Below are 288,358 nucleotides of genomic sequence, written 5' to 3'. Positions count from 1 at the left end.
GAAGATATTAGTGATAAGCGACATCCATTTTTCCTGTTGCACCAATGCTTTTTTTTTTTCTTTCTTTCTTTTCTTTTAAAGGCACAAATTTAAAGGATTATCAGGTAAAAGTAGATATATCTACAAACAGTAATCCCTTTACTTAAGTCAGTTTTTAAAGCAAATCCTGCACATCTTCCAATACAATGGTTTTGCAGTGGATTTTGTAGTTGTAATGGTTTTTCTGTTACTGGCTTTCAGAACAGAAAGAAACGTATCATTGTGTAAAGTAATAGGATTTAATTAATAGTAAATCCAACCCTGGAACACCATCGCTAAAAAGAAGAAAATGATTAATTATACTTTCAATTTGGAACCTTGATTAATTCTTCTTTTAATAACTACAACCAAAAAGTACCCTATCAATATTTAGAGAGGACTGAAGATTTTGGAGATTAAACAGACCTGCAAAATATTCAATACTGAAACGCATTTATTAAACAAATACCAATAAATAAATACATTAATATAAATGACAACACACAATATCTAAGCAGATCTAGGAATACTATATATATATACTATACTATATGACTGACTCAAAATCGCTGTTTTGTCTTAAACAAAGATGGTGGAATCAAAAGATGCAAAGATGACCACATGGCATGTGGCTCCCCCACAACAAGAAGTGGTTCTTGCTTAAGGCTAAGTCAGAAGATGCCAGATTAAGGGAGATGTTAGCAGGTTGCATCCAAGACAGTCAGATGTCCCCTCAGTATTATATGTGTTAACATTCTAACATTAACAGACATAACAACAAAGCTCAGGGACATTAAATCAAAACAATATAATACACAGATAAAGTATGCTTAGCCATGTTATGCTGTGCTATTCAAGGTAAGTGTAGCAAACATGCATGAATACGATGAGAATCAAATGCCAAACTGTTGCTGGGGGCACCACTGTCCTTCTGGACAGAAATACTTCCATGTCAAATATATTATCATATCGATTTAATATTAATATAAATATGAATTCAATCAGTCTAATATCTGAAGCAGTAACTTCTGATTTAAGGGATCTACTTCTCAACTACAAAGAAACACACACAAAGTCTAAGTCTAAATACATATATATTGTTTATTAACTAGGGTCACTTACATACATAATATGCATATACATTATACAATACATTATTGATAAAATAAAGATAATAAAAATGTAAAGATTATTGAACTATTATGATTAACTAACAGGAGGTAAAATGAGTGAAATGATATGATGGACTCAAATAGGTGTAGGGCTATAACTACATGATCATATTATTACAAAATCTTAAAATGTCTAAGAGTGATATTTGCAGATTAAGCTGACTTACAGTTTTTTTTATCATCAAACTTGTCATGAGCAGATAAAGTGATGCTTTGCGACTTTGCAGCTGGAACCCAGAACCGTCATCTGCTTCAGTGGTGGTTGGACCGGCTGCTTTCCATACGGCAGACTTTGGGTGGACTGTCCCAGAGCCCTCTTGCAGTTGCTTGGTGACAGTTCTGCTGGTGCGTCTTGCTGCCCAGTCTCAAAGAATTTCATATATATATATATATATATATATATATATATATAATATCATAATCTTTAACAAAATACTGGTGATTAATTGATCATAGAATAGATAGATAAAAGAATAAACAGTTTCTATCATTAAAGGAGGAGCAATACGGAATGAATTGAAAAAACTGAATGCTTTAGGATAGGTATAGACCCATAACATTATACACCTATGGTATAAGGAGGAATGACGAATACCTCTGCCTTTAGACTCAGGTATTCATCATTTAATAAGCTGCTCTTTGCCTAATGTGTTAAGAGACCACAAAAAAGAGAAAAGAGACAGTTTGTACAATTGGACAATTTGTTTGTAGATGCTCAGCAAGTCCTCCCTGTTCACTCCTCAATGTACAGTGTTTTGATATGTATTCATGTCCTGTATGTGAAAAGATTCTCTGGATTACTAAGAATTGTTGACTGCATACATTTTATAGTAGATCAGTCACCACCATCTTTCATGTTCCAGCGCTATATGTTGACTGGTTATTGTGAAAGCATCCGATTGCCTTGTTATGTGCGTAATTACCTAACAGAGATACACTTGTAGTTTTGCTGTTTTGTTAATGGGCTTCTGTGCTGTATAATTGTGACACTAATGACAAGTGAATGGCCAAAAACATTTTCTCTTGCTTGTTCTCTGTAAATAAAATGGCTTCTCATCATTGGGTGTTATACAGAAGAACCTTAGTGTTGGCTCAAAACACAGGAGCACAGGCCTCACATCATAATATGATGTAGTTCTGCTTGACTGGGTCCATCAGTGCTAATGAAGGAGCACCTTGAGATCTGAAACAGGTTTAATCCATGTTTCAGTTCTGTTTCAGATGTGCCCTGCATGTGGGTTTGCTGTGTAAATCCAGTTGTTCTGTCACCTCTCCAGCTGACTCACCGCTGTCTTCCTCATCAAATCCCATAAACAAGGGAAGCCAGGGATTAGTCCCAGCTAAATACACTAAGCTCATTTGATAATCACAGTTTCTCCCCAATCTCTGCTAATTAACAATGGATGTGACAAAATTAATCTACATGAATGGCTGCGAGTATCCATCAGTGTTATCAGCATAACACGAATGGATTTTGTTCCCGAATTTCATGGCCTTTGTGGCATGAAAGTGTGCTAATCTAACCCCAGCACCCCGGCATGCAGGTGGCTAAATCTCACCACAGGGAGCCTTTGAAACCATTTGAGGATTTTACTGTAGATTTTTCAAAATTATCATTATGTCCATTCCACAAATTAGCTGACTGTTGTCTTCCTCTTTACAATGACAGTTCAGTCAAGTCAAACACTCACATTACAGACAGCTGACAAAAACATCAAAACTACTTGATAATGACTGACATGTCAGAAGTATGGTAGGACAAATACACCATGATGTGCCACAATCTAACACTTCTTAGATACTTTACTCAAGCCATTATCCCCAAAAGCCCTGATGACTTGGACATATGCAAATTAGAGGGTACTAATGTGAATCTAATGTGAATTTGGACATAACACCATTTCTAAATTTGTAAGGACCAAAAATATTTTTGTCTTCATCTTTCTCTGTTCTCTGGAGGAGAAAATAGATTGAAATAGAAATAAAGTGAAGCAAAACATATTACTCAGGTTGACAGTAACTATTCTTGTTACCATACATGTAATAAAACCATCACAAATAATTTATCAAAACACCCATTCAACAAGCATAAACTTGCAGTAGAGCAATATTTTCACCTTTCCCACAGTCCACTGCTAGAATGTGTTACCCCTAGTGACATGGTTATGCATATTTCTATGAACAAACACAAATGAAAGCTCACTGTATGTAACAAATTAGTCCTAATTTGCTGCATATCTTAAAACAGAGCAATGTTAATACAGAACAGTGAGGCAGAATGATGACACATAAATGAGGCTGAAGAACAGGGACAGGGGTCAGTGTATGAATGGGAAGAGGTGTAACAGAGGGACTGAACATGTGCAGTGACAGGATGAATAAGTGGAGGAGACAACCCCCTCACCCAGATTTAATATTTATATACAGCTAAACTGCAACCAGCATTTTAGTTGTATTTACATATTTGGCAAGTCACAAATATGTTGATAATGAACATATCAGTAAAATGAGCACAATATCCACTTGTCATGACTACAGCCTTATTGAGTGGGTCATTCCACATCATAAAGTTGTTATAGCACCACCTCAAATTGTTTGCAAACCTTGTCTATATCATGAATGGGTCCCAAAACCAAGACCTAAGATATATTTCTCTTCAAATCCTGTTTTTTATTTGTTATTTTTTTATTTTTTTCAGATATCATTTAATTTTCATAGCCTCAACAATACTTTATATGGGAAGCCTCATTTGGCATAAATATCTTGTGTTGTTCCTAATCTCACCACACTTTGTGGGATGGAAGTCAAACATGTTTTTAGTATGACCATTAAAGTTTGCACTGCATGCTCACTGACTTCCTATAAGGCCCTAGATTTGGGGGGGCCTTATAGGAAGTCAGCAAGAGTGATACTGAATGTATTATAAACCAATTATTTGCACCCATATGATATCAGTCTTTATCTTGTCTTCATATACAATCTTGAGGTCTCTACCACTAATGGACATGAAGATATCAAGAATAAAACCAGGCATGGTCGCATTTTCATTCACTTCAGTCATTGTAGAACCAAAATGATATGTGGGTTAGTTGTAGTAACATGAATATGTAACAGCTCAATGTATGGTCATTTAGCAAACAAAGTAGCAAAGTCCTTCCATGTTTCCTTTAATATATAATGAGAAACCATCTCAATGTTCTGACTTAGTATCTCAAAATAACCAGTATCACAAAATAATGAGAAACCTCAAAATTATGGCATAAGAATAGTCAGGCACTAAGTCATTAGCCAATAAATCAGTGTTTTGAGAAAAGACAATTCATTTCATGGTTCTTATAGTAATATTTTAAGCTGCAAAAAGGCTTCACACCATGTGACACCAGTTATTGCTTTATAAATAAATGTTAAATGTATTATTTTATATAATATTTTCAACATTTTGAAATTGTATTGGGCAGAAAAAACACTATAAATTATCAATGACTGAGTCTTAAATACACACAAATAAATCTGGAAGAAACAGGAGTTAATAATTCTGAGGTAAGAGGAGAGGCAGAGAAAAAGTGTGATCCAGATTTCTGCAGAAGCCCTCAGTGTAACAGAATCCACTTAATTTCAATTGGAGCTGAGAATGATAAACAATCTGAATAATGTTCCTGAAGTGGTCTAATCTCTTTAGGACAGAGAGAGCTGGAGGATGGAGGGCAAGACGGGTGAAGAGGATTGTTAATTTCATCAAAATGGTGACTCAAGGAGTGGAGGAGTCTGGAGATTCAGCCCACAGGGAAAAAAACTCTCCCCCTTTCCTTTATCCTGTTACATATTACACTGTCTCCCACTGCTCAGCCTAATGCTTAAACTCAATTATTCCTCCCACAGTTAAACAAACAGCCACATTAGCTGGGGAGAGTGTTCACACTGTCCCTGGGTGTACGTGTACCAGCAGTGCTTGCTACTTGGGAACAAAATTAGCCTTTTATTAAATCTGGTCCAGTCAGCTTCATCTACCTCAAATATAATGGATATAGGGATCATTAAAATGCCTTCAAAAGTAATAAATTTGAATTTTGAAAACTGCGGTCATAAAATGTCTTAAAAAGTCTTATTTTCACTTGTGAGAAGTCTTTGGGATAATGCCTAGACTAACTTAGACATGTTTATCAAATCTATCGATATTACTGTATCTAATTAGCAGTATAAGATTTCTTATCTTTTTTTTTTTTTTTGGTCCATTTGTCTGTTTTGTCTTACAGTCGTGTATCTTATTATGCTCAATGTCTCGACATTCACAAACAGGAGACAGAAGAAGCAGCAAGCCAGATGGAGAAATACAAGTTTAAGGAAATTTAGCTCCAAGATGAAAAGGACCACAAATGCTTAGCTGTTGCAAGTAATGATTTTGAGACAACCTGCAAGATGAGCCAAAAACTTAAACAGAGGACAGTGGGAGTTACAGCAGAGTCCAATTTGAAATCAGAAGCACTGATGCTACGCTAGTATTTAAAAAAAAAAAAAAAAAAAAAAACAGGGCACCAATGAAGTCTTATGTGTCTGCTGTCACTACATCACACAGACTGGTAATTTGGGCCATAAAGAATTGAGAAAATGGGAAAATTCTGAGTAGCAAGACATGTAATAATTGCTTCTTCTCAAAACAAAGGATGGAATCAGCCAGGGGTAAAGAATGTCATCAATAGTGTTGAAAGAGGCAGTAGAATGACAAAGAATGGTTTAATAAAATAATCAAGACAAAACAGTAGACATGCAGTTTCTCCAGAATGCAGATCTGATGTTTTTTTCTGTTGGATACATTTTCATGTTCATTTAATTCTTTGGGGTTTTGGACTGCTGGTCAAAGTAGTTTGAAGACATATCTTTGGGTTCCAGAAACCTTTTGGGAACTATTCTTATTGTTTGACATCTGACATATCTGATCTTCTGGACTGAGGTGTCTTGTACACTGGTGGAAAAAAGTTTTCGGACACCCTTAAAATTTTACATGAAATATTTGGGGGAAAACCTTTTTTGTGTTTCAAAAGGTGTGGCTGCATTAGACAGACACAAACAAATACAATTTTTTTGTTTATTGTTTACAAGAAAAACTAACAAAACTAAATTCTTGATTCAATATGTCAGTTCTCAGATGGTAATGCAGTATTTCACAAATGTATGGGGTGTCTGAAAACTTTTTTCCACCACTGTTTGTTTGATTTTTGATCACTTGAGTAAAAAATGGTTACACATGCTATACCTGTGCATTTGTTTTGCTGAGAAAATGTTACTGTTTTTCTTTCTTTGGGTCTTTCAAAAGTCTGAAGTTAGATTTTAAGGAGTATGTAGCAACCTGGTGATGGGGTTTGTTTGGTTGTGTGTGTTACATATGACAACAAGGATCAAGTGATCCATCCTATACTGGATTGGTGCAGTGCTGACAAGAATGCAGGCTTTGTACAAACTGTCTTGGTGACAAAGGAGCTGAGTCTAAAGGCAAAGTTCTTGTTTTACTATTCAGCCTATGTTCCAACCCCGTCCCATGGTCATGAGCTTTGAGTAGTGAATGACAGTCCTTTCCAGGTCAGCCAAGACTCATCCCAAGGCCTCCTGGACACCTGTCCTCTGGAGGTTTCCAGTGCCTCAGGATCCATCAATAAGACCTAAATGACGTAGCTGTGGAAAAGGATGTATTAGATCAACTGGATTTTGTGGCACACTATTTATGTCAAATAGCAACATTCAAAGCAGGGAATATTGTGTCCCTCATGTAGTGTAACCAGTCATTAACCTCTGTGACTATGTTGACACTTCCTGCAGCTGCTGCTCAATAAAAGCTGTTCTAAGCTTCGCTGTTTTTCATAAAGCAGCTGCAAGATGTGTTCAGGTTGCATTAGCAGTACATATGTTAACACTGTGACAGACTTAATTATAGCTCTGAGTCACAGTTTCTCGAAAAACTGGACATGGCAGGTTCTGGCATGTTTGTCAGCATGACCACACATGGCCAAGGGCAGGGACACTACAAACTCGCCCTGTTTGGCAGCAGGACCACAGAACTCCAGGGTCAGAGCTGTTATGAAACACCACCAAAAAAACAAGAGTAGTTCTAAAAACTATTACCTGTATTAATGGATACAGGATGCATGACTATGGTTTGACAATGTAGCATGATAAAGCACTAACAGTGTCCTCATTAGTAACTACCATTTGTTGTATTTAAGTTTTATTCAATGATGTTCTAAAGACAACATGATATTTGGGAGCATATACGCTCCCATGGGTGAAGGTGAGTTTTAAGAGGAAGTCTGCCTCTTGAGATCTCCTGGTAGGGAATCCCACAGCTGAAGGGCCTGGACAGCAAGGGCTCCACCTTTTTTCACAAGCTGGTAATTAGGAACTAGAGCTGAACGATATATTGTTACCACATCCTTATCTAGATATAAACATGTGCAACACAGAACGCAACAATATGGACAATATCAAATTTCTCACAGTCATCCCACCCTATCACGGCTGCCCTGCATGTACAGGTAAAGCCAGTCCCATGAGTGAGGAGAAGACCACCGGAGTGGAGCAGCAGAAAGGATGTGAGCAGAAAAAGACAAGGTTGGTGATTTGGTGGAGAAAAAGAAATCATCCTCCATTATTTACATGATCAACATGTTCCATCGCCTAAAGCAAAACAACTGCATGAAGAGTTCTCGTGATGAAGTCAAACTCGAGTACATCTCAATCGTCCTGTGTCCATCCCAAGAAAGGTTTGATTGCCAATGTATTTAGTAACATAACACCATACAAGCTGACTTTGAGCAGGCACAAAGACATTGTGATCTATGATTTTTAAATGTTCCTAATTCATTTTAATCAGGCAATGATTGGTCTGTGCTGAACAATAAAATATTTCAAAGTAACTGCATTTTCTACATCCATTTGGTATTAGTATTCTATTTTATTTTTTTTTGAGGAATGAATTTTCACAGTTGGGAACCATGTGTAGGGTCCTCAAGTTCATATTGGATATTTACTCACATTTTAACTTTTGTCCATTTGGTGCTAATGCAGAAAGTTCTCTTCTGTTTATGTGTAGAGGTAAAAGGTGATGGTGTGGCAGTCAGGGTGGTGGATGGCACAGGTGGGAGGCAGATCATGGTGGTGGGAGGGTCCATCATTTTGACCCATAGAAATCCTACCCAAACCCAACATGCATAAGGTATAAGTCACACAAATAGACTGTCCCAAATAGACCTGAGGATTATTATTAAATGTGGTCAAAGACCTGAGCCCAGTTTCTCTCTTCCACTAGCTAACCTTGGGTTTGTTTCCAAACTAGTTTTCGTAGCAGTAATTTGTAATAGTATTGGGAGACAAATGCTTTCCTGTTGATAGGCCATCAGATCAGAAAACTCTAATATGGGTTGTTTATTTTTTGCTTTTGTTGTTTTCTTAATGTTTTTTTTTTGTTTTGTTTTTTTTTTTTTTGTTTAGTTTGGAGGACATGGTGAAATAAGGGACAAGCCTGTGAAACACCAGACGTACAGTTCATCTAGACGTGAAAATACTGCTCGTTCGTAATGTTTCTTGTGTGGTGTTCTTCCTTTTCAGTCTAGAATCTTCCATTTTCCCCAGAGATGTGGAGTACAGACCTTTTGTGGCCAGAGGATGCAGTCACTGTATTTTAACCAGTGTTTTAGTAAGAAAGCCAATTACCAAGCCGTCCTCTGACACCAGGCCCACAGAGCAAATTATGATAATTCTGACATTTTCATATTCCTTTGTCCCCCACCAATAATCCACTTATCTTCCTCTTCTAACAGATTATAGTTTTCAGGATGTTGCTGTTTTTTGTCATCTAACAGTGGCATGAATAATTTAGCAGTCATGAAATTTTTAGCCTCCTCCACCTCCGTGGTAACAAGAAAAGCCACTCTGTGCACAGGATGCAAAGTCACAATTTATTCATGAGGAGATGCCACACAGCCAAGGAACACAGAGAGACTGGAACTGGACAGAAGAACACAGCCCTGACATCTCCCATTCATCAATACTGAGCAGTGTGTACAGTATGTTATTATTAGCAAGGTTAAAGCTGTGCAGCATGCTGACTCTCAGTAGCAGGTCGCTGAGTGACTGGCAGTCCAACAGGGATTATTAAGGTTCCCCACAGGAATACAAGCAGCTGTTTCAAGTGAATGGAAAACTGAAGACTGAAATCAGCTTACTCTTTCTAGCAATGTAACCTTCCATCATGCTTGTTGTGAAGGATAGTTGTATTCTCTGGGGTGAGGGAAGTAGAAAGTAGCCTAGCATGATTCTTCTATTTCTGTCAACTGTGAAGCCTCAGATAACAAAGTTGTTGATACAGTATCACCTCAGTTTTGATTATTCTCATCACCCCTGCCTCAGAGCACAAAATGGCTGCATTTCATGTAGCAGGGTTGATACAGAGATAATCAATACCAATGACTCAATTACTTAGCCATCTGCTGAGATTTCTAGCTGCTCAAAATTCACCTTTCAGTCCATAATCTGTTTTGGAACAAAAACCTAACAACCACTGTAGACATTACCACTAATGCCCGCAAGCATACACACATTTTTAAACTCCCCAGCAAAGATGATGATCCTATCAGTGTGTAACTAAAGGTAGTTTTATTATTAGGCAGAGCTACAGTAAAAACTTTTTCACCTACAATGAGAATTAGGTCGAGATATTCTGTGGAGTTGCCCTTTCACACATGCAGCACACAGCTGGAGATTGTCCAACTGTGTGATTTCAGTTCCTAAGTTCTCCCTTACTGGAAATGTTCCATTTGGTTTAGACGAGGGGTGACACCTGGATAGAGCATGTAGGAAACAAGTGCCATTCAACAGTGCTGTGGGAGAGAAACACAATCACCACGCCATCATCCTCTGGAAAATGACCTACTCTATTCACATATTGGCTCATTCAGACAATACACAGACTTTATACTAGGGAGCTGGCAGGATAAAGTCTGCTCACTGTCTGGGCAAACTGATTCAGACATTTGTGGTCACGCACACAGTTCCACTGGGTCTAGAAAGGTTGAGGTTTGCAGTGCATGTATGAAAGCAGCCTAAAATATGTGTTTCAGCACTGGATGACATAAAAGAACACACTGGCAGAGAAGAAGAATCTGATAATCAAGAAGGATCATTTATTTACAATGAAAACATAACGGACAGAAAACATGTCAGATGCAGTCTGATAGTCACACCAGCTGACTTATCCATCTTACACCCACTTCCAGAAGACACTAAAGTGCCATCTGACCTATGTCAAAATAACTTTTTGAATCCTTTTTGAAAGTCTGTATGTCCAGGACATGGTGCATTCCCACACTATTGTACAAATATAAAGTTTAGATTTAAATCTGTTGAGAACAGCCTAATTGATGCATTTTTCAATCCTGCCAAAGGCTTCGGTAAATGTGGTACAGTTTGAGAGTGGGTGAGTGTATTTTTTATGGATTTGTGTGTGCATGTGTGTGTGTGTGTGTGTGTGTTACATTCTGTGTAATATTAATGATGATAGGTGATGGTGATGTTTGAAATTTGATCTTTTTACCTATGGCTTTGTGGTGTGAAATTAAGTAGATTGATTGAACTCTTGTCATGCATCATTTATAAAGATAATTAATGGGAGTGCATCTTCACTCAGTTGACCTTGTCTGGAAATACATGTTCCGAATAAAATGCTGGAAATTGTTGTACCACTCAAGGTGAATGAATGACAGTCATAAAAACAAGATGACTTGGATCAGTCAACATGCCTGTATTTCTTGCATGTTTGAACTGCTTGTGGTGGGGCAAACATGTCAGTCCATCTGTGTGTTGGTATCTCAGCAACTATTCACTGTTATTTCCATTTTGTTATAGTTTAACAGATTTTTTAAAATAATTTTACTGTGTTTAAGGTTTGCCCCAGTGCACTTATTCACCTTATCCTAAGCACTTTGAACTATCTCTATATTTGAAAGGTGCTATACAAATAAACTTCCCTTGCATTTCTGTAAAGATTTTGTATGAATATTCGTGATACCCTGAAGATGAATCCCAATATTTTCAGTAACATTTCTCATCAGAGAAACAACCACATTAATTCTTTATTCAAATTCACAAGCACTGCCACTAAGTGGCCAAACAAATGAATTACTGTAGCTCATTTACATGGCCTTTGTTAATGTTGACTGGAGACACAGGAAAATCCAGCTTGTATGTGGCCAGCATCATGGACTGAAGGCTGATGACAACTGGCTGACTGTCGAAGGAGCAGGCAGCAGAGGACACACTCAGGTCAGCTGTGGCAGCAAAAAGCCTTTAGCATGATTGTGTACATCAGTGTCAGGTTATAATGTGGCCCTGTAAGTCCCTTTGGAACCTCAGTGATTTTTTACCACAATACTGTCCACAGCTGGTGTTAGCATGCCAGTAATTTAATGTATTTTTTATGGTTATTGTTAAAAGAAAATGGGTATAAATATTTGGTGGAAACACAAATACATTTTGCTAAGAGTCAGAGCAGCAACAGTCTAATGTTACCCTCTGCTCATTTTAACCTTTATTGATCAGAACTGTTACATTGTTGCACACTTAGGACCTGCAACATTGATCACTTACAGTCTCCAACAGCAACCCAACCTCCTGCCCACTTCACTGCCAACATCTCATCCTGGCATAGACTCACTAGCTCCCCCTTGTGCCCAGATGCCAATACCCATTATTCCAATTATTACTCAGAGACCACAGTACAGGATCACTTAGACAAAATAGTCTCAGAAATTTGAATAAAAACATTTCTGTACCTTGCCAACCACAGTCCATAACTAGAAATCAGACTCCTACATTTAACCTCTCTGTTAACTTTTCTCTGTTTAATATAAGGTCCCACTCCAACAAATCTTTTATTTGCCAGGATTCTAACAAATTTGACTTATTGTTGGTGACTTGGCCCCCCTGACAGAATCCTCAAACTCCAACTCCTGTTTAAACTGCCCCAGGACACCTGGTAGACAAGGAGGACTTGCAGTTGTGTATAACAACTTTATTTGCTTACTCATTTCCTTGGATGACTTTACATCTTTTGAGTCACTGTGTGTCACTATTAGAGGGAACCTTAAAACTCTCCATCGTCATGGCAAATTACAACCAGGTAATCTTTTAGCCATAGAGCCGTATTTTATATAACCATATTTTAAATAATTTTGAGTCTTTTGACTTAACAGAGCCCACTAACAATAAGGGCCACACACTTGATCTTGTCTCATCACACTGTATTTTAATAGTAGATAATCCACTATGCAAGGATTTCAGTGTCTCCAATGACAAAAGCAAAATGTTCACCTCTGTGGTCCAAAGTAAGCTTTTTAATAACACCATTTAAGCAGAAAAAAACCCTCCAAAGTGACCCCAAAAATTCTAGAGCACAATATTTTATCTGACCTTATAGAAAAGAACAGACACAACTCCAGCACTTTGTTTAATGTTATCAACTGTGACACCAAATGTTAATATGTCTCCTCCCCTGAGAAATCAGTCTCCAGTATCAGAGTGAACATCCCTCCACTTGTACAGGACTCAATCATTTCTTTTAATTTCACTGTGGTGATTAATGAAATGAAGCCCTCATCCTGACTGTGAGATTCCTGAAAGGATATGGATCTGTTAGCCCATATATTCTCCTCATAATTAACATCTCCCTATTGACTGGTTCAGTCCCTCAATTGTTCAGTTCCCTCAGAAACAAAACAAAAAACTTGTTTTGACTTAACTCCCTGGATAACTTCAAACCAATTTCCAAATTGCCAGATTTCTCTCCAAGGTTCTTGAAAAAAAATGTTGTTGAACAATTGACTGCGGAATGGACTTTTTGAGACATTTAAGCCAGGATTAGGGGAAACCACAGTACATAGACTGCCCTCTTTAAAATGATAAATGATCTGTTGGTTGCCACAGATGCTGGAAAATCCTGTTTTAGTCCTTTTAGATCTAATTTATTGGAATGTCTGCAATACTGGGTTGGCATCATTGGATCAGTTTTAAAGTGCTTTTATTCTTATTTACAAGATAGATTTCTTAGTGTAGCCATTGGTAAGTCATGATCCTCATCTGTGAAGATGACCTGTGGGGTACCTGAGGGTCCTGTTCTTAGACCTCTCTTATTCCCTTTCTTTTCCCCCAAAAAATAAGAGCCTCTCTGGGAGTCATAACATTTCCCAAATCTCAATCAAGTAGATTTAATAGCATAAACATATCAAAAAATAAATCATAGTGCTGGCAGATCAGAAAATGCTCACATTAAACACTTTTACTATTTTGTGTTTTAGGCTGGAGAATTGGTTGAAATTTTTTACAGGACCACACTCAGCTCATCATTTCCACTTAACACAAGAATCTAAATGTAGTTGGTTGATTGCTTTGAAATCTGCGGAGAGCTTTTATGCTCCCCAGAGGATGAACATTTCAACTGTGGATATCCTTTGACCTTTAGACCGTACTCAAGTACACACGGTATATATCTATTTCAAGAATTTGAATAATATGAGATGGACTGCTGCATATATTTAAAATGTTCAACTTGGTCTTTCAGCCACCATCCATATTTCCAGCCCCATCAACCATTTTAGACAACTAGGACATAGGTGAAGATTCCTGACTCAGTCTTTGTAGAACATCCTGTAGTGTTCACTCTCATATTAATCTTGTCTTTTATGTATTTTTCTGTGATAAGACTTGAAAGCCTCAGAGGCGCACAGCATCAGGGAAGATCCAGAGATAGAGACGAGCCAGTGGCGATCCAACAACCGGCCCTGATAAAGCCACAGGAGATCCACCCAGTTTCCTGTGAGACCAGCTCTCACTGTGAAACTCCCAGAGGACAGCAGCAGAGCATCATTAAATCCTGCCCATTTCTGATAGCAAAATCAATCCCACAGCAGCTACAGTCTCTACATGTGTGGCATGTCAGACAACCTTGCAATTTACCTTTTAGTCTCAAAAAGGAAGCATTTTCTTGATTTATATGAGTGTAGCCTGAGGTAGTCACACACATTTCCTGTGCATGTGCCTGAATACACACTGTGGGACTATTGTAACTGTTTAACAGCACACTGTGCAAGATCCCTCATACAGTACTTCAGTGAAGGCTGAATGTCTTTTCTGCGCAATAGGGGACATAAAAGCCTTGAAACTGAAATGAGGCAGTAACAAATTTTAAAAATGAATGCCTTGATTTGGATCCACTTTGGATGTGACTAGCAACTTTGAGAAAAATATTAAAGGGAACTCAACTCATTTTATAAATCAAAGTGTGTGCACAGGTATTGGGGGTACTGCTGCAGATGTGAAAAACAGTTGTATAGAATGTTCTGTGTCTCCAGGGGTAAGCTGTGCTAAGTCTGTTAAATGTTCTTAAGTGATGTCACCTGAGTCAGCATTGGTTGAGTCTGAAGACTACAGGCTCCAGGCTTCATTAGCCATCACTAGTATAAGACATCCAAATGTGCAGCTGAACTGTTAGCAGCATCAGGTTTTCACAAAGAGGAAGAAATTTTGGAATAAAAAAGATGGTATCTCCGGTCCTGCTGTTTGGATTTTGTTACTTTATAAATGCCCCTTGTTAGTCAGACAGGAGTTAGATTTTCTTTCAGATTTAATACAAATTTCAACCAAAAACATCAGAGTGACAGTCAAACTTGAAATGATTAAAAACAAGGTAGAAGACATGATGGAAATATGATGTTTCTGTTTTAACTATCTGATGTTTCCACTCTGTGTTATTATGCCTTTATTGAAGACTGACAAAAAACGTGACGTCATAAATAATAATAAATCACTGAAGTACTCTTAATAAGTGTGCCTCACATCTGAGATAGTTTGTTTAGAGAACAGAACTCAAACAATTTGGTTTATTTCTGCATATACTTACCTATAGAATCTCTATACAGTCGAGGCAGATGGCCGCCCACCCTGAGTCTGGTTCTGCTCAAGGTTTCTGCCTCTTAAAAGGAAGTTTTTCCTCTCCACTGTCGCCTAGTGCTGCTCATGGTGGGATTTGTTGGGTCTCTCTCTGTAAACACCATATTTTAAAGAGTATGATCTAGACCTGCTCTATATGAAAAGTGCCTTGAGATGACTGTTGTTGTGATTTGGCGCTATAGAAATAAAACTGAATTGAAGTGAATTATCCAGGGACCAGACTGCATATCAGCCTGATAATGGTCTGACCAAACAAAATTAAGCATCTGGATTCTTTTACACTGTATAGTGTATCATAGTAGAAGATGCTGCCTCTGGAATGTCTTATGACTTCTCAACAAAAAGACTAGCATGTCAGAGGTTTTTTTTGCCCTTTCCAGTGTGACAACTTCTACAATATGCTCAGTGAAACTGACCACCAAGTTGTTCAAAATTAGCTATGAATTGCTGGTAGGTTGTAATGTCTCACAAAGTCACAGCAAGAATGTATGACTTCATGATCGTCTAATCTGACCCAGTTGTATTTTTCTTGAGCAATGTCCAAGCCTCCTTTGTTATAAGTGTGAGGGTTATGACTTCTATATTTTTTTCTATTTACCATCTTTTTTTAGTAAAGTGAAGAGAAAAACATATCTGATGAAAAATCACTATGAACCAGTGGGCTCTGGAGGGCAATGTCAACAAATCAATTACTTGACCCAGACAAGTCGAACAATTAAACTACTCTAATGGTAGTTAGTTAAGTCTCTACATCTGAAAAGAAGTTCACATTATCAAACATTTAGCAGCAATTGTTTGTGTTTCTCAAAAAATAAATTCACACACCCACATTAGTAAAAAAAAGCGTGCAACACCATAAAGTGTCATATGGTATAAAAAGTAACATAGATGTATGTTGACCCAGACTGAATTCATCTTTTTTAGAGTGCAGTGGCTGTTGCATAAGCAGAGGATTTCCAACAGTATGACTCTCCCACAGGGACATGTGACACATACATGTAGACTTACTCATATGAAAACACACACCCTTCAGTGGTCATCCCTCCTGGTTGGGAGGGACAGACCACTGGCGCCCTCCGGTGGCAGGAAGGAGAGACAGAGCAGCCAGGAGGCAGGAGGCACATTTGGTTTTGTCCAGAGGACGACTGCAACCTCTAACAGTGATAAAGACCAGCCTGTTGAATATGTTAATGGGATGTCAGGCTCAGACTGATATTAACCACAAGGCTGTGTGGCATTTTCAGAGAAGGAAAATTCTGAATGCAACATACTTGTATGTGCAGTATGTCATCATCCCATCATCCCTCTCTTTTAGTTGTGATGACACAAAACAAACAAACAAAACATGTATTTGAGACTGATCAGAATCTACAATGTGTGTTGGCTGTGTGGCAATGATGGATGTGGAAAGCTCTCTGAGAGGAGGGAGGGAAGATGAAGCATATGTCGAGAAGGAAGACAATCTAACATCAAAATATACACAATGCCTAATTAAATTCCACAGAATGTGAGATGAATTCAGCTAAAACGCATCTCGCACATTAACTCTCAAGACCTCTCACCAGTGACCCCACACAGATGCACCTCAAGCTGATGTAGTTATATTGATTGCTTGTTTTTTTTCTTTTAGAACAAATGTAAAATATGTTTAGAGATACTTTACAGAGTGAGGATTGGTTTATTTAGTAATTTTAAAGCAAAATACCTGCTCCTTGTGCAACATGAATTTTTTCATAATTGTCTTAAATGAATCATTTGATCTTTATATTATATTTCTGTCTAGAGATGTAGTGACTAGTCAAGCTTGTATGTCCTTACAGAGTTACTGAGTTTATTACTGAACTGAGTGTTTGTAAAACACAAAATCACATTTGTATTAATACCACTGACATCTGCATCCTGGAGACTACAGCCCAGTTACTCTGTCTTGCACAGTCACAATGGAGGAGTAAAACTAGAGGGATAAAACAAGACACAGAGGCCACTTGAAAGAAGAAAACAATCCTGAGGATTAAAATAAATCACCATCAGTGTTTACAAAAGTGTGGACATTTTGTTAAAGCTTTTATTAGGTAATAACAAAAACAAAAGCTGAAAAGCTTCTTCTTCTGTAGCTTAGTTTACTTTATTTTTTTAAATATACAGTTCAAAATTAAATGTCACTTTTTTTAAAAAGGACATTTCACTGATTTTACGCATCAAGCTCAGTTCATTCATTCGTGATTAGTACTATTCAGCCCATAAAAACAGTTGTGTAAATGTTGTCTGAGGTTCTAGAGGAGCTGTCCCCACCCCCCAAAAAAGTATGTATATATACTATATCTGTAATTATCACTGATGACCAAAAATGGTAATCAAAAATTTATAATAAATCTACAACACAAAATCCACTAGTCCACAGTTTGTTCTTTTTGGGATGAGGCAAGAGAGCAGCAGCTGAATAATAAGAAATCCTGCTATGTTCAGGTTAACTTAAAGGTATACTATGCAGTAGACTATAGAGAAATAATCTCTCATCATGTATGGCACACCTGTGGGCATGTGAGAATGTATGTATCTGCAGGGACCATGCCCTCTGTGTTCAGCTGTGTTTCAGACATTTCTGGACTGCAACCTTTGGGCAGTGAGTGTGTACCCCCCCAGCCAATAACATTGCACAGTTTGTGAAGGTGAAGGAAAAGTAATGACCAGGTTAAATTGCTGTCCCCATCTCTCTCCTCACTCTCTGTCTGTGTCATGTCATTTGTCTGGGCGGGGCAGAGCAACACACACAAATGCAGAGGAAAGAGGCCACAGCAGACAGAAAGAATTATGTGCTGACCTCTCTCTCTCTCTCTCTCTCTCTCTCTCTCAGTTTATACAAGCAACAAATAAATGCAACTGATCATAGAGCACATTTGTTTTATAATGAATGTTAATAATTCTCGTTGCAAATTCAATTACACAACTAAGCACAAATATAGATACAGAATCACCACAAAAGGACACAAAACAACCAGAAACAGACACAAAAAAACACATATCAAACAACTGCAAACACAAAACGACTACAGAGATACAACAACAACAACCACAAAGAGTCATGTTGTCATGTTGAGACATGGCACAGGCACTCACCAAAGTGCTTTACATTATGATGCAAATCACAAATGAAAACCAGACAAAACTAAATTGGAAAACATGAATGCTGAGGAGTAAAGAGTTCTACAGTCCAAAAGTGGCAATGGAAAAGGCTCTGTCACCTTTACGTTTGGACCACAAGCATGTAACAGAGAGGAGTAGCTGATCAAGGAGGAGGAGAAGGATCTGGATGTAGAACATGGGATGAGGAATTGTAAGCTGGAGTCAAACCATGCAGTGACTTAAAAAGATATAACAGACTCTATATTTAACTGATAACCAGTGAAGAGAAGTCAGTACAAGAGAAATGCGGCCTCTCCTCCTGGTACTGATCAGGAGTCTCACTGCTGTGTTTTGATCTAACTGCAGGCAAACTAGGAATGACTGACTGTCTCCTACATAAAGAGCGTAGTCAAGACATGAAGTAATGAAAATGTGCAGATGTGTAGAAATCTCCAAAAGAGAGAAATGGTTTAATCTGTACTATTAACCTATGAGAGAGAAACTCCTGCTGACAATGGAACATTAAAAAAAGGTCAGAAATGTCTGCAGACATGAAGACAGTGATGGAACCATGATGGAACCTCTCAAGACCAATAATAAAGACTTCTGTCTTGCTGTAACTAGCTGAAGAAAACTTCTGGTTGTCTGGCATTTTATATTTTCTAGACAAATTAAAAGAGACTGTGTGGTAAGGAATATTGTGTTTTCTAAAATCAAGCTCTAGTGGGATTATATATGAGAATAAAATAGGACCTTAATGAAGCTTTGTGGTACAGACAGTAGCAGTAGGAGGATGAGACTTTTTAAATATATTCTTACTTTTGGTGCAAGTTCAAATTATACCAGTCAAGAGTCTTGCCCTGAATAGGAGAGTATGGTATGGTCAACTGTATCAAAAGTAGCAGAAAAGTCCAACAAAATTAAAATGACATGGCATGGCAAAATCTAGTGGCAGTGGTGTGGAATGTCCTGAAACCTGAATGGTGTCAGTTCAAAGTGTTGTGTTTTTACTAAAGGTTGTGACAGGACAACTTCTTCCAGGACCTTGAACAGGAATTTTGAGATAGGCTGGAAGTTGTTGAGTACAGTTGGATTGAAGAGGCTCAAACAGCCACAGAGAAATGCAAAACAACCACCAAGAAAAAGGACTGCAAACAGAAAACAAACTCTAGAGACCCAAAGAAACATCATAAAGACACATTACACAACTACAAGTGACGTGGTGATGATCAGTTCCTCATGTACCATCCACATGGTAACCCCACAGTATGATTCCCCTTTGGGTGCTCTGGAGGTTGGGCAATCTGCACCTATGGTGGTCAAGACTGTTGTTTCCCCATGCCTTTTGGTCACATCCCCCCTGCTTTGTTTCAGACTAGAGCAATTTTTTTTTATTCCTGTGTGAGAGCTGAACACTCACTTTAATGTGTACAAAGATGAAGGGTATGGCAAATTAGAGAATGCATCTGCCCAGCGTCTGAATAACAAATAACACCATTAGTGAGACAGGGGTGTTTTCTGCCAGGTCCTGCAAGATGAATGGCTGTGTCACAACTTCACGCACGTACACGTACACACACACACACACACACACACACTCACACACACATTGTCATAGGAAATTAAGGTTCTGGTGTAGTGCTGTCATACCTTTGGATGATAGAAGTGTAAAAGGTACCAATCACATCCTCAAACTGATCTGTTTTCCTATCCCCCTGTTTTGTCTGTCTGTCAGTCTGTCAGCATGTCTGTCTTTGTATTTGTCATTCTGTCTCTCTCTGTACCTTTGTCACGTCGTTATTCAGATTTCTGTGGTACTGTATAAGCCCTTATGTCTTACCAGCTTGATGGTGATGAATATGACCTTTAGAGATTGGTGGTAGGCTGGTGGAGAGAGTTTCATGTGTGACATATCAGTGTCCACTTTGCTATTAGTGTTTGATGGGTCATTTAAAGCTGCACGCTTTACAGAATAGTGTTATCTCTGCTCCCCATTCTGGCCCAGATGTGATTCCTTCCTAGAGCTGCCCCTCCGTAAAAGACGGGGGATTAAATCCTCTGCTCTCTGTCTGTGCAAAAATGTGAATCATTTTGTCATCATCCATCCACTGTCAGTCAGCATAGCATCCCATCAGCCTCAGCTGCACTTTGTGTTTGGTGCAAATCAGCAAGCTAACAGATTAACACAGTAAACATTTTACCTGCTAAACACTGTGTGTTAGTGCACAGCTTTAAATACTCCCTATTTTTCTGGGTCCTCCCAACCCAAGGGGAGGAAGAGGTGCAGTAAATTGTGTGATGATGTAAATCCAATGGTACACTGCAATTTGGTGCCAAGAATGAGTAGGTCAAGCACAGTTCACTGCCCATCTGTCAGAGCAGTTTAGCAGCTGAGTGCACTTGTGTTTGATCATTTTTGGTCACTTTCCCAGATTGACAGTTATTATTATTGTAGAACAGACAAATTTGACTGAATTAAACCTAATAAATACAATATTTACACACACATTAATAAATGCATTTTACATGTTGTATGTTTCTAAAGAGGATGACAGTAGTGAATGTGATTGGCCATGATTGTCACAGCCTCAAACACAATTAGCTGTCATGCATGAGAATGCATTCTGATCCCAGCCCATATCAAGGTGCATAATGGGTGCACCAAACACTGCTGGCCCCTAATTTACCAAGAGTGCACTTGACTCACCCCCACCCCCACTCTACTTGACCGAGACTAAAAGGTACAGTGCATCAGTGCATATTGCAAAGTTTTAGGGCAATAGAAAAATAGGTTGAAAGAGTTTGCTGCTGGTTGGTCCACAAGGCCAGTATATTCTTCTTCTAATGTCAAGAGAACATTTAATAATGCAAAGAAGGGTATATTCTGCTGTTTTAATAACAGAGCCAGTGTGGTTTATTAAATATTGGCAAATATTATATGTGAATGTTTAATGCTGCAGGGAGACAGGCAGAATGTTATGAACATCCAACAAAGCAGAGTGTAACTTCTTTGACTTATTAGACTTTTTTTTTCTTCCCTACTTTGTGACTTAACACATTTGTAAATTATTGTTTTTTTCCCCTAAAGCAAGATCTTACAGGACGGAGGCAGCATGTGTTTTGGCCCTGTGAATCGTCTGGATTTCCATCTCATTTGAGATTAGCTGAGAAGAGCTGTTTTGGATTAGCTGAGCTTCTCTCTCTCCCTCTGACAGTCTCAGATAAGAGAGCCCGCAGTCGCTGAAACACACTAGTCGAGGAAAATGCCCTTTTCTACATGGTTAAGACTGCTCTGCTTCTCTCTTGTTGCCCAATGCTAACGCTTTGTGAAAAGGATTATTGTGACAGACTGTGAAGAGCTGTTATCATGCTGTCAAGTGAATGGTGACTTTTTTTGAGTATCACACAAGGGTTAGGCCAATATACAAGGCCAGTATTGGTCTGGTATTAATAATTTGACATTATCCACTTATAACTGTCCACCTCAGTCATGATGGATGGTACAGCTACAGCTAATCAATGTGCTTTAATCATGAGTATTTTTTTCATCATGTTTCTTAACTGACAGTTCCATTCCAGCATGGTGTCTGAACAAATTTGCTCAGCAGATGATTTCATCTCTGTGCATCCACTACAGATATATTGTAGTTCCAGGTTGTGTTTAGCCTAGCTTAGCACAAGGATGCAGAAAAAAAGTGCTACTGTGTCAAAAATGATCAATGTCCAACAACTGCTAAAAAGTTTTATTTACACGTCATGAAGATATAAAACGCTAGCTGTGGTTTTACAGGTCTGAGCTATCAGGGTACCAGGGCTGTAGTGGAAGTGGGTGGGGGGGGGGGGGGGGGTTATGCAATATAATGCAAGTGGTTTTAATGTTTTGCCTGATAGGTGTAAAATAACAAAAGTTATGTGGCTAATAATAAGTGAACCTTAAAGTCACTTTTACACTAGAGATGTTTTAATCATTTGAACTTTATCTCGTTTGATACCAGAAAGTTGACTAACTCCACAGGTGTACTCAGAACAGAGTAAGAAAATCTGTATATGTTTTGAAGGAAAAAATATTTACGACCAGAAGACATGTTGCTAATTTATATATTTGGCAAATCACAAATATACTGATACAAAACATATAATGGAAATGTTCCACACAGCTCATTTGTTTTCCACCACAATATCTGATTTTGCAGCATAATATCTACTAATGACAACAGCATTGTTACAACTTTTCTATGGTAATGTTCACACTCACAGCACTGGGTTATGGTGAGGGAAACACAGCGTTCTTCTTTACATTTAAACAAAACCGCCATCTTTCCCTAACCTTAACCAAAGTGTTTTCATTGCCTAAACCTGACTCTGGATGCTAACTGTGAACTCTGAGTTAGACAGATTTGGTTTGCCACATGTTGTTGCTGATAATCAGTGAAAAACAATAGCAACCTAGCAATTCACTCTAAAGCATATTCCTTGCAACAGACATCAGATACAGTAAACTGTCATGGATCACATCTATGACCTTTGAAATTACATACAGTGATCTGCTGCTGTTCAAGCTGGTTTGCTAATGTCAATTGGAAACCTTAGTGGAGCATCTTGCAAATGGCATTTTTCTCTAATTCTGCATTTATATTATCTTTATTGTCTTTGTTTGTTCACACAGCAAAGCTGCTTTTTCTTGTTTGTTCTTCAAAGTCTGTGAAGAAGGGAAGGTAATGCCATGGTTTTTTCTTCTACTTGTCATGTCCAAGAAATTATGTTAACTCACTGTCGTGTTGTCCTGTCTTCATGTTGTTTTGTGTCTTCCTGTTTTATTTTGAAATCTTACTCTCCTCTCATTTCAGGTGACTTGCCTCTTCCCCTCATGTGTTTCCCGCCTGTCTGATTGCTTGCCCCGCCCTGATTGTCTCCACCTGTTCCCCCTTACCTTGTGTCTATTTAGAGTCTGTGTCTCCCTTTGTCCTGTGCTAGTTCGTCTTGTTTGTTCAGAGAGCCAAGTCACGCCAGGTTTTTGATCCCTTGTGTTTGCTTTGTCTTGCCTTGTTTGTTTAGCGGTTTTGCCTCCTTGCAAGTGATTTTTTTTGTTCATAATTTACCTGGTGGTTTTGCCTCCTTGTCAGTGATTTTTTTGTTGTTGTTGTTGTTGTTGTTACTTTGCCAAATAACGATTGTTTATTTTTGTACTTTGAGTCTGAGTCGTGCGTTTGGGTTCCCGTCCTAGTTCAGTCCTGACACTACTAATATTGTCTACACTATGGTGAGCTGAGTTGACTGAGCTGCAGACATGGATTCACTATGGACTACTTGTAAAACACTGGAGACATGTTACTGACACACCTGCATACAGTGACAACCCTGTCTCCTAAAAATTACATTCCCTTAATTTGCATTCTCAGTTATGTCTGACAAGGAACGTGTTTTCTCCCTTGCGTTTTTTGTGATATATCATGTATTATACTTGAAATCTTTGCTGTTTGTTTACTTGCTTTCCTACAATGCACTGGACAGTTTGTGGTGGGACTTGGCAGCATCGGATGCCCCAATACATGATGTCCCATTGGAGCTCAAATGGATTTAGGTCACAGGAATGTGAGGGCTCAGTAGCATCAGTGCCTTCATCATCCAGGAGGTAAAGTAAGGTAATTATAGGGGTCATGGCTAAATAATAAAAACTATAATTCTAACTGTTTTTAAGAGGACACAAACTCAAGGTGACAGTGTTAAAGGCTAACATTAATCCACCTTATTTTGTCAGTGAACATCAGATTGCTCTCTACATCGGCACTGAGCGTGCCACTGAATGTAAATCACGACTGCTGAATCACTAAAACATACTTCTTAGAAGACTGGCCTTAAAGTATGCCTCTCCTGCCAGATTCCCAATTTCTCTCTTAAATCAAACAGCCAGATGATCAGCGCTCAGTGACAGGACGACTTCCTCAACAGCTTGTAAATGTCAGGAGCAAAGCAGCTGTCAATCACCTCTACTGACACTAAACAGCAATCAACTTTTGCCAGAGGCAATTATTAATGCATGAGGACAAAAAGTGCCACCTGAGAGGACTGCAAAGAAGCAAGAAAACTGTGTGTGTGTGTGTGTGTGTGTGTAAATAAGGAAATACTGTATAGAATGTGTATACCCACTGAATATGTTGGCTGTTGCACGTTCTTCCTGTTTTCTCAGTGGGTGTTTAGGTCACCTCCAAAACTTCAAAAACCGTATGCACACGTGAACAGAAACACCATATTGCCTGTAGGAGTACAGTGCATGCTGGGATAGCTCCAACCTCAACAACAAAGAAAAAGAGGAATGGCTAAGAAAATGGTGGATTCAATTCATTTATTAGTAAAACTATGCAAGTTGATGTTAGTATTCAGCTCAAAGTAACACGGAACGGGCTTATTTAGCCATACTGTCTGACACTGAAGTTACACTCACACTACCTCCCTTTTACATTAAAGTGACAGAAAGAAAATGGCTCCAGCAACTGCAACACTACGACTATACAGAGGGTGTAACATGCTGTTGTAGTACTGATCTGTCTGTCTGTCAGTTCAAAGTTGGGTCAAAGAGCTGTGTATTTGATTTCCTACAAATCTGTAACAACCATGTTCTTAATTATAGTTCTTCAGTCAAAGTGGTTGGTTTTTTGTTTGTTTGTTTTTTGTAAAGTTGTTAGTTTGCTGGTAGGGCCCCATTTAATTTTCCCAGTATATGCTTCTTCTGGGGTCAATTTTTAGAAAATATAATATCTCCTACCAGCAGGTGATTTGCTATTTTTTAACACGGGGGGATGCACCCGCTGGTTTGGGGAGCAGAAAATAGGAAAACATTAGGTTTAAAACCACATCAGTAGGCAGTAGAATAAATTATCTGTGAAGCTGTCTCTCTGTGTCTATTCCCTTTGTGTCTCTTGTGCTTTCACTCTTTACTTTCCATAAACTGCTCCCTCTCTCTTCTCTGTCTTTAACATTGAATTCTTTATATTAAATTCTTTCCATCCTCTACTCTTTCTTCTCTCTCTCCCTCTGTATTCACTGCATGTCCCTTTCTCTGTGACTCCTCACTTGTCTCTCCTGCCAAAGTGTATTAAAATAAGTTGGTGAAATGATTGCACCCTCTTTATTTCATCTTAATGTTTGAGTTTGCATCAGTTTGGATTTGAATTATAGAAATGTGATTTAAATAGTACAAAAACATATGTGCAAAATGTGCTTGCCTTTGCCACCCCTCCAATGGCAACAATACTCTACAATGTCAGGGGGATTGGGATCTGGGGAGTCTGGAGGCCAGGTCAGGCAGTCCACTAGTATCATTCTCCAGTTACTTATAATGTGCCTCAGCAGACTCAGCTTCCTGTCCAGCTTGTTGATCTAATCAAAGAACCACCATGTTTCTGCAAAGATTTTACAGGAACAACAACCTGATCTTGGCATCATACAATATCTTTGCAGCGCCAAAATTGAAGGGGAATTCAATACAAGGGGAATCCCCCCTCCCACCCCCCCGATCTGCTTTAATCGGGGGGGTGGTCTGCTTTGTTCAAAACACAAGACATTGTGTATCATTTCTTTAAGATGTAAATATAAATTATAAATATAAATTGTTACATTTATTACAGTTGCACTGTGTTTTCTCACCTACATTGTAATAACAACAACAGCAACAGCAATAATAATAATAATAATAATAATAATAGTTAGCATAGTTCATAGAATTATCTACCATATTCTTGCCTTACTTTACTGGACCAAATATAATACTTACATTTTAAATGCTTAGTTGCAGCACTTAATGGAATGAGAAAAAGATGATTTCTCCACCAATAAATCTTAACATGACTCCCTTTTGAACGCAGCTTTCTGTTAAAACCAGAGTAAGTTGATTCTGGTTTAAACTTTGATATTCAGTCAACTCTCTTGTCAGCACTAGCTTCTTCCAACGTAGATCACTCATTCTTGTCCGTTTAAGATTTTGGAGACCATAGTTCCTTTATTTCTATCTACTGGGATTCTTTGCATGTAAGTATCAGTCAGACAGCCTTATCTCACCTGCAGCTGGTTCAAAATGCAGCAGAAAGACTCCTCACTGGTACCAAGAAAAGAAACCTGTAACTGGCGTCTATTCACCAGTGAAGTACAGAATTGATTTTAATTCTTTGATTCTTGTTGTTATCTCGGAACTCATCCCCCGTTCTGAGCTAGGTCTCGCTTTAGGGCAAGAACATGAGAACAGTTTTGCATGTCATTTCACACCATATCATTTCTGTACCTATTAACCCCTAACCTCAACTCTAACTAAAACAGCATTAAATAACAAGTGAAAATCTTACAATGTGTGGACATGACATCTAAAATGTCCCAGAGAGTTTGTTGTACATATGCTAGACCCACGTATGTAGCCACAAACAGTGAACTAATAAATAAGCTCCTCCTACCACATCCTCAGGAACTGAGTTCTGAGCAACTGACATTGTGTCCATGTTTTTATCTTGTTAACATCATCAGTTAAATCGTTTTATTATGTTATCTAATACACTTTGGTCAACATTTGTTGGTTTTAAATATTCTTTTTAAATGTATGTACACTATGTACAGTATACAACAGTAGTATATGCATTTCAGTTAGTGTTTGTGTCTCTGCACTGAACTCTTGTACTTGTACCTTAATACAAATGAAATACTCTGGAAAACTATATATCCTAGAAATTGTATTAAGTTGTGAAATGGGCAACAAAGTGTTATTGAATAACTGACCTTTGGGGACACAGCAGCAAAGCAGTTGTTGTGGAATAAAAGCTATTTTTATACATACAGTTGAGAGAAAAGGCACTGAAAGCACCGTGAGAGAAGAAAGGCAGAACAAATTAAACCATATAATGGAGGTCAGAGATAATTAAGAGTCTGTGAAATAAAGGTTGCATGTGTTGAGTGAAGGTTTAGCAGCCAGAGAAAAGTTGAAACATTCATAAGCAGCATTCAGCAGAAGTTTATTGTGTCCCTCTTTTTTTGTGTGTATCAAAATTTGCCTAAAACAGTGTGAGCATAGAGCAGACATTTGGCACAGTTTATGGCATGTACATCAGTTCTGTCCGATGGCAACATGCTCTGATTAAAGATGCAGATAGGTCATCTGTATTGGTCAACACTGTCACACTCTTCCTGCCTGCTCTTTTTTAGAAACATTTTTCTTTGAATTTATCATTCTTGCCCTCGTCATGCTAAATTGCAAACACGGCCTTACAATTGGTACATAATTGCATCCCTGCTCCGCCACTTTTCACCCTCAGCTCCACTTGATCCTTTACCTGTGTCATTAGATGTGGAGCGCTCAGAACACAATGGCCTGGCTTTGGAAAAGCATGGAGGAGTGTGTAATTACACTCGGCTTTGATTACCTCTTGTTTGAAGCAGCCTGTTCAATAGCCATTACATGGAGACACTCCTCTGGTTGCTGTTTAATGGCCCAGTGGCCCAGTTTTCATTTGCACCCCAACCTGCTGCTGCTGTTAAGCTCACAAAAGACTGAGCTTCAGCACGCCGCTGCTCAGGGCCTTTCTCTGACCGGTGTGGATCGATCGACAGGGTAGTACATACGTTCATTCAACGTAGAGCTTTTTTTTGAAAAAGAACAACAGCAGGCTGCAGAGCTGTAATTGAGCAGCTTATAGGGCAATGTTTATCCAGCTAGCATGAGAGAAAAACAGAGACAAACAAGTTTTATTTACCTGTAGTTTTATAGAGTTCAACCACTATGGGTTGAATAAGACCAGTAGAAGCACTGAGATTTTTGTGTCAGATGTCAATAGCATAGGATAGCATGTCAAACTTTAGGCCTAATATCTCATCATTTAGGATCACTTATAACTGTCATTTGTGACTAACATCTTATTATGTTGAATATTAGAACAGTATTATGACAATAATTAGCAACCTTTCCTGAAACTTTACTATCATAGCTGAAATACAGTCAAATTACATCACACTGTCTGTTTTCCTTGGATGTTAAAAAAAAACTGAACACCAGTCAGTCATAACATTGCACAGAACTGGCTTTAAGGTTGTGGCTGATTACTGTATACTGCAGCTTTATTGGACTAACATCACATACACTAAAGACACTAATGTGAACAACAAGAGACAGTTGACTGGAAATTACTTGAAATGCAGGTCAGTGTCTATGTACACCTATTCGTGTTTTCATAAATGTTCTGATTTCTTTTGGTTGTTATTTGTTGTGGTTGAACAACAATGAATTGCAGTTTTGATCATTTGTGCTCATTTTACTACATTTCAGTCTTCAGACCTTCATCAGGTAAAAATCATGAATTAACTGTTAGCATAGCAAGTCCCAGCTGGCATAACAAGAACCCTTGCCTTTGTTTGACTGGTAGAGATATGCCACATATCGAGCTCTGTGCTGTGTTTATGGTGCCCTATGCAACAGGACATTTTAAAGTTCATGGCCTAAGGATGGATGGAGATAAGTTAAACAGCTCTTGTTAATGCATGTGCAGTTCAACTCTTTGAATGACCATGCAGAAAGTTTGAAATTCATAACTTTTGCTGTATTTCTGTTTTAGGTATTTGAGAATGGCAACATTGATAATCAATGACAAAAACAGAAATTGTTACTGGTATCGTTACCATCAGAATGTTTTGCCCCAGTGTACTATAAAACCAGTATACACATCTCTCTTTACTGTTATTCTGACTTTCTTTTGTCTAGTTGTGGATCTTTCATTGAGCTTACATTCATAAACATTTCATTGTTGCTTTGACAGTTAAGCCTGTTCTGTATTGAAATATACAGTATACTGTTCCTAACCTGATGTGACAAGTTCAGGCCTGAAGACAACACTATGTCAATGTAATCACTACTACTTAAATATGAATTCATTTACTTTCATTTTAATGCATATGAATACATTTTATTCATAACACTGAGACATGATACAGGAATTCTGCTTTGCATTTATTATATATATACAATAGTGCATAATTTAGTGCTTTTGCAATCACATTTTTAATTTACACATCTTACATTCAAGCTTTTCTGTTTTCCATTTCAGGATTGTAAACTTCACTCATCATTTTCAAATTTCCATTTGACAGTATCAACTTGTAATTCTAAAATCCAATTAATTTTTTTCTCTTCCTCTATCCTTCTTTTTTACATTTAATTATTGTCCACTTATCCTGGGTACTAAAATATGAAAGAAATTCCCTTTTAATTTTATTTCAGAATAAACCTCCTCCATAGTTAGAATCATTTTCAGAATTAACATACCAATTTCACCCTCTCAAGTCCAACTAAACCACTACCAGAATTATAGTTATGATTGTTCTTATTATTAATAACATCACCTTCAAAGTCTCAGAGCTCAGATCATATGGTTTTAAAATGCCTTCTGCAGTATCTGTAATCTCTATGTGTAGCAGTTGTTTTGCTCTGCAGTGTGTGTGCAGCCTCACTGGGAGAAGACAGAGTTTACATTGTTGAGCTGTGTGTCTGCAGTGACACCAGAGCAAAGTCTACAGCTCCGCTGCACCACCTCTGAGCTGACAGCTGTAGACTCAGGTCTCCTGGAGGCTTTTACTGATGTCAGCCGCTTATACACAATCATACTGCACACATACTGAATACCAGTCAGACAGAATTCACAGTTTAGAAATAGTGACTGTCTATGCCTTGACTACAGAAGATTGTGCTGCATAGACTGTGATGCAATGTACAGTGTCAAGGAAGCATTTTAGAAATAAAACAAAAGGTTTGCAGCAATCCCAGTCTTTTCAGGTCTAATTGAAGTTTAAATGACAGATTCATATTTGGGTGCATAAACACTGACTAAACAAGATATGACAATCTAAAAATGTTTTGCATTAAAAGACAATTCCAGTTTATCACAACTTGAGCCTTGTGGTTCTGCAAATTCTTCAGTTGATTACCATCAAAATTACACACACTTTTGTGGGTCTTGAATGATGAATCCTGATGACTCAGGATCCCCTGAGTTTCACATCTTGTAACATCAAGAAATTCACATTTGTGACCATTTACTATTCAGTGGACTGCTGTGAAATTTGGTGTAGACATTCTTACAAAAAACATAATCCTCATAATCAGTCTTGTATCAAAACAGTTTCACATATATTTTCTATATTCATTGTTTTCTCTCTTCTTCTCTCTGTCTCACTCATAAAAACTAAAGCCACCACTGTCAGACATCAGCTTTGCTTTGACCTCACTCACTGGGTTGGCTTTGATAAAAACCTGTCACCACAGCAACACACACAGCTAATTTACTTGAGGAGAAATGTTTACCAGTGACCCCAGTTCAGGGTGTGTTTAAGTGTGTGCATTAGTGCGTGTATGCATAAATGCCTTTTCTTTTCTGGGGTGGGGGGTGGCGGGCTGAGAGAGTTGAGAGAGACAGTTAATTACAGAATGCAAATTATGTTGTCAGAACAGCCATTCAAAAAGTGTCTTCTGCCTTCCTGCTTGCCTGTTCAGGCGGATTTTATAAGCATCCCTCTCAAACACTCCTGCAGGAAACTCATCTGCATGAGACGCAAAGTAATCTCTCAGCGATGAGTCCCACTGTTCCAGCCATGACAACATAATTCATGTTAAGTAGAGTCATAGAAGATAAGAGATGGAGAAGCATGTTCAAAGCCTGTGTTGAAGAGCACACTGGCCCCTGTTGCTTTAGAGTGGAAGTGAGTGGAGGAAAGAGTTACAGCAATGGGCTCTGTGCCTCTCCACCTCTTAAAACATGAGTTGTTTGTTGTGCAAAGTCATGTGATGGTAGGCATTTTAGTAAAGCTGTCAATGCTGCACTGGCTGTCAAGCTATACTGTTTATACACAGAGCATATACACTGTGTACACAGGTACAGCTGCAGCTGGCCCATGATTTCCAATCCAAATATATAGTTTGATAGATAGATTATAGATCTAAAGGTTCTGCTGCTCAAATTATTGGAAGGGTGCTGGTTTTGGAAGTCAGCAATCTAGAGGATGTTTGATTTCTCAGTATAGTTATCTCAACATCTGGTATGCACTGCAAATCCAAATCTAAATTTGAACTGTAATCAATTTTTAGCCTTTTTTAAAATTATCTGTAATATGATCTTTCCCTCAACCTACCATTACAATGGGCAGATATTGATTGAGAAATAAATTAAAATATTATATTTTCTAATAAACTGAAGCTGTTTATAATGCTGAAAGGACTGGGTGTTGACGTGTTGATATTCATCCTTACAAGCAGCAAACTGATGAAAATGAGCAATCAGCTGGCACAGCTAGTACTTGAAAGTTTGAATGACGTTTGTAGCTTAAAATGCAGTATGTAGCCAGAAAAAGCAGGTGAATATTAAAAATCACAACAATCAGACTGTGAAGGTTGCAAACTGGCAGATTATTTAATTCATTTTAATTTTATTTTCACATCACACCTGGGCAGCACAGTGGTGCAGTGGTTAGCACTGTTGCCTCACAGCAAGAAGGTTCCAGGTTCTTTTCTGTGTGGAGTCTGCATGTTCTCCCTGAGCCTGTGTGGGTTCTCTCTGGGTACTCCAGCTTCCTCCCACAGTCCAAACACATGCAGGTTAATTGGTGACTCTAAATTGCCTGTAGATGTGAATGGTGATTGGTTGTTTATCTGTATGTGTTGGCCCTGTGATGGACTGGCGATCCATACAGGGTGTACCCCACCTCTCACCCAGTGACAGCTGGGATAGGCTCCAGCCCCCCAGCGACCCTTAACAGATAAGTGATATAGATAATGGACGGATGGATGGACATTCACAGAACATTCATAGAAACTGCCCAGTACAACGACAGTCTGGTTTGCTGGCCAACCTCAACTGCTCCACTGAGCAGCTCCACTCCAGCAATTGGAGTTGAGGGCCTTCCTCAAAGGCACCACAGTGGTAGTAATGACCAGTCCAGGGACAGAACCAGCAAGCTCAGCCATCAGTCACAACCTCTCTGCTCTAACCTTTAGGCCGATACTGCACCCCAGTTCACATTAGAATTAAGAGCCAGAGAGAAACAGTGAAGGTTTGTAAATTTTCACAAAACCAGCATTGGTTGAACTGTGTTTGAGACAACACACTTTAAAGCTGCTATAATCAACATTTACCAGTTAGCCATAACTTAAATGACTACATGTAATTAGGGGTCACTCTTCATGATGAACCTACAGAGAATTAAACCAGCAGTTCCCCTCCTGTCTATGAAGATTTTAACATCTTTTCACTCATTATTTTAATTTTATGACCCAAACCTTTGCAGCTTGAATTCACTCTCATGCTCTGATAGCTCTACTGAACACAATGGAACACTAAAGAACCAGGAGTTGGTGGAGACCAAAGCAGAGCAGACAACCCTGTCTCTTAAAAATGACGTTCCACTAGGTGGAAAGGCCACTAGGCCTGTCACCAGCTGCTCTAAATCCCCTCTCATCTCAGAAAAAAACATATGTAATAAAGTATAGACTACAGCAAGATTGTTGGAATTAATAGCCTCTCTATAACTGTCCTGAGACGTGATATGTAATATGTTACAAACAAATGTAACTGGGGAGAAAATATGTTCCTCCACCAATGTAATTGAGAATGCAAATTAGTTGTAGGGGAATGTCATTTTTAGGAGATAGGGTTGGAGCAGAGAGGCTGGTGAACTTTTTTATGTAAACTTCCTCTCAATGTTAGCCTTGCCTACTGTTTTTGCACAGCTAATACACAATAACAAATGCATTCCTTCTTCTCATTGGGGCACTTTAAGATCAAAATGGCAGCTTTGTCTTTTCTGAGAGAACATGTAAACTCACTCCCCAGGGTGAACCAGGGTTTGAGCCTGGAAAGACCATGCCATACTTCCCAAAATGTCAAACTATTACTTTGACTAGTGAAGTGTCACTGATGTACAAGATTCACCTACATTAAATAGCCTGACCCTTATTTTGAATTAGCATGTCACTTTATTTCATGATGCATGAATTCTTTAATCACACTGAAATGAGGGGAAAGTGGGCGCACTCTAATTACAGACTTAACAGGACTGAATCCTGTCAGCTACAATAGAACTCTGACTACAAAAGGATGATAATGTTATTGGACTGCGACAACTCAATTTCTAGTTTTACACAATGAGCTGATGTCTGCACATCTGCTTTAATTCAAAAGGCACATCATTTTTCAGATTAAGTCAGCACCAATTTTTTCTTAAACTTGTAAATTTGGTCTTCATCTTGCAGTGCTGCAGCTGGCCCTCAAGCTTCAGCATGCATAAGCTCCACTTCTCACCTCTTAAATCTCAACAGAGCTCTGGAGAGTTTACAACAAAACAGATAACACTTTAAGAGCGAGGTTGCAGGCTTCCAACCCCCCACCATCAACCAGCCTCCCTGCATGTTATCTTAATTGTACAAGACAGGCAGCCTCAAACTACAGAAGAATCAAAAGAGATCAACACGTTCAATTTAAACTGCGAGACCATGCAGGCAAATAGGAATCTCTAATTACTTATGCTAATACAGTGATGACAGAGAGGCAGAGAAGCAGAGGAGGAAAGAAGCAAGGAGGATGGAGGGAAGGCTACATTTGGTGTATCACTCAGGGTGTGCTCTAATTAAAAACAGAATTAATCTTTTGGACGTACAGGCTGGAGAAGAGGCAGACCTCTCTCTCACAGTGTGTCCCCAATGAGGAGCAGAAGCCACTGAGAGGTAATTACTGTTATCTGCTGGCTGTTTTATTAATATGTGTCCTCAAAGAATGAAGGAGTTTAACTTAGCCCCTGCTCTGACTGATGCCACACTCGATAGACCAGTACAGAAAATGATTACAAAGTGGAGAAAGGGCCCCATTCCTTTTTGTTTCATCCTGACAAGAAAATAGAGCATGGCTCTTTTGTTTATTTTGTTTTTTGCACTATACTCCCACTCTTTAAGCTCCCTCTGGGGAGTGATATTTGCTCAGATACATGGATAGAGTGAGAGGGGAAAAAAAAGAGACGGTTGGGGCACAAGGAATGGGGATGTGATAGGAGGGAGAAGATAGGGAAGAGAAACTGATGGGAGGAGGGAAAGAGGGGCAGAGCAGGGAGGAGAGATAGATCAACAAAAAGATTTTGCTGCCTTAGCAGTGAGCAGAATGAGAGGAGGAGCCCAGAGAAAGCACACATGCCAACAGCTGGTAATTACACGCCAATCATCTGCCCATAGGCCAGTGCAGGGATTAACTAAGCGGAGAAATTGTGGGAGAAATTCAATTAAAAAACGAATTAATAAGTAGGCAGTTTTTCCTCCGGCCACAGGGACTAGCCGAGAGGTGGGATCAGGCCTGTGTGTGCTGGTCACTCATTGGAAGGGAGAAGGTGGTGGGGACATGATTGGTGGCGTTAAAACTGAGGAAGTGTAAGGGAATGCGATGATAGGATATTATGATAGCATAATGAATGCATGTTTTTAATCTATAATCACACTCCGGTAGAAAATTTTCTTTTCACCTTCTGTTTGGAGTGCAGAGCAGCACAAAGGAAGCAGACAGGGTTTAAAGGAACAGAAAATGTGATGGGTAACTCTATAGTTACATGTGTGCCTCCAGTAGACTCTGTTATGGATGACTCGCTCGCTTTCCAACAGACCCCAAAACAGATTACATGACACAATATAGAGTGCTGTGCAACTCTTTAAGACACTTTAGATGTTTGGATTCTTATCCATCATGCAGACAGGACATGACAACCAGCCCAAACACACAACCACAGTCATAAAGAACCATCTTCAGAGACAAGAGAAACAAGGAGTCTGAATTCACAGAACAACTAAGGCAACTTCTCCCAGACATTCATGACATTATATAAGCATTCTCATTTGACTTTTAGTGCCTGAATCATTTGTATAGTATTATATGTCAAAAGATTCCTTTCTTTTATGGCTTTATGCTCACCTTTATCGTTGATGACAGATTTGATCCTCCTGGGCATGGGTGATGCCAGTCTTACAGAAATCTGTGGAGGGATGTTCTGCCATTCCTCACATATGATTCTCAGCTGCTCTTTGCTGGAGGGTTTTGCTGCTTCACCTTCCACTTTAAAATACTCCAAAGGTGTTAGATTCAAGTCAGGCCAGGTCATAGTTTTCACCTTTTTTTTCTATTCTGATTTTTGCATTGAGTTAGGAATCATTGTCATGTTGCATAGTTCCTCTCCTGTCAAGTCTCTTGAGACTCAAGTCATATTTGTAGTGCTGGCCAGGTCCACACCACATTAGGGCTGTTGTACACTGTATGCCTTATGTGCACTGTATACATATGTGCCTATTTCAAAATAAATTATCAACGCTCCAAGAACCAAATGTTGATACCACTATAAGCAATAATAAACAGTTAAGTTTTAGCATTAGGCTTATCATCACTGAATTTAATGGATACCTTTGCTTCATTGTAACACATTGTCTTAAAGGGCTTTTACATCCTGCAGGTAAATGGCATCACATAGAATTGTCCTGTGATTAAAAGCAACACAATGATTTCAGACAAATTGGTCATATTATGTAAGACAGTGTGAGCCAGTGCATTCTGGCAATCCTCCATGCTGACACGCTGGTTAACAGATCCATTATGGTGAGTGTCATCTCAGTGACAGGTCAACAGTCTGGCCCTGGAAAAGCATTATTAACCAGGTAATTGGCCGCTAATTAGACTATTGTTTGTTGGCACTTCACTAGTATGCATTATTGTCTACCCACTAACATGATTTATGAGACCATAATTCATATTCTACCATTGCAATTACATCCTTTCAGCCCCATCACTGTTGTTCTGTTAATAGTGATACAGCAGTGATGCTTAGGGGGAAAATTCTCACCAAGCAAAATTTTGAAAATACAGGCAAAATATGTAAAAGCATGACTTAGGACTTGGTCTTTGTATTTTCATAAAATGCATGGATAGTGATATAATGTCTCAATACAGGCAGAATGAAATTAAAGTTCAACTCCCAAGAACACAGATAAGATATATGTAAAAGATCATTACATGACCTATCAAATAGTATCACATATTAAATAGTGCTAATGGGTTTTCATTAGTCTTTATTGGTTGTTCTGCAAAGTATTAGTATAAATTTCAACATGAAGCCAAAGGCTTCAGGTTAGAGACCTGCTGTTAATATCCTGTACAACTACAGATGTATGCACTCAGGGTTACACTTCAGAGTATATGACTATGGTCTATTTTTACATAACAAAACACAAAACGAGTTAGTTTTTAGTTAGTTATGATCAGGACCTCACTTTAGAGCAGGGAACATATTCTGAGTTACAGAGACTTAATTTATACTAGTCAATGGTGAATATGTGTACCCTAATATAAAGTGTTTTTATAAGCAGCTCACAGTTTATCTTGGAGGAAACTGTAACAAGCTCAGCTTTTCCATTTGTAAAGAGTGGAAAATTACAGCTTTTTAAGTTTAGAGGCTCAATTAGAGTTAGATTTGTGTTTTGTCCTCTCTCTTTGCTGTGAATACAACAGATTGGTGCATTTCCCACAGCTATTCTTCTGCTAATAATGGAATATTGTAGTGACTATGTCTTTTTGTAGGACCACTTGGAAGCTTCTCTCTCCTTGATTTACCGCTGTATGTTTCTGGGTTTTTTTAACTGTGCTCTCCATCAACAAAGAAAATTAGCTTAGTGAGTCAGCAGCAAAGAAAGATTAATAATATTACGCATTTTAATCAAGATACACTAGACAGGTCGGCTGACAAGCTGTTGTGGATGAAAATCCCTAAGCAGTTAGCCATAATTGCAAAGGGCACATTTGAAAATAGCTATAATGATCCTTTATAATGTGGAATATGCAGTGAAGCCTTTGTATCAAGTCATTGTGATTTATTGCATGATTTTCATAGAAGTGACATAATTACCAAATGGAAGGATAATAAAAGGTCTTCTCCGGAGAGGAGGCAGCATTAGCAGAGCGGCTGAAAAGTACTATTTGACATTAACCACATAGGTTTAATATAATTCACTGTGGGTGTATGATTGCACTGATATGCACCATATTCCTCTTCCCAAACTTAGAGGAGACGGGTCACAGTATGACACTCCTGTAGTAAGTACATCGAGGCTTCTTAATATAACCCAAGATTGGATAGCTATTTCTGCTCCAGCCCTAAGCGAGAGAAGTTTATGTTTGTCAGGAAAATGTCAGACGCTCTGCGAAACCCAGTGTCCACCCACCAGCAACGACTCTACCTGCTTCTACTAGAGAAAGCAGCTCCAGTTTGAAGCTCTCACTTGAGTCCCACTTATGTTGCACACAAATTGGCTTCAGACTTGATGTCTGCTTTAGGAAATAGGGTTTTCCAAGTCTAGCCACTGTGTCATCACCTAAGCACAGGGTTCAGACTCTGGGCGGGGCAGTATTATCTGGAAGCGTTAACCTGTAGGGGGCTGTGCTGGAACTGGCTTTTACATTTCATGGGTTAAATTTAAGTTTTCTTTAACTATAATTTTCTTTTCTACTTCTTTTATATTGATGACCACCTCAGTGTATGCCTCCCTTATGGCTTTTTAATTCCCCTGTTAAAAAGAGGAAGGAAAGCAGTTTCATATATGGTCCGGTCCTCCTAGTATACTAGCTAGGACTGACTAGCTTTTGCTGTCTCTTGGTAACCAATAAGTCAATATTAGCATGAGAAAAGTGCATTTTTAAAAATAAAAAGTATATCCCATCATTCATTTTACACTTTGCAAGTTACATTATTTTTGTTGCAAATGCAGCTTACATTAAATCATCAGCATAAACAGGATTAAACTCTAATTGATCCCCCACATTTTCTGTGTGGACATTTTTTGATGCCGTCTGGACTCACTTTTGCTGTATGCTATGTTAATTTGTGGTAATTAAATTGAGCACAACTTTATTCAGACATATGTGACTTAAGGCAAAACCTCGCATCAACTGAAATATTAAAGTTCTTGAAATAAGATTTTGACCCAGGGAGAGGTCGGAAATTATTCACTCAAGAGAAGAGAAAAAGAACTTTTGGTTGAACTGATCACAAACAGACATAACTGCAGACAAGGAATTGCAAGAAGATGTAGTTTTGTTTTAAGGGGTCACAAGCCCCAAAATTAGGTAAAACTGCAGGAGCCACCTTGCTGCCCTTATTGTTTTGTAATTAATCAAATGACCACAAACTACTTACCACACAGATTCTTCAGAACTGGGGAAGCTGCATGCTTTGTCCTAATTGTTAATCCAGCCTTGAATACAAGATTGCACTTATTTTCATATTCTACTGTCAAGTTTGTTCATCTTAAAATTAATAAATAGATAATAGTGTTAATTAGCTAATGGTGTTTTAAAAGTTAACTACAAGTTCATTTTAAAGTTCAATCAAGAAAAGATGCAAAACATACTGTGTTGTATGAGACATATGTTTGACCCACACAGGTTGAAAATAAATGAAGCTACCAGACGTTAGCACATGAAACAGGCATTTACGCCTCTGCCAGCTTTGACAGCGAGGGTCGATGCAGCACAATACATGCGAGCCAAGAATGAGACAGGTAACTGTAACGCAGGCCAAGAAGACCACTCAAATCTGTCGGAGAGCTCCTCGCCGGTGACGCCTCCTCTTTGGTCCCCGGGGACTCAGCTGTCTCTGCAAATGAACAGTGTTGTGAGCTCCTGTCCTTTCGCTAAACTACTCTGATGGAAGCTTGAGTAGCACAGAAAAAGGGGCTCCTGTGAGAATGGAGCAAACTCTTCATCAGCTCGTATTTGCATGGATAACTCTCTTCATGTGTCTTCGTGTCTTTGGGTGTCCTCTCACTGTTCCTGATGAGACTGGTTAACTGTGAGGTAAGTCATTTTTCTCTATTACTCTGAATCACACAGTAACTAATGGAACAGATAAATGCAAGGGAGGAAAACATTGTTTATGGGCTTAGTGGAAACAAATTATTGTTGCTTAGTCCCTAAATTAATGTGGATTGTCTACAAAGTGAAGGTCTTTACTGAAAAGGCACTGTGACTCATCTGCAAACAGCTTAGATGGAACTTTCCATTGAGGAAAACACTAAGTCATGATATAGACCCAACAGCAACAGGACCAGAGCCTAGACCGACCTTAAAAAGTAAAAAGCAAATAAAGAGACACCTGCTCTGAAACTTTGTTATGGTTCGGCACACTGTGTATTCGAGTCAATCTTCCTCTAAAAAACAACTCCACGGGTTGTTTGTACAAGCAGTTTATTGCAACCCATAGTTATGTTTCACTGTTACACTACCTCCAGTAGCTGTAGTGATCATGATGAAAGCAAAGGAGAAAGTCAGATGATGCAGCACAGAGAGCGACAGAGTTATTAAGAGGAGGTTGGGGTTAACTGCTTGTGACACTGAATGTTGGTTCTTTTATCCATCACCGTTCCACAACCTTAACTGCACGCTTACTATTGTAAGCATGATGATGAAGGTCCTCTAACCTCTCTGTCATGATGCCCAGAGAATGAATCCTTATCTTATGTTGTGATTCTTTGACTTGTCATCTTGTATCAGCACCAGGTCAAAGTTTTCCCTTATACTGTGAAATATCTCAAAATACATTTGACATGATGGAAAAAATATTACATTTGGTAAGGACATTCATGGGAATCCTGTTGACTTCTATTGACTTCCTCTAATGCCATCATAAAGTTAACTTTTGTGGTTTTGAATGAAATGCCTTGACAGTTGTTGAATGGATTGCAATGAAATTTCTATACACATTCATGTTCTCCTAAAGGTGAATTGTAATCACTTTGATGATCCCCTGGCTGTTTGGCCTGAAGACTTGTTGTATACTGCAATGTATTTTTCTCAAAACAACATATTTGATAAGCTATGTTTGTATATTTCAGAAGAACAAATGGTGGTGATGGTGGCTACGACATGACGAGAATTACTAAAGTGATGTGAGAGAGAGTTTAACATTGATATTAATGTTGCTTTCACCCTCTGTCAGACAGCTCTGGAGGATAGGTGAATCAACACCTCAAAAAGCTGAAGTAAAGAAGCAGCAAGTGGAGAAAACTTGGAGTCAGAGTCTGTACTTGCTCTCTTTTTCTCTAACCTTCAACGTATACATAAGCGTGCAAACTCATACGCACACCCACACACACATACAGATACAAACACAGGTATATACACACACACCATGAACACACACACAGCCTTACCCAACTCCACTCTGCTCATGTGTGAAATGAGCAAGGGTCTTATCTCTTGGAAACACACCACTGAGCCAGAGGAGAAGGCGAGAGAGGGAGACACACAACGGGAGAGCAGGGAGGAGAAAAAGAAGGAGGAGGAGGGGGAGGAAGATTGAGAGAGAGGGAGGTGTCACGTGGTGTGCATGCTGATGACTGTGGACTGTGGAATCTGCTGCAGACTCTGGAGGTCTGAAGCTGAACCATGATCAACCTCTCTCTCTCACACACACACCACACACACACACACCACAATCGTGTCCTAATTATCATATTTTATATGATATGTGTTATGTTTTGATCAAGTAAGGCGCTAACAGATAGTAAAATAGAGAAAACTATGACCAGGGTTTAAGGAGGTTTAAAAGCTTTGTGTCTTTCATATAAATATCTAGTTGATTTATGATCAAAGACAAACCTAGAGGAGCCTGTGCTAAAGCATTGTTGTTGCGTTATTACTGTAAATCTGCAAAAACAAACTTTTGAATGGAAAATTGTTTAAAAAGTTTCTCATAAACTTTAAAGCAGCTATGATTGATAATCAAATGACAATGTGGAAAAACTCTGACAATATGAAAGGGTGACTGAAAGAGAATAACCCCTGTCCTTGAGGAAGTACTAATTTTTAACCCAAACTATGCTCACTGGTATGCTCTTTTTTGGTCTTTTTGTTCTTAGAAATAACCTACCCTTAGGGCCATTTAAGAGGGCACTTGTTTCTTAGAGAAAGACAAATCACTGGCTTAACTGCCAGGAATTTTACCTTAATGATGAAATCCTCTGAGTAAGGTCACCAGTTTTAAACAGACTTCCAGTAATAGTAGACATTCTGTGATTTAAGTGTTCATATATTTGGTATCTCAGTGCTGCTTAAGGCTTCAGTATATTTAAAACAAAATGCTTGTGCTGTATGCCCAACAGCATCTAAAACCCAATTTACAATTTCATCTAACAATTTTTGTAATTTTCCAAAGCAGACCACCACAGCAGTTATGCCCACCTTACACAGTGAGTGGCCCAGTGTGTGGAGGTGTGAGAGGGAGGGTTTGAACTTCTCTCTCAAGCTTTTTTTTTTTTTTTAATTCTTCACGCAAACTATGTCCAGTCCTTTTTGCTATCACAACGAATGCCTCTGAGGAGAGACTGGCCAAAAGTGTATGCTGTCTCCATTTGTTCAATTCATTGCATCTAGACTACAGAGACTTGGTGAGAGATCTAAGCGAGGCAGTGTTTTGTAGCCAGAAGGAGGCTTTGACAACATGCATTTTGTACCACATTAAAGTTTGCTCTTTCATAACTCTGCATTTGTAACTGGACAGATACATGTGGCAATTAGACATTAGATGTGGTTGGATAGCTTGTTGATTTCTGATGATTGAAGATGGCTGCATAGTTTGTAAAACTCTCCTGATCAGCCCAGTTTATAATTCCACCAAAACCTGATACTGTTGCTCCTTCAAGAAACTAAAATGAATTAAATGATTTAGAAGTGGTTTAAGGCAAGAAAGTTTTCAGAGACTAAAAATTACTCCCAATATGGAGAGGATGGAGCAGGGAGGGGACTTGAACACAGCTTAAGTTGTCCAAAACTCCATCAACTTCATCTACTCATCAGGGACATACAACACTACACCACAAAAAGTAGTATTAAGTTGGTAGTGGTGTTTTCTCACAAAATACAGTATTGTTCCTGGCTTGACCAAAACTTCACAAGTGAAAATGTCCTCTGAAATCATGGTAAAGAAACCACAGTTTTTCTGCTATATTTAAAAGAACCTTTAAAATAGAACAACGTTATCCCCAGAGCCCTAGATCAGTTGGACAGCCTAATCAGGGTTGGTGTAGGATGGCTGATCATTTCCTGTCTTGGTAAAAAGGATCTCTACAACCCACAGTTTCCATGTTATGGTGTATATGGCTTTGTATTCTGTGATGGATTGTGGACTGGATCATTATGTTGTCCCTGACAGACAGACTAGTTGTTAACAACACAATGGATCTCATAGACACACATACCCAGAGAAGTTTGTCATGCACCTGAAATGATGTCTGTGTGTATTTCCCCTGCTGTGCTGAAAGCCTGCTGTTCCTCACTGCTACCTATTTTAACCACATGCCTAACTTTCTGTTTACTTTAAAAAAATCACAATTGAAATTGGTTAAACAGACTTTTAAAAGACAGTAGACACCCTACTGGGGAAAGTAATAAGGAGAATTAATTAAACCAAGACAGGGGAGAGAGGGAACAAGATGTAGCACTAATGAATCCAGATGGGAACTGGTATGAAAGTGAGCACAAGTTTGAACAGATGCAAAATAACAGCTTTATCACAAAGTAGCTTTGTATAATACTTTGGCTCTATATTGTTAGTTTGAAAGTTAAGATTCTACAAAGGACTTTGTGAGTCCTTTACAGTCCTTTACAAATTTATCATTCAACGATAATTTATAGCTAAACTCCTCAATTCAACACGATTAGAAATATTATAATAGTGTTCCCATCACTAAGATATATTTCCTCAATATTGAATGCTGGCTTTGTTGCATATGCTGTATTTAACAAATGAAGCCTGCAAATGCACTGCACAGGTGAATTAGCAGGGTTTCTATACATTTTCAACAATAATTTTGATCTGTAAAGTGTTTCTAGTTAATGTAGTAGTCTAAGTCAGGAGCATGTTTGAGGAGAATGCTCTCACGTTTGAACATGATAAATGCTTCAATTAATCCTTACTCTTTCCCTTTTTTCCAACTAAATCACTCTGTCCCCATGAGATCATTGCTGAAGACTGGCTGCCTTCCACAGACCTCTACCACCGCCTTGTGCTTAATGGGAGGTACTGCCATGGGTTTAAATAGGAGCATGTATACAGCTTGAGCAGTGCAACAGTGTCATGCGGGCATCAACGTTAAAGTTAAAGAAGAAACCTGAGTAAGAGTTCAGGAGGTCTTGTGGAATCACTGAATGGTCTGATCAGCAAGAAACAGATTGTGAGTTCATCCTTCCATAGAGTTCCACACATATGGAGAATTTATGGCAAGAAGCACTGAAGCTGTTAAGGATCAGTTTTTCTGATGAATAAATGGTAACCTTTGTGTGACGGCCTCTCTGCCTGGTTCACTTTTGCTGCTCTTTCTCTCTCCAGGGCCGCAGACCAAGGTAGGAGACTAATCAGTGGCATGGGAAACACCTGGGCCCAGTGTTCCTCATGCATATAAGCCAGTACAGCAGTCAGTCCCTGGGTAGATCTCCTCACATCATGTAACCCTGCCTTTATGATTTTTGTTTCCTTTTCTTTGTTTTTACACCACAACACCCACACAGCACATTTTCACTCAGACACTCCCTACACTACTGACTTTATAGATATCTCCCATGTACTCTCCCATGTAACGTTTCTTTGATAATTTTGTCATAAATAAATTACCTACACAGTATACCTGTGTGTCTCCCCTTTTGTTGCAGTCTAAGCAGGCTTCAGCATTTGAAACCCAGAGTGTGGTTTAACACTTTCAGCTGCTTTGAAGGTTTTCCAGAACCTTAAAAAAAAAAACATGTCCAGGATGTACCCTGCATCTTGCCCAATGACAGCTGGAATTGGCTCCAGCCCCCACAACCCTTAAAGATAATGGATGAATAGGAAAAAAAAAGCTCTTTCCCAAGCTGCAACTATTATTATTATTTATAATATTTATTATTTTAGAACAGCTGATATCTGGCATCTTTTTAGTACACATAGTCTCCACCTGAATAGAGCTGGTACAAGAGTGCTTTCTGCCAACATGGCATTCAGTTTTTACCATCCCCATGTCCCCATGTCCATCTGCCCATCAAATTGCCACAACATGCCCATCCACCACTCCAAGCATTGACCACTCTGACAGTGATTGATGCTCCTATTCCTTTATACTGGTTCCACAATACACATTGGCATAAGAAACACTGGACTCAGACAATACGTTTTTAACATTCTTATCAGGATTACCAACAGGCATCTGTAGAAAAATACTAGGACTAGAATGATCCTACAACTACACATAGCAATACTAATAATTTAACATCCATACTAAAACTCTAGCCCCTAACCCAGCACGGCCTGGCCAAACTGGCTCTCTTTAACATGAGGTCCAAGCTTGCTTAGTTATGTCCCTCAGACTATGACTGTTTCAGCTGACCATAGGGCCATGGCTACGCTGGTGGCCTTGTCACTGTTTCTAAGAAGCATTTTAAATATAACACTTTAGATTATAGTGAGTTTTCTTGATTGTAAAGTACCCCTGTCTAAACTTGGTAGTCTTTACCTAGTCAAACTTACTATAATTTATTGTCCCCCTAAAACAACTGTATATTTTGACGGAGAACCCTGATTTTGATAGTAGATAGTTTTGATAGTATTATTCTCTGTGGTGACTAATATTCATGTAGATAAGCCATCCAATGTCCTTGCTACTGAATCTTTTATCAGCATGTGCCTGGCCAAACTCATAACCATGGTCACACACTAGACCTAGTCTTTAGCTGCTGGAGAGCAGTGCGAGAGATACTAACCCACCTTCTAAACCTTTGAATAATAATAATAATAATAATAATAATAATATGAAATGAAATATTTTCAGTTAATTCTTTAATATTGATTTCCTTAAAAGAATATAGTGTATTCAGCTGAGGACAAGCTAAAGACAGAAGTGGGGAGGTTGAATTTTCAATCGAATGTCCTCAGTCTTATCTATGAAAAAGATTAAAGAGGTAAGATTTTATTGTCTGCACTTGAGTAAATAAGGACACCAGAAGAACCAGGGTTAAGTAATTGGTCACTGGTATTAAATAAAATTCTAAGATTGTGCTGATTGGAGGTGGTAAGCTCTCAAAAATGTTTTGCTCTTGCATCCTTAACTTTGCTGTTACAAGATTTCATGTGTCCATATTGCACTGAAATCTTTGTTTTTTTCACTGTCTCTCAGTCTACAATCCCTTTTCATGCCTCACATTCTTTCAGTAATCCAAAGTGATACATTTAGTTAATTTTAATTTGAATAAGCATTTTGCAGGATGGACATAATGAAGCAGTTTGAGAGCAGAGCTAATGATTAACCAGACACCATAAATAATGAGGCAACTCTAAACTTCCCATGAAGCACTTAAACTAGCTAACTAACTTAGATGAAATAAAAAGAAATATTGAAAGAAATAAAAACAGCCCTTAGATTTCAATATGATAAACCCAGACACACAGTAAAAAGTCTAATGTATAGCCACATTTCTGAGCAGGGCACACATTGAAATTGAAATTAAAAGACTCCAAGGACAACGATATTTGCAGCCAACCTGTCATCTATTTCAATCCAGCCTTCGAGAGCAAAGAGGATTTGGTCTTCCCTATACCAGTGATTTAGGTCAGTACAGTATTAGTGAGAGGATGGAGAGCCTATGGCAGTTTATTGTAATATCTAGAAGTGTTACAGGTACTGTAGGAAGAGTTAGGTAAAACTGTGATGCCATGAGCACTATACACCATTCACTATACACTCTGGCCTCCTTTATCTAGTGGCCTTTGTCTGTTTTTTCTTTCTGTTGCTGCATAATAAGAGTCCATAATCATGCTAGCAGCTCGGTGAAGGTGTCCCAAGACACAGTGAGAAAGTGTTGTGAGATAAATGCTAACGTGACAGTGTTAACAAGTAAATATGTTTACCTTATTCAAAATTTTTGTTATGCATGTTAGCATGCTTAGTATGAAACACAAAGTACAACTGAGGCTGATGGGAATGTCATTTGTTGAGCAGGTATTTCGACATAGATGAGAAGTCATGGAAAAACCAAACATATAAGGATAAATCATCTGTAAACCATGTAGACCCATGTGCAAAGTTGGGTACCAATCCATCCAAGAGACGTGGAGATATTTCACTGGATCAGTGAAGACTTTGACCTGCTGGTTCTGCTACAGGTCAGAGGGAATCATTTCTACCAGTTTTACCACATATAATGTCAGTCCATCCCACAGTTGTTGGTACATTTCACACATACACACACACACACACAGAGAAAGAGAGAGAGAGAGAGAAAGAAAGAAAAGAGAAAGGAATGAAACATAGCAACCTCCTGATGACGGTCTGTACAAGCTTTTAAGGTAAGTTATACCATCCGATAGTTTATGTGATATTTCTTTTTGGACCAAAGTGGTCTGATTGAGTTTTAGGATGTGTGATGTGTTGGGGAGTCAAACTGAAAGTGAGCCAATTACAATTGAGTCCAAATCACTGGACAACGTTAGTGCATTTAATTTCTTTTAAGTACACCCATTTAATCACTATAGCCTCAGATTTATAAAGAAACTCTTTTACTCTATATAATTCAGATTTCCCCTATTTTTAAAGACAGAAAAGACAGTGAAACACTTACAGGTGTACTGCATTATACCTGGTGTGATTGATAATTGAACCGATAATCATTATAGGACCATTTTATTTGTAGTGGATGCATACTTTTGTAACACTATAAGAAAGCAACTCTCCTACAACACTTTCATAGTCGATGCACCTTCTCTCATGTCCATGTTTCTTTCTGGAGATAAGTGATGGTGAGGGTGAAAAGCAAAGACAAACAGAGCATGTCCTATGTTTGATATCATCCTCTGTTACCTCATATAGCTCAGGTGGAACAACTTCAGCTTCCCAATGCAACCAAGCCCATGCTAACAGTTGGCTTTAATTAGGTCTATATTGCACCTCCACCTATGCATGAAATGTATGACTGAACAAATTGCGGAGATACAAACTCTGTGGTAGATAAAACAAACTTGTACATGTAGCTGCGTTTAAACTGCGCGGGCGGTCATTCATAATTTCCGTTAAAAGTATAACTCCTCCCACCCGGGGTGTCAGGCCTTGATAAAACGCGCTAACCCTATACACCCCGGAAGTGACAGCAATAGATCGAGGCAAAACAGAAATAACACTGGTTATCGACAGTCGCTGGGTGCAAGGAAGGCAGACGTATTCTCTCGACGAGCACAATTTTTATGTTTTTAGAAGCAGTTAAGCTACCCAGCGGTTGTTCCATGATTTTAAGAATGCCCTGTTTTTCAGCCGAGAGGCGAACACGAACCACTTCGGTGTTTTTTGCTGCCGTTGTGCTGTGCATTAGCTTTGTTAGCCTGGCAGAATGCCAAACAACTCCACCACCAGCAATTCGTAAGTTGAATATAAGTTTGAAAAATATTGTCATTTTTACAGTTTGTGTTTAGGTAATGTTTCGCCTGGCATTAAGCTATAGTGCCAGTAGGTTAGGTTAAGTAGTTTCATCAGTGAAATCGTATAAATTTAAAAATACGTCACAGTTGAATGTGACAACAGCCACAGCCTCCTGCTGACCTACTAGCACTGCTATCATGGCTTTTCGTTGCTTTGGAGTAGTTACGTTTCTGTTTATCTTTCTTTTCAGCCTGTTCTGCCTACAAGAATTGTGACACTTGTGTTCCACATGCAAAGGTAAGTTTGCCAACAGGACGTTTTGGTGCAGAACTGTAATGGTATGATCAGACCTTTGCCCTATAATGTCGTAAATGGTCATTTATGGTCCCTTGTTTGTCTCCACATTAACCTCCCACAACACGACTGAAAACATAATCTGCTCTAGTCTGCAGGGCTTGTTAAATTCAGTAAAGCGGTGACACGAGGAGCAATTACTTAAACAAAATGTCAGTTTTTATTACTGGTTTGTCTTCTACCATCCAGTCCTCCATTCAAATGCACTGAGACGGGCCTACGACACCTGTGCAACTTTTTGAATTTAGTTCTATTTAACTCACGTATTGCTTGTTTGACTTGATAGACATCTAGTTTATTAGAGAGCTCCAGCGATCAGATATTTTTTAAAGTGTGCATTCTCAGATAAGTAAAAAAAAACATAAAATCCCTATATCCTGTATGATCTTTGTTGTGATATTATTTTGTGCTATTGTGAATGACATATCTTGAGGACACGATCTTGATGACAAAGTCTGTTCATCATGCATGAGAGCCAGAGAACTAGGCATTATTTTGTTTATAAATGAGTGGAATAATCAGCCAATTATCAAACTAGATTAATCATTAGTCATTAAAGAAGATTAATTTACTGTTGATTACTCAACTAATTATTGCAGCTTTGAATTTGTATATACACAGGACCATGACATTCAGAGGGTTGATCTTTGTGTTTTTTCTCTGCACAGTGTCTGTGGTGCTTCACCACCAACAACTGCACAGATTACCCAGTGAGCTGGTTGCTGCCTCCAGCGTCAGTGTGCTATTTGTCCCAGGCCCGTTGGGGAGTGTGTTGGCGTGAGTTGATCAGTCTGATTGTGATGTGAAAGATAGTGATTAAGTCTGCTTTTCTCTTTGATTTGACACTTCACAAGACTGCAGCCAGTCATCCCACAGCTGTTGTAAAGAGGTGTTTCTTGCAGGAAAAGTAAACGGATTATTGGATTTCATTGCAGAAGGAAACTACAAAAATATCTTTTCAGTAGTTATGGTACAGTAGTTGTGAGTTTCAGGGTTGTCGGGTATGAGGAAGTTCAAGATCATGACCTTCAATATGCAAAACAAAGTATTGCAACTATGAAATCAACTAAAAGAAAAGTAACTTTGTTGTCACATGCCAATGTACTGTACAAGAGGAAGCCCTAAAATGATCAGCCTCCACAGAATACAGGTTTGTTTGAATTTAGGAGGCGAAGAGCTGCAGGATATGTGCAGTGGCAGGAGGTTTACCCAGATAAACACTGGAATGTCTTACCTGGGGGAAGTAATTTGAAAAGATACCTGCTAGTGTGAAAGAGGTCAGCTAAAACTTCCTATTCTTCTCACTTCATACCAAGTCAGTATCACAGAGGGGAGGCGTCACTCCTGTAGCACTTTGCCGGCTTCCTCTCTTCTGTGGTTGAGTAGCTGTACCAAACCATGATCTACAACTACTTTATAGAAGTGAACCATTGATTTTCTGAGTAGCCAGTCAAATGGAGAAAGTAGCCAGCTAAAGGATTTTGTAGTGGTAAATTCTTCAGGTGTGATTATTTTCAACCAAATTAATACACAGAGCTCGAACATGTGTTACACATTTTATCAAAGCTTCAAAGCTCAGTTATTTCACATGAATAAATACAGAAAAGTTGCCCCTCTCAAACAATTAAAACATGACCCAGATGTGTAGGAGAGATAATTGTATATGTGAGTAAATGAAACACAGTTCCTCATTCATTGCCTGCATGTTAAAATAGTTCAGCAGTCCTGATGTTATCTTCCTTCTCTTGTTAGATAATGTTAGACTTGGTTAAGCATTTGGTTCACCAGAGACAAGAGAGTAAAAATTCTAAGTCTAAATACTCTTCTATCTATGTGAAGTTAATAACTTACCTGGCATGTCCACAGTAAAGCTCACAGAATACACTGGGCACAGAAAATAGTTACATGACAGAAGGAATGGAAAGAAAGCTGAACCCGGGCTTGAACATCAGTCTTTTCACCAGTGTCAAATTTACAACCTGATACACAGCTATAAGCTGGGAAAGAACCCACAGTCCTCCAGTGTTGAGAAGCATAAAACTAAATAACCTGTAACCTCTCTTAAGCACCTGATTCCTGTCAGACAGAAAATATAAAATAAAAGGAATAACATCTCAAACTGTGAAGACAATAGACCCATTGTGTTGTTAAAAAGATATGATATAAGCAACAAGATAATCTTTTATTAATTCCACAGTGGGGAAATTTGCAGTGTTACAGCAGCAAAAGGGATAGTGCAAGAGCATCATTAAAATAAGAAATAAGCAAACAGAATTATATAATTAACATATATATATATATATATATATATGTATATATAAAATTAACAAAATAAATAAAATGAATGTAAAGAGCAACATAAATACATCATAAGTAAAATAATTGACTAAATGGGCTCAACAGTTGAATTTACATGATTGCACATAGAAAATATTGATATTGCACATAGTATACACTGTTATTTCCTGAGTGGATATGTCAGTCTCAATCCAAATTCAGCAGCAGCAAGATGAAGAGGTGTAAACACCTACAGGTGTAGACATACAAAAAGAACTAAAACAGCTCAGATTAATAACTTCGTAATTGTGCTCTGTGGTAGAGGGCATTATTTTTATTTTTATTTTAAGTACCTTTAGATATGTCTAGGTAGAACACTACACGGAAGGAACATAAATGTCCTTGTAAGAATGGTCCGAGATACTAACCTTTCTTTTTAAAAATGCTCAAAATGTTCAGCTTCCTGTGAAATATCAATAAAATAACCACAGGTTATTTCAGGTCATGATATGGCTATAATGAAGATCCACGGTGCCTCAGAGAATCAGGGAACTGATTTACGTAACCTGATCACTGCTGCTAGATCAAGTGTTATATCACTGACTTGACAAAGTCAGTGATATAACACTAGTCTACCAGTCAGAACTGATCATTAAGCAGTACGTATACTGTTACTGCAGTGGTTTCTGGCTTCAACACAAAGTTTCCATCTGGTTAAGTCTTGTTTGATGCCTCAGTTATGTTTTGACTGGAACTGAAAGTGTAGTGTGTAGTTTCATCATTTCAGTGTGATGACTTGTAGTGATGCAGAGACGTCAGCAGGTGGCACCATTGTCAAACAAGTTCAATGTACAATGTTGTTGAAGTGAAAGAGGGACCCAAAGTTTTAGGTTTCAGTTAATGTATTACTGCAGAATAAATACAGTTACTGTAAAGAATATGGATATAAAATTTCTGCCCTCTTGTGTGATTCAGTGAACTTTGAAGCTCTGATCATTGCCTTGGGTGTGCTGGGTGGAACCATCCTCATCAGTATTGCTGTATGCTGCTGCTGCTGCTGCTGCAAGAAGCGTCAATCAGGGTAAGGTTAAATGACAAGCTGTGTTTCAATGCAAGTGTTACTTTAAGCTGTGTTCTGTTGAGTCAAAATACAGCGTGTAGTTAAAAAATGTAATGTCCATTTAAAGTGAATTTAGCATAAAATCTCTAGCACTATTGTTGCAGACCTCTGACCTTGTGTAAAATTAACATGAACCTTAAATGAATTTGTTCATCCATTCATTCATATCCAGTTCAATTTATGTTTAATGGTTAACTCCTATTATTTTTACATACTGGTGGAGGGCACTGAGAAAAATCAAATATGTCAATAAAGTCATGCTCTTGGTATTTAATTGGACTCATCATCCCCGTTAGTTTTCATTAATATCTAACTTTTAAAAAACAAAAATGACAGGGTCAAAAAACTGCCATAAAAATATTATATATTAATACAATTTTCCACTTTAACTGAGTTAATTTTCAGCACCAACAATGGTGATATTTTCGTTGTGAAAGGCCTCTGTGTGACTATTTTATTTTTACAGTATATTAAAGACATAGGAGCTGAGGTTGAAATCCTAAAATCCCAAACTAAAAATACCCAAACACAGCCAAAGTTATTGAAAAATCAATTGTTGAAACAAACAAAAATATCACTTAAGATGCACAGGGGTTCAGTTGCATCTGTGTGGTATTAAAAATACTTGAATTTAACTTTGGTGAACCCTGCAGAGGCACTTGGAGAGCATATACCTGTAGATGAATATAGAGTTGAATCAACAGTTCTTTAACACACTGTGAAGAAAACTGAACATTATAAATATCTAGAAGATTTATTAGAGTGCTACTGTGATTTTTCAGTACCTGATAAATTGGTAAACTTCATCAGATTTGAATTTTAATAAAGCCAAATATCTCTGGCCTGGCACTTGGGGTTATAAATTGACCAGTTCTGAATTGGAAACAATACCAATAGCAATACTGTGTGAGCCTGTTGTAACCTAATCAATCAAAGTAACTCCCTGCTTGTAAAGCTTAAAAACCAAAAAGAAAAATCACAATTGAATCTAGGCTACATTCAGTCCACTGTTCTTGTAGCTTCATCATTTGAGCTTCCTTTATAAGAATACTGTGTGTGTGGTGCTCAGTTTCAACATGCTGGAATGAATTGAAAATGTCATGTTAGTCAGTCAGCAGCAGGTTGGCCTGTCACACGCCGACAGTCCTTTGGGTATAGGAGTGTTATTCATGTGTGATTACAAAAAAATAGGGTGAAGAGGATGTGTAAAACCCTACACACATACACTTATTCACACACTAAACATTCACTTAAATTTACTTTATTGTTACATTTCCTTGTTTTTTGTTTTTTTATTTACTTATTTCATTTTCCTGATTGCTCAGTGTTTATTAAATTAAGTCGTTCCATTACCAATAGTGATGCACCTTGTTTCTGTTGCATAGCTCACTTAACTTTTGAACATCAATATCCTCATGTTTCTCAAGCTGCATAGAGAATTCCTGGATTAAATATAAATCATGGGCTGCAGAATGCACTGTTTGAATTACTGTAACTTCTAAATTCTGCTTTTGAAAAGAAAACCCTTCAGTCAAATGTGGCAGTTCGTAGATGCATGTTATTTGTCACATCCAGATGAGTATGATTGTTTTCAGATTCTGTGAAAGTATTGACTCAAATAACTCTTTGCCTCCTTATATCTTAAAGGCCTGATAGAGATGAGGAGAGATTTGCCAGAAGGAGAGAGGAGATCAAACAGCGTGCTGAAGAACGGTAAGAACTTTGCTCCAGGCATTAGTGAAAACAGGCTAAAGCTGTTGGTAACAAACTCTTTAAAAAACAGCTTCACGTGGCAGTATGTTTCTCTGCAGTTAATAATTTTGAGTGAAACCCGAACCCATCATCCATCCTTGGCTGCTTTTAGATGTATGTTTTTGGTCATTACGCTGATGGAGGAGCCATGACCTGCAACTGAGACAGCACTCTCTGACACTGGGCAGTAGGCATGAGACGATATGAAAATTTCAGGTCATGATTACCCTGGCCAAAATGATTGTGATTAATGATATTACAAATCAATGCAATGGTTAACATTAAAGGAAAAACTGTAGTAAATTGCAGTCAATTTGCTGGAGACCACAGCTCCGCTCTGGTGTGAGACACCAGAGCTATTTGCTGTTTTGCTGCATAGTTAATAGTGGCTTAATTCACTGGTGATCAAAACAGCATCATAATGTAACAAACACTCAGATAAACATTCAGCATTAGTATAACTAAAGCAACACTTGCCATATTGAGTAACTGACAGTAAGGTTAGTTTATTTTACCTGGAGTTTTGCGAATAGAGCTGTATGGTTGTCATGGAGATGGGAGTTCAAATTGGAGGTGTTGGACCAAATTTAACTTTCTTTTGCAGGGGATACAATGGGCAGGCCGACCCTTCAGCCATGTTGACAGGCTTTGCATTTTTGAATGACTGGAAAGATGCAGGTTCCCCCTTGTGGTAATTCAAAATAAATAAATACAGGGCTATAAATTGTCTATAAGCTAAGTCACTCATTAGGACATAATTATCCCCATTCATGATTATCCTGATGATGGAAATTCACTATAAAGTTTTTGTAAGAGTTTTTTATCACAATGGGCGATAAAATTGCATATTGTCCCATTCCTACTGGGCAGTATGTTTTACTTCAGGATATCTTAATAGTATTCTGATTTCATTGTGCCCTGCCCCACTAATCGGAAGGTCAGCGGTTCGATCCCCGGCTCCTCCAGTCCGTGCCGAAGTATCCTTGGGCAAGATACTGAACCCCACGTTACGGTGTGTGAATGTGTTGGAGCAAGCGCTGTGTGGATGTGTGTGTGAATGGGTGAATGTGATGGGTAGTGTAAAGTGCTTTGAGTGGTCGATACGAATAGAAAAGCGTTATATAAGTACCAGTCCATTTACCATTTACCACAGATTCAAGGCAGTAAAGCAACCACATGACATAACTGTGCCTTGTCCACATTTCACAGTGGGGATGGTTTTCCTTTTTTTGTGTGGCCAGGTCCAGAGGGGTTGGTTACAGCCCAGTGGACCTTAAATATTCTTATAATATCACTGTCATGGGAACATGGGGCCAGTTGGAGATGGTCCTGTAGCCTTTATCTTGACCATGCGTGGTCTCCTTTTCTGCTCAAACTATTCTCTTGTCCATGTTCAGTGTGATGCAAGGTTGAAGACACCTGGCAACAGTCTGTTTGAAATATCACTACAGCCCACTTATTCATTTGGATGTTACTTGACATCTACCACCAACCTAACCATTGTTGCAGACTAAGCAACAATATTTTCTCAGACTAATTATTTCTTCATCTTCTTCAGGAGCTTTGTATTAAAGTGCAAGTTGTTTTATAAGTGGTGGTTCTGCCACTACCAAAACACAATAAGCTAATGGGCTCACCCACCATAAGCTACAACGTCCTTGGTTCAACTTGGGTGTTCTTGTCTCTCAAGATATCCCAGCACAACTTAGAAGAGATTTCCTACAACAGAATAGTTTGCAGTCCCCAACAAAAGGGCCCATTGTATATTTGAGATTCAAGCAACTGGTGTATGTGTGTGCGCAGCCCCGACAAGTCCATGTCCCAAAGGAGGAGCTCAGTGTTCCCCTACTCGCATCTCAAAACACCAATTGGATTGTCAAGGCTGAGCAGCTGCTCTTTGGTAATGTGGTCATAAATAGAGTGGGCTACATCCTGTGGAGTATCATCAGTTGTCAAAGAAACAGTGTGATAGCCACTGAATCATACAGCAGTGTGTGTTTTAGTACTCATTAGATCTGGAAATCTCCTCTTCCTGCTCTCCATAAATGTTTCAGCCTCATCTTTCAACTTGTGTCTGTGCTCCCAGTGCATTCATCCTCCAAGGATGGCCTGGTGATATGTTGGTAAGCCGAGCAGTCATGCAGAAAGATAGTCAGTAACTGGTTTATCGTCATCACTTGCAGTGCTGGGAACATCGGAGCCCCAGTTCTCTGTGCGTGTGTGTTTGAGAGAGAGACTGCAAGTTGAATTATCCAGCCTCTATGAGCTTTTCTCTCACGTGCCACAGAGTCTAGTCAGGGTTTCCTGCGGTGAGCATGATCAAATCTCGGAAGTCAGAGTTAGTGCAGTGACCTACATAGATGAGGTTCGTGTGGTGAAGAGGACGTTCAGAATAGATTGGACCCATCATGGGAGAGACCAGTGCATCTAGACACTGCAGCATGGCCTCCACAGAGCCAGCTCACAACACTGTGCCTGGGTCGAAGAACAGTCTGGGGGAATCATCACCAACTTTAATGAAGGATTGAACCATTCATCTTTCTGAATGCTAATTGATATTGATGCTTTTTAAGCTCCCATTAATATAAAAAGAATCACACATTTTGTGTTTGTTGTCATTAGTTTGCTTTTGGCAATATAGGAAAACTGTTTGAAACTGTATAACAATTAGCAAAATACAGCTTTCATAAGCCCCTTTTATATACCTTGTTCAAGGCAGGAATACTGTTTTGACATTCCACCGTGTTATTCTATATACAAGGTATGAAGGAGGAATGGCCCAGGAATTGTCCCACCTTTAAGCCAGCAGTGGAGGCAGTCACAGAGCTGAATCGATGTCTGTGCAGAAGAGAGAGCTGGCTCAGCGGAACAGACACTGACCAACACCAACCCTGCTGTGTTACACATTGCACCTTTGATTCCACAATGCTGGAATGCCATCTAAAATCACACACTGGGGTGGCATTATGCTGACTTAGTGTGGTTCTAGTACTGACCAGATGAATGGGACTGATAAACTCAGAAACTCTATCCCAGCTGACAGTTCAAAAAGTTATATTCCAGAACAGAACTATATATAGAGGCACATTCATGGGTCATACAAGGGCAGAATGTTCTCACAGTGAAGAATCCCACACTCACTGATTTTGGGTAGCTCCTTCGCAGCAAGTTTTTGCTTTATTTTTAATTAATTACTCACTGTTAACTTGCCAGGCTCCTGCCACCACTACAGTATCTGCCTCTTGCTATTTTTGTGTGTCCTCACAGTGCCTGAAAGAAATAAAGAAGGAAACAGCTGTGTCTGACTATATTGATTAAACCCTGAAGTCAAAGAGCAGAACCTTAAATGGCTTCTGGAAGTGAGGATGTGTGCTGCCTTCAGATCTGCCTCAGCATTTCTGCAAATGAGTGTTGGAAAAGATTCCTTCCTCTCCTTGCTTTGTCCTGCCTCCCTTTTTTCTCTTTCCTCACTTTACACTTGTTGAATGCAGCCATATTTATGTGGAGGGAGTTTGAACATGTCAGTCAATTTGTTGCATACAAGCTGGCAGCAGGGCGGAGGGACAGATGGCAGGCAGAGCTCAGCCACCCTGATTGCTCACAGATCACTACCTGGCAATAAAACACTGACTGATTTACACCAACTCTTTTGTGATGAGATGAAGTGAAGTGACGCCCATGGAGATCCAGAACATAAAACCTCCTCCCAAGTTTTTATTACTTCTCAAAAAGGCTGAATGTGGAGGGGCAGGTCTGAGAGTATGTCAGAGCACTAAAATAACCAGATAAGAGCTCAGACGGTGAAGGATCCAGAGATGGACGTAACTCTTAAAAGTCAATTCAAAGACTTTGTGCTTTGCTACCAGGTGCATCAAAGTCTGCAAGGAGTGAAAATATGAATTAACACTCCACAAAAGCCAGAGTTTAAATGCCATTATCCAGAAGGAATGCATCTTTATTATCATACATAGTTTGCTGTTATGGACAAATTGTGCAGGATATTTTCTCATGTCGTTATTTTTTTGGATTCTTAGTCCATATTGTATATTGTTGTGTTTCAATGATGTTTTGTACAATTGACACAGTAAATAAATGGACTGCGTAGAGCTGGGTAATATAGTATATCAATACAGTATCGATAGTGTGATATGAGGCTATAAATATGTTTACATTGGCCTAGGACTATGAGCATGGCCATAAAAACACAACACAATTCAGTGTGGTGGTTGTAGATTCTGAGCAGATAAATAGTCTGAAAGCCCAGACGCTGCTAAATGCTGTTTTGTGATGCGTTAACACGTTAACACTGCATGTTTAACTCACCTGTTCATTTGTGGTTTTAGTGAAAAAATTCAAAAGCTAAGTTACTGTTACATCCATCCTTTGACCATCAACTGTCAAAGAGGTGATGTTATAAGCAACCCTATCATTTTCTGTATAAATGGAGCTAAAGTTTTATGCACTTGTGAGAAAAATAATGCTGTGTAAGGATGCTTTCAAAAATAATGTCATGTAGTTCTTATTTATTAGTTATTTCATAAAAACTGCAGTAAACACACACAAAAAAGCTAAACCAAACTAAAATCAGTCTTTGCAGCGATCACCCTCAGCTTTTAAAGCAGCATCAGTTCTCATAGGCAGTCTTTTGACTCTTCATGTAAACCCAGACTCACCCCCTGATGTTAGGTACATGTAGTGCTAATGAAACAGGATGACATCACTAAAACTCTGCAATGAATGTGTTACCTCTGAGTTATTCATAACTCAATGGTAACTCTTAATGGACCAGAACTCAAAGGCAACAAATGCTTCTTTTTCTTCACTGGTCCAAATGAACCAAGCTGCAGATGTAAACACTAAAGACTTTTCAGACTTGTGGAATAATGTAACTTGTGTCCTCTTTTCTGTTTGTTTGTTTTACAGGAAGGTGGAGAGAAAGGCGCGGCACGACGAGATCCGCAAGAAGTATGGTATGTATGAACCTTTGTCTACACTGTATTACTGTAGGTACTCCATTCAGCCTCTTAAATGGCATCTCTCCCTGTGATGTGTGAACCTGTTGTACTGGGGTTGATCGATAAGTCCAACACGGTGCTGGATGTAAACTGCTGCCTCCTCTCTCTTCTGTTCATGTCAGCTTTGTCTCAGGTGCATGTTGAATTGGTTTCAGATTTTCCAGGACATTGTCATTGACTTTCATTTCCATACCCTGTGCCAGCAATGCATTATTCAACAGTAAATGCCTGGTCCCCAAGCAAGGCAATTCAGGTCACGTATAGGTTACACTAACTCCTGTCTGTTTAAATCAATGTAAGCATAATTTATCATACACTGATGTCAAATGTAAGTCCCCTTCTGACTGTGAGCAGGATTTTACAGGTCACTGAAACTGCAGACAAAGGTTTGCCTTTGAACAAAGAACACTCCTGGTATCACAGTGTGTGCCGTACACTGTATGAGTCCGTATAGAGCACTGGTGACATGCTCTATACCTTGTGTTATGGTCAAAACAGAGTAAAAAGTGTAGAAGCAACAGTCACCTAATGGTCCAGGCTAGACATGACAGATGAGATGCACAGGGTTTCCCTCCAGGCATTTTTAATCCCATCATAGTGTCTTTAGTATCTCCAGAGGGGGCTGTATGAAATCTGATAATTGCTTTTAAGTGATGTCACTTGAGGTAGAGTTGAGTTTTTAGTTTCAGTCACAGAGTGAAGTAGGTACGAATGTCAGATAGTTAGTTACAGAAGAGGCCGGACAAAGCTCCTCCTTATTTGACATTGGTGTCAACAAGTACTTCTGATGGAGTATGCAGGCCCTTAACACACAGGGCTCTATTTTAACAGTCTGAAGAACATGGAGCATTTAGAGCCTGTCCAAATCCACTTTCGCAAGTTCAGTAGCAGAAAGACAGTTTTAGCGCCACGCACATGGTTCAAAAGTAGTTAGTCTCCCCCAGCTGATCTCCTCACCTAGCTGATCTCTCCTCCCCCAGCTGATCTCCTCACCTAGCTGATCTCTCCTCCCCCAGCAGTTCTCCTAACTTTTGTGCTACTGCTCCTAAAATTTTGAGTAAGAAGCAGCAGTGCTACTAGTGGAAAACGTTAGTTTGGAGCACTGGGAACTATGTTTTGCTGTTTCCCTTCTGAAGGGCCTATGCTTTTGCTGCTTTCACTCTTTATATTGAGTTAGACAGCAGCCGTCATCGACATCTGCAATAAGCCTAATCCTCAACTTCCCTCAGCTGCCTTTGTTAGTCCTTCAGCCCAGCTGTTGTTTTGTCAGCAGTTTTTCTGCTTTGCTGGATTCCAGTTAACTCTTGAATCATCATACACCCCTGTAAATACACAAATAATATAAAGCCACAAGTATAGACATGTGTATTGACATATTAAACAATTTGTTGTTTATGTACCTCAAAGAAAAAGACATTTTTCACCTCTCAGTGAAGCAAATAAAGGAGTGCACGTTCATGTTTGAATATTAGAATAACATTAATAATGATTGTATCATCAATTTCAGCAGCTTGTTTTCCACATTAGGATGATAGGAAAAATAATCAGTTTTACACCTTTTTTTTAATGTGAGTTCTACTCATCCTGTGAAAACACTGCAGGTCTTGACAAAATGCCCTTAATGATGTCATGGTTATCTCTGCGTGGGCTTGAGAATTCAGATTTTTAACAAAGCGTGCATTAAAGCTGAGGTGTAGCATATGAAAGATATGGGTGCAGTGAAAGATGTAATTGAGCTGTATTATGGGACTGGTCACTAGTCACTGCCTCAGAGATCCATGGGAAATGTAGGAAATCAAAACAGCACATCATGTACACTGACCCATCATGAGAACTGTGTTTTTTTATTTGTCTCCACTTTCTCTGCCGTCCTGTTTCCTCTGCAGGTCTGATCGGTGACTCGGACCACCCATACAGCAAGTTTGAGAACGAGTAAAACAGCTGTACTGGAGGAGCTCCAGAGACAGCATCTTGAGCTTCTTTTTTAGCTTGGAGTGATGCCCTTTCCCCACATAAACCACAGACAAGACAAATACCGCAGAGTGCCGTCCACAATGATTAAATTCAGACAAAAATCACCATTACACACTTTTCAAATAACAAACCTGATTGAAAAAAAAAAGTTGAATTTATTTCGCCGTGTGACTCGTGATGAGGATACAGTGATTTGTGTTGGGTGGATGCTGAAGCTTGTTTTTAAACTTTCTGCAAATTTCTTTTGTGTTCTGAAATGTCATTACATGAGTTAACTCTTAAATTTTGTAGTTTCAGATCAGTCTTTGCACTTTGTACATACAGTATTGATTTATGAAGATACACAATAATGATTGTACGCAGATGTATGCTGACACATGAATAAAAATCTGCTCTTTTAACATTGAGGTTTTGTTCATTTATAGATAAACCTGCTGTGTTTTCTGCAGGCAGGGCACTTGAGGAGCCTTGAAATGTTTCAGAACTTTGGAAGAGAAAAAACACAGAATGCTGCGGTGTCCTCCAGCAGTGGCAGTGTGCAGGGTCATGGACTAATAATGACAGCAGCACCCAGAGGGCACACAGTGTGAGACAAATAGCACAGTTCATCAGCCTTTCCCCTTAGTCCCATGGACCTACTGACCACCTCACCTGTCTTTGTGATGATTCAACACGTCTGATATACTGCTATTATGGAACTTTAGAAGTGTAGGTAGCAAAGGGGAGATTGTCTGTGGCCTGAGGTAGAAGGAGATGAGTCAAGTGCCCGTGCAGTGCAGAAGAGGTATTGGTCTGAGGGGCCAAATCAGGTGAACAGGTCGGGTGTTCGACAAGGACAATGGATTGATGGATATTGGAGTAGTCAGCAATTGCTATTGTTATATATAGGGTGGAGTGTTACTATGTGTATACACTTGTGTGTTGTACTACTGCAATATGATCTTGCTACTTCTACAATATTTGCCTCTGAAATATAGAGGTGTAGAAGTATAAAGCAGTGTAAAATCCCTCAAAATGATACTTAAGTAATTTCCTTGAGTGTACTGCTGTATGTGTAAAAAAAATAATAAATAATAATAATGTTTGTTTGTTTTGCTCAGATCCATTAGTGAAGTGGTAACTCTTCCCTGTAACACAAACTGGGCTCACACATTTGATGAAGGAGACAGTATTTCCTTTCATGTTTATATTTATCCCTTTAGTTTACCAAATCATCATTCACAGACTATTATTGATCTTACTGAAATGATCTTACTAGTAATTGCTGAGATGAACAGTCTATACATAAATCTGTCTGGTCAAACAGTGCATTCATTCATACATGATGTCTTCCTCCTTTGTGTCTAACCAGTGAACATGCTCTTCTCATTGATTCCTCTTATGTCTACAATCAGCCTCTTGGGGGTAGTTATTGTACCAGAGGAGCGTTCTCCACTCACATTGCCTGACAGGACTCCTGGGTCGAGAAATCTTACCTCACTGCCATCTGGTGCCACCACTGTGCACATTTACTTCAACTTGCATAGCGACTTGTTCATCTCATTTTTAAAATTCTCTCTGACATAAGTCTGGATTTGATTGGCTTTTTAATACAAGATTAGATAATACTATGTTCCACAACATACACATACTCTTTCTTGTACTGTAGAGTATGCTGTTCAATTAGTGTAAAATGTGTGCATGCATCATTAACAAATGCACTATAATGAAGGACCAATTCAAACTAATGAAGTTGTACATTTGTCTTAATTATCCCCAGGGTTCAGTCAAAGTCATTAGGAGGCCGTATGAAAACATTTCAGCCCTCTGCATTCCAGTGCTGTTTTCAGACTCTGCTGGTCTTTAACAGTTTAACTGAGGACCAGATATGTTGTGGTAGAGTATACACACTGCTACACCACTGCTCTTTGGATGCTTCTGAATTTCTCGTGGCTGCTGTGGTAACTGCAGTACAGACATGATCAAACTGGGGATGCCAGCGAGCACATGAAGACACATGGCAGAAGCAGAATAGGGCTCACGAGCTCACTGCTGCAGGATTTAGATTATTGATGCAGGGTTGGGATGGTTCTGATAGCTCTGACCACACTGCTATATTTAATCCCCACTATATAGTATTGGAAATTAATTTATTATTATTTTTTATTATTATTATTAATTATTAAAACTGTCAGCACAGAGTTTTTTCAACAAGTGGGCAGAGGATAAGAGCTGGTTTCAACAGAGTTAAATTCTGTGCATAGTTAAGATAACATCAAAAATGATGCTGAGGTGTCATAAGGATGATTTCATATGAAAAGTTATTTGCATCAGTATAAAACCTAAATATTTTCACTTAATGCCCAAGAAGGACATAGAGCAGGGCAGCTCCATCTGTTAGCGGATATCATTCAATTTGTTTTTCTCAATAATTCATCTGTGATAAACAGCTGTCTACTTAATCATTAGACTTATTTCAGTAGAAAGATCAGCTACGATATTCAAAACTGAAGGAATAACAGCAGTGAAGCTGATATTTGGGGACACAGTGACCGGGTCTTGCCGGGGGCAGTAGTTTCATGAAGGAGCACTAACAACACACTGGCTCCCATGAAAATATTCCTCCTCCTGCAACACATTACAGGGTGGTGCTGGCTCTTTGACGGCCAGCCGCCGGAACAAATAGAAACGCGGCTCTCCCGAGGAGTCCTCCAATCCCCGCATCCAGGGCGGGGTCTGGGGGCCGAAACCAGAGAGAGAATCCCAAAAATGACATCTCGATTGCGGTGGAGCAGGGAGCGACTGGGACTCTGAGGAAAGAAAGAAAGAAAGGAAGGAAGAAAGAAGTCGGAGCTAGGTCTCATTTTTAGGATCTGAACCAAAAACAGACGCAGCAGAAAGGCGCAGCACATTACGCACGGTCTCCAATTTGGATGCTTCTGCTTCAGCGTGGACTTTTATTGCCTCTTTGGAAATGTAGTTGTATTCTTGAGAAAATCTCAAGAAGGCATTTGTTCTAAGTAGTTGATGAGAGAAGTGAGAGCCGTTGAGGCTCCGTTTCCTGTGTCTGCCAGCGCGCTGCAGCTGGGCTGAAGAAGCCCCGCTGTGCTGACTGAACACCGGTCCTCCTTCCCCGCTTCAAACCACATCCAGTCCGCAGCCAGTCCGCTCTGAAAGTCGGTGGAAAAAAATGTGCGACCTGATGCCAGCCTCCCAGCCCGCGGAGAAAATCGGCAAAATGAAAAAGTTGAGGAGAACTTTGTCCGAGAGTTTCAGGAGTATTGGTGAGTAACGGGACGTCTTTTCCATTTTCTAAGCCATTTTCCAGCCCCTTTGTGCAAAATGTGAGTTGAGAGATGTCTCCAGCAGCAGCAGCAGAACAGACCGCTGCTTCTTACTGAGATGATGTCTGGACACAGTTTGAGGTTAACAGCCATGGAAAACCCACATCAACTTGGCCTGTCCATATTTCCGTTTGCAGAATGCAGTTAACTCTTTTCTGGGGCTGGCGGATTGTTTAAGAGACAGATTCATGAAGTAGAAAGTGAGTTTATCAACAGTTATGAGGACAGAGAGAAACACTGATGGAATATGTTCCTGCAAATATTATCAAACTTGAATTTGTGGCTCACATCTGATCCCCAGGTCACACAGTTTGCCCTACATATCATAATTATAGGTCTGTACTATAATCATCATCTATTATCTGTTCAGGCCCAATCACATATAGGATGTGCTTGACCTCAGCAAAAAATCCAAATAATCAGTGGGAAAATTCAATTCAATTTTTGGTTATAATATGTACGAAATTCGATTAGTTGATTCGATTAATCGACTAATCAATCTACTATCACACAACAAACAAACAGTAAAAATGACGGCTGTCGGTTAATTTGCCGTAGATCACCTGTAAATCATAATCACAAAATGTGTTGCCTGATAAAACGTTTCAGCTGGGATTTCTTTTTAACCATATGTGCTGTATAGCATTAACACATAAGAATTTGGACATAGAAATGTACTTTAGGCTCACAGTGTACAAATCCTTATCTGTGCTCTCTGGTGGACAAACTCTGTAACAGTGACACAGTAAATGTTTTGTAGTTGTCAGCCAACATATCACATATTATAATAATCATTTTTGTTATTACTTGGGAAATTATTTGCCCATGAATATCAGGAAATAGTAAAACGTCCAAGTTGACTTATTCAGAGTGTTTGGTTTGTCTGATCATTAAGCAGCATTAAAACTGGACTGTGCTGATAAACTGTCCAACTTCTGATTCATAGTAATCTAATGAAGAATATGGGCTATGGTTTGTTGCAGTAAGATCCCTGCATCACTGTCATCATCATCTTCATCACACTCACCCTTTAAATATACAGCAATGATTATCCAGTAATGGATGCTGTGCTGCTAAAGGAACCTCCTGTGTGGCTCTGTGAACAACAGTCATCACACACACACAATCACATCACTGGTTGTCAAGGTGCACCCATCATATCTCATTTCATCTATCTCACCCTCTCCTCCCTTTTTTTTCTCTTCCATGCTCATGCACTCACATCCTGCTGCAGACAGACAGACAGACAGACACACACACACACACACACACACACACTTAGTGCCATGGCAGACATCCTCACAGGGTTCAGGGTTGAAGCAGCTTGTGTAGAGAATGAATAGCTGGATGCAGCATATAAGAAAAGATGAGAGATGAACAGAAGTGAGCTTGGGTCGATGTTGTGGGAGAAGAAAGATTGGCATTGACTTTTCTGCCGTGCTGATGCTCATCTCCTATTGGCCATCTTTCCTCCCATCTAAATCAACACATCTGAGAATCGATCGGCTCTCGCACTGCTCTACGGATGCTTTAACAAAGCACATTCAAGAAGCAGCTTTATTGTTTATGTCCTTGTGACAGTGTTGATCCAACTGTTCCCAGTGGGCAGGTCTGTGCCACATGTCAAATTACGGCACTGTGCAACATAATGAGTGGTGGATATTTTCATTTTGATAGATTCTAACCTGTTTAATGGACTGATGGACAGGGTTTCTCAGCCTATTCTGGACTGTGAACTCAGGTTTGGTCCTCATGAGCTGAGTGTTTTTAAGACGCTGGATAGACTGATGATGGAACATCTCAAACCCCTTTAATACATCTTCATTTAAAGTGTATTAAATATCAAATAAATCTCCTGGGGCCCCAGTGAAGGACATGTGGGCCCTCAACCCAGAGATGAAATAACTGTGGACTGAAGGGTAGTTTTCACTAATAGTGTGGCTTAACACAGCCATTAAATCACTCTACTTCCACCTTTATCCCATGTATAAAATTTGATGAAAAGTCAGTGGAAGTAGAAAGCCTGTCTTTTTCCCCTCCCTCTTTTGTATGTTGGCCACTATGGACAAAGCATATTCAAGAGTGAAAGCACAAACTTTAAGGGAAGCACCAAACACCAAAACAGGTACACATAGTGATAACACCCACAACGAGAATTTGTACACCCGATGTGTTTTGCTATGATATGTTTGGAAATGGGAGGACCCGCCTGCCGGATGAGGGTGAGACGGGTATCTCACAGTCCCATGTCTAATTGGACAGTTGAACAACAGCACTGCCTCTGTGGACTTTGGACTTCTTATATGTACAGATACAGTTTATCACCATATTTCTATAAAAATAAACTTTTGAAATGAACAGAGGAAGTGTGTATATCTGTATAAAGTTCAACTTGGGGCAGCTGTGGCTCAGGAGGTAGAGTGGGTTGCCCACTGAGCAGAGGGTCAGCGGTTCGCTCCCTGGCTTCTCCAGTCTAGCGCTAACCACGGATGTGCATGGAAAAATACACATCACCTTAAAACACCACACTTTGGAATCCGTTTTTTAAATGAGTTTCTGTTATTTGCTTTTGGGCAAATGGAACAATACAGGTTTAAACTGAAAACCACTTTATTCCACCAGAGTAATATAAAAATGCACCTCAAATGAATGAGACAGATGTTTGACTCTTTTCAGTGCATTTAAGGCTCTGCAGACTACACCTGCACATGTCATGCTAACACTTATGTGTTTATGTACCTATGCTGATAACTTAATACTTGAGTTGTCATTATGCCACAGTTATTATGTTTGGTTGATTTTGTCAGACCCAGTGATCAGCATGTGGTTACAGTGATGCAGGAGTAACAGCTAATGTGGTGAACAGGTAGAAATCACGAGCCACAATCAAATGACTACTTTATTCTCATTCAGTTGTCTGATAGCAGAAATATTAAAAAAATAAAACATTTAAGTTTTTTTAGAACTAGAGTGGGTTCAGTCTACCCACTGAAGCAATGTGTTCCTGGATAAATAAAGGTTAAATACATCTAATATCATGGCAGCTATAAATACACCTCATTTATGTTCTTCTCTACTCTGCAGATGACACGTTGGATAACATTTTATTGGGTGGATTTATTCCTCAGCACATTGATGTTAAATTAGCAATGAAAACACCTTCTCTGTATAAGACAAGGCTTTGGCTTCTTAATGTTTTTCTCACAACCTTCATCAAACGTGAGGGATGCGGTATGAGAGGCTGTAGAGGCAGTAATGAGGTGTCATGGCTTTCGAGGCAGAAGTGTGTTTTTTGTTTCATTTTGTTTATCTGCTGTGAATTTGGACAAAACAGTCTTCTTTACCCCCCCTGCGTCTTACTTTGTCTCCCTCTCATCATCTCCCTCAGAAAGTGATTCTGTTCTTTTCTGTATGCTCCCTGGAAATAAATATAGTATAATGTTTATTTCAAGTTTATTTGCAGTGACAGCATCTCACCAGCATCACAATCTGAATGTTTTGATCAATACGTATTCTTCACTGAATCCTCCAAAGACTGTTCTGGAGCTTTATCTGATGTGTTTTTTTTTCCTAAAAGTTTTCAAAGCATCTCTGAATTTGTATCACATGCAAAAAGTCATATGTATTTACTATACTGTAGTCAAGCTCATGTTGCAGTACATCACATACATAATAATCACAAGGCATGCACCAAATCTGTTTGGATATGAATATGTGCAGTAAGTCTCCCTGTGATGTTACAGTGCCCTGCTAAGAAATAGTTCCAGCAGAAACCTGTGTTTGTCTACAGGTTAAACAAATGGGATATAATGTTTAACTAGTGAGAGGATGAAAAAGTTTGAATTAGTAAGTAAGTGGAATATTGATGTTTGAAAGAGACACAGTAGATGTGTCCTCATGTATAAAAACATCAGTCTTGCTGTGGATAAATGATGTAGGGAGGTTTGCAGTTTTTGAGAGTAAAGAAAGTCCAGCTGGTGGACAGAGTTGTCAAAATCTGTTCTAGTCTGATCTGATCTCGCTTTATTTGAAAATATATGTGCGCAACAATTATAGGCCTGGAGTTTATATTTTAAAAAGCCATTTACAATACAAACATCATATTGAATACAAACAAATTTCCTAGAAATGTATGTTCCCCACTGTAACATTTTTTTTGTTAATATTCAAATTTAATGTAAAATACTTGACTAGCAATATGTGTTTCCTGACGTATACACTACATCTTCACTGTCAGCCAGAGCAGAGGCTTTATGGTCTACCTGCTGTCTAATCTGTTGTATTGAGTGTGGATTGGTGGCTGTGATAATGCTGTCTGGAGTGTCTGGCTAGTCTTTGGGGAATGTGTGTGTACTGACCGTCTGAGGACAAGGAAGCAGCGGTTTAACGGCTCAGTGACTGGGCTGACAATGCTTCCGAACACTCGCTCTGACATAAATAAGTCATTTTGCTGGGATGCAGCCCCCAGAGCACTCTGTCTTTTAGCCATCTGTAGTGCCTTTCTCATTAGACAGTGTAATCATCATGAGGAGTTAATGGCTGAAAAATCATTGTTTAGCTATTAATGATACTTTCCATAAGCTTCCAGGACTGTGAGAATGATTTAGAAATCAAAGCTGTAGATACAAACAAACTGTCAAACAGGACGCAGTGTTGTCTCCTCCTCCTCCTTCTCAATGTGAAGAATATTGATGTCCAATGCAATATTGCCATCCCTTACAATTAATATGAAGAATGCAATGGACTGTCAGTGTAGATTTTGAAGTAAGAAATAATTAAATTCTATTATGTGTGTGTGTGTATGTATATATATATACATATATATATATATATATATATATATACATATACACACACACACACATACAAGGGCCATTTAATGGACAGGGGTAGATGTGATAACACTAGTGGTAGCAAGCTTCTCCACTGGCTTTAATAACCAGTAGAAGTAACATCAGGCTAGTTAGTAAGACTACCCAAAGTAGCCCATGGGTGCCATTGGTTGTCTCTGTGTGTCACCTCACCCTCACCTTTCACGCAGCTCATTTTGAGTATCATTCATTACTTCTCTTGGCCTGTCCTGGTCAGGTCTGCCCGATCCACATACCCAATTTGCATTTTGAGATCTGATCAGAGTGAGGATAGAATCAAGGTAAAGACAACACTCATTAATACCAAGTGTGAGTGCAGAAGCCTGGGATCAGATGTTATTATTCAGATACTGATCACATGTTGTGAAAATGGGACCACTATATCACATCTTTAAATACTCCAGAATCAGTGTTTTCATCTGTCACATTTCTGCATCATATACCCACCAAAGCACACTGCTTCCTTATTGCAAGGTACTAAAATACTGATATACATCAGGGCTGCAACTAATGATTATTGTCATAGTTGATTAATGGACACATTCATGTGAAAGACTTTTCACAACCACTGTGTTCAGGCTGTGATATCATGATGTTGAAAAGGCCTCTGTTGTATACTGTATGTAGTCAGTGTTTCAGGCAGACCTAATGCAAAGGTATGATGTCATATTGTAAATACCACCTGAATGAATGTATCCTCGTTAGAATTAACTAATCAACATTACAGTAAAGCATGACTTATATCAGTGGGGGCAGTCAGTCTTGGTCTGACTTAACGAGAGATGGTGATGTTTCTGTTTTTTCTATTTTAATCATAGCTTCAGCAGTGGAGAATGTTGCTGACATAAGATGTAATAAGATGAATTCTCTCTCTCTCTCTCTCTCTGTCTCTCTCTCTCTCTCTCTCTCTTTTTTTTTTTTTTTCACAAAGATTTTAAAAATCCCAGCTTTTACTGCAAATTTTTACCCCTACCTCTTAAAGTACAACATTTCTTCTTGGGTAGAATATATTAGTGTATGTTAGAATCTTTCCATCCCTGCCGGTCCAGTTCTCTGCTCTAATGAGAACAGTGACTTGTGACCAGGACTAGTGAACTCCTCTTAAGCTCAAACCAAACCAGCACTCACATGGCTTTAATGAGCACACATACAGAATGAATTCCTGACAAATTCTGGCACAGAGACAAGGTTGTGTGCCGTGCTGCATCTCCACTATTAGACTTTTTATTTTGTTCATTCTTCAAAGGATGTCAGTACAGTCAGTGTCTGAATATCTCTTCCTTTCTTCTTTTTGCAGCTTTCAAGAAAGAGGACAGCGGCTTTGATGAGGTAGGTCGAAAACAAGTGAATTTTTTTTGGGAGCTTGTGACATCACTGGCCCAATTTCAGGGTTCCACCACCACAGTGTTGTGGCTGTATTTTTCACTGAAATTATTTATCAAGGTCTTGTTGGCCAGATGTTGTCAGAAGACTCTGCATTGCAGTTCATTTTTTTTGGGATGTGGATTCTGCTGTAACTCAGTGCATATGGTGTGTAATATATTCATGTGTGGAGCATGGTGGTTTTGCCTCTCATCTCAGTGATGTCCCTCAGGGTCAGTCACCATCACGGGGCTCCTCTGGCCTGCCAAATGAGACATCAGCAAATGCACCAGCCACATTCTTTCTGTATGAGTATACCCATGACTCTGTTCTTGTGTCACATTGTACCCACTGCCCTAATGTGAAAATTGACTGAATCTCCTTTTTTACATTTCTAGTAATTTTTTGTTAAAAAGGCTTCCTCGTGTTCTCTTTGGGTCTTTGAGCAGCCACAGTGTAGTGGTGAATTGAGTCCCCATGTCTCTGCTGCTCTGCACAGCGCTGCATGATAGAGGCACATTCTCCAAATCACCTCCACTCCCCTGCCACATTCTGACTGTATCATTCAAATTAAGTGGATGGTGTGCTGTGTAAAGGTGCCAGGTGGACATTAAGAACAGTTTAGCAGGGGGGCATGCTGGTAGCTCATCATTTATTAAAGCTGGGTCCTTACTTCAGTGGGCTGGGTTCAAATCCAGCCTGGACCCTGTGCTGCATGCCATTCTCTCTCTCTCTCTCTCTCTCTCTCTCTCTCTCTCTCTCTCTCTCTCTCTACCTCCTGCCTTTCTTGCCTCTCTCTACAGTCACTACCATAGTATAAGTAGGGAAAATAGAACAGTTTAGCATTTAAATAACACTGCATTTATGTGTTTCTAGTAGGAAACCATTTTACTCATGACAGTGCATCCACATCATAGCAATGATTTGCTATGGATATTGCAGCTGCTGTGTTTTGGTTGCATATGAATATGGTTGCATTTGTGTTCAGTTGCTATAGGGTTTCACCAGTGATTTGAATTTGAAATCAGGCAGTATGCACGTGATATGTATTTTACATTTGAGTCCTGTTTGAGTCCACCAACTCCTGAGAAAAATATTTAACCCTTTAGCTGCTAGATGTTTCACGATGTTCACCAGCTAGGTGCTAACTGTGTCTGTCTTTTAAGTCATGGAGTTTTAATCTTCGTAAAATTTTTCAAAAGCTCAGTAAAGTCATGTTTGTCTGAGTGACGTCCCGGCTGTGTGTGGGCACTCGACGCATGGTCATGTTGTGTCTCCGGAATGAGGATTCCTGCTAGCTCACAGCGGACGCTGTGTGATGTGTAAAATTAAAGGTAAAACTTAATAAATGACTCAAAGCCGAGCCTTCAGTTTCACACAGTATGATATTTAGATTTTGTGGTTTAGCGTTGCATTTATCAGTCACTTGTGTGCCTTTGTTCTGTTTTTTTTTTTTTTTTTTTTTTTTTTTTTTTTAACCAGTATAGCAGCCTCCTAAAAACTCTGTGATACACTGTGGGTGATTTTTCCTAACTCCCACTCTAACAGTTTTCTTCAGGGTATTTTAAATTAGTTCACTTACATGTGATAGTTCATGTGATCTGTGCAGTGTCTTATCTTTTTATATAGTCTATGGTGACTTAAGTTCATTCTGTCATCTGTTACAACAACAACCACATCTATTTCTTTATTCAAGGCTTAAACTGTCTCAGTGTAGTAAATCCTCATATCATCCTCCTGCCATATGAATATGCCTGTCAATATTAAAAGTTTAGAAATCATTTGTGAAGTCTTAGTAATAACTTAATCTGCCAAGTCGTGGTTAAATGTCAGAGACAGTATCACTTTCTCGTTTTTCTCATTACATGCAGTCATATGTGCCATTGTTAATATAAAGATATGGATTAATGGAGCTTTGAGGTCTGAGAAACACCAGGTTAAATCTGTAATAAACCCAAGATTATAATTTACCAAGACACCAGTATCCTGTATATTGTAGCTTTAGCTGGTGAGACTCCATGTGGAATCAACAAATTATTGATGATGCTTGTAGGTGTGGGCAGTAAAATCTGAGAAAATCAATCAGTTGTTCATGATCAGACATAGTTGTCAGTTCTTAACTAATGTAGCAAATCTGACAATTCAAGTTGTCACACTGATGCATAAACCATATTGAAATCCATAAAACAGTCTTGCTCACTGATTTGCAACATTTTCTACAATGATATAAAACAACCAGAAACATTAAAGTGATACAACTCAATATAAATCAATGCTTGCCAAATTTATATTGCATCACAGTACAGTGTATGTTGTTACATTGTACAAACCAAGACGCTTCTGTTTTTGTTGCGAGCACAATTCCCAAAACAGTTGTCAGTTCATCCTGTAGATTATTTGTGTTGTCCCAGGAACACTGGATAACATACTGATTTCTCTCACATGCTCTCTCAGTTTACTGTTGTCTGTAGCTCGTTGATGGGCCAGTCATTAGGTTTGAGGAAACTGAAATGTTCCATGTTTATTGACAGGGAAATCTTGCTTGGTAACTCTTCTGAGTTAAAGTAACACTGAGTGTATTGTCTGCAAGAAGCAGTGGTATCCCTTGAATAAATGAATAAATGATAAGGCACCAGCATACTTTGTGTTGATGTTGCAGACATGCTGCTCCTGTGGTTGTTTGGTAGATTTTTTAAATTATTCTATACAATAGATCTGCTGAAATCCAGTGCTGTTCTCCAGGAGAACTCTGAGTGAAACTGCTGCAGTAGAGTCTGCAGGAGCATGAACTTACTATTTTTCAAATAAATTAAAGCAATAAGCTCAGAGAGGTTGTTGTTGACAGTGATTGTAGTTAGTGCCTAAGTATGAAAGGATTTCATAAACTAAACAAACAGAAAAAAAATACATTATTTATTGATAAGAAATAATCATTCTTCTGTCAAACATAGTAGTTTCTTCAGCGACATTTAGCGGAATGGTTGCCAAGCAACACACAGATGCAGCAACACACAAACATAGTGGAAAGCATACTTTAGGACAACTGTTGAGGTAGTTTCAGTTGTGTCAGCTCTCCTCTTTGCTGGTTCCGGGGTGTTTTACTCTGGCCGGGTGCGTTTTAATTGTGCGATGCCAGAAGGATGTTGCTCCAACTCTCATTGCAGGGAGCTAGTAAGATTGCCGGGACGATCCACATGTATGGCCCTTCACAGCAGCAATAAGAGGTACAGTATTTTTTCCAGTGAAGCAACCCTGGGATCCCTGACTGCTCAAACAGAAATCGTTGCAGGCTCTCTTTGTTTCTTTGGCCAGCATCTTTCTGGTTTTTGTGTATTCATGATCAAATGAATAGTGTAGTAATAGTGAGTATGTTACAGTGTGGGTCGACCAATCATAATCAAGGAGCAGAACTATCGGTTCTATAAATGCTGATTTAAGAGTTGTTATTTCTGTAAATCAACTTACAGTCAGTATTGGGTAACTTTAGTGTATGACTGTGCAAATGTGTTTTTATATTGGCAGCAGGTAAGGGCTGTGAAACCAGGATTTCTCAGAATGCATCGGAAAACAGAGCAGCAACAAAAAGGCAGAAGGTATTTGATTTTGAAATAGTTTAGATGGAAAAGAAATACTGTTGTTAATGGCGTGTTCTCTGTTCTATTTTTGGACTGCAACTAACAATTACTTTCACTATTGATTCATTTGCTGCTTTCCTGTACTGACATTCATGGTTTGGGCTGGAAAATGGTGGAAGATTATGAAAAATTCCTGTCATAATGAAATGTCATCAGATTGCTTAAGAAAACATCAGTCTGAGATATTCAGATTGCTGTCTCACAGGAGAAAGAAAGCAGCAAATGCTCGCACTGGAAAAGCTGGAACTGGAGAATGTTTGGGATCTTTTCTGGAAAAAGACTCAAACAACAATAGATTGTATCAATCAGCTCATTTATTCCTTGATCAGATATTTACTGATTTAATTCAAGAAACCTTTCTAACTACTACTACAGTTTATTTTATTTCTGCTCTTTATTAAACAACTAAGTACTGACATTTTGAGGCTGATACCAATACACTGATATCAATATTTGAGAGTTAAATGATATCATATTTTTGCTGTTATTTATTTATAAGGTTTATGATAAATATCTCTCAAATGTGGTTATTAATGAATTATGAGAGATTGGGAATATATGAAAACAAACATTTCTAGATTTTAAATGACCTTGAACATGTCTGCAGCAGTGCTGCATTGTGATAATCTAATATTGGCAGATATGTTGCTTCAGGCAGTTTATTGGTTGGGCAGCAGTTCTGTACTATATTGGCAATGATAGTAAAAAACATACAAACCTATACCCAGAACAAATGAAGCGAATGTCAGGAAAACAAGGCAGCAGATGTGAATGGACCCTCTGAAAAAGTTGGAGTTCTGTTTGGACAGTGGGTTGTTGGAAACCACTTTCTAACCTCCCTGGTTTTTAGGATTCTAGATGTTCTTATTAGATGAAGAAACAATGTTAATGACATCTGTGAAATACAAGAAGGCCTTTCAGCATTATGTGCTTAAACCTCTACAAGCCTGACATACGCAGCACTTTTCTTGTGATTCCTTGTGTCCCATATTCACCATGATGAAGAGAAACTGTTTGCTCTTCTACTGCAGCCTCAGCCGTAGTGTGGAGGTGTGTAAAGGGGGCAATGAGGAATGCTGCATTGTGAGATTTTCCCACTGAGAGGACCTTTTATTTTTGTTGGCAAAGGGACATGAGAGCTCAGATATCAGACGTCACATATATTTGGAAACATGGCTGTTTGTCAAGTTTCCTGTACTTATTTAGATAAGAAGATATAGCCAGTGTTCTTGTTCAGGACGGGACTTTTGTGGTGAAACAACGTGAAGCAGACCATTTGTAGAAGTCAGTGCCATGGGAATTAGCTTGGACCATTTGCTATAAATGGGCCTCTCTGCTAAGAAAGAATGTAAAGAATCTGAGAGGGAAAAAGACTCCTTCCTGTCCTGTAACATGATGTTTGTAAGAAACTGAATGATGATGTACAGCCACAGTATGTGAACATACAGGAGTTTATTTTGAAACAGCAGAGCGTGATGGTGTATATGGAGGCATTCATACCCTCTCTGTGTCTGACAGAAGCAGACAGAGACACAGAGCCTGTTTGCCACTGGTGCCTGTTGAACTGCTTATCATCTATCATAGTGAATAGGAAACTATGTGTCTGTTTAAACCATAAAGATGGCTGATCAAACTAAGAAGGAGAAGCAAAGTTTCTCTCTGCTTTTCTCTCCCAGGTTCAATATTATGACAGAAAAATATGCAGCTGGCGAATTACATCACAATAGGTCAATAGATCCTCCAGTCTAAACAACAAAAGAAGTCACTGGTCTTTGGGGAGGAAAACCTCTTGTCTCTTGATTTTCAATTTTTTTCTTTTTCCATCAATCATTAAAAAATGACAGTGCTTATAATAATCTAAAGAGTACGGTCTAGTCCTGCTCCTGCCTTGAGATGTCTTCTGTTGTGATTTGGCGCTATATAGATAAAATTTAATTAAATTTAATTTAATTAATACAGTGTAATGTAATGTTACATTAAAAAAAAACGAAATACAAATACGCCTCGCCCTGGGGGGTGAGGGTTGAGCTTGGTTTATACTTCTGCGTAGGAACAATGTAGAGCCTATGTCGTGGCCTACTTAAGTGGCCTATGCCTTTGTGTGCATTTATACTTGTGGTGTGTACTTGGTGCGTCTGTGTTGCAGTTATACTGCCACAACACTAACGGGTGGTGGGGTTTTAATGGCACTATGTTGAGTTGGAGCTAATAAATGGTGAATAACAGGTTACTAAAATTACTGTGATGCAGAGAGGAGAGAAAACGTTGCAGGAGACGGTGTGTACGACCACTGAGCTGAGTGAGGCAGAAGAAGGATGAGTTTTCTGTGTCCGGCCACTGAGAAACATGTATGAGCCGACCAAGTGGACCAGTCACCGCTGTTTGGCTCTGTGTCACTGTGACATGTAGTTTCATTTCTACGGAGATGCACATCTGGCATCTACTGCGTTGATTCAACACAGGAGTATAACTTGGACTTTACCTGCAGCACTTCTTACGTGAATGGCTCATCAATCAGCAGCGGTCAGTGAAAGTCTCCACACTCACAGGGACTTTTCTAGGGCTGCCCCCTAAAAGTTGACAGTTTGGTGCATTGGGAAAGACCCTGATTCAACTCACAAAATATCAGTTGATGGCGCATTACAACAGAGGAGCAGGAGCAACAGTGTGTCAGGCTGTAAACATTACAACTGTGTCTTGTCTTAATATGACCAAACCACAAAACTAACTGTGATGGAAACAGGGCAGAGCGACACTGGAAAGTGTGTCTGGTGTCCGGTAAATTCTGTGCTGAGCGCTGCACGATCATCGCAGGAATACACACAGCTGGTGAAAACCACTGGTGTTATGGTGAGTTAAAATCGGCTGACGGTGTCAGCAGCCCGGCAGGAGAGACACTGCGGTAGGATTTCATAACTGGCCTATGATTGAGTCGCCAACTATATCTGCAGTGTTTCCACTGTAAACATTTTGCGGTGGCGGGCTGCCACGAGAAAATAATTGCCGCCACTGGGGCTTTTAATGTGAAACAATGGTTGCAGGAAGTGGAGACAGTGGTGGCACAGTGTTGAGGCAAGAGGCAGAGACAGAAAGAAAAGAGGAAGAAAGAGGAGAGAGGAAAAGGTAACATCACAAGCTCTTGTCCCTCTCTGTCCCTCTGTCTGCCTTTGTCCCTAATTGAAAAAGATACTGTAACCTGACTGACTTGATGTAAATCTGTGGTAAAAGTGCTGCTCTCAACAGAAAGATTGATTGATTATTTCGGGTGGTCTCTCTGCTTATCTGCTTTGTGTGTGTTGTGTGATTGTCTTGAACCAATTTGCTGTCACAGTATTGTCTATAACATTCAACTTCCCCAAACTGTCAGGGTTTGTTGTTTAGTTGACAGATGTCATGATTGTTACTTAATGATTTTTCCTTTAGCCATCTTTGAATCTTTGTTCTCTTTCTCTTGTACTGTTCGACTCCTTGTCACTCATTTTTTCTTTGTCACACATGATATTCATTATCTATTCTCAGTCCAATTTGAGCTGAATAATTCCACGTGTTTGTTGTCAGAATCAGAATTAATGCAACGAATGTGTTCCTTAATAACTGGAAGCCCTTGGAGAATCCATTAAAAGCAAAATGCTATCATTAGTTCCAGGGAGCATGAATCATTGTGAATTCTGTTGTTTTTTTTATTTGTTTGTTTGTATTTTAATCTGTGTTTCCATGTCACGGTTTGTGCTGCTCTCATCTGTTTTTGTCATAATATGAGACTGGAATTATAATGCTCTGTTGGCATTCAGAGCAGGATTAAAGTCAACCTAAAAAAATGTAACCATGTTCATTTTGCCTGCTTTACCAGCTTGAAATTGAAAACTTGAACTTGCATTTGAAAACTGAATATCATTTAACAGCCCATTTGTTAAACTATGATTTGTCCATTTTACACAGAGACATCAGATGAAACCTGCAATCACAAAGTCCAGAAACTCCCACTTTCTTGGCAAATTGCTTCTTCAGCTGGGCACTATTTGTATTCAACTTGTTGGCATTAAACCACAAAATGTCTTAATGAATATGTTGCTATATTGTCATTAGCATAGGTTCAGTTTGTTGCTGTATTACTATCAAATAAAGACAGAAGCCAAAATATGTGGCTGTGGCCACTATCACTAACACTAAATATTTCTCGCCTTTGCATCCATTTGGGAGGTAGCAGCAGTTAATGGTTTCTGCAGGATTAGGTCATTGCAGATATTGTTTTGTTCTGATCTGGAAATTGAAGCCGAGGAAAAATCACAGTGGACAAAATGGCTGACATGATTTTTGATGCGTTCTCCCTGGAGTGACTGCCTCTCAGTTTGAATGACAGTTTTGATCACATTTAGCAAACATCTCTCTTAGGCCATTAAGCCCTGATGGATTTAGAAATGCTACCAGCATCTGCTCTGACAGTTTTCACAAGCTATTCTGTCTATTTACAGTGAGGGGAACGTGTATGTGGATTTCCCTTTTTGTCTTTTCTCTTTGGTTTACAACATCACTCTTCCTCTAAGAGCAAGGTCAGAAACATGCCTGGCTATTGGCTGAAACATTTCCAGTCTGTCCACAATATCAGACCCTCAGCTCACGTCTTTTAACTGCATAGTACTACTTAGTACTACTAAGCATTAAGTTGTTTGAGAGTACTACTGCAAATGACCAGGAATGTCATTAATTTTGTAGGTATTTGTTCATAAACCAAAGTATTGGACATGTTGAAATTTATACCAAATTTGAGACATTTTACAGTGAACCAAAAATGTTAACCTCTTTGTCAGTGCATCACTAAAGTCATTAGGGTTCGTCCTCTGGGCACCATGAATGTCTTTAGCAGATTTTATAGTCATCCACACAGTTTTTCAGTCTGGGCGGACAGATGGTGGACTGATGACAATGCAATCCCTAAAGTTAAAGCTCTGCCTGTATGGTGACTTGCCTAAAGATACAGTTAAAGCAATGATAGTTGTTGGTAAAAGCCAATCAAAAGTGAGGGGTGGCTTGGTAAATTGAATGCTTTGGCTATCTGGACTACTGCAGGGCAAAACAAGTGATCTGAAGATATCGACTTAAGTTCTAGGAACTTGTATTGTCATGAAAATTTCTGTGGCCTAAAAATTGTTCAGGGCCACAAAAGATTGAAAAAAATATTTCCTTTCCTTTGGAATCAGATGTGGAATCAGATGTAAATTAGTTGGTCAGGGTCAGCCACTGGGTGTCAAGTGTTTCACAACTATATCGTTTTACATATTGCCTGCATTCAGTTTCAATTTTCTGATTCATGTAACATATTTTATTACCTCTGTCAAGGAGGTTTTGCAATCAGTCCACTTTCTGTGTCATAAAAAATGAATAGGTGCTAGTTGAACTCTACGGAGACCCCGTTTTGAAATCCGTGCCCATGGATTTGCAATCAAAGCTGCTGCCATTGATGCAAATCTGTTGGTTTTGTGGTTAAGATTAGTAAAAGACTGTGCTTTTTGTTAGATTTAATCAACATGTTGTGTTAAAAGTGTGTGTGTATAAAGTGTTATATTACTGTAGTCACTACAAGTTGATATTTTGCTGTTACAAAGAATAAAAAAAGGCTGAATGAATCAATATCTTAAATATCATGGCTATTTGATGAACTGCAGTCCTGCTGGCTGTCACAGAAAAGGGAAATTTGTGTCCAAGTACACAGAATCAGTACATTACATTTCATGACTTTTTCCTGAACTGTTTGTCATGAAAAAATGTATATTTGTGTCCATGTACACAAAGTCAACAGATTACATTACATTTCATGTACATGAACACAAACTGCCATGAGACTGGGCTGGTGGACACTGACTGCAAATCTGTGTGCATGGATTGCTAATCCGTGGGTATGGATTTGCACATGGCTCTTTTTTTTTTCTCTGCTAACCCCAGGGGGGCTCTGTAGAAGCCCTAATGTCTACCAATGAAGGAAGATAAGTGTTGCTGAACCAAAAGTCCTTTAATGTGATTGCATTGTGGAGGACTTCACATGACTGTAGTGTTCATCCTCAGTCACCACCAGCACCAGTTCAATATCACTCTTTGTATCTTTTGAAGGACAGGCAGCCTGTGCACAGGCTGTAATTGCGGACACAATACATATTTGATAGCTATTGTCAGACACTCATTGTCTTTGTCATATCTCAGACACAACATTTCCAGCCGGTGGCACATCAGCCTGCTAACTAGTGGTGCATTACCACAAGCTGCAGCCTATACCTTACAATAAGAGAGATCAGCTTCTACAGCAGAAAACACTTGATGTCTTATTCATTTCTCTCTTTTTTTTCCCCCCACCCGCTCCTTTTATACTCCTGGGGTGTGTGATTGTGTGAGGTCACAGTCTGACTAGCATACTGAGTATTGCTCTCAGAGTTAACTGGCAGTAATCACAGCCAGGAATTCACACATTTCCTCATGTTGTGTTCTGATATAAGCCTCTTTACACACTATCAGTCACTACCATTTAAAAAATGTCAGCTGTACTAAAAATAAATGCCTTGAGTCAGAATGGGATTAGTCTTGACTTGGTCAGAGAAAGTGTCAAGAGAATGAAATATTTGCCTTGTGTCTGATTATATGTTTATTACTTTAAAAAAAAGTAAGGATTTGTATTTATTTATTTTTTTTACACATAAACCACACTCCAACTTTGTTGTCAGTGTATTACTGCCTAAACTGCATGCTCGATCCTGTGCCAGTCTCTATAGCATTTAGCTGATACCTGGCTCTCTTCTATCAGGGCTATGGGGAGACAATCAGTGTCTCATTGATTGTAGCAGCATTACTGTGCAGGAGAATTTATCATGCAGCAGGCCTGAGGGAGCCCTGTGCTGTCAGCAGCAGCCTCCTGTGCTTGCTTAGAGGTAGTGATCACCTGAATATAGCAGCGTTGAATGCCTAATGGAGTTCAGACAGTGTGTAGGATATGTGACTCATCTCATTTACACCTTTGAAATGTATTCCAAGAGCTGCAGTGCATGTCTGTTGGGAATCAGCGGTGAATGTGCATATACAATAAAGTACGTTGCTGTGTTCCTATTATAAGATACATTAATGTTGTTGCAGTAAGCTGTGTAGCAGCTGAAGCAGCCAAACAGGCAGCATCACTGTGTGGGCTGTATGTTTCTTTCTGCATGTGTGTATGTTAAGTGTAAGCAGCAGGGTTCAACTAACCTGTGATTTTGAGGCCTCCGTACTCTGCCAGTAATCTGTATTAGAGACAATATTTGCCATTTTTAATGTGGCCATTTTTGTTTTGGCTCTTCTTGCAGTTTGACAAATCACTTCACAACTTTCTCAGCCCTGTAGTAATTTAATATGGAGCATATGAACATGGGAGTTTTTATGCTTTTTCACAAACAAGCCTTCATCAGAGCACCATGATGAGTGTGTCACCAGCTGCAATACTGTAACAAACTGACAATGGTATCAAATGAGCACATGCCATCAATAAAAATCAAGAATAGAAATTAAACAGGTTTGAAATATACTGAGATGAAACTGTTTGTTCTATATCTGATCAACCATTTTTTGCTGTATTGATTTTACAGACTGTTTTGATATTATTTTGATTTCCTGCTTCAGTAATTTTTCAAGTAAAAGTGGTCAGGCAAAACTAGCAATTTGTAGGTGTCACCTGAGGTTTTAAGAAATTGGGATGGGTATTTTTCACTGATCTCTGATGTCTGATAAAACACAAGACTAATTGATGAACTGAGAAAATAACAGATTTTCATTCATTCATCATTATTCCCTTTGGATCTGCTTCTGTGCTCTGGAAAATAGAGTGCAATCCTAAAGCATTCTTATATTCCTCAAACAGTATAGTTCACATCATCCCAACCCTGATCCAGTATTGCATGCTATCATGATTTGATATTTCTGCCACTCAGCAACTCTTAATGTTGTGATATAACCCAGTCTCGTGGCAGTTCATGAAATAGTTTGTAATGTATTGATACTGTGTCCTCGGACACAAATTTCTCCTTTTTTTGTGACAGCCAGCAGGACTTGCAGTTAATCAAATTGATTCATTCAGCCTATATGGACAGGAATTGTCCACTTTCGCTGAATTTTTTAGTTTGCGACAGTAAGATATTTTGACTTGTAGTGACTACAGCAATGTTACACTTATTTATGGTTATTTTTAGGCACACATGGCATGAAACTGGCCAGAGTAGACCTACTCAGGTCTGTGATGAACACTTTCAACAAGGTTAATAAACTTGGATTTTTACCGTTAAGGGGCAGCAATTCTTGGCTGACATAAAATTCTTTTAGCGATAGCAGCTCTCTAAATCAGGGTTCAGCCTCCCAACAAGCTCACCTTGTATGTAATCAGTAAATAAATTGGCAAATCAAATGTTTTTACATTGGCCCTCAGGCAGGAACCTCTGTCATGTCAGAGACTGACTATACTGGAGATCATAGTTTTAGTTATACACCAAAATGACATTGGTGTTTATCAGTTTAATGGTAGTCACCAGATTCCACTGCAGGGCCAGTTCAGTATTTTAGGTCTGTGTTTGAAAATCAAGATGCTCTGTGCTCCTTCTTGTTCGACCTCTGAGCTCTTCTTTTCTCTTTTTCTCACCTTTTTCCTGAGGTGCAGAAGACATTGATAGATACCCTTGAATGCTCCTCACTGCTGGTTGTCTGCGTCAATGTGGGTGTGGTGTGTGAGTGTGTAGGGGTGCACCACATCATGCTGCTACCAAAGGAACAGAACTGCACACTACCCTCTGTGGCTGAGCACACCAGGGTGGAGAGGAACATACAGCCAAGATTACTCATTTATTTTTGTATGACTTTGTGTTTGTGTGTGTGTGTGTGTGTGTGCATGCTTGTACTCTACTTGAGGATGTGTTTCCAGCCTATATAGCATTAGGGCATGTTCTAAGATTAAAACTAGAATTAGGTTTAGTTTTGAATAAAGATAAGACCACAGAAGCTAACTGACTCAATGAAAAGCGAGTTTGCATGTTCTCCCTGTGCCTGCGTGGTTCTCTCTGGATACTCTGGCTTCCTCCCACAGTCCCAAGACATGCAGGTTAGATTAACTGGTGATTCTAAATTGCCTGTAAGTGTGAATGTGAGTGTTTGTCTGTATGTGTTGGCCCTGTGATGGACTGGTTATCTGTACAGGGTGTACCCCGCCTCTCACCCAATGTCAGCTGGGATAGGCTCCAGGTCCAAGGCTCCAAGGTGTAGCCATCATGCACAGGTGAAGTAGGCAGTGTGGCACAGGTGTAGTAACGACCAATGTTGGGTCAAGCCTCTAGCCTCAATCTGAAATGAGGAGCAGGCTACAGAGGTCTGGCAAGCTCAATACTTTCTAACTCCATACCACCTGATTTTTTTTTTTTTTCATTTTCAAACTCGTACCCTTCAGACCCAGCTGACATTGACTCATGTGACATCACTTGAGGTCATTTATCAGACTTCACACAGCTCCCTCTGGAGGCACAAAAGGCTTTATACAACTTTATACAACCTTTGTTTTACAGTTCTCCCTAACACTTGGAAACACACTTGTTAAATTGCTGCACGCACCCTCTAAGTACCGTAACAAGTTCTAGAGCAGTCGTCAAAATAACTAAAGGAAAGATGGCACGAAGTGAAAAGAATACTTCAGTAGTGAGTAACTTCTCAAGAAACTCCTAACTCTTAAATAAGACAGTTATTTCTGGCTAACTGATAGTAGTATTACCTTCAAGAAACTGATTAGTAACTAACCTCTTTGTCTACTGCAGCACTAGTGTGTATACCTAGTTTAATGCTTAATACCACCACACACTTAAATGTTGGCATTATAAAATAAAGCATGTGATTGATGTAAGAGGCTGAAAGTGTTCAGTCTGAGTTTCCCACTGTAGGCCAGCCACTCAGCTGCTGTGAGGAGATATGAGGGGATGTGGCTCTTTCATAACAGACAGCCAAAGCAGATCTGGCATCAGCAGACCATCAGCCTCTTTATTTTTTAGAACAAAATGAACATGGATATCAAAATAATAAAAGTGACAAAATGATGTAATTGCATAAAAGTATGTTTTTATTCTATTTGGTAGCCACTATTTGTACATCTTAAAAATTCTGACTTTGATGCTTCTCAGTGAGAGCACCAAAAAAGACACTGTGGCCATTTGCCATTAGTATTTATTACGTGGAAATTTCTGACTTAAATTGACAGGGACTGCTTGGATGCACCACTGAGGCTTAAAGAGGAGTTGGTTTTGGTACATGCCGATGGGATTGACATGTCTCCTATTACAGTAAGTCATAGTGGTTGCTGCTTGCTTGTCCAGCAGTGCTTTCTTCCCTGTGACCTAATTTGAATTTTCTGTCTCTAATAAGTGACAAAATCTAAATCTAAACTCCAACTCATACATCACTGACCATACATCCATTCCATCTACAGCCTTCAGCTGAGGTCAGGAACAGAGTGGTGAGGGTTAAGTTAAGATTAGGGACTTAGAAATGAATAAATGACTATACTAAACGGAGGTTAAAAATATGCGATATCCTGCTGTCCCATTCCATGAGCCCAATTTTAGCGTGTAGCCTTTTAGCTTCAGTGAACTCATTAACTTTGAGTGCTGCGCATGTGTTTGCCTCCATATGACTCTCACTGTAGCAGCTAATCCTGACTGACTGACTGTCACAGTTTAAGTTGTCGCTACTAGCCATGTTTATTTGCCTCTGTCAGTCTGATTTGTGACAGCTGCTGGCTAATCTGCGTGTGTTAGCCTGCGAGGGCACGGGTGAGAAATTCCTCCAATCTGAGGAAGATGGCTGAGGTGAAAGTGAACTGAAAGAGAAAACCGTCCATGTACTCACTCACTCAGCTCTCACCTCTCTCTGGAGGAGTCCATATTGAGGAGCAATTTAATTTTACTCAGTATAACTTTCTTTTCCCCTGAATCTGAGGATTAGCACTATCTGTGTAAATTAGTAAGGTTTCTTCTGCCATCACTCACACCAGCCTCAGGATCCTGAAGAGGTAAGCCTGAGAGGTGTTGTATTTACTGTATTTATAGATGAGTCCTCTCCGGTCGTCAGTCCTCATCGTGGTCAGCATGAGGCCCTGAGTATTAGCACAGGAGCAGGTATAGCATCTCATCGCATCATTTTGAGTGGTCTAATCGTATCTTTAATTAACCCTCCACTAATTGGCCTGGGAGTAAACCTAATGGATTGAATATTGCTGAGATATTAAAATGCAAATGAGGATGAGAAGCTGGCCTGGTGGCCTCTGTCATGAAGCATGCGGCGATGATGGTGTCGCATGTGATGTCACATCCATCATGTTGAAGGCTGTGGAGCTTCCCCATATGCTCCATAGTTCTCCCTGACTGTTCACCAGTAGAGGTGATAGAGTAAGGTGATTCTAGGAAATGAGATGTAAGAAGGGTAATGGAATAGGATATAACTGTGAGCCAGCCTGCTGGTTATGTTGTGAGTTTAGTGGGTTAGGCCGGCAGTCATGCAGATTGCTCATTACCCTTCCACATTTTTTGGACTTAATGTCCAAACTCCTGCTGGCCTATAATGTTCATTACACTTAACCAAAAGAAGGAGCCACAATTCTCTGATTGTATAGTCCAGCTATAGTGCTAGAGAAGAGTAAGGGCATCCGAAAAACAGGAGCAGTGATGTCTCTTAGGAGGAAAGACATCAGGAGCAGGAGACTGATAAGACATCGTAAAACCTCTTCAGGATTAGGTTGATAGCTTGTGGGTTTGACATAGAAGCCTTCTCTTTGCATCTAGTTTCCTACCAAGAGTCATGAATGTCACTTATCCATGACTACAATCCTGTCTAATCTTAACAAAGTAGTTTTTTTTGTATCTGGGACTATAAACCATCCCTAACATTAAATCTGCATTTTCTGGCCACTTTGGGGCAGTGCAAGAGGCTATAAACAAATGACTGACATATAGACACTTCATTTAGTTGATATTGTAAACAGGTTAGCACACTTGCTTATGTACACATTCAGCAGATACAGAGCAACATTAATATTCCTTTGGAGTCATGTTTCTGGTCACCTGATGAATGTAACTCCAGTGTTCACTCTCTTTTACCTGTTTTTGGTCTCTGCTAACTCCTGAAAAATAATGATTAAAAAAATATCTGGCTGTCTATCTAAATGCGCCACTATATTCACTAGCTATTCACTAACCGGTTGTTGATGAGCAGGTAGTGTGTAATGGGCTTTTGGACCTTTTCACTAAAAACAGCTGCCTGCTATTTTAAATGAGGTGGATGAGCACAGTGAGACTAACCTAAAACAATGAGCTGAATGCTAACACACTAACACACTCAGTAAAGCTGAGGGGGACTGCAGAGTTTGGTGGTTATTCTTTGTTGGCTTGTCACTACAAGAAACTCCATCTGTATTACACATAATCAACATGGAAATGAGAGCTGACAGGAAATGAGGGTGGGATGGTGATTGACAGGCAACAAATCCCTGGTGGGATACAAAGTGGAGTCGTTGTGATTAGGTGGTCAGCTTCTTTAACCCAAAGGTCACCATATTTTCTTTTTAAGGCAGTGACAAAGGATCTCTGTCGTTCAATTGGTTGGGATGATTTTTTAAAAGGTCGGGTTGGTCACCCAAATCATCAGGATTCATTCTCTCCATCCACAATAAAGTTGTGGGAAATCCAGTTGTTCCTTTTTAAGGTACCTTACCATGGATCGTTTGAATGCTCATTGTCTGACCTAATAACTAGGAATACTACACCTGACCATGAAACATCTCTCCATTATCCCTGGTGGTCCAAAGTAGAATAAATGGAAGGTCCAACAGGCCAAACGGTACATTTATTCATCAATAAAACATGACATTCAGGTCTTGCAACATTTATATGTAATATATACACATCTCCAGCACTCACACAGGTGCACAAGCATAGTTGAACAGGCATTGTCAAAGGTGTTGGCAGCTTATACCCTTTTATTATAAGGCAGAGATCAGTCTGTCTATCTATCTATTGCTGCTTGTCTTGCACTAGGCCAAAAGAATTGATGTCAGTCTGAAATGTCAAGGTAAATATTGCCTTTAATGAATGGCCTGTGTGTGGGAGGAGAAAGGAGAAATAAAATCATGCTTTCTGACCTTTGGAGTAAAATAAATACCAGTTCTTCTCTTTGACAGTAAATTGTTTTTTCCTTGTCTAAATCTTGATGCCCTGTTTCACCACAGCCATCAGAAAAAGAGGTCATGGTTTGATCACAGTGTGTACCTGCACATGTTTGTGAGAGCTGGACTATGTGTGAATGTGTTTATGCTCCACTAGCTCACCCCAATCCATAGACTAAGGAGGTCCCTAGAGGGAGCATGGCATTTTGGGCCAGAAACTGAGGATAGACATGGGAACATTGTATTTTTGGGTACAGGTGGGTCGGGGTTAAGGTTAGACACTTTGCTGATGAACAGGGCTGGTACTGGCCTTTTGGTATGAACTGGGTACTGTTCACTTGAGGATATGAAATGATATAATACAGTTTATATTGTTATTATAGAAATGACCATCCCTCATGATACAGATTGGCTATAGCAAGCCCTTAATCTGATCTGAGTATAATGAGACATCATATGGTACCAAGTATGATGCCATACTTTTATATTAATGTCTTATTTTGTAAATAGGACTTCCACACTCTGCCAGGACCACCAATCAGGTCAAAACATTTCAATATTTTTGAAAATGTCTGATATTAAAATGTAATGTGCCAAGTATTTAATGAGTTCAACTCAAAAATATTTTTGAGTTTCCAAGTGCATCTCACATCAGAATTTACTCAGGTCATCAGTTTAAACATATATATACAAAAAGAGAAGCCAACAACCTCCCAGCCTCACCTCCCCAAGCGCAGTCATCAATAGCTTGACTTGAAAATAGCCATATTTAAAGATACTGAATACTTTCATTGGTAAGTTGTTTCTTCATTCATATGATGAAATCAAATGAAGTTGTCTGGTATAAAAAGTAATACAATGTAAAGACTATGCTGGCTGTTTGAATGAAAACTTTCAAGTAATTAATAATTGAAACCTGGTCAACACAGACTGCGATGTCGCCAAAGAAGTGAAACCATGATGAGTGTTGAATGTGTGAGTAGGTGGCGGGTAGCTGTACAGTGCTGGGGGCACTCAGCTCTCATGTTGATACTGATGATTAAATGGTGTGCAGCAGCTGGTGCCTATATTAAAGCATCTAATCACCCCTGAATGATGGTGGCGGCACACTCTGTCTCCTCATTCAAACCTCATTTAAATCAAAGCAACAAGCATAAACATGGATGATACAGTATGCATTGATGGCCCCGGACCACTGCACTCCAGAAATGTGCCAGACACACAACAGAAACAAGTCAGAGTCTGAATATTTAATCAGCACTGCAACACATGCTGACATGACTGCAGAGTGCTGAATAAATGGACTGCTAATTAAACAGCTCGTTAAATCAAACATATAAACATGATATATGTGTATGAGCTTGCATAATGCATAGGCATACCACTGTGGATTATAAAGGTGCAGTCAGTACCATTTTGAGTTAAATAAATCATTGCTACATTCATTTGAAACACAACTGTAATAAAAGAAAATAAGAACATGAGAAAATGCTCTACCCGGTGTCACGTAGCCAGACTCAAAATCTGGTCTAAAATGGTCTTCTGCCAAAGACTGTGCCCTTTAATAGGCCTTTTGATTGTCTTTCAAAACAGCCACGTTCTGACCGTTAGTTTGTTAATTCTGAAAGTTTTATATGAACTACTTTGATCAAAAAGACCCAGGAACTAAGAAACCTTTGAAACTCAACTCGAAACAAATTCATCTGGAATGAGAATCAGAGTCCCTTTATCTCGCCAAGCATGTCACACATGAGTAATCTGTCTTGGTGTGTACACACCTGCACAACATGTTATACTAAATAGACAGACAAGTACACAGACTATTAAAACATTAAATTAGGGAAAGGATAAAATTAAGAGTACAATACGTAAAGATTTACAGTATGTCACAGATTTAAATGCATATTGTACAGTTGTGCAAAGATGCATTTATACATGAAAGTTGAGCCACAGCGAGAGAACTCAACAATGTAAAGAGTATCTGCTGCTATTAGCGAGTAGATTACAACTCTGCAGCTCAGTGTCTTTCAGCACAACATTCTTGGTCTTACGACCTACAGTGTTACAGTTTCTGTTCATTGTCACTGCTCTCATCAACCTCAACAGCATTTGCCATTTTACGTTGGATTACAAGTCAGTTTGTTTCTTAGCATGAAGCAGTTGCCAGGCAACCAGTGGACACTCCAGGAAGTTCCTGCTCCCAGCCAAGAAATAGCCCAGCACATAACCCCGTAAAACACTTTTGTTTTACTATTGATAAAAAGGAGATAATTGAAGTGTGCCAGGCTAGCAGTTTCCTGTTTTCAGTCTTTGTGCTAAGCTAAGCTAACTGGCTGCTGGCTGTAGCATCATATTTAATGGCCCACACTGAACTCTCTGCTATTATAAGTGTATTTCCCAAAATACTGATCTACTCCTTTCAAGGAGATGTACAGAATTAGAGTTTGGACAATGTATTGAAATGTGATATATCAATACAAAAATATCATGCAAGTAGCACTTGGTCTCGCGGTATGTATTGTATGTTTTTTTTTTGCCATTATAATGACAGAATAGAAGTCAATAGCCATCTATTGTCAATGGTATATTTTTTATGTTATTATGTTTTTATTGTTTTACAAAACTGAGATAGATTTCTAGTGTATTCGTACCAAATCCCTAAAGAGAACTGACGCAAGATGTTATGAAAAGCTTGAAAGTTGCTGACTGCATTTTGCTAACAACAGACAGATGGATGGTTGTTTTTGTTTTTTCAGATTATCTGTAACAATAGTAAATCATAACAAATAATAAATTATGAAAGACTTGTCAAAAAGTTTTAACATCAGCACCATTAAAGAATTTGACATCTCCTGTTCTAACAAACAGTGCTGTTTAGTGCAGATGTTTTGAGGAAGTGTCACAACCTCTTGTTTAGTTCCAACACAGCAGAGAGATGCTGTTAGTCAAGCACAAATAAAGCTACAACCAAAAATGTGTTGAGGTAATGTGTGTGTTTGATGAGATAGCACGTTTAAATATACCAGCTAAGACATGTTATAATAAATAACCACCACTGATTTTAGGCCAATAAATATGTTCACTTTGGTCTCACGTTTTAATAATAATTACATTAAAGAACCTGTATTAACCAATGTAATACTTTCTAACTGACACATACTGTGTTGTCAGAGAAACTGCTGCATGGCTCCACTTAACTCATATGCCCAATGTAATCAACTTCTGCATATCATACAACAGCACAATAGGCCCACAGAAGAGTGAGGCGGCCATATGACAATCACTTTTTTTCTTCTGCTGGAGAAAGCTAGCAAAAGCTGCTTTGTTGACAGACTCCCTTGCTGAATCTGGGTTGGCAACAAAGGATGTCTTTCATCCTCAGTGGCTGCGTTGCTATCTGCAGGAGGCTGCAACCTTCCCTTATCAAGCTCCAGATGAAGCACTTTGTCATTCAACAGTTTACCACTACCAAAGCCTGAGGATTCAAGGCTTCTTCCCAAATAGAGAGTTATTTGAGATGCAGCACATCACATTTATAGCAACACAATCCCAGTCAAACTGAACTGTTTTTAGATTCTCCCCCTGTCACTGAAATGAGGAAAAAGGGTGGTGTATTTCTTTAATTATTTAGCTCAAGTGCTAAATTTAGACATTTAACATTTCTTAGCGTGTGCAGTTTTTCAGTTTCTTGACCTTTTTGAGCCAAGAAACTTCTGAACCTTTGCTTGGTTGTGGATTTGAAAGTTAGATTCCCAACAAAATTATAATATTATATGTATATATATTATTCAAAATACAGCTGCCATTTCTTACAGGACTAAGCCCCCCCCCAAAAAAAACACATTTTTTCAGTCATCAGTACAGAGTTTGCCTAAAGAATAGTATAGTGTATAGCAGTGGCAGGCCAAGCATCTCACACCCTAGGCCTTCAATGGTTCTCCCTGAATTAACCCTCCTCTTTATACCGTCATTATGATGTCACAGCATAGAAACCATCAACAATATACAGAAACACAGTATAACAGAACTCTGCATCACAGACAGGCATGTAGCCAGAATAAATGTCATCACTAAAGCAATGCTATAAAAACCCAATTACCACAATTCAATAGGTCTCCAAACACTGCAGCCACAGCTGAGCCGCACACATCATCTCCAGCAGAAGACGTAAACAATAACATATAGATGAAATGCATTTTACTCATTGAAACTGCTGATTATTTGTAGATAAATCAAACTGCTTCTGTCGAGTGGACACTCTCAGCTCTAAAGTGAATTAAAACTACGACTGGGCAGACTCGACTTTCAGCGTTAGCCTCCATGGTGATAGGAAAGGACTTATAGTGGGAAGTGAGACACACAGATAACCTCTACAACAGAGTTACTGAACTCTTCCTCCTCCTTCAGCCATCGTGGGTTAAAAAAACAGCTATTAAATCTATACTAACATGTTTTAGCTTGTGCTAGTAGCTACAGATGCAGGTTGCTAGCTCTGACTATACAGTCAATTGACATGGAAATACTTACATCATGGTAGGCCTGCTAGATGGCCCCTGGTCTCGCCAACTTGAAATCTGATTGTTTAAAGGATTCAGGAGGCAACAGTTTCATCACCATTTATTTTAAATGACAGGGACCTGCACTGTTAATTCTGAAGCCTCAAGGCAGATTTCTTTTAACTTGGCAACACGGTGCTGAAATCTGATTGGATAAAAGCTCTGACATAAACAGACTGTACAGCAACCAAGAGGAAAGCTGTGAAGCTATAAAGAGAATAGACTATTCGGAACAATTTAATACATATAGTATTAATGGAAAAAAATGATACATAAAGGTAACTTAGTGACTGTGACAGTGTTTAGGCCAGCAGAGAAGGCCTTGCTGGCCCTGACAGCCCACCACTGGTGTATAGTATAGCGTAGTGTGTGTATATATAGTCATAATGAGTTTGAATTATGCTATGTTATATACTCATTTATTAAGTCTTCTATTCACTCACTGTCTCCCTATGAGTCCACTTGTAGACCACTGCTTGGTTTGTGTGGTAAGATCCACCAAATGTTGATGAGGGTCACTGACAGTTTGTCTTGGGGAAGAATACATGTAAACAAACTTTACAGTATTGATGCATCAGTGTGTCCAAGGTCTTTGAAGGCTCATTGTACCATCCTTTTGGAGACTCATAGCCATCTGCTGGCCAAGCTAAGCCCTAATCCTGTCTGTCAGTGTGTCATCATTTACAGCAGTGACAACCAGCCAGAAAACACACAGCAGCTCTTTACATTCGTCTCATCCAGAGCAGCTCTTGCCATTTTATTGGCATCAGTGCCTCCAGAGCCAAGTATTCTCCTTTGCTTAACTATTTAAAGCTGCAAGACTATGTGAAGTTAAGAATCAAGCCAAGGTCAATCCAGCTTTAGAAGTCACGCTTCTACAGCACCACGCGCTTTGAGACTTTGGCACTTTGTGCAGGTTCTCTACACTAAAATGTAAGAGCTAATCTGAGGGCCTGGAGCAGTGTGCTTAGTGATGAATAGGGATTATAGTGCTTCTTTAAATTCTGCAGCAGCCCTGTCTGTTTCATGTGCGTGTGTTGTATCATCCTGCTGATTTGCATTCTGATGCTCGTCAGCAGCACAAAGCTGCAGTTTATCCCTTACGGCAAGCAAACAGCAGACTGATGAGCTGTTTGACCACCGCTATGAAGAACTAATTGTCTGAAGGCTCATCCCCTTCTGCTGAACAGTTCTATAAGTTAGTCCTAAATTAATTGCAACGCTGAGCTAGTGAGACCAAATGTTTTCCAATAAGAGGTTTTATTTCAGATTCACTGTGTGTGTGTGATTTTATTCTCCTCATCTATTGATCCGGAGGAACAGTAGGGTCTCTCTTTCTTCTGGAGAGAGGCCATAGGCATCAGGTTCCTACATCCTAATACAGACAGTGGGTGGGAAGCATAGTGCACAGATGTGCTGTTTGAGTTCAAGGGGAATTTAGGCCAGGCACGGGTGTGAATATCACTGAACATTTGTCCACATACACATGTGCACATAAACACACACACACAGGCACAGAAACCCATATAAACAGCTGGAGCACTAAGAACAGCAGCTGTGCGCTTCATCCTCTCTAGGTCATTCAGTTCTCTGTCATGGCCAGCGTTAAGTGGATATGGTGCTTCTGCGGCATTATTCGCTTCTGTCCTTGTCAATCGATTGGCGCTTTTCTTCGAGAGGTAGGTGTCAGTTTGTTGTCTCTGGGCTTTCAAACGAACAAGGAGGAGTCAAGGTCATCAACAGGCCGAAACACACTCCTGTGTGTTCTCTGTAGCTTCTGTTAAACACTACAAAGAATCTGGCAAAATGGGTGGTCAGTGGCCATGCAGGGTGTACAGCCAATTATACCATGCAGGCAGCGTGAGGTATGATTCAGCTCTGAGTGTGAAAACATTGGGCTCATTTTAATAGCCACCTGAGGCAGATCCTGCCTCTCTGCTCTCACTATGGACTTTTCCAGTTCACATTTAACTCCTGCAATGATATCCAACTTCTCTGGGAGTTTCGGCCTCTGACCTTGTTGTCTAAACACAAATTAATAATTAACATTATTTTTATCATTGATATCTAGTATTGAGTTGGTTCTGAATTCACAGTAAGAGGAGTGGTATCTGTGAGGTGATAGTGCTGAATACATGGAGTCCTCTACACATACAAATACTGTGCAGTGCCACTCTAGCTAAGACAAGATGTTTTGCTCTTGTATTTATTTGGTCTCTGTTTACATCTCGCTTCCCAGATACGGCTGCATTTTGATATCAGGTTATGTAAAAACATTTGTGCTTGTTCCACAATCTCACCAAATTGCCAGAGCTAAACCGGAAGTCACATGAATGTTACCAAACTCCATGTAAGCTTACTCCAGTGAATAAGCCTAATATTATTTATTATTACTATTTTCTCAAGTTTAATAAACTTAGTTTTATATTTTCAGAACATATGAAGTGATTTTGAATTTGTGATACAACCCAGGTTAACTCCCTTTTTTTTTTTTGCAGTGAAGTTATAGTCACTATAAGAACATGGCACTTCATTTTGAATATTATTTTTAAAAAGATGGTTGAAACAACTTCACTCTTAAGTGTAGTCAATTTAAAATCTTGAGTTTATGCTGCCAATTATTATGTATATGTTAATCAATAATAAGAAATAATATAGAGGAAAAAACAATTCGCCTTTCTTAATGTCCTTACTTGGTTCAACATAATTTCATCTGAAGTTAGAACCTAATGCAAACGGGTGCAATAGTTTTCTTTGTTGAGCCAAAACATTTGTTTTCAGAGTGTATGTGGATAACTGAGTTCTACAGATTAGAATGTTGACAGTTTAACTCAGGTCTGGATTTTTTTGCTCTGTGAAGCTGTTTTAAAATTCATGAGGAACTGTTGTCAGAGCAACAAGACCTTAAGCCCATACCTGCAAAAATTAGCTACATCATGGCCAAGACATTTTCAGGTGAACCACCACACATGGACGAATCTTCAGATACAAATGTCACACTTGTTTATTATAAAATAATGTGGATATAATCAGGATTTTAGATGAGAAAATGCAGGTTATTGAGAAATAATTACAGTGTAAATCAAGCGGTCTGAAAATGAGAAATGAAATTACCTGATATAAAGAAAACGTATATATTTAAGTGAAAAGATTAGTTGATTCCACTAAATGAATAATGTTTTATGCTGTATGATCTGCTGGTGTAATTATCACAACAGAGTTACCTAAACTTAAAAATGATTCATTATTCAGCAGAAAGACAAACTCAGCTATAACTGACTGTTAAAATATCAACTATAATGTGATCTTAAGCTTGTATCAGTAAAATAAAATCACAAACTGGAGTACAGAGTGCCCCATATTATTTGTCTACATGACTTCATTAAATGGAACAAATGATCCAGATTGTCCTGTAATTCAGTCTGACATGTTTGGTGTTTTAAGAATGTTTCAAATCTCCACTTGTAAAAACAAAGAATGGTTGTGGTTGGACCTCTGGCTGTGTAGCATGTGTTCAGACCCACAGGTGGATTTGACAGACTACAGTAATAATAATGGTATATCCAGGTCAGCAGAATTCATCAGTTATTTGAGGTCATGGATGTGGATCAGGAGTTAGCTTCCGTGATCATGTGACTTAGCTGAATGAATCCTATGATCAGGCTGGTGTAGGTCTGATTGCAGCTGAAAGAAAGAAGCCACTGGCCACCACACAGGCCCTGTGATTCCATAGAAACCATGGTTTCCTTCCTTCAGGCTAAAATCTCAAGTGGAACAAGAAAATTGTGATGAAGTCCGGATGTTAAAAAATTCTTTAATCCATACACAGTGTAAAGATGATAATTCACCATTTACAGTACAGGTGCTGTGTGCTTGGCCATTTCTTGCCTGGCCCAGCATTAGTGAAGTCCAACACTGATGTTGGGTGATAAGACCTGGATCACAGTCAGAGTTCCAGTTCATCCCAAAGCTGTTGGATGTGATCATGGCTCTGTTGTGTCACGCTGAAACAGGAGAGGGTCAAACCCAAAGTGTTGCATAAACATATTGTATATATGCTACAGCATCTTCTTTAATTCTAGGGGACCAATATATGAGATTTTGGACAAATGCATTCTTGACAGGCACACATTTTTAGTTCAGTTTTATTCTGCAGATGAGCTAAAAGGTGTATTGCAGACCCTGGTCTGCCTCTGTATGTACCATAACCTCTCTGTCTAGTTTGTTGTTATTCTCTGCTCATCACACATCCAGGCATGGTGAGTATTGTCTCTCAGCCCTGTCTCACCTCTTATCCCCCGATGGATCCTCCAGTCAGCCCAGTGGCCTGTATACAGTATGTGTGTGTGGTTGCATTTTATCTGCTTCTAGACCAGAGTTGGCAGAGCGTTATGTGTGTAACACTGAATAATGAATGACCTACAGCCCCCCCCACTACTACTACTACATGGTACACTACTCTGTACCATGCATACACACATCTAAACTGTGTGTGTGTGTGTGTGTGTGTGTGTGTGTGTGTGTGTGTGCTGTTGACAGGGTTAAATCCTGTTAAAATGCAAATAATCTTCTCTGCAGTTTTTATGGTTTTAACTGATTGCTGTCTGCTGTGGCTTGGAAATCAGCTCTGGTTTAGATCCAATCAGAGCCATTTTATTGTGGATTTCACACCTTCCTGCCTCAACAGAACACAATAGGCATAGTGCGGTTCCTGTAGCAACAAGCCCGTCAGTCAAGGTCATCCGTGGCAGAAAGAAAGAGGGAGCAAGGAGAAACAGGGGTGAGAGTGAATCTGAGTGAGAATGTGAACAAAGGAAAAGTCTCCTCTATCTGATGATTTGTATTTTGTAGTGTGACAGAGCGTGACATCATTTTGGAGGCAGCTTTCTCTCCTGTGAAACACTGACAATGTTGATGAATAAAGGGAACGTGTAGTGGAGGTTGTACTTAAATTACATTCATACATGCATACGGTTGTGATAAACTACTCCTGCAGTCTTATAACCAGTTATATCTGAAATGCTTATCACTGACTTCCCCCTTTTTCTGTCCTCATCACCGGTGTTAAGCTCTCTGTGCTGTGGTCCTTTTGAAATATTTATTCATACATTCATCTGTCTTCACCTAGTGGTTGATAGCAGATATGACAGTGTCAGAAAAAGCTCAAGCAAGATAATCTTCTTGTCTTCTCTTAAAGACTCCAAAGTTAAACATACATGTTCTCCTCTCCTCTTTTGTCCTACATTCCTCTCTTCTTCCTCACTTTCTGCAAATTTCAGGAGAGATGTGGTAGTGAGGCAGGAGAGGCAATGAGCTGGCAATAAGTGGAATCACTGTTGTGGTATAGCAAGAGATATATATACATATATTTTAGATTAAAAAGTCAGTGAGTACAACTTTTACCTAGACAAGCCTGATAAATCAATCAAATCATGGCAGGGTCATGTCATGCTCATCACTACATTATTCTGTTTGTTTTGTTTTTTTTTCAACAGAAATACTGTTTTCATTCAGTAATCTTTTTTTCTCAACAGTAAATGGAAAACAGTAGAAATGACTGGAAACCACAGGCTACAGATTGGTCTGAACAAATGCTGTTGTTGGCAAGTTGGAATTAGTGCTGCGGGGGTGTAGAGCAGTGTGCTGAATTTATCAAGACAACAGGTAATCATTGAGTTTGCATTAACAGCAAAGGACATCAACAGTGCATCAAATTAAGGAAATAGCTAATCATAAGTAAGGTCTGCCTACAAGCTAGTTTTAAATAAAAGTTTCTCTCTGCAGCTGAGGTCACTGAAAACTAATGGTAACATTAGCAAGAGTGAATTTGTAAATGTTGTGCAGCATATTAAACACACAAAACTGTAAACCCACTGTTTATCTCTTTAAAGGCATTAGGAAATTTCAGTTTATAACACAAGACACAACAACATGCATACAAAAACAACGACTGGATGATAATTAATAATCAATATTCTAAACAGATTATGTATGACTGGATAAATTGAATTTCAGCAGCCTGATTGAATTATATAGTCATTATTTATGCACTTGTGCCATATGTCAGTAACTGAATACATCTTTTTTAAATAGAGAACACGCCCTTTTGTTATTTAGACTTTTATTTAAACTTTTATCCATACAATAGGTTGTTGATATGGCAGAGAATTAGAGCAGAAAACCCCATATTCAAAACAGAGGCAGATTATAAAAGCAATCACACTGAGTATATAGAAGAGATTTTCTGTTTATAAGTATATGTACATGTTTCACAGCAGCATGAATGAAATAAGCAGCACTGTCAGAAATGCTGTGAAATTTATTCAGTGCATTTAATGTGAATGTGAGGTGAATTGACTGTAAGCAGCATAAATTTCATAAGTAGATTATGATCAGTGACTTCTATTTTCTATTATCTGTGTTTTAAAGACAGAGGGGAAAACCCAGGGAGCTGTTCATTATGTGAATTATTATTGAATTATGAATTGGAATGATTCCTACAAAAACAAATTCTACCAGCCTTTTAACTCATTCATTTTCATGAATGCACTGCTTTTTTTCTGGTTAGGCATCTGCTGTCCTCTAAACAGAGCAGGTTAGCCATGAAGCATAGGTTACCATGGTGACAGCTCATGGGTGTTATGGGGCAGGTCCCAGGTCAGAAGTTCAGTGCTTCCACTGTCACTACTTACAGTACATACAATAGTTGGCCCAAAAAGCTTGGATATTGCATCCCTCTAATATGTGATGTTACATGTTATGATGTTATAAAGGCTACTAACAAAAACTGATCGTGTCACACACTGTATATGGACAGTTCTCTCTATATATATACATTAAGATACATATACATAGATATATATAAATCTGGAGTTAGACACCCTATTCTGGTTTGGAAATGTAACTTCTACAGAAAAAGGTACCAAATTCTACTATGGTTGATTTTCAAAATGTCTGTGGAGAGAGTGGCTGACTGAAAGTGCTCAGTACTTCTTCAGAAGTGAAACCACTATAATATTTAATGACATTTAAACAAGTTTAAACAAAACAACAACAAAATGTATTAGATATAAGATGACAGAGAAAAAATATGTCTCTGGACGTGCACATCACTAGAACCAATGGAGGGGTTTGTTAGTTATTGATTTTTAGGGGTGTTGAAATTGATCGTTTCTAAGATGCATCGCGATGCGGACGTGGACGATTCTGCATCGATGCACTGACAGAGCATAATCGATTATAGCATCCTCGCATTGCCCTTGATTTTCGGTCGCGATCGGACAATAAAGTTGTCAAGTTCAAAATAGCGTTCTAGTTGCAACGTTGCATTGAACTGTGGGAGAACAGTGCTAGCGCATTATGGCGGGTGCCGGTGAAACTCACGGAGAGCCAGTAATAAAAAAATGCACCAAGTATTCTAAAAGCGGACATCTGGGCGCATTTCGGATTTTACGAAATTACCGGGAAGCACGAACTGGACAAGACGCACGCTGTGTGTAAAATCTGTCACACAAAAATCAAGTACTTTGGAAATACGACTAACTTGAGGAATCACGTTAGCCGTTTTCACTCCGAGAAGCTAACGCCTACCACCGCAAAGGAAACACTGGATCCAGCTCAGCCAAGAATAGATGAAAAACTGTCAATTTTGCCGCCGAACGCTGAGAAAGCTAAAAGAATAACCCAGTCTGTGGCGGCTTTCATTGCTGCGGATCTTCGGCCTTATTCGATCGTGGAAAACCCCGGGTTTCGCCACCTGTTGAAGACGCTGGAGCCGCGGTATAAGCTTCCATCACGTAGCCACTTTACAGAGAAGGTCATACCTGCATTCTACAATCAAACTAAAGTCCAGGTAATGGCGTCAATTAGCCAAGATAATCGAGTAGCTTTAACATGTGATTCCTGGACTTCTGTTGCGACTCAGTCCTATTTAACAGTAACGGTGCATTACATTAACGAAGACTGGCAGATTTTGTCGCATGTGCTGCAAACGAGAGCGGTGTATGAGTCTCACACAGGTGCAGATTTATGTGTGGTTTAGTGATGATGACCATTTTCACACAAATAATATAGGTAACCAGGCTAGGCCATGGCTATTTATTTTGGTTTACAACTTAATTTGATGTTTGTACATTAACATTTAAAGTAGAGGACAGTTACTAGAAGCTGCAGCTAGACTGCAGAAGTACTTTTATTTAGGTTTACATTTTATTTAGACATTGCTGTTATTGAAGCACTTTCTAATTAATAAAGAAGAGAGTTCATATTTATCTGACTGCGTGTATTAATTGATTAAAGAATTTAAGCATCAGCATCGTGATGCATTGTGATGCATTGTGATGCATCGTCGAATCGAATCGAATCGTTAACATGATAATCGTAATGGAATCGAATCGTGAGACCAGTAAAGATGCACAGCCCTATTGATTTGCCTTGTAAAGTACTTATTATTGTTATTGTAAAGTTTAGGTGCATACTATAGTTTCTGGAATATTGTGCAGTGACCTTCCATTTTGGCAATGATCCTAAGTTATCTCGGAACATTTATGATTCTATTTTTCTCTATTATAAGCTATAGTATATTTGCTGTAAATCAAGGTGTGCAGTTATATTGAATTTCTCTTGCAAGTCATGACCAAACTGCTAAAGAGGTAGTGCAAGGTAGTTATTGTTCTCTATTTGGAAAAACACATTTTGCTGATGGAGAACATGGCATTATTCCAAAGCGAGGTTTTGGATGATGATGAGGGTTTATGAAGATATCTGGCTGGGAATAGGAATAGTGAATTCTACCTAGGAACCCAGGTTTTCACATTATCCATTGCAGCTTATCTTCACTTAGCTTAGCACAGCTCATATTCACATACATTCATGCCATGGTTGCATCACTGTAGCCTCAGCTGCTAGCCACTGCTGCTGCTGCAGACACTGTTTGCTTCCTTAAACTCCTCTGGGCTGTACCATTTTAGCTGAGCAGGGGTCCTCTAGGGTTTCAAGATGTCCTAGCAGGCAGACGTTTTCTCTCCCATCTGCTGCATCGCACCCATTCCTAACCCCCCCTTACCCCCCCTTTGTCCCTCATGAGCCACAAGCTCACAGTCTCTCAGGGCTGTTGGCCAGAAACAACACTGCCTCCTAATACCCTCCGCTGCCTCAGATTTCACTCCCCCTTCTGCTTATAGTACAATCTCATCATTTCCAGCTTGCAAAGGGAGCGGAAGAGAGGGAAGAGAGAGAGTGAGAGAGAGAGACAGAGAGAGAGAGAGGGAGGGAGATGTTTTGAGCGGGGTTGCAGGAAGAGAGGTTGGCCTGAATGCGTTCTGTCTGCTCTTCAGAGACATCCAGGTGAGCTGTTTCCTCCTGGAAGGTAAGATGAAGACTGAGATTGGTGCTTATTTTGTCCTGCATCCCTTGTCATTACCCCCCCCACACACACACACACATACACACTCACACACCCTGTCTTCTCTTGCTTCGGATGCATTGCTTCTGTTAGCGTGAGTGTGTGTGTTGTTGAGCATGAATAGTATTCCCCAGACATACCACACACACGCAATACTGTAGGAGACGATGTGCAGATGTACAGACATGTCGGCATATGTGCATTTATAGGGCAGATATGGATTGTAGTTATGTGTGTGCATTGTGTGTGTGTACAAGTGTGTGTGTTGTGGCTTTTGTTTTGGAGGGGTTGGGGTGTGATGATGAGTTCTCATGCTAGCATGACAGCTTGAAAGTGGATGGCCCACCTGAGTCTCAGTGCATCTCAATGGGGAGGATGTGACGAGGGACTCTGGGGATAGGAAGGAAGTAGCGGGAAAAGGGTGAAGGCTGTGTGTGTGTGTGTGTGTGTGTGTGTGTGTGTGTGTGTGTTTAGTCCTATCTGCTGTTTTTGCAACAAAGTCTTAATGTTGCCTCCTGCCTGAAACAACGTCAGCAGTGTCAGCCCCCCTCCACCACCACCACTACCACCATCTCCTCTGTGCTATTAGGTAGCATTTCCGTTGTGGTGGTGAAATGGGTGCTGATGTTTACTGGTCTAATGGATGGGATGCCCTGCTGCAGCATTTTTCTGCTCACTCTACAATATGTCGTTCTACTTCAGGCAATTTTGCAACACGCTTGCCTTTTCTGTCCCAGAGGGATGGAATGTGGGCACTGTAGGGAGGACGAGGGAGAGAGACAGGGACAGGCCATTTACCATCTGTGGCAGCATTCCGTGGACGCATAGCTAGGCTTTCTGCAGGGGCATATGCAGCTCCTTGGGAAGACAGCAGGCCAGGCTGTTTTGGAAAAAGAGAGAAAAAGAATAAGGAAGAAGGGCTGAAACAGGAGGAGTGGAGTATCAGGGTGTCCTGTGTTTGAGAGCGGATAAGTGCTGTCAGGATACAGAGCCAAGTCTAGAGTAGTGTCCTCTTAGTGGGGGGAGCCACAAAGACTGTTTTTGCCGGAGCTTCGAATCCAAACATTGCTTCAAAAAAATGCAAGAAACGGAAGTGGACAGAAATGGAAGCAACATTATCATCCTCTGTGTTTAGACTGCTTATTTTACTTTTATTTGGCCCCACAGGCATATTATCATGTTTTGAGGTGGCAACTATTGTGGCTCAGTAAGCATTTGATTGGGACAGATGTCATTTCAAGTTGGCTGAACAGTGGATGAGTTACAGTTCTTAGCATCAAGGGCTCAGTATGCTTCAAAGGAACAAGCTTGTGCAAAGTGTCGTTTGACCATGTCTAAAGGCAACCATGTTTATACCTGTTGGTTACTTTATGCCATTGAAGAGGGGCTTTCAAGTGCTGTTTTACATATATAGTTCATGCAGGTCAGGAGGTGTTTTGAAGGTAAACAGTTCACATTGATTAACAACCTTTTTGACTTGTGGCACTTAAAAATGACATTTAATGCATTCTTACTCTAAAAACCTTTCCTGGAGCCCAGAAACCATTTCAGGAACTGTATACCCTTACCTGCATTTGGACCAAAGGAACAAGGGACTGAAGGGGGTGGTACTTTCTGATGATGCAAGAAGTACTGGGCAGACTTTACAGTAGTGAATTCTGCTGACCGGTTAAGCCCAAACCTTGTGGCTGCTGCAACATGTGTACAGCCTAATTCACAGAGTAAGCAGCACTGGGTTCCCATAGTGTCAGTATTATGACTGGGGCAAAACATTTCTTGCACTGTTTATTGATGTTTAAAACAAAGTAAAAACATGGCTTCTTGTTTGAATAGAGCTCGTTGTAGGTTACTAAGAGCTGTGAGTAGTTCATCCAAGGAGGTTGAGAGCGACTCACCTATACATTACGCATAGTTGACTTTCAAGTTACCAAGTTCAGTCAATTCCAGACTATTACCACATTGTTAAAGCAGTGCTCTTGGATGTAGACTGGCTGTGCAAGGCTGTACACAAACAGGAAATAGTTAAAAGCAAAGGTTATCTTGCTCTGTTTTTGGATCACAACTTTGTTGTATGTGGTGCACACTTAAAGACATGTTTTGTTTATTTTTTGTTGAGGTTACTATCAGTGCCCGTGCATCAAATAGCTCCAGAGCTACTGTGCTGTCTGTGCTGGCTCCTGGTGGGAGAGGTCAGGACAAACAGCATCACTCCAGTGCAAGACCAGCATACAGACCTTAAACAGTAGACACAATGCTTTCATTCAGATGCTATTCCCCAGAGAGAGTGAGTGGCACGTGGTGTGATTTATATCAAGTGGCTACAGAATGAAGGTGTTTGCTTAAGTGGCACTCATGTTAATGAGTCAGCGGTGAATGCCCAATTAGACATGAAAATCACATCTAGTTTAATGCCATATTGTTATGCAGATTTCATATGAACTTGGTGCACTTGTTGTTATGCAAAATCTCAGCATGAGACAAGAGAACAATATTTAAATGTCTGTTTTACAGTGATCACTATACAACACTACATAGTAATGGTTGTCAAAATATAGTTTAATTACAAATGCTCGTGGCTTTGCTGTATGGATGGTCAGTTGGTCTACCACTTCCAGTGAAGACATTCATGCTCCCCACAAGTTGAACTGTAACCACTTTCCACTGCCATCATCAGGTCTAAATTTCAGTTTATCCAATACTTTGGTTTATGACCAAATACCTACAAAGCAGATGACATTACCATTAGTTGAAGCTGTACATTTTGTTAAGTGCTATTGCTAACATGTTAACACACTAAACTAAGATGGTGAACATGGTAAAATTATACCTGCTTAAAACCACCATCTTAGCATGTTGAAGTTAGCATTCAGTTCATTTGTAAGATTGCTGTAGACTGTTTTAATCTGACTGTAAAGGAATCAAAAGGTATGTATATATATATATTTTTGATTAATGTGCATAATGTAGGGGAACTTCCATTTTACACATTTAGACCTGTTTATCAGTCATGTTGAGTATTGTTCAGGCTTTGAAAACAGTTTTTTTTAGTCAAGTCAATTTTATTTATACAGTTCCAATTCACAACAGAAGTTATCCTGAGGCACTGTACATATAGAGCAGGTTTAGACCATACTCTTTATCTTATAAAATTTACAGAGAGAGACCCAACAGATCCACCATGAGCAGCACTAGGCGACAGTGGCAAGGAAAAACTTCCTTTTAAGAGGCAGAAACCTTGAGCAGAACCGGACTCAGGGTCAACCTCAACCGGTTGGGTTTAGACAGAGAGAGGGGTGTGGGGGGATGGGGTAAGAGAAAGCCAACATTCCAAATACACAGACTAAGTCAAAATATAAATAGTAATAATAGGTATATTATGTAATAGAAAAGGTTAAAACACCCTCATCAGGGGCAAAAAGGGAGGGTCAGAAAAATTCTATCACATTGTACTGTCCATTGACAATGTAGGGCCCAGTGTGTTTGACGTTTAACCCATGTTCAGGACTAAAAATCAGGATCTCAGCCTCTGGTTTAGCTTTTTAACATTCTTTTTGTAATCCAGCTCCTGTGAGACCCCAAACCTTATGAAGTTAAAATACTGAATTACTGGACTGCATCTTATACCTGGATCATATATAAATGTGTGTGCATATGAAATACATAGTACAGTTGCATGTGTTGCTAAAAATCTGTTAATTAGCTAGCATTGTTTATAATTGTTGACAATTAACAAAGGAAAGTAAAATAAAATCCAGTTTAACTTGATGTTTCTGTGATGGTCCTGCTGGACCACCAGAGAAATAAATGGACAGCACGGTAAAAGACAAGCAGCAATGCTAAAACTGTGTGAAGTTAAAGTTAAGTTAAATTCTAACTTTGAAAGAAATACATCAAATTACACTTAAGTAATGAGAGCTCATTTTGATGCTTTTCCAGCTTAATGGTGTATCGAGAAGCTGTAATGAAGCCTCAGAGTAGGACTTGTCTTATGGGAGACAGCATGAGAAAATTGCCACCAGCACTTTTGCATTATAACAAAGTGAAAATTATTTTCACTTTATTGCTGAGCTCCAGGCTCCGGTTTCACAGCCTTACATGACAGCAGTGTTGAAGATGAGCGTGGGGAGAGGGTAGGCTGCCAGGGGTGGTAAGGAGAGAAGTTGGTGGGGTGGAGTCTGGTCATGTCACAGCCATTCTCCTGAGTGACTGTGTGCTCTCCTGAAGCCGGAACTGCTGGGAAGCCAGCCAGTTTAGTCATTTATATCCCTGCATTTTCTATTCTCTAACATCTTAATCAAAGGCAATGGCTGGCTATACTAATCAGGAGGTAGAAGGTCTTACAGAGTAAATAATTGGCCAGAACATTTCCTCCCCCTAAGAAGTCTGCTGGACTTCAGAAACCTCCTTCATGAGGTTCTTCTGAACAAAGAGGCTGTTTGGCACTGCTCATAAGTCTATTTGGAACTAGAGGCACAGATAGGCATAGGAACAATTTGGTAGGCATTACAAAATACATAAAATGGTGGATGAAACCTGCTGAGTCATGGTCCGGTTTGTTATCACACAAAAAACAACATCAAACAAAACAACGGCCCATAGTTTCACGCAGTATATTTCAATTTAACAAAACAGAACACAATTTGTAATCTGTAAAATTTGATTTCACCACTGAGGTTCATCAGCCAATCAACAAGCAAAGCATTCTTTTCCTCCAGCTTCTGGACAGAAATATGAGGTGAAACACTTGCTCCATCAGCTAATAAGGGAATGTCCCATATGTCATTACAAAACAACACCTAGCCTAATTGGGGAAATTGTTTGTGGTTATTATGCCCATTGAATTTTTTCTGTCAAAAACCCATTAGGAATGGCTCAGTGCTGAAGCTAGTAGTGTCTAAGTGCCTTCAGCTGCAGTTCCTCTAATGGCCACTGGATGCTGGCTCTAGTAAAACTTTGATTGGATTGAATCAATCCATAATTTCTGCATTTTGCCTTGTTGTACTGACTCAGTACCATTTGTGTGTGTCTTTGGTCATTTTGGAAATTATTATTCTTACAAGAGGCTTAAAATGGACTGTATTTTGGTGTTGAGGAGTCTTTGCTTGATTGATAGGCTTTTCAGCCCATCACAGACGAGATGATGCTCCCTGCTGACCTCACCTTGTCCTTATCCAGGTTCCAGTGATTTAATGTTTTCTTAATGTCAAGTGTGCCAGACTCACTTATCAATGATGCAACATGCTTCAGAAATAGAGATTAATAATATGCTGTCTCCATTTCAAGGATTCACAAGTACACACTTGGGAATGCAGTTCACTTAGAGTTGCTGTCCTGCCACTGGGATTTCTGGAGACTGTCCCTAAACTGGTCAACATATATAACATATATATATACATTTATAACTTTATTTAACATTATTTTAATGCAGTTGAGTTGAAAATATTACAAAGACTTATCATTTGTTTTCTTGGGGATTTGTGCTGTTTTCTGCAGCATTGATAGATACACACTGCTGTAGCAAAGAGCCTCTATCTGGGGCATCATTTGGCTGTTGGGATATTTTATTCCACCACATATGATAATTAAGACTCTCATCCACAATATCTTAAGGCAGGTGTTCAAAATGAGAGCCACAGCAGCAAAATGGCTGAATGCAGTTGCATATTTTATTTTGCTGGTACACTTAAGTGGAGTGACTTGCAGAGAGAAGTCACATTGGCTTTGACAGGAGGCCAACAGAACTCAGGGATATTGGAAAGCAGGTAGGTGTGCCAAAAAGGAAATTACAGTATTTCATCACAGAATAACTCCTAAAATATATGAAAACTCACAAATTAGTAAATCATATTAATTACAGTCAGTCATGGTTAGTGGCTTCCCAAACCCTAAAGGCCAAAGTTTGTTAACTTGTACATGTCCGACCAGGTCCCAAAACAAGCTCATAGCTGTTCTGTATAGTCGTGCTCATTCAAATTAACACAAGAGTGCACATGTATGGACGGTCTTTCCTACTGGGCGGGCCCCCCAAGTGGAGCCTGTGTATTTACCATTATGATGAACCATAATATAGAAATGAAAATCACCTGATCAAGTGTGACTTTCATTCTTTGTGATCAAAAAGATGACTATCCATCAATGGTTGTCTTGTTTGCGAGTCCAGTCCAGTCTCTGTTTAGTTTTGTGATCATTGTCTTTTAAATTGAAAAGAATTGCATTTGATTCACAGAAACCGAGCGTTGTGGCACTTTCAGGTGCTCTGTAGATTCACTAATCAATATCTTTATATTAGATAACTGATCAAAAGGCAGCATGTAAAAAGGAAGGTGTCACACGAGGCGACAAACCTATTAACTGGCAGTTCCATTTAACTCTATGGAGCATCTTAGCAACTTTGAACAAATTGTTTTGTTTTCACAGGCTGCAACTTTATTGTTTTGGCTCAGTCTCACAGCTCTCATCATCATTTTCCAGCAGCAGCAGGCAGCTACTTTTAGTTACAAAAAAAAGCTCTGATAAACCCACTGAACACTGCATGCCCAGAACCAACAAAGTTAGCAACTAGCTGGTGATATAGTGGAGTAGTTAGCAGTTTCAGAGCCACATATTTCCCTCAGGAGTTGGTGGAGAGTATGGAGTATGAAAACTGAACTTGGATATTTGTCTAGGAGTCATTCGAAACATGACTCCAAATGAATGGTAATGTTGCCCTGCACCACGTCAAATTCAGTTAGTACTGAAGAAGCCTTACCCGTGTTTTCAACTTCCTGTGGAATGTAATCAGCGCCTGGTCAGAGATGGACCAGATGTGACTCCTACTGAAATGTCACTATTCTGACATGTTAGCTCAACCCTCAATGAAATCCTCCTCTGTTAATCAGTCCATCATTCCTTTATGCTCACCCATCTGTGGTTCAGATCTCTGTCAAAAGGCCCTGACCAAGGCATCGCACAAAAAGCTGCTGTGTTTGAGGAGGCACCAGCTATTTTTAGTGCAGACACACACACATCTTTATCTTGCCATTGAAGAACACTGAAACAAAGGCTTGTGCTCTCCAGACAGTGTGGTTGGATGGAGAGGAGGATGAGGTGTTTTTTCCAGTCTCTTCTCTGGTATATCGTCTCACTATCATCTTGAGCCCAGAATGATGAGCCCAGGCAAGCTGATAGCCCTGCTTTGTCTCTGTGAAATGGAAATGCATTCGCACAGTGGGTAAGCCCTGAATGTGGCCAAGTTAACATGGCTGAAAGCCTTGAGTTAGCAGAGCACATAAGTAGGCTTTATGGCTGATTGGTCTTTTATGGCCTCTGTGGTTCTTGTCATCGTTCAAGCTAATGTCATCAGTAACTACTTCTCTGGAGATAGTTGCATTAGCCTGGGCCTGCCCACTGTGTTACTGCCTACCTTTTCCATTACTGTATGACAACTATAAGACAAGATTTATTTTAAATGATCCCTGTGGGGCAATGGGGTCACTGCAGCAGCACAGAATAAATTATAGATAGGAAAACAATGTAGTTTATCACAGTTTGTTTATATGTGTGCATGTGTGTGTTGGTAGGTGCTGGTGGGGGAGGTAGTGATTAAAGAGGCTGTCTTTCAACCATAATCGATATGGTGTAATTGCATCCGTGCTGAGGTTTTCCTGTCTTAGTGGGGCGTTCCCATCCTGGCAACAGGGGAAAGCCGATGTAAGCAGATGTAGCAGGGAATCCACATTCTGCCATAAACCAAGGAGCAAAGTTGGCCTTCCCATCATCCACACACAGGATTGCTCTTTACTTTGAGAGGGCGTTTGTATTGAAATTTTATTATATTTAGTAGACCATGTTCACTAAAAGCTCCATACAACAAACTAAAAATCATGGCCCCTGAAAGTGTTGCGGCAAATATGTTAGCAAACTATTGCCTATTTACGTATTCATTATGTTTCTGGAAACCAGAAACGAAAAAGTCCAATATTCATTCTCACTAAAGCTTTTTTTTTTTTGGTCTCAACCAACTTCTGAGAAAAATCTTTACTATTTGTTTACAGATCTGTCACAGTTTAGAGGTCTAGTCTTAAGTTCCCTAAAGAGAAAAGTCTTTTACAGATTTGTGCATTCAGTTTTCAAAACCGTGTACAGATTTATACCTGGCTTTTTTTCTTTTCTCAGCTGAAAACCAAAACAATGGGCTGAGAGATGCTAAAGAGGAGGATTTGTCATGACGGGTCCCTTCACATGTGGTCATTTAGAAGCTATGCTAATATCATTTTGTGTATTGTGACTTTGTGTGGCCCATACCAAACCAGCCAGTGTGGAACTGAAGTGGCTACAGTTGATAAATCACTCTCCACTACCTCTAAATAAAAGCATAGGTTTTGAATAATGGAGGACGTATTATTTTTGTCATGCTGCTTTGTGAACAGTATACTGGTCATGCACATAAACACAGAGCTGCACCTATACCACACTTCACTACATCATGGGTTCAAAAGTTGCAGAGTGTATATCTAGCTAATCTCATTTTAGTTGCCTAAGTTACCCATATATGCATAGACTACCATCTGTTTCATAGCACATGCTAATTGTTTTGAGTATTACACTTATTTAATATGCAGTACATAATACAAAGTAACTCAGCTACTGAACAAGCAAGGTGTCTGTAAGTATCATATATACAGATGTTTCTTGCTCACAGTGGAGAGTTGCGATTGAATCCTACAGTTCATTATTGATTTTAGACTCATCCTGTTAATACAGAGCAGCCTCCATAGCTGTGTAAGTTTATATGGAATGACAGGTGAGGGAAGGGCTTCTTAGTAGGTGTTATTTCGAGAAAGGACCTTCACACTGGGTGTATGTATACAGTGTGTATGTATACACGCACAATGCGTAAGGTTTGCCACCTCCAGGCTACACTCTTTATTTCTATGTTGTTTTGTGTGTGTGCGTGTGTGCGTGCGTGTGTGTGTGTTAGTATATCCATAGATTAATTGGATTAACTGGATTGTGTGTAGATAATCTGCACTCTGACTATGGATGTAATATAGTAACTGCAGGCGGTGGTGGCCTGGCAGAAAAGATTAAATGGTATTTTATTATGTGTTAATGTGAGTGAGTATGATGGGACAGTTATGTAGTGGGCTACTGGGGTTCTGTAAGTCTGTTATTTTCATCATGGAACCTCTGTTAAAAGTCCTTGTTACTGAAATGTGCTGACTGGCTGGGTCCTCTCCTGCATCCTATAGAGATGTGTTGATGTGTGACCTTGACATTGTCTACTATCAGCCGTGCCATATTGAAGTATAAATGGAAAAAACAGTCACAATAGTGTACTTCCACCTTTGTGTAAACGCTGTGCACAAAGACAGCTCCATCAAGACATTGTTTTCGCACCCCCACCCAGCACCTTTGGGATTAAGTTCAGTTCTGAGTCAGGTCTTATCATCCAACATCAGAGCTGGACTTTGCTCTTGTGGCTGAAGCTAAGTCCTGCAGCCAGGATCAGTAACACTGAAACCAGAGGCTTGGAGGCTGTCAGAGCAGCACAGTGACACCTGTGGTCTTAGAAGGAGATGTTCAATGATTGCCTTAGGATTAGGGATGAGCATAATTAATCGATGACCAATTATGGGTCGCTTAGAATTTTGTTGATCGATTTGTTTGTGTCAATGAGGTTGCGTAGTGTGTCTTGAAGCAATATGATGATTTTAGTACGTGGCAGTGACCAGCAGGTGTGCAATTAAAATTTAACTGAGCTGACTTTGAGCTGTCACAGAAATTAAAGGTAAACATGAAGAGAGTGAGGCAAAGTTTTTTTGTATTGTGTTTTATAGACTCTCGGTTGTTTTTCTGACGAGCGCCGTAGCTTTGGTTTGGTAATTTATTCAGTTTGAGTCGCCGCAGATCTTTCTGGTTTTGTTTTAGATTGTTGTTGAACTATAATTTCTTTTTAAAATAAAGATTTTGATGATGAAGAACAAACTGTCTTTAGTAGCCTATTTTGTGCCATAGGCGTTTTCAGTATAAAAAATAATGTTTAATCGATAATTGACTGTTAATTTCCCCAATGATTAATCGAGAAACTTCACATGTCCACTCCTACTTTCGGTGTATCGTTTGGGTATCTCCATATACCAATCAGCCACTACACTGAGACCAGTTCATCCAGTACTTTAGTAAATCATTGGTTGTAGTGAATAGTGGTTTGTTCTGGTGAATACTAAAAAAGCCTGATACTAAATAGCATGTAGCATAAAATAAGTTGTATTTTATTGCATATCTGAATTGCTCAATATTTGACATTGATGCCTAATATCTTCAGCCGGATGTTCTGAGTGCTGGCTTGTGTCTGCAGAGAGCATCAGTGTGTAACGTCTCCATGAGTTTTGGATTCACACTTCTCATTTTCGTCTCAGTTGTTTTGGAGGTGACATGTCCCCGTCCTGCTCCTGTAACTCTAATGCAACAGCTGACAGCCAGCAGATGTTTTAGGCATCTAATTTAAATCAAACTGGTTCTACTTTTACTTGCATGTTATAAAGTTTGGTGTGAGTTCAGTATTGGACACACAGATGCTGCTGCAGATGATGCATCCATCCGTTCATCCATGTGTCAGTCTGTTCATTTGTTGCTTGTCCTGGTCAGGGTCAGTGCAACTGAGCAACCAATCAGGGATGGAATTCCTTAACATTTTATCAAACCTGACTTCAGCTCTGAATCTGCTCACTGAATCCAAATCCTCCTTTATTGAATCTTTTTAGATAGCTTGTTTAGAGGGAAATGAAAACATCCTTCTTAAATAACTCTATAGTGCTTTTGCCACAGGAATTTTGCTGTGCTGAAAGGGTGTAGAGAGTTCACTAAATATCTTGTCACTGCTCTTTGTCAATCATTAACACTGTCCTAAAAACCATTTCCTGAAAAAAGCTCCTTGCTGGGGGGCTGTGCTGCAGCTGCAGAAGCAATAGATGCTAAAATAAAAACAACACAGTAGAAATTATATTACTTCTACTTTATCATGCATTGAATATAAACTAAGAAATCAGGTCACAGCATCTGATCAGTCATAGAATATGGTGTAACACAGTTGGTAGTCTGACAGACTTATCCTTGTGCCCTGCTACAAATATTGGTTGTTAAGGGGGTCTGCAATGGGCATTCAGTCAGTCCTTTTAGCTGTGTCACTGCATTAGCACAACATTTTTTTTTCTTTGTAGTGTCAGAAAGAGGCAAAAGAGACTGAGAGGCTGTGAATGTAAGATTTGATAAGTAATTTGCTGGCTGCAGAGAACGAATCCAGGTATTCTACCAACTTGGAACTGGATCCAAAATGGAACTGGCTACTAGAGAATGTCCAGCTGCTCCCTGACCAACTATTATAGGACTCACACAACGTTAAGGATTGATGCTCCTAGTTACAGTAGGATTATTATGTAATTTTTTCGGTATGATGCCAACGAAGCATTTGAGATATTTCACCGAAACCACAAAAGTCAACCTCAAGGTGGCGTTAGCGGGGAAATCAGTACAGAAGTAAAGTACACACTCCTTAGGATTCACACTCTAGGAACGTAGGAGTAAAGATTAAGCCTGATTTACATACAGTCAAATGGTTTCTCAATGCAGTGAATATGTCGAGTATGTTATGGAGCTGTCCTCTGTGTGTGTGCAACTGTAGCAAAGCACAGGTTTTCTTTATAACACTGATGAAGATCAACAATGTAGCTTACAGATGGTATCAAATTCCAAAATACAGCACGGAGCCTGTTGATGAAAAAGGAACACAGAACACCAAGATCAAAACAAGCTTAATATATAATCACTTTCCACTTCATAAAACTATTACATTCATTCACAAAAAAGAAAAAAAAAAACACAGCAAGAAGAATCTTTAATCATGCCACAAACAGTGCTGCACTTTCTAGGAACCTAACACACAGGATTTCCATGCACGCCAGGTTAAGTTAGATCATTTACAGCTGACACGTGACTATCATGTGCTGTCTAGTGACAGGAGAGGTACAATATTCATGATCCTCACTTATTTAAGAGTAGCAATAACATAGTATATAAATGTTGTTTGTTGTTTGTACAAGTTCTTCATGTTAAAATCTTACTTCAGTAAAATTACAGATATTATCAATAAACTGTACGTTATCAAAAGTGTACAGACAAACTCCTGTCAGTGTTATGTTAGTAGAATGAATCCTTATCACTGATGCAGTAACATATGAGCAGCATTTTAATGTTGTAGTTGGTTGAGGTAGAGCTAATTCTAACTATTTACACTGTTTAGCTGTTTAATTTTTAACAGTGTGTCATATTGTTAAAGCTGATAATAACTGTTAAGAAAATCATCAGCAAACTACCTAGTAGATGTCAGTTAAATGTTGTGGAGTAAAAAGAAAAATATTTCCCTCTGAAATAATCTAAAACATTAGAAGAATAAAGTAAAATAAAAATGAAAACACACAAGTAATAACTGCACTTAATTACAGTACATGAATAGATGTACTTACCTTCCTCCCCGGCTGCTGACTACGTATAACATCAACTAATGACTGAAAGTGTTTGAAGCTGTTATGTGGTTGTTTGAAACAAAATATACTGGTTAATTTTTTAAAGTGTGGTAAAACAGTCAGTACCATCTTGCAGGATTTTAGACATTTGTCACTCTTCATACAAGAACTAAAGACTGTTATTCCCGGTATATCAGGCCTTGTGTTACTTTGCTGACCTTTTTATCATTCTTTGCCTCTCGTGATTCGCTGATGTGAAGTGCTTGGAACATAAGCCTTGTAGAACACATCCTTCCAGACACTCTCATCAAGTATTGATGCCTTGTAGTGTGATAGGTCCTAAATGACAGTATTTGTTTTTGTTAGTTTATGTTGCTATTCTAGATTACAGCTGCTGTCACTGAGTACACACTGGGTATGCATGGGACTGGTGTTTATGACAGCTTGGTAACCTCATTACCATGTATGCTTTCAACAACATTCATTTCTTTTTATTTCTCCTGTATCTCTCTCTGGTGTATTTCCTGGCCCGTTCTGCATGCTCACTTGCCTAAACGTGTTCTTATGTTACTTCTTCTCTTGGTGGAGGTCTTGGAACTCTCTTGCTGTGTTAACTCTGTGCTAACCACTGCACTGACATGTCGCCCTGTTCTGATGTTCAGATGAATAAAAATGAACATTGCTTAATTTCGAGGTCTAGCCAACTTTATGTCAAAAAAACCAAGATGGAATATTCACTTTATTTTTCTTACAGTGGAATTCCTCAGAGCATTGTAGGTTAATCAGTAAGTCTGATTAAGTAAACCGACTGTGTATTACAAAGTTTAAGATGGTCTCTTTGGGCAACATTCACAGCACTGTGCAAAAGTTTTAGGCACCTTAGATGTTTTTACTCACATCGTTCATCAGTAGCATCAGGGAGGTGTCTGATCAATCTGCTGCAGGAGACACAGTCAGCATCATAAAGAACTGTCCTCAAGAAGTAGATGGTCTGACCCCACAGAGCCCTGATCTCAACATCATAGAGTCAGTCTGAGATTACATGAAGAGACAGAGACACTGAGACAACATCTCCAAGATGCTGGAACAAACTACCTAAGTTCAGGTGTGCTGAGGAGAACTGGAGCTGTGTGGGGTCATAGGAAATACTGATCTGATTTAGGTTTTTTTTCCTGTTTGCTGCACTTCAAGTGAAGTTGATGCTAAAAAATTAATCCTGGGATTATTTTTTACAGCATCCTCACTTTACCTTTGGTGCCTAAAATGTTTGCACAGTACTGTACATTTACTCAACTCTGTTAACTAATGTTCATTTTGTGTTTCAGTCAAACAATAAACGAGAAACTCTGGATGTTTTCCGGAAAATATTCTCATTTTATGTTGTTGTATCTGTATCATTTATACTTGCCAATGACAAATCTAGATCTCCATAAATAATAAATGTGATTTCTTCATCTCAGTTTTATACCAGAGTCGTAGTAGTAACAACTGAATACATACCACTAATGTAATATTTAGAAAAATGTGAGCTATGTTTGCCCCTAGAAAACTAGCCAGGCTTTCTTGTTGAAACAGACTGCTTGTTTAATTAATAGAAAATAATCATCATTTAAGATAATGTCCAGAAAGGCTGCAATTAAGTATTGTCTCAAACTGTAAAGTCCGATGTTGGAATCTGGATCTGACTTGCAGTAATGTGTGGTGTCTTACATACCCATGCTAAATGGACATATTTGTATGCATGACACACACACACACACACAAAAAAACGTCATCATCATCTCAACAGTTATAATCGACGCACTGTCGGTAACTGTTGTGTCACGTTGCTTTCTATAAGAAGGCAACATATTAGTGTCACAGAGAAGGGAGTCTTTGTTGTGGGAAATGAAACCTGGCCCAAGTTAAAGAACAAGCCAGTGAGCTGCAAGATGACTCCTCCTTATGTATTAGAGTAATTAGAAGTTCTTCCTGCAGGGGAGCCCAGGCCTAAATATTTAATCTGAAGGGAGCCGTGGCAAAACATGTCATGCCGCCTGCGTCTTTTGTGTTCAGTACACACAGTCCATGGTGGAGGAGCAGCTGGTAAGGTGCTTTGTATTGGAAAATAGATGAGAAGTGTGGAGGGCTGTGTCTGTGCCCAATGGGCTTGTAGAAGACAATCTGCAGCATGTCTGCACAATTGTATGGATGTGTAGATGTGTGTCAGAGATAAGGCGGAATTGTGTGAATGTACAGTACGGAAAGAGCAGCAGCGGCAGCCGGCAGCCGGCAGTGTGTGTAGAGTAGAGCCGACTGAGGCTGGAGCTGTTTTGATCAGAGAAAAGAGAGATGGAGATAAAAAGACTCTTATCTTCGTAGAGAGGTAACAGCAAGACTCTGCAGGGAGGGAAGAGACCCAGGCTGACAGAGAGATGAAAAACAGGCAGGATCTAGAAGACGGGGGCACAGTCAGTTTTTGGCTGAACACTGGTAATCGCAGATGGATTTTTTTTTCATTTTATCTTCCCTCTCCTTTCTTCTCTTCTTTTCCTCTTCCTTTTTGACAGATATGTGTCACAAAGATGTCCACACGCAGCTGCCAGGGAACAGACTCGGTCATCAAGCCCCTGGACACCATCCCTGAGGACAAGAAGGTGAGAGTTCAGCGCACGCAGAGTGGCTTCGACCCATTTGAGAAGCCTGCCAGTCAGGTGAAGAGGGTCCACTCTGAGAACAATGCCTGCATCAACGCCAAGAGTTCATCTGCTGGCAAGGAGTCGCCCAAACTGCGCCGGCACTCCAGCCCTAGCTCTGTAAGTACACCTTTATACAACCATAATCACACACTATAGTGTTCTAGATGTGTGTGTGTGTGTGTGTGTGTGTGTGTGGAATGTATCACTGATCCAGTTGGCCTCTCAGTTCAGTTGAAATCTCAATTATCCTTATCAATATGTTTGTAAAAACATTACACATCAGTTACCATCCAAAACCTTGTTTTATCCACCTGGACCTGATGATGAAGTCATGTCAGTTAGTAGCATGATTAGATGTCTTGATTCTGATTGGCCTGTGCTTGCTGCCAGTGGTAGGCTGCAAACTTTGACTGGGGCTTAAATACCATATTCCACATAGACCTCTAGGTTCATCAGTCAGACCAAGCTGTGTGATCCCTAACTATTTTATGTTGACTTAAATCATCTGGGTAGATTTAAAGTAGGCCAGTCTAACTTTTGACAAATTCTTGATCTTAGAAATGAAAAGTTGACTTCTTAAGCAGAAAATCACACCCTTGCTCAATTCAATACATGTATGGGTTTTGTTGCTACAGCCTTACGTGATGTGGGATGATCAGTAACTTGGGGTTGCTAATGTTAGCTAATGTTAGGAACTAAAGATGTTGTAACAAGAAGTAAATACACAGATCAGCCACAACATTCAAACCACTGACAAGTGAAGTGAATAACGCTGATCATTTCGTCACAATACAATGTTCTGCTGGGAACTCCTTGTTGTGTTCCTCTAGACATTTCTGAGCAGTTTTTGTCATGTGGTGGGAGCATTGTCCTGCTGGGGGAAGCCCCTGCCATTGGGGAGTGTTGTTGCCATGGGGGGCATGTGCTTGGTCTACAGCAATGTTTAGGTTGGTGGTACATGTCAATGTAACATCCATCCTGATCAGTGTACAGTGTACTCACCAGAGGCATGATTTTTGTCTCCTACCTTGTTGCATTCCACTCACTTTCAGTCAGATTGTCTAATGATGATAACTCTGTGTCTAATTGAGATAATTAAAGGAATGGTTCAGTATTTTGGGGATTACACTTCTTATACTTCTTTCCATGAAAGGTTGATATTGAAGTCACGTCTTATGCACAGAGCTTGAGCTGGGAGCTGATGAACCTAGCTTAGTATATAGACTGGACACAAGTGGAAATGGCTAGCCTGACTCTTGTCTAAGTCAGTGACAATAAAAGCAACATTTGGTGGTTTTAGAGTGAATCATGTGCTGGAATGCTTTCCTGACAAGTAATGAACTGTAGTTATGGTGAGCACAGGTTATGGTGTTAGTCTCTAACTAATCAACTAGTCAACTAACCTTATTGTGACAACAAAACTTTAGATGCAGCACATAGTCACAGTGCCAGACTGTTTTTTTTAGTTCCAGCATGCAGAAAATAAAAAAAGTCATAAAGAAGGAGGAAGACCACAGGAAAAACACCATCAGCAGCACCACTGCTCATGGTGTGATCCAGCAGCTGATACAGTAGCACCACCTCTGTTTGGGTTGATAAACAGTAGGTGAGAAATCAGTCCACAGTTGTGCCAGTGTTGCCATGGAAACACAGCGTGTAGTTCTAAGATAAGGTGGGTGGGTGGGGTATTTTTTTTTTCTTCTTTTGGCTGTAATTAGGCAGTCTTTGTTTTAAGCTTGACTCACAGTAGACTGGTCTAATATCAAAGGACTGGCCTAACTCAACAAAGCATTCAATGATGGGTGTAGGTTTGGTGTCAAAAGGTGGGGGACACACAATGAAGTTTGTAATCCTTCAACCTCTACAAGAATTGTGTTGCATAATAAAGCAACGAGCACAAAGTGAAGTATCAAATCTTCTTTATGAATGAATTCATTACACAATGAATGAATGAATAAATGGCGCAGCAATACTGATGTAATGCCGTCACAGGTGTGTGTTTATAGAGTATTTTAGGATGGGTTTGAATGCAGCTTAGCCAATCACAATCAAGGACCATAACAGTAATATGTGTTGTATTTGCAAAAACTCTGTGTCTAATTGAGATAATCTTGTATTTAGATTTAAAATCTAGTCTGACTTGTTTTGAGAATAGATTGAATAATCTAGTGCTGACTATACAAAGCTGTTTTAATTAAAGTCAATGTAACTTCCCTTGTATTCACGAGTAGTTTAACTGGATACGTGGGACATATCTGTTACAGGCTGTCCACTATGTTCTGACACTGATTTTAAGATCTGAAGTTTCAAGATAAAAACAACTCATTTCAAGTTTTAGTCTTTTGGCTAAGTTTATTTTTTATCAACCTGTCATATTCCAGTGATAACAATAGTGCTTCAGATGGTTTATGTTCCATTCAGCAGAATACAAACCTATAGTGTCAGAATAATCTTTAGACATAACACCTTTCTCTGATGAGACCAGAATAGCATAATGAACATCTACATTATAGATGACAAAATGATGAAGACAGTTCATGAAAAAGAAAAAAAATAAAGTAAGTCATGTTGGTGTAATCAAACATTTTCATGGCCTTTGTTCGTAAACAGGACTAAGAGTCTAGAGCCATGCTAGTGGACCTATGGGACAATGACAGGGTCAAAAATACAATTTAGAAAAATGAGGGGGAAATGTCCAATGACCTTGGTAGAAATTATCCATGTGTAGATTTTCATGACATTTTTAATCAATAAAAAACAAGGGAAATACCAAATACTTATACATGTATGTAAATTTCATGTACTTCAAATTATCAGTAAATCATACATTAATTCAAAAAACATATTTCAGCCTGTGGATTTTCAAATTCTGTCAAAGCGACAATCACTCTCTGTATTTCTCAGGTGTTTTGTTTTGGCAGCCAAACTCTTTTCCTTTTCTCCATCTGAAACAAATTTACCAGCCTGTATTCCTTCACATGCTTAATTGAGGCCTGTTTACAAACAACATGATTTTCTTAATCATGCAAATGAGATTTTCAGGTTTTTATACATTTGTGGTTCCTTTTTAATTTAGCTCCAAATGTGAAACGCCTAATGAATGTGCACACAAATAAGATTTAATAAGTGTGATATGAGGCTTGACTGATTGCCTGCCAGCATCACTGCGAGACACTAATGAATTGTTTCAGCCATGATTATGAAAATGTGTAAATTGTCTCTTTCATGGTCTTTTTGTTTAGGGACTGTAACCAGCCCAACTCTCTCAGAAACATTTCACAGACAAACTCTTAGATTGAAAAGAGGGACAGTGGACTCCTCAGCAGACATTAGCTTTAGGTTGTGATCAGCAAAGGCACTTTTAAATGCATGTTCTCCCTGACTGTGTGGGTTCTCTCTGGATACTCTAGCTTCCTCCCACAGTCCAAAGACATGCAGGTTAACTGGCCTGTAGGTGTGAATGTGAGTGTGAATGGTGAATAGTTGTTTGTCTGTATATGTTGGCCCTGTGATGGACTGGTGATCCATACAGGGTGTACCCCGCCTCTCACCCAGTGACAGCTGGGATAGACTCTAGCCCCCCGCGACCCTTAATGGATAAGCGGTATAGATGATGGATGGATGGATTTTTGATCCAGTTCTCAGGTGGTAAAATGCTTGGATTGACTAAGCTATGATGCTAACAAATCTCTTATCACAGCTTTTATTTCTCCCCACTCTTTCTTAATAAAAAAAAACAATGTAGAAGACATTCAGGCCATGGGATTCTTATGTTTTTAGTCAGAGCTGAACTTTTGCTGGTTAAGATGACAAATATCATCAGCAGGAGATTAGATCAGCTGCAACCAATTAACAAAAATTCCGTACTGGCAAAAATTACAATTTTGGCTTATTTTCAGGCTGTAGCTACAGGTTATGATCATTCGTTTGTCTGCCACTCAAAACAGTTTTCGCTGTCTTAATCAATCATATGATCACTGATTTTTGGAGACTGCCCTGTAAAACCAAACCACATTCTTTCCTACAACTAGCCAAGTAATTTTTGTGCCCTACCCAAAACCATGACTGTTCCGTAACCACACTTATTATTGTAACCATGACACTGAAAGTCCATCACACTCCTGTGGGTCGTATCAGAGGGTAGAGTCAAACAATTTATACTGTCATTCAGATTGAAGGACTATTTATAACTTCAGTCACTTGCAAGTTAAACCTAATTGGATTCAATTTTAATTTTAAAATATTCAGATTTGAGAAGCAGATTTGACACTAGATTAATATACAATGCCATCAAACACCAACTCTGTATGGGACAAAACAAAAAGAGTCCTTGTACAGAGTCTCCATCTACTGAATCAGACCTGGTGTTTCTTTCCTACATATAAAAAATAATATAAACATTATTTTTGGAAATATGATCACTCAAAAATCAAGTGTACTGTGTATAACTGATGTTGATTTTGACCTGAAGGTACCTTTCCGCAGACAGACTGAGTGCCGCGTATTGTTCTTGTCTTATGCTAGATCATTCTGCATTTTTTTCATAGTTTTGTTTGCAGTTTTAATTAAAAGTTGGATCGATTAAAATTGATTAAAATCTACTCATACGCTTTTATCCTATTGCAATTTTATACAATGGGCCTTTTTTGATAATGAATTGGGACTAATTAATGGTTGGCAATCATGGCTTACTTTCCCATCCTAACTGACAGTGTGTGGGATCCTTCCATTGATCATAGTGTTAGTTCATCATCAGTAGTTAATTCCCCAAATAACTGGCTACCAGCTGACTAGTAACACCCAATCATATTCATACAGGTGTACAGAGCATCCTTTATAGCCTTTCAGAAAAACATGTCAGGCACCAGCTTTTTCTTTTGTGTGAGCTGTTCTTATTCTTATGTGAACTTTTGCTTGTTGGATCTATACTGCTGATGCTTGGTGACAAGTGTGAGTTACATATTAGTAGTATGCAGTGATCATTTATTTTCTTTTTTTAATGTGAAACAGAATACTGTTGAGTCTGCTTTAGGTTTACTTTTATTATATCATGTAATTTCATGTTGGTTGACCAATTATGTTGGTGCCAGATAAAAATAAAGAATTATTTTTTTGTTTGTTTGTTTTTTATTTCAAGGATCCATTTGTGTAAAGAGGGGCAGATGGGAAATGGTTGATGCAGACAGAAAAATGAAATGCATGAGAAGGGAATTTCTTTGTAGTCAACCTCAGCATGACTGTGATGGAGGCAACATGAGTCTCTCTGAGAGGTTCCTCAGGCCACCAGGAGAAGAATATCTCACTGTCCAACTGAGTTGTTTCACAGATAGAGTTTCACTTCCTGTTTGATCCCAGGAGGAAGTCTAATTTGTTTAGAGAAGCCCTTAGAAATGCTGAGCTTATTAGTGCTGCAGAGGACTGTGAGATAAGAGGAGAGGGAAAATATACCAGGGAGAACAGTGCAGATGTAGCAGATTTCATCATGCTTTAGATATTGTGTCACGTATGTGTGTGTTGTGATGTTAGCAGTTCTGTAAACATACTGTATGTCAGTATGTGGGATTTGCTTCCAGATAAATCAACAATGCTAGGTGGTAGCTTGGTGAATTCAGTCATTACTATGTCAGCAAATGAACACAGGAGCTGTGTGTCACTGCCTTGCCACATACTGATACTGATTGATAATAATAATCATCAGTATTCACACTAGATGTCAAGATAACATTGTTTCCTTGTCCAAAAGGCTAACATCATCTGCCCTTTTATTTATGGTATCAATTTTGCAAAGTTACGCAAATATTCCATCTTTGTTCATCATCACAGAGCAGGAATGGACATTATTTGTTTATTATTCTCTGATCATACCTTCTAATTTAAATCCAAATTTTGCTAATTATTATTTACACCAAACTCCTGTACAGCAGCTTAATTTAAAACCAAAATTTCACATTTTACATCTTTTATTTGTTGCTGGACATAGCTTAAAGCAATACTCATCCCTAATAATCCCTAATGACAACAGTAATATATTCTGTATACAGTTTCTATGCAGAGTGGAATTATGTCATGGACCAGGTCACCAACTACCACTACTAGCAAAAACAGAATGTGTGTATCTAGCAACTGTTCTTAAGTCAGAACACTCAAATCAAGATTTTAACCATGAATTGTGTACAAACAATGCACATGTATGTGTTAGTGTAGCTCAGCTCATGTGGCGCTTTGGAACAAATCTTAGCGAGCTCGACACAGACTGTCCTCGAGTTCACCAACACACCTGTCAAAGATACAACAACATTTAATGAGCATGAACACATTTTTAAGAAACATACAAAGTCCATGTGGAGGATGTATGAAACATATGACTGACATACAATTGACTTCCATGTCTGTCTGGACCACTGTGAGGCATCATGTGTTTAACTGTCTGCTTCATCACTGCAATCCTTTTCTTACAACTACAGTTTTCTAAATCACCCCCCAATAAGCTGGAGTTTTAGAGGTTCATACTAATTATGCATGGACACCTTCAGTCCTGGGCTTAATTTAAATCAAAGTTATTGCCTTTTCCTGTGTGAAATGTTGAGGTAGTAAAAAGTGTGTTTAAGTCATGAGCTGACAGTTAAATGAAAAGAAGTCTTCAGAGTTCTTACATGAAGACTTTGTGAAATTCTCTCTCCTCCTCTTCACTGCCATTACACCTCCCTGATGATGCGCCGGGGAGCCTCCAGATTTTAATATGGTTCATAGACTGTTAATGTCTTCTGGGACATCCTCGCAGACTTTTCTTTTCCGTGTTACTGAATTCATCCTTTCATATTACCTTTTCATATCTTTTTTTTTTTTTTTTTCCTCAGCCCACAAGCCCCAAGTTTGGAAAGGCAGATTCCTATGAAAAGCTGGAGAAACTGGGAGAAGGTTCATATGCTACAGTTTACAAAGGAAAGAGCAAGTAAGTGTGTGCATGTCGAATCACTGTCTAATCCAGTTTTTATTCTTTATAGTTCATAAGAGCCACTCATGCACGCAGTGAATATTACATTTAATTATACAGGAGCAGGCTGTAACTGAAGAAATTAATTAAATGGAAAAGCAATAACAGTATAGTTTTATGTAAATATTTTTTCTCCACGCTGCATGTGTAAGATTTGCAGTTCCTTCTATTCTAATCACTATAGCATGGATGTTTTTATGCATTGATTCAATAGTTATACTCCACTTTTTATGGATTGGTGCTCTCCTCCCTGGTTTTGCTAATTAAATCCCAGAAAATGAAGTTCACACACTGTAAATATATGAAACTCCACAGACTCTAATCTTCTCAGTAATGATGTTATTTTGCTTTGCTGTTCACTACAACAGCTTTGATTGGTGAGCTTCATTCACTTGTAATCCTGTGGCCTTGTACCCAGGTCTCACTCCACTGCTGCTAAATTACATTTCATTGACAATCCTCACTGTTCTCTGGCTTGACTGATTTTAATAGATTCTCTTATAATGTTCCAAAAAAAAAAACCCAGGTTACCATACTTTGTTTGTCCTCTGTGTTGTTTCCAGGGTGAATGGGAAACTGGTGGCTCTGAAGGTGATTCGTCTTCAAGAGGAGGAAGGAACGCCCTTCACAGCCATAAGAGAAGGTAAAAGGTTTAAAAGTGGAAAGAACTTCAAGTACAGATAATGATACTCTGAAGATTACTGGAATAAATGTACTCTGTATATCCTGCTTTGATACCTCTTCAGCTGCCACGTCCTGCCACTAGAGGTCTCTCAATCAAAACAACAACAAAAGACGTAGCGGTTGCAGTCGTAGTCAGCTTTTCCCAGTTAGGATACCTTCAGTGTAAATCATTCAGGAGGTTTTTACTCAGAGACATATTATCCTCAGAGGTCTCCTCCTCTCCAAAACAAATGGACCAGATGATTAAAAGTGGTAAAAACACTGAATAAAGCAATTTAAAAATCAGTGTTTCTCAGATGCCGTTCAGCAGAGCTAAGCTGCTGCTAATACTTGCTCGGCTTGTTTCTCTGATGAGTCCAGACCTTTATCCAGTTAAAATATATAGTTAAAAATCACCAAAAAATATATCTCACTGACGCATGTGCAAAGGCGATATAATGCCATTGACAAGCAACCAAATGAAACAGGCCATTACTTTGATTAAAGTTACTGATTTCCTCAGGTTTGGAAACTGGAAAAAGTTGGGATCATGTACAAACACAACTCAACAAAATCACTTATCAGACTGTGTTTTTCCCATTAGGCAGGAAAAACATGGGCCTCTTGCCCTATATTCTATCAGGCTGAATGGCCATTTAAGTAGTACCATGAATTCCTGAAATCAAACGCTGAAACACAAAGCTAACTTGTTTATCTAAGTCATTTCTCATAGCTAGCTATTGTCATTTTTGTTCCTTAAACAGAAATCATAATGGACTTTAAGGGATGATTTTGACTGTCATCTTGTTTCAAGAATTTTGTATAAATCAGTGTTAAGATGTTGACAGCAGCGAGAATAGGGAACATTTTCACTTAATTGTAGTAAAATTACTACAAATACTGTAAAAGATAAATACAGACATACATTTATTTGCAGTGAAGCTAAAGCTAAAATCGATGTCTCCTTACATACTTAACATACTAGAAAAATAAGGACATAGTGCTTAAAGTGGACCCAACTTATAGAGAACTCAATTTTGACTGTGTTCATATGTCTGCCTGACATCCTGTGACCAGGTCGGTTAGGGTGTATAACAGTGGCACAGAGTATGTCCAGGCTTGGTCAGTCATGTCACTTGTGTATGTGCAGCACTTGAAGCTCTTGAGCTTACTGGCTACACTGCAACACTCACAGCTTCTATTTGAATATAGAGGATAGATGAGAAAATTATTCTGTCTGTTTGATCTGTGTATGATCCAGGCCTGATGAAGAGAAAGCTATCCTCACACACACACACACACACACACACACAGAGTCAAACTTCCCCTTGTGAACAGATCAGAAAGGCACTTTGAAATTAAACTAATTCAGCAGTTACTGAGCAGGAAGCTCCCAGCGCAGATATGTGACCAGCATTACATACTGCTGCTGAATAAAGTAATATATCCAGAGCAGAGGAGAGCCAAGTGTGTGTGTGTATGTGTGTGTGTGTGTATGTGTGTCTATGCTTATTAAAACTAGACACACTCACGCCCATTACCAGAGATGGGCTCTGTGTGTGTGTGTGTGTGTGTGTGTGTGTGTGTGTGTGTGTGTGAAGGAGAGGGTTGGATCTTCAAACTGGTGACAGGATCTTTGAGGTATCTGACTATAGCACTAACCTCTTGCTTACTGTGAGGAGTCCTGCCTTTGATCTGCTTATCTGATTTTCTTAACAACCTTTAGGTACTCATACAGGATGAATGTATTCATGAGGCTTCATCACTTGCCAGCTGTCTGAGGCTCTGTCTGTCAAAGCTCCCTGTGCCCTTGGAAAAGAACTTTGTGTTTGTTAAATTAACAACATTGGCAGCCATCTGAAAATCCCATTTATGTCTTATAATAAAAATTACATTTATTATGCTGCTCTCACATTCTGTCCTAATGAACCTGTTCCCTCTATTGCTTCACTGTGGTATAATCTGGTATAATCTGAAACCTTATTTCTGACTTGACACTATTCATTTTTTCAAATTCCATTTTCAGTGCATTTGCAAGTGAACTGCAGTAAACTGATACAGCAGTCCTATGGGATCACAGCGTGATTGACATGTGACCAAACTCTGCTGCTGGCAAGTTCATCTGCTAGCAGACCTACTATCATCTGATCATCATGGCCAAGCAAACTATTTTTTAAACATAGACACATTTCACTAATAATTGATGATGACTGTTTACTACAGCACTTCATTACCTGTTTACATTATATACACACAGCGATGTGGTTCTGCTTTGTTAAAGCTCAGCAGAGGTTAAAGTATAATGAAAAATGGATATTGACAAGCTTTATTGCATTTGTCTCTTTGTACAGAAAGATTGGCTTTTTTTTTTCAAGGATAGTAGTGTTGAATGCCTTCTCTCTAATTACTTCCTACTGCACAAGTAGACAAGCTGGTAAGGCTACTGGACTGAAGTGTTTTTGACTGAGAGGAATCACAGTCTCAGGGGCCAAGTCCTAATAATCATATTTTAGGAACATTTTTGTGACTGAAATCCCACTGGTGTCAAAGTCTCCAGGTTACAGTTCAGTTGACTGCACCACCATATCTCTCAGTATTCTCTTCGTTTGGTGTAATAAAAAGAGCTCTTTGTAAGAGGCTTTTAATTTGTGTTGTTGAAATATTCCAATGCAAATCTGACCCCTGCAAATTCTGTAGACTTTTGGATTGTAAATCCAGCTCTGCAGATTTATCATATCTGTCTATTACAAGTAATTGCACAGTCCCTCCTAATTGTACCCAAGATGTGATTCAGATGAAGTGAATCACATGTGAAAGTCTTACCAAGTCTGTCCCAGAATGTGCTGATCACACCCCAGCCTCCTCAGTAAGACTCAGTAAGCCTTGCTAATAAAGTAATGAGCAACTTGATCATCTTCCTAAGACATCATCTCATTGCTCTACTTATTCGCATTGCCTATTACATCATAAACATGTTGACAAATGAGTGTGAGAACTTCCAGCAGTAAATCCAGCCTGTATTTTCTCTTTCTGCTTTAATCTTTTTTTAATCCCCTGTATGTAGTGAGGCTTGTAGAGGGCTTGCGTTGCATTCTAATGATGCAGCTAATGAAGGCATAGATCATAGCAAGTCCTCTGGTCTTTGAATATGTGCTTCAACATCAGCTCTTTGCCTCTGTCTGTTCTGTGTCTGCAGCGTCTCTTCTGAAAGGCCTGAAGCATGCCAACATCGTGCTCCTCCATGACATCATCCACACCAAGGAAACCCTGACTCTGGTCTTTGAATATGTGGTGAGTCTGCACTCTGCCACACTGAGGCTGGGGAGGGAAATTAGGATGAGAATCTGTTTTTAGTGTTTGTTCAGAAGGAAAATAAACCACAGCTTTAAAGGGAAACAGAGGTCCACGTTGATGTTTGCGTCTTTCGTTTGATTGATTTGACCTCAGTGTCTGCTCACTGATTGAGTTTCAGTTTTTAATGCTTGGCCCACACAAACATGAGCTGTGGATATTTTGATTGGCATTTTCGTGTTTATAGGGATCTTGAAGAATGTTAAAGCAGCCTGTGTTTTTTTCCACTCCTTCCTCTGTACTATAGGATGGCAGCCAGAACCACGGCTGGTGTGTCTGTGCCCACAACAGGAAGCCAGGCAGCCATTTTATTGAAAGGTCACTGTTTTAGTACATTTCCACAGCTGTCCTTTCAAATATTGTGGAAATAAACAACACCAAGTATTTTCCAACACAATAGAAAAGCTTCCCACCAGTGTGTACTCCTGACCTGAGTTTGCAGATGGTAACAACTGAAATATATCAGGGATGAAATAGATGAGATGAAATATGTATAGATACATAATCAAGTATCTTTGGGAGAATTAAACTGTGATAGGTAGAAACAGTATCTCCCTTGCATAGTTTGTCCTCCAGAAAGCACTGACAAGTTCATCCCACACAATACATCTTGGTCAAAATTCTTTATTTACCAAATTTAAGCAGGCTCTATGTTGGATCTGGTTCCTATTCCCCAAGACTGTCTAAGCTCTGAAGCAAACTAATCTTTTATTTTTTATGTCTTCTCTCTTTTTTATTAGCAAGAGGCAATTCAGGAAACATTCTGATAACGTTAGCATCTTCTCACTGAACTGAAATCCCAAAATGAAACTTCACATCTCCACAGTAAAACTCAGCATCATTTGCTTGACACTAGCAACTAGTGCACAGTGTTCTAGCAAGAGAGATATGGCACAGAATTTTGCAAATGAAACAACTCTTTAAAGTGCTATTGTGAATACTGCATGGGAATTTCTATGTTTTCCTCTTGAGATGAAAAGTTTTTTTGTTGTTGTTGTTCTTTTTTTTTTTTTTTTCAAATCTTCTCTGGAAGATTTCAAGTCATAACAGTAGTATTGAATTACTGGCCAGCCCCGGGGACAGGAAAATATCATCAGGACATATTTACCAGTTAATATTAGAAAATACTGCTCAGCTCAGCTTCCAGAAAGTTTTCATCTCAGCTTCAACACTGAAACTACAAGGTTTAGAACAGTCCAAATCCTCTGCTGTCTTCTTGCACGTATACAAACTGACAATAACTTCTGATGGTCACATTTATATTCAGGTCAATCTCTGGTCCTGATATGCTGAGGAAGCCAAGTCTCTCAAGCAGAACACGCTTACTCAGCTTTCCATCACTACTGCATTTAATGAGATAGTGTGATGCCCCCTGTTGGTAGATATAACACATGTCAAAGATTAATCTTAGCAGGTCATGTTTAAATGAAGAATGAGAGCAGAGATCCATTTGTTTTATTTAAACAGGGAGGTAAATTAACCTTCCTCATAAAAACCTGCTCTTTGTCTAAATCACAATCCTATGAATTTATCCTAATGATTAATGGTTATTTGTTTGAATTGTAAGCTGTGCAGATGTGTTGGACTGCTGGTTTAATGTTGATATATCAGCCTGCTGTTTTGCAGACTTTTCAAAATCAGTCTATTGTTCTCCAGACTTAAGGCTGAAATACACAGAGCAAGGGCGCAAAGAATTGAGGATAAAAGGTATTGAATTCTGAGAAATAGAGGAGAAAATAAAAACATGGAAATAGAAACTGAGACAGAGAACAGGTTTAAGTCCATGTTGGAACATCTGTCTGAACTGTTCAGCAGAGGAGGCTCCACCGGTGTGGGCAGCAGTGGGAGAGATGGCTGAAATTGTAAACATCAGTGTTATTTCAGAGACACCGCCTCCTCCAGCCTCAATCAGCAAACACAACACGGAGGTGAAGGGTAGGCCAGTGTAACACTGTATGCATGTCAATGGTGTTTCTTATGTTAGCATATTAACATTGTATGTTTCTGCGTTTATTTTACAGCACACAGACTTGTGTCAGTACATGGACAAACACCCAGGGGGTCTCCATCCAGACAACGTGAAGGTACAGTATGTGTATTCAGTATAATGAGCTGATAAATAAAAAAGATGGAGATTTCTCATTCATGACCACATAAATAGAAACAGGCAGCAAAATAATCTGTAATATTATGACCATTCACAGTATGTGTTGGTGTATTAGTAATACCAAGCATATTTCACAAATGCAACAGGACACATCCAGTTGGACTTTACCTAACTGTCAGTAACAACTGCAGTTAATGTCAAAGAGACTGTCTGTCCGTGCGTCCTGTACAGAGACCGAGGAAAGCTGTTATTCATAATGCACCCATGTCAAGATCACCACACCCAGCTCAGCGGAGTGTGCCAGCACAAATGGGGAACACACACAGCAGCGATGTTATTGACCATTATTGTTCATTTACCACAGTGACTTTATTCCTTTTACTCTTTTATCCTTCTTTTAACTTTTTACTTTTGGATATGTTTTCGGGGTTAGTGTCCTCAGGTTAACTGTTGCATAAAAGACCACAAATCATTCTGAATATTACTCAAAAGAACTAAACTATTCCAGCGGAGTGGAACTGGACAGCTCTGGAAGACAGTAAAGAACATTGTGAAACAGATCCTTTGGCGATAGTCAAGGTCTGGCTAAATAAGGATTAAACGTTTTTGTGTACTTTATATTTAACATGTATTTAAACCAGACCTAAACCTCAGGGAAATAGTTGTCCTCCCTTAGTGTAAAACACACCCCAAACCATAAAGATTACATTTTTGTCAACCCTTTCCCACCATCTTAATGCCAACTTAATTACTGTGCCTGACACAAAATGGAACATGAACCTTTGTGAGACTGTGTTGGTAAAGCTGGTCGTTCCTCTCCTCTACAACACTACATGAGTGATCAGTCACTTAGTGATATTTTCCTGTTTGTAGGAGGGTGCTGGTGACAGAAATGAACACAGAGAAGCAATGATAGAGTGAATGAGGCCATGTGGTGGTGTTGGGGGTGTTAGCATGTTCCGTAGGTGACAGTGCAGACTTCATCTGTTATATAACGGCTCGTACCTTTTGCCACTGAGGATTTACATAAGTAATATGTGTTTTTCCTGCTGACAGCAGTCACAGTGAGATTCGTATGAATAATTTAGGATTATTCTGAGCGAGCAGAGCGAGGTGTTGCTTGGCTCCTGCTGACTTTGTTACTTGTTGGTGAGATGCCTGAGTTGTGATTTCTAATCTGATTATAGGGTTTGTGTGGCTTTGTTCCTCTGCAGTCATGTAATGGAGGCTGCACTGAAGTCACCAGCATCAATACACTGGAAACTGGCATTTTAATTCTTTTGATATTGTTTAGTATAGGATGTAGTTAACCTAAAATATTGGAGCTTTTAGTTATCTCTGTCAGCTCTCAAAGTGAATTTTCTGTCTGGTTTCCAACACAATCAAACTGGGATGTAGTTATACTGTACCATAAAATAGAAGACATCTCAATGTCAACTGATGCTGTGATTCGTCAAGAACAGGTGGCTGTAATGTAATTTTTTAGACGTACTGGCGGCATTGCTCTAAGGATGCCAAGGTCTGTCAGTCCACTAGACTGAAATATCTTAGTATAAAATTTGGTTCAGACATTCATGGTTCTCAGATGATGAATCCTTTATGTAAGTCCCTGTTCCTGCATTCAGCTTCATAGACTCAAATGACCTTATTATCTAATATCTATTTATAATCTAATTATAATCGAATTAATTGTCTTTAAACTGTTGAAAACATGATGATGTGTCATACTGAAAGAATTAAGCTTATGGGAGTCAATTCTGATCTGATCATAAGCACCATTAAGAGGGTTAATGTCTGTTATTAATGTATTTTATGATTGAATGTGAGAGAGTGCAGTCACTCAACCATCCTCCTATTTACTAATCAGCAACATAAAAGCTAAAAGTGCCTCTACTGGTGCTAGATCAAATTAACACACTCACACACCCACTGCTAAAATCATTATTGGTCGAAAACCAGAGAGCCGTGTGTGTGTCTCCCTCTAGCCTAGAGTATGCGTTCCTGCTGTTTAAAATGCACTGAAGTTTCTGCTTGAGCTAGATGATCCAGAATAAAACCTACTGGAAACTGACTTGTTGTATAGCACCATTAACTTGTCTCGCTCCATGCACTTGACTGCAGTTTATTAGCATCACTGCTTGAAATGAACACAAGTGAGCATGACCTCATCCAGATTGCCGCTGAAGTGCTCCTCTTATTAGATTATTCGCAGTCAGCTGAGGGGCCATGTCTCAATGACATCTCCATAGATCAATGGGAAACTGACACCTACAAACCATGTCTACAAGCCAAATAACAGCTAGCATTTGCCCTTACAATTACATTACAAGGGAAGCTCCTGATAGCACTTAAGTATCAAGGATGTGATCATAGCAAAGATGTGACACATGATGATGTAAAAAGGGCAAAGTTCATAATCAGACAAATAACTCAACCACTTTCACTATACAGACATGACCAAAAGTGTTACCCAAAACAACCACTGATGTCATGCAGACCTGCACGTCTCTGTGTTACCATAGAATAAAACAAAGAAGCTGTGACCAGAGTTATTGCTTATTCTACAAAGAGCCTCTAAAATAGCATGTGGTGATAAATAAATGGACTATTGTAATATTTCAAGCAGAATGCTGTCTTCAGTTAGTATCACAGGTGTGATGTCATAAATCGTATAATCATCGTCGTTCAGCCTATTTAAATGGAGAGAAGCTCTCATTGTGCTGCTTGGTATCACTGTGTACATCACAGTTATCATGGACAAGAAAGAGACAAGAGGAGAATTGTCTGAGGAGAAAGGAAAGGAAGAAAATAATTCTAAAATGTTGTTGTGTTTTCTGAATGACTCTCAGAGCTACCACAGAGCAGGGCATAATGATAATTACTGACCTTTGTTATAAACCACTTACTGTAGCCTGCAAATTAAGGACAGAAAGTTTTGCTAGCAGTTGTGTTGAAGAGGAGTGTTGATAAATTGTAGCACCACACTAAAGTTTTAGTAGTCTGGCCAGTCTCAGCGGCAAATGGTAAACTAGCAGAGTGAGTGAGTGAACAGGTGAGTGAGAGTGAGGGAGTGATTCCATGCAGCACTAAAGGTGTCTCAGAGCATTGCAATAAACTCTGACATAATTTAGTTAAGTGCATTTTGTTGTTGTTGACATATACCCGGCATTCCAAGGCTGTAAGAATCAGTAGCCAATCGGGATTTTTTTCAGGTGTTTTGAAGAGAGTGTGCAACTTTGATATTATTTATTTAATTACTTCATTTATTTAATTTATTTTGCTGACACAGCATTGAGACTGCACATTGTCAGATTCATTGTAAGGCTATAGCTGTTGATTAAAAAAAAGTGTATTGAATAACTGACTTTTTTTTTTTTCTTCATGCCATTTCCTTTCTTTTATTATTCAAAAGATGTTACAGAAGACTACCAACACTTCATTTTCTACAACCCTGTTCCCCTCAATTATGTCTCAATACAAGGGGGCTTCAAAAAGTAGCTAAAAATCATATCCAGGGATTTTGATCTCAGTTCACCTATATGTCCTTGTACTAATGTGTTATAACATGTTCTAACATGAACCCTTAAATGCATGTTGCAACGCCAAAATAAACATCATAACTTAAACCGTTTTTTCCATGAACCTTCTGAAGCCCCTTCGTACAACCAAACTGCATGTATTAGTAAAATGTTCACAGACAACATATTTGTTTTTGACCAAAATATCTAATCTAGCAGGATAATATCCACTTGTAGTGACCACAGCATCATTAAACTTATTTATATTTACACACTCTTAGTACTTGGTTATGGTTAGTGAAAGACTGTGGTCTGGCCTATATAGGAAAAGTGGCCTTCATACACAGCGTATTTAATTAACTGTTACCCTAACCTTAACCACTGAATTAGTTTGACTATGTCAGTTTGAATTTTCAGTTTGTCTTTGTGGTGGCTTCTAGAATTAATGTTAAAGTTTAAAGAGAAGTATTTTTTGGGGTGTGTTTGCTTGACTGACAGGTTTCTCATCCTATTAAGGTTTGCTTTAGTGGTTGCTGCTGGCACATCCACACTCCACTCTCTACTTTGACCAAATATAGATTTTGTGGTTTTTAATAAGTGCCAAGACGCCATCATCAAAGACATGTAGTCCATGTTGTTCTATGGTCTGTGGTGTTTTACTAGTCCTATATTTACACACTGAAATACAACACAGCTGCTCATTAAAACATAAGCCAAAGACAATTCTGGCCATATCTGGAACTTAACAGTCCTCTGTGGCCGGTGCCACAATGCAGGTCTCTTGATTCAGGCCATTAAGGACACCACTGTACAGATGCTTAGTAGAGAAGATAAGGGATCTTTCATGCCTACTGGCAGATGGTAGGATCTTTTCACTCCATTTAACACTCCTTCATTTTAGCTCTCCCTCACTGATTTCTCCTGTTTTACCCATTTCAGCAAAATGCTGCTTGGGTGATTTGGCAGTGAATCCAAAGGTGTGTGTTCTGAATTGCACTATGTTGCTGTTTGATGGTCTGAACATAAATGTGGTGGCATGGTGATGCAGTGGTTAGCACTGTTGCCTCACAGCAAGAGGGTTCCAGGTTCGAGTTGCTTTCCATTGTGGAGTCTGCATGTTCTCCCTGTACCTGCGTGGGTTCTCTCCGGATACTCCGGCTTCCTCCATGACATGCAGGTTTACTGGTGATTCTAAATTGTCTGTAGGTGTGAATGTGAGTGTGAATGGTTATTTGTCTATATGTGTTATATGTATATCTATATCTATATGTGCACCGCTTCTTGCCCAATGTTAGCTGGGATAGGCTCTAGCCCCCCTGTGACCCTTAAGGATAAGCAGAATAGATAATGAATTAAATTAAATGTATTATTGACACAGTTTGACCAACATAGAGGTAGACATAGAGACATACTAAATATGTTGTTTTAGGGTCAATCTGATGGCAATTTTTAAAATTTTTTTCATTAGTCAGTTTGAACAACTCGATAACAGATTTACAGCAGCTTATTTTAATACCCAATGGCAAAAAATGGCTGATATATGACCTATGTTGTAGTAGGAGACTGGAGGTGTAATTGATTGATTATCCACACATATTAAATTGTGCCCTGCTTCATTTACAGTTGAAATACTCTTGTTGTAAAAAGATGTTTATCCATTATCTATGCCGCTTATCCTTTAAGGGTCACGAGGCAGAGGGTGGAGCCAATCCCAGACATTGGGTGAGAAGCGAGGTTCATCCTGAACAGATCGCCAGTCTATCACAGAGCTGACATAGAGAGACAAACAACCATTCACACTCACATTCACACCTAGAGTCACCAATTAACCTGGACTGTGGGAGGAAGCTGGAGAGAACTCAAAGAGATGTTATCTACCCATAATTTCTGTTAGACTGCCACTTTGTTTTTGAGACCATGTTTTTGAGATCATTAATTAGCATTAGGTGTTACAAGGTCATACTTGTTGGGATATACACGAGCCTTGTATTTACCTCTTGATTTACAGTAGGTTTCTGTAAATCATGTTAACATGTTGATGCAAACTTTAAAATTCTCCTGTAGCACCACCAGCAGGTTCACATTTTTGAGTTTTAGTATAATTTCTCAACAACTATTGAATGGATTTCCATGAAATCCGGTGACCCCTCAAGAGTATATTTTAACACTTTTGTTGAAGACGAAGTACCTGCAAAACTATCCTCAGCTGCGTTTTGTGTTTAGTGCTAATTAACAATTACTATGCCTGACACCAATGCTAACACACTAAACTAAGATGTACTTACTAAACATCAGGATGTAGCTTTGTCTATTTCAGCATGCTGAATTTAGCATTTTCCCCAAACCACTACTGTGCCTAAATACAAGACAGAACTGCTACGATGACTTGTTTTAACATAACCTTAACCAAGTAGTTTTGTGCCTAAACCAAACCCTGGCCTTAGAGATTACACATCAGAATCAGGTCACACTAACCTTTTTGTAACTTTTATTTGTGACAGTTTCAGAAAGACTTCTTCATTAGTCAATTGGCCTCAAACATCTCTAAGCCTAACAACAGATTATCTCAACAACTGAAATGCTGGGATGTGCTTTGATGACCAATTGAACTTTTTTGTCATCATCAGGTTGGTTTCACACAAGTCTAAAATTAGTGTTATTAAGGTCAAACTAAGCATATTCATGTCTCCCAGTGGACAAATGTTATATTTACATTACTGGTAAGGCTATAATAACAGAAACATTTTAGTAAGTGTATATTTTCTCTGTCAGCACTTTCATATTTCATTTCATTTATTAATCCTGTTTTAATTTGTCCCAAATTATTCAGTACTCATCCCTGATTAACTGAAAGCTTGTTAACTTAGTCTTCCATATTAACATCACATCACATTAAAACCAGTATATTTCTTTTTCTCCTGTTCTCTGTGTTGCTTTGCTTTGTTTTTATCCTAGTGAAGCTATATAAAGCCCAGTCTGCTGCTGTCACTTTGATGTGTTGCCTCATGCTTTGCTGCTCATTGAATATGAGACAACGCATCCAGACTCCACTATATTCAACTGATTGATAACACAGAGCCGATTCAATCCAAACAATCCTTCATGGTGCATATCCTGATAGAGAGTTCTGTTTGCCTTGGGTATGATGGCAGTGAGTATTTCATCATTAGAAAAATGGCAGTATGTTTATTAGTGTGCTGGTGATGGATTGTTGCTTAGGCAGTGGGGTCACTCCTCAGGTGATAGATTATGATAATAGCTGATACACTACAATCACATGGCTTATTTTTCCTGCAGTTATGAGTTAATAATGCATTGAGATTAAACAGAGACTCTCTCACACACATGCTCACATATACTGGAGATCCTGAAGGGATTTTCTCATCAATGAAATACCTATATAGTCTCAGTTTCGACATGATAAGCTAGTTTTAGTAGGACTCAGGTGCAGCAACTTCTTGTTGCTGAGAGTATTCATTGTTGAACAGGATTCTTTATCCTTACATGCTGCTTGGTGAAAGGGTCATTGGAGCAATTCCAGCAGTTAGATGTGTATTAAATTACTCCAGTAAAGTTCTACTAATGAGACGATGCATTAAAAAATAAAAATCTAGTACAACACTGTAAACAGAGATGCCAGATCCCACAATGCATTGCAGTAGGAAACAACCTACATAGCTTCAAATTAGACATTAATTGGATACTTCATTGATTTTACAATTAAAATCATGGGGAGGACTACCCAGCCTGTGAGAATGTCGAATGTCTCCTGTGACTGAGAAGCTTTGTCAAATGTGAGAAAATAACTTTATCTCAACTTTGTTTTGGAGACTACGCATTTATAATAAAAATATTGAAAAATGTGATTTAAAAATGTAGAAAAGTTGTTGATTTATCTAAGAGCCCTCAGTATTTCTGTATTAAGGGACATTCAGGTTATTAGTTAAACTGTCAGCATTACTGCAGTGAGTGTCTTAATTGTGAACTAGGGTCCTATTTCACAAAAGTGATTTGCAATTTTATATCAGTGCTGGGCTGTCAGGGCCAGCAAGGCCTTCTCTGCTCCACAGTCACTTAATTATATTTTTTATATATCTTTTTTCCCCCATTAGTACTATATGTATTCAGTTGTTCCCAATGGTCTTTTCTCTTCGTCTCACAGCTTTCCTCTTGGTTGCTGCTTCCAGTACAGTCTGTTTATGTTAGATGTCGGTCATTGGTCTTTATACTATGTCACCTGACTCCTGACATGACCCAGCGTATCCAGTCAGATTTAAGCACCGTGTTGCCAAGTTAAAAGAAATCTGCCTTGAGGCTTCAGAATTAACAGTGCAGGCCCCTGTCATTTAAAATAAATGGTGATGAAACTGTCGCCTCCTGGATCCTTTAAACAATCAGATTTCAAGTTGGCGAGACCAGGGGCCATCTAGCAGGCCTACCATGATGTAAGTATTTCCATGTCAATTGATTGTATAGTCAGAGCTAGCAACCTGCATCTGTAGCTACTAGCACAAGCTAAAACATGTTAGTATAGCTTTAATAGCTGTTTTTTTAACCCACGATGGCTGAAGGAGGAGGAAGAGTTCAGTAACTCTGTTGTAGAGGTTATCTGTGTGTCTCACTTCCCACTATAAGTCCTTTTCTAGTTTTAATTCACTTTAGAACTGAGAGTGTCCACTCGAGATGACTGCTGGAGATGATGTGTGCGGCTCAGCTGTGGCTGCAGTGTTTGGAGACCTATTGAATTGTGGTAATTGGGTTTTTATAGCATAGCTTTAGTGATGACATTTATTCTGGCTACATGCCTGTCTGTGATGCAGAGTTCTCTTATACTGTGTTTCTGTATATGGTTGATGGTTTCTATAGCTGTGACATTGTAATGACAGTATAAAGAGGAGGGTTAATTCAGGGAGAACCATTGAAGGCCTAGGGTGTGAGATGCTCGGCCTGCAGCTGTATTATATGTATACATATATTTAAAAAAAACATTTTTCAGTTGTAACTACAAGTGCAGTGAAAGACCTTAAAATGATTGCCAGTTAAAAAAATTCAGTACATTCATTAAGTAAAGACTTTAATCTGAGCATAAGCTTGCAAATCCTAAAAAAAGTATTGTTGGTTAGTGTTTGTTACACATCCAGATTGTACATTTTTATTTTTTCCCCAGAGTCTCAACCAAAAGATGGGAGTCAGACTAGTACTTTAAGACTGACCAGTCCTTATCTTGCTTCTATTATCCACCTTTCACCAATGGTGCCCTCCCTGCAGATGCTTACAGTATAAAGTGTTTTCTCTCTGTTTTTTCTCTGTCACTTTGTTCTGTCTTTATTTTCCAACTTGCTCCATAATTCTCCCACCTTAAACTGCAGGGTTTCCTTCAACACATACATTTAGCCAGATGGACATATCATAGTCACTTATTATAGTCGAGTGAGCTTCTCTGGGCAGCAGATGTCTGATATGTCAACAAGGCAAATGTTCACCACTGACCATGCTGAGTCTCTTTGAATTGTAAGAAGAATCGTGGCATAAACCTCCTTTTCATTTGAAGTGTGCAGAAGTTTAAATCTGGCCAGTTACTGACAGGATCTACATACTTCGTTATCATACTTCATTATTATTATTATTATTATTGTTGTCAAAACTGTCAGTCAATACTCTGAACTCCTCAGACTATCCTCAGCACTTCCCTTTTCCTATTAGAATGCAGATGGCACTGAGATGTTTCCAGTCGAAGCCAAACAAAAGAGAAAGTTTCTTTAAAAAAGACTTCAGTGTTTGAATTAAAGAGCTGACTGAAGAGAATAAAAGACAGATTCTTTTTTTATTTATTTCATTACCATGCAGTTGCACTTCTTACAATGCAAAGGCTTTTCAGAAGTGTGTTTGATATACATGAGTAAACACACATTTCCCATGCTAATTTTCTGCACCGCAGTTCATCTCTCACCCGCTGAGTGCAGGAATAGTAAAGCGTTGACCCGATGACTCCAGATGCCAAACAGGGCCCGTCCCTGATTGGACTCCACGGTGCTTCAATCAGCTTAATTGGCCAAGACTATAGTATCAGTGGGATGAGAGAAATGAGAGGGGAATGCTGGAATTGGGATATTTGAACGCTGGATCATGCACACCTCATTATTTGTTGATTGACATGTGTGCGGGTGGGGGTCTGCCAGATCGCAGAGGCAAAACAAAACAAGTTTAATGTAGCTGTGACTTTGGGTATATTGGAGGGTTTTGTTGATGTTTATGATTGAAAGCTCTTACCAACAGCAGCAGATGTAATTTATGGAGTAGGGATATATTAAAAAATAAATTGTGATGTAGGTTTATGAGCTCTGCAGGCAGATGGAGGGACTGTGTTTAAATTCAGCGGTAAAATAAATGACCGTAAAAATATGTAAATTTAATGCAACTTAATCTTCATTCATTTGATTTGTCAGAAAAAGTGGATCTATGCATTTTGATGATTTTGAATTTGCTGTTGTTATATTTGTCAGAGAAGTCCACTAGACTTAAGTGTCACTTAAAAATAATTCTTTTATCATTTTAACAAATCACAGTAAATGATCTGCAGTTTTTACAGGTAGAATACTGCACTTCATCTTGATATAAGCTTGAGATTTTATTTTGTTAAATAATTAGTGAGTGTTATTCAGAAGTTTTCATAACATGATCATGAAGTACACAAGAGGTGCCCTGGAAAAGATGATTTCAGCAAAGGTTTAGAGACAAAGTGAAACCAGAATTTATTGTTTCTGTTCCAGAAGTTAAAAAAGTTAATTCAAAATCACATCACCATTTACTTTTTGGACATTGTCCTTAGAGGTTGACTTCATGCAATGTCCTTCTCACTGTCTGGTCAGTCACTGAAACACCAGTTTCCAGAGATAGTCCTTGTTCTATGTCAGAAGCACTTCCCTGTCTGTTTTTCAGTGCAAGGTTCTGACTGCTGCTGCACCTTCTGTAATTGGTGGTATGGCTTCTCCTATGCCTCCTAACCCAAATGTGTTTCAGCTTATTCTTTAGTAGCCTGATGATGATACCATATGGAGCCATGTTGCAATAGACACAACCCAAGCCAAAACTGAGAAAGCTGTGGTGTGGTGCAGGTTATTTTCTAACCTTGTTCACGCAGTTAACCTGGAAACCACAGGTGTGCTCACTTTTGTTGCAGTGCACCCTGTAAGTTTACTTGTATGTTTTGAGTAGTAATAAGATCAGATACCCTACACTTAAACATAAAAATGACTGTGAGATGATACAATTTTGAATCATTTAACATTATCATTGTAGTAACATTGAACAGAGGTGCACACAGTTTTGTTGTAGACTGTATACAGTATTTATCTTTGAATAGAGACAGCAAACCTTAGGAAAATATGTAACTTTTACAGAAATACATAGAGCAGGAGCTGTTAATGACAGACTGCACTGAGTTACAGTAGCTAATGGACTTCAGTTGTCATATATATAACATCCAGTACAGAATCATTTTAACACTGCTGAGCAGCAATGCTACAGTCCATCATAAAGTGGGTCAAAAGGCCAGCAGCTTTCCCCTGCCTGATAACAAAGACTGGAACTAGAAACATTATTTAGTGAGTGATGAAAATGTGTGTGTTTTTCCAACCTCTCCGGGTCAAAGTTCAATGATTTTAACTTCCTGCCTTCCTCCCCCCTGCTGTCAGCAATCCTGTCATGCTCTATGCAATCGATTCACTGCCCTTCACAGAGATTTCAGCTACCTTTGTCACACCTACACACACACACACTTCTTTCCCACTTCTCGAAGATGCTCACAATTGAAAAAACATATTTTTCTGCACCAGGCAATTATTGATTAAAAATAAAATCACAAGCCAGTCAATTCAGCCATTCCTAAGAATTCAGCTGTTACATCAGACATAATGTATCATCTGTTTGATCACTGTTCAATAGTCCAAGTGGAGAAGATGATGGCTGTGTTCTTGATTGATGGCTCTGTATTGATTTTAGTGTGTGTGTGTGCCTTTGTGAGAGAGAGCTCTTTGTAAACAAAATGTGGGGTTCATGCATGAGACTGGGGTGAAGTCACAGCCCTATCTCAGTGAATAGGTTTTTCCACACCTCTCTATGTGCCACAACTGAGGATAGTTGGGAGGATAGTTAGCGTGATAGATAGCATGTGATGTATTTTGTATGTATTTTGTGCATAGTTTTGTTAAATGTACTTCTGTAAAAAAAAAAAAAGCAATTTCTCTTGGTTTGCTTGTATTTTCCAGCTGTTCCTGTTCCAGTTACTCAGAGGGCTGTCTTACATCCATCAGAGGTACATCCTTCACCGTGACCTGAAACCACAAAACCTGCTCATCAGCGACACTGGAGAGCTCAAACTCGCTGACTTCGGTGAGTGTGCTGGACATTGATGCTTTATTTTGTGCACCTGTTAGATATTAGATAAGTGTGAAATCTAGAAGCAGTGCTGAGTATCTCCTCTGTCACTGTGCTTTTCAACACCAACAATGATGACAAGATCAGACTACACAACATCAAGCTGATTTTGACCTGACTCGACAGACACAGGCTGTAGGGAATGAAAATGAGTGCCTGGTGCTACAGTGGCTCATTTTATCCCATAGTGTCCGTTACTGCGTATGTAGGCAGTAGACATCAGAATTTTTAATCCTTCTCTCACTTAAATGGGAGACCCATTCACAGCTGTAAACATGGTGAAATAAAAGAGGAATGATGTTGTTAGTAACCCTGGGCCACCGGCATCTACATTTCAATTACCTATAGTGTGATGCAAGTCATGAAAGATAGCAAGCTGTCTGAATGACTGGCAGACAATGTCCCTTAGCCAAGTCATGACAGTTGATACAATAACTCTATAATTGTAGAATCTGACACAGTGATCATTTTAAAAGTCAAAAATACCCTGCAGTCTGATCCAGAAGAGGATTCTTGGAGAGAAAGGTGATATATTGGGAGACTTCTCTTTCTAATTTTTGGTCCTAGAATTGGGGGGGGTGGGGGATTGGGGGCTTTGGATAGTCTGTTGGTCCATCTGTCCAACACTTGGCCCAGACCACAGTATCTTAGATGACCCCCTGATCTTTCCTTTGCCTGACCTTTCATCTGGTTCCACAATCAGGCTACAAATCCCTACTCTAGAATTATTAAGATCAAAGTTACAGATTGCCACAAAAGTTACTGGGCACATTCATGCAGCTAATTTAGACAAAACCTAGTAGGTGTGTTTCTGCATGTTTGTGTGTGTGTTAGGAACCCGTCCTGAAGTGGCACCATATGGCTTGGATCCATGCTCAGTAAACACTGCCTACATGGCTTATCTGGCATCCTGGGGGGCAGACAGATTGACAACCCAGCCTTCTGTACACTCCATCCCTCCATCCACCCATCCATCCATCCACCCATCCATCCATCCATCCATCCATCCACCCATCCATCCATTCATCCAGTAAAACAGCCCTCATTCTTTCACCCATCCATGTCCTAAATCCTTCAAACCCTGTGTTTCCTCTACCCGTTCATCTCCTCCACCCGCCCACCCATCCACCCTCTGATCAGACAGATGGGAGGAGGAGGAGGAGGGTGGCAGCTTCATCAATAATGCAAACCTTGTATTAGTGTAGAAACATTACTGCAAGGGAAATGAGAAGGAGAAAATAATGGACAAAATACCAAATGAGCAAGAATGAAAATCCCCAGCCTATTAGTCTGTCGCTGGAGCTGTGCTCATCAACAAGCGCGCACAAAACACAGAATCAGCCTTTGCCTGAGGGATGCCAGATGACGAAGGTGAAGGCTGTTCCAGTGTGTGTGTCTGTGGGTGTGTGATTGTGTAGCCGCCAGGGCTCCCTGTGGTCCCAGGCCTTGGCAGCAGGAATACTAACGGCTGACAGCTGAGGCCAGTGGCGCTGGTTGAGAGAGACGGAGGCAGGGTGTCAACAAAGGAGGGGCTGAGAGGTACAATAAGAGGTGGCAGAGCACCCAGTGGGGATGAAGCTTGATAGGATGGAGGGTACAATGAGGAACAGATAAGTGATCTCTTATGAAAACAAGTATTGAGCTGGCAAAGTAGTGGACTCTGATAGAATAAATAAAACTTGGCCCTATCCTTGATTTTCTTTCTGTCTTCGGTGTTCATCTGTGTTTTTGCCTCAGTAGTGGTGCATTGATCCATCAGCTCCCTCATCCACTGTGTTCCAGATCAAAATACCGCAACAACTAGTTGACTGCCACAGACATTGATCAGGGATATTCATGGTTCCCAGAGGATTCTTAACAAACTAGATGTATGGAAGAAATGTATTGCTGCACTGACCTCTGTTTGTTAAATGTTTGTTGTTCAATGTCACACCTGTGATCGAAGCTGGGTGTTCTCCGGAGTGAACTATTACACTTATATAGAATATATTATATAACATATAGAATTTGGAAGAGGTTGCAGTTGCCACTAGTTGGCAACAAGTTACTCGCATTTAGTCTTTAATGACTTAACCGATCTCCTGACCACTCTACTACCAGTCAGGTCAAATGTCCACTTTGCCACTGTTTTAGTTCAAATATGTTTCAACTATGACAAAATATTTCAGACACATGCGTCTGCATTTTTAGTTTCCTGCATATATTTGTATCAGAGGACGGATCCTAATGTTTTTGGCAGCTACTTGATATGTCCTGTAGCCCCACCACCATTCGCTGTAAAATGTCTTCTTTAACCAAATAAATATTTGAATCCCATTTCCATATTGTTAAAATCATGATCCCAAGGGGAAAAACACTTGAATTGTGATGACTTTTTTTAGTCTTACTGCTGGTATGAGCCTAATATCTCAAATTCATCACTATGTTTTCATCTCATTCAAGCCTTTCAGTATCTGGCATTTTGCTGGCAGTGCTTTAAAGTTCAGGTGTTGTTTTATGGTGTACCCTTCATCTCATCCAATATGTGCAGGGCCTCAGCACCTGCTGCCATATATTTTGGGTAAGTGCAGATTAATCTTTGTAAACAAATGGTTCACACTTTTTTCCTTTATGCTGTTAAAGATGGAGACTATTAAAAATAAAAATGTAAAAAAAAAAAAAAAATGTTCTGTCATACAGGGCTGTTACAGTGAAAGTACATTTTCATTAGATGAACATTGGCACCATGCTGTCATGCCTTTGTTATGCAATGAATTGTGATCTTTCAAGAACAGCTGGTTGTGTTCACATTGAGCATTTTAGCTAACAGTAATTTAGATAATGGCCAAAGTTAAGTGCGCTGCATAATTCTCAGGAAGATCTTTCAGGCTTCAAGAGATGAGGACAGGATCCTACAACAATCACTTTTCCATACTTACTGTGACATCACTGACTATACTACATCAAAACAAAATACATTTTTAATGATCATATTTATATCTAGATTATATTTACCGATCGGTAGCTGGGCAGAGCATTAGCTGATTTAGCAGGGAGGGCTAATTTTTCATCAGCCACTGTAGCCAGATCTCCATATCCCTGCTGCTGGTTATGGAGTTGATCCAGATGCTCCTCCTGCTCTTCTGTGGGTTTGCTCACTTTTTAATGAGCTGCACAAAGAACTAACACATTAATGAGGCTTTGAGCAGCCCACATGTTTCATATCAAGGACACAACTAATTGAGGCCAACTTAAGCAGTGTGTGGGGAGTGATTCATATTGTTTGTGTAGTGGAGCTGTGTGGGCCATAATCACTGCATACAAACACCTACCATAGAGTGGATCAGGCATTTTTTTTACTAACATAACCTTTTACACTATTTAACTAGTTCAAGAACCAAACATTAGAACTCCAGTTGCACTGATAGATTTTACAAGACCAGTAAATCTAAAACAGAATATAATTCAATTAGAATGTGATTAGCATAACATCTTCGATGTTCAAAGGACTACACCAACAGATTCTTCTTCTTCTTTGCTTATTTTCTAAATGCATCTACCTGTACATATAATTTACATTACAACTAACCATGCTTTTCGATATAAAGTTTCAGGTATCAGTGAGTTTGCATTCATGTCTGTACATTATGGAAATATATAAGCAGATTCTTGAAACATGTTTGACTTATATAATCAAAAAGGTTTTGTCAAAGTGACATTGTTGCTGTAATGAACTGCAGCCTGTCAGTGTGTGTTTAAACAGCATTACCTGACTTAAAGTTCATTGCAAATGTGATGATTTGAATGGTAGCTCTAGTGATGAGCCAGCTCAGCTTCCTAAATTATTGGTTATCTATAGAGTATAGGCCTCAAACCATAACTACATTGTGAGTGAGTACCCCTGTCAAGTGTCAGGAGTGCAAAGCGAGGTTTTGCATTGTTACTGGTCAAAATGCTCGCAACTGTTTCCCCAGCTTCCATTGTGAAAAGTATATTGCTAGTATAGGGGCACCACCGGGAAGATGGTAGCATAACAACAATTCAATTCAATTTAGTTTCAGTTCAGTTTTATTTATATAGCACTGAATCACAAAAAACAAAAAACAAAAGTCATCTCAAGGCACTTTTCACACAGAGCAGGTCTAGACCATACCCTTTAAAATATGGTGTTTACAGAGAGAGACCCAACAGATCCACCATGAGCAAGGAATAATATGTTTGGTTTATAACCTTTAATGGCTTGTTGTACTTACAGGATTCAAAACATATGTTAATGACTTGTTCAGTTTTGTTTTTGTTTTTAACTTTGTATGCAAAACATGAAAGAAAGTAGCAAATTAATCATTTACAAAATACTTTATTAGTTAGTACATGTACTATTAAAAAAGGAGTAAATGTTAAATTTATGCCCTAAATGGACAATATATCTCCCGACATACAGAGTGTAAAGTGGAAAATAAGGGTCATATTGTGTCATTTTAGTCAAGAAAATAGCAATCAATTAATATTCCAAAATATTTATACGTGCTCGTCCATTTAAGGGTTTTAGAAGTGAATAACACAGCAGATGAGCATTGGTCGTAGCCCACATACTTCAGGGGCCTCATGAGAGACTTGAGTATGTTCACAGTTGGGATAAACCTGCTGAAAGACTGCTTGTGTCTGCACACTGAGGCACTGCCATATGCTGCCAGTGTCCATCACTAACCTGGAGCACAGGCAGTGGTCAGCAGCCAGAAACCATATCTGAGGTCCATTCACGCACAAAATGACTGCTGTGACAGAACTCCATGGTAGTTTGGATGTGCTTGTTTGAGACTTTACAGAACCTGCTTCAGACTGCTTTGTGAGGTGACTATAGGAGCAGTGTCTCAAATCCTCTCCAGTGACCTAGTCAGCAGGTTGCACTCACTCACAGTTTAAAGTGACTCATCTTTAGCCTTGTTAGAGGCATGGCTCTAGGTTGGGCTGTTGGTCCAACAATGGTCATGTATAAAAGAAGCAACTGCCATTTCTGTCTAGTGTCTTCTGTCTTTTGTCACTTTATGTCACATCACCTGACTTTGTAGTTTGCTCCCGTAATAACTACTATGACCACTAGAGGTTGTATAATAAAATGTAACAACAGGTCGTAGTAATCTGATTACACAGATGACCTGCAGGACAGTCTCTTTGGTCATTCCACAATTTTGGTCCTGATTGAAATAGTTCAACAATTACAAGATGCAATGGAATTTTGTACAGACATTCATGATTTGCAGATGATTAATGATTTTAGTGATACTTTGACTTTTCTCTATCACCACCATATGGTTGACATTCGTGGTTTTGAGTGAAACATCTCAACAACTATTCGATTGACTGCCATTAACTTTGGTACACCTATTCATGTTCCCCACAAAGTGAATTGTGATAACTTTCCTCTGACATCATCAGGTCAGAATTTTGATTTCTGCAGTACAATTTGGATTTCCCATCAGCCTCAGTTGTATTTTCCGTTTTGACTAAACTAAGATGGTGAACATGGTAAACATTTTTCCTGCTAAACATCAGTATTTTATTATTGACATGTTTAGCATGTTTGCATGCTGATGTCAGGATTTAGTCTGAACTAATACTGTGTCTCACAGAACTGTTAGCAAGGCTGTAGACTCTTCTCTTGTTTTGTTCCCAGTGTATAGGCCGAAGAAAAACAAAACAGTAGCTCATCACACTTTAAAGAAACGCTGAGGCCAAGTGCAGTACTGGGCTCAAACCCAGTAAATTCAGGGAACTGTTAAAGAATTCTAGTTTGTCACAATTTGGTTTTTACTTTCATAGTGTTGTCCTTCAGTTTGATATTGTACTCAACCATAACCCTGTCTCCTAGACACTGCGGTTATATACAGCTAATTAACGAGAGCAAATGTGTTGTGAGGGAAATGTAATTAGATTACGTTTTCTTTTAATGTTACGAAGATATGTTGTTAATTTACGTATATGGCAAGTTGTTGTTGATACTGTGTCTAGTGTATCAGTAAAATGTTTAAGACAAGATTAGGGAAAGATCATGGCCCGGTTTAATGCGAAAAAAGTCCACATGACTTCAGACACAATGTGTTCATTTACATTTCACCAAAACCATGATCTTTGCCTAATCTTAACCAAACCACAGACAGGACTGTGAAACAGGACTATGCAAATCCCAGCACTGGCAATGATCTTATCTTTGCCATTTGTTCCTTGACACTGAAAACCCACAGCAAGCACACTGAAGGACCACTCCTGAGGTCAAAGACAGGAACCAGGTGTATCATGTTTCTTTGTTAAAACTCATTCAATGGCTGCATTTTATAATTTTAGAAAACAAGTGGCAGGGCTACCAAGGATTATTTTCATTATCGATTAATCTGTCGATTATTTTCAGAGAACAGTGAAAAACTAATGTTATGATTTTTAACAAGGGCTCGAGGTGATTCATATAGCTTGTTTTATTCAATCAAATGTCCAAAAACCAAATGTTTTCCATTTACCATCATATGCTGTATATCTGAAAAAGGATCAGGTGTGCACAGTCAGCATTCACCAGATTCAGGTTCCAACTGCAGCTATGTATTTGGAGAGGTTTTCTGGTGCACATGACTTCTGTGAAAACTGACATGCAAATTATGAAGCGGCTACAGCTCAGTCATTCACCTCCTGTTTGGCTGGGAAAACCAGTGTTTCTTGTTTCTATGGAAACAAAGAAATTATAATCTCAAGATCACATTTATGAGCATATCTCTTGCTTACGAACCACTTATTGTAGGACCTATGTGTTGGATTACCCTAAACTGAATGATAGTGGAGAATTTTCCCTGTCTGTGAGCACAGCTATAGCTAGCTAATGTGTACTGATGTGTCTGTTTATTTTCTGGGGAGTATGTGTGGCTGTGCTGTAAAGCAACAGCTGCTGGGATAATGATGTGTGAGGAGTGAAGCAATGTGACAATGGAGCTGGAGGAATGTCTCAGGCGTCCGGAGCAGACTGTGTGTGTGTCTCCCCAGTCTGCTGTTCCACCCTGTGTCTCACAACAACACCGGGACGACTGTGGGTGCATGGGTGTTTGAGTGTGTGTATCTGGGGTGTAGATTTTTGGAGGTTGCAGATGGTCTTTTGAAGTCTGTTAGATGCATTAAGGCTACTGATGAGTGTGTGTGTGTGTGTGTGTGTGTTTCTGTATGTTTTTCTGTCCAAACCTGAGACCAGAGCAGGATCTCACACTAAAAATGGAAAAGACACAGAAGACACATTGTGTGTGTGTGTGTGTGTGTGTGTGTGTGTGTGTGTGTGTGTGTGTGTGTGTGTGTATATATATATATATATACAGGTAATGACCTGACTTGTTTCATGTAGGCTACTATAATACAGAGCTCATTCCACTCTGTGTTGGAAAATGAGCTGGGACAATGACACACACACACACACACACACACACACACACACACACACACACACAACGACACTTTTTATTTGATTAAAAAAAGATAAGCCAAATATTAATAATATGTTAACAAATATTAGTTAATAGTCAGTAGCCAAGTCTTAAAGGCAACATTGAGAACTAAGAAATTAAAAATGATCTTAAAAATGATGGGTGCAGCAGTTAAGTAGGGCTGTACCTGTCTTGGTTCCTCATCCATCTTATATGTGTGTATTATCACCTGAGAGAATGCAGCTGAAGCACTCCTCCAAAAAGATGGAAGATTTTACAACAGAGTCCGTCCCAACTTTACCTCTGTGTTTTTGTGACGAACCAGTGAATCATTATGTTTATTGTGTTTATTGTGGAAAAGATGAAGCCACTACCACCTACAAATCCTAGTGAGAGTGTTTACCTGCACTTACTGTATCCAGGCTAGTCAGCTTTCTACCTTAACCTGGTGTGAGTTATCGAGAGAAAACAGTTAGCCTGGCTCTGTCAACAGCAATTTGTAGTTATTATTTTTTTTAGTTGAATTGCTAAAAATATTAATATAAAAAATCTGAATATTAGGTAATGAATTATCACATAAAGTAATAGGATTTAATTTCCATTAGATCTACCTCAGCAACAACATCCTAAAAAGGAACAGCTTATTCACTAGGTCAGCTTCATAAAGTGTACCAACTATCAGTTTGGAACCTTGATTGTTAAATAATTTACTAACTATAACCAAAGTTACCCTATCAACAGTTGCAGTGTAGTGGTTGGCAGCATTCACTCTCTATAACATTAATCAAACCAGCAAAATATTCAGCATTATGCTGCCTTCATGTAGCTCTGTGTACACATCCAAAGGCGGTGTATTTGGGTGAATTCTAACCCCAGTATTGGGTAATGTCTGTGTCAAAGGGGCTTGAGTTCAGTGGCCCTGCTTTGTCTATACAGCACAAGGAACCATTTAGTCTCATCCTCCATTTTAAGTTGTATAAGACACTAATCATTGTACTGATAGACATCTGTCAGCTCTGGTTAGCTAATATGGCACATATAGGTTGGGTGGGGGAGTTGGGGGGGCGGGTGTAATTTCCCACCCTCACATCTGCCACTCCTGAATTATTTTTATCTCTGGTGGGGACAAAAGTTATTCCTCCCACTCCCTTCATTGTGATTAATGCTACTTCACCAACAGACCATATAAAATACCTGAAATAATATATTTCTAAAATATATCTAAGTATCTAAGTAAAGCACTGCAATGTGAAAACAGTCAAATAGTACAATAAACAACAATAAAATCAGAGATGGATGTTGACTCACTGTCAGTGCTCGAGCTCGTGTGACAATACCCTGTTTAGTTTTATGTTGAATTTTGTAACAAATAAGTGTTGCGGTGCACCTAGCTGAGTGCAGTATCCATGGAACTGAAAGGGAGATTTCGTTCTAGTATGTTAAATTAGCATTTAACCTTCTGTTTTGTCACGTATGATCTCATCCCCCATGTGTCTGCATGAGGCACGGACAAGGCCCACAAGTCAAAATTTATTTTAAATATGTTTTTGTTTTCTTCTGTGGAATGGTTTCAAACAGTACTTAAATAGCTGCTGGCAGCATACTGTATAACTCCCAATCTGCTGCATGTTAGAGGAGGAGACACAAGCAGAAGCTACAAACTGCCTTTAAAATCCAAATGAACTTCAAAAGAACAGTGGGCTGTTTCCCCCGGGGACACAGACTATTTTAGTTCTTCTCTCTATCCCTGTTCATCCTGTCTTACTCCTGTTTCCACCCACCTCTTCCACTGTGAAGTATATCTGTGGCCTCTGTTGTAGAATGTGAGACAGTGATGTATAATTCACTGGTGACCTTCACCCCAGCCGCTACCTGGACAGGATGGCAGGTCAGTTGGTGGACCACAAGAGTGTGTGTGTGTGTGTGTGTGTGTTTGCATGCATGAATCCATAGGTCAGGTCTTTGAAGTGGTACGCTCCTCTGCATTTGGACTCGTGGGGTTTTAAGGGGAAGGTCAGTGTGTGGTCTCGTCCACACCACCATCACATTTCTGCTAACCTACATAGTGAACACGTGATCCAAATGTCAAAGCACATGATAAACACCAGCCAGAAAAGAATCTTACTTTCCAAGTGGGAACCACTACTGTACCTCTGTCTGCCTTACACTCTGTCTTTACACCCTACACCATGATAGTAGGCATAAAGCAAAACAACAGGAAAGAGCTGAATACAGATAGTTGATATGCATTATCACCTATAAATCAAAATATTTCACCCAGTAATGGAAGTGCACATAAACATTGTGTGCTGAGACATTCTGATCACCTCACCTCTGATCAGTGTCTGTGGGTGGAAAACTGGACTCCCACATTTTGTTCATGAGCTAGATGAACAAGGAACAGCTGATTAAGGTCTTGGTGACTACACAAGCTTGTTGTTTGAGCTGGATGAGTTTTGTTTGGTTTATTCTGCTTTTGCAGGCTGTGTGCTATGTCATCGATACCACAGCCAAAGCTCAGAATTACTCAGATTTGCTGTGCTACTTTACTTTTTCTACATTATGAACGACCTAACTCTGCTTAATGTAACATTTCATTCCAGAAGTACTTTACTCAATAGGTGACAATTTGTAGTAGCCCGTAATCAAAAACCCATTGTAATAACAGTGCGCTTATTATGATGACACATTGTCACCAGCTTGTGATTTATTTTTTTCCCACCTCACCTTTGATGAAGTCTTAGGAGCTATTAGTGTTTGAGTGCATGATCATGGTGGAATGGCTGAAGGTTAAGGGAACACAAGACACTGTTTGAGCCTTATCAGGAGGAGGGTCATAAAGCAAGGTCAGATGATGCATGTTAACAATTCAGTTCAACAACCAATGTCTGAATGAGGTAGTGGTGTGCAGACAAACAGTATGTATTATTGTATTATTTCACCCAGACTCTACAGGCATGATGTGTAACAGGTGTAGCACAGAGTAAAAGGGAACAAAAAAGTCAACCTACTGCTGCACTTTCTTTTATGATGAGTAGATGTTGTCGCCACTCATACTCACCACCCCCCTGTATGCACGCACAGAACGCCTGCAGTGGAAATGATAGCCTCTCTGTGTGAGTGGCTTGATAGCCTCTATTCTACTTTAGATCAGTGTGTGGAAATTACAGTGCTTGGCCTTGATGAATGCTGACTGAAACTCCTTTCTCCTGTGGGTGTTCAAACACAAGGAAATGTTAAATACCTCCTCCCTCATCTCATTTGTTCTCCCCTCTTCCTCCCACACTCAGGGGACGAGCAGCAGGGCAGGAAGTCTTTTTTTTTTTTACCAAGCTAAATGCTTTAATTAAACCCTCCGACCACTTGGGAAGAGACAAAGAGGTAATGCCATCAGCCTCATTAAAGCTGGCTGCATCTGCACTCTGCTCTACCATTAGCTACCATGGGAGGACTGGCACCAGATACTTAACTAACCTGGGTTTGTGTCACACCGTAGACAGATGTTAGAATGGGGTTAGGATAACCTAGATAAGCTCATGCAGTTATTATAAAAACCCAAGGGAGGCTTCCATATAGACAAATGTAACTAGCTGTAGTATCACCAAGGAGTAACCATGGTCAACTATAAAAATGGAAAATGGTGTCTGATTCAGGAGGAGGAATCTGGAGCTTTTGTCTTTTTGGTTCGTCTGACTGATATTCATGTCACACACTTTCTCACTGAAAAGTCTTCCATCATGTTTTGCCTTTGAAAAAAACAATTTCAGGCTTGTCACACTTCAGCATACAGAAGTCAGTCCAAAGACAGGTCAGCTAGAAGTTCACAATATGGTGTCTTCAATGAGTGTACAATGAAATATAGGGAGGTAGCTCACACACTGAGTATTTTGAGGTCCTAAAGATTTAATGAGGCTACGTTTAGACAGATCTTGTGGTGGCTGGGGACGTGTTTGTGCACTAGGTGAATTCTCATTCTGACGGGTGGGTGGGTAGGTAGGGTATTAAATGTACAATAGTGCAAATAGCATCCATCAGTGTAAGTGGTATAAGTGGTATGGCATAGTATTGTCCATGCTCTCCTTTGTGCATATTGGTAAGGTGCTTCATAAGCCATTCATCTCCTCATGAAGGGGATGACATGAGTTTAAAACAAAGAGTGCATACCATTGTTTGATAGAATACGTGAAGCAAGCTATTTTGCACATTGAAGGAACGATTAACCTTTCTATTTGTGGAAATTGTAATGTAAATGGCGTTTGTTGTGGATATTCATGGTTGTTGGAGGATGAACCATAATGGGCCTGCTGTCTCCCCCTGACCTCTCCTTTAGCACTACCACAGGGACAAAATGCCCAATTTGCACTCAATCTATTTAATTAGAGGTCAGGATGCTATTCTATTCAGTATCAGGTCTTAATTTAATATAGAGAAAAGAGGGCACTGTTTTTAGAGAAATGGAACACACATAGGAGAAAACAAAGTCACCAAAAACCAAGGAGGTTTATGGTACTGTTTGTAATACCATTAACACAGTTTGTCTAGAAAGATTAAAACAGACAGCAGTTTATAATAGGCCATATGAAAAAGATACATTTTGAGTTGTCATTTCAAAATGTCCTCTGTGTCAGAAAGTGCGGCTGTGGGCCATTAAGGTTAGTGTAGGATCATGGGATGATGGGGAGTCTGTGATGCAAGAGGGAACGAGGCCATTTACTGCCTTAAAAACTAAAAAAGAAGTAGATAATCAGTTCTAACAGATATGGGGAGACAGCGTAGGTGTGTAAAACAGGAGTTATATGATGTCTCAGTTTGGTTTCAGTTAAAACTCTGGCAGCAGCATTTTGGATAGTCTGTGGTTTTGCCATAGCTGCTTTTAGTAGGCCAGTGTGTAGAGCATTACAGTAGTTAAGACAACTAGAAACAAAAGCATGAACAATCTTTTCAGCATTGTGCTGGCTCAATAGAGGTCTCACATCTGCAATGTTATGCAAATGATAAAAGGCAGTTTTGGTTAAAACATTAAAATGGGCTGAGGTCGGAATCTAAAATGACACCGAGGTCTGGTCTGGTCATGTCTGCGACAACGTGAAAGGAGTATGAAATATGTTTTTATTTAAAACATTGAAAAAAATAGTAAATGTACAGTCTGATTCCTGTATGACAGTAATGAAATGAAAGTGGCATTTAGTGATCAGGTTTTGCAGTAAAATGTCTCCACTAGGCTGTTACCAGCAAAGGAAAAACACTCACTGCTTTAAAACTAGTACCAGGGAAAACCATCAAAATCCACAATTCTGTGTGCTAGTCATTTCAAATGAAAGAGGAAATGAACCAAATTATAATTTCCACTCAATCAAAGTTGGCCTGAAGGTTTATATATAATATATAGTGTGTGTTGGTTGGCTGATTGGTTTGCTAGTTCAGTGCTTCCAGGCTGAAAAACAGCTTCTTTCCCAGATCAGTCACTGAACTTAACTCTAATAAACAAATATAGATATAGATAGATTTATATAGATATATAGATATAGATGTAGATATACTGGTACTGTTTTTGATATTGATAGAGGTGCGTGCATGTATGTCTGTGCGTGTCAACATCGTTTTTAGGTGTGCAAAGCAAATCTTGTCGTACTACTCTTGGTGCAATGACAATAAAGCTTTCTGATTCTGATTCACTTTGTTGATGTTAACTGTGATGTATAATTTATTCATGAAATACTTCACCTTTGTCTTGCAAAATTGAATCCAAAGGGTGTCTACCCACATTGAAGATGAACTAAAGATAATTTAAGTGCGTGCATGTGGTGAACCACCCTCGGAGCTCAGGTCCTCACAACAAGTTCTACCTTTTCTGTTTTACCAAGATAGCAATGAGAAACCATTTATTCAATGGAATCTGCAGAGAATCCTTTTAATTTTGATGACCCCCTAATCTTTTCTATTGTTCCACTCTCATGACAAATTTGACATTTTTAGCACCAATACTGCTCACCAGGACGATCAAGATTATTTTCATGTGGTGTTTGATGAACACAGTAGCATCTAGGAGCTTTTTCAGACCTGTTGCCTTTTTGCTTCACTGTGTGCTGCTGCTGTATTGTTACAAAAGCTTTTTTATTCTTTAGATTTCATCTATATTTTAGGAATTCATCAGAATTCAGATTCTTTTCCTAACTATGATGGTGATTCTTTGTGCTCATCTTATTCAGCACACAGTCAGTGCAGCACTGTATGCCTAGCCACAGGTCAGATTACTACATTGAGTCTGGCTGCTCTTGTCCAGTTTTCTTCTTTGTTTTCAGCTATGAATGTCATTCAGCGATAATGCTTTCTGAGACTATGTTGTTGTGTTGCTCCCTCAGGCCTGGCCAGGGCCAAGTCTGTCCCCAGCCATACCTACTCCAACGAGGTGGTGACCCTGTGGTACCGGCCTCCAGATGTCCTGCTGGGATCCACAGACTACTCCACCTGCCTGGACATGTGGTGGGTACTACTTTCCCCTAAACCCAGAGATCCCCTCTTACTTTCATTACTCTTTGTTATTAATTCAGGAGATCCCATCAAGATATAGCGTAGATCCATTTGTTCTAGGAACTGAACTGAACTGAGCTGAACTGAGAAAATAAATCATCAAATAGACAAAAAGCTGTTATTAGTGGCATGCTACATTACTCAGTTTTAATTATTAGAAACTATCTTGACATTCAGAACAGTGACGTAGTTTTTAATATCTGACTGACAACCACTCGCAAGTATGCTGACAGTGCTAAATTATAGCCCTGTAAGTTACATTAGCTTTGCAACAGTTTTTACAGCTCCAAATCCTTAAGATCACGATTCTCAGATTTTAAGGTGAGACACATAAAACAGAAGTGCATAATGCTTCAGTCATTGCTGTAACCTTGTCACCTTTCAGCAAAATATGTTGTTTTGAATGAAAAATATGGCAGGGCTGTAATTCATGTAACTGGCCTGACCATATGTTTGTGATACAAACAGTTTTCAGTGTCTTTTAATTGAAATTACAAACAGCTCACTTCTCAAAGCAATGTAGCTGAAAGAATATGATGCAGGTAAAAACACCAATAACTTCTGTTTTCTATGGAAAGTTTTTCACACAGTTCACACAATTCTTCAGAAAAGCAGCTTTTTTTTTTTATCACAGCTCTGCAAATCTCAGCTATTGTACCAATAACCACTTCTTCTGTTAGTATTGTGTGTCTCATGTACACTCATGTAGAGAGAGAGAAGTGGCTGAGGAAGTAGGAGTGTCAAGACAGTGATACGTGGTTAAGTAGAGATAACAAGCACTCCGAATCTTTTCAATCAATCATTTAGTCCATAAAATGTAAGACAGTAGTGAAAAATATGGTAATGTCTTCAAGTTACTTAAGATATTTAAGCTACAATGTATTTAGCAGTGTGTGTATGTATGGGAGTGGGCTTGTACAATATTTGTGGCTTCAGAAAACCAGGAGCCCACCATACTTGTGGGGTCTGACAGCTGTTTGGTGACCAAACTGCTGCACCCTCCATGTTTAAATGGCTGTTTGAGGGTTAAGACTTGGTTTTAGGGTAAGGATAAGGTCTAAGTTACAAACAACCAACTGTGTCCAGTGTTTAATTAGTAAATCGGGACTCAGAAAGGGTTCCCCTCTTCAGCTAGTGTTTCTTACCAGCAATACTAGTGTTGGACTATGAGCCTTGTTGACCCTTCTGTCTGGACAGGCAGAGAGCAGGGACATCCCATGAGCCTTAACTGCATTTTCCACCATCCAGTTAAAGAGCAGTTAGGGGCTTTGGGGTTTTTCGAGGTAGACGGACAGTGTGTCTGCTTCAAGGGCGTTTGCAGGGGAACAAATCCAAAGGGTGTTGTTCCATCCCACTGAGAGCCACGCTGCGACACGTACAGACAGACAGACACACAGACACAAACCACAGTCACTCACCCTCGGTCACTTATGAAGCAGTCTTCCATGAAGAAGCAAAAGGACCAATAGGTTGAGCAGATCTGTTTTCCTGTCATGAGAGACATCCATCACAGCTGCCTACAGGTTACAGGCTGCCGTCTGTGAGGGGGGAGGATGTGATGGAAGACAAGCGAGGAACTGTTCTATTTTTACCCTCCTTAGCACATCACCAAGCTGCAGCTCTCACACATACCTGTCAGTCAGAGCTGACACTGAAATCAGTCAAGTGTGATCATGCTCAGATTAATGGACAGGTTTAGTTACAATAGGCTGCACTGTAAAACATCTTGAGCTTTAAGAGCAAGATGTTATCTATATTTTTCTTACCGTCAGCAAATTCTATTATGAGTCTAAAACCAGCAATGCATTAGTCTGCCTCTCAGTACTCGCTGACTTCCCTGTGACCCTACAAGAGGATTATGGACAATGATGTCTAACTCCTCTATCCCCGACAAAATGTGAAAAAAATTCATATTGGTCAGTTTAGATTTGTTTAACTTTCAGATAACCATTGTCAACCCTTTGGGATCCAATCATCGCCCTGTCTGTGGCATTCAGCCCAAAGTCCATTCACCACTGAAGATATGAATCTTTAAAAACAGCTCACAGATATATTTGGTTTTTTTTAAGGGTTAGTAATTTCCTAAAACCACAGGCTTTGTCAAATGTTTCTGAAACAGGAGTAAATGGTCGATGGGGAGTTCAGCTGTGAATAAACACACATTTGGTGCTCTTGTGAGTATTTACAGCACAAGGACTGCTGTTATCAACTTGTCCCCTGTTGGACCACCTACCACCCTCTTTGCACAGTGCACAAAGAAGGCTACACATCATTACATTCTCAAAGTATTATACCACCTGGCCCAAATTAAATTACCAGAACCATCTGACATGCACTTAACTTTTGGGGCCTTTGACTTTTGGGGTCACTGGGGGTCTGGGGCATGATTGATAATCCAGGCTGAACTATGATGGTGTACAATATGTGGGATTGAGGCTAAAAAAAGTGTGTGTTTATGGTAATGAAGGAACATGTCACCAAGCACAACAATGTGGCTCACTGATGTTTTTAACAGTTATTGCGCAGCATTGTAGCTCTGTGGCACAGAGGAATGTTCAAGCTTTGGATATACACTCCAACTTTTGTTAGTAGGTTATATTCATTGTTGATACACAATACTGGTAGAGATGCTTAACCTTTTACACTGTTTAGGCACATCTTGCATGGTATTCACTCAGAATGTGGACTGCTACTCAGTGAGAGACGGACACAGCAGATAAATAACTGTAACCCAGAGTGATAAATAGTAAAGTGGAAGAGGAGGGCGTGTCAGAAGATGAAGTGAAAGCAGAATGTGAAGATGAGCTGAGAAAGACAAAACACCAGGAAGTGTTTCTGTCTTTATCTGAGTTGGAAAAGATTAAGTCTTCAAGAATAGCTATGATACATATTCACTCGTTAACACAGACAGTGTTTTGCAGTGTGTTTTCCATCTATATTTGTTGTTTGTGTGCAGCACAGTTTTCCTGTCGTGTCACAAATCTCCTCAGCCAGGTCTGCTGCCATCAGGAGGGTTCATTAACTGTCTGTGAGCAAACAGGCCTGTATTTACTGAGGCTAATTTACTGTGTGCTAAAACTTAAGGAGCGCAGCTGGCCCCAGTGACTGACTGATTTACTGAGATCTTACAGTCACAGCACCTCTAACACCATCTAATTACACTAACAGCAGTGTTAAAACACCATGCTGTAGACACATACTGTGGGGTGTGAGCCCACAATGCACTGAGCAATAGGAAGAAAATTACAAAGAGGACAATTACATTAGTAATGTACATGATTTAAATTGTGAATAATATAATAGCTGATCAGTTAGCTGGTAACAGAATAACAGAAAAAATTTCAAATATTTCATAAGTATTTTTAAGACTCATTTTCTGAAATGTGTGTGTGTATATATATATATATATATATATATATATATATATATATATATATATATATATATATATATATATATATATATATGTATATATATATATATATATGTATATATATATATATATATATATGTTGATGTTGATGAATGTATATGGTGTAATAGCAGAGTTTGCTAACCAGTGGTCAAAACCAGTTTATGCAGTTTTAAATAGCTGTTTAGTAAAGTTACACAGTGCTGTCTTTGTCTTGTCACTGTTATCAGGGAGTAACGCCATTATCCAATATCAGATGTAAATCATATGACTGGACGGACCGTGAACTACTAGAAATATCTGTATGTTCCTATAACATTACTGGATGGAGAAGTGAAACATTTGGAATGTGAAAATTGGAAGAATGTGGGAATTTTGAGGGATGAATGCCTGGTAAACTCTGTCTCTCTACCTTGCCCTCTTCTCTTACTTTCTTCCTTGAGAGAGGTAGTCTCAGAGAGGTAGTGTGTCAGGAAAGATTAGCACTTTGAGAAATGAACTCTGACAACACTTTACACACACACATGCATGCACACCTATTTCATTCTCCTCCTGTACTAGACTTTCTCAGTGTGACAGCGCCTGGTAGGTTACATTGAACTACCAATTTACTGATTTCAACCTACATGTACTGAGGCTTATCGTGGGGATTAAACTAGGTGAACGTGATTTAAAATACAAACCAGTCACTATAAGATTTCAGTTGTGTTTTTCATTGATTGTAATCATGATACTATTATTTTTTCTGCAGCAAATCTAAATCACATCAGAACAAACCTAAGCAGCTGACTGTACTTTGTTATTATGGAGTTAAATAAGTTGTTAGTTTTTCTGTTTAGCTGAGCCAGTATTGAATGGGAGGTTTTATAATGTGTCATTCTCTCTACAAGGGGAGTGGGCTGCATTTTCATTGAGATGATCCAAGGAGTAGCTGCCTTTCCGGGGATGAAGGACATCCAGGACCAGCTGGAAAGGATATTCCTGGTGAGTCACTGATGCTGCTGTGTGTTTGTGTCATGTGTATGTATGAGTAAGTGTTTTGCTGGCAGCCATTGTAGAAAACGTCCTACTACTGCAGGATCTCTTGTCTTTCAGTCCAACAACAATAAGATTATAGGGCTGTACATTTCAGTACTGATAGCCAAATGTCAGGCTCAAACTCACATGACTTTAACACCAGAGACGTTACAACTCTTCAGATTTATCTTGTGATCATTTAGAGGAGGCCTGACCCCTATTGGGAACCAGTGGACTCAACTCAATAGGGGTGGGGGAAAAAAATCGATTCTTAAATGCATTGATAATGTAACGCTAGCACGGAGGTTGACAACCCACAGCTCTGGAGTCACATGCGGCTCTTAAGCCCCTGTGCAATAGCTCCCTGGGACTTTGCCAAAAAAATAACAGGGAAATAAATAATGGTTATTTTTTTATTTTTATTTAATTACTATTGATTTATTTTTGCACAGTGGATAATATTTCAAACTTATCTTGGAGTACAGAGTGAGGCAGTGACGTGTCTCTGTTGTCCACTCCAATACTCTCAATTCTGGTGTCAGGTGAGTTAAAACAGCCTGACAGTGGCAGCATTGCAGCAGGAGGAACACTCCACGGTGCGGCAGGATTTCATAAATGAGCTATGAATAAGACACCAACTTCACGTCTACAGTGTTTCCGCTGTATATATTTTATAGTGGCGGAAACGGAAAATGATTGTCTCCTGTCTTCTGTCATGAAGTGGAGACAGTGGTGATACCTGGTTGAGGCAAGAGGGAGAGAGAGAAAGATGAGAAAAAGAGACAGAAAGGTAGATTTAACTAACTGAGGCTAAGTTGGATTTGTAACAACTCTTCCGGCACAAATCCCGAATCCAGTAAAGTTGTTATTGGCCATGTCTGTCTCTACTGGGCTTTTGCACCATTAACCTTGTCTGTCCTCTACTTATTCCAATAGAACAAATTTCTATTTGGAATTTGACTTCTACTAAATGGATCATCAGTTACAATACATTATTCTTAGTTAGTCAAACCATAAACCATATACATTTAATTCCTCATGATGCCATCAAAACTAAATAAAAATGATTTCTGACCAAACTGGAAAGCCTCTGTAGGAAAGCAATGTGCAGCTGAGCCTCATTGTCAGTCTGGCCAACGGCCATCCCACTATTGGGCTTATACTTTCATGGTATGTCTTTGCGTCTTAGAGGGGGGCTGGGATCACTGAGGGCTAGAGGCTCTTACAGATGTGTGCAGGAAGTCCCTCTTTTTCCTTCTGGCAAAAAAGACAATCAATAAGAAGTATTTTCCTTCATCTTGCTCTCCTCTGCTAGTTTTGTACGCTTTGTGAGTGATCCCCTGCCTGCAGGGCTTCCTTCACCTCTCCTCATCCCTTCATCCAAAATCCATTCATACACTCATTCTACAGTCTCTGTATCTCTAGCCTTTAGCCCAGAAGCCATACAGCAGTGAACATGCTTTGTCTCCATACTTGACTTCTTCCCTGGTTGAACCTCCATACTCTCATCTCTGTAATTTTCTGCATTAATTATTCAGGTCCTTCCAGCCTATGAATATAAATCCATTATGTCTGGCCTGTTACATTCTGCTTCAATTAAAAAACTGCAGATGAAATTATGTAGTGGGATGGCAGATCAGACGTTTAAAGGATTCATGAGACCTCTCTTCACTTTAAAATATTTATGCTATCCATCCAATGCAGAGATCATATATGTAATTACTGCCAGGTAGGGCTTCCATAAATGTTCCAGCCATGTTCCCCTGTGATTTTAGTCCATGTTGACTCAATTCAGTCATGGCATTTATACTGCAAAACCAGGGTTTCATCTCATTTAAGCAACATTAACATTCCTGGGAGAATTTTGAGATGATGGCTGCTTTGTGACATGGTGTGATATCCTCCATTTTTGCTGTTTTGCGGTTTCCTGTTCTTGGCACCCGGTCTGGTCTTTCTGCTGCTGTAGCCCATCTGCATCAAGGTTCAATATGTTGTGCATTCAGAGATACTCCTCTGCAGACCTTGGTTTTAACAAGTGGTTATTTGAGTCACTGTCAGCCCTTCCTATCAGCCCGAAGCGATCTAGCCATTTTTCTCTGACCTCTGGCATCAATAAGTCATTTTAGCCCAGAGAAGTGCTCACTGCATATTTTCTTTTTTTCAGACCATTCTCTGTAAACACCAGAGATGCTTTGTGGGAAAATCCCAGTGGGTCAGTAGTTTCTGAAATACTCAGACCAGTCCATCTGGCATCAACTAGCATGCCATGTTCAAAGTCCCTTAAATCACCTTTCTTCCCCATTCTGATGCTCGGTTTGAACTTCAGCAGGAAGTCTTGACCACGTCTACATGAAACTTTATTTATAGCTATTTTTCCTTGCTATTTTTATTCAAATGTACTTTTTTAAATAACACAGCACAATATATACAATACACAATATATACACAATATATAACATATTCTATTATCTAGAAAATACTCCAATAAATACAGAATATAAAAAAAACCAAACTGAGTCTAAGGTATTTCTCATCCAAATCACATTCAGTGCTTTGTCTTAGTGTGTATTCAGCTGTCAGCTAGAGGTAAAAGACAGATGAATATGGAAATGTGGAGATATGTGGCTTGGCAAGGCAGTGCGTGATCACAAAACGAGGCTACTTGTCAGAGTTAGCCTGATGTTGACATTTCCATCCTGGCTGCTCTGCAGTCCTGTGTGTCTGCTGCCAGGCTGTCAGACAGGTCAGAGTTTGGATGCACAGCCTGAGAGACTTGTGTGAAGGGCACCATCAATGAATTATGCGGAGTCAGAAGCATCTTAAAGGCCATTTTATTTGAAGAGAGGAAGAGAAAGGTCAGCTTCCATCGCCATTTGAGAGGCACCCTGCCAGGAGTTGAGTCGGCAGAGCTGGAATGTCACAAGGTGGCCTGGAGTTTTTCTCCTGTTAGTCAAACCTTCAGGGTAATGGGGCATTTGCATTATTGCAAAAAAAACAACAGTTTTTACTCTGTGTGCTCTGCTGTCCAGTGTAGTCTGCAGTAATGCAGATGCTGTCCAGTGCAGGATTCTTTGAGTCTCCTGCTCAAAACAAGTGATGAAAAACCCAACGAGTACATTGTGAATGTTTCCAACAGCAGTCAGATCACTAAAGAGACTCAAACCTGAAGGCTGATGTTTCACAGCAGATGTTTCTCTTTTCTTTTTTTAGCCTCAATAATAATGATTTGATATTACATTCAGAAACACAGGTTTAGGTGTTCTCCAGCATAGAAAGCTGGACATCATGAATTGAAAAAATAACATCTCAGTTTTGACTTATGACTCAGGGATTTGTTAAAGGATAATTCTGGTTTCATACAAATTGGGTCTTTTTTTCATTGTTGTTGCTTCAGCCACCATTACTATTGATCATGATAACATTTTACTGACTAAGATCGCTGCTGAGTCAAGCAAGGATCTTAGTCAGTAAAATGGGGCGAGAAATACAAAAACTCAGTTGCTCTCAAATTTCCTGTGCAATGAGGGATTATTAACAACATGCCGGGTGCACTTTACCTCACATTATTTGTGCATAATGCATATATTGTGCATATATTATTCATGCATCTAATGCATGTATAATAATATAGTAATATGTGAATTTCCCTTAGCAAGAGCAGTCAGTTGAATGACTTGCACTCCAGCTGTTGTGACATCCTTCATTGATCAAATATATAAAGCAGTCACTATAGGAAATACAAACATGCAGGGCCATTAAAAACAGTCTTCAGTTCCTAGGTAGCTTTTCAACAGTGTTGCACTGTAGGACTTCTTCTTAATCAAAGTCCACCAGTGATAATTATCTGACAGTATACAGAAGGCTAAAGCACCTTTTACATCAGATGTATTCCTCAAGGTGTGGTTGGGTGATTTTAATATTGCATGTGCCATTCAGTGATTCAAATCCTGTCTTGAACACACATTCCCCTTCTTGAGAGTTAATTACAGCCACAAATATTTTGTATCTGTCAGCGTAGCCATTAGCCTTTAGATAATTAAAATCCTCTCCTCTTTCTTCCCTGTGTGTGAATTTGATCACCTCTGTGCGCAGTTTCAAAATCTGTATTTTCAAATTCAGTTTTTTTGTTGTTTGTTGTAATTTATTGTAATTCTGAAGGATACAGACCCATTTACACCAACATCCAGTCCTCTTAAGAGGTCCAGGGAAACCTCTCCTTCTTGCTAATGTGCCCATTAACAATTAAACATTGAATCGGACTCTTGTGGCAAAGAGATAAATAAATAAATACTCAAATAGCTCAAATGGCCATTCTTCTGTTTGTTAAACCAGATATTTTCATGGGGCCAATTTCCCTCTGATACCACACATCCACAGTGTTATAATCTTTGACAGCATAAAGGCTGTGCCATTTCCTGGGCCTATCACCATACAACACTATATGTACTATATGTAGGTGAGCAGGGTGCAAATGCATGCTTTTATTTATATTTATTTAAGTGTCTGTTTAAGAAGCGTTCTGGTGTCCTTACTAAATAAATAGCTGTGGTTATTTACATACACAGTCTGTGTGTTCATGCTTGTGCTTTTCTTTGGGTAGGTGTTGACATAGCTCTGTGTCTCTCTATACCTCTTTCTCTCACACACACCCTCAGAAAATGTCTGTGTGAATTACAGTTGTAGGGGTTGACGCCATGCTTACCTTGGCTGGTTAACTAGCTGTCAGCACACAAAGCATTATGTCCACTGGAAGAACTATATGAATATGGACAGGTCTATCTGCAGGAAATAGCCTGTCAAACAGAGGTGTGTGTGTGTCTGTGTGTCTGTGTGTGAGTGTTTCTACACGTTTGTCTACACGAGACTTGTTATTCACACTGACAAATTGGCTACGTTTACATTATCATAATAATCAGATTATGGTCATTAATCAGAGTAAGGCACTACTGCAATTAAATTATTTGCATGTTGCTTAGGACCATATCATTAATATTCCTGTTGAAAAACTGCAGGGCAGAGTCTGATCAATGGTCACAGATGACGCCACCACATTCCACTGCTACAGTTTCCCTCCATTATAATTCATATACCTTAAGCCTAATTGCCATCATTGTACAGCACACCCTTGTGTTTATCTTGGTGTGTAAGCACTGTCCCCCAAAAATGTGTTCCCAAGGGAAAACTTGCCTCTCTCTAAATGGCCACAGCAAACGTTAAGCACAGGAACTATACTGTTACCATGAGGTCAGTGAATTTGCTGTGGGCTACCACCTGAACTTACCCATTAGCAGTGTACCCATGGCTGTACAGACAACTATACCTTTCTTTGCTACTGAAGAAAACTTAAAATGTGATGATTCGGGCAAGTTCTAGTGTTATAAGGAGTGTCTGCATTTTCTGAGGGAACTTAAGTGTAGTTACACTGAATCGTATTGTAATGCTAATTTCGACAGTCAGGCACTAAATGTTGTAAAGAAAATTATTTGCCTTTCACCTCATGTAGTAAGCTGTCATTGCCTCATGACAAATTATTTTATTTTATTTTTTTTGTCCAATACTTTGGTTTAGGACCAAATACCTGTAAAACTAATGACATTTCCTTAAGCCTTAAGCCTTTCCTTGGGTACATGGTTATACCATGCTATGGTCCATAATGTTTGTTTAGTGGTAAAAGATCAAAAAATTGGACTATTAAAGCATCAGGCTAATGACATTCCTTAGTTTTGCTACTGCTGCCAAGTCCCATTAAAAGACAAAAACACAACAATACCATCCACCCTCCCTAACCTGTGATTCTTAAACCCAGGTCTATTTGTTCCCATTGAACATGTATAGCTTTAAAAACCTGTAACACATGTTCTTTCATGTATTTAAAAAAGACCAAATAATTGCCTAAAACAGCTGACCAGCAGACCTGTAAAGAAGCCTGTTTATTCCTGCTATGAGGGGTAAGCCAGTGCACATGTGAGCTGATCTTCCCTTAGGAGAGAGCAAGAGGCTGCTGGGGAGATAAATAATGCCTTTTCTCCAACAGCCGCTGTGTCTGTGACATGAGCATCCATCTGCTGAAAACCAGACAGGATAGTCAGGGCTTACTGAACACATTCCACCCTTTCGCAATGGGAGACAGCTGATCCACTTGGCTCTGGTTCTGATGCATTTGACCCTTGCCTGGAGGTGACCCCAATCTGCTTGGCTGTGACCAGGGTTGGAGAGCAGCAAGGGGTGGGACTGGGAATTTTTGAGCAGAGCAGGAGATGAAGGCCGGTGTCGGTGTTAGGACAACGACAGAGTAGAGGTAGGAATGTGGATGAGGCTGGGGTAGGATACAGCTGCAGTCAGTACTCGTACTTACATTTGGATTAAAGGATTGATCTGTGTTGGAACGAATGCAAGTTACAAATCTGCATCCCCCTATCCTGGCATGGCCAGACCCATTCGTATTTGTGAATGGGTCTGGAACCTCTGCAGTTAATTTGATTATGGTCTGAGACTGTGGTGATACCAGGTTGAGGCAAGAGAGAGAGAAAGGCAGATTAACTAGCTAACATTAAGTTAGATTTGTAATAACAAGTGATGTGTACTCTCCTGGGACAAATTCCAAATCCTGTAAAGTTGTTGCTGGCCATGTCTGTCCCTTGTCTGTGTCCTGTGCATGTCCTGTTCAGAGCATGCCATGCTGCCCTGAAGTCCTGTGACAAACTGGCCCTTGGATAACCAGGGCATCAGGGCAGCAAAACATGCACACTGACAGAAAATTCTAGCGACTACAGACGCATGTGGCATGGAATCCAGTCCATCACAGGCTACAAGGCTGCTCCACCATCCCTGCAACAGCAAGAATTTTTTTCTCAGCAAGTTCAGTAGTTATTTTGGGTGGTTTGAAGCAATGAACAACATGCTTGCAAGAAAAGCCACCCCTTACCACAATAACCAGGTTCTCTGTCTTGAGCCAGGTGATGTCTGGAGGACCCTTACCAGAGGTAGAGAGGTCCTGATAGTATACCAGCTCATGTACTCAGAGAGTGTGCTGACCAACCAACACGTGTCCTTACAGTCATTTTTAACATCTCCCTGAGCCTGGTTGTTGTCCTTCATGCTTAAAAGCCACCACTATTATACCTCTGCTGAAGAAGAGTAGTAGTCTCAGTGACTGCCTGCCTGTAGCATTCACCTGTAGCAAACAGTGTTTCGAGTGGCTTGTTGTGTGTGGACCATTCACACTGTACATCACTGCCAGCAACAGAAAGAACTAGGCTAATGACATAGCTCTTCACCAGTGGAATTGCTGTGGAGTCAGCCAGGAGCACACAAGTCCTTCAGGGTGCACATTACAGATGACGTGACCTGGACCCTAAATACTTCCTCTCTAGGCAAGGCAGGACAACAGCACTTCCTCTTTTTGCTGTAGATGAAAAGAGCAAACCTCCCCACTCCTCACCATTCTACAAAGGCACCATTGGGTGTGTATTACTCAGCTGCTCTGTCTGGTATGGAGGTTGCAATGCCTTAGATACAGAGAGTGGTGAGGACAGCAGAAAAGATCATCAGGACCTCTCCTCCAGCCATTCAGGACATTTTTACAAAACACTGCCTGAACAGAGCCACCACTATTACAGAAGATACCCACTCACCATGGACTGTTTACCCTTCTGTCCTCTGGTAGACAGAACTGCATTATTTCTCTGATTATGTCAGAGTTTTTCCCTCAAGCCATCAGACCCCTGAAGTTCCTTAAACCTCACACACACACACACACACACACACACGTCACATATGTGTATGAACTGTGTGGACAGGAATTTGCACTAACTTATAACTTAATTTATTTGTGTTATTATTCATTTATTTTTTATTAAGTTATTTTTAACTTGCACTATCTTCATTGTCATTATTTTATGCCACAGATGAAATGAGAATGAAACAAAACAAAATGAGTCCAAATAATGTCTGCATTCATTTAGGTTTACCTGTTCCAGGTTTCTGATGTTGCACATGCTTGGTCACTGACATGAGTTAGACACTACATTGGAATTGAACCATTATTCATGTTATTGGTTACACCTGTGTCCCTCTTGCTATGACAAGTCAAAATGCCTGCTGTGAAAACTTTCTCTACTATGGTATTAAAATTAGCAACACTTTAAAGGGCAATTACTCCAATTTTGCACAGTCATGATGAATATTAACAGGAGGAGAAAATAACTATCCCAACTTGGAACTGAAGATCACAGTGTTTTCAGTAGAGAGCGTGGTGGGCTGAAAGATTGTTCCTGTTCTTTGTTTAAAGTATTGGAAATAATGTGTATCACATTGTTTATAATGAAGCTCCTTACATCAAGTGTCCTGCTCTTGTGATGAGTCTGTCTGACCTGCTTTCAGTGAATTGTCAATCCAGCTCAGTCTAATCTTTCATTCTCCCTCCAGCAACATGTATATATTACAGGTCCCTGTGTGAGGGTCAGACATACTTGTGTCTGGCTGGGTTGGTGGTCTGTAACATAGCTGGGGGGTAAGAGTAAGCTTATGTATGTAGACCAGAATGTGCATGCAGAGCTCAGGGTCATGACCTGTGACCTTACATAAAATTCCTCTGTGGCAGGACTTTCTCTCTCTCTCTCTTCATACACGCACACACATTCTGACCCTTTCAACAGGCTGTTTCATATGTCCATTACTCTGTCTGGTTTGGTTTGGAATTCACTGTCCCTAGGGAATGGGCGGCACAGTGGTGCAGTGATCAGCACAGTCACCTCATACCAAGAAGGTTCCGGGTTCAAGCCCCGGTTTTGGGCCTGGGGCATGTTTGCATGTTCTCCTTGTGGTGGCGTGTTCTCTCCGGGTACTCCGGCTTCCTCCCACAGTCCAAAAACATGCAGCGTAGGTTCATTGATAACCCTAAATATGTGTGAATGTGAGTGTGATTGGTTGTTTGTCTGTATATGTTGGCCCTGTGATGGACTGGCGATCCGTACAGGGTGTAACCAGCCTCTCGCCCAATGACAGCTGGGATAGGCTCCAGCTCCCCCCACGACCCTTAGCGGTATATATAAGCAGTATAGATAATGTAGGTTAATCATTTCATTATTTCATTAATAATTTGTTCAAACTTGAATATGGCCTACCATTACATTAATTGACAACCACAAGGACTACTTTCTGTTAACAATTTCACAATGCAATTTGCTGCATTTTACAGATGAGAAAACCACTGAGCAGCTCTACGGCTGTCGGTGATGAACAATGAAGATTAGAAAGTGTCTGGAATCTCAATTTACTGCTCACTACTGAGTAAACAATTGAATGTCAATTATATAGGGAGTGGTGAATGAGTTAGCAAGGGGATGATTTTAGATACAGAGCTGTTGAGGTAGCAGCTCAGGAGATGCTCTGCACTGATAGAAAGCAATATTTATTATAATATGTCATCTAGTTTTAAGGACTGCCTGGGAGAGAGAGCAGTGTCTCTTCTAAAAATGGCAAGAGTAATTCAAAGCCTTCCTTTAATATGATGATGGAACTGGCTACTAATAATGTTTCATTTTATACAAAACAACTGTGGAGTAAATAGTAGAGTCATGACTGTTTACTACCCTCAATTGCTTTTAGGAAAATGTAAGTTTTTAGTACAAGCAAAAAGCCAAACTTTTCTGAGATTGTTATCCATATAAAACAATACAGGTCATGTATGAAACAAAAATCTGTTCTTTTTTTTTTCATCATAGTCTCCCTTACATTTTGTATACACAAGTTGTATACTAAAGGTATGTTTTTGGTTACTTGCTGCATAACTATATATATTTCAATGATGTTTATTGGAAAGAATTATGGACAATTCAAATGTGAAAATCTTTGTGTTATGGGACCCAGCAACCGTCTTTCCATCTCCAGACCAGACATCAGTGTAAGGACTTCTCAGCTGTGTCGAGTGTCTCAGTTGAGTGTTTGAGTCATGAAATTGTGAAAAATGTCTAAGATGATTTAATTTAGCCCCTTTTTGAGACATATAATTATAGCCATCAGGATCTGCTGTGGGATAATATGTAATTTAAGCCTCAAATACACTCCTACTGCTGCTTAGTCAAATAGATATAAAGGGGCATGAGAGCTGTCACACATATTATACCTAGCTAGTGACATGTTTACAACAAAGCGTGGGGGAATTTATTTTGCTATTGTGTTCCACCTTCTTTAAAATTGTGATTATGCCCAGGAGGGTATTATAATTAACAGTCTGAACAACATATTGTGCAGTTCATCCCCCAAATAACATCATATATAACATCATACACAGATTTTCAATAGTAATGACCTATTTTTTGTTGTGCTTGCTTTGCTGCAGAACATTGTATTTGAATTTAAAGGATATTGGATTAAAGTGCTGACTTAATTTTAGGGCATCTCTTCACAGACGTTCTATGAGGTTTAAATCTGAGCTTTGGCTGGGCCACTCAAGAACAGTCACAAACTTGTCCTATACCCAGTCCAGACTTTGCATGTACTCTGCAGCAGCTTTTCTTCAACGACCTCCCTGTATTTGGCTGCATTCATTTTCCCTCTGTTCTGACCAGTCTCCCTCTCCCTGCTGCTGAGAAGCCCCTCCATAGCATGATGCAGCCACCGCCATGCTTCACCATACGGTTGGTATTACCTTGGTGATGAACAGTGCCTTGTGTTTGCCAGACATAGAGTTCTGCCCAAGTTTGGTTTTTGTCTCAGACCAAGGAATCTTTTTCCTCATGGTCTCAGAATCCATTAAATCCTGTTTGGCAAACTCCATGTGGACTGTCATAAGAGTGGCCTCCGTCTTTCCACTCTACCAGAAAGGCCTGACTGATGTCCTTCCAGCAGGTTCTGTCATCTCTGCAGAGGACTTCTGGAGGTCTATTAGAGTGACCATTGGGTTTTTGGTCACCTCCCTGGTCAAGGCCCTTTTTGGCCAACTCTAGGAAGAGTCCTGGTAGTTTGACACTTCTTCCATTTCACAGGCCACTGTGCTTCTGAGATCACTTGAGAAATTGTTTAAAACCTCTGCCTTGCCCCAATTTTATTGTCAAGGTCTCCAGAGAGTTTCTTGGTCTTCCTGTCTTGGTTTTTGACCTGGATTTCAGTGTGACTTGAGTGACTATAGGTAGACAATCCAATCAAGTTCTAGACACATCGAAAGGATAATTAGAGCCAGCAGGTTGCACATGACCACAATTTGGAGCCACAGCAAAAGCTCTAAAAACAGGTTTTCACTTTGTCAGTATGTATAATGGAACACTTACTGAGTACTAACACTTTCTGAAGCAACTATAGGTCAGGTGACTGACTTGGCTTGTCATAACCTTCCCATTGTTTGGCCATAGAAACCCCCTTGCATTGCCTGTATGTTAAGAATTACTTATCTGCTGTAATCCTAAAACTGAAGGACTATTAAAAAAGGATTACAAGTCCTGCACTATGAGTCCTTACATACCTTATACAGCTTAAAGGGCACCACAAATCCTGTTGTCCTGCTCCTTTGTTAAATGATAAAACTGAAAAGGTCTGAGTAAGCCAGTTTAACGACTGCTTTGCAGGTGTGTGATGATGTTTATTGTATTCCTGTACTCTTAGCTATAATGCTGTTACTCTTCTACTCTTAAGAGTCTGACATTCACAACTGTTTCCAGTTCTTCCCTGCACCTTGCAATCCTTCTCTTTACTTCAGACCCACTGAACTGTTCCATCAATAATGCAAGCCTATCTCAGCTCTGTGGACCAGGATGAGATCCACTCAAATGTCCTCACTGCCCCCTGTCACTCAGTAACACTCCCACAACCTTTCATCCTCCTTTATAACTCATCCTGCCCTCTCCGTAATGCAAAAGGCTCACCTGTCCTGTCATGACCCTGCTTGAGCTGGAAGGTACAACATTTGTAGTAGACTGGCAACCCTGTCTCCTAGAGATTATATTTAGATACAACTAATAGAGACACAAATATATTTTGTGGGACATGTAATTGTGACTGGATTACATTACATCTTCTTTTAACCTATAGATGATACATGGATAAGGTTAGGAAAAGATTGCAGTCTGGTTTAATACAGAAAAAATTCAGTGACTCCAGACACTGAAAAAAAGTTGGACAATCAGGAAAGCAGTTTAGATGTCATTTCTATGAGACAGGGTGAATATTGACTCTTGATCAGTTTCAGTGATTCTCTCCCTTGGCAGTTCATCTCTCTGTACAGTAAATGTTGTTCTTGATATGAGAGTATCTGCCCTTAACAATCATCTCCAGGCCTATTTTTTATTTTTTTTGGTCAGGGCATGTTGATGGTAGCGCAGTGGTAGGTATTCAGAGAAAGAATACCAACACAAATATGGCAGAAAGTGTACAGAGAGAAAGGCCAGCCTTCATGAAGTGACAATACTGACCATTTAGCCATCATACCAAACAAAGAAACAATGCAGGAGAGATTTCAGTTTCAAAACTTCATGCCAGATTTTAATGTGTCAACATATGGCTTGCAGGAATAGTATAAAATATGGCTGAAAAATTAATGTAAATGTTACTGAGGTTACAATATGGCCAAATGCTATATCCAAATCACAGGAGCTGCAATATTTTGATAAATGTAAAACATGTCACAACATTATAAATGATGCACTGTGGCATTACACAGATTCCCCGACCTACAAATCATATTCTCCAGATGTGAGGAAACATGTTGTTTGGTACAGACCCCCTGCAAAAATCGCATTGTTAACATTTTTGTATTTTTTCAGTGAAAATGAAATCCAAAATTTCAAGCTAAAATAAATGACTCATATTGAAACTTCAGTATCTGTCTAAATAATTGCCATGTTTGTTTTGTTTTGTTTCATTAATGTCATTTGAAAAAAATTGTGGGTCAGTGACTTGGTTTCAGACTGATCCATCCGGTTTTCATTGTATTATGGGCTGTACAATTTCAGTCTTATATTTGGTCATTACTGACATTTTATTGTCCTTAAACTCTAGTAGACAGGATCTCTCTGATGGAGAATAGTGGTTATGATATATGACTCAAATCCCATCAACTCTAATGTAGTCATATATCATGTAGTCATATATATTCAGTCTTGTTATGTGTTAACAACACAATTATATTCTCTCAGAATATTGTTGCTAAAGACAACAAGATATAGACTATAGACTATAAACTAAATAGATAACATTTGTGCTTTTTAAAAAATGAAGTTCAGGAGCTGAGCTTGCAAATTAATGTATCTTTGTCCCTACCTCTGAGGTCAGCATCATGGTGCTGTACTGCCCTCCGGTGGTAGTTTTTGTTATTACATTGACTATGACTATCATTTTGTGTCTGTTACAAGTTAGCTTAAGTACAACAAGTAGCTGACCTTATTACACTCCTCTGGTTTCCATCATTTAAATTCAAATAATTCACAACCCATCCTTTTTTGAGGTTTGCAGCTCAGCATTGATTTATGTATGTGTCGTTTTTGTATGTGCTGCATACTTCTCAAGTTAACTGGAGTGGCGATCATCGATCAACTGTTAAATACAAGGTAACAGGGAGACCATATCCAAAATATGTCCAGAGGCCTGGATACTCTGCTATGGAAACATAACCTGTGATTCCCTCAACTTTTGTCTTCATTCTTCTTTTCTTTGTCTCTCAGCCATGCCAGCAAAAGTCGTCTGAAACTGATTAATTCCAAACACACCTCTATCCAGTGTTTACATGTATTATGCTTAAGCAGGCAGTGTAAATCAAACATCCCTGCTCAGCTACTCCACTGTAGGAGTGTGCTGTAGATCAGGGACAACTGCACAATCTGGAAACTATTACGCTGCTTAGCTGTGATGGATCATGTCGAAGGCATGTCCGCTGCTCTGGGTTTTGTAATCATAAACCAAGGCTGTGTGCGTGAGAACTCAGCCAGCATTTCCATAAAAGATATACTTATCATGACTATTGCACAAGCATTGAGACGTCTTTGTGCCTGAATTACAAGCTTGCCATGTGCAGATCATGATGCAGAGTCTCTCTGTCTCTCTATACTCATAGCAACACAACCAGAGAATTATCTATGGTAAATTCTTAGGCAACAGTGTTTATAATCTGTAACACTTAATTGTTATGATGATTAGGAGCCCACTCACCAGAACATTGAACTGTATAATATTAATGCTTTATTTTGTGTTGAGTATTTGACAGAAGGTATTATAAGTGCTCTAGTTTATTAAACTATATGCTAGTAAGTTTAATCGGTATGAATTATAATCAAATCATTGAATTGACTGTTAGCATGTGATTAATTGATGCGTTGTTTTCTATTATTTATTATTTACTGTATTTTGTCACCCTCCTCAGTGCTAAGTGGTCATTGCTATCATTTGTGAATCCCTCTGCTTCTAGTCATGCTAACTACTTTACTATTTGTTTCTCCAAACCAAAAATGACAGTAGACAGTTTATTGTTTTATAAAACAAAAGTCCTTTTTTCACTTGTTTACTTTCTCCTCTCCTCTTTGGTGTCTCTTTCAGGTCCTTGGCACCCCATCTGAGGATACTTGGCCTGGTGTTAACTCCTTGCCTCACTTCAAACCAGGTGAGACCCTTCATTTCATAAAGTACTGTTATACACAGTGACTACAGTCATGCTGGAAACTCTCACTAACTTGATTAACCTACACTAAACTGAATGATAATCAATTGACACTAGAGAAAAGTAAATAACAGTGTAAGCTGAGGTGCTAGCATTGAGCCTAGTGGCTGTAAATGTCATGTATGAAAAAAGCCTGTTTTAACTCAGCATAGAGAATGCTAAAGTGTTGAATTTAGCCCTTTTTGTATTGTGTACAATGTATGTTAAATGGTTAGCATGAGGCCTACTGTCACTCATTTTTCTGTATGCTAAAGTGTTAGCATATAGCCACGTTTTACTCAACATAGAGTATGCTAAAAATGTTAGCACTGAGCCAACTTTATCAAATGTTAGGATGCTGTCGAAGTTCCCAAAATGTAATTTTATCACAAGGGAAATTTATGAGTACTTTATATAGGCTTTTTCCTGGTGTAATTGTTGAACATATGTTGACAAATAGTTGTTCTAGAGAGAAATACTTGCTCTTACATTCTCAGGAACCAACATGTCCTGTTACCACTCTTAACACTTGAACCTACACAGCAGCAGGTTCTATGCCATTGAATAACATGAATAACACCAGAGCTTATCTATTAGGTACACATTTGTTTATATACTCTGGAACCTGACTCTCAAGATCAACCAATGGGACAGTACCAACATGTCACTGTACTCCGTTAATGCAGCCGCAGCCGCAGCAGCAGCAGGAGTGGGGGTGGCAGCTCTTCCAGGGTAGCCATTCCCTCTGGGAGCTCATTAGGGCTTTTTAGAGGGAACATGAATAGAGACTGCAGATTAGGGTTGGATCTGATGGAGGGAAGAGGAGCTGGAATGGAGGAGAGGGGACAGGCAACGATAGCTGTAAAGAGGGTTGGAATAATAGCACGGGGCAGTGAGGCATCACAAAGCTATGTGGCCCAGCCTCCTATCTCCAGTGGCCAATTAGGGACCAACTGGGGTGACCCTCATGGTCACACACACGCACAACACATACAAATGTAATCTCTCATCCTGTGGCCATGGCGACAGTTGGCTCTTGTTAGCCTCTCACACACTGTGTTGAACAGCTGTGCAGCTGTCTGAGGCACAGACACACACACACACGCCCAGCTTAGCCTGATGCTTGCCTCCAAGCATTGCATCTGTTTGTATGACGTCTGCTGATCTCATTTTATTATGGCTGCATCTTAAGAAAGAGATGTTCCCAGAGGTGATCTGGTTAAACCTAACCACATGGTGGTCTTCATAAAGCATCATAAAACCTCAGAGTGCACAATGATTACATTCAGGGTATCATATAATCAACACTGGCACATTGTGAATCATTATAATCAGAGAGGGAGAGTGATGATAATGTCAAAAACAATCTTGGCATATAATGGAACTATAATCTTCTGGTAATGCTTAAAAATGCATTTTAAATGTGTGAATGGCCAAACTCAGACCACAACACTTCTGTAGGTCAATCGTGGTAAGAGCAAAGTCCATTCAGGGATTGTTCATTGTTCGTTTAAAATAACTCAAAATCTATCAGTTAATTATTGCTCAGAGGCTGATTTCAGACTCAGAATGTATCCGTTTTTTTTGTTTTTGTTTGTATGTGTTTGTTTGAATTTTTTCCACATGGCAAGATTTATATGTGTTTCCTTTACAGCCACACCATACATCATACATCTGTCTTTTTATTTACTTCTAATGGAGCTACAGTTAGTGAGCACAGTGAAAGACAGAATGTGAAGAAATAGACATAACTGTCATATGTGAGCATTAATCAAAGGAATTCACTGGATGGATTCTTGATGGATTTGAATCATTTTTGACCATGAGTAGTATGGGACAATACAAAAGTTACTTATCTGCAAACTTGTTGAATCTAAGTCCCCAATGAGCTCTTTGTAATATTCCAATATCCTAATAATTATTTTCTCTAACATGTTCCAGAGGCTGTAGTAAGCAGCAGATGGCAGTATAGCAACAGTCTGGAAACCTCCCTGTGATTGAGGATATGTTTCCACAGCAGCACTGAGCTCCTCTGAGCTGACTGTTATCTGCACACTTTTCCAAAAGCCAGTGACTATATCACTCTTCTGGTTATGATTCATCACATTTTACCATTACTTCTACATGAATAATACTTTCCATCATTTTTTTTTTTTCATCCCAATCTTTGCAAAACATCACTTAAGTTTGGATCTGTGACATGACAGTGTGGCTCAACCTCAGAGTGAAACACCACTTATTTTTCACATTTTTGTGGTTATGAAATGGTTCCATAGATATTTCCTCACTTCCAGTTATATCATCCCTTAGCTGTCCCTCTACTCTACTGAGACCAATTTTATCTGTAAATATAATCTTTATCATCACTCTCATCACTATTATTACTTTTACTGTCCTGCCACTGCAGTATACCCGCAGTATACCACTGCATATATTAGTCTGATAAATAAATATTTAATACTTAAATATATACCATTTTATGTTGTTTTAAAAATAAACAGAATCTAATCTGGATTGATCTGCAGTGGCACCACTGTGCAGATTAGGTCACATACAATGATAAATTAAACTACACCCAGTTAAATCCATTCAGAAATCAAGAGTAATAAAATAATGACCAAATAGACAATTTATATTTCCAAATGTCTACATTTATTTGACATGAAAAACACACCTGACAGAAATATTATATAAAAATATTATCTAATATTATATAATTCCATATCCCTAATGTAAATGTCATCTTATCACTTCCTCTTCTTCCTATATCCATACCCTTCCTCTGTCTATTTGTGGGTACTCCGGCTGGCAGCCTTCACCTCTGTCACCTAGGGACCTGTGGTTAGTTCAAGCCAGCCCTGGCACTGAACTGGGTGACTGGACTCACTGTTGGGTAGCTGGCAGGCTGAAAGCTGACACTGACAGACAGTTGGGTGGTTGGCTGTAGGATTAGGCTGGCAGTGTAAGAGGTGGACTAACTCGCTGGGTGGCTGGCTAGCTTGTGTGGAAGCTGGTCAGTTGGCAGCTCAGCCTGACTGTGTGTCCACATGGCAGTTTTGGCTGAGATTAAGAGAACAGTGCAGCATAATAAATATAGCTGTGGAAATATGGAGGAACTGTCTTACCAATCTCCTCTCAAAAGTATGACAATTTAATGTGGTCTGGCTTAGCAGCAGAAGTACATAGTTCATAGTGTTGCACAAGAGCATTTGTGAATTGACGTAAGCCACCCATAGATTTTACAAACTAATGCACAAAGAAGCACTTGCAATACAATTTTAAGTATTTGAACAGGTTTGTCTGTTTGTCCCATTGTCCCTTTAAAAATAACTGTGGTGAAAAATAATAGACCTTTTCACAGCAGACATTTTAATATGTACACACACTTTTATTTTGCTTGAGTGACATCTCCATTATGTATAACAGCAGATTTTTATTTTCATCAAAAACAAAAAAACTTGTCACCATATCTGTGATATTCTACAAATAAAAGATTCTTTTATGATCTGGTTATGGGTGGCGCTATATGCACAACTATTAAAGAGCAGTTGTTAGCTAAAGACTGGGTCAAATCCTTTCAAGAAGCTCGATTTTTTTCTTGAAATGTTGTTGAAAAAATTTGCCTTGTGAGCGTACTATAACAATTTAAATGTGAATATTTTGATTTAGAATGGATTAAGAGTGATTCCAAAAAAGCAGCTGATTATAATTAGTAAATAAAATAGTGATATGACTAATGTATTGATTGTACTGACTGGTTGAACCCATGCTGTTGAAATGTACATTATGCTGAATTTGATAAGACAAACAGAAACATAGAATAAGTTTTGAGTTTGCTTCATAGACTGTAGTGTAGTGGCCTGCACAGCAAACAGCATCAACAGGAATTTAGATCAGAAAACTGGCCTGTTTCAAAAAAGGCCTGGTTCTCTCTGTAGTTGGGTTAAATAAAGACCCGGACAGTATTTGAAATTTGAGAATTCACAGTATGTCACAGGTTTGCATCTTTGAAATTATATAATGAAGCATTTGATTGTCTGTAATTTGGCATGATTTGCTGCTGCATTTAGGAGCTCTGTTGGAAGGTGTTGTAGAGCAGTGCAGCAGGTGTGTAGCTTTAATGTCATAAGAAAAACATACATTATCCAGATGGCAGGTTGTACTTCACAGACCTCATTGTTTGTTTGTTCACATTACAGACCGCTTTACCGTGTACAGCGCTAAGAAGCTCAGACAAGCGTGGAATAAGTAAGTTTTGACTATTCATATAAATATTCTGTGTGTGTGTGTGTGTGTGTGTGTATGCGTGTACATGTGTGTCACCGTCTGTGCATATATAAGTGCATTGTTACATATTATCACAGACTGTTGTAGCTGATGGACACACTATTATCATTGTTTTTGTCTTGAAAGTAAAACTCCCAGAGAGAGAGTAAACAGCTCAAACACTCTACACATTGTCAACAGCTCACATACTCCTTCTCTAACTTACATCCTGAAGTGCACAAATGTGTGGCTCTGCTCTGGACCATCAGATGAATATGGCAGGAGAAGGGTATAGGTTGCACATCATGGCTACTCCCAGATGTGAGCCACTGTTTGCCCCAGGCATACATCTAGAGGGGACACCACAGAGGACAAGGGGGTGTTAGTCTCTTTTCCACAGAGAATTTTAAAGCAGCACCAGGCAAGTGATTTATATAAACTCCAGCTGTCTAGCAAAGAGCCATTTGCTCTGACTAAAGCCCTCATCACACAGCACTGCTAATAGCTGGGCTCCTCCTGTGATTTAAAATATTTACATAGGTCATCTGTGTCCTTAATCCCCAGAGAATCTGCTATGCCTGTAATCTTTGAAGTAAAAATCGCAGCACAAATTACTGAGCATAATGCACTAAGCATTCTGTCTCTGTTTGAATCAGCATCTGAATAATTTGGAGCATTTTATTTATCTTATTTATCCTGAGCAAGTGCATTGATTCTGATTAGCCTAACAATAAAGAAACTTCTGTTGGTTATGCTAACAAGCTAACATAATAGCAATAATGACCCGGTAAGCTGTGCGAGGTAAAATAAAAACAATTTTCTGTCACACTGAACTGCATGAATACAGCATTCACTAAAGTGACACTTTAACAAACTAGTGCACTAAATATGTATATATAAATACATCAATCTACTACAACACATTGACCAGGTAAGTTTAAAATGCTGTTCACTTTAGAAGTTCTGCTCTTGAATTTTGGTGCTAGTAGCAGTAGTTACTAAGGACCTAACACACTAACTTCAGTGGACTGAACAAAGTAATGGATGTCATCAATTAATAAATAGAACGTTTAGCCTAATCCAGGGTGAGATCCATCATGGCAAGTCCCAAAATAAGATTAATATCTATGTAACATATAAACTAATAAATATGTATATGAAGTCTTCCAGTTTTTTGGTAGTCACATCGTGCTGGATTAACCTGCAAGGGTACAGCTGTACAAGCTCTACTGAGGTTGTAAACAACAATTTAGTCAGACTGAAAGTGAGCTCGTCTGTAATGCTGCTAATAACCTGTCATTGCACAGAACTGTAAGCATGGTCAACTATAGTTAGAACAGTGGGTTTACAATTAAAATAGGGGGTTAATTACAACTACTCAGCTTATAGGAGCGAAATATTGCATTGTGAAACTTAACCACACTTAGTGTTGAAATTTAGATACTGGTAAATTTACATCTAATGAATATCTTATATCCAAATCCATGTGGTTTGAATTTTTCTCTTTGAAAATTTCAGTTATTGGAAAATCAAGCTCAAACTGGATAGATTAAATTCTGACACCAAAATTGAAGCCTGAATAGAATCAATCAGACCTCTGTCCAATTATGTTTCTTTCTGTCACTCACATCAGTCACCTTCTGGAAATTTCTGGTCACCTGAAATCAGACCGATAGTTTCAAGGTAAAATGTTTCTATGCTATAAAATCAATAGTATAAATAATATAAATTTCATAATTATGTTGTCAAAAAATAGTTTTAAAAAAATGTCAAAATTGTAGTTTTCCAATAAGCACCTTCTTCTACTTTCTGTACAACATACATATAAACACAAAACTGGATAATTTGATAAAGTAGGAACCACCATAAGGCCCCTATTATATCAGTTCATTATGTACTTCAGAGGTCGCCCATTACATTTTCCATTGAATTCAAACTAACCAGCTTGCTTGCTGGTTGATGGAGGTTATCTACAGTATTATTGTACAGAGAGCATTTAGAGATGTCAATGAAACCATCTGATGACAAATGAAAAGCAGAGTAGAGTGAGTTCCCTCTCAGCCTGTGCTCTCCTCGTCTCCTGGCCTTGCTCCTGTCCAGGAGGAAATAAAAATGTGAGGAAAGAAAGTGAGTTGGAATGTTAATGACCATCACTTCCTCACTGCTGCCTTTTATCATAGGCCAGGGAACGATGAATTTGATATGAACATATACACTCACTTTGTCTCTGCCCTGTGAGTTGGCTCACCTTCTCTTGCTCTCTTGTTTCTGCTCTCAGTTCTTTTTCTCTGCACTGCTTTTCTTCCTCCAGCTGTGAAAATGTAAATGATTCATGTGCAGTGTATCAGTCAGGGTTTATAGTTTTTTGATGTGCTTGACCTGTATAGTATTACAACTCTGTATAGATGATAGTGAAATGCAAAGTACAGAGACTTACATGTAAGCTTGAGGTCTCCAACACTGCAGCTGCAGCTGAACCACACACATCATCTCCAGCAGAAGCATCAATATTAACTAATAACATGACAAGAATATAAACAGTGAAATAAAATGCATTTTACTCATTGAAACTGCTGATTATTTGTAGATAAATCAAACTGCTTCTGTCGAGTGGACACTCTCAGCTCTAAAGTGAATTAAAACTACGACTGGGCAGACTCGACTTTCAGCGTTAGCCTCCATGGTGATAGGAAAGGACTTATAGTGGGAAGTGAGACACACAGATAACCTCTACAACAGAGTTACTGAACTCTTCCTCCTCCTTCAGCCATCGTGGGTTAAAAAAACAGCTATTAAAGCTATACTAACATGTTTTAGCTTGTGCTAGTAGCTACAGAGGCAGGTTGCTAGCTCTGACTATACAATCAATTGACATGGAAATACTTACATCATGGTAGGCCTGCTAGATGGCCCCTGGTCTCGCCAACTTGAAATCTGATTGTTTAAAGGATCCAGGAGGCGACAGTTTCATCACCATTTATTTTAAATGACAGGGACCTGCACTGTTAATTCTGAAGCCTCAAGGCAGATTTCTTTTAACTTGGCAACACGGTGCTGAAATCTGATTGGATAAAAGCTCTGACATAAACAGACTGTACAGCAACCAAGAGGAAAGCTGTGAAGCTATAAAGAGAATAGACTATTCTGAACAATTTAATACATATAGAAATAAATGGGAAGATATATATATATATATATATATATATATATATATATATATATATATATATATAATTTAGTGATTGTGACAGTGTCTAGGCCAGCAGAGAAGGCAGAGATGATTGTTTATTTTCTTTTGGACAGGATTGGCAAGTAGTTGTCCTCTCTTGCTTCAAATCCTTGTCTTACGCTGCTGATTTGATGGAAATTGAGCAGTTTGATTGAATATATATACAACAGGGTTGCTTCTCAATGTAAAGACTTTAAGATAAATTATCTTTGATCAGATTTCACATTATATAAGCCTGAGTACAATTTTCTTACTCTTGTTTCTAGTACTAAGAGTCAATAAAGTAATGACATATAATCTATGTAATAATAGAAATTTGTTTTAGTAGCTGATTAAACTTAAATTAAGTATCTTAATTAAGGAAAATGGCAAAGCTGCTGTTTCCAGCCTTCCTGTTGATAATGATGATTTGCTTCTTCTCTCTGTTTTACATGATGGTAAACAGAGTATCTCCAGACTTTGGTCAAGGAACACCTTCATCGCAATCAGACACATCCACACTCTGCCAAACACAATCACTGTCTGATCTCTTGATAATCTGTGGACAGAATCAGAAATCTCACATATAAGCCCACCATACCCAGGTCCCAGCTATTTAACCCTAATAAGAATACATTGTGGGCCAACAGCGAATGTTGTTTTTAATCTTTTTGCATCGAAATGTGATATGTTGGAAAACATTATCACTGTAAACAGTACTTGACAGCTATAATAGTTGCATGTTAAGGCCTGTTTGCCCAGGTACAGTTCCAAGTTTCCCTCACAACACCCTCATTGTCAAATACATGGTGAAAGGTACTCCTGGGGTGTCTTCAGACAAACAACACTAAAGCTTTCTTTCAAAAGAGCTATTGGTGGGTTTTGATCAAACAAAGCTGCTGGTCACTTTCTGCTGTGGTGAGGGGACAGTACAGGCAGGTTGTTTCCTCTGCTGCACCTCTCCCAGGTCCCTTTTGTGGTATGAAAAAGCACTCATCACACACCACTGAAAAAGGAATGCTTCTCTGTGCTGTGAATGTGTCATCACCTGGAGCTGTTTGATAGATTCAGGAGATATTATCGATCTTACTGCAGATGTGAACTTATTCACTCAGGCTGGTTGACAGCAATAGCAGCAAGGAATGTGCACCTACTGTGCATCAGCAGCTTTCAAAGGCCAACATGCTCCTCTCCAGGTGATTTCACACCTTAACATATCTACAGTACCTGTTTGGACGCCATGTTAATCACCAGAAGATGAACAGAATCATCATCCTCCATCTACAAGATGAACTGTGTTGCTCTTGGCCTCTTTATCTTTCCTCTGGTGCTGTCTTTAGACCACTATGTGTTGTACAGAACAGTTAGAGGAACTGAAATCTAATTCAATTCATAAAATTTACTGGGCACATTCATGACCCCCTCCATTTTGGACACTTGATGCAATCAATACCTCAAAGAACTTTTTTTGCTTTTGCCCCCTTCGACTCTGCCACATACAGCTTTCCACATTTGTCATAGTATTTTATCTCATGATATCTTCTAATGCTTAATTCTTCCATCACAATCACGTAAGCAGTGCAAAATAAAGACAGATGTATGCATATTCAGAGTAAGGGGGGACTCAAGGGTCTGCCAACCTACGCAACCATACAGGTCGCTTGTTCCCACCCTCAGATAGCAGGCGTGGCAGGCGTTAACAAATCTTCATCATCGGGGTAACAGTTGTAAACACAAGGTTAAAATGGTCTCAGTTTGGTTAGGTTTAGAAATGAAAACTACTTGGTCACTACTATACAAACTTTTACCTTAGAATGTCTGGGTTGAAGCTCTTACAACTCAAATAACCTCTGACAAACATTTAGTATAAGTTGTGGTAAAGGTTACCTTGGTAGAGCTTTAAAAATTTCGAATAGCTGTACAAAACACTGTGTATCAAGTGCTCCGATCTAAAGATACACATATTGTTGGAACAGTAATCTGGGGTCTTTTTCTATCGGTATAGTTTCTCACACAGACTAGTTTAAACTTTGCTGTAGAATTACACAGAATGTTCCAGCTGTATGAGGAAGAGGAAAGAAGAGGCCCTGATGGACTTCATTAACTTTATCTCTGCCTCTTTGCTGAGTGGCGTTGATGAGTTGAACAGAGATTTATCCTCCCTCTGTCTCTCTGCTGATAAGTCGAGTTGAGATCCCTATTGAGAGCCATGGGAGTGGCTGTCAGAGTGCTTGACTAGGGAGCCAACCATGAGAAGCCTGCAGAACATGAGAAGCAGTCTGAGTACTGCATGCGGCGAGCCAGCGAACTGCGCTGAATAACATCATGTTTATTTAATACAGTGGATGCCTAATTACTGACTGAATTTGTTGCTCTTCATTTATTTTCAATTTTTTCCCCCTCGGCACTGCTAGGTAGGGCTGGTTCAGGAGTTCAGTGACTCCCAGTACGAACACACTCAGACACACATGCATGCACTCACATACACACGCACAGTCACATAGAGTTTGCCTCTGTGTTTGCCTCCTGCTTTAATGAACACACTGTTTCTCACAGTGACCCAGTCACCATGTGTGATGCAAGCTCAAAAGACAAAGGTGTAAGGATGTGTGTGTGTGTGAGAGGTGTTTTTCCTCTTGAGTCAGCAAACCTTCAGCATAATTAAAAGGCTTGTTTTTTGTTGTCAGCAGCTCTGTGAATTGGAGAAAAAGAGTTGCTTTCTCAGAGGGATGAATGGATGGAAAGAAGGGTACTATTTTATTTACTGTTTTATTTGGATGAAATGGAAGTGGTTGGTTTCTTTGGTCTTACTACTGCATCACTTGTACATACTGTATATATATATATGGTCGCTCTATCTGATAAAGAGTTTTTTGTTCATGTGTTTTAGGTTGGGCTATGTGGACCATGCTGAGGAGTTGGCCTCCAGGTTTCTCCAGTGCTTCCCAAAGAACCGGCTGTCAGCCCAGGCAGCACTGAACCATGAATACTTCAGCAACCTTCCTCCACGGCTCTGGGAGCTGCAGGACAGTATGTAACCCAACATACACATCACTGTAGCTGTAACACCACTTGTTTGTTGTACACTTGAGGTAGTGCTTTACAAATGTCATGCACATATCATTATATGTATGATGACATGACAACAAAGGCTTTAGTCAAAGTAGTGGTCATCATAAGCGCATGATAGGTATTTTATGACAATACAGTAGCAGAGGTTCTCAAATTGATAGCTGCACCTCGCCTTGGGAGAATTGAATGAGAGGCACAGAGGGTGCATTGTTGTATTTTGGCCCATTTCTCAACAGAGTGAGCAAATGCAGCAGTGGTTGACACGCAGCTCATGGAGGAACATTCTCAAAGATCACACTCCTTGTCTGAGGCATAACACACAGACATGATACACAGATAGATTACTATCCTCAACATCTTCTGCACAGAAACATTCAGAAATTTACTTAGAAGTTATAGAAAAAAGACGTCCCTTATAACTTCAGAACTTGCCTGGGAATCATCACAGTTTTACCCTTTCTTCATATCACAGTAATCCAGTAACAGTTGTCTGTATACACATGGGTATGTTGCAAACAGGAACTGCTAATAGCTAATCCCGGGTAGTCCATGGCACACTTCACTGAATATATAAATGTATATATTAGTACAGAACTAAACAATATGTATCATATGCATTGTATTAGTATACATGATAGTGTAGCATTGTATAGTAGAATATAGTTAATAACAGAGTTACTTGGGTGTCATTATTGTACTGCAAAAACATTTTGAGTAGCTTTTCAGAAGATTTGCTTCGCACTTTCTAACATTTTGTTTTCCAATACTTCTAGGTGATTTTTAAAAAATGGCAAGTCAACAGAAAGAAAACAAATGTTTTAAGAACTCAATGGGTCTATTTTGTTTTATTAAATATAGTTACCTTTAGAGTCAGAAGCCTTTCTCTGCTTCTCTTTCTCTCTCTCTCTCTTCCTTTCTTGCTTTGATTCCCCATCTCTCCTTTGTGTTTTTCTTTTTCTCTTTTTCTTTGAGCTCCCTCAGCTCCACTGGATCTTACAGTATCCTCCTCCTCTCTCTCTCTCTCTCTCTCTCTCTCTCTCTCTCTATCTCTCCCTGTCTGTCTCGGTAAAGAAGGCAGCAAACAGTGACCTGGGGTTGTTTTTGTTCATGCAGAGAGAGCCTGTCTTATTATGTGGATGCCGTTGGGACAGTATGCCCAGCCGGACCTCTGCTGGCCGCCACAACATGCTCAGTTTGATTTTCTATCTTCCTGACTTGTTGTTTGCCCAGAGCAACAGTACACTGAGGCATTCTTTAAATAAGAGCCGCAGCTCAAAAAACACAGTACCTTAGAAACACACAACATCTTAGCTTTAAACATCAGCAACACAACAGTTTAGAGGCACACTTGTATTAATACTGTTTTGCCATGTGTGTTTTGGGTGTTCAGAGTCTTTAGCCACAACTTTGCAGTTAGGCTGTATTTCAATTAATCCCACAATTGTGTTATTGCATGAAAATATGTCAGATATGACCGCTTATCCATATTATATGACAGGCTACATATGCATACATTACCAATCCTTTAAGCTGTTATTCATTAGTGGAGTGAAAAGCCTGCTCAGCAGACCTGAGTGCGCTGCCACTGACATGGTGGTAATTTTAATGGGAGAATTCCGTTTTTAATTCCCTCCGATTAGGATTTTTCAGCATTATTAATCCTGTTATCAGCACCCAGCAGGTTGTCATGTCTGAAAGCGGCGGTCACTAAGAGAGAGAGAGAGAAGGGCTCATTTTGATTCTTGTCATGCTTGCTCTCTCTCTCTTCCTCTTCTTCCTCTCTTTATCTCTGTCACTCGGATTCTCTCTTTTCTGCATCCACGTGTGGCAGAGGCAAAGCAGCAGAACCACTGAGGGAAGAATGGGAGTGTATTAAAACAGTTTCATAAAATGAGGACAAGAGTGGATAAACAGAGAGTATCCTCCATGTGTGTGTGGAAGACAAGTGTGGATTTTCCGCTTGTACTTTTGTGGAGGAAGGATGTGTCAAAATTATGCAAATGAGAAATGAATGTTAGATAAAGAACTGACTAATTAATCTACTTGCATGTGGCTACAACCACAGCATAGTAATCAACAACAGAAAAGACTGGAGCCAAAGGAAATGGCCCAGTACAAGCATACTGCTCTGTAGTTAAAACACCCTGTATTACCAATACTCTGAAACACACCAAGTAAAAGATATACTTGCCAAGAATATCAACCATCAGTGCAGTTTAGAAACTGATGAACCTTTCAAGTAAATGTCCCATGTTATCCCTATAGGGAGGGCCAGAATGTTTTCTATGGCCCACTGTGCACTCTATTATCATGTGTATCATGGATTTATTCAGACAATACCCAGACAGATTACTGGGAACAATGACAGAATTATTGAGACAATAGAGCTCCTGAGGTTGCTGCTGCTGTGTGGATTGGATTGGGACATTTTTAATTTGATTTTAGAGAGAGTGTGTGGGTGTCTGGCAGCGCCAGAAGTGAGAGCAAAGGCCTTGGAAAAACCCTCCTGTGTCTCTGGACTCTGATAGATTTACATGTATGTAGACATGAAACAAAAGAGTGTTTAGACAGAGCAGTTGTCCTCTTGTTCCCCTGCTTTCTTGGCAAAACCCACTGCCTTAACTTCCAAGTTAGAGAAGAGAGTGTGCTATTTTCAGACTAGAGCAAGTATGTGAATCCATTTGTCCCAATAGGAATTTGTGATCTACTAAATAAACAGCTTTTTATCACAATTGTTTCCTAAAATATAAGCAAAACAACAATGAGTCAATTGAGCTGTGGAGTGGGGGAAGCTATTGGTTCTGGAAATATGTTCTTTATGTTGAATTACCATTTCATATCCTTCTTTTAATGTTAACCCAGTGTCATCATCATAAAACCAAGAAACTGTCCCAGATAATGTAACAATACTTAAAGTTTATGTTATGGTCAACAGTTTTGATTATTTTAGCTTTGTTTATGAGAAACAATGTTTTCCCATCATTTTGTTAATGCTGGATAACACTTAATATTACAATACCTTTAGAGTCTTTTCAAGCTGGGATGAACATTTCAGTGTCACTTAAAATTTCCTAGCATATGATTATTTCTGATGTCCATCTTGAATAAATGTCCATTAATCTACATCACAGAAAAAAGACACGTTATTTCCAGAACATGCCTGAGAATCATCACAATTTTAAGTTTTGTCATTTTAAAAGAACAATGTGAGGAGACTGCCTTTTGTATAAATATAAATGTCCAGGTCAATATTAGTATTTGGGATGAAGGAGGACACCATTTGAATGACATGTTTTTTTTTTTTGTTTGTTTGTTTTTTTTTAAATATAATAGAAATTCGAGGATGAGCCTAGTACCAAAGCAACAGAAAGGTTGTTGCAGGTTATGGGAAGCCACAGGTTAAAGTTCTTTTAGCAGAAAAGAACAGGATCTGATGACGTGGTTTCCGATCTCGTTTCAAGCATTGCTGTATTTTTCTCCGCAACTTTCTCCACAACTCAGATTGGTTCCTACATTCAGCAATATGGCAGCAAATGCATAAGAATATCTCAGTTCGTATCACATCCAGCCATTCAGCATCCTCTGCCCCAGGACCTTCTATACTGCTTCTACTTTGGCAAAACGTAACGTTCCATAACCAAAAAGCAAATGAGCAATGCTAAAATGTCACATGTAGCAATACCTTTAAAGCTAAGTACTTGTTATGACAAAAATATTAAAACTCTAAAAAGATTCTCTCTGCAAATAAATATTCAAGTACTCACACCGTCTCTATCTGTAACAGCTCATTTGGAAATGTTCTTCTCTCTGTCAGCATACATTCCTCTAATCTGCTTGTGTCTTCTCCCCCTGCAGTGTCTTCTATCTTTACCGTACCAAATGTCAAGCTGCAGACAGAGAGCGGGGACAGCATACAGGTGTGTGCACGAAGGAACAGTCATGGAAAGGCATCCTCTGGCAGCAAACACTGACCTGAGGCAGCATGCTGCACATGATTGCCTGACAGGTACGTGCTCATTACCATGCAAGAAGCAAATACAAACCGTATTCAGCAGCAGCATGCAGTTCCATGCACTCACAAGCAGAAACTTAAACACACGTACGGAGGCAAACCTGAACCAGTAATGATCTGAATGAGAAACTCAATGGAACATGGTTACTGCAGGTCCCTAAAAAGTCTTTCAAGGTTTATATCTTAACATGTCTGGAATTTTGGAACGAGTGGCATTCAGCCTTAACTGTAGCAGTGATACAACAATTGACTGTAGCTATATCCACATTTTTATTTTCTATTTATTTATGCATTAAACAGCTTAAAATTAGCAAAGTATGTTAAGTGTGCCTTTTGTCATAGTGACTCATATTTTGACCTTGAGGAAAGAAGAAGAAGAAATCATGCTAACATACCAACCTGAATCTAAGCTTTGTGGATTAGCCTGCTTTTGGCTGCTTAAACCACAATTCAATTCTTACAAGATATCTATCACAGTAGATTTGTCCTTTTGAGATGGGGTCAGTGCTGATGTTGTCTAAGAAGGTAGAAAACACTGGTAGGCAACTAGTAACAAAAATGTATGATTAGGTGCCTATGTTATCCCTTCAAAAATGGAACATCCAAATGTAGTGCCCAAACCATCTCATCTGAATCCTTTCATTATTAAGGAGCAGAAGCTCTACTCCACACTCTGGATGTCTGGCATCATCTGCAAAAAGCAGAGATTCAAATGATGTTCCCTAACTGGACACACTCCTCACTTTGGCTGCACCCTGAGATCCTGTCCACAAATACACCCTGAGTACTCCTGCAGGGGTGAAGAGCTGGTCCAGGCATCCTTCTTCAGCCTGATGGCTTCCTTCATGGGCTTCTATTGTAAAAATAATGGATTCTCATGGTAAATGTAAAGGCCTATACTATGCTAGAAAGAGAAGCTTCCCCACTAAATTGTACATGCTTGCTACTTGGTAGTAGCTGCTAGCTGGAGATAGTAGAAATATCTTGGAAAAACCACAAAGCCAAAGAAACAGAACATACATAGTGAATGTTTGGAAACAGATATATCTTGTACAACGTGCTAAGAGTGTACATAATTTTGACCATTAGCTGTTCATCAAGCAGCCAACACTATTCAGCAACCCACCAACACCGCAGTCTTTCTTTTAACACTGACGCCATGAGATCGGTGCTTTCTGCATTGAAGCAGAGAATGCAATAATAGATGGAGGAATGGCTTTAAGTGGGTGAGGAGGGTGTCCCATTCTTTAGAGACTGGGGTCTCATTCACTGCTCACATAAAGCAGCACTATTTGCATGTAATAAGAGGTGCAGAGGCCAGGCATGGGGACAATGGCTGGTCTAATGATGGACTCAGGATTGTGAGGGCCAGTACAGGGCCACAGCACAGCACTGTGGACCAGACTATATCTATAATTACTGACAGGTGCAGAGCCACACCAGATACATCAACTCTTCAGCTTCTTCAGCTTTTAAGAATCCATTTCATGTGCTGATGTTTCTTCTACAAAGTCAACGTGCCTCTTAAACATGGAGTAGATGGAGGTTGAATACCCTGTATTTACTAGTAGAATTAATATGTTGAAGTGGGTGTATCCTGATTTGGAGACCCGTATGTGTGTGTGTGTGTGTGTGTGTGTGTGTGTTTGGAAGGTGGAAGTCACCCCACTGAGAGAGCTGTGTCCTCTCAGCTGCTGCATTTACATTGAAATCAGTCTCTTTGTCCAGGCCCGCCCTAAAGCCTGACAGGCTGGGAGAGCTTCACTGATATCAACCTAATCCCTGTGCACACATTCACATTAATACACTGACAAATTACACCAACACATGCACACAGCCATCTATACGTTCTCACAAATATGAGTCATGCACATATTTAAATTGTGAGTATCCACAGAATCAGTATACTTGTTATTATTCCTACAGCATTTAATATGCATCCTGCATCCAATGTGTCGTTAGTGTCAAACTCCAAATACAGTGGACTGTTGAATTTCTACAATGCAGCTCTTATGTGTCTTTCATTACACCTTCCTTGTCTCCTAAATACCTGCTACTTTAACACTTACAAAATTTACACTTACATTGACAACCCAGGCAGCACGGTGGTGCAGTGGTTAGCCAGGGCTTTTCTGTGTAGCCATGTTCTCTCTGTGCCTGTGTGGGTTCTCTCTGGATACTCAGGCCCACAGTCCAAAGACATGCTGGCTAACTGGTGACTCTAAACTGCCCATAGGTGTGAATGTGAGAGTGAATGGTTGTTTGTATGTCAGCTCTGTGATAGACTGGTGATCTGTCCAGGGTGCACCCTGCCTCTAACCCAGTGCCAGTTGGGATTGGCACCAGCCCCTGTTGACCCTCGAAGCAGAAATGGCATAGCTAACGGATGGACTGATTTATAACCCAGGCGTTAAGTCTCAAGCCCAAGCCAAGGTAACATGACATCATCAGGGTTGTTTTTTCAAACTTTGAAAACATTTCCCACAGGAGACATTATACAACAGTTTTCACTGTTTTGAGATGTGACTCAAGCTTTAAGTCACTGTATGCATGACAATATAAGAGGGGTGGCTCAAAGTGATGAATCCACACAGAATCATTACTCAGTCTGCAGCTCGGCTCAGATTTACAGAGCTTTATAAGTGAGTTTCAGCTCGCTGTTTGGCTGCCCAGACCACAACTGCAGTGTTGGTTCTCTTTCACTATTCTGATAGCATTGGTCCCCCCAAGTGAAGGGGAAAGCAGAGGTGAAGAAAATAAAAACAAAGTGAACAATTTCCAAATATGTTCATAAAAACATTTCCTTAAAAAAATATGATTCAGGTGGGATTACCTGGCCATCCAAAATGTCTAATATGCTAATATACTAATATACTCTCTGTCTGTCACTCCTTACTAAACTTAAATCATTGATTTGTCAGTTTAACCATTGGCTAGGTTAGTTTTACTACTAACAAAAACAGAAATATATTAACCAAAAATGTTGTTGCTATGGTTACCTGCTACTCAATATACCTTATGCAGTGATTTGTGGTCAAACTGTTGAGCAGAGCAGTGTTTGAGGCATTTAAATGCATATTTTTAAACAAACACTTGCAAGCCGTTTTACTTAGCTTTCCTGTAACACTTCTACTACATAGTGCATGGGTAATATAAGACAGCAAGTACTGTATAAGCACTACAAGAAAAAAATCACATGCACTATTAAAACAATATTTAACTGCATGTTTATAAGCCCATTCTTAATGCAGTGTTTTTCTGGTTTAGTAAAATCAGAGGTAAAAGAGGTGAGGAGGGGAGGGAGAGAGAGGGAATAAAGGAGAAATGGAAGCAAAGGCTTGCGGGAGCAGGGTAAGGTTTCTTTTTGTTGAAGCAGCGTTGTATTATTTATAGGAGGTGGTGGAGGCAGGCTGCTTCAGACAGAGCAGAGCAAAGAAGGCGAGCAGCCCCTTTCTCTTTTGTGGGTCTATTCCCAGTGGGCAGGCTTTGTGCTGGCTGGATGGCTGCCTTTGAGGAAACCCGGGCAGCTATTGAGCTGAGAGTGAAGGCCGAGCCTGACTCGCCCGCACTGAGACACAGCAACACTACAGCACTACAATGTCTGTCACTGCTGTGGCCAGAGAGGAAAAGAAAAGGACGCAGAAAGAGTGACAGAGGATGGGGGAATAGTGGGAGTGTTTGATTTTGGCAGGGAGGGAAGAAAGAAAGAGTTTTTTTTGTAGAGAGAAGAAAAAGCCAGAAAGAGAGAGAAGGAGTGGATTGAAAAAGTGGAGGCAGGGTTGGAGAGGAGGGGAAAGGGAAAAAAGTCAGGTCTCCTTTACAGTACTGCACTGCACTGATCTATGTTTATTCATGATTCTGCATTATTCACAAGATTAGCTGATGCAACTTGGTGCTGAGGGTAGGCAACGGCTCCCCCCATCTCTCCATTCAGTGACCACACGGTTCAACTCCGAGTCCCAACAACAAGTGGAAGACAGCTGCTCTGTCTCTGAGCCTCAACACACTTCACTGATACTCAAGGCTGGAGTGTATGAAGAATTGGACACAGTGTGCTCACAGTCAGAATACATAACAAAGCATAAAACATTGATTCAATCAGGGAGCAAAAAGCAACATGAAAGAGGTAAAATCAACAGCTCACTGCCTCAATCCAAACAAGAATTTAGTTAGTTGTGTTTTGAAGCAAATCTTCAGAGGCTTAAGGCATTGTTGCAGATCTATACCAAGATATAAGATTTGGATATTTGTGTAATGCAGCCCTCTCTTGTGTTATTCTTTTTAGACTATAATAATGGATTTAGCTCATTGTTTCATTTCTGGGAACTTGATTCATATTTCACTTGATTGTTGTGGTTTTAAAGCAACAGCACTGTTTTGGTTTAGTTACATTACTTTCTGTTTGATTTTTATTTGGTATTTGCAGTGCATGTGTTGTCAGGTTGATGAAAATGTTTTCTTAATGTCTCTGTGTTTGCATGTGTTTTCTTAAGTTACAGTGAATTGAGCTCTCTCAGTCACCATAGTTTGTGGTATTGTATGAATATCACACTACTTCATCAATGATCAATATTTGCATTATTTTAAGAGAAATTATAGATTAGGCTGTTGATGCACCTTACTTAAATGCCTGCATTACTCACTAACAACAATCAAGATCCTTTCTTTTATTCAAATCAAATATGAAATTATTTTTTTGTACCATCAGAGCTGCTCTGACAGCTGATGTCATGTGGTTGAGTGCTGTTCTCTGTGCTTCTGCTGGTCACCTGGCCGGGCTTCACACAAAGCAGCAGCCTTTCTACAGTGCAGTCAGTCATCACAGGTTGGCGACAGGACACTCTGGCCCTGAAGCATCACTGTGTCACTTTGAAGATAACAGCTGCAGGCAAAGCTGGACTGTAGTGTCCAGAAGGTAGAGGTGCCAGCTGTTTATCTAACTGCATATACACACAGGCAGACACATACTCATACTTGCCTAAGGTATCATCTGTGACCATGATACATTTTTCGGGGTAAAATGCAGGAAACCTTCATAGCTTTGCAGGTATTTGTCTTGAAAGTAAAAGTGCTATTTGTCCCCTGGTGTGTTTCTACCCTGGTGTCTTTCTACTGTCAGTGTCCAAAGCTTACAAAGTCAACAGGACAGAAGAGAATATTTTTGGCCCTGTAGCAGGAAGAAATAGATTTGTGCGGTCCACAAAACGACCTGTCAGAAAGTTTTTTTTAGGTAGAGGACAAAGTGATTTAAAGTATATCCCTGCTGTGAGCCTGAGGGGGGAAATAGGAGGTGGGGGAAGGAAGGATAACCGGAGGCATAGCCTTGAGAAATGGAGAGCCTTCAGTCAAATCAGCCGGTTTTACTCTCCCACTGCTTCTTATAACTACAGTTTCAGTGCCTGCCAGTAATGTGGGCTTTCATTTCATCATATCCTCATGGAAAAGCATTGTGAAGGCACTAGACGTTAACTGTAACACTATGGTATTTGTTGTGTGCATGCAGTCACTTTCCACCCCTGTTTACCTCATTTACTATTTACATCCTGCTTATATGGATATGATGTTTGCACCACAGGCTCTCATTTAATGTGATGCATGAAATATTAAAGTGCTCAGTGTAGGAGCTGCAGTTAAGTGTTGCAGAAATGCTAAACGTCCTTTGTATATGAGAAGATATTTATGTTATATGTTAGAAACATGTTGTATGCTGCATAGAGATCAAATTAAAATCTGCTACAAGGCTCCACACTCTTCACTTTTTATCATTCTCACTCCTTCCCTGAATCATCATGCAGTATTTCTGTCATTTGCCAACACCAACCATACTCCACAGTCTTAAGTAGAATTTTTCTGTGGTTTATTAAAAAATAAAAAGAAATAGTTTGTAAGGTTTGTAAGGTTTTCCTTCAAACTGGACTAAACCAGCCCAGTATCTTTAGGACTTATGTTCTTATTGAATTATTCCACACCTCATAATTTACATCCAGTTCCTGTGTTAATTGCATAATGACCTGATCGCACATCTGAGTAGCCCTAATAGTAGCACTAGAGATCCTCTTCCCAGGTCCACTTAAGTCCTGATGACTGAGACCCAACTGCAATTATATTCCATTTAATTGGGTCTGAGTTGGGTCTCCTTGTATTGCTGCAAGCTCCAAGTCTGTGTGTCGTGTGTGCATTTATGTACGTGAGTGCATTTGAGCAGACTCAAGACTCGGCTCTAAGATGTTCAACACCAATGACCCAAATAACAGGTATCACATAAAATGAAGTCAATCAAAATCTGACCCTTTCTTTCCTGTACTCTGTCTACCTTAGCATGACTGTGTTGCAGCGCTGCTCTGCTTCACGACAGCCAGGCTACAGTGCTAGCATTGCGCTGCATGTTCAAATTAAAATTATTGTGTGAACTGACTGATTCTGACTTCAGACTGAACTGAAGCATGGCACTACTTATCATTAACAAAAAACATATCAGTGGTCACTAATCAGTATTCATTTCATGACTAACTTGATAACTATTGCTGTATTGCTGTTGTTTTTGACCACGGCTGCTTGTTAATTGGTGTATCATCATGCTGCTGCCAGTATTTGTGTGTATTAAGGTCTGTTGGGGTCCAATTAACCAGGAGTCTCTTTTTTCAAAATGAATTTATGTATGTCAGGTTCAGGTGGGTATTCCTGCCTGTTTCGGATAAGCTCAGATATTTTGTACTCTTAAAGACCTCTAAGTAGAATACTACTAGTAGTACCATACTGGTACAAGTGGTTGTAGCAGAGGTAGCATTAGAGGCAGTGGTATTGTAACAGAAATAAACACCATCAGCAGTAATAATTCTGCTAATACAGTGTAAGTGTAATCCAGATTAGCCAGACTAGTTATAGTTGGAGTAGCACCAGTAGAGAAGTAATAGCATTAACATTAATAGTAGTGCTAACAATTTAACTAACAAGTATTTTTCTCTCTCTCTCTCTGGGCAGGAATGATTGACAGATCAGGGGATTGGATGTGATGAAGCATGCTGTATCACATGGTCAGGAGACAGGCAGAGAGAAAGAGAGGAAAAGAAAGGGTGATGGGAAGGTGGAGGAGGTTGTGGTTGGTTCACAGTTCCCCCTGAGCACACACACACACACTTCTCTTGTAACTTTGTATAAGTTTCTAGATCTATAGAAGAAAGGCGAAGCGGAGAGGGGAGACGGGGGAATCTGGAATGAAAGCGATAAGGGAGAAATGGGAGGATAAACTGGACAAAGAGGAGGAGTGAAGACAAAACAAAAGAAAGCAGACAGAGTAAAGGAAGAGAAAAGAGGCAGAAGACTGAAAAGGAGGAGGGGGAGGGAGGCATCCTCCAGGAGGTACAGGAATTGATTTCATGTGTAATTTGCTGATCAGTGAAGGCACCAGATGCCATCAGCCTGACATGTAGGAGGAGATCTGACTCCCGTTATCACAAGCTCCCCTCTAGTCACAGTGCTACTCTCCCTTTTTCCCATCCATCCCTCCATCCCTATCCTTTTATCTCATCATGGTAACATTAAGAAAGTTACATTTCTCCATGTGTCTGGTGGTATACATTTCATTCATAGTCAGATGGCTGCACATAAAGAGTTCCTCTCTGCTCTCTGTTGAAATTAAAAACACACTCAGTTTATCCTTCTGAGGAAAACTGAAAAACTGATAGGAGACTGCAAAATAATATGACAGTAGTTTGGTGGTCGCCTCCAAATAGCTGTTAGCCAATTTAAACAACGGGAGGGTGTTTTCCAGAGATGCAGACAAAGTGCTGTATCTTTTTCTCTCCATCTCCCAGTTTTTTTTTTTCCCTCTCCTCCTCTTTCCTCCACCATATGGCTCTCCCTAATGAGCAATGCACATGTACCTCCTTCCTTTTTTGCGCCTCCAAAAAGAAAAGAAAAAGCAGTTCCTTCTTATGTGGTGCAGCCAACAGCTCCTCTACAGCAGCAGATCTGGAGCTTCTTGTCTCAGCCGAGTGAATTAGTGTCAAATGAAGTATGCTAATGAGTTTAACTTTGTCTGCCTGCCATTTGAAACACTGTGGGATAATGAGTTGAGCTCTGACTGACACACAATGGGATGGTCCAAATTTTTATGCATGGACTGTATGTAAGTTGCTTCCTCCCTTGCATCAAAACATCTACTTCAGATTGCAGTGGCTCGCATTGTGAGCAGAAAAAGCTGAATTTTGTACCTGACGATTGTAGTAGTGTAGTAAAATTTGAGAGCTCGAGCACCATCACTTTACAGAAATATACCTGCAAGCTGTACTTCAGGGGCACTAAGCAATAGGGCATTTAGCAGGCTCCGCAGCACCCTGGTACAATGAGGACTTGTCTATTTATCCAGCAATTTTTAATGTGACTGCAGAAAGCATTGCAGAGGTGTGACTCACTTTGTGTTTGTGTGTTCACTTTGTCACAGGCAAACAGTCTCCACATGACGACTTAAGTGTTCCTGACATTACAGCAGGATTGTCTTAGCTATTATTTCACTACTAATCTGACAAGCCTCTTCAGACGTTTTGCACTGTAACTCAGAGCCAGTCAGTTAGTTGAGACACTGACCTGAGATCTGAGGCTCTGTCTTTGTTATTCCTTTAAAAATGAAGTGACACTCTTGCTCTGGACTTGCTTTGGAATTAAAAATACATAATCTTGCAACTGCACAAATATGTATTAAGGCAGCTCACAATATAGCATGGCAGCCCACCAGCACAAAAAAACACAACAATGAGCCATTCCTTTTATTTTAGGTTACATGTTTAGTTGAAGTAACACTATATTGCAACCAACTACCAGCATATGACACCATAACTCCCATAATAAACCATCTCACCTGGCCGTACTGATAACCTGCTCTGCCTTTTCCCCGCCTGTGTGTGTGTGTGTGTGTGTGTGTGTGTGTGTGTGTGTGTGTGTGTGTGTGTGTGTGTGAGTGTGTGTGAGTATGCAGTGAGTATATGTATTTGCAACAGAGCACGCATGTACACAGTTGAGTAGCAGCACAGACAGAGCAGGCGTGAAGTTCTAATAAATGTGCATCGCCCCAAAGATGCTGTCAGAATTGTTTTAAGCCCCTCATCTCAAACAAGGTATTTAAACTTGACAAATCCTGAGTCTAAGTGTTATAAGACTGATCATTGAATGAAGACAGTTAACAGTTAGTCTTCAACAGAAAGGCCATTCCATGCTAACTCACACCGAATTCATAACTTTACCCAGTTAATGTTGAGGATTTTCTCAACAAAATTTATGTTACGTCTTCTATAAAATATTTGTATATTCAAAATCCTATTGCTCTACTCCAAATACTTCTCACTACGACTGAACATCCAAAAACCTAGAAGGATCATTTACAACATGTATTCATGTAAATAGCTGTTGCAGAATGTTTTATAGTTATCAAATAAATAATATATTTTATACTGAGTTTTTCATTCAAAAATCCATCAGTTTTCACCTTCTTGAAAAGCCTCGGAGCTGAAAAACCCTTTAAGATATTTTGACTGCATATTTGTGTAATATATATGTGTGTGTGTGTGTGTGTGTAGTCTGAGGGATGTAGTGTATGAGATTGTGAGACTTCAGTGTACGTCAGTGTAAGATAAAATCCTTACATAATGTTACATTAAAGTGATTACTAAATGTTATGGTAATCTGTCCAAGTACCTTGCGGTTGTATTCAGACAAACAATAGCGTGGAGTTTAAAAAAATAAGCCTCCTCCTTTATTCTTTAACAAGACCATTGCATTGGTCTATTGAGATGTTTGTAGAGGGCTCCAGTGAAAAAATACAGGCTCATTCTTGGCACAAGCATATTGCTTTATAACGTTAACAGCTGTAATTCTGCGATTTTCTTGGTCAAGATGAAAGATAACGTGGTGATAACTTGTCAGATTATAAACAGCTCTGAAATGTTTTGGCTTCTGGTGACCCTTCAAACTATTTATGATAGAGTTTGACAGTTGGTTGTTCTGGAGCTTTCAACTGTGTCACACAGTCCTCATCGTCAGATTCAGTTTTAGATGTTTTCTGTGTTGTTCTGTGGAAATATTGAAAAATGATGCAGAATATTGTGGTCAAATTTAATGTTATAGCTTTCAGCACAAAATGTTGCAGCTTTTATCCAAAGAAGTCATTCTTCAGTGTCTCACACTGGTTGTTGGCTCCAGCATGAGGATCTTGTGACTGCTGTACTGCACCAGATCTGTTTTCCCAGCATTCATCAGCGAGCCAAGGCAGGAAGTCAGCAGGAGACTGACTCGATCCGAATTGGACACGACTCACAAATTATACACTCGCCGGGGAGTCTGCATGTTAACAGCACACTGCAGCCCTGTATATGAGTGAGTGGCCTGGAAACACTGGGCCCAGTATACATGAGCCCACACTGCAGGAGAAGAGAGTGACAAGAAATGAATGTCAGTGCATGAAAGGGAGGTGTGTTGTAAGAGAAGCAGGGGGAAAGTGGTCCCTCCATTCAGCCTGTTTAGAGAAACAGCAAGGAAATGTTATGATTATTAATACTCTTTTGAAGTTGTGTTCAGTGGACCTGCCCCCACAGTGAGATAAGAGCACTTATTTTGCTGGCAGGATAGGTCGGCCTTCACTCCATAAGCAGGATCTGTAAAAATATTTCTCTTCATCGAGGCTGTGTTCCAGGTTGACCTCAGGCTCTTTTTAGTCATCTTTAAAATGTTGCTCAGGTTTCTTACATTTCAACAAAATAAGATATGAATCGGTGGTTGTTTCCACGAACTGCTTTAATGTACGTATACTCAATAGGTTTAGGTTTCATTATTATTCAAGCACCAATATCTCTTGATAGGTTATGGTATTTCATCACTGTCTACCTCATAAGATCACATTTGTCTTTGTAGTCTTTTTGTTTGTTTTTTGTTGCTGGTCCTGAAGTTGTGTAAAGCTTTGGCCTTGGGATGGGTTTGGTTATTTCCATATGTAGCGTAGCCAATGCACTCCAGTAGCTAGGAGAGCCAATGGTCAGTAATGGATCAATTAACTGCAGGTCACTGATCTGGTTCAGGTCTCAAAGTTACCAGTACCAACTGGTTAAGTAGGTTTGGTTTCTGCTGTCTCTGTGGAGCTCAGTCAGAGAGACCATTTTGATCTTGATCACCTGCTGTCTCCTCTGATTTTGGCATTATTGGGTATTGATTGTAGATTGATGAGGGAGAAAGGGCTTTTTTTTTTTTTTTTTTTTTTTTTTAGCACGAGGCTGCAACTTTGCAACTTAAACAAAACATAATGTAACAGTTTTGGTGGCAATGATGTTATTTGACAAAATATACAAACTATAATAATGTTATGTAAATCAGGGCCCTGAAATTTTGTTTCCATAAAGTCCATACCTGCCAGGCTTAAAGGGTCAGTTCACCTAAATTACATACTATGTCTTGATGCTAAGCCATAGGGATGTGTTTTAGTTCAATTAGCTGAAATATTTTGTCCTCAACCCAGTACAATAGAGATGAATGGAATGCACTTTGAAAAATTACATTGAAAAAAATCCCCAACAACCTATCTTTCCAGAAAGTGTTCCTTTTCTAGAAAGAATCCACAGACCAATCTGTGCACAGTTTTCATCTGTTAAAAGTGTGATCTGTGAATGACATTTAAGTTGATGTTTTGGCATATAGAACCAAAACTATCTGCATGTTCAGACACCACCAGGGGTAAGTGAAAAAAATATACGTTTTATATTACAGCTTCCAGCAGTCTTCCTGGTTCACTGTGGTCTGTCTGGGTCCAGTAGAGTCTCAGAGGCCAGAGGTTTCCTGGCAAAGCCTCCCTCTGCTGATCCTCTGTGGGCTAAATACAACCCAGCACCTCCCTGTAGCCCTCTCCATGTCTTCCCATGCCCCAGCCAGTCTGCCCTGTAATGGGTTCACTCTCCCATACAATCCTTTCACTCCTCAATGCTTTGAATATCCCATTTGCTGCCTTTCTCTGTGATCGACAGCCCCCTCAGCCTCCCTCCTAGTCCTTTCACCCTTCCTCCACCCCTCTCTCTATCCCTTTAGGATTGTGTCCATGAGTTTAGAAGAGGGGGACTGATGTGTTTCTCAGCGGCTGGTCTTGTCTGATGCAGTGAGGCCATCTCTCTCCCATGGGGAACATGTTATGTAGGACTTTGTCTCCGTGAGCTTCATACTGAGCCCTTTGCCCTCATAATTTTCAGTTCAGAGTGTGTGTGCTTTTTTAAGAGCAACACGTGTAAACTTTGTACAACATAGTTCCCCCTATGTCAGTTCTGACATGTTCTAAACAAAGCAACAAAACAGCAGCTATCAGACATTTCATGCACACTGCACAATCAGGAAATCCATTCCTGCTCATTTATGCACTGCCACTTTTTCCCCGTCGGCAAAAATATAAAACATTTTGTATATTTATTATGTTGTGCAGCAGGAAGAGCAAAGCCTTTTTTCCCTGCCATTCCTCTGCCTAATGTATGCATGTGACTGGGTGAGATGGTTGAACACAGCACGGTGAGCAACAGAAAGGAGACAGTGGATTGCAAGGAAGCTGTTGCATTATTCATCATGTTGGATAAGGTTTAATTAAAAGTGCTGCTCGGCATTGTGAGAGGAATGAATGTGTGTTTTGCCTCGCCTGTCGCTGCCTCATTCATGTTCACCATGCACGACTTATCAAAGCAGCCCCTTGGCCCCTCCCCTTTGCCAGTGTAAGTTTGTACTGTGGTGCAGCCCAAAACCTTGTGATTACTGGGAGAGAACGAGCAGTGCACAGTTTCAGTGCAGCAAGTGTTGGTGCTCACTTGGCTCTATAAAGAATTTCAGTGGCACAAAACAGAAAACTATCACAGGAAGTATTTATGTGACATTGTTAGTCTAGAGTAAGAGTCTTGGTGCATCAGGCTGGTATCAGTATGGTTGTTTGTTTTTGCTTTTTTGTTGTTTTTTTGTTTGTTTTTTTTTTCATTTTGTTTTTTTTAGTAAATCTGTTGTGAAGAACATTAACTATTGTTATGTGAGAGATGGCACAAGAAGACTGCAGGAACCTGCAACTCTTCATTACTGCTTCCTGTCTAATACTGCATGAATGTTACTGTCAAGAAAACATTTCAACATTTTTGTTCATATTTTTCTGTCTCTCTGGAAGAGTTGAGGCATGTAACAGTTGTTGGCAGCAATACAGAGTCAAACTAAACTCTTTGGCTCTGTTCCAAAAGTAAAAAAAATCCTTAAAAATAAGCCTGACACTGTTCTAGTTTTTTTTTTTTTCTTATTGTCAACAACGTCCATGAAAATACCAAACCCAAGAATGTTTTAGTCTCTAAAATTCTCTCTGCATTTTCCAGCTTCCCCTCCTGGTCTGCAGCACTCACCTCCAAACCCTTCAGCTCCTACTAAGGATGTAAATCATAAAATAAATTATTTCATTATAAGAGGGCTTAGTAATTTCCTAAAACAACAGGGCAGTGTAGTTTGAAGAAAATGTTACTCAAGCAAAAAGGAAATAGAAAATAGTGTGTTGATGGTAATGAAGGAACATGTCACCCAGTGCAACAGTGCAGCTTACTGATGTGTACTGATGTGATCTATCAGGACTTGATACATACCACCATTAGACATGGACGATTCCTTGAAAAAAACTGCAAAATAGGGAAAGTTGAACAATGCATCTCCTGTTTAGACAGTAGAGATTACAGCTTAAAAAAATTGGCAAAGTGACATGTTTTGTCTGGTGTTATGGATAGGGTAGAAACAGAGCTATAGTATTTTGAATGCTAATGAATGCAAATTAATGAACTGAGCTTCACTGAAAATAGTGGAACAGCAGCTAGCTAGCTCTCTACACAATTATGCTGTGTCTACATTTGAAGAAAATTAAACAAGATTAAGAAGTAGAAGCAGGTCATATAACATAATGACTTGTTAACAGACTAATGATAAGCTATCTATATGTTAACTTTTTCTCCTCAGCATGGGAAAAATTTATATTTACACAACATAGGTTTATGTTTAGATTCCAGACATTTTCACTCAGCTCTTTGATGCTCGGATTCAAAATGTGCACAGGAACAGGTGTATGGAAATGTACTCAATGAAGACCTCATTTAAAGTCGGGAAAGTTAACTTAATCCTCTGATATTGTATTTAGGATGCACAGCATGAGGTGTGTGTCAGAGCTGAGCTGTAGAGGAGTCTAAACAAAAGACAGCCAACCCAGTCAAAGATAGAGCTCTGCGTGGCCTGGAGGAAAACCAGCAAACACACTCATCTTCAGCACTCACACATACGCGCACACACACACACACACACACACACGAACAAAGAGAAACAGGAGGTATAGATTGACTCATCGTGGTGGGAGTACGGTGCAGTGATTTCACGCCTGGTTGTTGGCTAACAAGGCCCTACGCTTTCTGCACTGCAGGGCCTGTTATTAAGAGTGTGTGTGTGTGTCTGTGTGTCTGTCTGTCAGCAGCTGTGTGTGTTACCTGGGAGACGGACTTAAAGCCCCAGCACTCTGAGAGAAAGAGCGGTATAGTGGGGGGAGGTGGGTGAGGTGGAGCCTACTTTGTCCCAATGGGACACAGGGAGGTCTAGCCTCCTCCTCCACCCCCACCCTCCTCCCTCCAGCCCTGCTCCCAGTCCCAGCTCCTGTGAAGCTCAGCACCAGGGTTGTTTGGCAGTTTATTAACCCTTTGCAGTGTTTACCCAGTTGCAGCTATACGTCTTTTCTCAGCAGGATATCACATCTCTCTCTCCTGTTCAAGAAAAACCAAGCAGCTGATTATCCCCACAAAGCTTTTTTTTTTTTTTTTCGTCATCTAGGGTAATCTGATTATGTTGTTATGTTATTACTCTGTTTATTTGCTTAGCTGACTTCCTGATCCAAAGAGAGAATAGTTAGCATTTTTTGCATGCTGTGCCTCCAAGCAGCTCAGCTTTTTTAATGAAAGATTAGAGCTTAACAGTTATTCTGTACTGCCTTACTCTCCATTACTACCTTCACTTACTAAAAGTCACTGCCTTATTTTTCACTCAGCTTCCACAGGCTAATGTAAAGATGGCTGATTGGCTGACATGAAAAGCAAAAGCCTGTAAAATATTCCGGCCTCTACTTTCTTACCCACAACAGGTCTGATCATGATGGTTATTGTTCTGTAATCTCATCATATGATCCAGTCAGTGTGACCTGCTGCTCTTATGACAGATATGAAGTAGTTTTTGATTCACTGTATAAAACACTGAGAGTCTAGTTGTATTAACAGCTGCATGTAATCATATGTGTGTGTGTGTGTGTGTGTGTGTGTGTATGTGTGTGTGTGTGTGTGTGTGTGTCAGTCACTGATTGGTTTGAGCAAAACAAAACAAAATGATCCATCTGCCAAAACAAAAACTGACTAACATGATCAGGATTTTAGGCTTCATACGAGTGTATGAAGTGAATGAAACGGAAATTAATTCTCATTATCAGACTAGGAAAGGGTGTGGTTTTGGTCACTTGTGCATAAAGTCAACATATCCTGTTGCTGGCTTTAAATTAGTCAGTGTTGACTTTCTCAATATTTAACCAAGGCCAAGCTCTCTCAGACCTTAATTAAGTATCTTACAAGCTAAACTTAAAACGTGTGATATGTCTTGTGTCACCACCACTCACCCTGATCGCCTCCCTAAGACTAGCAATACACTGACTACATTTTATTTAGTTTATTTCACATTGCCAGTTAACAGTTTGCAGATATCTGTATGTGTGTGAATACAAAACTTAAACCAGCTAGCATTACATTTCTTACAAAGTTCATTTCCTATTTAGACAATAAAATTCTGGTTAAATGAAAGTAGCTTTTTCCAGGGTTCTCAATCATCATGCATCAGTTGCCATGGATGGTTCAGCTGCCATCACCTGACCCAAATATTAAATTGTGGTCATGTGGTAACAAGTGGAAGGAGATGTAGTTTGATATTTAGTAGACAGGATTGTTTCACTATAATAACATACAGTATACATCCCTACACCCTCAGTAAACCCACCAATTACTACATGGATTTGTTGCTCTAACGCAGATATTCAGCAGCATCCAGTCCAAAATATCAGTACTAGTATTGGCCTTGACTGCAGTGAGCAGGCAGTCATACTGGTACTGGTAATTAGTTTTTAAGTGTTACTGGGATCTCTGGTGGTTTGTCATGCACTGTGAGGGTCGTAGAGATTATTTGCTCTTCATCTCTGCTCATCTACTGTGTGTGTGTGTGTGTGTGTGTGTGTGTGTGTGTGTGTGTGTGTGCGTGTGTGTGTGCGTGCGTGTGTGTGTGCATGGGTGCATGAGCGTGTGTTACTGCTGAAGGCTTAAAACAAAGTGACTGCTCTAACAGAAGGCACAATTACTGAATGAGTTTTTTGGAAGCCAAAAATATACTCTAATTGTTTGTGTAAGTAGCCTCAGACTGACTTGTGGGGGTCTCAGCGGGGGTGCAGAGACAGAATGAGGAGGTAGCAGGAGGGGAAAGGGAGAGGCAATAGTAGAGTCATATTCTCATCCTTAGAAAATCCTCCTATTACATTATGTTTAGGTTGGGCGCTATTGATATAGTCCAAGTCTTTAGAGTAAATGACTTCAACTTCACTGGGAAAAGTGAAAATATTACATTAGAAATGCTCATCTTAACAGCCTCAGTGCCAGACCCCATGCCTGGAAAATGAATTATACATATGCTTGATTAACCAGCTGAGTCCCTGCGCTCAATCCCTGAGCAAACACAGGCCTTTTGGAATAAATTAAAGCCCAAAATTTCAGTTTCAGTATCAGCAGGAGCTTCTAAATAATTATGTAAATATGAAACAAATTTCCCAAGCAGATTTCCACCTCTGCAATCCTCCTCCATCATTCTTATGCATACCCCGTAAATTAACTAAACTATGCAGATCGTTATACTTACACAAAATAGGCTAATTAATACACTTGACAATAGTGTTCTCCAGAGGGAGTGATGCTGAACTAAATCTTCATCACACAGAATTGTAAACCGGAGGCCAAACAGCAGCATGTTGAACTGTTCTCTTGCAGAATCTGCGTAAGGACAAAAGATGAGGAATTTATAAAAGAATCACATGCCTTAAATTTTTCTTATTTAATCATAACACAGTGTTCCTTGTATGGTTAGAGGACATAAAATAGAAGGAGCAAGGATTTGGATTAAGACCAGCTTTGCAGTCTCTCATTTGGTTGTTTTTGTGTTTGTCTGCATTTCTATCTGTAAGAGAGAAACACAGAGCTCATTATCCAAACCAGTGGTCCTTCAAATTACAGTCCCTACCCTTCCAAAACCTTCCAAAAACCCCACAACACATCCCCAAGGCCAGCACTGAGTGCTGAACAGTGCCAATCGTGCTCTCTGCTCTTTATAATACTGTGTCTGTGTCAGTGCTGCATATAAAATATAGATTATGGAATGTACAGCTGGTGGGGAGGAGGGGGTTAGACTGCCTAATTACATGGCGTGTTATAATGACCATCCCTATCCCATCTCACTCCCTTCTCTTCCTGAGAAAATCTGATAAGGACAGAGCATGAATCTAAAGTAAAACCAGTAGCTCTGTTCTTGCTCTTGTTTTCTTTAGATAAAACATGTAAGAATATTCATGATTGCATTATTAGATTCAATGGAGTGCTCTATAGTTTGTTTTGCGTTTTTCTTGGCACTCTCTACATGAGAGAAAGCAACAGTTTTTCGTGTTTACCGACACATTAGACTATGTTTGGGGGAGCAGTTGAATAGCCCAACCACTCATTTACTGGGCAATGTAAACTTATAGGCCAATTGAAATGTACCCAGTGTGTATATATCATTGGGCATTTTGGTTCCTCGGTAGGATTTCTTGCTTTCATTTGTTATTGTTTAGTCTGCTCCAGACCACAGCGTCTCAGAACCCTCTGTGAACTTGGAAGAGACCAGCTCTGTTACACCAGCATATATCCAATGCCAAGGTTCAGTGCCATTGCATTGCAACAGTGCATCCTTCATGTAGCGAGTCCAAAAGTAAAGGTGTAGAGGTGGTGAATGTGCTTTTAGTGTGCCTGACTTTCATGCAGGAGACCACATTTAAGTCCGGTCACAGGCCTGGAATTAACATTCATCATGTTATTAATTGTAAACATGATCCATCCATCCAGCCCTAACCAGTTTTCATTGCCTGACACTCAGTATAGCTTAACCTTAGTTTATTTGCTATAACAATTATGTTTCTCTAACTTTAATCATACCATAGTTGCCATGTGCATATTCCAGAAGGTCAGACCATAGAATTATTAAATTCTAAAGGGGAGCATGAATGTCACAACAATCAGCAGTAGACTGAAATATCCAGCTCTAATTCCAGACAAACATTAATTGCAGGTCTATTACTAGATACAAATATCAGCCCCCAGCATAAGTACACAGTCATTCACCACCCCGTTCTCTTTACCCTCACCACATTACATTAAGGGTCCACCAGTTCCTACATCTGCACTTACCATTAACTTTGGACATAAACTGTAATTGTGGTATTGTTAAATATGGATCATTTGTGAGGATATTGAGCTGAAAAATCCTTTGTTCAAAGCTAGCCAAAGTGTTCACTATAGAGGAGAGATCACAGTGTATCCTAAATGAGGAAGGTTAGTCCTCTGAGGATGTGTTGTGTACATTAAAGGGCAATGAATTAAAGGTCAAGGAGCCACTAAAAAATTAGGACTCCTTTGGGGACCATGAATGTTGGAGGGACATACATAATGACTGACTACCCAATGTAACCACCCTTACACTTCATTAGTATGGCTGTTGAATAACTGTAGAACTGCTGAGCTCCCATTTAAGTAGACCTAAAACTGTGTCAGACAGTGTCTTACAAGACTTATAGAGACACATGCAATATACATATATTTAAACACTATTGAGTATATATACAAACATACATGTTATCACAGACAGAAGAAATATATTTAAGTGTATGCAGACACATACACATGAATATATGCAGTTCTTACTAACATTCACTCCCCCATCCTACCTAATTTTGCTTTATGTGCCATGCCCTCTCTGTCTCTATTTGCCCATAATCCCATTAGGAAGAGAGAGGAGAATGTACAGAAATAGAATGGTATGTTCAAGCTGATTTTCTCACTAAATGCAGCCGTTTAGGCCTCAATAAAGCAGCTTTCACAGCCACCAACAGCAGTTTCTCCACTGTGATGGAGGAAGACTAACGTGCTTAGAAAGCCTGTTTACCATGAATGGTAACAATGGAAATGTAGCTGTTGTTGTTGCATATTGTTTACTGGGTTCAAGCTTGATTGAATTCAGAGCACAGTTTTTGCTGCAGTGGCACAAATATGAAAGTATTATTGTTTCAAGCAAGAATTTGTATGGAATGCTACGTAGTAGTTATATTTCCATATGTACAAATACTGTCTGAAAACATTAATAATAACAATAAGAAACAATAATCTATGTTGCACGTTTCATGAATATTTGCTCTACACATTCATGCGTGAACAATGGTTTGTCGATACTATCTCCAGCCAAACAATTCAAAATGTCAGGGTGGCTTTCCAAAAAATGTTCTCTGGAATAAGATACGGTAACCATGTTCCAGTGTGGGCAACACCCAGTCTTTTCAACACAAGCTGTAATTCACAGGAAAGTGACACCACAGCTGCCAGAAAGTCGCCACAACTATCTGATCTTGTAGTTGTCCTCTCAAGACCAACCACCTATTACATATTTCTGAGATTGAGAAGAAAGTGATGTATGAAATGTGTGCAGAGTGCGTATGTGGAGCTCAAGCTGGCTTGCAAGAAGCCCAAACAGAGGGGTAGTCACAGTTTCCCAGTGACACCACAGAGCTCCAAAATTAACCTACTGGCCTCTTGGTTCTTCACTTGGCCATACAACCCCTAAGTACTTGATTGCAGTGAGAGTCTTCTCTCCACAATGTCATTTCAAAGTTTTATGGCGCTCAGAATACAACTGCCCAGTATTCTTGTGAAATTGAGTTTTTTATGTTCTTATCAAAAAAAAACAAAAAAAAACAGCAGTGGCCACTAGCTGAAACACTGTGAACAGACAGTGAAATTGTTGCTTTCTCTTATGCACAAGCATGATGATATCTGAAAACTTCTTAGGGAGGAGGTCAGAGTAGATGGCTGGTTGGACAGGGTGTTTGAATTTGACAAAGGTGTGCGTTCTGCCTTCTACCAGCAGTCAACAATGTCAAGTCACGTTTATTCATATACTGCCAAATCATAACAGAAGTTATCTCAGGGCACTTTTCATATAAAGAAGGTTTAGACTGTACTCTTTACAATATTATTTACAAAGACCCAACATTTCACCACGAGTAAGCAATTTGCAGCAGTGGCAAGGAAATATCCCTTTTAAGGGGAAAAAACCTCAGGCAGAATCAGGCTCTGGGTGGGCAGCCATCTGCCTCTGCCAGTTGGGCTGAACCATTCTGCTCTTACAGCTTTAGCAGTAGTGGGACTGACAGTTATGGGATCAGTTAAATCAAAGGGTTTATTTCCTTGAAAGCATAAACATGCCCTTAGGGAATTAACAGATCTTGATATTCGTTGTGTACAAGAAGAAATGTTAGCCTGATGGTCATGACACTTCAGTGTTTTGGAAAATGCGTACTCCATACTGTTTTTCCAATATACAGTGTGCTCAGCTCAAATAATTGTGTCTGCACATCTTTAAAAAGCCTTAAATCTGTTACAGTCACATTCATCAGATCTTATAAAATATTAACTTGTCTTAATTTGAATGTGCAGAGTCAAATTCAGTATAAATATTTTATGATGTTATTTGTTTTCGTCTTGTCAGAATTAGTGAATTTCTTCAGCAGCAGAATCACGAGTTTTGATGTCATATAAAACCATAAGACAATCTAATGTTGGCCTTTATCTTTAATCTATTGTACTGACCTTTACAGTATACTTTTCTGCTACCTGTTCAGTAAAGATCTTTTCCAGATTAACCCAATTCAAACTAGTTTCATAGTTTTACTGTACAAAATAAGATCAGTATGTCAGAAGTTAAAAAGCTAATGTTTACCCTGAAGTAACTTATAACCTCAGACAAACACATAATCACACATAGTGTAGCTAAAAATATGACAGCAGCCAATTAAGTTAATTTAGTTTTCTCTTGTGGAGAGGAAAAGCAGCATCAGACACATGATGTTTTCTACCAGCTGAGGCAAAGACTGTTTGGAATCATTAATACTGCATATTACCAAATTTTATGAACTTGCCCTGCAGTTGACATAGTATGCCTTCACATGACTCCTGCACTGCTGTTTTAAGGCCAGCTGTCAGCTGAGCATAAAATAATTTAATCTCTAGATGCAGGGAATGCTTGTTGACACTGAAAAAGATAAAGCAGGTTGGCTTTTAAAGTGATAAAAACCTCTTTTTTCTACTATAATTTTCACTACAGATTTATTTTGCAAGAGATTAGGCTAGTTGTGGTGTGTTGATGTCTTCATCATGAGCCTCAGTTGGGTGAGGGTTTAAGCCTTGCTTTATAAATAGCCTGTCAAAGAGATCAAACTGAGCAGTGTTGATATGGTTATAGAGACGCACTTAATTCTTCCCTAGAATATGTTAGGCAGAGAACACAAGTGTATTTTAAAATCCCAAAGTTATAATCAGTTATCGCTATTTTTTGCCTCACAATTGCTGTGAGTTTAAAGATACAAAATGTTGTTTGATCAGTCTGTCCATCTCATACTTTGGTATAGAGAAAGTTATCTCAATTATGTTGATTGGCTGCATCGAACCATTAAATAAGAGGCTGTTTTTGCCAGCTTCATCCTTTATTTTGGTGGATAAAGTTATGATTTTGCTTCCTTGCCTTGAAAAGAATCTTAGATCTTGCTTAGATTTGACTTTGGGAAACCTCCAGATACCATATACCTATAGTGATTGACTGATATAGGTCAATGGGAGGAGGAAAGGAGGGTAGCAGGATAAGACATATGGATGTAGAGCGGGGAATAGATAAAGCTGTGCTGGCAAAAGCATTGATCAGCCCTTCTCCCATTGCTTCATCAGTGCTCCACAATGGATATGGAGATGAGATGCGATCACAGGGTTCGAGCCCATCAGTGTCTTCCCCTCTGCTCTGTTAAGCTGATGAATAAACCATCAGTTGCATCGTCATATAGTCCACTGACACTATAGTACAGCCGTTGCTGTCAGTAGAGCAGAGGTATCCAGAGTTGCTGCTACCTACTGACCACTTTCATATGAGACGTCCAGTTTGTTAGGTTATCTGTAGTCGCAAATATTCTGCAGCATTTGGTGCAGTTTGATTACATATAGATGAAGTAGAATAATGACAAAATCATCACTTGCTCTACCTGAGGTCTTTGGGCTGGTCAAAAAACCAAGAATGTTTTTTGTCCAACATAGCATACAAAATTTAATGGCATGGCAAAGTAGTAATTATGATGCCCTTGACTTCCTATACAGCACCACCAAGTCAAAATTTCCATATTGAGCAAATGTACTGAGTACACAAATGTATTCAAATCTAATGGGAAGAATACAGTTAAATGTATTGAGCACATTCATGAGCCTCAGAGGATGAACACTTAACATAATCGAATTGGGTACATGACCAGGTATCTCAAGTTTGAACAGCCGGACTTCTATGAAATTAGCTTTTTCACTACACATAGATTAGCTTTCTTCTCACCACCCTCAAACCATAACATCACTTTTAAACACAAGATATGTCATTATGTAATAGGAAGATTGTTACAGTAATGAGCACACTCATGAGCCTCATACATTTTCGATACTCCATTGGCTTTCAAATACTTTGAGTTGTCTTAGGTTTTAATGGCCAGTCTGGTTGAAAATTAGCTGTGGATAATAATCTCCAAAGGATGACACCTTGTTTTGGTCACCGTGTATCCTTTCTGTAATATCACCTTTAGGCCAAAATTTGCACTTTCAGAGAAATGTAATGACAGTTTGCAAGAAAATTTAACAAGCACATTTGTAAGCCTCAGTGTACTGTTTTCATTCTATCACTTTCAGGACAAAGTTTTACTTTTTTAAAATCAAGACTGATGATTTTGTTACAGCCTTACCATTAGTGATCTGTCCAACGCCTAAATTTTGCAGCGTGTGATGAACATTGCAGCCTCCGGGGGCTGCTAGCAGGGCTTTAGACTTAGTCTTGGTACCTTTTTATTTGGCTCAGTTGCCTGAAATGCAGAGAGACACACAGATTTTACTTGCAAACACCCCAAAACAGCTACTGAAGCTGTCATGGGAATTATGATGAATTTAATAGAGTCTTTCACCACAAGCTTGGCAAATACTCAGCTGGCTCAACAAAGCTTACTGCCCTCAAATGAAACACCCTAACTTGTAATCAAGCCAAGTTTCCAAGCTGCTTTTTTCTCCTCTTGTTGCCTTCCAAAGGTGTGCAATCAGACACACCTTATGACAGAGGAAAGTCATCAAATATTCATGTAATTACGTGTACATAAACTGATGGTACTGTATATTGCAGAGTTGTCCAAGTAAAGATGATATAAGACTTGTGTAGTTTTTAACCTTTCAGGGTGTGCAAATAGTGAAGTAGGAATGGGCTCCGAAAGCCAGTTAAAAAGTGAAGTTGGTTTCAAATTTCATTCTATAAAATGACTTATATATACCAACTTATTGTCTACAGATTCTAGGCATCAATATCTCATAATCTAATCTATAAATACTGAATATTTATAAAGCTTCTATAAAGATTCATAAAGAATATTTTAAAATTCATTATCTAAATACTGATTTGTAGTCAGTGGCCTTAGGTGTCTTGTCAACTTGGTCTTATAGTGGAAAGCAAGGCTTTACATCTACAGGACATCTTTAGTTACAATATTCTGTCTACCCTGCTCAAATAACACACACTATAGACCCAGCAACCTGGCTGGACTCAGCCCTGAAACATAAGCCCATACCTTTCATTAAACCTGCATTGTGCTGAGGCTGATTTACAATCTGTTGGAAATACCTTCCCTGCAGAGACAAGCATTCCCATGCTGAGCAGTGTATCAGAGGGGCATCTTCTCCAAGATCAAAAACACAAAGCTAAACACTGTTATTTGTTCTCTGCATTAGGCCCACAATAAAAAAAGTTTCTCTCTCTCTACACCCTGCATTTTCCCAGCTGTAAATACCCATCTCAGCTTCTTTACTTTAGGTTTTCCTACTGTCCTCAAATCCACCTACTTTGGCTTGTACACACAGTGTCTGGCTGCCTTAATCTTTTTATTAACATTTCCCTTAAGGTGTTGCTTTTTTGTTCTTAAGAGCGTTACAGGGATCATCATCAAATGCTGATGCTTTTTTCTTCAAACACAGTTTTCATGATTGTGGTCAAACAGCTCAGTTGTAACTTAATCTGCCCACAGCAACAGCACCAGAATGACTCTGGCTTATCCAAATGTTGCTTTGCAAACTTCAGGCTTTGACTTTTATGATGAGGTTGCAAGTAGGGTTTCCTTCTGATGACTCTTCCATGTAGAGCCTGTTGTGCATCAACACTGCACAGTGGAACAGTGCATCCACACTCCTGTGTCAGCTAAACCTTCCTGCAGCTCTTTTGTAGTCTTGTGGGATTTTGCTCTGCCTTTCTGCCCAGCAGACACACAGTTTTATCTGAAAGTTTTCTGGGTCTTCCAGATAGTGTCTTGACTTCCACACGTCCCCCTATAACTGCCATTTCTTAATGATATTTCGGACAGTGGAAACTGCAAGCTGGTAGTGCTTTGATATCTTTTTATAGCTCCTCTGCTTTGTAGGCATCAATTAACTTCATTTTCAGATCCTCAGTTGCTTGGAGCAGCCTCTGGTTGTTGAGTGTTACCACAAGGTTTGAAGAGCCATGGTGTATCTACACAGAAAGTGTTTCAGCTGTGTTTTTCAGATATATATATGAATACAAGCACCTTCAGAGTTATACACACACACACTACATACACACAGACACCCATTAGGCCTTAATTGACTTGTTAGGGTGTGTAAGGCAGGTCAAGAATTCCCATTAGGAATTGTCAGCTGAAGATAATTCCAGAGCAGCTTTGGTGCACTTGGTGTGTCTACACAGGTTGCACATTAAGGCACAGTATTGAGATGTAGGTCACCAGGATTCGGGATGCCCAATACACAATCAGTGTTGGTACATAGGTAAAATGCAGGAAAATAGACTTGAAGTGTAGAGTAGCAGGTCACAGTAACAGCGAACCCTCTTCCGTAAATGGCAGGTAGTGTATTCTATTCCTAACTTTACTACCAGATCTGCTTCAAAGTATCTGCTGCTCCTCTCCACTTTATCCTTTCTGTTTAAATCTCTCTCCCTTTACACTTTACACTTACCCAGATTTTTCTTCTCTTTCCTCTCCTCCTCCTCCTCTATGTCTGTATCTGTCCACCCTCTTCTCACTGTTTCCATCACCTTACATAAACCCCAGTGAGGGGGAAGTCAGCCAGGCCCAAGACAGGAAAAACATACCCCCAACCAAGGATTTATGGATTGGGAAGCTGGCGAACCCAAGCAAATGGGTGTGTTTGCAAGTCTATGGATGAAGGCGTTTTCACTCAGGGTATTCTCTGAACCTCAGCATACACTCATTACTGCTCACCACAGCTCCAGACACAGCATAACACAAGCTGAGCTGAGAAATGGTGGTGATTTTGCTCCAACTGCACTTTAAGTGAGATTGTAATTTGCCATGCTTTTAAAATGGGTCATCATGTCACTCCAAATAAATGCCCTGAGTTTGAGGAGAAAGTTTTAATATGCCATTACAGTCTAACTTCCTTTTCAGAACCTCATCTACACTGTCAGTAACACAAATCTGTGGAAAGCACCGAGAACAACTTTTATGGGGAATTTCTTTTCAAAACTTTCATTCATATGCCCTGTATTATTTGAACCCTACCATTAGAAAGTCCACAATGTTCAGTAATGCGTTCAGTGGCCACCTGCTGGACCACAGAAGATCTGAAATAACCAGAGACTTAACATTTCTTTGGCAGTTTATGCAGCACAATTCTAAATGGTGCAACAAGAAGTGAGCATGAAACTAGCCTCGATGATTTCATGTGCGATAGTACAGTGGATCATTGGTCTCACACAGTTGCAATGACACCCCCCCCCCAAAAAAAAAAAAAAACCCCAAAAACAGTTTTCCCAAAAAGATTTTCAGTTTGGGTGCCAGTCTGGTTTTGTTATAAAAAGTTTGTATTTTAAATAATTTACATAAAAGTGCACAAATCATTCTATTATTACAATTGCCAATGACAGGTAGCATTAAGTTTTATAGTTTAAACATACTTTGTTTAGCTGTTGATGTCTATTTCAGACATCTGGAAATAGGACAACACTGCTATGACAGTGTCCAATGAGACAAGAAACACAAAATCAAACAGGTCATAAACAAACCCACAATTATATCTTGCCTAGGTCCAGATCTCTGATTTATCAGTTTGTGTCACAGTTCAGATAGGTCTGGTTTGCCCACCGACGAATCTTTCCCTCGGTTGTGAATAAGCTACAAATCAGAGCTTAGTTGATGAGTTTAAAAATGGAATGTAATCTTCCTGAATGGCTCAATAGCCACCCAACAACACTGCTGAATAGTAAGTAAATATAAATGACAGTGACAACCAGTTTGCCATAGGCACGGATGAGTGTAGCTACACAGATTGTTCTATTTACAGAAGTAACAACTCTTAAATTGCCATATTTATTAAATCAAAACAGAAACTTGAAAGAGGATCTATTATGCTTCTCCTTATGTTCTGTCATATTCATAACGTTACAGTGTCGGTTGTACACATGGCCAAATGACAAGGTAAAGGTATGTAAGAGTAATCCCTGTGAGGCAAAAGCTCAGGTGTCAATACAAATAACCAATAGTGCAGGTTTACTGTGAAGTCATGTGGTGACAGCAGAATAACATTTTACTAGCAATGTTACCTTTGGCATTTCCTGACAGCAGCTGTTTTCCTCTTCAGTCAGCTTTTTAATGCATTTCCCACACATACAACTATTATTATTATTATTATTATTATTATTGGGCTGCAGATGTTACTGTGCTGCCTGCTCATTTATTTCCTATTGGGTCCAGGATCGAACATGAACTGATGGATTTGAGAAGTTGCCATTTCCAATCAGTTATGTTATGTTACTCAGTAGTTTTACAGTTACCTCCACACCAGTAAGAGGATGAGGTGGTGCTCACAAGCACTTGGTGCTGACCACTTAGAATAAACGTGGGCTTTTAAAGAGGGGGCCTAAAGGGGAAGATAAATTATGTTTAATCTGTGAATCATGCAAAACTACTCTAGTAGAGTCACAGAAGCTGGGAATCAGAATAATAGGCCAGCAACCACTAGCATAGTTGTAGTGTCAACTGAAAATGACATCAATTGGACTAACAAGTAATTTGATACCAATTAGTTAATAACTCCCCCCGCTAACAAGAAAGCAACGAACATGAGTATAATGTCAAAGTGTTTGAATTATCAATCGGTCTGATGATGATCTAAAACAACTTTTTTGAGGTATAGCCAAAAGTGAGCACATCTCTAATGTTGGCAATAATTACTCATTGCACTGCAATTACTGATTATTGTGGACAGCTATGACAGCTACAGTAAGTAAAAGGTGAAGCAGGAAGGTGCTCTGTTATCTTTTAACTACACCTGTACTGAGCCACTCACTTTGAATGCATAGTTGTGAATGTGGGAGTGCAGGGTTTCTCTGTCTTTGCAGAATTTGTTTGATGGTGTGATTCCAGCTATTAACTGCTGATTCTGGAGAAATAGAACAGAAAGAGTCTGCTGCCAGGACATGGGGTAATAGGAAACACATGAATGTGCGGCAGAGTGTAGACTGTTTGTGGTACAGAATAGTGTGTGTATGTGTGTGTGTGTGTGTGTGTGTGTGTGTGGGAGGGAGAGGGGGTGGGTCTACACATGCTTTAAAGACTCATATTCAGTAACTATGGCCCAGACAACTTAGGCAAGAAAAAACAAGAAGAAAGTGTTTGTGTTAGAGGAGAGAGAGCTGGCAAGTCTGCAAGCTGTGGAGCTGAGTGCTCATTTTCCCTTTTCCTACCAACTGGATACAGAACACAGAAGGACAGACGCAGAGGGAGGACTTTTTTTCTTTTTCAATTCCATTTTGATAGGAGCTGTTTGGCATGAAAATGTAATCACCCTGGGTCACTCTACTGATTTTGACATCTTAAATCCAAAAACAATATTGCAATAAGCCCTGGAAAAGCAAGTCAGTCATGTAGCTCGTGTTAATCTGTCATGTTCAGAAGTGAAGGTCCCACAGCTTCTACAGTGCCATTCAGAGATGGCATGTTAGGGTTGTAAGCCATGAGCATGAAGCTAAAACAACTTTCCCAGCTAAAGTAGCAAAGTGTAGGTCAATGGGCGGAGTCTCTGTGGAATCCTCTGGTCATGTAGCAGGAGGCCCCCAAGGTGCTCCCTAACACATCAGTTCATTAGAAATCCTCCCGTTTATTCTTTGTTGTCTTGCTACAGTGAAATCAGGGGGAAATCATCTCCTTTTGTCAATCCATTTGTTTTCTTTGTAGAAGTACTGCAATAGGCCTGCCAGACCAGAAGGTTTTTCTGGGCATAATATTTCAAATAATTTTACAGCAGAATTACTTGTTTTTATGCTCCATTTGGGGGCAGCAGAACAGGAGAAGAACACATCACCTTATAAAGTGGATATCATGAATGTGTCAACAAACAGTTGCCTCTTAAAGGTGGAGTAACCGATTCTGGACAAAGATCTCTCCAGTGGACCATCAGACGGTCTGCCACATTGATTGGTGGGTTGATGAGCCATCGAAAAATCCATAAAAGTCATAAAGTTTTTACCGGCCCCATTGGTCTCTTTACCAAGTCCAGGGCTGAATGTCTCTCCCAGCCAGACAAGTGGAAAGCCACACCAATGTTAACACAGCTCTTTCCCATTGCCTGATTATAGTACTTCTTTTTCAGTTTTTGTTCTTCTGACCTTCTGCTCTTTAGCCGTTCCTCTGCCATCTCTTTTTCTTTACAATGCGATTATGTTGTGGATTTTACATGGCTGTCACGCCACTACTAGATGTTCCTTCCATGCACTCACCTTAATGTTGTCGCTGGTCTCTCCACTGCAGTCCCCAATTCAAAAATCCACATGGTCTGACAGCAATGGAAGGATAGATTGCTCCTTCTCCTTTCCCTACTTACCCTTAAAGTTGAACGCTCATGCTCCCCCTGAACCATGTCCCCCATTTCTTCTTCTTCTTCTTCTTCTTCTTGTCCTGTGCACTAGCACAAACCCCCCTGTCGCTGACTGACTACAATAGTGTTGTGTGACTTGTTCCTAGCCACTCACCATTTCTAGAACCAGGGCTGTATAGGATCACATTTTTTCAGCACACATATTATGTTCCTGTTAGCAGACAGCTAATAGGAACATCTCTTAATTCTCTTACTGCTTCATTTTCTCCATCTTCCTGTCATTTCACCTCTATTTCTTTGTGGCTACTGTTTAGACGGGCTGCGCATATTTTCCTGCACTGGTATAATGACCAGGTTTTATTACTGCAACAGTTAGCAGATCTTTAGAGCCAAGCTTGTCTGTATCCTACTAAATTTAGGAATAAATCCAGACTGGATTACTTGTTAATTTGTTGTATATTCCTCTGAAAATCTGATTCCAGAGGAAAGTTTGAATAAGAAATATGGAAAAATATCTTTATGTAAGTTGAATTCTTAGTTCACACACATGTACTCACTCATATCCAGCAAATACTTTTCCAAGCTGTACTCACTCTCAAACACACACACATATACGTACTCATATATAGTTGTCAGAAAGCAGCTTATTAAAGCATCACTACCTTCCCAGCTCAGGGTGTTCAGTGAGTAACATTTAAGGGCAGTCTTACTGAGTTCATTAAACAGGATCAGACATAACAGGATCTCCCTGCAGGAGGAGCAACCCCAGTCATGACCTCTGACTCCCAGAGGTCCTGATGTAGAGGGTCTGTCTGATTCAGCCTGACTGGTTTGAAAAACAGTGTAAAGCCATGCGGCAAATGGCTGAAACTGGATTTCACATTTGCATGATATTGCCAATCCACTGTCTTGAATGATTGTTGACCATCTAGGCAAGATTTCAACAAGTGCTGTTCCCTAATAATGATCTTTGATTGATCAGAAATCAGGTAAAGTTGTGTGTTTGAAGCCCTTCTTGAAAAAAAGTAATTTATAATAGAAAATGGTGGGAGCAGAAGGGAAAGGAGGAAAAATGAAACAAGGGATATGAGGTAATTCAGGGGAGGACAGCAGATAGGTTTGCTTCAAAAATACATATCAGTCAAATTGTAGCTCATGTCCTGCAATGACCTATCATGTCCACAGATTCACATTGTGAATTAGTATTTTGCAGGAAAAGGTCAGACTCAAGGGAGAGAGACTTCTCATTTTTATTTCAAAGTTGCCAAAGTTGTGTGGTTAAACCAAACAATAGAAAACATAGCCATAGTGTAGGTGTCAGTGTGAACACCGGACATAAAGTAGCTGGTGTTTGGATTTATAGTTCAAAAGAGAAAAAATCTGTGTATTTTGAGCACAGCAACAACAAGACTAAGAAAGGCTCAGAAATGGAATCAGGCTTTATTATTGATATGATCTGATAAATGCCTCCTCCTTTCCCTGCAAAAATGTGATGAAGGCAATGGTTCAAGAAGAATTATGAAAGTCTGGTATTTAAGCTTCTTCAGTTTTTGGTGAAATATGTAGTAGATTAGAAATCTGAAAAAATACACACATAAAGTAGATAAATACATTCATAAAACCAATCACAATACTGTATGTCCTGCTATTTTAACCAATTATCCATAAACTTAAACTGATTAGTGGCAGCAAACACCTGCAAGAGAGTTGTGTTATTCTCTAACAAAAAGTGATTGAGCAGCTTGAGCAGAAAGTTAGGATTTAGGTGGCACTATAATACAAGCTCCTTTCCTGCAGCCTGTTCAGGGAGGGAATGTTGCAGCCTTACAGTCAGCAGCAGAAGTAGTCACAGACCTGAATCGATATCTGTGTAAAAGGAAGAGCCGGCATGGTGGGACACCTCTGATTCCAGAACGTCTGAAATCACACACACACACTGTAAACAGCCAAGCCAGCAAAATGAAGGGACTTCTTAACAGCAATATAGTGGGCTCTCTGTTTAAAAGTTGAAGAGGAGTGTATCTGGAAAGATTTTATTTCTTCTCTTTCAGTAGGTATTAGAGATACATTTTACATTTTTCTCTTTTTTGTTGTATTTTGTCTGTCCCCAACACAGAGCACTTTAGGGATTTCATTTGTGGGTGAGGGTGAGACTGTCTCCATCAAAGGACAGCCAGCAGCTGGCCACGCCTGCTAAATCCTCCCCACAAAACCCACCCACCAGCTCCATCTGCTTTCCAAGTGGAACCCCCTCATACACACACACACACACACACACACACACACACACACACACACACACACACACCTACTTGGTGCTCTTTGATCCCAAGAGAGCAGAGCCTACATCTGTTCTTAGTACATCAGATCCCTTAAAAACAATGAAATCCTTGTTGGCTTCTAGAGTGTGTGACAGTGTAGTAAAGAGATGACACTCACACACAGCTACTGTATCCCTCCACACACAGAGGACACTGCTACACTGCTTCAGCGACCTTGACCTTGACAGCTGAGCTGTGACTGCTTTCTCACAACAAGCTGTTAACCTGTAGTTATGGCTGTCCTCCTGCATCTAGAAAAACAATCATCACCAAGCTTTCATGAACACATCCCAAAGACACAATGATTCTTCAATGCTTTTCCTCTGGCAAATGGTCATCTTTGTGACTCTGGATCAGTCATTATACATAGATGCTGGATGCTGCTGATGAAATCTCTGACGCAAACAAAAAGTAAAAGCAAAAGAAAAAATGAAGAGACTGGCTCATAGTTGTTCAAAGTGAGAAACGTTTGGCAGTGTCAGCTTACATGAGACTTCAGACTCATGTTGAAAAAAAATCAAAGATTTTCAACCCAACCTTGACTTTAACCAGTGACTCGTGAATTGTGACACTGAATGTGGCCTGATTTGGAATGGCTTTATGACTCCAGAAATTGTTGTAATTGTCTTTTTTTTTAAAAGAAGTGCAGTGAATCAAATGATAGTCCAGCTCAAATAGACTTTGAATCCATCACACTTCAGAGAAATGAGAAATCTCAAAGTCCGTGCAGACCAGCAAACAGAGTAAAAGGGACTTACTAAGTACTTTTTTAAAAAATCCATACAACATCATTTCTTTAAGATTCTATCCTTCACCTCTTGCCCCCAGCTATCATCCTTCTTATTCAAACTTCAGAGTGATCCCTCAACACATTTTGTCCCATCCCAGGTCCCAGAGACCTGCAGGTGACCATAAATATAACAAGAGTCACAGGACACTAATTTGTACATTGGGCTCACCATTCAGATGCACATGCATATACTCATAGACACATAATGTACGTTTGGAGTCAGATAGCTACAGGAGCAGCAGATAAATGAAGTGCTCATCCAACATTTGAGAGATTCCTGGTGAATGCAGGCCTGTTTCCACTGGGAACTGACTACCAAAGGCTGGGCAAGGTAGAGGGACCACTGCATTATTTATTAGTCTACGGTTCCCTCCTCCTCTCCTGCTCCCTCTTCCTCATCATCCTCTCCTCCTCCTTGTCCTGTACACTCTCCATCACCCATTCTTCCACTCCCTCTTGATCAACATCTTCAAGTCCTTTCCTTCTTTTTTTTTTTTTTTTTCTCATCTTCCACTTTCTTTTCTTTACCTCCCTAATCCTCCATTCTGTCTTTGGCTGTATCTCTGTAGTTTTATTAAAAGTAGTAATACCACATTGTGGAAATACTCTGCCACAAGTAAAAGTCCTGCATTCAAAAGGGTATAGGTACACATTATGCAAAACGCCCCATTTAAAAATAATGTATATTATATGATTGGATTACATTCTTTATGCATTAAGGTGTACATCTCTCTCTTGGAAATGTCTCCTCTGGGAACTTAAAAATAACAGTCTGAAGTTATCAATAACATCATTATTATACATATTTTTTATTCATTAAAGTTATCAATATGTATTGAGGTAAGAGACAATATTTGTCTCTGAACTGCAGTGAAATAGATGTATAAAGTAGCATATAATGGAGATGCACAAGTAAATTGAATGGTTAGTGGACTTGTAGTTATATAGCTCTTTTCTAGTCATATCAACCACTCAAAGCACACTTTACACTATGCGGCCCATTCACCCATTCACACAAACATTCATACAGCACTTGCTCTAAAACCAAAGCGCTCTGACACATCCACACCCATTCACACACCGATGATACACACATCGGGGGCAAAGTGGGGTTCAGTATCTTGCCCAAGGATACTTTGGCACGGACTGGAGAAGCCGGGGATCGAACCAATTAGTGGGTGACCTGCTCTACCCCCTAAGCCACAGCTGTTAAAAGTAAAAGTCAAGCTCAAAGCTGCACTGACATAAAATACTGAGTTAAAGTACTGAGTTACTTTTAGCCACTGAATCTTGGAGCATACAAAACAAAATATCTCAAAATGCTATTCCTTTAACTGGACTTGGTTGGAACATATGACAGTAATAAGAGAAACCAGTGGCCAAGACTAAAAGAAAGGCTCAAGTCAACTGAAAAGGTTATCTGATGATGAGACCAGTCATGTGTAAAACTGTCCAAAATCTGAACTAATGAATATCAGAGATAACGTTTCACTGCATCATTAAATAATCTTATGACTCATGAACAAAACTAAATTATAGCAGCTAACTGTTAGCTTCAAGCAGCAAAGAGACACATAAAAATGTGAGATGTAATTGTCTTAGTATTTTTTACAGTGTCAAATTTGGAGTGTGTTATTGACAGATTGTGTTTTTTCTTTGTCGTCTTTTTCAGGTGGCTGAAAAAAGATGAAGACAAAGATGCTGAGATTGAGGATCCAGACGAATGAAAGAGCCCCAGTTCTCTTTATTTATTACCTTCACAGCGTGCGTGTGTGTGTGTGTGTGTGTGTGTGTGTGTGTGTGTGTGTGTGAGTGAATGAGTGAGAGAGCACTGAGTAGATATGAATGCATGTGTGCATTATGAATGGTGCGTAAGATTTCAGTCTATCATTTGCAAATTTTGTTTACTTTTTATAAGGTTCCAATAACTCATATACCATTGTCACAATATAAACAAAAGGACTTTACTATTAGTACATATTGTGTTTTGTGTTTGTAACTAGCCTCCTATTTAAGAATGTATATTTGTATGTATGATATACTCATCTAGAAACTATATAATGGACAGTTTTAATATTGCTTCATCTTCTCACCACCACACTGCTCTGCCAGGACACCTAACTCAACAAACACATATCTGAGACATGCAGATGAGCAAAAATACATCTATAAAACAAAAACAATGCAGTCAGTTCAAAGAAAAATTAATCCTAGAAGACGTAGTTTGTTAATTTCTTTCTAATCAGGTTAAACTCTAATTTGTGGAACTGCAAACAACAGTAATAATTCTAATGGAGGGCTCTCAGGTGGTGGAACACATCCTCTGGTGGCCATACTGGAGGTCCTTGGTTCTGTGGTACCTGAAAACAGCAGATGTTACTCTGCTGACCCAGCTACTGAGATGTGGTTAATTTGCAATGTAATGTTAGCTTGTTAGGTTGCTAATTGTGGCATTTGTCAGGTAATTGTCACCATTTTGGTATCAATCTCAACACTAAAGTGCACATCTAATAGCTTGTAGTAAATAGTAAATCTGCATTCTGTATCAACATATTATTTTTCTTTCTCCTTCCTGATTTGCCAGCCTGGGAGGCTAGTTTGAATATCTGGACATTTTTAAAGGAAACCTATTTTTCACAGCCTTGCTTTCATAGTTTTGACCATCATTCTTATCAGCTCTCAGAATATTTAACCCACAAATAACACTGATGAGTTTCAGGGACTTCACTGCAAAACTGGGTGCAGTCAGACAGTTCAGATTTGAATGTGGAAGCAGCTTGCAATGGACAGTTTTGGTCTTAATATGGTACACTGAGTTCAGGCTGAAGTCTGTCTCTCTGGGCTGCCTGTAGAGGAATGTGCACAGAGGTCCTTCAGAGATGTCTGCATGGCTGTTTCTTTTATGCCATAGGTACAACTTGTGTCCATTTCAGATCCACCAATCAGCTTGCTTTACCTGCAGAACTTTATGATACCTGCAAATTTTTATGCTACTGACATCTAAGTTTATGAAACTGGCCACTGGGCTCAAGGACAGAAACACTAATGTGCAAGTGCAGAGGGCCACACAATGCCAAAAAAAAAACACAGAGATGAAACCATTTTGGGACACATGCTGGATGAGCAATGTTCACTGAAATAAATGGGCACCATATTATGGGAGATTATAAGTTGCATTTCAATATTTGTGTAAATGAAAATGTATCACTAAATCTTATCTTAATCCATTAGAATGATGGTCAAAACAGCAAAAGTAGGACCCTGGTTGTAGAAAAATATTTGTAACAAGGATTCTCCTTTAAATTTCCAGTGGACCTCCATGATGGAACCAGATGGAGTTTTGTGTTGTAATTGAAAAGCCACTCTAACATACATAAATGATCTCTGCTGGAGATGTTGACAGTGTACTGCACACATAACAGGGACAGCGACAACCAGTGTGCGTAAAAAGAGAGGCAATACTGTAATGGACAACAGCAGTAAGTGTGTGTGTGTCTGATAGAGACGTGTGTGTGTGTGTGTGTGTGTGTGTGTGTGTGTGTGTGTGCGCGCGTGCGTGCATGCATGCATGCGTGTGCGCACATGCTTGTGGGTGTATTAAACATGGGCAATAGCTAAGCATTGGTGCTTCCATCCATGTCAATGAGCTAATGTACAAAAGGTAAAACACCAAGGCAATAGGCTGTGTGGCCTATTGTTTGATTTGGCCCACGACAATCCTCCCTTTCACTTTATCTGACACCATCAAAAGATCTGCAATATTCTATCAGAAACAGATGATCTGTGTCAATAACTGCAACTTTTTGTTCAGTTCATGAGTTAAATGTTATATTGATCTGGAGCTTTTCTTATCTGATAAATTAGACAAATGTAGGGATGAGTGCTTTGTAGGGATGAGTGTTAGTATGTGTGTGCAGTATGTATACTTTAGGTGGTAAATAATTTTGATCAGTCGCTCCACCTCCAATATCTGCTCTCATGCAGAGATTTCCTCCATGTGTGCGGCCCTCAACATCCTACATGTTCTTCCTACAAGTGTTTTGGAACTTTCTATGAGACCATGATGAAGGTGGGCTGTATAATGTAGTATCATCTGCAAAGATGTTTATACTGTTTTTGGTCTTTCTTTTGACGTATTGTGTGAATATATCTGAATATTACAGCTTAAACATATGATAATAATTGTGAAGTACTATCAATACAATGGCTTCCTCTTTACCAATCAGTTTGATATCAACTGAAACAATAATATTGGCCCTACACTGTTGATTAGCCGAAGACATGAGGCTACAAATGTGAAGCCATGGAGAATTGGAAACTGTGGATACTTATCATGTTGCTCCGCAGCCTCTTAAATACATATGCTCGCATGCACACATACACACACACACACACACATTTATAATATAGATGTCTTGCCTGCCAGGATAAACTACCTGTACCTATCTAGTCCTATCGCTACAGTACAGTATAACCCTGCAGCCCCTCCATGGCCCCCTCCAACCGGTATTTGCTTTGCAGTTTGTCACATTTATGGACTGATTCCGATATTTACATGTCCATCTTAATACAACACACATAATGTAATTATCCCTCTTCTTCATACAACCATGGGGTGATACTTTCATAGAGTGACTATACCTTAAGAAATTGTTTACAAAATCCACAGTCCTAGTTCAGTGGCAAAATACAGTCCAAAGTTCAACTATAGCTAACAGTGTGGTGCAGAAATGACTCCTAAAACCCAGAAATAAGTTTGTATTTTAGCACTTTCAGTCCACTTCAATGTCAAGTCCAAGTCAATGGGTTTTCTGAATCAGTATGATAGATGTCTGAAATAAGGTTTGTGGTTTCTGTGCTGTTTCTCTGGTGAAATAAACCAGAGCGAATTGACAAACTATATTGGACTATGATTTGTCAGGTGTCTGGAATAGAGTGCCCTTGTTATTCTTTTGCTAGAGATGGAAGCAGGCAGCTGTTTACTAACCCTATAGTGGTCTAAAAACAACATCTGGGCAGGACACAGTGAGGGGAGGCTGAATTAGCGATGCTGTACACAAGTGCAATATACAGCTATCAAGAGGTATCCTTCTGCCCCAACTCAGAGAACACATATGTCTGAGCAAACACAGACAGGGAATTTCTTATCCAAAGAACCGTACCGTAATATTCCAAAATTCCCAAATGATTTGGCAAGCTCAAAGTACTATCCCACCCATCTCCTTTTATTTGTAATTCTAAATTTGAAAATAAAAATACCAAAGTGGAAATGTCAGAAATGTGCACAAAAAACATCCAAATATCTAAAGGTGGAAAAGTAGATGTATCAACAAAAGAATATTAGTTACAGCTGAACCTTTGAATGCATTTTTTCACAGGTCAAGGACTATGGACTTTGGCCCCTATCTTTTACAGTGTAGTCACTTGGTGATGGGGATGGCTTCATGATTACAGTGGCCCAGAACACTCTCAACATATAGGAGATATGGCATAATATCTGAACCTATATTTTAAAGAAGGAAAAGCAAAGAAAAGGAATTGGGATAGCGCATTTATCATGACTGTATGCCAGTCTAGCATTTATTTTTGACCATAAATAGTAATGGCTCTGGGGCAAAAATATATAATTATGGGCTAAACTCCCATAAACTCCCCCTCATAGTGTTTTGAAAATGCACTTTAAAGAAGAATCAGTTTGCCATTACATTCCAGCCTGTATGGTCACTTTTATGCACTTGCTTACTACTATATATATATATATATATATATATATACACCCCTATACAAATTAGAAATGTAAATATTGTCCCAGGTTTTGAACCTTTACCACAGATGGAGGAAAGCTTGTAGAAATGCTGTACTTGAAGTTATCTTGTGGCTTTTCAGTGTCATCCCCAGGCTGTGATTGTGCAGCGAAAAAAAGGGGAGGAGAGGCAGTGGGTAATGCCAGCAAAGCAGCATGACAGAAGACGGTAAATACCATCGAACTGTGCCCAGCCTTGTGTGGCTTTAAGGGATTGCAGGCAGTATTAGCAGCTGAATAATTATTTTTGGTATGCCCCTCCCCCACCCCCTGACACTCTGACTTCTGTGGAGCTTTGGTAGCCTGCAGTCTTGTATAAAACTTGTACTTTTAAGTCCTGTGTGGGCAGAGTTCCTGAAGGCACTCTATTCAAACTTGAATGTTCTTCATATATTTCAAATATAGTCCAGTGAAGGAAAGACTAGGTGGAATTGCACATTTAGCACTGTGACAGGAAAAATGAAAAAATATTGTCTGAATTTCAAAGGTGGAAATTAGTAGGGTGGTGACCCACCTTATATGAAGTGAAACAGTGATGCTTCCACTATGTTTGTATACAGGGTTGCAAATGTCCCCTTAATGCTATCAAAGAAAAGTCATATATGAATATACATATATGATGAATATTAATATAAGGCATCTATTTTTGGCATTCTTTATCATGTAGACAGAAGTGCTATTGGTGGAAAAACATATAGGTTAGCTCCAGCGTGCATCCTCGCTGTGCTGAAAAATGAATCTATGTTTGCAACCCTTTTCTTCTCTCACATTTTCTTTTTCTTTTAGTATCCTGCACTGAAAATACATCATTTTCACATGTGGTTTGGAAAACAGAAGTGTCATCAGTCACTTCATCAAGTGAAACAATATAGTATCCAGTAGAATAGCTGTTGCATTATTTGTTACAACCTGTATGTAATGTTATTATGGAAGATGTAATGTCCTTCTGTAAATGTTGTTTAATGTTGTTTTACCTGAAATAAAATTTATTAATGCTTCAGATGTGTCAGTGGAGCTTTGGCTTCCCTTTCTCTTTTTTATGATATAGAAAGCCTGTGGCTGTACTGTAAGGCCTAGTCATGACCTTTTCTATCCTTTTCTCCTGCCGTGATCTCCAGCTGCCTAAGGACAAACGGGATGTGTTCCTCCAGTTTCCACTACTTGGAAAATTGATTAGACATATCTTGTCCCCAACAGGACAAAAGTGCTTCACACTACACGTGACACACACATTCATATTATACATTGTCACTGGTGTATACCTGACAGCCATCAGGGGCAATTTAGGATTCATATTTTAAGTACACCTCAACATACAGACTGAGGAGGCAGGGTTCTATCTCCTGTGTAACAGCCACCCCTTGAACCTCACTCTGATTGAGGCTAATGGTTAAGGGCTACATTAGCCACTGCTAGCATAACACACCCAAATTTTCAAGTGAACTGTGGGTGGTCGAGTTGCACTGTGGGTAATACAGGATGTATGAAATAAGAGCTAATATCTCTGGTTCTACTGCATCAGTGTTTTATCCTATTTTTAAACTGTTCGGTGTGGAGCACAGTGATAAATTGGTGGAGCATTCTTTTATCTTAAAATTGCAAAGGGTCTGATTTCTAATTGAATGTGCTGTAGTAGATAACTCTTTCATTTTGCAAGAAAGTAGAAGAGACAAACCTTCAGTTTGAGTTTGTATTTAGTCACAGAGGCTAGTGAAATAGCAGCTAGCTTGGAGGTGAAGTCCATGACTTTGAAATGCCATGCATTTACATCTTACATTTACAGTAATTATTACATGAAAAAATAGTGGTATGGTCCTTTCAGGTAATATTTAACATAAATGCATTACAGTGTTTTTTTCCTCTTATTGTGTCTTTAAACTTTTTTCTTTAAACTCTCAACAATATCAACAAGGTGACAACAAGATAGTGACAGTACTATCAACAGAAATGAACTAAAGGAATTTTCAAACACAATGCAACAATGGTACCACTGCTCCCTGAATCCTATTATTTCCCATGGCTTGCTCCATATCATGACGGTTTGTCGCTGCATTCAACGTAGTTGAACTTTGAACTCTGTCTTCTATGAATAGGGCATGAACAGGGCACCGAACCCAGTGGCAAGCACAGTACAAATTGCATTGTGTCTGAAAAGGCCATAACACACTCTGGTAACACAAGCAGTTCGTATTCCTCTGTGCTCTGTGCAGCCCAAGGAAAAAATAGTCCAAGCCCTTTTGTTGGTGTGCATTTTACACCACTTGCTTTTTTTTCCCCCTCTTCTAACGGACTGGCTACAGTACCAGTTGGATGCATTGCTCTCATTTTGTCTGCATTATAGATTGTATGTATTTTTCCACTCTCAACTGATTTCTCCCTGCTTAGTAAAAAACACTTTCTTTGTGCAAAGGCTGATTACAGGAAGTTATGTCTCGACTAGTGCTTGGAAATGAAATGGCACATGCTCTCAAGCTGCATTCTGTCTGCACACGGAGCAGTGATGTATCATGCATACTTGATTTCAGGGGAGTAGATTCCAATTCATGTCAAGTACAACACTGTGTGGAGATGAATCATTCAAAGGATGTGATTTAACCACAACTAGACATAGACAGACATTGACAAACACTGCAGTACGTAGTGAGAGGAGAGAAAATACATCATACATTCCCTGATTTTGATATAGCATCTGCATTTGATCTTTCTAAACATCAGGATATCAAATTATTTTTAAGTGAGTAAATGAAGAAACCTTGAAAAGACCTTTGAGTCTGAGAGTATGTGAGAGTTGAACAGCTCCCAAAATGTTAAACAATGTTAAAAGAATATTGTGTCTAAACACATATGATGATCGAAACTGGATTTATGCTGTTATAAACATGACAAACTGATTTTTTGGCCATTTGGGGGCAGCAGACACATCCACTGTTCATATTAAAATACTGATTGTAGCAGCTTTAAATAAAAAGGTAACTATTTAAAAATAGCCACTAACTACCAGTAACTATGTTTAAGTGTAATGCACAGATGTGCAGCATCTGATTCGGACTTCCATGGTAGGGTTATGAGAGAGAAAAAAATTGGAACTGATGACAGATAATTATACTGACACTACTCCCTGGATTAGATATACAGCTAGTTTATTTTTAACTTATCTCTATCTCTATGTCTATTTAAAACCACGTGTGGTATTTGGTTCTATTTCAACTGTTATGTAACCCTTCACTTTTACCATCAAGTCCGCATTCATTTCCTGTAAGATTTGCGGTATTGTTGCAATGTAACGTGTGTAGTTAAGCAGGTTAACTAGCAAAAACAGTGGTATGGTCCTTTAAGATGCTTGGCAGCCCTGTTCAGCCAGCATTCATGCCAGTAACAGTGCAGAGGTGAACTGGAATGAACCTCTGCAATTCAGGCAAACATTAGGAAAAATGCAGACCCTCCCTAACCCCCATCTGTTAGGTCCAACAGGGAGACAGATGAGAGAGAGAGAGAGAGAGAGAGAGAGAGAGAGAGAGAGAGAGAGAGAGAGAGAGAGAGAGAGAGAGAGAGAGAGAGAAATGTAAAGCTAGTCAAAGTGAGACAGATGTAAACAGGAAGTTAAGAGTGTAGATGTAGTTTAGCTAACATATACCATAGAATATACAGCTACTGCTGTTAACAGTCTTCCCAGTGTTATTCTGTTTTCTTGACAGCTATTGATTGCAATCTACAATGTAGTTTAGTGGAGACACATCATTGCCACATCTGGACCTTATTTGGTCACAGTCTCTCTCTTACTTTTTGTATTTTTTTCACAGAACTAAAATCACAAAATATATTTATTTTCCTCTTATGTTCCCTGTTTATTTTTATTTTATATATGTATATATATGATAATCTGTGTCTATATTCTGTGTTTGATCATTTTTGTTTCAGTACATTTATTCTTAATATTTATGTCATTATTATGCAGCTGTGTATGATGCTTACATGCAGCCGTCTTGGGTTAGGTGCCCTTTGCAACAGAGATTACTGAATTCTGTCTCTCACACACACACACACACACACACACACACACACACACACACACACACAAGACAAATGTCACATACTGCATGAATTACATCTAAGCATCTTAAATAGCCTATTTGAGTCAACCATTCAGCACAGACCATAAACAAACACTGACCATACCCCCCACCCCCCACCAACACCACACCTCACACACACACACACACACACACACACACACACAGAACCAAGGACACTATCCATCCACCTCGCACCTTAAAGTGTCCTAGTCTTTCTTGCACAATCGTGTGCTGTTGTGTGTGTGTAAATTGTGCAAACATTAGTGTAAATTTTGTATTTTTTGTATTATTTGTATTATTTGAGTACATGTTGTATTTCTTATTGCATATAATTTCTTCTATAGTGCACTGCTTGTCTTCGTGGAGCACCCACAATTTCGTTGTACTTAACTGTACAGAGACAATTCTATTAGCCTATTCTATTCTATTCAGTTCTATATACTGGACTTTTATTTAGAAAGGTTTTACCGGAAGTCACATTGAATAATGGTTCTCTTGACTTTCCTGGGAATGTGAGTGAGGGAGAGCAGAACAGGTTTGAACAGCAGATTGACGCTGTGTCGGGCAGACTGAAGACTCCCTCACTGGACGAATATGGTTTATTTTGGTGGATTTCGACTGGAGAATCCGAGTCTGTGATTAAAAGCTGTGGATTTTTTTTCTCATTCTCACATCACCTCGGTTTACTGAGAATCTGGGGGGGGAAAGGACAAGTGAAAGATCTCTGGAAGAAGCTGTTTTTACCTTGGAAAGACACGCCAACAAAGAGCATTCAGGGAAGTAGCCTGCTGCCTGGTGAGGTAACGCAAGTTAGTTCAGCAACAAATAAAGTACGGCAGCGGATCAGTTCTCCACCATGGTTTACAACAGACTCCTCCGTACGGTTTTGCCCTTGCTGTTTTTTATTCTGTTCATAAACGTGGGAATCTTTCGAGTAAACGGGCAGTACGGCGGCGGTGACCGAGGAATGTCTATACCGGAGCACGGGTTTTGCCAGCCGATCTCCATTCCGCTGTGTACGGACATCGCGTACAACGAAACTATCATGCCAAACCTGCTGGGTCACACCAACCAGGAGGACGCGGGGCTGGAGGTCCACCAGTTCTACCCGCTGGTGAAAGTGCAGTGCTCCCCGGATTTAAAGTTCTTCCTCTGCTCCATGTATGCGCCCGTGTGCACGGTGCTCGAGCAGGCGCTGCCTCCGTGCCGCTCTCTGTGCGAGCGCGCGCGGCAGGGTTGCGAGGCGCTCATGAACAAGTTCGGCTTCCAGTGGCCCGATAGCCTCGCGTGCGAGTCCTTCCCAGTCCACGGCGCGGGAGAGCTGTGCGTCGGCCAAAACATGTCGGACCGCACCGACTCGGAGAGCCCCGGTCCGTACCCCACCGAGCGCACACCCTCTGGCCCCGTGAACGGTCAGTTCAGGTGCCCGGCCTCGCTCAGGGTGCCTCCCTATCTGAACTACCGCTTCCTCGGGCAGGAGAACTGCGGCGCTCCCTGTGAGCCTAAGAGATCTCACGGGATGATGTACTTTAGTGAGGAGGAGCTCAAATTTGCGAGGATATGGATCGGCATCTGGTCAGTATTGTGCTGTGCTTCCACTTTATTTACCGTACTGACCTACCTGGTGGACATGAAGCGCTTCAGCTACCCGGAGCGGCCAATTGTCTTCCTCTCTGGCTGCTACACTATGGTATCCATCGCCTACATTGCTGGATTTTTACTGGAGGACAAGGTGGTGTGCAATGACAGGTTTGATAATGACATAAGGACTGTGGTGCAGGGCACTAAAAAAGAGGGCTGCACCATCCTCTTCATGATGCTGTACTTCTTCAGCATGGCCAGCTCAATCTGGTGGGTCATCCTGGCCCTCACCTGGTTCCTGGCAGCAGGGATGAAATGGGGCCACGAGGCCATCGAGGCTAACTCTCAGTACTTCCACCTGGCAGCCTGGGCCGTGCCGGCCATCAAGACTATTACCATCCTGGCTGTTGGGCAGGTGGACGGAGATGTGTTGAGTGGGGTTTGCTTCGTGGGTATCAACAGCGTGGACGCCTTGCGTGGCTTCGTTCTGGCACCGTTATTTGTCTACCTGTTCATCGGCACCTCCTTCCTCCTGGCTGGCTTCGTGTCCCTGTTTCGCATCCGGACCATCATGAAGCACGACGGCACCAAAACGGAGAAGCTGGAGAAGCTGATGGTGCGGATAGGGATCTTCAGCGTGCTGTACACTGTGCCGGCCACCATCGTCATCGCCTGCTACTTCTACGAGCAGGCCTTCAGAGAGCAGTGGGAGAGGACGTGGATCAGCCAGACATGCAAGACATACGCTGTACCATGTCCTATCCAGAACCACCCCAACATGAGCCCTGACTTCACTGTCTTCATGATAAAGTATCTCATGACGCTCATTGTGGGCATTACCTCTGGATTTTGGATCTGGTCTGGGAAGACACTCAACTCCTGGAGGAGGTTTTACACAAGACTGGCCAACAGTAAACAGGGTGAGACCACAGTGTAATGTGGTTTTACCTCAACCCTCACACAGACTGCTTAGTGACAAACTGAATGATAATCCTCTTTATTATTTTCATTTGATTCGTCTTTGACTTAAAGGAGACACTCTGTATGTTTTTTAATGTACATACACATTTGTGAGATTTTTGTAAGTATATATTTGTATTTAAAGATTTTAAAAATTCTTTCCTTTTTTTTAAAAAAAAAAAAAAACACAACTTTTTCATACTTTGGACATAATGGAATTGTACTTAACCATCACAAAGAGCCAGCCGACCATCAAAGAGCCTGAGGTCTCATGACCTGGCTCACTGTGGACACCACTGGGAGTATTTCACATCGAGTGTTTGCATCTTTGATCAGTGAACTGCCTGTGAGCGGTGGGTCTATTCTAAGCAGAGTCCCGTGAAACCCAAGTGCTTCCTCGTGGCTGCCTCTTATCCTGATTAACCAGCTGTAGTTTGTGTCTGTTGTACAGTTGAGCAGCAGTTGCCCGGGCTCTGGAGGGAAATGTCAGTCGTCTGGGACAAGAGACGGTGCACAGGTTGTGAATGTGAGTCATTGTGACAGATGGTTTTGGCTTGTAGCTCAGGCCCTGACAGTTATAACATTCCTTTCCAAATAAAGCACACGCAATCTTGCCAGTTTAAAGGACCATACCAGCGTTTTTGCATGTTTTAATCCTGAAAGTTGTGTATTTTTAGTGAAGATTTTTTATTGTGTTCTTCCCACTTTCCTGGAAACTGATTTTTTTTTACTATGATATGAAATTCTGCTGACAGTGTCCATAACAGCTGACCTGTGTTTTGTTTAAATTGTGTTATTGTTGCGTTGCAATGCAGATGTAAGAGCAAATTAAATTGCATTAAGACACAACAATAACACAACATTGACCAAAATGAAAACAGATAAAATTCTCACAGATATTCTGACTGACAGGTTGATTTAATTACTGGGATGAAATGAGATGGATCCAGAGGCTGCTAGATACCAGGGAAAACACATTTAAGAATATGAAACATTGTGGTATGGTGTTGAAAATGGTCAACTGTAATGTAAGAGATACTTCAAGGATATAAAACATGCAAATGTACTAGTATGCTCCTTAATAACAGCGATTTAGAACACCATCAGCAGTGTCCAGCTGGAAAACATACAGACCAAGTAGAAGACCTCCGAGTGTGTGTGTTAAAGCACATTTTAAACTTGAGCCATTTTTCTGTATACAGTGCTATGTAAAATCACTGGACACCCTTTGAGCCTTTACAGTGTGTTTTGATACATCTTTAAAATGTCACACTTTCTTACATTTTTCTATCAAATCAAAGTACTAAGTACTGAAATTAGATTATTTGCATGCAATTTATTCAACACACAAAAAGTACATTGATGCTGTGTCATCAGAGTAGAATTGAAATGACTAAGTCAGTTGATCTGTCGAAAAAAAAAAATCCTATCCTAACTATACTGACAATTGATTTCTAATTACAGTAATTTGTCAAGCAAAAGTCCCAAATATCTGCAGGGCCCAGCCTCTCACATGTGAAGATTTGTCTCTCATTGGTCAGGTCTGATGTTAATATTTTTAGGTTTCTGATTATTGGTTGACTAAATTAAATAATTCCAATACATGACTTTCAGCGATGGTAAATTTTAATGGACATAATTGACAATTTTCTGACATTTTATAGAACAAATACTGGAATTAGTAAATAATCTATGGACTAATCAATGAAAATAAGTAAGCCTAAATCAGATTAATTGTGTGAGTGAAAAGCATTTGATCCAAATTTTCCAGGTTGCCTGTGAATAAGCTCAGGTTGCACCTACAGGTTTTGAACATGACTGAAAATTGTGAATTGTTCCAATTTTGACTTGTAGTAGAGTTGTAAGGCAGGTTGTAAGTTGTTAGGGTGTATTACGGCTTCAGTCTCAGAAAACACAAGCATATTGTGGAATGTGGGGTTTATGACAACTTTGGGGTCACAGTCAAGGAACATCAGTTTCAAACAGAAAATGAATGTTCTGCTCACAATGCATGAGTGATGAGTTGAGGTCATGTCAGATATCTGCATGTGTGTGGGGGTTTTTTGTTTTGTTTTTTTGTTTTTGTTTTTGGTTTATCTAATTCTAAAAATCCTCATGGGACAGGGGATAGTGAAATTTGAAGAAGAAAAAAAACATTTCACAGTTATTGTAATTGTTAAAATGTGAAATTAATTTTCTTCGGGGGGTGTCCAGACTTATACATGGCATTGTACTTATGGTTCTGTCAAGAGCTGATAATAGGAGAGGTTATTTGTCATGCACACATCACAGATGTTTGCAACGAAAGATGTTTTCGATTCATTGTTTCCAGTATATGTTCTTAACCTGAAGGTTGAATATGTCAGTTATTGCTGAGAGGAGACCTGATCTGCAGGGTAATTGGATCCTGGTGAACATAGCTGCGTGTCTGCACTGTGGGACTGAAGAGCAGCCAGCAGCTTGCATGTCTTCCACTGCAGGAGAAAGGAAGCCTTGTGTTGAGATGCAGAGCGGCTGCTGTCACTGCAGCTCAGTTCACACACACATCATGACTTGTGTTCTTGTCAAATGCTCTTCCACACGGTGCTTCCGGTTCATAATAATCCTTTTATTGTGTTGACGGCTCTACAATAGTCATGGCTTTGAAGTAATTTCCTTTGCATTTGCTATGAAGAGAACCTTTATATTTATAGAAAAAATATTCTATATACACTACATTGATTTCTTTATGAGAATAAAAACAATCTCACCATTGTCAAACCTTTGTAAAATGTAATTTTTTTCCCCCTGAAAATGCTATAGAAACAAATCTGCTTGTTTGCAATTAAAGGATAGGTTCAAATCTTAATACAATACTCACGTACCATATGTGCTTTTAAAAGGGTAATGGTCTTTTTAAGAACAATCTGTTCTTCCAAGATTAAACTACAAGATAAGTGTGGACAAACTCCATAGTTCTTGCTCTGTGTAACGATGCCTTCACCTGAAGCTAATCAGTCTGAGTTAGCCAAATCAAGTAGGTATTTTCAAGCTTATGACCTTTTTAAAACAAGAGTCCTTCTTTGTGTTTCTGGACAGTGTTTCCTTTGCTGAGCTACAGAGGAGGGACAGTAGCAACATTATTACCATAACATTGTTTGCTAGAGAGAATGTGACCTAAGAAGTTACCAAGCTGACTTGACTAATTAGAAGTGTTCAACCCTCATATTCAATTCAGTATATTAAATCAATGCACACAATAACAATAAACAACAGTAAATGACTTAATTTATGAGTAAATTTCACACGCATGATGGCTGGAGGCGAGGGGGAACTTTAAACCTTTTCTTTAGCTAGGCCAGCAGCTGTGGTGAAAAATGTTTCTCGATTTTTAAAGTAAAAGTAGACATACAATGTTTAATAAGCCCAAAAGTTTTGCATTCATTTTACTTTAGTAAGAGTACAAATGTATCATCAGCCAAGTATACTTTAAAAAGAAAAAGTACTCATAAAGCAGAATGTACTTTTTCAGGGTTTTGTAATTTTATTAAATATTTTATTGTATAATTACTTGCAGCATGCTAGTGTTGTAGTCAGAATTGCAGCAGGTACTAGCTAATTCACTACAATCTGTTAAATAAGTAAATCATAATAAATCATCCATTCTGAAATATAGTGAAGTAGGAGTTTAAAGAAGCTTGAAAGGAAATTCTCAAAATGTTAGGGAGTGCACTTCTTGAGAAATTCTAATCATTTTCACTGGTTTACAAAATGGGCTCAAATTATTGAAAGTGGTGAAAATGTAACCAGTAGCTGTCAAATGTAGAGGAGGTGTATATCGAAACATAGCAGCGCAAAAATGGAAAACTGTGTGGAAAAGTGTACCTGCAAAGTACTTGAATAAATGTTGTTACTTTCACCAATTTACTACAGTAAATGGGCTCCAATTGGGTGAAAGTGGAGGTAGTTATAACCAGTAACTAACAAAGCAGTACCTTGTCAGCATGAAGCTTTTAGCTACTAACTACTAGCTAAATAGCTAGCAGCTTTTACATAAATGTAGCAAAATAAAAATTACAATATTTTGTTTTGCAATTTTGTGAAGAGTATAAATCATCACAAAGTGGAAATATTTGAGAATAAGTACCTCCAAATTGTACAAAGTACAGTACATGTGTGTAAAGTACACTGCTTGAGTAATTGTATTACAGTTACCGTTCACTGTTGGCTAGTTTTTTCTACACTTCTATCACTTGTGCTAAGCTAAGCAAAAAACATCCCAAAGCTACAGTATCTTCATAGGTCTACAGGACGCACACATAGATGATCTAAATCTTCTCATCTAAGTCTGCTAATAAATCCTCTAACAAGCTCATTTTCATTTTATATTTTTTATGTATTATGAAAATATATTTTTAATACATTTGCAACAAATTGCGAGAAAACAGCATAAAAAGATTTAGCTCTAGCTTGTCTTGCTTTACCTTTATGGTGGGTTCCAAATCAAACATTTTTAAACTCACCTCCTGCATCACTGGAATGCAGCCTAATCCCTACAAAACCATATATGTAGTCGCACTAATGACTACAGCTCTTAAAAAAGCTTTTGACCCTCAAGTGGCAGCCATGTTCATGGGTCAGCTGCCACAGTCATTGTTCCAGGCTGCTCCACACATCATGCTGCTTCCCCTTTTATCAGTTACACAGCTTTTTAAATCCACAGCCGCACAGCCCTTTGAGTTCTGACATGGACTGTCGTATGCATATGACAGCTGTCAAGACTGCCCGTCTTTGTTAGAAACTGGAGCACATTTTTGATGCAGTAATACTGATTAGTCAGAGTGTTTCTCATGGTGAGTCAGTCATTGGTTCAGTGTATATTTCAGGTTTACCACAAGTCTTATTGTATGTATGACATCTACAGAGATGTGAGGTCCTTCTCCCTTGTAGACATTAATATCAATACTGGGGGAGACAGTGATAGAAAACATAAATAGAAAAAATGGAAAACACTGGAAAGAGTCAATAATTGTAAGGCTGCTTTTTCTATAGTCTTGTATACATCATAATAACCTGTGACTGAAGCTGTGGTGTGGACTCAGTCTTGCTCTGCTCAGCAGCATCTGGTTCCACTGTACAGTCTGGATATGAACATACAGTATGTTGTTTTACACATGTCATGCTTTTGGGGCAGCTAAAGATAAAATCAGGCAGCAGCATCAGTGTTCAAGCTTGTGTTGCAAATATATTTCTCCAACAGCAGTTCAGGGGTGTGTAGTTTAAAAGATGTGTGCATTTACCAGGCAGGGACATTCCTAACAAAACATACTATCAAATTACATCACAGGACATGTGAGATCCAGCATTTTTGAAGCTTGATCCAACTTTATGTGCAAGTGCAATACTGAATCGCTGGAGTACCCCTAAATCAAACAGAACAACATATGTTGATCTCAGCACAAGTAACATGTCAACTCCAGGTTCCAGATTAGCTTCACGTTAAGAGAGGATCAGATTTTTTCTAATGACAATCACAGTACACTGTGAGATAATACCAGGACCTGTCAGATCATTTAATGTAGTAGTTACATGAACTGAATAACATGTCCCACAAGATATTTGCAACAGACTTAAGCACAACAAAGACAACAGCATATTTAACTTCCTCACAGTGTAGCTTAGAGTTCTGCCCAACAGAGTTTGGATTTGGACTATTCTGCCGTGAAAGCATTTAGCTAAGGTTGGTTTGGGTTTGTAAAATTTAAACTGTAATTGATTAAAAAGTTTCTTTCTTCCTGTTCCACTCACACATACCAAGTCAGTACAGTGAGGAAATACAGCCAATGCACTACACTAACTGTAGTGTGTAATGGAGCAGCTCTGTTGTTCCTGAAGTTGAAGCATCTACACAGGTCAGCTTCAGTTGTATCCTGTGTTCCTTTCTAGTCCTGCCTGTTGTCTTCAGCCTGTTCTGATGAGCATCACCTTAGGGTGCACTTTATGAAGACTGCTAAATTGACAGCCTGCGTCACTGTCCAGCTTAAATAGCCACATAATGCTGGTACCACTTTTGCAAGTTTTTCCTCCCTGAGGCCACTTTGGAAACATCACTGCTCCCAGCAAGACACGCACCGCCACTTCCACATGTTTCTGTTTTTACCTGAATTGCCTTGGCCACTAGACACTCGTAAAGCTACATGAGGGAAGAAACGTGTCATTTCCCAGAAGTCCCTGTGTGAGCCTATCTCTGTGAGCTTAGATTGCCATGTCTGGCCTTACTTTGTATAACTAAGAATGAAAGAAAATAATCTACACAAGAAACTAAGCATGGTATTTATTCAATATGAATAACCTTGCTTTGACCCAGGATAATGCTGTATGCTTAGCTTAGCTTCAGATACTTATGAGGACAAAGTTAAAGAATCATACATATATATTTGCACCTTGCAGCCCATATACTACAAATGACAAACATTTATACATTACTGCTGAGTGCATTACATTGTGTTTTTCCTTTCTTCCAGGTAGCCAGTGGTTTCAGTTTATTGAATATATGAAAATCAACTTGGAAAGTTACAGTTTGTTTGTTTTCTTGGCTCACTTTGGGCCCTTAACCCCAGAACACTAACATCGCCATGCGATTGTGGTCACATGATTTTCATTGTGTTGCTGTTGTCTGAGTTGCGTGGGTCCTTGGGTAGCTTCAGGGTGCTCACTGACGTCATCAAAGGTAGGTGTGTTTCCCTGCTCCCATGCCTGTTTTTTTCTACGGCCTGCCATATTTATTTCCCCATATCATGCACAGCTATCATCCTGTCACAGGCTTGGTGACTGGCATGCCAACAAATGAATAAATTATGTTGGCAATAATTAGCTATGCAGATTTCTTCTTTGATAGAGCTAAGTTATCTAGCTAGCTACAGGTGAAGTTGTGGTGATATCAACATAACTTGAAACAGCTGAATGAAGCTTAGCGAAAGTTCAATCAGGGAGACTGTCTATCTGCACTGGGCTGCTGACTCTCAACTGCTTCCTGTTATCTCTAAGCCCCACCCACTAATTCTGTTTTCATCCAATTACAACCGTCGCTCATCTAGAGCCAATCACCTGTAAGGTGTATCAGTTTAAAATGTTCTCTCTCTCTGCTGTCATTCAGCTGTCATTTCAGCATCGCGACGTTGTACGACTCTAGCAGTCAGGATAATTGTACCAGACTATCAGTTAGGACATTCTCCAGCCTCAAACTCTTGCTCTCTCAGTTCACGAGCCGGAAAGCACGCTGCAAAGCAATCTTTTCAGTCGGCGTTCTTCTTGTCCCGCACGGAACGCTGCTCCTGCGGCTGCTCCAGCCGCGACCATGCCGTCATGCCGTTCCAGCCACGCCGTCCTACACATGCCGGTGAGATCACTTCAAGGTTTGACTCAGTCTTCAGGCTTAAACTGCCTTAGCTTCAGCGTTCGTAGCGCAAACCCATACATCTCAGCCGTGTTTTGTTTTCCAGCCACTGTAAGCGCACCAGAGGCTGTCCCCACTCTCCGGCTTCTGCCATCCCAGTCCTGCACCTTTAGATAGGCCTCACATCACAGCAGCAAACATTTCACCTTGTATACGTACAAAGCCCCAGAAGCAGTTAAAGTTTCAGTGCGTCGTTACTGTTCTCAGCCAATTCACGTTTGCTGGACTTCCAAGCAGTGGTAGTAGTCTTTCTTTAATCCACGGTAGTGTAGATCTGATCCCTCTGCATCACCAGCACCTCAGCGGACGGGGTTTAATTAAAAAAAAAAAAAAAAAAAAAAAATCTCTTCTACCATGCCTACGCTTTAATAATAAATAAATATTAGTTAAATTAAAATAATAAATAAATAAATAAATAAATAGAGATCGTTCTTCTGTTTATTTACCCCTCTAGTCTTCCACAGCAGGCTGCTAAGGGGAATCCTCAAGCAGATTTTTTTTTTATATACTAGATATCATCTAGTCTCTAAGTCCCAAATTTGCATGAACATTTAGTTTCAACCTTGGAAAGCACGTAAATATGGTGTATATATAATACATATATTATTTAACCTTGAGGTGGATGAGCTACAACAGCATCAGACCACATCAGAACAGAAACCTGAGGCTGCAGTGAACACAGACTCACCAAAACTGGACAGTTGAAGACTGGAAACATGTAGCCTGGTCTGATGGATCTGGATCTCTGCTGAGGAAATCCAACTTGGGAATGTTTTCTTGGCTCACTTTGGGCCCTTAACCCCAGAACACTAACATCGCCATGCGATTGTGGTCACATGATTTTCATTGTGTTGCTGTTGTCTGAGTTGCGTGGGTCCTTGGGTAGCTTCAGGGTGCTCACTGACGTCATCAAAGGTAGGTGTGTTTCCCTGCTCCCATGCCTGGTTTTTTCTACGGCCTGCCATATTTATTTCCCCATATCATGCACAGCTATCATCCTGTCACAGGCTTGGTGACTGGCATGCCAACAAATGAATAAATTATGTTGGCAATAATTAGCTATGCAGATTTCTTCTTTGATACTAGAGCTAAGTTATCTAGCTAGCTACAGGTGAAGTTGTGGTGATATCAACATAACTTGAAACAGCTAACTTTAGTTATGGGTATGAATAAATATCACTTTCATAAATTCCAAGGGAATTCATATGGTTCATATGGTCTCTCCCACAGTTGTCAGGAATTTTATGTTATTGATTACCAATTTTTCACTAATTTTAGCGCTTTTTTATAGGGTCCCCCCTTGATACCCTTTTTTTCATTTTATGAGACGTTGTATACATGGAAATAAAAGAGGAGTACTTCAGTTTTCCATGAATTGTTGTACTTTGATATATTGTGATGTATGTTTGAAGTATTTTATTTTTTTCGGGTATATTACATTGGGTAAAACATACCCAACATTAGTGATGGTGTTACAAAAGTGAACGTTAGTGTTCTAGGGTTAATACCAATCAGTCATGGTTTGAATGTCACAGTCTGAGTATTGTTGCTGACCATGTTCATCCCTTTATGGCCACAGGTTACCATCTTCTAATGGCTACTTCCAGCAGGATAATGCTCCATGTCCCAAAGCTAAAGTCTCAAACTGGTTTCATGAACATGACAGTGAGTTCAGTGAACTTCAGTGACCTCCTCAGTCTCCAGGTCTGAATCCAGTAGAACACCTTTGGGATGTGGTAGAACAGGAGATTGACAGCATGAATGTGAAGCTGACAAATCAGCAGAAATGATGTGATGCAGTCATGTCACCATGGAGCAGAATCTCAGAGGAAAGTTTCCATCATCTGGAGGAGTCCAGAGCTGAGGGAGGAGCTACCCAGTGTTAGTGTGGGGTTCCTTATAATTGGTGAGTGTATCTGCCAGTGAAGAGGAAGCTGTGAGACAACATTGAGATCATAATGTAGGGAAATAAAATTTGCAAATAATATAATACCAGTTAAATGAATAAATGAAAAGCAACTTTTTTTTTCTTGATACTCCAGTAACTTAACAGGGTTTGTTTGTTGACTACTCAGAAATTTCTTGGGTTGGTGGGGTTTAGTATTGAAATGTATTGACAGTATAAATTAGCGTCAAATAGAAATTTTCAAGTGAAGTACCTAAAAATTGTACTGAAGTACAATACTTACTTTCCAAGACTATTTGAATTGCCTTAACTCTTGCAAGTTGCAGGCCTCTGCATGTTAATTTATGGAAATAGTGGAAAAAGGTGAAACTAATGTTTGAAGGTGGAAATGTTTTTTTCAACAATAATATACAATTGTTGTAAAAGGGATAAAACATAATTAATTGCAGATATGATCCTTAAAGTTTTCATAACTGCAAATAGCCAGCCTCTAATGTTTTCTCCTCTATGTGTACACACCGCCTATTTGTACATGAAACAGATCTTTTGAACACAGTGTGGGTACTCCTGGCACTGAGAGGAATATGCTATAAATAAGAACCACAGACTTGGGCAAAATGGACCTCCACTGTTATTTTCTCCCCAGAGATTTCTATTTTACTCCTCATTGTTGAATTTCAAACTGCCTCGAGGTCAGCTCTGTGTTTCTGCAGCTCCACTCTTAGAGCAGCAGCATCTCGCCAAATGAGCTGGCACCATGCTGCCTGACGCTGTGAACTCCACCTCCCTGTCTCCACCTGTGGGTGACTGATGTGTTGTTTTATATACTTCTTAGGCTGTCTCTCACTCATACACCCACAAATGTCACTGCCTGTGCTGCATAAGTCAGATCACTGCCTTTCACTTGTTCCCTTTTTATCTCTTTTTGCTTCATTCAGCTGGTGGTTGCATGCACTAAAAGACAACAGTTACATGCATGTACTCACATATCATTTGCAGTACAATTAAAATTAACTAAGCCATATTCCTAATTTCTATGCTACTGCCAGTGTGGTGATTATAACACACTGGAAGAAGAGAAATGTTCTTCATTTCTCGCTTAAAGAGTTGTTGTCAATTCTTTAGCACAAATCATAATGAAGGTTTGTGATAGTGTGTGACAGTGTTATCAAAGATTGAACTGTTAAGCTATTCTCTTGAGAGAAAGCGAGAGAGCAGCTCCAAAGACAGTGTCAATCACAGAGGCACTGTGTCTTGGGAGATGGAGAGGTGGTGGTGGGTGGTGGGTGGTGGAGGGGCAGGAGGGTCTTATCCACCCCTGTCTTTACTCACTGCATCTGCTGCCCAATCTACTCTCTCTATCGCTTCTGCTTTCTTCTTCAGTCTACATGAAACCACAGAGTCAAATCTACAGTTCATGAAAATTTCAATTACTGCGCTGCTGTCATGTCTGCTGCCACTGCACTGCTTCAAAACCAAAATACTTCTTGCAGTCACTGAGTGCAATTTATTTGAAGCTGGTTATTTGGTATTTCTGTGGGAATAATATAGCCCCACTCAGATAAAGTGGGACAGATTCTTAGACTTGCAGGACATGGTTAGCCTAGCTTAGCATAAAGACCAGAAGCACTGGGATACAACTAGCCTGGCTCCACCCACAGTGAAAGATGCGTCTAATTCACTCACTGATTAACAGGTTGTGTTTGAAATTATTTTATCTGTAAACAATGAGAAATGTGAAAACAATTTCATTAAAAAATCAGTTAGGGGCTTTAGAGGAAGTTACACGCTTGAAGTATTTCTTGACAAATACAGTATGTATGTTATGTACAGTCAAAAACAAAATGAAAGATAAGCTGGTTAAAAAAGGAGGATATAATAGAAATTCTTAAGTAAAGTGCAAGTACATTAAAACTGTGCCTAAGTAAGTTAATGTGTTCACTTCCATCACTGGTTACATTATTATTGTATATTAGTATTGTACTGTGAGCAGGAAATTGGAGTTCTGTGAGGGGTCACCTCAGCTGGGGTGGGTTTTTCATTCTTTTTCTTTTTATGATGAACATCCATTTGTTTGTTTGCTTCCATGATTTACTCTACATATATGTCCCATCATACTAACCACGACTATACTTTTGTGGGCTTTAGCTTAATCCTGTTTGCTTCACTATAATCATTGTTGAGTTGTATTTCTGTCATAAAACATCCAATTGTCCAGCTAATTCACATCCTCTGTAAACATCCATCTTTCTGACATTCCTCATTGATAAGGTATCCCTTTCTTTAATTGATAGAATTTCTACTCTGTACTCAATTCTGCAAAAACAAAATGTAGAAATCTACACATTACTATTAATAACACATAATGGTGGCAGTTGGCCACTTATACATTTAGAAATGAAATGATATAGTCATATTTCATTCAGCCTCCAGCTGTTGGTGCTGAGAGTCACAGAAGCAAAGTGCCTCCCGGAGGGTAAAAAATGTTGAGCAGACAATCAAATTCAGTTTTTTTCTGTGCGCCTGTACTTTCCGTGTCTGAGGCTGACCTGAATGAAACTATGCAGTCATAAGATTTCCTAATGGAAGCCGTCTGTTTTCAACCTCAACTGTTTCTTAAAGAGCTACAGATAGCACTGCAAAGAGGAAAAAAAGTCGGCGTACTGAGGCTAAGGTCTCATGCCTTTAAGAGAAACGCAGGGAGACAGAGAGAGAGAGAGAGAGAGAGAGAGAGAGAGAGGGAGAGGGAGAAACAACTGTTAGTTGCCTTTAACACCTACAGAGGAAGGAGAAAACTGTGTGAGCTACATAGTTCTACCTGTTCAAAGTGTGTCCTCATGAAGACCTTATAGATCAGTGTTTAAATGGGATTGGAACCAGAGCTGCTGTGAGGGGTAGAACATTGAACAGTGAAGTAAACATACCTCTTTTATTTTTTTACAGAGTTAAGTTTAAAATACCCCTGTGTTAAATATTATCCATCATATTTACAGCAATATAAAATTATATTTTGATATTTTCTTTTCAGTTGTACCATTTTTTCATTCACTTTTCTTTCAACCTGAGATTTCCTTTAATTTCCCAGAAGTTCTTTCAGCAAAAAATGTAAAACTTTAAATCTACAGTGGACATTTCATTGTCAAAGGTACAGACTATTTGATGCAGATTGCTGCACAGATTCGGTTTTAGTCAAGCCCTTAATTCAAATACCATACAGTGGTCATTTCAACACAATTTAGACAAAAAATCTGCTTTAACTTTAAACCACAGTAATCGTCCAGTGTAAGACTGTAGCCATACTTCACTGCATCATTTTAACTTCTGTGTTCTGTACACACCACATAAATTGCTTTCTAATTCAAGATATCAAATATTAGATGTTTCAAACACTAATGTTTCAGATGGTTAAATGTAAATTTAATAATTATACAATGAGTCAATAATATAGAGGAGGAACAAACAATGCGATACATAACATGAGAGACAATAATAGTAAGGTTGACCAGATAGTGCACAGTATGTTTTATATTTGGTTTCATCTAAATGTCTCCGTATGTCTTGGTACTAACAGTATGCAGCTAGCAGCTCTTTGTTTCATGCCGCATTACCCTCCTTTTTATCTAACATTATATCACTATTAATCCACAGTTAGCTATCTTACATACAGTGGGGAATAACAGAAGATAACATGCCAAGAGTCTTTTATACTTTCCACCACAGAAAGATCTGTTTTATTGCATTAATGTTGTTGAGGATTTCCCTAATCAGTGCTTCATAACAAGTGCTGGGACTGTGGGGAAGTGTCTGTGAGGTGATTGAACCCAGTGTTCCATTTCCTCTAGTGAGCTCTGTGTGGTGGAGCAGAGACAGAGGCAGAGCCGTCCTAATGGGAAACACAGACCTGGGTATAAATATCCACACAGCTTCTCTCTCTGTTGGTTGTGTGTGTGTGTGTGTGTGTGTGTGTTGCCAAAGGGGAGGAGCAGGGGGTGTATGCCAGCACACTCAAGGCTATGGCAAGGGTAATGAGAACCATGCTGGTGGGGGTTAGACCTTGCTAAATGACTCATTCCATAACAATGCTCCATACCCAAAATGGAGTGTGGGATCATAGATGTGATCTCACAGCAGTCAGTTCACTTGTGTATCAAGCTTTGTACTTAATCTTTTACAGTGTTTTCAATTGTTCAGGATGACCAATAATTTGAATAGCTTGTTGCTTTTATATGTCATCTAATCTTTTTTATGAAATGTATTATTATTTATGATGAGTTATGCTTGATTTTGTTGGGTGGCTCAAATACACAGACAGACAGGTTTGTTTTAAATGATTTATTGTAGAAAGCAAAAGTAGTAAACAAGGATGTTAGGCTGCTGTTAGGTCACTCTCACCTTTAAAGCTAACCTAATTGTCAAAGACTAAAAGATTTGTGCAAGTTGGTGACAAGTGGCCCCAAGCTTTAGTTTGCAGTTGACCACGTGAAGCCACCACCAGCTCACAAGCTCATAGAAGAAGAAGAAAAACAAAGTAAACAAGTAAACTTTTTTTGCCCTTTAGTGTTCAAAATCACTTAATTGGGCCTTTAAATTCATGGGCTGATTAGCAAACGAGGAACAGCTGGGCAGGGCATAGCAACAAGGTGCTCCTGTACAGATAAGGAGGGGCAAGGTAAAAGTGTACTGTTAAACCCTGTGGATCAACAAGGAACAGCAAAGTGCTGCAGATGCACATAAATAAGAGACAAAGGAAGAGGTGAGGAGTAGGCTACTGCTGCTTCATGATGATGTCCTGCCTAAGCTAGCGGTTCCATGTTAAGAAAGGAAATCAAAAGTTTAGTAGTGTTTTGGTTTAGTTTTTGAGTTGTATGCTAGTTTTTCTCTGCAAGATATATAGATAATTTGATATCTCTGATGACTTATGCATCTTAGTGTGCTAAGTGAGAAAATTGCTTTCCTGCTTCCATTAACATCAGTTCCTTTTTACTGAAAGAAGAAAACTTGATGTAAGAAAAGTTTAGCTAATTCTGATGTGGTATAAGTGGACAGGGCCTAAAGCAGTCAGTAAAAAAACATGGCAGCTACTGCAGCCAGTTCCAGTGGCTGGGGGTCATTTCAGAAAGGAGAAAGGTCACTGTCCCACACCTTTAGGAGACCAGCAACATGTCCTAAGTCTGCTCACTCTGACGGACAAGTGAACATGAGGTATGTAAGGTTGTAGGTTTTTTATAGGTTCTAGGTATTGTATTGTTGGCAACCATGCACAGCGTGTAATGCACCGTCTTTGTTTGATAAAGCATCCTTGATAAAGCTAAATGATTGGGACAAACACAGAGTAAGTGCAGAACATATTATGCTATAGACAGAAGTGTATAGTGTGTTGTAGTCACTGAAAAGGCTTGGCTGGTTTGGTGGATTGAGCAGCATGCTGTTGTAAGCTAGATGGCTGCATTGTAGATAGCCTGACAGGCTGTTGGCTCAACATGTTGCATGTTGTTTTAGTTTGTTGCCAAGTGAAACCAGATAGCCCACACACAAATATTATGTAACTACCACAAAATTAGTCGAATGGATTGTATTACAGTAATGGACTTTACTTTGATGTAACTGCCAGAGGTGGTTCATTTACAGCCATTTTGGCAGCAGTTTGTTGACATGTCTGTAGTTTTTTTCACCAAGTGGGAGATATTGTTGCTCTCAGAAATTTCTGATATTGTGACTAGTAAGTGCAACCTACTCAGACACTGGGACACATCGCTGAGCCGTCTTGGTGTTATTGCCCAACTCAACAAATCAATACTTATTGAGAGTGTGTGACAGCTGATGACCCTGTAGACTCACCTGCATTCCACACTCTCACACACAAATTCATTTTAATACCATATTCCTTTGTTTGGTAAGACAGGTCAAAGACCATAACTCAGCCTGAGGGGTTGCTAAGTAGTGGCTGTTGGTAAGTGGAACCAGATATACAGTGATGGTGGTTGAACATGGCATTCAGATGAAGTTATGAATCAAGTTAGTGGGGCCAAGGCACTGTAGTTCACCCTCAGGAAATACAACAGAGATGAGGCTGGACGAACTATCACTACCACTCTTTGTTTGGGTGAGAACAGGAGTTAAAGGCAGTTTAGAGGTCAGAGAAGAGAGAATGGTGTCACCTGTCACCAGACAACACAGTCTGATAGCCACCACAGGACGTATTGATGCCATAGGTCAAAATATCATTTAACGTGAATTCTGGATTTCCACAAAAATGCTCATTCAGTGTTTGGTGAGTTGTATAGTATTAGCTTATTGACTGTAGAAAAAGTAGTTTGTGTGTGTCCTCTGCAGAGAACATTGGGATTTACTAAAAACCAATCTGTAATATCCACCTAAAGTTTGCAAACATTCGCTACCATTAGCCACCATAAGATAATGGTCATACCAGGTAGATGTAGCAAACCCCCAGAGTGGATTGAGTAGAGATATCCATTTCTACTTTGTAGGAAGAGGATTTTATTTTTAATATTTTATTGATAAATGAGATACAAGATGCAAACTACACTTGTAGTGTTTTAAATTAACTTTGTGTCATAAATCTGCTTTTACATTACAAGCTATGCTACATATTATAATGGTTATTATTGGTTGCTTTTGTCTGTTTTTAGGTCACTGAAAACTGAATGTTGTTGGGTTATGAATGTTGGTTGGACAAAAGAAACAATTTGAAAATGAAAAATTAAGTGAAAAAATAACGAAGAGATTAAATATTGAACATAGTCATTAACAAGGGCCCTACTGTAAATTTCAGTCATATTTCAAGTGTTTCATTTTCTTCATTTTTTCTTTCAGATATGGCCAGCTTATGTATTTAGAAACTGAGCATGAAACCTCATGCTTGACATTGAGACCAGACTGTCTGAAAGTTCACCAGAACAAGGTAGTAAATGGACTTTAGTAAATTTTTATTTTATTTATTCTTTAAATAAACTTCTCTAGTAGACCTCAAAATGTTGCCTTTGTGATGTAGCAGCTCTATAGCAACTCATCCATCCTGCACCGCCTGAGATGAGATGAGGGCAGAGCCAGCCTCCTTCACAAAGATTTATCTCTCAGATTTCATTTTTGGCTGAGCAGGAAGAAGTTGGATGGAGGGAGATGGATTGTGAGGGTATTAACACTGCGTGAGGCCTGAACAGGAGACTGTGCCAGAAAGGGGCTGGCAGCTTCATCACAGGCTTGGGAAGTGAACAATCTGCAGTGTGACTATTGTGATTTATACAGAACAGCTGTCAAGGGGGGTTGAATCATAGAATATAACATTCAGTGACTTTCAGCAAACAAAGACCTATTTATTTTGTTGTGTCTTCTCTATTGGATGGATGTGCTTTCTGATGAGCCCCAAATACTGCAGCCCTTCCCTGTGCCGGGGGAGAGAAATAAAGGGAGAGCTGGAAAGAGAGACTTCAGAGGAAGAGAGCAAGACGTGGAATCCCAGGCCGGCACCAGCCTTTATTAGTGGCGTCCCAGTAATATAACCACCTCTCACAGGACAGCCATAGAATTTCCTGTTCCTTCCAAATCTCGGCCAAAAATGAGGCCATCATTACCTCTGGTGAGGAGAAACCCTGCCGCAGCCCAGAGAGAGGAGAGAGAAAAACACAGATTGAGCCAGGCTGGCTGCGCACCAGACCTGCAGCCCTGCAGCATGGGCAAAGACCTCTGCATTTTTTTAGCACTGTACCTCAATAGATTTTTCCAGGCTTCATATTCTTTTTTCAGTCAAAATATTGAATGCCTCAATTTCCCTTTGTCTCTGTACTGTGTTCATTTGCACTCAGTCTGTTATTTTGTGGGTGCACACAGGCATTTCCTAAATAAACTGTTTATTTAGGGAATTTTGTGATTCAGATTGAGCTCTTTAAGTCAATCTAAGACACTTAAGAGAAGTGGAGTAAGTGAGTCAAAACCACGTTGGTGTTAGACTTAGTTTCACTCGATAATTGAAGTTTGGGTTCCAGACCAGAGTCCACATCAAAAAAATGTAGTGGCAGAAGTAACCAGTGAAAACTGTGAGAGGCAGTGATGCAGCAACTGATCTGTATCCACAACTGTGTGTCTCCGAGTAGGGTTGCAAAGGGCCAGAAAATTTCCGGTAAATTCAGAAACTTGTAAACTTTTCATGAGAAGTTAAGCTTAGAAACTTAAAATATTTTCCAATAGATGCTGGATAAATGAATAGAAATAGGCTACATGAATGGATGTCAGCTGCTAAATAAATCTATAACCTACAGTCTTTTTTGTCAGTAAACATCACAACACAACAGTGAGCATAATATCATCAAAACTTACTTGACTGGATATAGTCTGTAGTGTGGCTGTAGTGTCCAGGAGTCTAGCAATGATCTGCATATGTGATGGAGTAATGAACAGTGCAGGGGAGAAATTCAACAGAATTTGCATTAAATCTGGTTGTTTTAACCAGCATTATGCCGCAAGATCTTTTTTCCAACTACATTTAAGTTCCCTGTTATAGGCTAAACTGCAATTTTGCATTATTCCCATACATTCCTGTTAATTCCCAAGGAAAGTTTCCAGCTTTGAAAATTCCTAGAACTCTAGTCAATAGGATCACAAGGAATGACTTTTGAGGTCACCCATCACTTACATTGGAAGCATGTTATGAGAGGGGCTCTCTTGAAGGCCTGTATTAACAGGAAGAATGGTTACAGTAAGAAAAAAAACCTCTGTCAGTGTTCATATGGGAACCTGTTGTTTCAAGAGGGACTTGAATAATTGTGTAATTAATAGTATGAAATACAGTTGACAGTTACAGCTTGGTCACCGTCATTAACCTCTGTTTATTTAGTGTCTTCTCTTAGATGTATGTAGGGGAGAAATCAAGAGTTTAAGAGGTTACAAATTTGAGTTTAAGGCATCTGACTGATTTTTTTGTTTGTTTGTTTTTGTTCTCTTGCATTAATATATGAACATTCTGTGTTGGTGTGGAGGTATTTTAGTCGGTCTTTGGTGCTGTTAAACTTATCATGAAAGGCTGAGTGTTGTGTTTGTTTGGAGCACAGGCCTCAGGGCCCTGCTTACTCACAATAACAGGAGACTCATTCATCCACCTCCTTTTGTAACCTGAGACCTGCAGGGCCACTGGCACAATACCTGAGTCCAAATCTCTGCACTCACTCAACCAGCCAATTACCCATATATCTAGATTAGACCATTTATAAAGAGAAGGAAGTCTGAATCAGTCTGTGCCAGCACTATTTCCTCTCTTTATCCAGATGTAAAATGAGCCCGCTCATTTGATATTTTTCTGCCCTGAGGGTCAGGGGATCTTTCCAAGTCTTCCCAGCCAGTTAATGCTCTATAGCTCTGAACTGACATTCTTCCTGATCCATGAGTCGACAATCTGCACACCAATACCTCAAAAATGGGCTTTGCTTACTTTGGAAACACCCACTGGGAAAGCAGTTTCTACATTTTCCAGTGTAATAGGTCAAGCCTAAAGGTTTGTAAAGTGTTTTTGTTCCAGCCTACACACTATGTAACTCCCAGCAATCCACTTTTACATAATGTTCGCGCTCATTAGAATTCTTTTTATGCTTGGACTATATTATGTATTTCCTCATGATACCATTATGTATGTTATGCATCTAAGCCCTTGATTTTTCCCCCAGCACCGCCATCAAGCAAAAATTACCCCCAGAACAGAATTTTGATCTTCTGACTAGAATTCCATGGAATTTAGTGTAAGAACGAAAATTATGATTTAGAAATTTTCTGATGACCTGAAAGACTAAGGCCATATTTTGATATTAATATATGTTCTGGATCACATTTCTTTGCATTTACACCTAATATAAGTAAGCATTACTGTTCTCTCTGTTCTGCCCACGATGTGATCACATCTCAATATGATAATTAATTAGGTCAAGGAAGCTATGCCGTGGATGGGCAGTCTTCATTTTATTTTTATTTTTTTTTCTGCTACGACTTGCAGCCTTCTCCAGGTTTGCTTACATTAGCAGGATTAGGTGGAGTTAGGTGACTTTTAAACTAGCTGAATGGATTTTTTCTTACAAATCATACTGTTAAGATCACATTTACACCTTGCTGAGATCACTCTCTGACCACTTCTAAATGTGGTCTGGCCGATACAATCACATTCTGATCTACATGCACTTTTACTGCATTTTCCTTTCATTCTGCAACATATTGTCATCTACACAACCCTTCACTGAGTGACTGTGAATGCAATTAGGAACTATATCAGTGACTAAATCATGTGTGTCCTCACACATTAGAAGAGTAATGCCAAGGAAATTAGTTTGGGTTTCTGATACAGCTAAGAAATACATTATATGTATTGCAGCCATTTTCCCAGTGTCATTCTTCTGTTTAAAGCAGTAAATATTAGTGGTCGTGGACTGTTGAGACTCCCTGCCCTGTGCAAATGCTGAAGCTGACATTTTAATGGACTGTGTTTGAACCTGCCATGACCACCACTGTAAAGCAATTTCTCATAGTCCATTTTAATTAACTGGGGGGTTGGGCCACCGTTTCATGCAGTGTCACGGCAAAGCTGCTTGAACTGTAAACCACGCTGGCAGGATTTAGGTCTCCCAGCTTCCTGGATTCAATTATGTTCTCCAGAAACTCTCACAGCAACCATACAGAGCAGGCTCCAGGATTTTCCAACCCCGGTTGGTGTGTGAAGTCAGCACTCAATTCAGATAAAATATTGTATGTTGGTTGAGGACTTTGTGTGTGTGTGTGTGTGTGTGTGTGTATGTAGTGTCACCATATGAGTTTTTTTTTTTTTCTTTTTTAAATTAAGACCCCGTTCAAGTTTCCATGAAGGAGCTTCATGGGTTACTTGAGGCAGGGTAGGGTGGTGGTTTGTGGGATGGGGGTGAGCTTTAAACAAAGTCATCCATTCTGCCTGTTTCCTATTTGGCACAGGGAGGTTGGGGGGGTTGAGACGTGGGGGATGAGAGGGCAGTTATAGGGGAACATGGGAGATGAGTTGTGTTGGGGCTGGTAGCCCCGGGTGGTGCAGGTCCCGGGACAGTCTGAGTCTCATGTTACAGTTCTGTGGATGGAGATGAGTGAGTTAGGGTCAGAGGTCAACAATACTTCCTCTTCAGTGTGTAGTAAACAGGGAGGAGACGATGAGGTCTAATGGATCCATTTAAGCCTGTGCACAGAACTAAAAACTGATCATATTTTTGCATATGAAACATATTTAACAACGCTAGCAGTGTGGCTCTGGGGATGTTCACAGTTATTGGATGGATCGCCATTAAATTTGGTTATGACATTCATGGTCACCAGAGGATGGACCCTGATGTCAGCATTTAGCTGAAACCTGCTCTGGCTGAGCACAGGTTTGCAGAGCTGCTAGCATGGCTGTGGTGGAACACACCAGTGATATAGTGCTGTGTGATTTAACACAGTACACATGTGCTTGACAGACAGCAGTAGTCAGGGTACAATAGCCAGAATGTGCAAATGTAATAAAATTGTTTCTATATTTGACACGCATCAGTGCTTGGTACTAGGACAACTTAAGTAACTGGGGTGCCATCTTGGATCACAGGATCCTATTACAATTTTTGGTCTTGGGATCACATTAATTTTATGACAATGTACCAGTTTCATTATGAGATGTTTCCTGTGCAACTTTTCAAATGTCCCTGGTCATGGTTTTGTAACCCAGAGAGTATGAATGTATTCAGTAAATATAATTTACATCATATGTAATTTAATATTGTAATTTAATAAAGTGAAAAATGTGGTGTGATTGAGGTGCTAGGTCAAAGGGTCAACAAAACATGAGTATGTTAATTAGTGAGCATGAAAATCCACAGCAAATTTCAGCTGAATTTGTCTATCAGTTTTCAAAATATTGTTCTTTGTCACTGGGTTGGTCAGAGGGACGTTCCAACACACCTGATGGAGGCACTGCAGGAACGGTCAGGGGTTCTTGGACCATGAATACCCATACTGAATTTCATGGTAATCTGACCTTTGTTGTTATAATCCTAAACAGACAGAGGGACTGACCAACATTCTCAGGCTCTGCCACTAATGGGCAAAAATATAAACAACTCTGGAGACTGTAAAAGTAATACCAGAAACATAATTAGGATTTTCTGAAATTGCTTCAGTTTTCATTTTAGCATTAGTATTTCACAGTATCCAGCATAAGCATTTGATCCTGACTGTGTTCCCTCCTAATAGTCCATGCACCTCATTCAGATGACCTGAAAATGCTTGAATTTTACTAATACATTCAGCCCAAGTGTCGACCTGAGCTGGGTGTATTTGCTTAATCCTGTTAATCTAGTTGATAACGCTGCAGGGAGGGGCCCCAAGGTGCTGTGGGAGACCCTGATTGGGTGTGATGTCATCTGTTTCTGCTGCTTAACCGGGCTTTGCCTGTAAGTGCTTTCCAGTATGTTTGGAGATCAAAAGCCACACTCGCCAGTGCAGCTTTAATCACCTCCTCTGCTAGGGGCAGGTGTGTGTGTGTGTGTGTGTGTCAGTGTGTGTGTGGTATTGGTTGTGTGGTACGGATATGCAAAGGGTTGCTGGCATTTCCAAAGATAGCCAGGCTGACATTTCTATTGACTTTGATGTTGATAATCCCTCACAAGTTCCCCAAAGCTAACTGATATTTTATGTGTGTACGTGTGTGTGTGTGTGTGTGTGTACAGCCACAATGGATGTGTATTTACTAGCAGGTTGGTGGGTCAGAATCAACATTATCAGTGTTTACCTATGAAAATGTTCCAGATTGGAAAGTAAACACTTTTTTAAGAGATTTAAAATCGAGAGTAACATCAAGGCTGATTTTTCATTTATCTGCTTTGATCCCTGTGAATTCCCCACAGACACATCACAGTTACAGACCATGATATCACAGATTGTAGGGCACTTTAATGCTACATTCATGTATGGTCAGACATGGAAAGTCAAAAGTGGAAAGCACCTCGTTAGGATTCATCTGCTTAAGCTACCAAGCTGGGAAAATGTAAAATTAATATTTGTTTACTTCTACATGACTTTTTTGATGTTACACTGGGGACAATTGTTTGACAACCCCGATTTCTTGATGACGGACTTTAATTGTAATTTTGTTTTAGTTTTCATAGACATTCTTGCAATCTCCATCATCAACCATAAATAACATCAGATGATTTTCTGAGCCAATATTCTCCTTGTCTCTGAGCCATTCATCTCTCCTGTTAGTCTGCTTTGCTACCTCTTCCACTTTTTTGATATCTGTTCCAGAGGACTGTATCGAAGCCAGCTGAGGGTCATACATTGAAAAGTAAAAATGTATTCACCTCTCATCTCATGATGTTGATTTCAGTTTGCAAAACTGGTTTCAACAGACTGACGTTATCAATCAGAGAGGAAACAAGCTGCCAAGCTGATTTAAAGCTTAAGTATGCAAGTTCTGGAAATCAAGCTAACCCTAGCATGAGACTCAAAAACAATCCACTGCACTCCTTCTAACCCTCGCTCTCCCTGCTCCATTAAACTCCTGTGATTCAGCCACAGGCACATCCAGGAGCCAAAACTGGCTTGAAGCATCGGTGTGAGAGTTGTAGTTGACCAGAGGTGTGTTCATGTGTCGACTTAGGCTTTTTCTGTTGGAAGAGTGAAGCTGACTCACAAACTTTGAAAGGGAATATCTCTGTGCTGCTGCTTGGCTGTTCAATGAGTGTGGGTCACAGAAGCCTCTGACAGCAACTCTCCTCACTAAGATATGTTTTATGCATGGATATATTTCAGCTAAAAAATATTGGAAAAAAGTTACAAACTGCAACTTTGAGTATTAAATAAATGTAAATGTGCCAGTCTTAACATCTAACAGTGCTTACAGTGCTTTGTTATTATCCTTTCTACCATCCTCATCTGGGGGCAAATGAGCTAAGACATCTATATTTTGTGGCTGAAGTTTGTCAAAGAGCACCTTGGCGCTCCACTGTACTACTGGGAAAAGGTTGTGTGGTTAGATGAGACTGAGGTTTAATTGTTTGGGAAGAACATGCAGCATGTGCTGTAAATAAACACCTTGCTATCGTGAAGTTCAGTGGAGGGAGCATCACTGTCTTTGCTGCCATTCACTCTCACATTCACATCTATGGGTAATTTGGAGTCACCAGTTAACCTGCATGTGTTTGGACTGTGGGAGGAAGCTGGAGAACCTGGAGAGAACCCACACAGGAACAGGGAGAACATGCAGACTCCACACAGAGAAGCCCCAGTTGAAGCAGGGTTTGAATCTGGAACCTTCTTGCTGTGAGGTGACAGTGCTAACCACTGCACCACTGGCTCACCATCATCGAGGGGGGAAAATGAATTCCTCAGTTTATCAAGGTATGTCACAGGGTGGTTGCCAAAGCAGAAGTAATAGTTTGGTGATGCAGAAGGCCAATGACCCTTAATCCCTACATCAAAGTAAATCTACTATAGAATGACTTTAGGCAAAAAAAAAAAAAATGTTGTTGTTTTTTTGGTGTAACTCAGTCAGAACCCAGACCTTGACCCAATAGAGATGTTGTGGAATGAGCTCAGGGAGCTGTCCACATGTAAGACATCCTAAGAATATGGCTGAGCAGAAGCAGGTCTGTGAGGAAGAATGGTCCAAAATCCCTGAACATTTTTCTGCTCTGATACACAGCTACAGACGCACTTACTGAGTTTCAGTCAGTCATTAATTTTTCACCAGCACTGTGAATGTTTAATGCGGGTGTTCGATAAAGATATGAAAGATCATAATTGATAGATTAATTGTTATTGGCTTATGCACATTGTGTTTGTCTGTATGTGGGACTTAGATGAAGATCAGATCATTTTCAATGACTAAAGAAAGTAGAAAACAAATTTGTTGTTTGTTGTTAACTCACGGGAAACTGAAAAGTGCAAAATAAAGTTCAATCAAAGAAAGGAGATAACCTCAGTTCTTTGTCATCTTTCCAAAAAAAGAGAGAAAAAAGAAAGATGAGAAGATTGATGCCACTCTCAGTGCATTCAGTGAGAAGCTGGCGTCAGTGTGTGATTCACCTAGCTGAACATAAAGACTGGAAGTAGAGGGAAACAGCTAGCTCGGTTTTGTCAAAAGTTCAAAAACACATGGACCTCCAAAACTCACTAATTAGTCAAGTCAGCTTTATTTACACAATGCCTAATCTTAACATAAGTTATCTCAGGGCACTTTTAATGTAGTGCAGATCTAGACCTCTTTATAATATTATTTACAGAGACCCAATATTCCCCCATGAGCAAGCACTTAAAAGGGAGAGGGGGAGAGAGGAGAGAGAGAGAGCAGGAGGAAAGAGAACATACCATAACTCACAATATAGCATTAATAGGATATGAATAGGTACAGATGTAAGGGGGAGAGTTAAACACGAAGATTGGTTCAACCTGTATACAAAAAGATGTAAGGCATGGGTATTTGTGGTTTCAGAGGGGTTTTTTTTTTCAGGAAGAAATAGTTCCAGCACCTTACTCCCCCTAAAACCACAAATTGTTGTTTTTACTTTTTTGTTTGTGCACAAATAAAGAAAGCTGTAGAGAAATTAAATACATCAACACATTCATGCTATCAAAACAATACAATTATTATTTTTATCATTAGATCCCTAAATGTTTAGCTAGAGCAGCCTATGGGCCCTGGAGGAATTGATGTATTGTGTATTTAAGATGTCTCAAGTAAAAAGTGGGTGTCTTTACATTAGTGTGACAGTGAGCAGATGTGTCTGGTAAACCCCATCTAACTCATGTTTACCTTGTAAACCCATGACATCCTCCTTCCACACAGAGCTGTGTTTGTCTCTGTCAAAGGTTAATGGAACTGTGTCATTAGCCCTGCAGGAGAGTGAGGGGCCAAAGACTTCAGAGGTCTGTCTCTGTCACTGTCTGAGTACCAGACAGTATATCTGATCAACTGACAGCAACAGTAATGACAGCCTGTTATGAAAACACACTGTCATGTCTTGAGGTCTAACAAACATTAATTAATATAATTAATACTGTATTTTTTTCCTCATAAGACATTTGCCGAGCTGTTTTTTCTTAAAGTTTGAAACCTGTATTGTTTACATCCATGTTTACTTGCCAGTGGTCTTCTCCTCTCCTGCTTTTGTTGACACCTTGCTAGATTTCTTAGTGTGTTGATCAGTGGAGTTGTGTGAAACCTTTGGCAGGAATGTGTATCAGTCATGTGTGTGCTCACTGAACAAAACAGAAAGAACATTGATCTGTAGCGCTAATAGTGGTTAAAAAAACACCCCTCAGGTACCTTTCAATATCACACACTGTATGGGTTCATCTCCTGTTTTAGCATTTTTATGTCTTCCATTCTGCAGGCACCTTTGATGCAGATTTCACTGTAGGAAATGCAACTAACTAGGCAATATTTTCCAAGAGAGGTACAAGTAGTGCATGTGTTCATGCTGTGTTTGCATTTACATTATCATTAGTAGCTGTGCAGACAGAAAATAAGCAGTGAACACCCTTATATTAGTAAGTGAAGCCTGGCAGGAGTCAGTGCTAGTCTGTGCTTGTCTGTTGTCTCTGTCTGTCTTCCGCTCTGCAGTCTAAATGAACAGGTGTTGGAGTCATTGACACCAGCAGGATCTTATCAGAGCAAAGTGAAGGCTCTGTGCCAGAAATGTATGCTTTTTAGTTAGGTCATCTCCTGCATATGCTCTGTCCCAGCATCTCCTTCACCCCTCCTTTATTCTACCTTCCCTCCCACTGTCTTGTTCCCTCCTCCATATATATATATATGTTATATATTGTTATATATATATGTGTGTATACACACACACACACACACACACACACACACACACACACACACATAATGTGATTTGCAGTAAAGACTATATAGACATTTTGACTACAATAGTCACATTACTTTATTCTTTTTTTTGGGGTTGTATCCTTGAAGCCTGTTTTACTTTTTTCATAATTTACTCAACAACATAACAGCCAATATTTACCATCTCTGTCAGGAGCACAAAATATTATATTAGTACATTTTTTTAATTTAGAAAATTGACTAAGACTGTAGACATATATAGATGAGCAGTTTATCTGATTTGCATTTAGCACTGCTAAATATGATGGCCTAATGTCTAATGCCTGGCATTAGGTTTACTGTACATGTCTGGAGATGCTAACTCACTGGCTCACCTCTAAGCTGGTGTGTGGTCTGGCTGTTGGTGTGGTTATCAGGTATTGCAGTGTTAAATCTGCCTCATTGTAGTTTTTGTTTTCAGATAGCACGGTTTTTCCATGTAAGCTGTGTTGTTGAGAGTTGTGCGGTTATTCCAGGACAAAACATTTCCAGTGTTTCACCCTTCAGCAGAAATAAAATTCTGTCAAAAAAGTTGTCCACTGACACTTGTCGTCCATAAAACTAATTCCTCTGGGCTGCAAATCTCCACATTTGAAACATGTTATATCCTTTCACAGACACATCCTCATGAACAGAAACGAGGAGGAATTGAACCTTGCTTTCAAATTCAAATAAGATGATTTTAAGTATACTGCACTTAAATCCAGAAAATTTGATATGTTTTGGTTGTGGTCTTGAGGGGCACCTCATTCACTCCTCTGGGTCAGTGACATTCTCTATTGATATAACATGCTCTTAACTGAACACTGCCATTCACGTGTCAGGATCAATTGCATGCTACTGAGTCTGGTTTTCTGGACTCAGAAATTAAGTGTTTATGCTCTTTCTCAATGATGTTCGCACTCTGAGGCTGCCCAATACTTGCAACAACTGGCCAACACTTATAGCTATATATAGCACCTTGGAGGACCAGCCCAGCCCCAGTTCCTGTCCTCCATTGCCTGTTTGTCCCACAGCCTCTTAGGTCTGAGGTTCTGCAATGGGTCCACAGCTCCAGACTCACTTGCCACCCTGGGATTCAGCACATGAAGGGGGTTCTGCAGCAGAGGTTTTCGTGGGCCACACTGGAGGAGGACACCCAAGACTTTGTGAATGTCTGTCCTGTCTGTAACCAGCACAAACCCTCACAACAGGCTCAAGCTGGTCTCCCTCAACCTCTACCTGTGCCTCATCTTCCCTGGTCTCACATCTCCCTGGACTTTGTGACCAGTCTTCCACCATCCAATGGACACACCACCATCCTGACAGTGGTTAGATTAGATAGATTCAGTAAAATGGCCCACTTCATGCCCCTGGCCAAACTCCCTTCAGCCAAAGAGACAGGAGAATTGGTCTTTCAGCACATCTTCTGGCTCCATGGTCTCCCCACTGATGTGGTCTCAGACCAGGGGCCTCAGTTTACCTCTATATTCTGGAGGGAATTCTGCAACCATATTGGGGCCACCATCAGTCTGTTGTCCAGGTTCCACCCCTAGTCCAACGGCCAAACCAAAAGAAAGGAGATGGAGACTGCTCTACACCGTAAGCAGTCTCGCATGCACCCATCAACCTGGTCCCAGCATTTATTGTCAGTCAAATACACTCACAACATCTTGACCAGCTTTGCGGCCTATTCCAGTGTGCTTACGGGTTACAGCCACCGCTGTTTTCTGCTCCCCAGAAGGAGGTTTCCTGCCGAGCAGTTGACCGGTATGCTACAGCCACCAACCAGTGACGTACCAAGGTGCCCGCCTATCAAGTGAAATGGTGGGGCTGTCCACCCGAGATCTTCCACTGCAGGTGGAATCCAAGAAGCTGGTGCCCCGGTTCATCGGTCCATTCAGAATGCAGAGGGTCATCAACTGTGCAGCAGTAAGACTCCAGCTCCCATGGTCCATGCAAATACATCCAACCTTCCACGTCTCCAGAGTCAAGCCAGTCCAGGAGAGTACATTAGTGCCTGCTAATCTACCTCCACCACCGCCTTGGTTCGTTGATGGAGGGTTGGTCTACTCTGTCTGCTGCCTTTTACATTCCTGCCAATGTGGTAGGGGCCTGCAGTACCTTGTGGACTGGGAGGGATATGGTCCAGAAGAGAGATCCTGGGTTCCAGCTCAAAACATCATGGACGTCCAGTTTATCACAGAGTTCCACTGTTGCCATCCTGACCAACCCTCCAACATCTCCACGCCTGAACTGTTTATTTTGAATACCAACCTGGAATAAGATAAAGACCAAACTTTTGCGACACTGAAACATCTGTCATCCTTGCAGTCCTTTCTTGGACTCTTGGACTCTTTGAGACTTCACCAGGAACCCATGAAATATCCCCCTCCCAGGACCCTTGTGAGACCTGGCTGTCCTCTTTGAGAAGCACAGATCAAATGGAATGTTTGTATAAGAGCATGAACAGGTGGGCAGTAACCATCAGTTGACCGTCAGGGTTAAATCCTTCCAGCAGCGTTTTGAGAGGGAGGCCTGTCTGCTCGCAGCTGTTGCACTATTACTGCAGCGTGCATACTGCACAAATGTAACTACCCTGGCCTTATCTTCCCACACCTCTCAGTGGCCTGCACCTCTTTCTCACCCATTTTGTCACACCTCTCCTTCCTCTGATCAGGCCTCTGGCAGTAACCCTGGAACTTCTGGATATGCAGTTATCTTTCATCCTGTTGCTGCACTGACAAGTATCCCTATCACGTAGCACGGCACCGGATGTTTCAGCACACAGGAGAAAAAGGCCTCTGTGTGTCAGGGTGTGTGGAAAGGAATGAATGTCCCTCACCACCCTCACAGCTCCGGAGATGAGACCACAGGCAGGATGTTGTGTTAAGAGCTTATAGCTGTAGGCTGATGATAACTGACTTCCACAACTGTAATTGCACTCTAATTACACTGCACTCCATGTGTGTGTGTTAACATGTGTAATTACATCTGTGTACCCCATCATATGTTCACATGTGAGGCTCTTCAACTGACCTGGAGAAGAGCACCAAAATAAATTGAAGGAATACTGGAAGTATGGACGTTTTTGTCCCTGCATAGAAGCAGATCTGTGTCTGAGGTAACTGTGATCCTTCCCTGCCAGTGATTTATCCAGCTCTGTTGTGGTGCTTACCCCTGGGGCTCAACTCTCCATGTTACAACACAACAATCCATCATTCTGTCAAACTAGAGAGACAGAGCCAAAAGACTATATCCTCTGTCTACCAAAACCAACTCCTAAACCTGTTCTTCTGAGTACATAGTAAATATTCCCATTGTTTGTAGCTTTTAGTATTTGTGATGTTCAGCTCTGTGATGTACTGATTTTAACTGAGAAAATAAATGTAATACTACAAAGTTGGGTACAATCTCTACTTCACCTATGGTGTTCAATTTAATAATGTAATAAAAACAATTCCCAGGCACAACAACACTTAAAGTCAAGTGAAGTGCTTGGCAGATTACTTTGTAAGCATTATATTGACAGTGACAGTGGAAGCAGAGGTGTTTGGCTCATGGCCTCATGATTGGGTGTCACTCCCTCTGACAGATGAAGGAAGTCTGTGTGAAAATGGGAGGTACTCATAAATCTGAGGTTATACTATGACACAGGCTTTAGGAAAAAATAACTTTAACATGCATATATACATCTGCCTGACCTTCACAGTGTGCAGGAGAAAGTGTCATGTAGAGAAGCTAAACAAAGCGTGACTTGCTAGCTTATGATTTAACTCATCATAAGTACCAAGGCAGCAAGAGCTATCAGGGGTGGCAGCTCAGCACAGGCCCTGAGTGACCTGATCCCTCAGTCTTTAGCAGACTCTGATTGGTTCTCAGATGGAAGGCTCAATCTGTGGTCAAAACATAAAGATATTGGAGATTTAAGGAAGTAAAATTGATTTCATGGAGAAGAGGCTTGTGGTTTTCAGTTTACTTTTTGCATTTGTTTAATTTGTTGGAGCTTAACAGCACTGTTCAGAAAAACATTTGTTGTTAAACTGGACTAAATTTTGTTTAAAAGTTAGAATTTTGTAGATAATAACCTTTTTCTTAATTTAAGAGCTGGATAGATTTATTATCAAAAGAACTTCAAAAAATGAATCCTTACCATGCATTACACTGTCATGCCCTCATTTAAATGGAATCGCAGCAATTAAGGAATTGCTCAGGGGGTGATATAAATCCATGTGAATCTTTTGTGTTGTATTCAGTTTTAACACACAAATTTGCATTGCTGAAGAGCGATGAGAACTCTCAACAGTGCTGACCTTTGAGAGAATGGAGAGCCAGAGAGTCAAACAGAAGATGCTGTTATGGCTGTGTAATAATAAGAAGAGCCAACTGTGCTCTGTTGTAAGTGCAAGCGCTCTGCAAAACAGTGCAAGTTTTCAGACAATTATAAGAGGTCAGTTATGGATACAAACACATCTCTTGAATAAACTATGAATTATTTTTTTTATTACGCTTTTTACCACAAAAGTGACTGATTATCAATAGCATGTTTCTGGCTGAATAGTATCTTAGTAGCTACAGTAGTTCACCAACCTACAAGTGATCCCTCCATGCTTAAAGGGAAACTCCACCACTTTTATACATCAAAGTGTGTTTAGATAGACTTGCAAGTTTGAGTGTACTGCCTATTTGTTTTCATTGTTTTGTTTTATTGCGTATCCTGATGGAGGCACAACATTAAAGGTTTTCACCAACAGGGCTCTAAAACCTATTTTACAATGTTCATGACTTAATGTGGCGTACAGTTGAGTGTTGTCTGTACTTTGCTGAATGATACCATTCACAGCAGGCTCCTGTGGGAAAGGCTTGTCCTAGATTTAGCCTGGCATTTTGTTTCACTTGATGTTGTTTATGTCCTCCCTAAAATCACTGTGGACTGTTGCTACAGCATCATGCACAGATGCAGGACTCAAACATAGGGTCAGCACTGCAGTTTGTGTGTATGTATGTGTGTAGTTATTGTTTCAGTGCGCACACACAAATGAACTGAACTTTGTGTAATTCTAAAGAAGAAATCCAAACACAGCAGGTGTTGATTTTAATGATTTGGTCCTTGTGGCTGGTTAAAGCAACATTTTGCAACTATTTTACCTTGAAATACCAGTTTCAAAATACTTTTGATGGTCCACTGACTTGTAACAGGGAGAATGATGCCTCTGTCCTTCTCACTCCATGCCCTGAATCCCTATTCTTGATCTATTATTGTTTTTGGGCTTTTTAGCCTTTATTAGATAGGACAGTAGAGAGAGAGAGAGTAGGGAAATGACATGCAGCAAGGGTCTGATTGGATCGGGAGTCAAACCATAACCTAACCATTTGACCCTGTTCTTGATCATAACTGGGTGTAGTCGGGTAAAACTACTGGTATCAGGCCCAGCAAGTTCATCAGTAATGCTGAAATGTAGATCAGTTAAAAAGACTTAGGAATCATTAAAACCAGTGTTCATCTCCAATCCCCAGCTAAGACACTTATCAATAATTATAAAGTGAGTTTGGCTTGTTTGTCACAGCAACAGCACTTCTGGTTATGGAAATTGGGTATCATAAGGAATATGCACCGTTAGGCTGCATTTCAGTTCAGTGAGTAGGACTACACAGTTGGAGCTGTGGTCAAGTGACTGATAGGCTTTGTTTTCTGTACACAAGCTGTTAGCTTCTAGGGGTATGCTGCTTCCAGTGCACATAACTGACTTTGACTCATGCCCAGCATCCTGTACCTAATTACCACTTTTGGCAGCAGAGGCCTGTGTTGCTTAGCAAATGCTATATAGTTATGCTTTAAAGATGTGGAACAAGCTTGGTCACCTACCATTAAAATTATAGCAATATTTTATACTAAGTTATATAACCTGAATGGTAGAAATAAGTGGACAGCTTTGGTGGTGACATAGTGCTGCATTGTCTTTGTTCACTTCTGAAAATGCAGTCACACTGCAAAAATCGAGACAAGGCTACATCCAACACAGCCATTTTATAAAATATTAAATATGCATTTTCAGTGTAATTTGTTCAGTTTACAGGCTAGCTAGCATGCTAGCTGTAGTATGATAAGCATCTCAGGCCCTTGCACTACCATGTTTACATGGTACTTACTTCTACATTTACATGTGGACACAACATTGAATTCTTGAGGTGGCTACAATTTATATTTTTATAATAATAATGATATATAATTGACAATGTGAAAACAATCAGATAATGTTAAAGAAATTGCTCATAGTGATGAACCAACAGAGAATCTGCAGCTCCCCTTTGGATTTGTAGAGATGTAGAGAGTTTCTGCTCATCATTTTCAGCCACAACATGAAGGTGTTTTCAGATGAAAAAGCTGAATCGTTGGTATGAATACAAAAGTGCAGTCCATTTAACATTACAACTTAGGTCTTTTAGTAGTTTCTTTCTAGGAGTTTCAGTCATTATTTTCATCAGATAGGCTAACAAAGATGCTGTCAGATAATCACACAGGTTATAAACAAACCAACTGTTTAGTCAGAGGTAAAACTGAAAGTGAGTGTACTCAGAATGCTGATAATTCCTGTACATGTACAGTTGCTACAAGTAGGTCAAAGTTAAAGCAGGAACGGTTTAGAAAATAATTTGGATAATTCTGTTTGTTTCTGTTTGTTTCTCTTTTCTTCAAGCTTAGCTGAGTCAAGGGTTTGTTCAAAACCCAAAGCTATCACCAGACAGAAAACTGATTTTGGAAGATTCTGCGAAATAGGTAGATGTTGCTGCGTTCCCACATCTCAACAACTAACTTACTGTTTCCACGATGGATAGGAATAATGGCCCAAACCACAAAATTAAGACCTGAACTGAAAAAAAAAAAAAACATACAAACAACATCATAATTATCCTCAGGTTAATTTGTAGTTTTGTTTTTAGTAAATCACACCAGTTTATCGCTACATCTGTATATTGTTCTAGCTGTATTTCTTTTCTTTCTTTCTTCCCTCATACTTTCCCTTAATCCAGAGAAGTCTTGGTCTTGTTCTGGAGTCTTAATTTTGCTGTCATCGTAAATATCCAAAGTTTCTGGCAGTCTCTGAAGTGATCATTTTCAGTGAACAGACTTATGTCTAGTAATAATTTATTGATGTTCAGTCCAAGTTTCTCTCCTTGAGGTCTGTGCAGGTCTCTAGATGGCCATAATAAAATAAAAACTAGGCACCACTTTGGAGATGAACAGCATATCATGAATCTTTGAAGTTCATCATCAGGTAAAATACAAAGGTATTCTGTGAATGATGTGTTGAATTACTTATGCTGTGTGCTCTCCAGGCTCTACACAGTGCTTCTGGATCTCAGACATTCCTGATCCAGCTGATGCATGGCGAAATGATTGTTCAGCGTCACAAATACATGTTCAAAGGATATCAAGAGTTTGAAAGCCACAGAAACTCAGCTTCAAACCCCAAATGAGAGCTATGTATACATTTGAGTGATGACTTCAATATTTGGAATTGTTTGTTTGTCATCCTACTTCTTTCCTCTGAATGTGTTAATGTGGGACCCACTGAGCACAAGGAGGTATATGTGGATAGAATAATATCATGTGGGCAGCACAAGCAGAAAAAAGGTGCTAATTTCAAAGAAACACACAATCTAAGTGAAGGTAATCCACACAAGTTGAGTTTCAGTCTCAACATTTTTCAGTTATCTTGGGCTTGTTTCACACACTTCTTCATTATCATTTGTAGAGTTGAACTGCTCAGCCAGGTGAGCAAAAGATAACTGGCAAACTGTTTCCATAATGTAATAATTTCAGCAAGCAAAAAAGATGCACTCCGGGAACTTATAATGGCGAGTTTTCTAGGGCGATTGTCAACCAAAGAAAATCTTGGTCGACTGAAATTGTGCCTACTCTTCAACCAATTGGTCGCAGGGGGAAAAACATCTGCATGTTATCTCTAAATTAACTGAATCAACCACAGGACACTGAGATTCAGCAGTGGATTATATTTTTTCAAACATATCAAAATCTGCCAGCTTGGAGATGTTCACACTCAAGAATTAAACATGAAAGTTCATCTTAACACAGACAGGTTAGCCTTCCATTTTTAGATGATATGCAGTTGAGCTGTCAAAGTTTATACTCAGCTTTTTGGGAAACCATTTCAACAAAGTGCAGCCACCAAAATTTCTTTCTTTTTTGTCAGTTTGTTTGGAGCTGACTCAGAGTAACTGTTCAGTAAATATTAAATAAGTTGGGACCTAGCAGTCTCCATTAGGTCAGACTGTCCAATCAATCAGAATTTGGTCAAACAAGAGCATATTGACCAACCAATCGGCTTGGAGACTACAGAACTACAATTTTCACAATTTTCCGACAGTTTAGTAACAGAACAATTAATCAGTCAAGAAATAATTGGCAGGTTAATCAGTACTAATGCCCTTATAATATGCATTCACAGCTGCAAGTAATTCTTTTATTTGCATAGTTTCTCTACCATGTATCATGTAACAATCAGTCTCTTCATTCTTCAATCTTTGGTTGTTCCTTCATCCTTTGGTTAGCCACTATCATGGCTTGGTCGGGAAGAAATTGTGGTTTTACACTTTAAGAGTTATTAGTAACAATGTGCCAGAATATTTTGTTTCTAATGTTATTTTAATTTTCCTTCTTTAAAAACAAAACACAGCATTCAGTCAAATGTATAAAATGGCTCAAATTGCTTTTCTGTAGAAACATAAACCTTTCTCTATTATGGTCCCCCTCCACACTCACTGTCCTCCTCCGTCGTCCACCGACTTACTTCCACTGCTCTGCCCAGCTCCAAGCCTCCCGTCCTCCCATGACAATCCCTCACTAGCTCCCCCAGTGCCCCGTTCCCCCCGCCCTTTCCTCTGCCTCTGTGTCTTGAGTCTGCATTTTTTACCTTGGTCCTGGTGGTGATTGTGACATTCTCTCTTTTTCAGATCTTCATCTTAACATAGTCTCTCTTTGGACTTTACTACCAAACAGGTGTCTGTAATGGACAGGTAGTGGTGTAGGAGATCAGGCTGGACAAGAAGAAACCTGATATGAAAAAATAACATGGAGTATAACATCATGACCACGGCATGTTGATTCAGTTTGAGTCAGTTTTGTTTATATAGTCCAAAATCACTATTAGTTTTGGGTGGTGTTTACACTTAAACACATGATATCTTTATCCTTAAATGCTCAAACCTCAGAAAGAGCAACAGAGGACGGATCCATCTTCAAGGTCACAGACATGTAGCAGATGTCATAGTATGTCATGTCAGTAGGATACACTGCTACTGTGCAAGAGACTTACTCGATTCCCAGCCCCTTTGTCTGAAGATCAAATTTAACTATAACCAGGAACAGATGAACACATTACACAACAGCCTCATAGGGCAGTGCTTAAGTTACAGTTGTGACTGACTGCGTTCAAAGTAGGGATATTCAGTCAGCCAGTGTCCAGCCCCTTCAGTAATATGACCTCAGGAACAAAAAAGGCTGATACAGGACACAGGAGTCAGGACACAGTGCAGAGACAGCGTATCAGCACTGAAAGGGTGGACTTGTTCTTTTTCTGTTGGTGCTGACAGGAACATCTGGAGTGCTCCTGCAGAAAGATAAGAGGGTGATGTAGAGTGTACATCTAAATTTAGTAACACATCAAGAAAGCAACTTTCTAATACCTAAATACAGATATTTACACCACAGGAGGGTTTTCAGATCACCTAGCTATCTGTTTTTAGACTGTGGGAGAGAACCATGCAAACACAGGGACAAAATGCAAACTCCACACAGTCGTGAGCAGAGTCTTGTTAAGTTATGACCATAAACTTAATGAAGACAGTATAGTCAGTATCTGAGGTGGGAGAAATAATCTTCCCTCACTCAGCTTTAACTAAAAAAAACTGGTATATACAAATTGTTTATGAGAATTATGTGAATTATGAGATCAGTTTGAGTTTAAGTGTCTTGCCCAAGGACAGTTTGACAGGAGGAACAGAGGACTAAATCACCAACCCTGCGACTGATGGACATCCTGCTCTACTGTACCTCCTAAGTCACAGGCAGCTTGTTTTTTAGGTAATTTTCTATTTTCCAGATTTTCTTTCAACCTGACTCACTGAGCCAAGGCCTAAATTTCAGAATATAAATATATGTTATCCCTGCCATTACAGGCAGATTATATCCATGTCTAAATTTCACCAAAGTTAAAGCTACAGATAGTAACAAATTTCAGTGTCTAAGTGGCATTTACTATAATGCAGACTTAAATGTATATTTTTGGTCATTAAATGATCTAAATGTAGTGCATTTGACAACTGCAAAGTAACAAATACAGCTTTACCTTCTGTATGAAGTTGCACAAAATGGGAAGACGCACATCAGGTGCAAATACCTCAAAACCCAATTTCTGCACAATATTTAAATTGATATTCTGAATTACATTCCAGGTATGGGCATAATTGAAAAATGACTGTACATGAATAAGTATCTCAATCCACTTAACACTCCACTTGTTGTTCCATCATGTGCAGTATACTTTGTGTTTGATGCAACATGACTTATGACTTTTCAAGTATAAAATAACCCAACATGAACAATAAACAAAGGATTAACTTGAATCAGAAGAAAATAAACCACTGTGGGAGAAATGATTTTCCTTTATGGAATTAATTAATACAATTAATACAAAATATATTTGTATTGTAAGTGTAACTTGAACCTGATGTGTTTGTTTATCTTTACCTCCTCTAATATGATATTGATGTCATCTGGCAGCAATGCTCCTTTTCTTGATCTTTTGTTTTCAGTTAGAGAACATTTTCTTCTCGTATGTGTGTATCAAGCTTTTCCTCCATCTTTGCGAGAAAATTTCCAATTCTTAACACAAGTCTTACACAGGACTGTTAAGGTAGTGACAGACTGACAACACCTGCATGAATAGTTGATGCCGTTCCCTCAGGAAGTTTATAAGAGCTGTCGCTGCCAGGGATTCAGCTAGTTTTTATGGTGTGTTTAAGGGAAACACATGCCTCAAGTCAGTCAGTAAGTCCACCAATTTGATCCTGACTGAAGTCTCTCCTACAGGATTAAGATGAAATTTTGTACAGACATTCATCATTCATGATCCTTACAGGATGAATACTGCTGAGTTTAGTGTCTCCCAGTCTGTTCTCAAGTAGAAACTCCTGAAACATTCTTCACTCATTCACAAGTGACTATGATTTAGAGTTGTGTTTACCTGACAAAGAAAGTCCAATGTTCACTCTCCTTTTAGCTCTGATTTGGTCTCCATTGACTTTAGGTCTTAAAATTTCTGGCTCTTAAGCTTCTAAATACCCCATTGTGTTCACCACTGGGTATATAACCTGGTCTGCTGTTTGGTGCTGGGCAAGCAGTGTACAGAGGGTTAATCAGTTTTTTCACTGAACAACAAGGACTGATGAGAGCTGTAACTCTGAACCAGACTGTAAAGTTGTGGGTTGAAAGACTGAAACGTTTCACTAAAATGCTAAAACACGGCGTACAGTTGATGGTTTATACCCTTGCCCTGACCATTGCCTTGTCATAATTTTATCACAGGAGTTCCTTGGACTTCATGGCTTGTTCTGACTTGCAGTGTGAACTGTGGGGTCAATTTGACATTATAGGTTATTGAGTGTAAAATCTGGTTAAGTGTGCAAGAAGTGAAATGTCTGATTTTTTTCTAAGAACACTTTAGTAATTTGATATATTGCTAATATGAAAAATATTGAGATGTTCTCCAGCTTCCTCAGGACAGACTGAGCTTTCTTATTGTGTCCAGCTCAACATCACTGCTGTAATTAAGGTTCAATTACTGTCAGTCTGCGGTGGAACTGCCAGAGCCAGAACAGACAAGGACCGTCTAAGACTCTAAATATGGCCCCTTTTTCCTCCTCGTCCTGAGATACCGTCCTCTGTTTGGATGGTCAGGCATGGTTTTCACCTGGAATTGAGCCAAACTTTATTTAGCATGTGTTAAATGGTCATGTCCTTTGGCCCTCTCATCGAACAGGTTGCTTTTTGGAGTAAGTTCAGGGGTGTTGTGCATGTTTTTCCCAGTGAGACAGGATTTTATGTGTGTTTGTGGATGTGTGTGTTCTTCCTGTTAGGAAACCAAAATGACTACAATCTCTCAGCGGACAACACTCAGATTGCATGATGTGTGGACAGAAACCAAGACAAGACTGGAGATATTCTGTGCAATGGCTTAACCACAATGTGTGTGTGTGTGTGTGTTGGCGCTCATGTGGTGTATGTGCACGCACAAGCATACTGAGGTGAATGAGTGTGGCTTTTTGTGTGGCAAATGTCATCTGAGAGTGGAGAGAAATTAACTCTGACCAGAATTATAGTGTATTACTCAATCCAGTAGTGCTGCTGACACAACCCTCTAATTACTTTGACTAAATGAGTCTCAGGGCAGCAGCCTGGATATAAAAACAGGGATGTACTACTCTGCTAAACCTCTGCACAGTGCCATCACTATGTCACCACTGTAAAATGTTTGGTGGGTGTCTTGGAGAGTTTCAAAAACAGAAGTTGAATAGCTAACTGACAAAACAACTAGCTTGGACAGCTATAGAGTGGTGCAGGAATGAAATAAAAATAAGAAATAAAATACATTAGCATTTTAACACCTTGTCCCAATGTGTGTCAATGTGTTTTCTGAATGGGTTTTTGGTTAGACATTTTCACATTTTATTTGACGACATAAAATGCATCAGTAAATACTTCAAGTGCTGTGTTTTAAGCTTTTAACAACTAACTTGTTTTTCATTAACAAGTGGCTAAATGAGACTACAGAGGTTGTGTTGTATGTTATAAAATAAAATGAGAAAATGTCTTGAACTCGTGTTAACCACAGACCTGATTTTTAACATCTAACCAAAAATCCACTTAAAATACCCACTGCCTATGAGGGAACCAGGAGTGCTAAAATGCTAACTTATTTCCTGGTTTTAGGACTCCTTCCTGCACCGCTCTATTGACTGACTCCAATGGCAAGAGCACTCCCCAATGTCAGGGGCCTCCCCCAGCAGGACAGTGCTCCCACCACACCACAAAAACTGCTCAGAAATGTCTGGAGGAACACGACAAAGAGCCAAAGCTGTTGACCTGGCCTCCAGACTCCCCAGATCCCAATCTGACCCAGCATCTGTCAGAAAATCCAGAACAAGTCAGATCCATGGAGGCCCGATCCCACAACCCACAGCACCCAAAGGATCTGCTGCCAATGTCCCAGTGCCAAAGACTACAGGCTTCAGAGATCCCATGTCCAAGTCCCAGCAGGTCAGAGCTGTTTTGCCAGTATGAGGGGGACCTATGCAATATTAGGCAGGTCCCAGGGGTACTGGTACAGGTACATCAGATTGGGATCTGGAGAGTCTGGAGGCCAGGTCAACAGCTTTGGCTCTTTGTTGTGTTCCTGGAGACATTTCAGTTTTTGTGGTGTGGTGGGAAGATTATCCTGCTGGGGGAGGCCCCTGACATTGGGGAGTGTTGTTGCCATTGGAGGCGTGTATGCTTGGTTTGTGACAATATTTAGGTGGGGGGTACGTGACAAAATAATGTCCAAATGAATGTCAGGACCAAAGCTTCCTCAGCAGAACATAACAAGATTGTGTTATAACAAGATAATTGAAGTTATTCACTTCATCCACCAGTGGTCATAATGTTATGGCTGATCAGTGTATAATGCATAATATAATGTAATATATATAATATAATATCAACCAAACATTAGAGCAGTCCTGCTGTATCCCACTGTTTACAGCAACAACATACACACAGTATATGGTAATCACTGACAGTGAGTTGGTAGAGCTGCATTCTTCCAGCCTCACTGAGCCTCACCAAACAGGGCAGCAGAGAAATATCTTAGATCGCTGTACTCTGACATGTTTGGCTGAGCTGATAGGAATCCACTGATAAGAAAGAAGAGATACAGCACACTGAGAGCACCAAGCCAAGTGTGTAAGAAAACACAAGGGAGTGTCAGGTTAAGAAAAACAACACAAACAAGTTGCTTACATTACAGCCGCCCCATCTCACACATTTGAGCTTAAGGTTTATATGTCATGTACATTTACACATGCTAATCTATGTTATATACTACATACAGGTTTTTGTGATGACTATCTGTGGGAGATAAGACCAAATGGCAGTCAGAAGATGGTGAATGATTGAGTGTGAGCATATGTATGTACATGCACATTGTGTGTGTTGGTGAGTATGTGGAGAGCAGAGCAGTGTTGAGAGTGTTGATGGGATCTGTCAGCATAGCCAGTCACTGACAGGGAGACAGAGAAACCTGCCCAGTGAGACATGGCTCCTCTGTGTCTCCTCAGCTGGAATTCCTGGGAATTCCAGCCAGCTCAGATTGTTATCAGATCCAAAGACACCCTGCCAGTCAGCCAAATTTTTTTGTTTTCACTGAGCAAGATACACTGTGCACCAGAGGTGAGCAAATCTCTAACAAATTATGCATTGTGACTTTTTAAGACCTAATGAATTCTGTTTTTACTTTTAACTACAATAATAAACAGTGTTGTTAAAGGAGGACCATCACCCAGTACAAAGCAAGTGTTCTATTTCCTGTAGCAGTGGTGTGAGCAGTGTCCTTACACAAATATATGTGTATATATACACACACAAAGAGAGATTTTGAAAGATGCTTAAATGGTAGAAAACCTTCTATGCTATGATGAGCCTCCTTTAGTGCTTTCACTCAACTGATCCTGCATTCATTCATTTAAAAAACCTGATTCTCTTCCTTCTCTTTAAAGATTAGTGTTAAATATTCACAGTCAGACATAGATAGTATTAAGAATAATTTACTCTAAAGAGGCAGTTAACTTACAAAAACAGATTCATGAAATATAGTTCACCCTGCTTTTATATGACTGCTCAGACAGGTTGGATGTTCTAGATGACCAAACACAGAGGAACAGCCTGGTCATTGAAGGGGTTAAAACTGTGTCCCTGTACAGAGACTGAGACTAAAGTCTGTGAACTATTCTCCTCAAAGCTTAACGTGGATGCAAGCAGCATAGAAATTGAATGTGCACACAGGAATGGGAGATGCAAGGGTGGTGCTGCAAAACCAAGGACACTTGTGCCCCTGTGCTTTAAAGACAAGGAGCTTAGAATGACCAGGGCAAAAGCAGACCCCAAAATACCTAATAATATCTTTGATGACATCTTCACACACCAACTGCATTAGAAGCTGCTGCTCTTACAATGAATGAGACAAGAGCAAGAGATACTGCATTTATTAATTATGATCATCTTATTGTGAAGCCATCTGCACAACAGGTTTAATACTTCTGGCATTGATTGATTTATCAACACTCTTAACTTGTAGGTATCACATAAATATAGCCTTAAAATTAAATGTATGAGGTTGCTTGTTTGCTTAACAATAGAAATTTACACATACTTGCCATGTCAGAAACAGATTTAGGGTATTTTTCACACAAGATTCATGTTTTTGTTTCATTGCATACATATGATCCCGTTAGTTTTGCTTTCACATTGCAAATTTGCAAGTGCACTGAAGAGTTTTGTATGACATACGTCCTGTCGTCATCACCTACTGTACGTATACAGCATCTCCCTACACGGGACATTGATTGGTGATGACAAATCACCATTAATGCTCACACCTTTGGGCACTGGTCACCTCTGGTCAACCTTACCTGCTGGATGGCAGGTAAGGAATCAAAACCAATAATCCAATTTTGGTTCCTCAAGCTAACAGCCAATGTCCACTGTTACTTCAGCCTGCTGAATTTTCTGTTCATTTTGATTGCCTTAGTCAATATTGTAAACTGTGTTAAAATGTAAAACTTAACAGATGTTCCAGCAGTAAGTGAGGGTGTTGGGCATAGTAAACAGTCACTTGAAAATTAAAGTGCAGTTCTGTGTAGTGTAATGCATGTTATACATCATAAGTTGATGTACATGGATGGGGTGTATGTGTCTGGGGTTCTCACTAATGGCGGCAAAACAATCAATCCCTGTCGGAGGCTTAAGCTTCTAATCGATAATTCATAGGCATCTCAACAACATTTTGACATGCATGCAGGTTTTTGAAGTGTGCACATGTTGCTGTGGCAGCACGTAACTGTTCCCATCTCTGAAATGGAAATATGAGGTTGGGCAATACTTGGTTCTCACATCCGGGGCTTAGGAGGTAGAGCAGTCGTCCACCAATCAGAAGGTCGGTGGTTCGATTCCCGGCTCCTCCAGTCTGCATGCCGAAGTATCCTTGGGCAAGATACTGAACCCCAAATTGCCTCCGATGTGTGTGTTTCACATCGGTGTGTGAATGTGTTTAGAAAGCACATTAAATATATAGAATATGTGCTGTATGAATGTGTGTGAATGGGGTGAATGTGATCTGTAGTGTAAAGCGCTTTGAGTGGTCGAAAAGACTAGAAAAGCGCTATATAAGTACAGTCCATTTACATTATTTAAAGTGTCTTCCTCACCAGTGATTTTGTCTGTTGATCGAGCATATGATGATCTGATCAAATGACCCGCCCCTTTAAATCATTGTCCTCTCACATACATGCATGTACACAATGTTATTGTACAAATCAAGCTTCATTACATCCTCCATTATCCTTAATCAAACATCCTTTAATCTCTAAGCAGCTGACTCTAGCTGACTGTGTTTACCTGTAATGGTTTCCATTTTGGAAACACAAATGAAAAGAGTCTGACAACATGGAGCAACATTTTAAAAATTGCTTGCAGATGGGATTCAATAAGAGTCCAAGATTTTTATCCAGGCCTCCCTTTGATAAAACTGACCAAGAAAAGGAAACATTTACTCCTCTGCACAGGGTCCAAACATTTTTTTTCTTCTTCTCAGCCCCAGCTGCTCACGTAAAGATGCAGCTGAATGACTGATCCAGCCTTCCTGTCTATCTGGCAGCACATCTATTAGTTCAGCTGCTAGGCTGACTTGGATAGATGACATACTGGCTTCCCACACCACCTTTGTGCCTTTGTCATTCAGTATGGACATATGCATCAGTACATCTGGAGACAGCCCCAGAGCTTAGTGGACCAGGGTTATAATAGTCACCTGACCTCAACACTGGACAGGAAGTGCATGTCCAACAAAACATTAACTGTGACTGAGATGAGAAAATGCATCTGTTACCGGGGATTAAATGCAGTGAGCAAACTCTGTAACCCTAGAATATTATGGGAGTCAATCTTGGCTATCACTCAGCTTTAACCTTGTGGTACATGAATATGGGTCAACTTCTACCAGAAGAAAATTTCACTAATATGTCACTGATAAAAGTATTATTGCACTTTTGGCATGCATTTCACATCACTAGCACATCACTAGCTGCCCCTACAAGCGTAAGTGTTCATTACACTTTGTAATACAACCGTTCTTATTGTAACTAATGGTGATTTTGCTCTTCTCTGGGCCATAGCTAAGGCTAGAGGGAAAGACTTGGGGTCATTAAAGTCAAAAAGGTTCATTGTTTTAGGGGCATAACTGTCAGATTAGAAGATGTAGAATTTGTAAAGATGATATTACCAAGAGCAAAGAAGAGAAGGTTTTTTAAAAATAAGAACTGTCACTTTCAGTGTTTTCTGCAGCTAATTCCATTTGTAAGGAACATAGTACCTAAATGCAGTTGTCCCAATCTCAGTTTGAACAGTTACTGCTATGTTAAAATGTCCTGTGACCTGACCTGTAAGTTCTGTGTTTATATGAGACCCTGGGGATGAGGCAGCTTTTGCAATATAACAGATAAACAATGCAATTTGCTTCTGTCAGTTAAGGAGAGCTCTACCATCTTTTCATAAACACTGATCAGTCATAACAGTACAGCCACTGACAGGTAAAGTGAGCAACATTGATCATTTCATTACAATACAATGTTCTGCTGGGAAAGCTTGGGTCCTGACGTTCCTCTGGGCGTTATTTTGACACGTACCACCCACCTGAACTAGTTATTCTTCATCTACACATCTTCATCAATGTGTTTGCTCTCATAGCTTCTTGACATGTTTAAGACAGGGCTGAAGACCAAACTGTTTACCATTTTCAGTGTACAAGACTTAAACCATATATACATTACTTCCTTTCATCTCTTTTTTATATTAACACAGCTTAAAAGAAATAAGTTCAGAGGGTTTTCCCCTTTTCTGTGTTTTTTGAAAACCATCTGTTTGGCCTCCACGTGAACTCTGGCATAGCGTGCTATTCATTTCTTTAAGAAACATTCTATATTCCTTTCCTTAGCAGCAAGTTCAAGATGAATCACTTGCTCATGAGATTTTATCAGGCAGGCTGTGAACTAACTCTCCAAGGTAACCTAAGTACATTCATCATGTAAATCAGGTATGATTTATGACAGTAATTTTTTTAAATATTTGAACTTTGAACTTGAAGATTGGAACACAAAGGATGGAAAACAACCTTTGTGTTCCAGATAGTTTGATTTGTTTTTTGTATAAGTCTATGCTGTACTTTTTAAAATCACATCCTGCTTTTCATTGCTCTAACAAGAGGACCTAACTCACTTAGAGTGCTCGGAATAGAATGCGTCATGTGTGTCTCATTAGTTTATCTTTAAAGACAGTTTTAGCCTGTGTCTCAGATCAAGAGGTCAGACAGAGGTCTCCATGAAATTGGAAAAAAAAAAAAAAAACACACCTGAGCGCCATCATTTATTTACCAGTTTGCTCAGCTCAGGTCTCATTGATGTTATTCAACTTGTCAGTCAGTGTGAGTTCATTTAAGGTTGAACTGAAGCAGATCAGCCAACATTATAACCAGTTTGGTCTCACAAAGTTTCATAGACTTTGCTGTGTCTCTTTGATGAGAAATACACAAAAAAGTGACAACTAGACTCTGGCAATGGTCAAATCATTTAATCATTGCCACCTTTTATGTGGGGAAATATAAACTATAAGGGTATGACAGTTATGGTGTGTATATTGACATTTTGTAAAGAAGATAAGACAGTCCCACAGTGCAGCAAGGGTGCCAGCATTGGGATCTCTGGCATAACAATGCAGGGTCCTCTAGTTTAGCTCACCATGCTTAGTAGGCTGTGCTTCTTTCACTGGTCCAGTTGTAGTGATGGCAAATGACCAGACTGTCAAAACTCACAGCGACAGGTGGTCCTATAACCTCAGCACTATGTATGTTTCTCAGTGATTCAAAATACAGAGTAGCATACAAAGGGCTAAGATCATAGCTGGGGTGAGGTAACAGGCAACAGTTCACACATTGTGATAGTGTGGAAAATAAGGGTGTGGAGGTCAGGGTGGACGGATGGGTGGATACACTGGCTCTCAACCCTGACCTCTAGTGTTCAATATGTAACTCATGCCAAGAATTTCCCACAGTGAATGAATCAGTCTTCGGACAGAGTTTTTCTTCCTCCCTCAACTGTTAACCTTTTCACTTTTCAATCAAGTAGAAAGTATTCATGCTTCTGTTAAACAATGGATAAATAAAATCATACCATTATTCATTCAGAACAGTTTGATTTGATGTATGTTTTCCAGTGTCAACCTGTGTGTGTTCCTGTCTTCAAAAGTGTCCTTGTGACAATGGCAGCAATGTATGGCACTGGAAATAGCACTGAGGCTATGACTTGTACCCTTGTGGAGTTGAAAGGTATGTGCTAATCCATCTGACCTTCACAGGGCAGCAAGGACAAAAACAGAATCACTGATGGGGTTAGGGTGCCAAACTGATCTGGCAGAAGTTCAGAGAGACTCAACCTCTGCTACAAAGCAGGCCAGCGGAAACCAATTTAGCCCACCCAAGGTCATGGCTTGTAGGCAGCTGGAGCAAAGACAGCACCAGAGTTTCTGCCATGAAATCTCAATAATCTCCACCAGTTGTACAATGGAGGGAAAATATATTCAAATGCTAATTTTTACATAAGATGCCAAGTTATACAGTGCACTGCACACCACACAAGTAGTCAATATGTTCACCATGCTGTATGAGATACATAAAATGCTTTGTGTGATTTGAAATTCTAAACATACCATGGATTTTCATTAAAGGTTTGTTCTATTAGCTTAGACTTGTATGGGCTGGAGAGCTCTTGCTCAGTGGAGACTTGTCTTTGATGTTCGCTGTAGTTCCTGGGTGATGATGTGAGATGGAGAGTGGAGCAGACACACATATCTCACAACAAACACACATGGACTGGCAGGAGGGTGACACACTAATGATTGCTGTTAATATGCTCTGTCCCTTTCAGCCCAGTCAAAGCCCTGCCAGCAATTCCTAAAGGCTTCAGTATTCATTACATATAATTTACAGTGGTTACTCTTAGAACTGCACTACCAGTGGAACTAAAAAGGTTAAGTTTGTACTGACAGGTCTGGGGACCATACGTTTCCATACCAGATGTGATGCAATCTGAGCAGTTTCTGTGGACCTAAGAGTTGAATGGTGACATCATGACATCCCACTGCTGAAAAAGCAATAAGACTTTACCTCATTGTTTGTATATAGGGCTAAAGTCTCTTGGGGAAGTCTCTACCAAATAAAATCCATGATGTATATGATGCAAGTTGTTAGTTCTGGTCCAATTGGTCTTTACACTGACTTATTACCAATGACAATATTATTAAGTGATGCAAACATGTGTACACACCATGAAGAAATATCATATTCCTGCAACAGGCCATAATTCATGCTGCACTTTAATTTTTTATTCATCCACTCTGGTGTTCACAAAGGGCTCACGAAGTCATAATTGATTTAGAGCATTTTACGTTGAGATTGCAGCTGAACATCATATCACAAATAACAACCAACAAGTAGAAATGGGGAAAAAAGAGGCATCAGATGGTAATAGTAAGAATAATTCCTGTTTGGCTGCTATGTTTCACTCACCTTTTAATGAGGAATAGCAAGAACCAGAGATTACTTCCTGGTAGTGTTGGCCCAGTTGTTCAGACCAGCCTCAACAAACCCAAATAAACAGGCCAGAGTTCATTTGATTCAAACCAAAGAGTTAAGACTTTAAGGCATCCTAACTGTTACAAGTCAAGATGTTCCTCCTCTCGCCCCCAACAGCCTGAGCATTAGGCTGTAATTCTTTTGGTTGTACTTGGGTTTTAACTGTGTTCCCACTCTAATCATAACCGTGCTGGTGACTTTGTTTAAATTGTTTTTAAGTGATTGAGAGACGTATGAAAGAAGTATGAGTATATAGTAACGGCAGCAGCTAGCACCAATGCCAACATTAATACAGAAAAACAATGAACACAAAAACAAAATAAAGGATGTATATTCTGTCTACCAACAATAAAACAATCCCCGCCCAGTCACTGCTGTACTACCTGCCACACCAATGACTTGCAGTGTGTCAGTGAATGGTTTGTAATATAGTTAAGTTCTAATAATCAAGCATTTTCAAAGTCTGGAATGCATTCTACTTCCTGGAATTTCCCATTTGAATATCAGTGAGTATCTGATTTTCTTGGGTTTTAAGTGGGACATGATGTCTGCCAACCATTGTGTGTGAGGGGGTGGTGCTGCATCCCTCCACCTAAGCAAGTAGGCTTGCCAAGCCAGAAGGGAAACTAAGTACATAGTTTTGCCACAGGTGACCCAACAGAGCAACCAGAGGATTTGGTTACAATTTGACGTTTAATATCTGAGATAGGGAGTGAAAGATCTCCATCCAATACCTGACATGACCAGTACATATAAATGAGGAAAGCTTCAGCACTTTTGAATTTGTCACTGTAAGGACTTACCTCAGGGTACATGGAATGGAATTACATATATCTTCTGATAAAGAGAGGCCTAAGTTCTCCTCCCATGCTGTTTTGAGTTTGTCTGTGGGGGCAAGCCTTAGGTCCGACACCATGTCATGTAGAGGCTGAGATAAGCCTTTTATGAGATGGATTTAGAAAGAGGACTTTATCAACAATGGTTGTGTCTATTTATATGTATAGGAGAGCTGGACAGTTGAAAAAACACACAATGCCCTGTTTGTAGATGCCTGAAAAAAAATAATTGAGGAAAACTGATTTATTTATTTATTTATTTTTTGCTTAACTGCGCAAATGATGCCAAAGTGTCATCTATAAACATATCTTTCCTGCACCATTCTTGAAAAACTGAGTCCTGAACAGATGGTTTAAAAAGATGGTTTGTTTGGTACTGTTAGGATACTATATGTTCTAATGGAATTACTAATAAAACAGAAGTTGCATTAAATAAATAATGCAAATACACAAAAATAAAGAGAGCTCCTCTGTTTGAATCCAGAAGTATTGTATTTGGTCTTGCAACTGGTTATTTGATTATGTATTGTAAGTTTTATGAAGTACTCTGTACAGAGAAACCCGGGCCAGACAGATCCCCTGTTGTTTGGTTTTCTTAGAAGTGGAAACTGATTCAGCCAGTATTCTCTTTCAGTAGAATTATAAAGAGGCACTGTCCAGCTTGGCAGATCAGTGAGTTTGGGAAACACCAGGAGCATATTAAATGTATAATTAATTTGTGACAGAGTATTCATCCCTAATGCTGCAATTGGACCCATGAGAGAGATGGAAAGTATATTCCAGTTTTCTAAGTGTTGTAACACTGAGATCACCAGTGACTCCAGGTCATATGGGGTTAGTTGCTAAGGATGAACAAAAAGGATGATTCTCTTCAACATTTGCAACTAAAAAGCCATCATTATGATGGTAATCACATAGTGAATTTTTGCAGGAATAATCCTTTAGTATATTTAGCTAAAATATATGTCAGATTTTTCTTCATCTGTCTTAGTATAATGTTCATATTTGACTGATTAAGCCAAAGCCAATAGCTTCAGTTGAACTTCAGGACACATTTTTGCAGGACATGATTTTTAACCATATGAGAGGCATTGCTTTAGGGATGGCAATGTTGGTCAACCAATCTACCATTTTTTAGGCCAGACTGAAAAATCCCTCCAAACTATTGGATGGGTTGCCATGAAATCAGAGTAAGTAAAGATAAGTAAAAGATTATTGCGTCAAAGGTGGTACTAAGGTCAAGAATAATGAAGACAGTAATATTTCCACTGTCAGCATTTAATCTGAGAAAAAAAATTCAATTATACCACTTTCAGAAACATGTTTGTGTAATTGTTTAAATTATTTCTCCTCTAAAATCTTGCTCAAAAAAGAAAGTTTTGCAAGTTTTGAATACTGGTTTTTCAGTTGCAGTCTTAAAAAATGTTAGGAAAAAGGTCTGATTATAAGAGGAATTGAAGAGTGAAGAGCTTTGCTCAAATGGAGACCTGAAGAGATGTCCACAGTTCCAGAAAAGACTGAAGTTAACTCAATAAGTCAATTAAGTGCAGGCTGTTGGTGACACATGCAGAAGACAGGCAGGTGTTGAGGCAGAGCAGTCCACTGAAGTGCCCCATTCCACAGTCAAGAGTGGGTTTTGGGCTGGAGATAAAACCTCTGAAGGGACTGTTTAAGGACGTCAAAGAGATTGACAGTCTTATTGTAACGTTTTGGACTGCTGTTTTGCAATATATCATTTGTATCGACATGTATTATGATCCTGTCAACCTTTATCAGTGAGAGGAAGTTTTTCATTGCCACTGTCTCCTAGTGCTGCTCATTGTGGGAGCTGTTGGGTCTCTCTCTGTAAATATAATTATATAAAGAGTATGGTCTAGACCTGCTCTATATGAAAAGTGCCTCAAGATAAATTCTGTTATCATCAGGAGTGACCAGGCTGAGTGGCCTGAAGATCTTGGTGAATTGAGAAGGAGGGTTTATCCAGTCCAAACGAAGCACGTTGGGATGATGATTGTGCTGCAACTTTATTCATGTTGCCCAGCAGACACGCAGTGAGGTTATCTGGAAAGTTGTTGGTTCCCATTGCAGGGAAATGGAGGATGTATTGATTTGTTAGCTGGATATCATGGAGAATCTTCCCTTCTTTTTTGCTGTTTATGACCACAATCCAAAGCTGGCGATCTGACGGAGTGAAGCTGACAACAGCTTTGGGTTTAGTCCCAAACCAGTGCTTGGGCTGGTGGCTGAGATAATTGCAGCGGGTGGATTGGAAGCTGCAGCCAGGGAAAATGCAGCAACTGCGAGGTAGGGAGCAGTAACAATCAGATTTTCAGAGCTGGTAGCGGTGGATTGTGTAGGTGTGTGGTTTCATTCACACAGCCATTTCTTTATTTGCTGCCACTGACTCTCTGATAAGTTAAAATAGCTTAAAATCCAGTCATCCAATGACTAAAATTCTTTATCTAGTATTAGCTGCAATATCTAAAAAGTGTAATGTGAAAATGTTGCTACTGTCAACCCTGTTGACAATTTAGCAGTAAACATTACACCTCAGCATTTTATCCCGTACTATGATTTCGTATTTGTCATTGGAGACTTTGTTGAGTAAAAATATCTAGAGTGAACAACTACTGCATAGCACACTTCTTTATGGAGACATGCCTGAGAGCTAGTTCAGGCATCCAAATCCAGCTGCTTTGTTCTACCCATATGACATGCCTTACTCTCCAATCATTTACGATATAGACACGCTCTCAATTTGGTCGTCAATTTAAGACAAAAACTTTCTCGTCACTCCCTTTGCCTGTCAGTGCCACTATAGCCCTGCATCCATGTTGTTTTTTATGTCGTTTTTGCTCATTACTCCGCAGTATCTCTTTGTAAAGTCTGGGTGTAGTAACTATGTGCTGCTGCTGTAATAAATATTTCAAGTGTGAGTTGTCTGACTGAAATGTATTTACAGCATACTGGCAATAACCCACTACATGAACTGGACAATCAACATTTTACACTTGACATCTCATGAGTAATATCATCAAACTGACATTACTTTGGACTTTAAAGCAATAGGCGATAAATACAAGTTTTCTTCTAACCTACTCTTTCTTGTAGAGAGTGTGTGCTGTCACAACTTCACCTGTCAACTAGACGTTCAAGTAATGAACCCCAGAGAAGGCCCTGTTTCAAAACACAGCTGAATAAAGCACAGCTTCTCCCAGCAAGTCAGTCAGTGTTGCAGATTATTCCTCATATTTGGTACCTCTTTTCTTTCTACATCATGATGGATAATAAATAACTCACTGCATGGATACAAAGTACACAGCATGACCTCATATATTAGGATTTGCATGTTTGACTTGCATTCAGCACACTGCATGTACTCTGAGCTGGAAAAAGCCATAAACTGAACCACACAGGGAGGTCAAGCTCTGTGCTCTTTCTTGTTTCAGCTCTAACTTCCACACAAAACACACAGTTTTTCCTTTAACAGCATTTTTGCCTTTGATATGATCCAGGGTCAGCCCCCCTGTTGCTATTAAGACCCTATAAAGCAGTGGTGCTGGTGCCAGATTGGCATGCCATATCCCCCCTGGAACCAAAGCCTGAGCACTGCAGCCTTGTTTACTGCGATGTTCACTTGTGAAATGCATGATTATGCAAACCAGGATGTTTACCTTGGATTACAATCAATATCTAGGTGCCCTGTGAGATTTGTATTAAAGCGAGCGGCAGCAGGCGGCTTTACCCTGTGAAGTGGGCAATGGCTGTGTGGAACAGCAAGCAGGACTGTGAGTGCCAGATAAAAGATGAATTATAGATATCCAGCCCCAGGGCTAAACGTGGAGGTGGGTGGGGTGGAGCGGGGTGTGGGGGTGGATGGGGGAGGCAGTGCATGTCTTGAGTAATGACTCTCAGTGGTAGTGTATGAAAAGGTAAAAAGGTGGGCATATGTGTAGAAAGCAGATAAATCACAGGATGTATTTTTAAGGTAAGAAGGAGAGATGCAGGCACATGGCTCATTTATCATGCTGGGAATTATTTTAAAAAATGGTTCAAGAGGCTGTTAGAGATGTGTCAGGGACAAGGATTTTCTCCAGTAGAACAGAATTACAATTTGGAGCTGCTCAACTTCAAACACATCGCAATACCTCAGAGAGTGACGGGCATGTAATTTCAACACTGTGTTAGATGTGCTGGCTCCAACTCTGTTGCTGCAGCTGTGCAAAAGTTGTTAAATGTATACCAGCTATTAGAATGACACGAGTTTCACTGAGCTCTGCACAGGATGGTGCAGTCCAAATTCCCAGGTGAGCTTCCATAACTCCTCTGTGAGTCTTTGATTCTTCTGCAGACCCACATAAGAGAAGAAATTTCATAAAAAATTGTCAGCAAGCCTCAGTACTGGTGTGAAAGTACTGCAAGTATCGTGTTTTACTACAAATGATTGTCGATATAGCATTGATAGTGTTGTTTTGAGAGCATCTTTGTTGATTATAATGATGTTAATTTCTTTTGAATGGTTAACATAGTAGCACAGGTCAGTCTTTTTCTAACTATAAATGGAGGAATCTCTGTCTATATTTCTATTTTCTTAACAGCCACTCATCCAGTCAACTTCAAACTTTGTGTGTGTGTTATTGAGGATCCAAGAAAGTGTAGTATCTATGGTGAAGTTTTTTTTTTTTTTTTTGGATCAGCAGTTCTTGAAAAACCATCAAAAAGTTAAAAAAAAGAAAAAAAAAAAAAAAAAAAGGTAGTATATTGTGACCATTAAATTTAATGAAAGCTCCCTTTAACACAACATATTTTCATAACATCTCCCTATATCACTAGAACAGCTCCATAGCAACTCCTCTACATTACTGTATTAGTTGTGTTTCCCTACATGTTCCAAGTTCACTGTGTCTCATCTTTGTATGCTACACCATACAGAGAAAATAAAAGCTCCACCTGGAGAGCAGATTTGTTCCACCAGTAAGCAATGTCAGATTTTTATTTCTTATTTAATAGTTGCATAGCAACCCAACATGTGCTTTACAACATGAACCTCTGTTATCATAAACTGAGCAGGTTGGAGTAGAATAAAATCTGTGAGCTTGGCCACATTCAAACACACTGCTATAGATGTGTTAACTTTAGAATCACCTAGGTAAACTGCATTGAGCAAGTTGTGAGACATTTACAACAGGTGTGACTGTACCTTGTGCCAAAAAGATGACAACAGCTAAAGATAATGCTGCATAAACAATGCTGTGTTTGACATTCATATTTTTATATATTACGCAGTACATTAGAGAGACATCTGATTGATGCCAAATTCATTCATAACATACAGAGACAGAGTCATAAAGAACTTCAGAGACCAGAAGAACAAGGGACAGCTACAGGTCTGATCCCTGATCCTCTGATCCAGAGCCCTGATCTCAGCATCACGGAGTCAGTCTGAGATTACATGACACAAGACACTGAAACAGACTAAATCCACAGAACAACTCTGGCATCTTTTCTAAAATGCTTGGAATGTTTTTATAATTTTTTATATCAGTGAGATTAGGCTAAATGACAGAAACACTTCTCCATATAATGCAATATAGACAGCTCATCACAAACTACATCCTTCAAAATTATCATACAGTTAAATCAACACCTCTCTAAAACAATTTCAATAAAAAATGAATATTGTAGCCTTCATATGATTTATTGCAGGACTGTTGCATTACACTGCATTAGTTTTAGCTAGGTCTCACTAATTAACTGCCAATGCCTGATACAGGGCTGCTGGATATTGTGAAGGGGATCATCACAGAGGGGTTTCTCCTGCAGTCCATTATCATATCCACTGTCTAAAGCGTGTTTAGCTCCAGGTTGCTCAGACTGCACTGGAGTACCAGCCATTCAACCTCCTTCCAATACGACTGTAGTGTCATCTGCAAATTTCTGAAATTTAACTGTTGGATCCATAGAGGTGCAGTCATTAGCGTAGAGGGTGAAGAGTGCTGATTGACATTGTGTCGGTCCTGACCTTTTGTTCGCGGCCTGTCAGGAAGCTGGTGATCCACTGACAGATGGCAGGAGAGACGCTGAGCTGGGAGAGTTTGGAAGAGAGGATTTCTGGAATGATGGTGCTGAACACCAAGCAAAAATCTACAAACAGGATTCTTGCATAGGTCCCTGGGCGGTCAAGGTATTGCAGGATGTAGTGCAGTCCCATGTTGACTGCATCATGCACTGACCTGTTTGCCCTGTAAACAAACTGCAGGGGATCCAGCTGGTGTCCTGTGATGCTCTTCAGGTGGGGCAACACCAGACATGACCACAGACGTCCGGCCTGTAGTCATTCAGTCCTGTGATGGAGGGATTCTTGGGGGCCAGAATGATGGTGGAGTGTTTGAAGCAGGATGGGACTTGGCACAGCTTGAGGGATCTGTTGAAGATCTGTGTGTTACAGAGCACAATTCATTACTAGCAGTAGCAGCACAACAACTAGTTCCCTCTGCTATACATTTTAAGATATCTTCAGCTTAATTAAACTCCACTGATGTCATGAAGAGTTTGTTTAATTATTGCGGAAGCTCTGAGTGGAGACGCCACTGAAAATGGATAATAATATGCAATGATTATTGATGTACAGCAGGCCAAGCTACTGCAGGATTAATGCTGTCAAAGTCGCACATGTGCAGAGTAACAGTCATAAATTTCACTTTCCCCTATGCCTATGTGAGGCCTACACAGGGAGGCAGTGTGATGATTGCTACTGTGTTCTGCTGTGCACAGATGAGATATGATGTGTGTGTGTGTGTGTGTGTGTGTGTGTGTGTGTAAGAGAGAGAGAGAGAGAGAGAGAGAGACTGGGTGATTTTCCAGTGGTGAGGAAAAAGCTGAGCTCAGACTTCAAAGGTGTGTCAGGGCATGCAGTGCTCAACCAGCCTGGCGTACATGCAAGCTCTGTGTGGCCATGTAAATTTCATGACAAGTATCTATCTATCTAGCTATCTAATTATCAGTCTACCTTCTTTCACATGCA

At 39.6% G+C, this 288,358-nt stretch overlaps 3 protein-coding genes across 8 annotated transcripts; all 3 read left to right on the top strand.

Annotated features, from left to right (window-relative positions):
- Positions 1-47,491: 47,491 nt before the first annotated feature.
- LOC108876260 (pituitary tumor-transforming gene 1 protein-interacting protein) lies at positions 47,492-60,662 on the top strand. 2 transcript variants are annotated; one of them, XM_018665636.2, is made up of 7 exons: positions 47,495-47,769; positions 48,020-48,066; positions 48,792-48,900; positions 51,376-51,481; positions 53,168-53,233; positions 58,196-58,242; positions 60,174-60,662. In XM_018665636.2, exons 1-7 carry the CDS (start codon positions 47,598-47,600, stop codon positions 60,221-60,223), a joined length of 597 nt encoding a protein of 198 aa, XP_018521152.1. In that variant the 5' UTR covers positions 47,495-47,597; the 3' UTR covers positions 60,224-60,662. The 2 variants fall into 2 exon arrangements, with proteins under 2 accessions (XP_050932291.1, XP_018521152.1); XM_051076334.1 differs by lacking the exons at positions 58,196-58,242; positions 60,174-60,662 and adding an exon at positions 56,034-57,378 and having other exon boundaries at positions 47,492-47,769.
- A 2,310-nt stretch (positions 60,663-62,972) lies between these two features.
- Positions 62,973-227,668, top strand: cdk14 (cyclin-dependent kinase 14). 5 transcript variants are annotated; one of them, XM_018665639.2, is made up of 15 exons: positions 62,973-63,524; positions 69,753-69,784; positions 115,662-115,907; positions 122,648-122,742; positions 123,348-123,427; positions 126,644-126,738; positions 128,820-128,882; positions 140,691-140,814; positions 154,655-154,775; positions 159,126-159,219; positions 173,776-173,839; positions 178,075-178,123; positions 184,240-184,379; positions 188,277-188,427; positions 195,415-195,556. In XM_018665639.2, the coding sequence occupies exons 1-14, from the start codon at positions 63,431-63,433 to the stop codon at positions 188,390-188,392; spliced, it is 1,413 nt and encodes a 470-aa protein (XP_018521155.1). In that variant the 5' UTR covers positions 62,973-63,430; the 3' UTR covers positions 188,393-188,427; positions 195,415-195,556. The 5 variants fall into 5 exon arrangements, with proteins under 5 accessions (XP_018521155.1, XP_050932290.1, XP_018521154.1 ...); XM_051076333.1 differs by lacking the exon at positions 195,415-195,556 and adding an exon at positions 222,538-227,668 and having other exon boundaries at positions 62,974-63,524; positions 188,277-188,338; XM_018665638.2 differs by lacking the exon at positions 195,415-195,556 and adding an exon at positions 222,538-227,668 and having other exon boundaries at positions 62,975-63,524.
- A 3,592-nt stretch (positions 227,669-231,260) lies between these two features.
- Positions 231,261-236,042, top strand: fzd1 (frizzled class receptor 1). Its single transcript, XM_018665637.2, has one exon. It carries the CDS (start codon positions 231,598-231,600, stop codon positions 233,257-233,259), a length of 1,662 nt encoding a protein of 553 aa, XP_018521153.1. The 5' UTR covers positions 231,261-231,597; the 3' UTR covers positions 233,260-236,042.
- Positions 236,043-288,358: the final 52,316 nt, after the last annotated feature.

This window comes from Lates calcarifer, linkage group LG15 (assembly GCF_001640805.2).
Source record: "Lates calcarifer isolate ASB-BC8 linkage group LG15, TLL_Latcal_v3, whole genome shotgun sequence".
Lineage (NCBI taxonomy): Eukaryota > Metazoa > Chordata > Actinopteri > Centropomidae > Lates > Lates calcarifer.
Note: the sequence above shows the minus strand (reverse complement) of the source record. Positions and strands in the feature narration are given on the sequence as shown.

Bases quoted from the DNA above. Each gene is read 5' to 3' on its own strand.
- LOC108876260 (XM_018665636.2), top strand. From the start codon at position 47,598: ATGTTTTTAGAAGCAGTTAAGCTACCCAGCGGTTGTTCCATGATTTTA. The intron at 51,482-53,167 runs GTAAGGTTAAAT...TATATCTTAAAG, and splicing joins TGCAAGAAGCGTCAATCAGG to GCCTGATAGAGATGAGGAGA. The intron at 58,243-60,173 runs GTATGTATGAAC...TTTCCTCTGCAG, and splicing joins CGAGATCCGCAAGAAGTATG to GTCTGATCGGTGACTCGGAC.
- cdk14 (XM_018665638.2), top strand. From the start codon at position 63,431: ATGTGCGACCTGATGCCAGCCTCCCAGCCCGCGGAGAAAATCGGCAAA. The intron at 122,743-123,347 runs GTAAGTGTGTGC...TGTTGTTTCCAG, and splicing joins GTTTACAAAGGAAAGAGCAA to GGTGAATGGGAAACTGGTGG. The intron at 140,815-154,654 runs GTGAGTGTGCTG...TTGCTCCCTCAG, and splicing joins GCTCAAACTCGCTGACTTCG to GCCTGGCCAGGGCCAAGTCT.
- fzd1 (XM_018665637.2), top strand. From the start codon at position 231,598: ATGGTTTACAACAGACTCCTCCGTACGGTTTTGCCCTTGCTGTTTTTT.